Source organism: Hermetia illucens, chromosome 5, assembly GCF_905115235.1.
Source record: "Hermetia illucens chromosome 5, iHerIll2.2.curated.20191125, whole genome shotgun sequence".
Classification (NCBI taxonomy): Eukaryota; Metazoa; Arthropoda; class Insecta; order Diptera; family Stratiomyidae; genus Hermetia; species Hermetia illucens.
The window spans coordinates 75361909-75650266 of NC_051853.1; the positions used below are offsets into that span (position 1 = coordinate 75361909).

The window sequence follows — 288358 nt, forward strand, 5'->3', positions numbered from 1 at the left end:
TGTTGTATTTCATTGGCAATCCACCCTTATTGGGTCTAAGATTCTCCTGATAACTGATTTTGTTTACTTCGTTGTTGTTCTCTATGAAAGTTGTGTCTAAGTACACAAAGCTATCGATTTGTTCGAAATTATATTCATTTTGTTCCGCATTTGGTCTGATTGGCGTCATAGTTTTGGTTTGTGTTATGACTTTGGTCTCCACTTCGTTTATTTTTAGGTCAATTTCCATCGTTTTCTTCGCGGTCTCTTTTGATCGTGCCAGGATATTTATATCAACTGCATAGGTCACTTTCTGGTCGCTTAGTGGCATCTATCGTCTTATGAATTCCAGAGGGATTTTAAATTATATTAGGGTCAGCTCATCGCCTTAATTTAATGCGGAGTCAGTGTCGAAACATCTTGTTAGTTGGTTTATTTTCGAGCTATTGATATTGTCGTATTCCTCTTTAATATCAATATGATATATTCTTAACACTTCTCAGATACCAGGTATATGAAAAAGTTCGTGGACGGCTATCTATCCGTCGATACTAAACTAACGTTTAAATAATATTTCAACATTTCATGTGTCATTAAAGTATAATTCTCGTAGTAGAGTTTGTTACATTTTTTTATAAATACTTTTATTATATCTATTTAGTGTATTTTTTAGTGTCCGGATATCTGAGTGGTTACAGCACAAGGCTGTCGTACGGAAGGTCGCGGTTCAAATCTCGCTGGCGGCAGTGGGATTTGATGTCGGATACCAGTCGACTCAGCTGCGAATGAGTACCTGAGTCAACTCAGGGTAATAATCTCGGCCGAGCGTAATGCTGACCACATTGCCTCCTACAGTGTTCTGTAGTGTACCGTTACGGTCTTGAATGAAGTGCTCTAACACATTTCAAGGCCCTGATCCAATATGGATTGTTGCGCCAACGATTATTATTATATTTTTGAAAAATGTGACAAACTGGACAAAATGGCAGTTTTGCACCGATCTTCAGACATATTTTTGTTAGACCAGCCTATGAAGCATGGTTGCCATTTTCACACTTTTTGACTCTAGTAAACCCGCAAGCGGGGGAAGGTGGGGAGGGGGGGTGCATGTATGACCTCTGTTCCTTCGATGGGCGGTGACTGGGAATTGGCATCGAGTAGCTCCTCAAAATGTTGAGACTCCTGATTTTTTATTTGCTCCATGTCTCCGAAAAGATTTCTCGCTGCGTTCCGCAAAATATGATTCTGGGCTATAATCGTGCCGCATTCTTTTCCTCAATTTATAGGTGGATCTTAAATTACGCTTTTTAAAGTTATCGTTCAATCCGCAGATCTCGTCATTTATCGATATATCATATATAGCCTTTATATTCTTTAGTTTCTTCTCCTGCAGATTTTATCAGTGGTACGTCCGAATTCCGTCCGATGGTAGATGGAGTTCCCTTTTTAATGAGGTCGTGATTAGTCTGGTTCAAAAAGACTACATACACGAGGAGCAAATCAAGTGCCCGCATATTTGTGTAGCTAACTGGCCTGTGGCCTTTGCCGTTCATGTATTGGTGTGTCGGGGTGTGGATGGCGCCTAGATGGTTTTCTTGCGTTTGTTTCCCCATCCTATGCTGTAAGTCATAAACAACCGCGTGGTCGCATACCAACGCCATGCATCACATCATCTTCAACGGTATTCGATTCGGGCCTGGTTTAATAAGGAACTCCAGACATCCCGGTTTTGAGGAGGACCGGCAAGTACAGTAGAAGCTTTGAACCTATGATGAGACGTTTCGAGCGCAACAGTTTTAGTAAGCTGAAATTGGCGTTATTGGCTACTAACAACCGAGTGAACCTAGAGAGAAGAAATTTTCAACGGTCTCTTATATTTATTGTTCTTACTTAACCAGTGCTATTTGATGTTTTTATTTGGGGTTTTGGTGCTCACGTCGCCACCATATATTTCGCCTTGCCTTCATTGATGTGCAGCCTCACATCTCGCGCCGCTTGCTCCTCTGGATCAATGTAATTTATACACCTCGGCGCTTCTTGCATTTACCTCATCATCGGCTAACACTCAGAACCATAGAGAGTGACATTACTTGGTATGTATCATTCGTCCGTTCCGTTGGTAGCTTACATTCATCGTCGAACCAGCCATTGCATCACATAACGGCAATAACACCAGACTTTATGGGTGGATTTTTTCTCGCGCACGTACCGTAGACGGTCGATGACGTAGCAATGATATGTTTTCATCATACATCTCCTGTGTTTAGTTTTCTTGATCTGGTTGAACGTCGGCCAATCTAATGAGACCCATGTTTTTTTGTGGATATTGCGGTGAGGGGAACTTACCTGTCTTCAAAATATCATCCAACCATTAATTGAAAGACTTGTTTTTTTATGTATAATTATTCATTATTTCATCATCATTTTTGTAAACAGTTTAATATTTTTTTAGTTAAAAAATTAATCAATCTAATCCACTATCATAATAATAATTAATTAATAATAATAATTCAGATTACACAATAATAATTATAATTAAAATCTACAAATACACTAGAAAATAAATTCTCTTAAAACTAAAAAAAAGAAAGAAGATCGTCAGTTTTTGTTTCATTTTTCATGACATTCCTTTCTTTTCTTCTACTTTCAATGCATCATATCATTCTATTTCACTTACTTTACTCTTATCATTCCATACCACGCCTATTTATATATGTATATAATATAATACAATTAAAAAAGTGTAGTTTAAATTGAATTGCAGGGGGTCGAAAGGCTGAAGAAAGAAAATACCTGACTACCCTTTTGTAATAAAGATTTCTCTACATTACTGGTAGAAAAAATAGAATGACAGGATTAAATCTGCAAGGACGATTTAATTATTATCTTTTCTTTTTTGAAAATATAATGCAATATTTCTAATGGTCATTCCTTCATGTCTCTTGTTTCCACTGAGAATAATTGTTTTATACTAGAAAAGAATTGAATCGTCTAAACTGACTGATTTTCGCTTTTGCCTAAAATTTTTATCTATTTTTATCTTTTTCTCTTCTTCTTTCTTTCATTGAAAAGATATATGCTTCTCATATATTCAGCGGTATATGTATAAAGAACTAGTTTTTTTTGTTTGCTTTCATTTTTGAATTGTTTTTATCATTGATTCAATTACTTAAACTTTATAATATTAGAAGTAATAATAATTAGATTGTATTTATTCATATAATTAATATATATATAGAGCTTAAGTTAAAAACTACATAAATTCGGACTTTTTCTCATGTTGTTTTTCGTTTTTCTTTGCTTCGTACTTGAATCAAAAATATATATTATGTTTGTTGGCTTTCCTTTTAGGGGGAATTTGGGTGACGTGCCCTATATTTCTTGTTATTTGAAACATTGTTTACTTTTTATAAGAGAAAATCTCTTTTCCCTACCATAATACTGATGTTTGCTATTTTATTATACAAGTTTTTATGTAATGGCTGTAGTATTAATTGATATGATGGCAATTGTACTTACAAAATGATTTTTCATCATTTCTCTCTATGTAAATGAGGATATTTCCTTTTAGAAAGGGTTTCTTCTGGGTTCTCTGCAGACACATACTTGTACTTATGTAAAACATGAATTGATATTTCATTCGTTACGAACTGCTATGACAACTTTTACTTTGAAATTGACCATAGCTGGTGAAAATATTTGTTCCTTTCGGTTTAAGTCGATTTGTTTAAGGATATGTATTTTATATGTATAGAGCAGGTTATACGAAAATGAGAGGTGATTTTCAGGCTAATTTTTTTTAAAAATAATGATAGCATTTACCTCCATTTGATGATATATCGTATGTACGTTCGGTTTATGTTTTTTTTTAATTCTCACAATTTATGTTGAGCTCCTCATTAATTGGATTTTGTATTCATGTTTTGAAAATTACTGTGCAAAAATAAGGACGTGTAGTAAATTTTCGCCTGACATTTCATTGATAGAAAAAATCTTTTCTATTCTTCATTATATAAATTCTTTGGTAGCCAAAACCACTAGAGATAAAAATAGAAGTTTTATTTCTGAAGAAAAAGAATTTACATAATATTTTTTTTTCGCATATTTTTTTTGTAGGTATATTTATTCCAGAAAGAGTTGTATCAAATTTTACAATTTATATAATTTAATATTAAATACATTTATAAGACTTTTCCCAAGTAAAATTAATTAAAATTTGCAAGACTTTTTTTTTCTTTTTAAAGTTTTTGTAGTGAAGATAACCGATAATTTATTAAGTTTTGAAGTTTACCTTTTTACATGTTTTAACCATCTAATCAGTTCTTCACAATTAATAACATTCATCGTTCGTTTTTTCATATGTTAAAGATTAGATATATAATTCCTTTAGTTAATCAATTAAATTATTAGATAGTGTTTTTAGCAATTTTTAAGATATAATTTTGTTTATATTAATTTAATCACAGATTTCGTTTTTTAAAGGTAGATTTTGTTTTGAAAGTTTTACTTTAAAGAAAAAAACAAACTCTATTATTTATTGATTTTTTATCGTTTCGGGGCTTGCAATAGAAAAAATGGAAAACCGGTAGGATGAACGATTTGGCATTGCATTATTCCAAATATTGCCTGGAAAACTCACAGTCATAATGTTGAACTGGTTTGCAATTTAATATAGCTCAATCATATTTTGTGTGAGTGGAGTGTCAAGAATGACGATTAACTTCATTTTGGAGTTCGGTTTTAAGTTGTGTTAGGACATTTCAACAATACACAAATTACAGAGGAATTTAGTATGAATTGGAGAGCATGACTGTCCAGAATGCTTTAGCGTAATTTATTTCAGCCAAGTCTTTTTTGATAACACAGTTTTGGCGCACCAACATCGATCATACTAAAAACGAAGACGATTTAAAACTGCAACGGACAATTGGAGCCGGTTGAATAGAAGTAATAATAAAGCATATCTCTCTTGATTGAAAATTATGAGTAATGTGTATTATGGATATTCAGTTTGCAGAAAAAAGTCCACTTTGAATTTTGATTCATTTTTTGTACAGTACATGATTGTTTCATACAGTTTTTGCTTATAAATCATGTATTTTAAAATCACGTCCTATTGTTTTTTTGTTGTCCTCGTTGAACTTCATGTTAGTGAGCAACATATGTTTCAATTTCTTTTAAAATAATTATTTTAAATTTATTAGCATAGCCTAAACATTTACAACCTGAGATTGTGCAATGTCAATCGATAGTAATATACACGTAAGTTTAGTAATTACAATAATAATAATTTAGTGTCATTTCGCATTTAAAATTTAGATTAGATCTCGCTTTTCTTCCTTATATATATAAAAATAATACCAAAAGTTGTATTCTTAAATGCATTCAGTATATTTTTTTTTTAATTTTGCATTTTCTCTATTTATCAATAAATTAATTTGGCACATATTTTATTTAATTTGAATTTATAAAACTCATTTCATATGTATAATTTTGAAATTAAATTTAGAATAACTAAAGTGATTAAACTTCCCTTATAAGAATCGAAAATGGAAGACGATTTAAATGAAATTTTGTTTGTTTTCTTTTTGTGAAAAAATAGGAAAGATATGAAATTAAATTAAGTTACAAAAAATAAATTGACTTTTCTATTTTCTAAAATAACCGTATATAATATAATAATAATTTTGAATTTCCTTAAACAATTTTTTTATCACATACAAGTTTTCATACAGTTCCAATAATTATATCCACATTGAATACATTTCCTTCTTTTTAAAAAAAAGCTTAAATGAAATGTTTCTGAATTCTGGATATACCCTTCTTATCTTGCTTTTGATTACAAATCAAAATATGAAAACTACTTATATTTTTCAATAAGAGTAAGTCTTAGCCGAAAATAATTAATCACAGACCGAAAGAAGTTAAAAAACAAAATTTAAAAAATGAACGAGCCTTATACATTCTTATGTCGAATATAAGAATAAGAAAAAACAATATTAAATTTTGAGTTTACTATTGATTGACATTCTCCTTTTTTGTGTTTTTTTCTATATTATTATTTTTGCTTTGTAAATTTGCAGAGTTGCTTGTATTTTGCCAGTTAATTAAAGACATTTTTACATGAATCGGCTTTACATACTTCAAAATTTCTATTTTCAAGAAATAATATATATATATATACATATATTTTATTTCTATGATTCTATCGTGTATTTTTGTAGAGATTTGGCAGCAGGAAAAATTGTATTAAATTTCCATGGTATATTCATTTTTTCGCTAATGTATGTTTTAGGAATCGTGTATTACAACAAGTAAGCTTATTCCAAATTGAAATTTTTGAAGATACCACGTATGTTAATCTCAACCAAATCTAACTCCCGTTATAACCATTTGGACTCTTTCTGTTACTTATAATTTCTTCTGAAACTTGTATAAGATGCGCACGGGGCTACTGTAAGAATTTAATCTGGTCCACTAATAAGTGACTAATCAATTCGTTGATGAGCAAAGACAATTGATATGGCACAACCGAATCTATAGACTTTTTTAGAATTAAATTTGATGCTGTAAAATATGTTCATGATCCATGCTTTTCTGCTTCTATGTAAAAAGTGTCTGTTTATTGACAAATATTATGGTTTGAAGATTTATTTGTTGCCGGCAGATGCTTATTTTACATAATCATAAAGTAGTTCTTATTTATTATGGCATATTCTGTATTTGTTCTCCGTAATTTTTCCCTTCTATTTACTGATGAAGGTATTTTAGGTAAATAAAATATATATAATTACAAAGATGTACTTCTTATTGTTATTATCATTTAAATTGATGTGTAGGTACAATGTACACAATAAAGTTGCCTTTTTGTTTGATATATTTTTACTCTTTTCTGCTTTGCTTTAAAAAATAATGTATATATGTATGTAAGTAATTTTACTTTCCTGCCTTTTTATTTGTTTCATTTTATACCTGAGCGCCTGGATATGTGCATATGAAAAAAACTGATGTACATATTCCTATGTCATTTTCTTTCACCTAATTTTGTTTTTGTAATTTTCCACAAAAAATGCAAATTACATAATATTACGCTATTTTATATTTCTGTTCTTCATTATCCTAGTCAATTAATTTTTTAGTAGAAAAATCTTAAGTAATTGAAATTTTCGTAATATTTCGTGATAGATCTGTTTAATAAACTTTTTACAAAAAAATATGATTTTTTCTGATAAATGTGTGATTTTTTTGTAATTCATGGATTTCTTGGTATCGATAGCTGCATATATATACGCATGTATATCTGACCATGTTCCTTCATTAATTTATATTCAATTAGAATTTGAAATAACCATTTGTTGTCGTTCTTTTTAAAAAATATTACTTAACTTTTTTGTACTTCAATGGTGAATCACTGAGCTCATTGTATGTTTTTGTTTGTTAATTAATATGTTTTTTGAAGTTTAGTTCTAAATATATATAGATTTATGTTATATATATAATGATTACATTTACTGCTTTGTGTATACATAACTTCTTTTCTTTTGTATGTTTGTTTTATTTTGATTTGATGAACTTTTTTCAATATAACAGTTATTACATATACTAGAATATTTCTCTATTCTCCTCTCTTTACGTGGGTGTTGACGATGTTTTGAAGTTTCGGTTTTTAAGGCTTTGTGTAAAACAAAACCTTATTTAGCTTTACATTGAAACCTTGAAATATATTAGTTTTTGATGTAATAGAACATACATTACGATTTTCTTTTGTAACATGAATTGAAATGTTCATAATTTCCTTGTTTTATATGCTTTATTCCTTTAAAAGATGTTAAATTTCGTAAATATGATTTTATTTTTAATATCATTTATTTTAAAAATTTCATTTATAATTCTAATTAATCCTAAAATCTTTTTGCATTCTATGCTCTTTATATATGTATAAGTTTTGTGGAATATTATTTTTTAGAGAAATATTCAAGGCAAAAAATATACTGACACAGGTGATTTGTATCCGATAATTGTATGATGAGCTAAAAAAGTTTTTAACGAAACTCATTTTAAATGATTTCCAAGGTTGTGTTGGAAAGAAAATCCCAATATGAACTGCGAGAAAATATTCATTTGCTTTGCAATTAAGATGAAAGGCCTAACCCATAAAATCCATTAAAAAACCAAATAAACTATCGTAAAAAGGGCGATATTAGTTAAAGATATGCAGGTGTTTCTAATTTTTACTTGTAAAATTTGTTGTTAAAACGCCTGATATTAGAGTTTCAATAAAAACAAAAGAGAGTCAATGGCATTTATCAGTAAGCTCGAGAATGAATTTAGCAAACCGCCTACAGATTGCACAGATACGGGAAGCAGTAAAATCGCGTTTTTACCAAATATGTAATCATTGTAAAATATGCGAAACAAATTCCTACTAAATAGAGAATATAGTGATTTGGAGATATATTTTCTCAGTGAACTCAATATTTTAATTTCGCGATATGTAAAACAAAGTTAATGAAGCCCGATTCTGAGAAATTCTTGATGAAATCGCAACAAGACTTTTCCTCGAGCGCAGCCGCTACCACTGTTATCCGCATCATAACAGAATGATTTCTATCAATTAATCAACTAAAAGTATATTTAATTTATTGCAGACTATTTGAAATATTGGTCACCGTTGTTTGAAAAAATCGACACTTAGAGAATCCCCTATTATATACTAAATGCTAAATCTTAAACTGAATTAAAGTCCCTCTTCTCTTGTTTGTGAAGAATATTTTGAAAATATCCAACACTGATTAAAAATAAAAACATAAAAATAAGAAAAACACTTTTAAAAAAGTAATAGAAAAATGATATAAGTGAAAGAGCACGCATTTGTCTTCAATTCTGGAACAAAATGGTGCCATCCGCTTGTAATATTTGTCACTAAACTTAGGCTGTGTTTGACCTTACTTATTTGATTATAATAGACCACAAAAATTATTATTTACAAAAACATGGTAAAATTAAGTTAAATAAATGCTTAAAAACAGAGCCTAAATTTTCATCTAAGGTTAATTTGCGTTCTAATTAAAATTACTTAAAGAGAAAATTGAAAATTGGAAAAGATAATAATAATAGTAAAACTATGTAGCCATTTGTATTGCACGTTCGCCAGAAGAAATGGGGTGAAGTTAAGAGAAATCTAAAATAGGTTAGAAGGTTCTAATCACTTGTTTCAGTTCTCCTGCTTTTTGGTTTGGACTTTTGTCTCTGAGTAACGGAGCTGCCTTTGAGAAAAAAAAAGTCCAAGTTCAACTAGTTCAGCTTAGTTATAGGCTTTGCATACAACCGCACGCAGATTTCTTTCTTCAGTTTTAGTTGGAGACTATGTGGAAAAAATTATCATTTATACTTTTTTTTATTGTCACTTCATATTCCTTTCATAATAGAAGTTGAGGGGTAGTCATCAATTGGGTGATTAACATGACGAGTCAGTGGCTTATGCCCACACTGCAGACAATTCCAAAAATGTTTTCTTAATTTTTTGATATGATACTTGAACTTTTTCATTGTAATTATTGTGCTCCATTTCCATTTTTATGTTTTTGTGTAAAACAGAACACTTTTCATGAATTTAAAATCTTTTGCACAGATGAATAAAAAGAAATGGAAAAGTATAAAAAGGCACACCCTTTTTTCAGCATATATTCTGTGGGTCTGAAGAAAACTGGTAGTCTCCTACTTTCTGCTACACATATACGGAATATTTATGAACATACTTATGTTTCCACATATTTATGATTTGTTTGATTTTACCAATTATCTCAGGAGATCAAGTGATTAGTGGACTTCAAAGGTGAATTAAAATTTCTTCACGAAGGTAGATATGAAACGATGAAGTTAAAAACGACCGAAAAGCCTTTTTAGCATTTCTTGATCTGTTTTTCTAGATAATGTCATCTTTAGTTCCTGGGAAAATTGTTTTTTTATTAAGTTTTATTTTCAATGTTTATATGGCAATAATAACTTAAAGAAAGGAAAAACTAAAATTGAAATATATTTTATATTTTTTCTTTTCTTTTTTCTCATTTTAATAATATTTCTCTAAAAAATTGCATTCCATCTTAAATTCTATTGTATCCCCGGTGGCGGTTGTCCCAATTCAGAAGCAAAATCGAATAAATGCGGACGTTGATGTGTAATTGGATGATGTGGTCCCAAAACATTTTTTATAGCTGAAGTTTTTAAAAGACGTTTTAGCATACCACTCGACCCTCGGTGCTGTAAACTTTTATGTGTGGTCAACGAATTTTTCGTGCGATATCGTCGATGGCAAAATTCACACACATAGAGTGTATCCGATTGCTCGTGTTTATCTTGAAAATGTCGCTTTAATGAATAATAACATGAAAACGTACGACGACAATAAGGGCATTCTTGCGGCTCATTTATGCCACCGCTTGTTGGTGGTGGTATACGGAGGGGGTGATGATGATTTGTACCTGTAACGCCAAGTGAATTGATTGCCTGCTGTTGTTGCTGCGATTGATTGGAGGTGGGGGTAAGACGACCGCTTGATGGTGCGCCACCTAATAATTGACCGGATCCGGAAGAGTTCGGTGATATCGGGGATGTTGACGAGGTAGAATTTGTCGATGAGGATGACGTATTGGCCGAGGCAACAGCATTTTGGGGGCCTGCTTGGATAAATTTCATGTTCATATATATGTATCCCAATTGTGTAAAATATAACGGAAATTTTTTTTTTGGTTTTTGTATATGTTCTTTTTTTTAAACAAAAGAAGAAAAAAAGAGAAAAATATAAACGATGTACATCATTTCTAAATATTTTCTGCTTGTTACTATGTTATTCTCAACTTCTCTATAAAGTATTTTTTAATTTCTTTATATTTTTCTTATTTTCTTGTCTCAATTCCTTACAATCTAGGATTATTCATAATTACTTAATATCATCCATTGAGAAAAATAAGATAGAAGTTCGATTACTTTATTCAAAATGTGTTTTTCTCTTTCAATCTACCCATTTAATAAAAGTGTATAGTTTGTCTTTACTTTCGAAAAGAAATTACTTGATAGATAAGTCTTTTGTCGCGGAAGAAATATCTTTTTTATTTAGAAAAAAATCTACTTGAAAGTTTGGTATATATTTTTTGTTTTTGGAAACATGCAGTAGAATTTATGCATTACGATTTTGGATGGAAAATCTGTGTTATGATAATCTAGCCACGTCATTCCAGGAATTATCAAAAGCAACAAAACCAAAATTTCATCAGGATGCAAGTAGAAATTTATCCAAAATCGACTATACATAAATCAATGATATTCGCTAGGAATAGTTCTATATATTTTCCAAAAATTAAAGGTAAAATACGGATAAAAAAACACAAATGCACAAAGCCGAAATTATCTACATCGTTTGGACAAGAAACTAGTTTTGCTGTTTTATTTTTTTTTTAAATAATTCAGTTGGAAATGTGAATAGCTTTTAGGCAATAATTTTAGTAGATTTCTAAATGGCAAAATGGAAACTGTTGACCAAGGAATATTGTGTTCGCATTTCCAAATGAAATTATGGAATATATAGTATATATTAAATACACATATCCAAATCAAAAATATTAATACTTATAACAAGGCACAGTTACTAGCGATTACAGTTGAAAATAAATCGGATGAAAACTAAAAATTAAAATACACATACATATAAAGCTTGAGTTATGTTATAGAAATATTTTATTTCTGTCTAATTCGATAATTCAGTTGGAATAAGGATCATTTCTGAATAATAGGAAGACATTATTTAAGATCTTTACTCTTTATCATAAAGTCTGAAGTCGTTTCGATTTGTTAGAATCCATTTTATTGCTTATTCTAACTGATTTATTTCGAAATTTTTAAAAAAGAATGAATTTATGGAAAAATGGAAGACAAGTCCCTAGCGTGAATGTTTCACTATCAAAATGTAAAGAAAATAATTTTCTCGCCTAAACTATTAAACCAAGAATAAAAAATTACCTACCTAATGAAAAGGAAGAGGAAGGGAGGAAGCCCATAAAACTTTTCGAGAAATTTATAATTTATAACTTATAATATGCCAAAGATCATTCGTTTGCTTCGAGATTGAAGGAGTAGAATTGACTTTTGGGCGGAGGGAATGAAAGAAAATAGCATGCACAACATTCTTAACGACTTAGCTCTTTTAAATTGGTCTATTGAATTTATCCCTTGATTTAAAAGCATATTGGAGTAATAAACGAAATTACCTTTGTCTATGACATTTGATCTGCAAAATATTTAGCGCGTAATAACGGGGTATTGGAAATCTACTTTCATTTCTATGGATATGATGTTGCAAATAGGAAGGGAAAAGGGGTGAATAACTTAAAAAAATCCGAAAATCCAACTAAGCAACATTTTAAATTTTAAATAATTTAAACATTTCTTGAATTATTGATATAAAAAATTTGATGTAGATACAAAAAGGGTATAAAAGGTTGTAGAGAAGAGAAAAAAAGTTATATATATATACCACTCTAACAAGCACATTAACTCTGCAAAAAAGCTTAAACTCAGAGAAATATCAGAAAAAAATACAAAATTCCATCCAATTGGCAAAAGGCGACATTCGCATTACAATATAATAAAAAACAATTTTCTTCTCCCATTATTCCTACTTCAACATCATTCATATTTCTACCTACTGTTAAAGAATACAAAAATGTATTTTCAAAACTAATATTAAATTAACAAATAGATATATAAAAAGAAACTATGAAGTAAGTACTAAATGAAAATAGAGTAGAGCATATTATGTTTACATATAGGATTTATATGATGAATGAAATTTTCTTTATGACAGAGAATAAAATTAAAAAAAAAATTATGTCTTTGGTTACTATGTATATTACTTAAAAATTCGCATAAGTAAAAATAGGGAAAAATGAATATAGTACAGTTTATGTAAGGAAAGTTTTGTTTTAAATAGTTATTTTTTATGTTTGTCAATTTTTTTTATAAAACAATTAATATTTTATGAAATATCGATTGCATGTTGTTTAAGAAAGCTGACCTGCACTAGGTTCTGTTGCATTTTTTTTAATAGTTGTCGGAAGATGCATTTTAATATATAATGTGTTTCGTTTTAGACTTAGAAAGAAATAATAAAAGATAAGACTTTGATTTTCTGAATTTTCCGATAATTGATGACCATAGAAGGTTCTTTTATTAATAGTATATATAAAAGTAGCCTATTTATTCCTTTCCAATTAAGGCAAAGAGAACAAGGAAATTCTTGTCTAGAGAAAGTTTTATAGTTTTCTAAATAACCCACGTACGTATTGAAAGGTAGAATAATAGTCTCTAGAAGTAGAGGGAAATTATAATAAATCTAGAATTTGATAATATGATAAGATGGTTTTAAATTCCTTGAACTTAAATTTGTTTATTAGCTCTATTGAGATCATGTTTCAGATTTCTAGTTTATGTAAAACGGAAGAATTCTATTCACAATTATGATGACCCAAGAAAAAATGGGAGCAATCGGGGAAACTATTTTGAAATTCGTTGATGGCTGCGACGGTAGTCAAGAACTTTAGGAAAGAGTAGTTAAAGAGCTTTGCCCCAATAGTTTCAATAGAGAATTGATCAATAAATTGATTTTTCATATGATCACTGGTTTTAATTCTTGATGGAGTATGCTGGCCATGTGCGATACCTTATTTTCATTTCTGTGGCGATAGTTAACGATTGTCTATTCCGTAGCCTTTTATTTGAAGATTACAGAAAATTAAATGGTATTTGAAGAGTAGTAGTCAGCGTCAGCGTAGGATACAGTAAACAGTTCGACTAATTGTATGCAATAGAAGTTGTTAATTGCTGATATTTCTGTGGGTGAAACGAACGCTTTTGTATAATATAATTCGTAATCTCAAAAGATAGTTTCTGAATCTTAGAATTTTTTTACAAAGAACCTCCGTCACAGCAAAGCGAAAATTCCAGTAGGAATGATCACGATTCATGCATGCTCAAATTACCGCTCATCGGCTGGTCTACCCATTCAAAGTTTAAAACAGATAAATGCAAATGTAAACCAGATAGATGCTTTCATACATTCCGCTATCAATGTCGTAAGTATAATTCTCAAAACTCGCTAGCCAATCTTTAAAGAGCATTGGAATTTGCGCTGCGTATTTCGAATAATGAGCTGAGTTGGCGTACGGGTCAGTTACCGATAGATGTGTTGATTGGAGGGCGGAAATGGTAGTGAATAGGTCACACTATAAAAAACGGCGAGGAATGCATTGCTGGCCATGCAATGGAACTTATTTTTGTAGAATGGCTCACAAGTGGTTGGCTCTAAAATCACATGGCGCATAACAGTAGAGGAGTGTAGGAGAGACCGTGCGATAACTTTCCAGGCATTGAATAGTCAAGAAAAAGGAGTTCAAAATCGCACTTCGCACATATAACAACTCCTTTGTGGAATTGTCACGGGAGATAAGAACTGGTGCCTCTAAGTGAACATGAAATAATAAATAAAGGTTGTTTGACCTCCCCAAAAGTACTATGTGCTGGATTTTATATGGCAGGGGAAGCGTAATTTCCTGGGAAGTGCTAGAAAATAATAAGGTGGTCGACAAGTAGTCAACTTGCCCTTTTTGGGGTAATAGATACCAGTGTCCAGATAACTCAGTGGTTAGAGCGTTGGTAGAGGGATTAGTTATTATGACTGGATGTCGGACACCAGTCGACTCAGCTGTGAGTTCCTGAGCATCCTACAGAATACTGTAATGTACCATCAGGTCCTGGAATCAAGTGCTCTAACATGCTTCAAAGCCTTGGTCCAATTAAACAATCCGATCCGATTAAGCAACTAACGGCGTATATAGCCTAGATACTATCGCAGCTTGCAAGGCAATCGGTCGTCTGGCCAGCCTGCTCCTGGAAAACGCTCGGCATACATTAAGACGCTTTCACGCCTGTATGGATTCGCGTTGGTGAAGACATACTCCGTCGCAGTCAATGGGAGAGGCATTTTGTGGTTACATACCAAGCAGTCGTTAATAATCGGTCGCTAATGGGTGAATAAATTTTCAAAACAGAAATCTTTGCATACCCTGCCTATAGACATGCGATTAAATTCACGAGGGTGTGTGATCGGAGAATGCATGAAATTGTCTGAGGGGAAACACTAAGGAGTTGAGTAGAATGGGCCAATCCTTTTTTACAAGTATGGGTCTGCACATTTATTAAATATTAAAAATACCAACATTTGTTGAAATGCATGCGGTTAAATAAGTGAGGAATGGTTATATTCAATTCGTCTAAAAACAGGTCAAAAAAAAAAGAAGAAAATAATTTACAAATGCGCGGACGAGCTTTTACCGCTGACATGGGCTTTGAATGATTGAGTATCCGCACTTTTGATATTCCCCGTTTCCCCAAGTTGGCATAAAAATAGAAGGGAGAAAACCCTTGAAGGAAAAGCTTCCTTGTTCAAATGATAGGTGGTATGAGATTGTGCACACGAGGAGCTAATTCTACCACATGAAATATTTTTACTTTATTTGTTTCTCTTTTCAATTATTCGAAAGAAATCAGCTCATTTATTTTGTGTTGCCAGCCTAAATTCGAAATAGGTGATTATCTGGATTTCGGAGTGTGGTTGGAAGAAGGGTTAAAAAAAATCAAAATAAATTATTTATTTTCGTAATTGATTCGTGGTTTTGGTAGGATGTTTTATGAATGAATGGATTAAAACAATTTCCTTATGGTACTACATTACAGGAGATTCTAAAAATGACAAACAAATTTAAATTCAAGGATTGGAACTACTGCGTATCCAGTTGAACAAAGAAGATGAGAAAAAGACTTAGATACGTGAGAATATAAATTTTTGTACTTTTATATATGCATTATTTGTCTTACGAGGTGTATAGTTATCAATTACTTCATACCATAAATATCTGTATAAAATTTATTGTTAGTCGTAGATAATAGATTGTACTGTAGACAATAGTCGCGAGGTACATTGTTTAAATATACTTTCAAAAATATATGTCAGAGTAGGCACAGATGGAGAGCTAGTAATATCTATTTTTTCATAAAAATACTTTTATATTTCAAGTGTAAATAGCTAGAAAATAGACGAGTAGTAATAATTGTAGATTGTGTAAAAGGCGATAGGTACACTTTGTACGGTATAGATAGACAAGTAGGTAGATAACTTTTCTTGATAATTTCTAAGATCCTTAATTAACAACTTCTCTATTATTGATAGTAAACAATGTTGAAAAAATGCCACTACTATCACTAAATAACTAAAAAAGAATTACCATAAGATTTGAAATTCTTGTATAGAGCGTTTGAGGGTAGACAATGTAAAATTTTTACTTACAATATTACAATTTTTTACTTTGTATTGTGAAAGGCATTTAGAGTTCATTGGAAGAATGAGGCAACCAAAGTTGAGGGTTACAGTTGGTATATACATTTTTGTATATATGAAGAGAATATGAGAGATACAATAGCAAATAGAGGAGAGTACATGAGATCCGAAACGAGAGCCAGCGAGAATCAGAGTAGAACAGAGAGACAGATCAAGTGAGCGTATAGTTAGAGAAGAGATCAGTCATAGAGTTGAGAGAGCGAGAGAGAGACAGGGTTGAACTAGGTTTCTGGTTTTGCTGATTTGATAGAGAATTTCTCTAACCTTGGCGAACGTTTAAGAAATTCATCTCAAATATGTTACATGATGTGGTTGTGGTGGTTGTTGGTAGCGCAGGTGATGAGAACGACGTTGGTGACGACATTGATTGAATTGTTGATGTTGGTCTCATTGCTGGGAGTGGTGACATGGATGGTGACAAAAGTGATGTAGCGCTCATCGAATTCATATTATCATTAAATTGTGATGCTTTGATCGATGGTTGTGATGATGGTGATGATGATGATAGTAGAGGTAGTAAATTGTTTCGCTCATGGCATATCATTCGGTCATTGAGTCCATATAGTACTGATTCAATTGCATCTGATATGACCAACTTATTAGAATTTCCTATTTGATAGCGATAATACTTATTATCATAATAATTGTAATTGTATCTATTCGAATTGATATCATGTCGTGGTTGAAAGTCATGAGAGTATTTCGTTCGTTTATAATACGAATAGTAGCTTTTTTCTTCTTCTTCATCTTCAGTAAATTCACGTTCATGTTGATAATAATTATGATGACACCACATCAGCATAAACCCCTAAAAGAATTTAATATCTTTGATATCCAGTTCGCCGGGCCGAGATTTATGATATGTATAGATGTGGGTCATGAGTGAATTTCTTGAGCAGTAGACTCTCTCGCAAATGATGCAACGATATTCTTCTTGGCGTTCGGCATGTTTATCGGCAATATGGCGTTTTAATGAGGCTTTCGAGCATAGTACCTTACCGCATAGTTGGCATGAGAACAATTTCTTGGGTGAGCAGCCTGCAATAAGATAGTAACCAAAAAAGAATAGGAAGATCCAATACCGACATTTGTTTTTTGTTTTTGATTTGATGATTTTTTTTGTTTGTTTCAAAGGGGCAGAAAGAGGAGGAGATACCTTATGATTTGTCGTATTTCAGGTGAATGGTTGCTTATATATACTATTTTTGGTGAATACCTCATGATAGAGTTTTTAGACTCGTATAAATATGTGGGAAAATGCCTCATTCCGACTACTAAGTATGCAAGGATTCAATTTTCAATGGAAGTACTATCTAGTGAAGAAGCATTGCTGTTGTTGCGATTGAAAATATACCTTGGAAATAATTTTTTACCTTAAAACATTGGGAAGGCACCAAAACTTCCTATAACCTCATCACCTAACCTTAGAAAATTAATAAAAACATCTAACTTTATACTTAATACATTACTTGAGTGTGCACGCTTAATATTGTCTTCAGAGACTCAATTTTACATTCTTTTCTTCTTCATTTGAATTTACAATTACACACCATGTAATAAATATACAGTAATATTTTTCTCTATTATATTAAATATCATTCTTAAAAATTATTTAATTAAAAAAAACTTAATTTGAACTATTTCGATATTATTCTCGCAAACGAATTTGGCAGTGTATCCAGACAGGCCCCAATGCTTACTTGAATGATCTGAATCTTGTGTTCCTAAAAATTGTTTTCTTAATATTCTGTTCTTCAATAACAAAATACACTGAGTAAACGAAGTAATGTCATGAAAGACAAGATGGATATGATTATTTGTTTGTCAAAAGGGGGTCCACAGACAACATTCCCAAGAGAAACACCAGAGAATAAATTAAATAAAAAATAAATAAAAATCAAAATATGGTCCAGATGAAATAATAATAATAAAGCGATGAATATTGAAAATTCGTTCAGAGAAAATTAATGGGGAGAATAGAAAAATAATGAGTTAAATTGGTTGGAAAATAACTGAAATTAAATACAAAACACTCAGTTTGTCTTTTTTAAATATATGGAAAAATAATATATTTGACAGAACTTGATTTTTGTTTTATATATATATATATCATATATATTAAGATTTTTGTTAGATTTTTTTTCACATGTTTATTTTTTTCCTTATTCCTTCATTTTTTTAGTGTTATTATTACAGTAATCATATAATGAATTTCTATATATAGTTTCTGCATTCTGTAGCGAATCCTGTGGTTAAAGAAATTACTTAAGAAATGAATTTATAATTATTTATCATTTCGCTGAATTAGTAATATTATATTCTATTTTCTGGAGAGAAGGGATGGCGGCAAAAAATTATGAATTGGATATATTCCATATCATTTAGTCTATTATGTTTTTTTTCCTTTTCGGATACTTAATATATATTCACAGAGAACATTGAATGTACAGTTTTACGGATTGGTTTGTCACTATTTTGTTTGTCTATGTGATATTGTTTTTATTTCTTTATTTGATTTGTGGAGCAATGTTTGAAATATTCATGTAACGGTTATTGGAACTATTTGGAGAGTTATGGCCGAAATTTCGGATATCGGGTTTTGGGTGCAATTTATTTGGTCTATGTTATGCAAGTTTAAAATAATAAAAAAAAAAGGCAATAATAAAGCATTTAAATTGTTTTGTATTTGTTGTATTTATTCCTTTATTTTAGCGTTTCTAAAATATTTGAAATTACTACAAGGGATTTATTCATGATTCGGAATAATTTCGAGGCATTCAAGTTTCAGGTTGAAGATGTTAAATAAATAAATAAAGATTCATATATTCCAAACCATGAGAAAAATTACGATCTTGTTTCTGTCTGTGGGGAGACTTTGCTAACAAATTTAATTATTCCTTGGAATTTATTTAATTTACCATAATCGATGCGGGCGTTAATCGGAGATAACAAATCAGTTTTTCTCCGAGGCATGGTTGTTATTAGCTTTGCAATTGGTGTCATTACAAAACCGAATAGATGAGATTCTCGGGCGGACCTACAGCTTTGGCCTCAGGGTAAATAATTATCATAAATTTTTTCTCTCAATTTTACTATCGTTATTGAAGACAAATTCAAGAATTTAAAATCAGAGAAAAAGTACTTTATCCTAGGCTTTTTCTGAAAAAATCTTGCACCCTTTCGTTGAAATTATTCCTGATGTAAGGATTGAGTCATCGATGAAATGACTTTGAGGAGGGGGAGGAAGGGAGTGTATGATAAAAATTGGGAAACACAGATTCGAAAGAGGCTCGCTGATGAAGAAATGAAGTTATTTCCGTTTTAATCCTTGAATTGAATTCATATAAGTTCGAAATTTTAGAATGGACAAGAAATTACTACTGGAAATTAATGGGGCCCTACACTGATACCATTTGCACCAATACCTACTTTTCGGGCGAACTAATCGTTTGTTTTCAGTCAATTTAGAGAATATTAACATTCAGTAAGAGTGAACAAAGTTGGTGGCTGAGATTCGTGGTTTTGCCGCAGCTGTTCGCTGCTACTGGGGGCCTCAGATATGAGTATAGTGTTAAGTGTGATAAATTAATTTTCACTTAGATCCAAGAAGCTGAATCATAATTTCAAAAATAAGCTATGGGAAAAGTAGCAAAGAGATAAAAGGGACTGAATGAATATCCTATGTAATGCTTTGCTTCCGAAAAGTATTTTGAGGAGACATATAATCAACAGAATTATGAATTATGATTATGAATTGGAAGACAACAACGAGATAGCTTATTAAATGGATTTTTAATTTTGGGGATATCAGGAATGGAAAACGGTTATTTTTACGTTTTCCGCTCTAATGAAACTCGAGGCAAAAATGTGGAGGAACATTAGTGGGTTTAATCGACGTAAGATTTCTCTATTGTTACAGAAATCTTTTTGAATAAATTCGTTTCGCCAATTGGAGCAGAATTAGCCGCTTACGGAGGGTAGTCTACAGGCCCTATTCATCAGCATATATTCGTCCTTATATTATTTCCTTCCTTATACTATTTAGTTGTTTTTTCCAATTGAGTATATTTTGATGAGGTACTGCAGTAGAAGCAACCACATACCTAGATCAGCAGAAGCACACAAGATCAAATAACAGGAAAATAAAAAAGCACAAATAAATTCCAACCAAAATGATAGCACAAAACAAGCGCATGGCCATAACATAAATTGCAATAATTAATGATTGAACGGTAGTGATGGCAATCATATTATATATGTATGTATTTAGTTAACATAAACTGGTATATAAAACAATTGTTACTATTAGTTTTTGCTTGCTGTTGTTTTATTTACTATTTTCAACTGTACTTTGTTGTATTATATTCGGTATGTCTATTGATGGGTTGCTTTGCGTTATATATTGTTTTGATCAACGGAAAAAGATAGCATTTACACAAGAGTAATGCAAGAAAAAAGGTTTTCGCTTTGCTCCTTCTAATTTCGCTTGAGACGTATAGATCTAAAACGGAAGATCATCGGTTAGAAGCAAAGAATAAATTATGGACAGGTCCTTTTGCTTCGCCGGGGGTTTTATCAATACATATTTGTATACAACGAAAATAACTTGCAGTAATAGAACAAAAAATTAATATATTTTTTTATCAAATAAACAATATTATTTACATTTTCTAGAATTGTAAAGATCGTGTTTTTTGAAATGTTATGCATTTTGTTGGATGAGTTTGCTTTGAAAACTTAATACTCGTTAATAACAAGAAAGCTAAACCGATAAGGAGAAAAAATAACAAATAATTGGTAATAAAATATGGTTATTTGTTTACAACTATGTATGCGTTTATATATGCCGATGATATACAAATTTATTTTACAATTATTTTCTGTCCCTTTTTCTCTGTATAACATTTTACTCATGTTAAGATTCATTGCTCGTCTTTAAGACAATATGATTCGGCTTTATGCTTTTCATAAAAATTCTGGTAAAGGCAAATTAGATGCTGATAAGAAAAACAGGAAAATGAAAATGTGGAAGTAGTGTTTTATCCTTTTATTGTTTCTTTAACATGCAAGTTACACCCTTGTTCTAATAAATATATATGCATATACAATAATATATTACTTTAAACATATTGAAAACTTAAAGAAACTTAATATTTTTATTTATAAACAAATTGTTGAAGAAACTAGGTTTAGTTTTTAATGATGTTCTATATCATTAATAATATTAACTTTTTTCCTTAGTTATACTTTGAAGTATATAATTGAAGGAATAAACTGAAACTAGGCTATAACGAAAAAGATGTAAATATGTGTATAATAACTTACGATAACAATGTTTCTCTGTTTAAAAAAATCGAATTAATTTTTCTATTGACGATTAGTTGGTTATTCATAATGACAAAATTCAACTTTCCTCGATAATGATAAAAATGATCATAAACTATATAACTTGATACTCAGCTAATTTACATTTCATGTAGAAGTATTATTGTAAAAAAGGGGTCAACGAAACTAGGAAAAAGTTATTGTTTTCATACGTTTTCTAGCATCAATTAATTCATTATATGAATATCATTTTTGCTCGACATTAATATAGAGATATATATTAATTTTGTTTCTCTTAATTATTTTACAGCTATTAAAAAATTAAAACTTGAATTTAAAATCAAATTATATATATTAAATATATTTATATATCGTATATACATCATGGATCTAATTACAATTAGAATAATATACATACAGTTAGTTCTCATTCTTTCATTTTCTGCTAACTTAGTTTGTTCTTAAAATGTTTTTTTTTCTCACTAAGTATTTAATGTGTAAAAAAATTTGGTATCAAAGAATTTTATTAATTTCAGACTTGTCAATTTCAATTCGATCGATTTAGCAAATATATTCGTTTGTTTTTGAGGCCAATTAGTATTTCAATTCCCATAACGATTATAATAATTAATATATTTTATTTTTCTACATTAAATATTAAAAAAATTATATAATATGAGAAACACAAAATTTAATACAACATTTTCAATAAATTTTGATTCATGTTACAATGTTCACATTGTTTTATTTCTCTGTTCACGTTTTCTTTGAAATGTTCTTCAAATATTTTGTTTTGAAAGGGGAACGTAGGAAAAGTAGACACTTATGAGAAATACACCAATTCTATGAAAAATAAATATAATTTTTGATTTTGCGGGCGTTGATTTTCATTTTGTAAAAAAGAAATCATGCAATCAATCAATAATTACAGATCTATAATTCAGTCTTAAGACAATCACAAATTGTTCAATAGATTTTTCCTCATCGTCACTTCTTTCTCTAAAACGTTTGTACAAATTTAGAAAAAAATAAAGGAAATGTACGTGTGTGGCATTTTTCGTTCAATGTAAATGAGTCTCCCTTCCACTTTGAATATTTCGGGAATTTCTTTCATCAAATTTCATGAAGTTCTTACAATTGTTACGTTAAAAAATTGATAGTGATACTTGGGACCAAGGGAGGGTTAGCAAGATTAATATCAAAAAGCAACCCATTTAAATAGTTCGAAAAATGCTACATGATTTGACTGGGATTAGTCGTTCAGACGAATGTTTATTCGTGAAAGAGGAAAAAATATGGTTAATTTTTCTTTTTTTCTTTTCCAGATCAATATCTGTATCAAATTTTATGTCCAATTATCACACTTTGTGCTCCTCTTTTTAGTGTTTTTTTCATTATTTTTTGTCCTAAATATAATAAAATTTCGTTATGAACTATCAGTCAATTTTTTTCCGTATAACTTATGCCAATCAGTCCATTTTGACATTTTACACATCCGATTTTATAATAAAAAAATATTGCATTTAAGTCAAAGATTAAAATAAAATAACATTTTATTTGGATACGTGGAAAAGCTGCACTTGGCGAACGAGCTTAAAGTGCAGCTAGTGAAATTTCGTAGTAGGCGCTTGTGTTGATTGCAATTTTTTCTCGAAAAAAAAAACGGAAAGAAACCTTAACAACTTCCTAAGTTGGTAAATTGAGAATGAATTGAAAAGTTCTCCAAATTTAACTAGAGGCCATCGCAGTCATATGAGACCATTCCAGGTTTACGAGTTAAACATATTCTTCTATTAGCGAAGCCAATTAAAAAAAAAATACAATTGAGTGAAATACGATGAGATTAGAATACATAAAGAGAGATTTTTGACATTCTGTATGTGATGCAGGAGATTGGATTGCTTTTCATTAATCAAATTTAACAAAACGCAAGTTTTAAAATGTCCACTGTTTCAACTAAGCTCGTGGTTTTTACTATCATAGAAAAATACCTGTGATATAAGCCATCAATTCTCTTCAAAAATTTCCATAACTTCTTGCCATCGAAAGTGGAAAACTGCATGCCCATATCACTCTATCAAGCTCAAGATTAATAAAAAATAGTAGACGTACGTCTTTAGATAAAATAAAGATACGTTTCCCAGAATTTTCTTGTCAGATATACAACTAGAAAAAAAATGTCGTTATCAAAGTACCACAAAAATATTGAATTTTTTTGATAAATGCAACCGTTATCGGAGCATAAGAGGAAACAAAAAGCAAATTACTATCGCTAATTTATAGAGTTTCCATTCCAAGAATAAGCACATGATAGGTGTACGACCTGTAATTGACGCATTGCAATAGGCATGCTGAAATACACTCACGTTTTTGTATGTGTTTCGCGAAAGTTGGTAAGTTTTCATGGCCTAATGCCTTATTTTATTTTGGCCCCATATCAGTTAAGTTATTGCAAATGATAACAATATCAACGCACGAATAGTTTCAGCATTTCAATTATACGATAAGATTTTAATCGAGAAAGATATAGAGTTTATGAAAGGCATAATCTTTTATCGCGTGTGGTGTTCAAAATAAGACTAGCATTTTTTTTGTTGATAATGAAAACTCATGAATCGTGGAATTTTGTTTTGTAAATAAAAGACAGTAGTAAACTAGGTGGATTACATTAGACGGTAAAAAGAGGGATTATTTGGGAGTTGTTCTTATCCTCGTCAGATATGCCTGCCTGTTTTTGAATAATTTCGTGGCCCCTCTTTACATTTTTGTTATAGGTTTACAAAAGATGAATCTCTCGTGAGCCTTGGCTAGATTATGAGCTCCAAAAATGAAAACAGGCCACCTTTTCTACGGTTTCATCTATTCGTCAATACATCGACCATTTGTCAATTTATCATTTGACTAGATAAGGAACATCGAGGCACCGTGGATAAAAATCAGAAAAAAGAATTGGAATATTTAGCGTATATTGACAATTAATCGTAGATAGGTCAATTTATCGTTTGACAGTTATTTGTAGATAGGATAAAAAAGCTCTAGGTCCTCAACTGAATGCTTTTTAGCATTTAAATTGGAAAAACCTAAACAAAGCAACAACTTTGGTATTACGTTTTTAAAATTAGAATACTAAAACTACGAAGATAGTTCCTTCCTTCCTCATCCAGATTTCAGTTTTGAAGACCTACGATACTGTTTTTATTATCGGGGTAAATCGAAGACCAAGGAACTTGGATTTTTTATCTCTTAATAAACATAATAAACAAGAAAACGCAGAAATGACTGAGATATGTTTGAAGTTTTTAAAATTCATCAAGGTTCGGCAGGAAAATTGTCAAATTCCAATAAAAAGGGGGTCAACGCTGGTGATGAAGAGAAACAATGACATAGAAATAAGAGGTGAAGTTTATATCCCCTTGAAATAGGTACAAATTACTGTTTTCAAATGATAATGACATCATTTAAGGAACATTCAGCGTTTAGTTTCATGCCAAAAGACTTTCAGAGAAATTACACAGGACAGCAGTTCCTGTTCTTGAAAATTACCAAGCGTTACTTGATTTCGTGACTACAAAAACTGCGTACAATATACCACAAAATAGAAAGGAACCAAATATGGTGAACACTTTTGGGCACGTTGAGATCAGGTTAAAAAACTGATGAATAGAAGACCTGCATAATTTTTGCATTTTTTGCTATTTGGAAATATAGTAGGTTGAGAATATGACACTTATTTCTAAATACATTCAGGTAAAGTTCAAATTGAGCGGGCTCTGACGAAGTCCAAACCGAGGAGACTAAGAAATCACGACACTGTTTAGACGAATTATCTTCAAAAATGATTAAAGTGGAGGATGCGTTCTTTGGAGATGACGTATCTTTGAGATCAAGGCACAATTTAATCAAGCAGCTTTAAGGAGAAGAAATAAAAATAAATTGCAATCAACCTCATCCTTCCTTGCTTTGTACAATAAATTTCAAACTCAAAAAGGAAATTTGGTGAAATATTAATCCGTGCATAGGGAAAATGCGAAATATATAAAAATAATACTAATTTTCTAAATAAATGGGATTCAATTTTTGTCAGTTCCTTATTTTGATAATTTTGAGAAGAAAAGCATTTCTATTATCTTCACAAGTCAGATTTTGATGAATACCGACAGTCAAAATTCAAGTCCCATTTAAAATTCGGATCAGTTAATTTTTTTTTTAAATTCCTTGATGTATTATGTTTATAATACTATGCTTTTTTATTCAATACTAAAAGATAAAATTATCAACTTCGGGCTAGTACAAAATTTATACTTGAATGGGTATTGAGTGTTATTCTGATGTAGTCAATTGTCCTGTTTCAATGAGATCAATGTCAATTGTTCACGCAAATTTGCATTAAATGCATCTATGTATGTATGTATATCTAAATATTCTTATAATAGAATGATTTAAACCATTTTATTTCTTATATGAGAAGATCGATACTTAATATCTAACGATGCTGGATGTAAAAATGCCCAAATTATAATACCCAAACAGTTAATTTTATCATTTAGTAGGAATACAAATTTAAAATTAACAAATGCTATGCCAATTATATGTATATATAATATAACAATTTTTCATTGTCCTTAAAAAAATAAGGAAAAAAGTCTTGATCAGTCATTTTTTGTTGTTGTCGTCGTTTTTTCTCTCGTATTAAGAATATATTTTTTCTTTTTTAATTGTCACGAAATGAATTAATTACATCATACGTATATGTTTTTTTTCCTTTCATAATCTAAAATATTTATAATTGTGTATATTAATTATTATACTAGATACGATTTAAAAAACCATCGTAAATAATTTTATTAGAAAAAAAAATATTTAAATTCCATCGTCAAATTTTGTTTAATTTTTTTTGTTCGCGTTCGATTTATTTACACATTAAATGTTGTTTTTAAAGTGCACAATAATTCCTCAAAAGTTCCTATTCCTATTTTATTTTTATGCTTTAAATTGTAAGCATTTCCGTTCTTTCATTCTTAGGCTTGTCGAAATATTGTTTTTCTTAATACTTAATTTTTAAATAATTCATAATAAATATTTGATTTGTTAAGAGTTTTATTTGAGAAGTACATGGGAATTTTATAAAATAAAACAATGTAAGCAAAGAAAAAACAATTAGAATATAAATTGATTGTCAACAAAAATTGCACATGGGTTCAGGAGTAGAGTTTTTTCTTTTTCTCTTTTGGAAGGGTTGAGGGTATGATTTAGGGACGGGAAAATATAGTTGATTTTACGTTTCGATTTGAAACTTCTATAAGTTCGCTACGCAATGGTATACTGATAATATCGGTTTGTGACATCCATAACGACTGTTAGAACTGTTTTTGTGTTTTAAACGAATCATCACAAATATTCAAAAGCTTCATTGATCTAAAATTTGAATTTGTTTGGAACTAAATTTATAAATCAAATATCATCCGCTATTTTTCGAAATAATTGTTGGAAAATCGTCAATTTCATGAGTGCACATGACACTATCACTAACCTTTAAAGTTTCTCAAGTTACACTTGCACAGTAAAGAAGACCCTACTGTGTATTGTTTTAAAATTATGGACCCTTTTCAACTTAAATCATTGTAAATAATCGAAATGTAAAACTAAAATATTCATGGAGTTAATATTCTTTTCTTTCCATATAAAAAACAAATTCTGCCTAAATATTGTATCTTTTTTCATCATGAATTTCTCCTATATAAATCTCACAATTTATCATTAAATTTTTAATAAATCACAGCAAAGTTGCAATATTCGTCTCATTGTAAATTTTTAATTTAATTTTAGTTTTATTTAACTTTCGAAATTTCCTTTTTTGCCTTTGACTTGTTAAAATCATTTGGTTTCATTCGAATAAAAAAATTTAGTTATACTTTATATCCGACTTGATCATGTGGAGATATATTTAGTAAATACCAGTAGTAATAGTAGTAATTTAAAGTAACTTTTAAAAAGAATAACGAATGATGGACAATATTCGGTGAGAAGAATAGATTTCTTGGAAATCTTCTGTACTTTTAACATATTATACATTTATAATGCATAGCTTTGGGGGGTATATTAGTAAGAGTGAAATTGATAATTTACAGTGAATAGATGTATATCGCAATATGCATTTATATGCTATATTTTTAAAATTCATTCGAAAATTTATAGATTTTTCTACCAATTTGCGGTTTTTCCAGTAAATTATCTCCATTATTTACATGTGGCAAAATATTCTTATTTACAGAGGGCTTTTGATTGAATGACAAATTGAGAACTCTTCATAGTAGATTTTTAAGACGGCTGGATGACTAGTGTTAGCGCATTGTATTAAATGAAGCGCCAACGGTTGAAATTATGGAATTTGAATAGGCCAGCCATTGTAGACAGTACAAGAATCAGTCATTACTCACAGTAGAAGAGAAAGAATATCCAATATTTCCAAATTCAACTACTGTTTATTTTTTTTGTAAACTAGTTCGTAACTTGAGAAGTATCTGCTTGAGAGAACTCTTGGCTTTAAGAGTTGAAGGTATGGATTTTCAATTTTTTTGTTGAATTTTTGAGTCCGCAGCAAGATGTAGCCTAAACTTGAAGTTGAAATGATATGATTAGAGAGTATGGGCGTGGAAGGACGAGTTGTCGCTAGCTCTGGACTGAGACACAGATTCGTCAATGAAATTTTACACTGATGTCAAGTGGGGTCATGAAGTTTTGATAAAAACATGTACGTCAGATTTTGTGGTATCCACTTGCAAGTCAAATGGGAGAGGTTAAGAAAGAGAAGAATAGAAAACATTTATCGTAAGCGCAAGTAAAACCACAGAACTAACCATGCCGCACTCAAAATCACAGATTTTAATTGAAAGCAATTTGACTGATATATTCTCTAATCGAATTAAAACCGATCTTCAGGCGATTCGGGGCAGTCAAATTAAGCATCAGCATGGAAACCACCCGACTTCAGCCGGTCCAAGTTTATGACCAAGCAAACACAATCCAGACATACGAGCTCCGCTACCGAACGGAACGAAGGCAAAAGAAGAACAGGAAAATTTTCAACTTGGGTGAGTTTAAAAAAAGCGACAGATTAAGAATTTCTGTGATTAATTTGGCTATTGAGCTTACATACAGAAAATTTCCTGTGAATTAAAAAAGAACATTATATCAAACAAATTAAAATGGCGATTTACATCGATGGTGTCAACATAAGCTTCCTTAGAACAAAAGAAATCTTAGTTAATTTTGACGAAGGAGCTAGAATATGAAGATAGCTTGCGGTAGCTAGGAGATAAGCGACCAAAGGATATGTACAAGCTACACGAAATAAAGTGGAGCGGTGCGAATAAAAAGTTCCCAGAGTCTTCCGAAAATTCGAAGTGTTATTAGACCCGTGCTACAATTGTGGTTGTGAACCTACGACCTTAACTGAAAAACTGATAAATGTCTGTGAAAGGCAGGTCCTTAAAGGGGATGTGGGAGAAGGGTTTATTTATAGTACGGAATCGTTTACGATGAACCAGAGGTCTCCATAGAGAAAGTTAGAAATGGTTCAGCACGTGGGGCATATTCAATGAATAGGTGAGCTGAAAATATAAAAAAAGATATTCGAATTGAAATGCGACGGAACTAATCCAATTGGAAAACCAAAAAAAAAAAAAAATGTTCAAGGATTCAGTTGACGTCGATGGCACAGCAATGCAATGAGAAATTGATGGACGTGGTTATTGAAACGAAAAAAAAGAGGCAGCTCACCCGGAAAACCAACGTCTAGTAGGGAATGCATCGAATATGAATATAGGTTCAACGAAGATCACTAAGATAAAGTTGTTTCAAATTCCTCACTATGAAACCTGGTATGACTAAGTAAATAAAAGAAGGGTGCTGCTAGAATTACCACGATAAAACTGAGACGTACGCTTCCATACCATTGATATATATGATAAGATTTCAAGTAGTGATAGGGCAAATCAAATTAGTATTACTAATACAATCATGTACGAATGAGTTTACAGTGTTTAGCCTGTATATGTTCTGGAGGACAAGGACCACTTTAGCCTATCGAGTCATTGAAGAAGACAACATCTGAACGTTTTGCAAAGCTACATCTAAACGGTGTGTAAGAAATTAAGTCGAAATTAAAAGGTTTCTTTGGCGTAATGTGAAACGAAAACCTTCTCTGAATCAATAAAGATCGAAGAGAACGATATAGGGAGCAAGCGAAATATTTACGAAAAATCAAAGCAAATGATCGAAAGGACTGCGAGCAGATCGAGAGCTGAGTGTTGTCCCATGCTGGATACCAAAATGGCTTTGAAGGTTTCCATAACAACGGATTTTGAAAGTGTTTCCAATATTTCGTCGGCCTTTGGGCCACGAAGTCAGGATGAATTAATCTGAAGCAGTGATAGGGCGAACGAAGTTTTAAAATAAAAGTAGGAGGGTCAGTTTTATTTCTTTAGATGATTATAAGGTGTGAATTCCTAAGACAAAAGCATTCATTTATTTCGAAGTTCGTCTAAAATAATTAGGAAAGTAGGTGATATAAAACTTGTCAGATTCTTTAGAAAATTGTGAGAAGGGGCCATGCACCCTAATTACTACAAGGAGCGACTTAGGTAACTAAGGAAGCATTCTTAGGCTTATGTCTATTCGAAATCACTGGTTTTTTGGTTATAATTTTTTTTGTGAAAAAGAGGAGAGTCAAATGTTGGTGGATAAAGTGGTGGCAATAACATATGGAACAAAGCCGAATTAGGGAAACATTGGCAAGATCTGGGCTAGCGACTTCATCAGTCTAATAGATGCCAAAGATAAATTTTAATTGACGAATTTTGGCATCAAATGTGATCCCAGCTATCGCTTCCATATCTATATCGCTTACATTCATATCTTAAATCAACGTTAAAATATAGTTTTTGACGTATTTCTGGCAAATCCATATCCAGCGAAGGAGTTCATTTTTCCGCCCATTCAAAAGAAAAACGAATCTAACCCCTAACCTTACAAAGAAAAGAAACTTTTGATCCGTTTTAACTCATCATCATCACCACCATTCACCACTATTTTCTGTATCGACTGCCAATTATTCATTCAGAAATCGTAATTTCAAATTCATAAAAAATCAATGCATGGTTTTATAATGTTAGGTGATTGTTGTTGATGATGTGGGGAAAGAATGTCACTGTGACTGTCATTCATGCCACCCCCGCCACTACCGCGGTTACTATTACTACTGGTATTATTCAATGATGCGACCGAGGATGTGGTGAGTGAATGATGCAAAGCACTATGATGATGATGTGGCTGATGGTGCGATGATGAATGATGCAAATATGCATGATGGGGCTTCTGACGTCGGTGATAAATACTCTTATGATTATTCAGACTGTTCAGCGTACGAAAAACTTTATGACATAAATTGCACACAGCATTGTTTAGTGGTTGTAAATGTTGTTGCTCTTTATGTCTTTTCAGCGTTAATTTGGTGCTTAGTAGTTTGCCGCATACATCACATCGATGGCATGCAGTCAAAGGGAGGGGGAGTACAAGACGTCCGGCCGGGTGGGTGGGCGATATTGCATTTGGATTGTTGGAGGGATGATGGCTATGATGATGGCTACTGCTGTTGCTACTATCACCTGTGATTGAATTGTGATGCTGTTGCTGTTGTTGCGACGAATGATGGTGATGATGAAGAAGCGACTGTGACTGTTGCTGCTGAGATTGTTGTTGTTGCGCTTGTTGGTGGTGGTGATGTAAATGATGCGAATGATGATTGTTATTGTTACTATTGGATGACGAAATGTTTCCACCCGGTACAATCACGCCACCAATAAGACTGTTGCCACCTATTGGATACGGGAGAGAAAAAGAGACAATAGTGACTTCAGTTTTCTGTTTGCCGCAAATGTTACTCTTGTTTTGATTGATTTGTTTTGCTTTTATTATTTTCAGCTCTCTTAAAACTGCTCTCCTCTATTCAATTTTATTGATTCAGGCATATCGACAAAAAATATTAAGGATCTTCTTTTTTTGTACAAAATGTACTATACAAATGCATAAAAACTTTAAAATCAATAACCAAAATTAAAGATAAATTAGTTTCGCCCAGGTAAATATGAGAAACAAAGAAAATTTTGAAAATTTCACTTTCCGCTAGCTTTTTATTCAAGTAAATTATAAAAACATGTCAGTTTTAATTTGCTTGAGAAGTAATTTATCCTCGAAAATTTGAAACGTATTTAGATATTCAACGAATACAAAAGGGAGAAGCGTTCGATCTCGTCTTGCTTTCTTGTTTCCATTGTTTTCACACGAAAATATTATTAATTTTTTTTCTGTTCATTTCAATTAAATCCAACCGGTTCACCAATTGAAACCAATTGGTACCATAGAAATTTCAAATTTTGAGCTTTCAACGACTCAACCGTCCACCTGGGTGACTAATTTTGTTATAAAAAATAATCTAAATAAACTAAATATGATTTTTTTTTCAAATGAAAAGTTTTTTTTTAAGTAAATTAAATTCAACAAAAAATAATGTAAAATTGAATTCAAAAGCATTTTCAATGGCCTGATTATTGTCTTTTATCTTTCATTTCAGCAATGAAATAAAAATTAGTATTTTTTTCAAGAGTATAACATTTTTCCTTTTTTTATTTTTTTTCTCAGATATTATGTTGTTGTTGTAAATTATAGAAGTTTGTCACTAGTGTCTCTTTTTCTTAAAACAAACCCAATAATATTCCAATTTTTGTAAGAAAGACAGATAATGAAGATAAAATTGGTTTTGGACGTTGCGTATTTCTCCTTCTAAAGTCTTTTCTTCAGTTTAATTTTTCTATTCTTTTTAGATTTGTTTGTTGTTAAAAAAGAACACAATACAAGGTGGTCTTTTTCAAGTTTTCAACTTACTTCGTCGTAAATTACCAAAAACTGTAAAATTCCGCTCATTTAATATTCGATATATATTAGATGGTAAGGGAAAAAACTAGAATTCTACAGCTTTTAATTGTGAGATGTGAGTGTATATGATTTGTGTGATGCCAATTGGTTCCAACGAACTAGTCGGATTTATTGTGCACTTTATTTAGTTTCGGATTTCACGTCGATTTATATATATCACTACTAATAAGTGGGAATTAATAACTAAATTGTTATATATGTATATAACTACTAATTTATTATTTCATTTTGATATTTCTTTTAAAAATAAGGCAATTCATTAACTCAATATGAACATAAATATATTTCGAATCGGAGAAAGCCTTAATTTTTTGCTAGCTCTTTCCGCAATTCTTGTTAGTTTTTAAAGCTGTTAGTTAATAACCTTTAATTCATCTTTTTCCAAACTCTGCTTGAAAAAATATATTCATTGAATATAATGAATTTTTTTCTCAAGTGTGTTTCAATTGCTAACAATAACTTTTCAAAAGTACCACTTCTGTTTCGATGTGAGAGAAGGAGGGAGAAAGGAGGAGAAGGAAAGGTTAACTTTTCAAAGAGTGTTGTCGTTAATACTATGATACATTGTCGATTTTAATCGTACGATTTGATTTTTTTCATTCAGTTCGACGTTACTTATAATGATACGTGTGTTTTGGTAAACCTGCACCTTTTGATTATTTAAATACTAAACAAAATGGATAATATGAATTTCAATTATGAACAATTTTTAATCGTTTTTCTGAAATTCTTTTCTCTAATTTCGCTAACTATATATAAATCGGTATACGGTCTTCCTCTGATCATTCTATTTCTAAAAAATGCTTTTTTTTACTTACGTGCCGCATTATGAGTAATTTTTAAATATTTACATTTTGAAAGTGACGGTTTTTATATATTATATTTTTTATACTTGATATTAGTTCCTCTAAATTTAAATTGTCAAAATAATTTATTTAAATTTGTCCGTTTTCACTGCCAATTTTAGAGAGCCAATTGGATAACTTAATTAGAAGAGATACATGATTTGTTCTTTGAACTCTGGAAATGAGGTTAATTTCGCATCAATTTCATTCCATCATTCATGTTTTGCTAAGGCATCGAACGTCACGATTATTTGTCAAAAGGCGTTAATAAAAGATTCTAGCGGGTTCCTAATTAGTTTGGAATATATAATTTGGGTACAATTCAAACAATGATGATGATAATTTTCTGATGAAATCGATGCAAAACCACCACCAAAGAGATTCTTTTTTGCCAATTCATTACTTTGACATTTTAAATGTTGTACGCAGCTAAATAATATCGATAAAAGTAAGAAAATACTAAGTAAAAATTGTATGCAAAGATAAAACTTAAACCAAAAATGAATTGCTACATCTAGTTGTATTAAAACAAACTGAAATAAATAAAACTTCAGTTCAGGTAAAACAATTTCCAAAATAATGCCTATGACTGTCGATGATTAATTGGAAAATATGGATGGCCCGTATGCGCCATGGGTGCATTTTGATTCTCCTCTTTCGGTTGTTTAAGGTTTCGGTGATAGATGCTCTTATGGTTTCTTAAACTATTCAATGAACTATACACACGTTTGCATATATTACAAACGGGTTCCTTGGTTGGGCGCATATGTACATTTTGTATATGTCGTTTAAGGCGTGTCAATGACGACAGGTTCTTGTTGCAAGGATCACATCGAAAATCTTCACCGGATGTGCCACCGACCCCCATTGGGTTTGATCCTGATGCCGCGGTGCTGCCCGATGCACTTGCCACTGATGCCATACCAGCAGCTGCAGCGGCAGCGGCAGCTGCTGCAGCTACGGCACTACTTGCTGACATTAGCATAGCGTTTGAACCGGATGATGATGCCGGTGATGCAGCGGATGGTATCAAGGAGGAGGGCATCATTGTTACGGGTGATGATGATGTGGTGAATGGTGTTGCCATAGATAAGTTGCCGCGTATTGAAGATGATGTGATGGTAGTTGATGAGGTGGATGGTGGCGTATTCGTCGTCAGATAACCTGACGACAGAGGCAAGAAAACAAATACGACGTATTAGCCTATAGCAGATTTCTAGTTGCTCGGATTTGTTTTTTTAATAGGGGAAGTCTTTTTACTGCATAATTTTTGGGGGGATAAATCTATTTTAATTTGTTTTCTAAAGTATTTTGTTGTGTATAACACCATCACCATCGTGTGTTTTGTTTTCAAACGCCTTCATTAAGCCTAATTTGTCTTGGGGCTCTAGCAATATAATCAGTTTTTCAATACCGCATCAATCTTCCATTCCAATTAACTCCATAATAAAAATAATAGTAATAATTATAATAATTTACAAAAGAACGTCTTCTTTTCCAATAAAACATAATCAATATTGTGCCAAAATTATTCCAATTAAGCCCTCATTTCAAAGTTCTCCTCATATTTATTTATGGTTAATTTTAATATTTAAAAATAATAATAAGTCGTAAAAATGTATGCGTATATGGGCTACTAATTAAACAACACCAATTACATGTATATATAAACTGCATAACATAAACATTAAATACAAAAGAATGAAAAAACATATTCACACACATATGAAAATAAATTAATATCTCATCAAGAAAAATGAAGATGATGCATGAAAAATGTGGTGAGTTTTAAGAAATAATAAATCTTCGTAATACCAAACGAGTGCAGTTAATTTCGGCTGGAAAAATTGGAAATTTCCACCACGAAATAAAACAATAGAAAAACTAAATTTTGCATGATTACTGCCGTGATTTCGAGGAATGTCTTCCATTCTGATTTTCTTTATGAATTACTTTCGCCAACAGAAAATAGCGTAAAATCGGACGTCTGAGTTTACAATAAAAATTAAAATGTTTTAACATTCACCCGGTAATTAAGAAAATTAAACTGATAGCATTTATATATGCATTGATTTAATAGAAGCGTTTAATGTTAAATGAAAAAAGAAAAATGGAAAATTAGAAAAAAAAAATAAAATAATATGTAATAAAATGAAAATAATGAATCAATTTACAAAACAAAATATGAAAATGAAAAAAAATGCATCTGAATTTATGCTTGCCATTATTTAAAAACAAATAAAAATTATGAATATTTGCAGTTTAAGTGTTATTTTATTTTGGTTGCTGTTTTTAATTTCGTTTTTCAAAACAGTGTTGAGTTAAAGCTATGTGTGCTCCCTACAACCAATTACATTTTGTTTATTTGTTGATTAACTTTTTTAATATAGAAAAAGCGTGAAACATAATGTAGAGATTTTGGAAGTTTGCTTGGATTTTTTAATGAACTGTTTGCAATCGGAACTAGGGATATGAAAGTCCAATTTATTACCCATACAATTACTGGAACAAATATCTATTTCAGAACAAATTGGCAACGACAAAGTTTGCCTTACTTTCCAATATATTTTTCGTTTTTGATAAGAAAGAGCTTGTAACGTCGCTCTAGCTAGCATAACATCCGTTGAAGGAATGCCTCAAAACTTTGGTAGTAGGCTTGTTAGGGAAAAAATTAGATTTTCCGCAAAGTCTGGAATTCGATCAGGGCCTTGAAGTGTGTTAGACCACTTCATTCAGGACCGTAACGGTACACTACAGGATAACAATACCCTGTAAATGGCAATGTGGTCAGCATTGCGCTCGCCCGATATTATTACCCTGATTTGACTCAATCGAAAATAAATATAGTTCCGCAGATTATAAAAAATGATTTGCCAGAAGTTACATAAATGATCGTTTACATAGAACTTCGAATAATCTCTACATTACTGTCTCGTTTTTATACAAAAATATATACAATTAATTTATAATATTATATATAAACTGTCTACGATTTCATTTTTAGTAGTAAATTTTGAGAAACAATATTTCTGTGAAAAAACAGTGCCCAAAAAAGTTAAAATATAATACACATGGTGTTATTTTTCCAATTTCATCAATTTGCAATTTTCCTTCACAATACTATCAATATAAATTTCTAGATATATATTTGCAACTTAAATACTATAGAAATCAAAACATATATATATTATATCACTTTTTGAGAAAAAAGTTATGTTGTTTTCTCTTGATTTTTCTCGAATGTATCAAAAGCTAAGCGTGAATGAATTTTTTGTTTGCAGTTTTGCAGCAATAAAATCAATGCAAAAGCAGGGAACAGGGGTTTATTGAATTGGTTATATTTTGTAAATGTTGCCATTAATTTTTTATTAAGAAATAAAATTTACTATTGATAAAATTTCGTTGTTGCTATTATCATCACTTTGATAATATGCTTTTTTATTGTCTTTGTTTTTGTTTCAATACTCCTGACTTAGAGTTAGTTTATGAATATTTAATTTGAGATAATTTTACATAAGCATACGCCGAATAAATAAGTAAAACTGAAAGGGGGCAGGGTTGTAAGGGAAAAGGTAATGCCAATATGATGTTTATCAACAATTTTGGGAACTAGTTCAACCTTTTTAGTTAAGTAGTCAAAATTTGTTTCAAACGGTGCACACTCTTGTATTCGTAGGGTACCAAATTTTCATGATGTTTAAAATATTTAAAATTATTTTATACTTTCCCCCCAATTAGAACACATGTTACTCAGCCAATTTGTGTTCCTCTATTTCCCGCAAATTTATGATATAGGCGAAACTATTTACTCTCTGAATTTACCTAGAAACGCTACTTGCAAGGAAGGTATTTATACAAAGAGAAATGAGTTTGATTTATTTAACCAAGTAGACACAAAATGTGTTTTACTAGGTTGTCATAAATCGTTTCATTTTTTGCTTTCTTCTTTTCAGAAAGATTATAAAAAATGAAATTCGTTGATTATAGTTGTTGGATTTTACGTATGTTCCTATAAATTTGCCGATTGAAAACAAAACAAATGAAGTCCTTCACTGCAACCTAAACTTTAACCTAATTTTTAAGTCTACCCAATTGCATTATTGTTTATAAAATCAAATGAATATAATAGTGCACCAGACATATGTATTTACACATTATCCAAACTGAAGAAAGAAGCTATAAATTCTTCGAAATGAGAAAAAGCCAAATATATTAAATGTTTGCATTATTTCATATATAAACCCAAAAATCACTTTCACATTCGGTTCGTTTGTTTTAATTTTTTGGTATTTATGTCGTTGAATGAATTTTAATGCTAAAAATTCAGATAACTTGAAAATCATAACAATACCATATTATAATTAGAGGGGAAGAAGATGAGTAAGATTATATATATATATATTAAATCAAAAGTGGGGGTTCATAGGTACATAAAGGGTAAAAATGTGTTTATTAAATCAAATGTATTGAAGACTCAGATGATGAAACAGACAAAAAGTAAAACAAAAAGTAATAAAACGAAATAAAACCAGACAGACAAAACTGAAAAAATACACTTTGGATTGTTATTATGTAATATAAATAATGAGTGAGAGACAGTTATATAAAATTATAAATATTATATGTATTATATTAAACAGTAGATTATTTTAAATGAAAACACACAAACACGACGAAATATGGCACGATATATATATGTAAATATACGAATACAAAATTAGCACACAAATAAAACCAATTCACGGAAAATATATATTTCATTTTTCTTTTTGACTTTGTTGTTTCTGTTTCATTTTACTTTTCTTTTTTAGAAATGCATTTTACACTCGTTTTGACTTCAAAACAAAAACTAATTGAAAGATGAATTTGAAGTGATTTTCCTTTTTTTATTTTGGCAATTTTGATTTCGTTTTTATTCTACTTTTTTTTGCCTGAAATTTTTTTATCTTGCGACAAATATAGAGTTTTATTACGCTATTGCCTTATAGCATTCCCTATCAATTTATCTAACATTTCACTTCCATGTAAGACAATTATCTGATTTTCGGAATATCGAAAAACCTACACTAAAGAAACATTGTTTTGAATATAAATTGTGAACTATATTCATGATTACATAGTGAAGGAGAGTAAATAAAAAGTTTATGCAATGTGGACACAATTAAAGTCGAATGTCTAGCTATTTTGTCCTTGAATATAATGTTCAAATATTCTTGTGATAAGTACTGTTGGGGTTTTGTGCTTTCTGGTTGTTTTTTTTGTATTTACGAAATATAAAATGTGATTAGAAACTTTATTATCAGTAGTGTACTCTTATTTACTTTAATTATTACTTTCTGAAATATATGACTCTTGATAACTTACTAATAGCTCTGGATTTTGAGTAGATTTGCTAAACAAAATAACGAAGCGGTTGCAACTGACTATCAAAGTTTGTTTTTTTTTCAATAGATAACCAAAAATAAATTTTCATGTGGGGAAAGATGATTAATATTATAACTACTGATAGTGAGACCAGTTGAGTCTAATGGAAATGGGGGATCAAGTGTAATTTTAGAAGATCTCGGTTATTTTTAGCATGCTTTTTTAATACGGTGTGTACTTTGAGACTTGTTAAAATCAAATATACTTTTTATGGTACAGTACAGGGCAATGGTATTATGGATAGAGAATATTCTGCGAAATAAATGGAAAATATTTTTTATTTTGTTTGAAAATATATGGCCTTAATACGATCAATTGTTCAGACGAAATAATTAAGTGGCGTTTGGTTTCTGTATTCAAAAGCGCCCCAAAATATATAAGAAGTTCGTTAAAGTTTTCCGAAACGTACTGAGTGCATTTTAACCCCTGTCTTGATCATCACTTTCAAGATAAATAAAGCTAACAGTTGTACGAAAACAGTCCTAGGGAATATACTCATATCTACCCGTGATGGAAGGATGATATAAAAAACTGCATGGCAGAATTGACAGAATTGGACCAAGAAAATCTCTAAAAGAACAAGCAACAGGAAGGGGACTAATCGAATGGAATACTGATATTTTTTATCGTAAGCTTGGAATGGTAGATAGCTTATCCTTTAGAAAGACGATTAGATTGGAAAATGGTAAATATTGGCCACACAGGTCCCTACCACTATGCTAGCTAGTTCGGAGATCTCTTTCTCCACACACTTTGACCGCTCTGATGACATCTGTTTGTTCTCTCATCAGGTCACGAACTTTGGTCAAATGGCAAATGGATTTGAAAAGAGAGACAAGTATAGTGGGATTGAAGATAAACAACAAAATTAAGTTTTTCAGCCTGACGGGTCATCGCACTCCCCTAATCTAGATTAATGGGCAGAGCGAAGGCGTTGATAAATTGGTATATCTAGGAAGCGTTGTTTTTGCCAACGGTGGCATCGAGTTGAATGTTGTTTGACACATTAACAGCGCTAGATCCGCTCTCGTCGCCCTGTCTAAACTCTGGAAATGCAGTTCTCTCAGCACCGAGATCAAGTTGAGACTTTTTTGTGCTAGTGTTCTATCTATGTTGCTATATGGGAATAGTCGTGGAAAGTGAACTCCACTGTTGCCCAACAGTCTGAAGCCTTATTCAACACCTGTCTGCATGGTATCATCGGAGTGCGCTGGTCGGTGCACATGCCTGGCACTCGTACGCACCGTGATCGGTGGCAGATAGGTTACACATTAAAGGGGGGTAACATTTGCATTGCTGGCTACGATATGCAGTGGAATCTCCCCTCCCAAGATGGCCGACGAGTGGATCGCCTCAAGCGTACTTGGAGTAGAACAGGTTGCGAAGATGAAGGGTATTTCAGGTAACCACGAATGGTGTACAGGTGTCGTTGATCGGTCGATGGTGCACAGGTGTAGTTGATGCGCTATATCCCACCAAAAGTAAATGGCAACCATATTTATATATTTAGGCTACAGGGTATCTGCTGCTCATGGAATAAGTAAGTTCAACCACGATGTAAGGCACTTTCTAAATAAGGCACGTTGGGATTACCGAGAGAGGGTCAAAAGTAGTGGCAGTAGAAATGGATTTGGTTCGAATACTCCAGTAGCCAAATGTCGAGGGTTTCGTAAGCGTGCATAAACACGTGTGCAGATGACCAAGCAATTTTTGAATTGATGATGAATGAATAGGTGATATCGTAATATGAAGTTATGAAAAGGAAATTTAGCTGTATTCCTATACTTTCATTTGAACTAAAGTGTCACATCTGCTCCAAAACAATGAATGTAGATTCACTTCAAGGAAAAAATGCATGAAGGAAGGGAGGTCGCAGAAAAAGCCTATGAAAGACGTTAAAGTACTACAACGCTGAGGTATCCTAATATAAGTTATATCGCATATCTCTTCTGATTTTGCAAAATTTGTGGTTTTTAGTGATTATCTCTAAAATTCACAGTTTTAGGGTTGGTCAGAAAAATTGTCCATCGTGCACATCAGCTGAAACGCAAACTTCTCGGTAGCCTATATTATATAACTTTAATGTGTTGATGAGACAAAACTGTCCTCTACCTCATGAGGGTGATATGGGAAGCCTTAGCAACATGCGGATACCGGCTGCTCCTCCAACAAACAGAACTGAAATCTTCTTTGCTACTAATGCGCTCAAAAACAGTAATGCTTCTGGGCTTGACGGTTTTCTTGCGAAACTTTTCCGTGCGGTCCATCCTGAAAATTCTTTTTGTGTAAGTGAAATAAGAGAATAATCGTTAAGAAAACGACACGGAGACATGTTGATAAGTAGGCAGAAATGGTAGTGGATAGATCACACTTTAAGTAAGGGCGTTAATTCCATTGCGGGTTATATCGTGTAATGGAATTCCTTATCGGTACTGAAAAAGGAGACGGCCATTCTGTTCGCTGACAACGTTAGTTGGAGGTGATGTCGTTTGATATGTTAGACATAGCTTTGATGATTATTTTTGGGAATTGTTCATCTCTGATTGGTTTCACGCAAGTTTGGGAGTTTCATTGTGATTTCTCATCGTTACGGCTGTGTAAAATTCAATTGGATCTGATGGAGCTTCCCTTTCATTTCAGGATCGAGTTTTCAGTTTTAGATTCTCCGTGACCTGGTAATTCGAAAACTAAGCTTTTGTTTGTGCGACCAAGAAGGTAGTTTTAACTGTTCTCCCGAGAAGAAGGTCGATCAGATTTGTCAGTCATCAGCATATTAGTCAAATAATCTTGTATAAGCTGTACGGGCAACTAGTCTGAAACCAACCTGGTTGAAAACGTAGCAGGATGCCAGAATAATGTTTTTCGAGCAGATCAATTACTTATGGAATAATAATATGAGTCAGGGAGATTTCCTTTTAACCTACTTTTAGTTAGCACCGGGGGTTCTGAAAGTTGGCAGCGGGAGGAGTTCGCCATCACTATATTATAGAGTTATGTTTATCGGCGCCTCGGCTTGAATTTTTAACCGTGTTGTCGTTTACTTTTTGAAGTCGTCAAACCAGATGAATAAAGGGGAACTATCCCTTGCATTCTGGAAATTGACACCTGCAAGTGATCGGTGCTTGACGGTTCGATCAAGCTTATCTCTATCGATAAGAGTCATCTCTTAATAAATATATTATCAGATCACAGGGTACGATGCAGGATGTGGGTTAGATCGCGCTTCATGGCATTTGAAGCCATTTGAAGCAGTAAGTGTAACATTTAGAGGTAGCGAGTAGGATAGATACATACGTGAAATTTATACTTTATGACATTGAGGAGCAGAAATTGCGGTGTGCAAGCTCGCATTGTCGGAATCTTCAATGAAACTCAAAGTAGGTGGAGCTAGATTTACATGGTTAGCTCTATCATCTTGCTTTTTAAGTCGATACACAAACTCTAACAAATGGCCGCTGGGGGGATTACCGTAGATGACAAAAGGAGTTGAAACACCGAAAGGTGAATGTTCTCAAGATAGCAATCTCACGATAAGAACAAATGTTTCAAAGTAAATATTTGTAAATTGCATCCATATTTGTTAGAAAGTCAACAACTTATTTCAAGGCACACACTCTAACAGCCATAAATCAAAGGCCCAGATCCATTAAATTATATGCAATTAGCTGAGCTATGGTGGAACAACATATTCATTGCAAACACCACATCATCATAATATCTACTACATAGTTGCCATAAATTTCCCTACAAGACCCCTTACCAGATTTCTTCGATCCTTGACATACATCAAATGTTAACATGATATATTTCCTCCCAAATAGACTCTAATGAAAGTAATTAACCCGTTAAGGATTCATATTCAAAAGTCTAATTACCGATTAAATCACATTAACTATCGCATCACCCGCAAATCACTGGGACCAAGGTTTTCCTATCCCCAAAACCCAAAACTATTCACTCAAATCATCCCGTCGTAATTTTATTGTGTTATTTATCAACCTCTAAGCAAAACTGACTTATGAAGTGTTAAATGAAAATGTTTTTAGGGTATACCCAGGAATTATAAGTGGTGCGTGTGAAAGGTGAAAACATAATTAGTTCAACGGGGATTCTAACATAGTGACTACTATTAGCTCCTTCCCATCTGTTACGTCTTCATCGTATAGCTTTGAAATACCACATGGAATCCCGAAATCATAGTCAACAAGTTGTTCTGCTCGTATGGTACGGAGGCCAACAAAAAGGACAAAACCTTATCACACTTAAGTATTTAAGTAGACATTTCCCTTCCTCCAGGAATTTCCACTCAAATCCTCACGCCTTAAAGCTTGTAATTTCGGTTCAGCTAAAGGATATGCTCACATAAACTGTTTCGGATTGTATATGTTCTACACCTATGTATCTATTGGCTTCAATGGAGTGCTATAAAATGGAAAGATAGCTCTTATAAACTTTATACAAAAGCAGACACTTTCCAAAGGGTATGCGTATACGTAGCCCACTTGACTGGATGTGTGTACGGTGGATGTGAAATTGTTAACAACTAGAATCCTGTTAAATGTTCATATCAAGTCGACCGCATGAATTGAATTAATATGGGTTTGAATACGTGGGAAAGTTTAAGTTTTTGGGGGATGGGGTTATCTTAGCAAGTTTACGATATTGCGGGAATAAACTGAAATATCTGAAAATTTTAAGTATGACTTTAAGGCAGGAAATTATGTAAGTTTTAATGAGGAAAGTGTTGGGGCTACAATTTGGAGAATGGGTTGCGTAGAGCGTGCAAGGGTTGGGTTTGCGATGTATTCAATTATTTCGTCCTTAGAACTGATAGTCAGTAGCCGCTAACAGCGATTTAAATGTAAGGATAAACTGAATCAAAATAAAAAATATAAGGTCGAAATAAATTCAATTAATTAAAACAAATCTCAATGATTGTTTATTAGTTATCTACCCGATTAAGAAATTTTAAAAAATGCGGATAGTTTCCCTTTCTTTCTAATCTTTTCAGAGCTATAGTTCACGACCCCATTCAAAACGATGTTTCTTTGAATGCTGATATCTCAATTTGTCTTTTGTTTTAAATGTTTCCACCAAAATATAATTTATAATACACAACAACGTAAAGAAAGAAATTTTGCATTATCCATTTATTAATTTTTGAATGACATTTCAAACTCATGTAATAGTAAGTTCCCAATCAAAACATGACATATACACTTAAATTTCAATTATATTGAGAAAAATCACACACGTTTCATGCTGTTAAGGCAAAATTTCTTTTCTTCATTTTTTTGTTCTTTCGAAAATTAAAAATAGTAAAATTATGTAGGATTGGTTTTAGTAGAGAAATTTTTTATTTGAAAATTTCTTGAAAATATTTAAGTAAAATAAATTAGGTATATATATACGATAGTAGGAGAGTAAATAAACATTAATGCTTACCTTGAGGTGATCCAGCTAATTCAGCAGCGGATTGAAGTTGTGAACTAAAACCTGTGAAGTTAGAGAAATTTGTAAATGGTGAATATACATTAAACTCACATATAAATTAAATAAAGATTTAATTTTAAGGTAAAAGCACAAAACTATATAAACCAACACGTTCCCTTTGACTTTATACACATAATATTATATAATACATAATCCTAACTGTCGAAACTTTCCTTAGTACAAGATGATTTCAGGGCAACGATTTACTTAAAAAAATTGAAATTAGTGAAAGATACTTAAAATTCTATAATTAAGGACTAGGATTTCAAATATTTAATTCGATGGTAAGTGAGTGAGTGTTATAAAAATTCCAAGTGATCTGATCATAATGAAAAATTTGTGGAAAATCCAGGGAAACCCCTATCGATAAAATTGAGAAAAAGTATCTTTGGGGACTGAACTAGCAAATATACAAGCGGCATGAATTTTGATATTTGATATTTTTCGTACAAATTCGACTATACATCCATAAAGGAGCAGCCAGTTCTTTTCAAAAACGTTAGTGTCCTTTTGTTTCTGTATTTTTTCCGATTTATTTGAATCGAATTAGATGATTCCAGATTTCTGAAATTATATAGGAACCAGTTACAGGGTATAGATTCTAATTGCAAATGGCAAGTGAGCACTTGTGGCCTCAGACTATGAAATTGTCAACCTAGTTCTGAAAATGAGCAGGAGTTTTGGCTTCGTAGGATTCCAAAATCGAGTCCTTAGTATTTAGTAGGATATTTCTGGTGAAAAGTCAGATATTATGGTACACAGACGGATCTAATATGAAGACGAGACATGAAGTGAATCCGAAATATGTCATATCGGTCCGGTTAGATCCAAACACTAGCGTTTCAGGCAGAAGTGTTGGCAATAAACCTGTTAGCCGGAAAGAATTTTTCGTCTGAAAGTCAGGTAGCGCTATTCGAGCATCTCGTAGCAGATCTAAATTAGTGCGAGGATGCTAAAAAGATCCTAACAACTGAAAACGAAGTTACTTTGCACTTGATAGCGGGACTTAGGATCTCAATCACCATTTGTCGGAACAGAAACTTTACTTGGGTTTAGTAAATTCGAGGCTGTGATGATGGTTTTTCAACTGGGGGAACTGGGAAACCAAACAACTAATCCATCAAGCGTCGCTAAAATATACTTAATGTTACGATCGCTTAAAGTGAACGAAAGTGTTAAGCAACGTTACGAAGAGGCTGGCGATGTTGCTGATCGGTCTAGAGTCGTTCGGTCGTGTTGTGCTCGTTGAGTGTCTCAGCGAGTGATCGAACTAAGCAAGCATTTTTAGCCCCCTGCGCCAACTTTTCCAATAGTGACATTTTGTGGACTTATTGACATTACATTTTGTGGAATATTGAATTATTTAACATTTTTTTAACTGCCCTTCCTGAACTTTTTTAATATTGAATTTTCATTCAGACATTTCAACAGCCTTTTTTTGTATACACTGAGGTGTGTACCATTTCAACTTTGTAAACTTTCTGAACAACATGTTCCTCAATGGCATTTTATCTGTATGTGCAGGGAGCCCGAATTGTCACGGTCGAAATTTTAGGATTGCAATGGTTATTGCGGGAAATCTTTCCACATTAAATGTCTTGGAATTCTTTCTGGAATTCTGGATATCCGTGATATCTGTGCGGAATTCAGATTTTATCCGCCTTCTCCACCTATTGTTGGCTGGCCTCCACTTGTCAGCAGCTGGAACCACGGACAATACTCTGTGCAGACCTCGTTGGGTGCCAACAACAAGCGATCCTGGATCTACTTCTATAGCAGTTGGAGGCATCCACGACGAGCAGGCTCTGCCTCACATGCTTCTCGCTGCTCCACTCGCGGCTGCTCCTTAGTCGACAGCACCGTCTACTGCCAAGACTGTTGTTCCGTTTGTGGCCCAATCTACAACGCAGCCTGCTATGCAGTTCGCCACCGAAGCAATTCCGAAAAAGTCTACGATGCTGTTTCGCTACCTTCAAGTGGACATTTTTTAGATCCTCTTCTTCAGATTACGAATTGGAACACAACTGCTCGACCTTTTAACATCATTTTCGTCGCCGACGAAACGCCACTGCCCGTCACTGCTATCAATCCTGGCAAATGATTCAATCGTGCCAGCAGCCTCGGGTTATAGGTGACCTTCCCATCTAAACAACCAGACTTACGTTTTCCACTTCTACAGATAAGGTACTGGATTACATTAAAAACAAGGTTGGCGTACTTCCACCATTGTCTTGTGTCAAACTGACAAAAGACAGCAACCCCCACCGAGTGATAACTTTTTTTAAAGTCACTTATCCGTATGAAAATGACACAATCGGCAATTCTTCTTTCTATAGTAGTAACTCACAAGTAAATTTCAGGACACCCCGGCTGTGTTTATTGTCCGTCTGTTCTATCAAAATGTAAAGGGATTAAGAACCACGCGGGCTTAGCAACATCATGTAATTTGTATTTGTGAAACTTGGCTCAATGACAATATACTGCATTTTGAGTTCCCCGATGGGTATTTCATTTTCCGCTGCAACAGAGATTGCACAGCGTTATGTAAGTCCACTGGCGGTGGAGTCCTAATTGCAATTAAAGATCAACTCCCTCTGGGTATTATCTTCAACAAAAGTTTAGAAGAATACTACTTTTCTCATCATCCCTATCCTTAAGAGCGGAGATTCTTTACTAACTGTGAACTACCATCCCATCTCTCTTCTTTCGTTTTGCTACAAAATCCTCGAGAGATACAACTGGCTGACCGCGCGTTTGGGTCACCTCTTTTGAACGAACAGCATTTTTTCGTGAAACACTGATCTATTGTTTCAAACCTTCTGGTCTTTACCAACTTCGTTGCTAAATGCCATAATTCACGACAAGAGTTATACGCTTTTTATACTGTTGAACACAATATTCTCCAAACACTCTCTACTCAACTTCCCACCCTCCTGAATGATATGTTGGCTTTCTTCCTACCTCTCATACCGTTCCTGCAGAGTTTCTTCTCATGTGCACTCCTTTCTTTCTCTCTCTCCCTCCTTTGGTATTCCTCAAGTTTCCATTCTTGGTCTCTACGATTATAGATTTTATTCGTGGCCTCCCCTTCAGCCTCACCTGTCCGTCTTCGCTATACGCTGACGACCTTAAATTATTTGCTTCTGCTTTACCTCCGCTGGACTGTGCTTCATCTTGCAGTCCACCCTTGATACTTTAGCTCGTTGGTGTTCGGTTAACAAGCTGACACTGAATGGTAACAAATGCCACTGGATGCGCTTTTCACTCAAATCCCCCCAACATCATTTTCCTACTCTCTTGGAGGACAAACCATTTCACGATTGACCTCCGTTCAATACCTGAAACTTTGCTTCAGTTCGCACTTCATTGACATCATCAATCGAGCTTCCAAAATGTCTGGTTTTATCCAACGTTTCTCCTCCAACTACCTCAATTCAGCCCTCCTTAACACTTTTCAACTCCTTTGCCAGAAATATGTTGTCTGGTTTTCCTTCCGCAACCGTGGCTGTCGCGCTTTTGAAGGAATCTAATTTTCTGTATATTGTCTTTAAATATTTACCGGAATGGTCATCCTGGCCATCCCCAGCGTTCGTAGAGAGGTGGGGTAAACAAAGTTTCAGAATGAAAGCGGGGGCGGCGCCGTTGAAAGAAGCTGAAGAATTTAGAAGGGTCGAATGTATGATACAAGGACGTTTAATCTTAATTCCAAAATAAGACTTCTATCTAATTGTGTAATTGTGAAAGTTATTCGGAAAATCCGAGCCATGCTGCAAATTATGTGGGCCACCTATCATCCCCCTTCTCCTCTGGCCCCGAGTGACTCACACTCTTTCGCCGCTCCTCTCATCAAGTTCGATTGCCAGTTGCACCACTTGGAGCCTTTTTCGATTACACAAGAACACACGAGTCTTACGATATGATGAGTGAAATCCAACAGTTGCTGGGAATGCCTGAACCAACTTGGAGTATACACATGTGATACTCAAATTGAAAATACGAATTCAGTTATTAGATTTATATAAAAAGAAACGGTAAATTGTTCTCTAAAGAATATCTTCTATTCTACCTCAATATTGGAGTCTCCAAAAAGACGTAAGAATCATATGTATGTAAATTACAAAGTGACCGATCTTTCGTACGTCATACGAAATCTGGATGACGTCGTTCATATAACTATGAGTAGTATTGACAATTTTTAGGACCAAACATAATCCACTTGGGATAAAGTTCACAAAAAAGTTCAATGTTCAAATATTAGGAACATGAATGACACTTCAGTTCCAAATGAAAGGGGAAAAGTCCAAACAATAAACTTACGAATCATCTAGAGATACTCTATCTGCTTTAGTTCATGAGGGAGCATTCTTTTGGTTGAAAATATCTCAAAGTTATTTTTGCTATTGTATTATCTACTGAAGGCTATTTTCTCAAGCAATTTTCACACGTCACCTTGCAATTTGATCTGGACTTTTCTTGATATTTACGTCAATTATTTAGATTATAATCATGCATGCTAATTACGCCAACTATCAAAGCAAACATTTTAAGTTATAAACAAACAATTGCAGTTAGCGATATCATCAGCCTAGTTGCTTATACCCTGATAAGCTTCTTGCATTTTCAATAGAATTTTTTTTTTCATTTTATTATCGTCTAATCAAGGGCATTTGAAAGTGAATTCGGATGACGATATTTCGGGGAAAAAAAGAAAACACCGAAGCGATCGAAATACTAAAAATTCGTAAAAAACGTGCTAGCCCACTATAAAACGTACACGACGAGTATGTTATCAAAAATAAAAATAAAATGCATGTACTATCACCACTACACTGATGACTTTTGCCTAATTATAAATAACAAAATGCATGAGAGCGTGCTTGCTGAACGAAATTTTAGATCAATCTAATTTTTTTCTTGTTTCTTTGGTAGTAGGAATAGATAAATCTAGTATTTATCTAATCATGGATTGTGTGATGCATTGTTTAATTCAAAATATAAAGTAATGGCTAATTAACTAAAAGTATGCAGCTTTGTATTATCGGTGGAATTATCTTTGGATTATATGTAATGGAGGTGTGTTTAAAGTTGTATTACTTCCAAAATATGGACGATCCGCTTTGTTACGTGATGAAGTAGATTTAACTACCAAATTTTTCATCCATTATAGAGTTATGTGCAAAAGTGTACATTTTATATCATTTCTGATCCAAGGTTGATTCTTCTCGATCTGACTACAAAAGTTGATTGAGAAAATAGAACGCAAGGGACCACCGTATAGTAAATTCAATAGATGCACTCTTTCGAGGTGAATAAAGGGCGCACTTTGATATATATGAATTGCCGGAAGCGAAATATAGTACAACACACACTTGGAAACTGTAATTGATAACTTCTTCATACATATAGATAAATTGCGAGAAAATTGAGCCAAGCATTCTAAAATTTTCGTCACAACTGCAACTAAGGAGATACTCTAGAGTCAATAGAACGACATCTGCTATAGTTAAAATAATACACTAGCACGGTGCGATGACCGAGGCAGTTGAGCGTCGGAGGCACTCGTAGTTCGGGCTTGAATCTTAAATCCGGCCACCAGGGCGGGCCAACCAATTCTGTATCCCTAACAGCAATTTCGTTACCTGGCCTACGCCATTACTCCCTCTGAGGGTGTATCACATTTTCTTTTTTTACCATACATATTGTTCTTCTAGACTTTCCCGCCTGGATCATTCTCACCCCTACAGATCAGATAACCTGTCTACCGCAGCCTATTAAGCCAATTGGTCCATAATCAGACCGTCGTGGTATCGCTTATAAGTTCCTTCATTGTGTAGGCTACGGAACCATCCATTTTGCTGTGATGGACCAGACATCTTTTAAAGGATTTTTTTTTGGAACGTGGCTTAGAGTTTGCAAATTTTCTTGCTAAGATTCTACGCTTCCGAGGAATATATGAGAGCTAACAAGACCATTGTATTGTACATTGGGAGCTTTGACCCTATGGTGAGATGAAACATCTGTGTTTCGTGTTATAAGTTGAAGTGGATGATAGCAAGTGGTACTGAGCAGATCATACACTGAGAATGGGCCATATTTTTTTTTGTGTTTGTGCAATTTGGTTTTCCACTAAGGTTGATTAGTTTTGAACAGGTGGCACTTATCGAGAAATCGTATAACTTATTTTCTGCGTTTGGTTAGCTTGCAAAATAGGGGGGATTGGTACTAGTAGAGTGTCTGTACAAGTTTTTGCGATTTTCTCAATTCATCACGTTCACCACTTTAAATCGAGAGGTAGTTTTTAGTTCGTCGAGTCTAGGATAAGGAAAGCCTTGTTGAGGGAAACCGCTATGGTAAGTGAAGTTGATTCCTAGTCTCAGCCTTGAATGAACGCCGATGTCTTCAGCATGGAGGGAGGTAAAACTCATTTAAGATATTATCTACTGTATAAATTCGGGGCAAAATGCATGCGCTGCATCGAAGTAGAATTTGGGAGAAATTTGTATTCGAAAGCGGAGTTCAACAGGGTTTCATTTTGGCATTGATATTATTTCTTCAGGTTGTGGGTAATATTGTTCATGCTGCTGTGCTTGGAGGCATGTTTCTTTAAACACCCAGATATGCAGATGATGTCTGCTTCCTCCTTTACCAGGTCATGGAACTTGGCCAAATGAACTCTGAATTTTAAGAAGAAGGCAAAGGCACTGACTAATGAAGAAAAGTGAAGAGCATTGAAGGCATTGATCAATTTGCATATCTGTGCAACATTGTCAGTATCGAAGATGGTACTGAATTTGACGTCCCTAGATGCCTTAACAACCTCAGATATGGCTTTGATGTTTTGTCCAAAATCTTGAAAGTCAACAATTTCAACACCAAGAACAAGTTGAGGTTGTTCGGTACCAATATTCTTTCAGTGTTGCTTTGTGGGAGTAGCAGGTAGAAGTGACAACCAATGATCCCCGAAGTTTACAAGCTTTCGTCTCCACTTGTTTGCATGATATTGTGCCATTGAGTTACTTTTGCCCGAAGCAGTCATAAGCAAAGTACAACATCAGTGCAAGGCTATCAGTGGCCAAGGACGTGTTGATTGGAAAGCGGAAGTGGTGGCAGATAGGTCATATATGAACAACGAGCTCCCTGTGGGCTCTGTCGTACAATGTAAACCACTATTTCGACGAGCCTTGGAGCCATATGGTTTAGAACAGCGGAGGAAGAGTGCAGCTCTGGGGGAAATTGAGACTCATTTCGGCGGAACGTCAACGATGGCGCATAATTGCCGGTTGGTGCACCATGCACATTTCTTAATAGCACGTCCACGCGATTTTATATCTTTGATGATCGGTCCAGCCATTAAACAAATCGTGGTGCCTGATACCCACCCAGCCGTAACAAGAAACTTGCGGCGCTTTTCACTTCGTCCGACTGTTTTATCGCTTCTACCATTTTTATTAAATGCTCTAATATTGTTACTAGTTCCTTTTATTTATATTCCCAGTATCTGTTCACTAATGTACCACTTTAACATATATCGCTTCTTGCGCGCATGTCGTAGTAGTAGCCTTTCCTCAAGTGCTGATTCCTTTCTTTTTCCCTGGAATTTTCATACATTAACGCCAAACCCTGCCCTTGCGGGACCATTGTGGGGCGTTCGATGCACCTTCCAGGCTCGATTGAGTTCTTGGTTTTTTTTTTGTTGATCGCGGCTATAAGGCGGTCAACCTCCACTACGAGGTTGTGCGGCCCGATATCCACGTTAAAGGATCAGTGTAAGGGTACAACGGCTTTTTCGGAATAATCCCATGTCCTGTACAAGTCCTTCCTAGCGACTTTTTGGAAGTCTGCAGTCACCTCAGACGGTGAAGATAGTGTGCCTTATCCACTAGGAGATCCAAAGAGATCAGTGCATGCCCACAGCGTGATTGGTTGTTATACTGAACTGACCCTCCTTCGCTTGTCCAATGCTTTCGTCCAGTCAGGGGACGTGTATACCAGAATGGATTTCACCGTCTTTGCCAGAAACAGCCTGCTGTAGATGAACTACCTTTTGCTACCTTCTCTGGTGCATAGTCCAAGGGGCCTTGAAACTCAATATCCCCAGGTACTCAATGATTGATTGAATGATGATTGAATGTCGAATGTTGACAGTATTATTTTTGTTACCGTTGCTAATGAACATCGCCTCTATCCTGTAGTTCACCAGGTCCCGTGTCACCATCCGTAACCATGATTTTGAGGAATGAATAGTTTAACGTCCTCGTGGTGTTTTTATTGCTCCGTTAGAGCACCTTTAACCTCGATAAAGGGGGAAAGTCTCCTTTATATCATCCTTTTCAACATCATTCCCATTGCCTCCCTTCATCCTTTATATATGTTGAATTCATCCACATTCTCTATCAAGGTACCATTTGCTCCTAATGAGGTAAGGATCCGCGTATTGACTTTTTCGCACTTAGTTTTCTATGTGCTGATTCTTAGTTCGGGTCCTCCCGCATGATTTATGCTAGCGGGCTGCCTTGTTTAATTCTTTTATTCAACTAGAAGAGTCATTCTGTAGTATCAATTCGACCGGGTCTTTATAAATAATTTGAGTCGGGCGTAAAAGGGTTCCAAGGGTTCATTTCTTTGTTAGCATCTTTTATAGTTCTTCATAGCTGATTGTATTGGATCAAGTCAAGCCTATGAAGCGATCAGTCGTGAGGTGCATTCTCGAAGATGATTGCTTCTACTGTTTTTTTATGTTCACTGTGTGCTATCGGCTGAAATATTCAGTTATTGTGCGGACCCAATTTAAGATCTGAGTTTGTAAACATTTTCTCAACTCTCTTTGAGCAGCGTTTGACTTATTGACGATCACATCGTTCGGTATCCCCTGACGCGTTAGAAACAATAGAACCGCCTCCGTTGTGTTGTTCAAAATCTTGCAATGCAGGTATCTTAACAATAACTTCAAGTTGAGGTTATTCCGAGTCAAGATTTATGGGAATAGCGGAAGTAGTAGTGGATTAGTCATACATTAAGAAAAGACGACAACTTCATTGCCAAGTATGAACCCCCCAGAACGCTCTAGAAATACGTGGCACAGAACAGCAGCAATGTAGGCACACATTTCTTGAAGGCGACAATGATAGTGCGTAGGGGGGTCAAATATCAACAATCTTTTTTTCGATATCATTTCATTTAATCTTCCATTTTCTGATACTGTAATCTGGCATGCGTTTCATGATTTCGATTATCTCATATGTATATTTATTTTCTTTTTTCTCGTTCAAGAAGTAAATCTCCAGCGCTAAATATTTGCTGCCTCTCCCCCTCGCTAAAGTATGCCTCGATTTAGGTGATCTATTCCTTCAAGGCTCCTTTTGCAGAGCTCAGCTTATATTACAATACACATGAACCTAGTAAATGTCAAAATTGCACTTCATTGTAATTCGGTTCTTCAGCCTTGTTTTCCTCCAAAAGGGATCTGGCCCTACTCTTGAATGATTACGTAAGTAATTTATCCCTATTTTGTATTCTAGGGAGGGTAGCAGTGGCATCAGCCCAAGCCTAAGCCTAACTAACTAATGAGAAATCGCGAAAGACTTTCTAGCGTTAAAAAAGAATGAAGAACGAAGGATTCAAAGGATTAGCTTTTAGTTAAAATTTGCTCATTCCCGGTATAAATTGAAGTTGGCATAGTTTGTGTGTAGACAAGTTCATGGATATGTACACACATATATTCGAACTTTATGGATGTATCTAATCTAATATAATAACATCTAAATACCACGACTGAGAGATAAACTGATTGAATTGTTGCATGGCTCATTTATCCAGATAATTCTATCAAAAAATTAATTCTTACCTTGAAGTGTTGCATCTGTCAGGGCAGCCATGGAGAAATTATACGAACCGGGCGTTGGAAATAATTTACTATCGGCCGGTGACATTAAAAAAGGAGGCGGGGGATGTGAGTGTATGCTGTTCTCGATTTCATCGTCATTAGCCGAACTGCAAGTTAAAACAAATCTTTAATTCTGACTATCAATCTCATCGTAATCCTTAAGTATCTTAATAACTTACCTCAGAGAACCTTTTCCATCTCCAACACTACTTGATCGATTCGGGTCAATATCACCAGTCGAGTCATTACTATGTTCATCTGATTGCGGATTATTATTTGAACAGACCAACTCCATTGGTTCGGATTTAACATCATCTGCAGTTCGGCTTGTGGGTGAGGGTGTCAGACTATCTTTATCTACATTTGAGAGTCCATTGCCGTTACCTGTTTGTCCGTTTCCTTCAATTGAATAGAAATCTGAATGAGTTGAAAATGAAAATTTTCAGGAGCACTTGGCATAGCGTCGATCAGACCAGAATACAGGGACACAATGTGAATCTCAAAAGCGGAGTCTTTACTCTAATCTTGACAAAACAGGTCCTTTTCGCAATTCGCGTCTTGCGTAGTACAATCAGACAGTGAGCTGACTCTACTGAGAAACCATTGCGGAAACCATATTATACCCTGATCTGATTCCATCAACAGCATCACATCCACACATCTTACCATCATTTTTCTCACACTTATCGTCCTTAAGCGGTGGTGTATTGTTATTGTTGTGTTTAATCGTTGAAAAATCTGCTGCGGTCACTTGTGGCATGTGACTTGTAACGTCTGGACTGTTGTTATTGCCGGACAATCCATTATCGGGCCGATGTCGTTTCAATGATAGATCGTCCGATTGATTTGAATTTTGCCTATCTCGTCGAAATGCAGCAGCCGCAGCAGCTCGCCTCAGCAATTGATTCACCGACGAGTTGGGTAGCGATGGATGTAAACTATTCAGATGCGGGGGTGGTGATGCACCTTGTGGAAAAAGTGGTGGATCATCGTGTAATTTGTCGGAAAATGAATGATGATTGATTGATGTGCGTCCACCAGAATTTGCAAGATTTTGAATTTGTGCTAATTGCTGTAAGGGATGATTGGAGTTAGTTAGATAACCGTTTTTCAAAGACTTTGGAGACGGGTTTCGATCTGGATTAAGGCTTATATACGAGTACTTACACTATTTGTTTCTTCCGCCTGTTGTTGTGTTAGACCAGACACTCGAAGTACTTCAGCCGTCTTTAAAAATGAACTTAATGATCTTTGATGAACATTCACTTCACCGTGATAGATGAATTCAACCAGGGCGTGTAAATCGGGGAATGAGACATCTTGCAGGACAATCACTGGATGTTTACACGGCGTGCTCTGAAAAAGGATAAAAAGAGAATTATATTAAGTATGCAGTAAAGGGAGCGGGTATGGAGGAACAACATGAGGGAAGTCAAGCTGAGGAAGGTGTAACGCATTTTTAGAAGGAAGAAGCTTTTGACTGAAGTCAGCAGAATATTTTTCCAATTGAATCATAGAATGACTAAATTTTTCCAGATCCTCAGTCCCATCGACTCACATAAATTAAGTTCTACGGCTTATAAGTAAGAACCGTATCTGCGGGAGGAAGATCTAGAGAAGGAAAAGAGACTGTTATAAATCAGTTTGAGATCTTTTTTAAACTTAGTCCCGAATTCCAATTGATGAAAGGATATAAAGAATATATGCTTTTAGAGAATTTTAATTTCTTCAAAGTACTTATAAAAAGAAAGCTTACTGTCCAGAAGCCCATCGAGGGAGCTAACGTTCTTCGACCATTGTGCAATTCTGCACAAATGGATATACTTTTTGTCTTCACATAAAGAGATGATGCCTTTTGTGGACTAACTGAAATTCACAGGGGGACGAAAGATGATGCGACTTTTCATAGCCTTAAGCGCCTACTTCTCTGATTGTCTACATAGATACACCAATGGTATGTGGTGACCAGAAACTAGAAGAGAAGGGGCAGATAATGTGCTGATCAATGATACTATGACACTAAGTTGTCTGTAGCAAACGCAAGAAGCGCCCAAAATGCAAGGTATTTCTTGCGACAAGAGTGAATGATGAAATTTTAGGCTAAAGGAGGGGGTGTACTGGTTCGATCCAGATGAATTCTACGTAAAAGGAAAGAGGGAGCTAAAACGACGTGGTGGATGTAGGAGAAATGCAGTACTTATCCAATCAATGGAACAACACAATTAGCCGAAGGATAGATCATCTATGGTAGAAAAAGAAGACCAGGCAGACCCTGCCTAAGATGGAGCGATGGCGTAGGCGGACGCCAGAGAGCTTTTAGGGATATCGAATTGGTGGACCTCGCCGCAAAACCGGGATACCTGGAGTTCCTTATTAAGACAGGCCTAAACCGGATACCGGTTGTTCCCCCGTTGATGATGATGATGAAGCTTGTGGTAGGAGTCCATAACGCATCAAGCATTTCACTAATCTTATATACACAAAAGTACTAACAAAATCGAATATTTCCTCTCGGATTTAACCATTTTCTTAAGAATTCTTGCGACCTCGATGTTGCTTTTGTTGCTCTTCCTCGAACGTACGAATACCTCTTGCAGTTTTTTTTATTTTTTTGTTTTATTATAAATAGTCTTTAATATAATATTCCTTTAGTTTGATTTTTTGTTTGGAGTTATATTCTTGTGTTGTCTTTTCGGTTGTATTAAAAGTTAATTTTTTTTTAACTTTGTATAGTTCATTAGCAATTTATTTATTTGTAAGGCATTGATAATTTTGTTATTGATTTTGTTTGTTTTTCAATTTAATTAATTTTTGTTATTTTATTTTTTATTATGCTATGATTCGCTTAAAATGTTCTATTAAATTTTAGTTTAGTTTGATCCTTAATTTCGGGTAAATTTTCTCTGTTTCTAAGTGTTAATGACTATCGTACGATGTGTACTCCAAGGGCCCTGCCCTGCCCTGCCCCCCCGCGATAAGTTATTGATATTTAGCAGTTCTAAAGTATACCATTAAAAATCATTTGTTGTCCTGGTCTTTATGCTCTAAAATCTGCATTTTTTATGATCACTATCAGCTTCTCATTTTGAAAATCAAACCAAAATTGGATACTCTTTCTGAAGGAAATTCAATATTTTGAATTATGCTTCATTTCAAGGTATATTATTCTATCTATTTCTTCCTGTATCATGAATGATGAAGTACTTTGTGTCAAGTACTGGATAATTCTAACGTACTTCTGGATGGTAACTAAAGACTAATGCTATTTCTAAGTGCAACGGTGCTAATATTGTATACAACAATAAAAGCAAAAGATTTATAAACATACATATATTATTATTTTTGAACATCCAAATCTACATATTTCAGCCAGGGTTGTTATACCTACTGACTGAAAAATTGAATGTTCAAGAAAGCTAAGAATGATTTTAATTTGGGTTATTTTAAATTTATTACTTTTTCTGCATAATTCAATCGTTAAATATACAAGTTGAAGACAACCTCTAAAAATTCACCAAATATTATAAACCACTTTCATTGCAACTCAATTGGATTGATGCATATACGAGTAAATAGTAAAAAGTCTGTATATAACACTTCTCTAAAGGCCTGTATAAGTATATATGTGGCTTTATGTCTTTCTATACCCTTCAATTCCTGCTCGACACCATCGTTAATAACAAAATTAGGTCACACACAACACCAAGATGCAGCCTGCGCTGGTTACTTCAGATGCTATTTAAAAAAAAGACACAAAAATGCTGATTTACTGCATAAACATTATGCACTTACAGGCAGTAACAATTGTTTGCTTGTGTGTATTCGAGATGCAACAGGGCCACCGTAAAGGAAGGCTGCTTGCTGGAATGCACCACCAGAAGTCAAGTGAAGAGACGGTGACGGCGAAATCAGAGGGAAACAAATAACTAAACAAATAAAAACGGAAAGGAGAAAAATACTATGTAAAATAAAACACTGTATAGTGTGAAGAAGGCCTACTGCAAGAGGCAACATACGAAACCCACTGGAAAAAGTTTTTACTGACGAAACAGAAAATGCAGTGGAATGAAAAGAAATGAAAGTATAAAGCGCATCTCTCTTCATAACATAAGTGTGTATTACACGCAAACTTTTTGGTAAAAATAAAAGAAATGTATAAAATAAGATTATTTAAATAAATACGTAAGTGCATGTATGTATGTGTGCGATAATTTTTCTTAAAATTTACAGTGTTGTCACGAGATACATCTTTCAATGCTTTTTAGTATAATGCAACTGAGGATAGGAGAAAAACAACAAAAATTAAATTTGCACTTAGTAAGCTCCTCTGGTAAAAGAGTAAACTAATAATTAAATGTAATCATTATGATAAAATTTTGGTATTTATATGGAAGTAGGTATTTATATGAAAGTGGATATTTATCTGCAGCAAATATTTACATTTACAAAAAATGTTTTTATCATTAAACTAAAACCGTTTCAGGTGCCTGCAGGGGTCAAAGAAGTTGCGTTCAAAATTTATAAACGTATACACCTGACATATATTTATAATATAATAATTCTTTTATATTATATTAAAAGCAATTCAGAAATATCTTCTGAATAAATGGATCGCCCAATTGAGAGAATGAATGATTTAAAGAAAATTGATTAGAATTTGGACAAAATAACGAATCTTTTCGAACTTTCTAAAAATTTTCGTTGCATATTATACAAAAATTACAGAAATATCACGGCATCAGCGTTCCAACTATGCCTTCACAGCAAAAGCCTAAAAAAAACTCTTAAAATCGAATGCACACTAAAAAAATGCATCTTATTTCATAACGTCCCTGTATAAAAGTGGAATGCATTCAAAAAGGCAACGAGAAAGTAGGACACAGAGTCTAAGCGGACATTGATGATTATTTGGTGGATGGCTGCATAATCAAAAATAAAAACCAACCACGAAAAAGATAAAACAAGATCCTCCTTTATAACACATTATTTTGGGCATCATTGCATGACTTGTTGCAATTTCAAAGTGCAACCATTGCCGTCAGCGGAGGGAGAGAAGAGTTGCATTTTTTTCATTTTTAGGCTTGTCTTTTTAGTTCTCATTTCGTCTTGTTTTTTTTTGTTTTTTAATTCAACCGATTTATCTTCATTGCACTTGTCTGTAACACATTCTTTTGTGCATGGATGTTGATGTATTGTGAGTATTGCGGTGGTGTTTATATTATGTATTATTACAGAAGCCAAGTGAATGGGAACTTTCAAAGACCTACTGCACTATGTGATCAGTGCAATGCAAACTGTCCTTGGGTCAGTGAGTGTTCTTTATATGATATATATATATATAGATTAGTACCTATAAATTTGATGGGTTGCAATAACTATGAGAAATCCTTCTGCACTGTTCGAAGTCAATTAAAGGTGCTAAATTTGAAAACGTGATAATGAATAAATGAGCTCTCTATTTGCATGTGAGATACAGAGAAAATAGGTCAATGCGGGTTTTAGTCGTCTCGCATGACAACCACGCATGACCAAGGCAAAATAATTGCTAGCAGCAACTTATTTTCCTTTAGGAACATTCAAAATAGAAGGTAAAATTTAAATTCTTTACTTTATTGAATGTTGCTTTCTGATGACCACACACTAGCGTGCATTTTCGCACTTTTGATTCGACATTGAGTTAATTTATCATTATAGGGTTTTCAGAATTGGACAAATACTGAGTTTAGTTAGAGTACTAAATCATTCATGCATTCTATTTTGAAATAAAAGCATTGTGAAACTTCGACCCTTTCTAAGCGAATGCCTTCGATACCTTCCATGTTTGTTAGGATCTTTGATGGAAAAGATTGACCTGAGGAGGATGCACAAAGACTTTCTCCGAAAGGTTTTGTCGAATGGTGGACAATGCTAAAATAATTTTATTGAAATAGTTATAGTTATAGTTTTGTCAGGGAGAAAAGTTAGAAGAATATTTGGAACAATTTCAAATAAAATTAAAAAATAAGAAAAATTGCCTCAATTGTAATATTAAAATAGAATTATAATTTAATACTGTCTCTGTCAATATGATTTTCTCTGGAAGCCAAACCGCGCAGGATATGCTTCTTCGAATCCTCATAGTAGCTGGTTAGAGGCATCAGAAAGCCTTCAAATGATTTTCGGAAGTGAGAAAAGCTACAAAGACTCAAATCGGATGAATAAGACATGAAACAATAGGAACAACCAACCCTAATTAAAATCGATTCAATGTCTGTCAGTCTGTCTATTTGCCTCTCTGTTCGTCACACTCAATTTACTCGAGAACAGCTGACCCTAGATTCACGAAATTTGGTGGGAAGGTGTTTTTGTTTGAAGGAAGGTTCTCCATACATACGAAAGGCAGGTGTGAAGTTTTTCTTTCATAGAATATAGATCAAATGATCAATTAGTATTTTGTGAACATGATCTTATTTCTGATATTGGTTGAAATATAGAGGAGTGAGGCCCCAAAATGTATGCCACAAAAATATGAAATCTAGGTCTAAAAATACATCTTGCTCCGATATCTGCACAAATAAAGTTAATAATTGTATATTATCATATTTAAGAAATTTCCCCGAAACCCCCCTTACCCTACATAGAATATAATTCTGAAAAGTTTGAACGCAATCTATCATTAACAAAGTTATAGAAGGTCAAAATTTTGCATTTTGCGTAAATTTGTTGCACCCTAAGATATGTATGACGTTATCATCATATAAAATGCACTTATATGAACCGCGGGGTCCATGGAGACATTTACTTGTTACTTTAGAATCTGGCAATATGTGGAGGAATATTTTGCATTCTAATATCAGCTCCACATGTTTGCCTTTGCTCACAAACTCCAAACCTCCACAGACGACATCGAACATCGCCATCCACATGTTTGCAAGTGCATCGTTGTTTTCTGAGCAGGGAAGCAAATTCTCTTTGATCTGTCCATCTAGATCCTGAAATATCGGTATACGCGGAAAATACATTTTTGGAAACAATGATTTCCTTGGCCTGATTGGTATAGAGTGCATTGCATTTCACTTTATTTTCCCTAACTTCGACTTTTTTTCGTTTAGAACGCTTTACGTACGGTACACGTTTCACAGAAGCTCATAGAAATTAGATAATCGTGTGGCGTATAATCTTTATTTTTGCAATCTTATTCTTCAAAATGTTCGCCGTCGAAATTTATGGTTTTTAGGAAACTTGTGAATGACACTGCAAAGGAAGCTTTTCGGTTTCAAAACAAAATAGTCATCGACTCATTTTCTTACATGACTGACAAACCACAACCAAACCACATGCAGGAAAAGTTCCTATCTGAAATTGAAAATCATGTTTTTCGATATCAAAGCCATATTCAAATCGCTCCCTTTAACTTTGTCAATCGTTGTTGATACCATTCCGCTGTGTCTTGTAAAGTTTCTAATCTAACAAGACAATTATAAGTTAGAAGATATATAGGAGAATAGTGATCAAGCTCAGATTTTTTTACGGTTGGGGTTATCGTAGATAATTCCCTTCTCGTTGTCCAAATCTCTTCTTTTGAAACGAAAAGGCATAGAAATTACAAATAGTTAAAATAGTTCTTCAATTTGCATGGAGCTCATTTCTCTTTCTTCTGCATCTTTTCCAGTACATGCAAAATGAATGAAATGAAACTAAGTGTTGTGTAACATCAAACTTATTTGCAATCTTCGCTCGGGTTTTATATGAAATTTCATCTAACAGCGTTTGCACATCATCGTTTCCAACTTTAGGGTCGATACCAGACACAAATTTTCTTGGAGGCTCATATTTTCTTTACGAAACCTCCGATTTGGGCCATAGTAACCTGCATTTACATTACATTTGTGACAAAGAAGCGATAACTGGGCTTGTGAGATGCGTTAATTTTTTTTTGTAGCGAATTTTAGGTTTCGAAAATGGATTAAGACTGAGATTTTGTTTAAAGATATGAGGGTGTCCTGAGTCCGCCATCCACTTGATGACAGGCCGGACAAATTGGAAAGAAACTTTTTTAACTCGGTTTCTAGTCCACGGAGGCCTTTGTTCTGGGTTAGAACCCGGACTTACAAAAATTGACGACTTGCAGTTTCATCCTGGGTAGAGACAACTTATCAGATGCCCCACCTTTGTCTGGGAGCAGTATAACATCAATATAATTCATAGGGGACAAACACCACTCAGCAACCACTTCGATCACGCTCCTTCCAGAGCAGATTTGAGGCAGCGTTTGATGAGATTGGTGGGAACTGGTGCAATAAGTAACATTGTTCTACGTTGAGTTTAAAGGTGGGGGAGGTTCCCATACATGCAAAAGGAGAGTGTACATTTTTTCTCGCCGAATATAGCCATGTGAGATACCAGTTGAAAAGTGCAAGCAAGTAGTTTTCCTAGACCTATAAAATTGTGCAGTAAGACAGGCTTTGATTGAGATATATCATACTTGAAAATTTGATGGAGAATCACATTTCAATACTACATTATTACTACACAGATTTGAGATGCAGAGGAGAAGGCACTTTTTATATAGTGATCTGAATACAAAGGAGGAGGAATTTGAAGCCGCGACTAGAACCCTCTTTCTTTTGCGTCAAATGAATTCTGGTTGATTTACAACTGCCAATACTAAATACTAAATTCACTGCAAATGATTTTTTTCTAAAGAGCGCCGGACATATGTCCGGCTTTTCTTCGTACACCTACATTTTCAAAGTGAAGTACAATGACAGAGAATACTATGAATATGCTTCACAAGTAGAATTTTAAGTTCATCGCTACTGGAGAATACTTCGCCTTGGTGTCACTGAAGCGTTCCATTTGGCCCAATAATTAAATACCATAGACTTCTCGTCAAATAAGAATTCAATGACGCAGGTAAGGAGATACACAGAAAAACAATCGGTGGCCACTTACCCATGTTTCATTGATATTGAATGTAACAGAAATCTAATCAGAAAATCGATATACTTCTCACATAAACGTTCACATAAGAGGACCCCAATATCTCCAGATAGCATTATGTGCAATTCAATAGGTCCAACGCTTATCCAGAAAAGATGGTCCTATAGCATCTTTGATGTTAGATCATTTACAGGAACGAATTGTGACTCCGACTACCATCAGAATGAAACCACGTACAGGTGTCGGATGTCGAAGAGATATGGAATAAAAGTCAGCCTGTACAACGAGACAGTAGCTCAGGAGCACAGAGCCTAGTTGGAGGAATGACCAGTTCCGATACTACAAGACACCCCGAATCGACTTGTAGACTACACATAGGCAGGACTAAAACGTACTTAATAGTACAGTGGAAAAAGTTAATGGGGTTAAAGAAAGAAGAATAAATGAATCGCTTTACCTTTGTTTAATCTGGCACTAGGGCATGCTATAAGGAAACTGCCGGTAGATGCCAAAGATCCGCTATTCTACAAGTCCAAGCATATAGTGGCCTACGCGAGCGTCATTAATATCATGTCACGACTTTTTACGCCTCCGAAGGAAATTTTTATAAACTTTACCAAGGCAACAAACGAAGTTAGTCTTACCGACGATCTTCTAACCTTCTAGACAAAACAAGATGCCTATATATCACATAATGGTAGCATTTCGGTTGCCCGCAAGTATCTTTTCAAAGCATTTTCTTCGCAGCTAATCTCCCAGTTAACTTAAACCTCACACGGTTGTATTAAGCAAACAAAATTACACCTTCCTTTTGGAAGTATGGAGACCACCCCTAAACTCAACATAACATGATGTCGTTTACCGCCTACAAGGGAGTCACATTTCCAACGCCTCTACAAATTTCCTTTCAATCATCATCAACGGCGCAACAACCGGTACCCGGTCTAGGCCTGCCTTAATAAGGAACTCCAGACATCCCGGTTTTGCGCCGAGGTCCACCAATTCGATATCTCTAAAAGCTGTCTGGCGTCCTGACCTACGCCATCGCTCCATCTTAGGCAGGGTCTGCCTCGTCTTCTTTTTCTACCATAGATATCGCCCTTATAGACTTTCCGGGTGGGATCATCCTCATCGATACGGATTAAGTGACCCGCCCACCGTAACCTATTGAGCCGGATTTTATCCACAACCGGACGGTCATGGTATCGCTCATAGATTTCGTCATTGTGTAGGCTACGGAATCGTCCATCCTCATGTAGGTGGCCAAAAATTCTTCAGAGGATTCTTCTCTCGAACGCGGCCAAAAGTTCGCAATTTTTCTAGCTAAGAACCCAAGTTTCCGAGGGATACACGAGGACTGGCAAGATCATTCTCTTGTACAGTAAGAGCTTTGACCGTATGGTGAGACGTTTCGAGCGGAACAGTTTTTGTAAGCTGAAATGGGCTCTGTTGGCTGACAACAACCGTGCGCGGATTTCATCCTTTCATTCCTTTCAATAGATTGCGAATAAATAACGTGTGAAAATAAAGTGGCCTCTTTTTCCTAATAAAGTCCTAATTCTTCGCAGTTAAGATGATACCCAACTGGCTTAACAACGTGTTGGAGGTCTACATGGCAGAAGTTTTCTGCCTCGGTGGAAGAAACAGAAACTGCTATCGAACGCAATAAATAACCGGAAGATCCATCACCATATCGCCCGATTTGGTTTACAGACATGATAGGAAAGATACTAGACAGCGTTATTTATAACAATTTCTTCCATATTCCCGTGGCGAAGGTGGATGTTACAGAATGTTTTCAATTCAACCAGCTTAGTATGGATAAAGAGTTTACTTCTCTGGAAGGAGTCTTTCGTACAAAATGGATGCGGAACCCGAGCATAAGAAGTATACCATCACGGCATAAGTGTTACGAGGCTCAGCGGTAGGCCTCTTCTGTGGAATACGATGTACAATGAGGTTCTTGCTCTTCCCGTCACGGAGGAGAGTGCAAAAATTTGTTGTTGTAAAACAACCTGAAAATGTTCAAGTAGCCTGAAGTGCAGCCGTAGACAATTGGTGCCCGGTGTAATTCTCTCCGCCCTTTTACATGTGGCGCGGCCTAGGAGAAAACACTAGCGTGTGAAACCACTCGAAGAAGGGTAAACATGACCTGCTCCTTAGTACCAATAAGTTTTCAGGGGAACCTCCTGCACTGTGTGATATTGTAGAAATGATAGAATTTTCGGGTAAGTGAGGCACTCTATTTGTACGAAACAAGAAGAATGAATCCACCTGGAAAAGAAAAGAGTACGCAATATACTTGTGAGGCGAATCTTGGCAAGGTGAAGCGTCAAAGTAAAACCAGTAAACGAGAATGCTCGACGAGAAGTAGTACTTTGTGAAAGTTGCGCGGCAAATGAAGATGTGAGAGTGTTTTTGTGGGGGAACTCCCACTAACCCACAGCTGCAACCTGGCCCAGAAGTGCTTTTCTAAAATTTCCACCTGCAGCCATCTTCCCGATTTTAATATTTTAATATGTTTCACAGAAAACTTTAAAAGTGTTAATTTCTATATATACAGTTTTTTCCTACCGTAACTATCCAGTCAGACGAATATCAGACTATTTTTCTTAACTGCTATACGAGTGTATAACTTTCCTTCCCACTTTTCTCGCAATCCTGCTCCTAATTGTTTTTTCACTATTTGAATATAATTATAACCAAACTATAATTAGCCAACATAGATAGATATTCATCTTCTTTCCTTGACTCAGATAAATTTCCATTTCCCACATTGTTTTAAATTTCACTCGCTTGAACACCTTATCCATCAAACAACCAGCCTGCAGGGTGAAATATTTTTATTTATATTCAAGCTAATTTATCAATTCCTTGGAGAGAAGTTCCCAAAGAAAAATAAAACTTGAAACCCCCAAGTTTTACAAGAGACTCACGAAAAAATTACAAAACTGAAAACATTGCACCACTATGCAATGCAAAATAAGTGAAAAGAACAGGAAGATATTCTTGTAACAAAATGTAAAAATTAAAGAAAGAAAATCATTTGTTTGTAGACACAGGATTGTGTGTTTCTTTTTTTTAGGTTTTCATTTTCGGTGGGCGATGAAATCTGAGCGAAATCTATGGAAAATGGTGGCGCAAAAGTGAACAAGTTTTACTACGAAAAACCCCAGAGATGACATGAAAAGTAATTCACGAGAGGGTTGAAATAGTGAATGGATTTCGCGATGTTTCAACTAGAACATAAAGGATGAAAAACCGTCTACCTATAGCTGTTTGGCACAAAAATCCGAGTGCAGAATATAAGCTAAGATACTTCTACTATGATCCCTCTTGGTAAAAAAAGATGGTTTGAGTTGGACTAAAGCTAAACATGAATAATTAATTGGCTGCAGTACTATTTTAATTAGTTTTTAAACTGCAGTCGAAATGCAGTAATTCACCAAGTTTCTATTTTTCCTCCTGTTCCGTCCCGCTGTCGTCTCCTTTCGCTGTCTTCTGTAGTGCAATTCCTATCTATCTATTCCCATTGCACTATATCTACGTATTACAGTACTTCGTCTTTTTCACAACAAATAACAATAATTGCAGCAATTATGATAGCAAAAGAAGACTCGACCGTGGAAAACTGCTTCTTCTGCTTCGTTGTCCCACGACAACGACAACGGCGGCGACGGGAACGATGACGACTTGAAGAAGGATTTCAAGCACAATAGGGAAAAGGATATTCTGTATTTACTTAAGGATGATGTCCTTAAAGTTTTTCTCTTTCTTGCACCAGCTGAACGGGATAGATACTCGTATATGAGAGTTTGTGTAATGGAAAATAGTTGTACAGTTGCAGTTGCAGATTGTAAGAATAATATAGTCGTGGGTATTTTAATGCGCTTGGTTTTATTTGTTGCAGTTAAGATTTGTTGTGGATTTAATTCCACGATGACTGAGTTAAGGGGAAGGGCTTGAAATGTAATCGACCATACTAATTTTTTGAGGCAAGGCATCCGCATCAGGCAGAGGGAGGGGGATCTATTTACATTCTAGGAAAAAGGTGAAATTTTAAGCAAATTTTAATTTTATCTATAATGAATAATAGATTCATCTAAACAAATATAGGCAAAAAATATAAATTTCAACAAATTAGGATTCTTTTAATAAGGATAAGTAGTTGTACCGTTTATACGAGGAACTACGTGTACAGTAAGATTGAAAAGCTCCAGACAGACCATAAAGGGTGGAGAAATGGCAAAATGATGTAAATGGGTTGAGTCAAAGCCACACAACCACGTGGTAAACCTCAGAATAGCTGATAGGACTTTATTGGACAACGCGAGTCATACGTTGTTCGGCTTCATCAGTGGAGGACGGAGTTTCTTTGTCGAAAAAAAAAACGAAAGCAAAGAATTCGGGAGACCAAGAACGAAAGTCGGAGAGTGGCGCCATAAAAGAGGAAGGTAAGGTTCAAAATTAAAAGAATCAACGTTTCTACTTTATACAAAAATGAGGGAGGAGGGGAAAAGTTAAAAAAATCAGAAATTTGCAACAATTGTGAGATCTAACTTATATCTTCCAAAAACAGAAAGAAAAAATATTTTCGATAATATTGACTGGTTTGGTTAGAGGGAAATAATACGTATCGGCTACTCCATCTTATTGCGACAGAATCATTAAACAATGGTTGTGTTCCGATATATGTGTGAAGTTAAAACCCAGACAAAAAGTGGTAAATTTTTCATTTGAAGATTCTGCCAAGGATGATAAAGTAGTTGCTGGAGATAGTATAGATAATTTTCAAGGAAATAAGAAACGACACAGGACATAGAAGTCATTGTTTCCGGAATGTGTTTGGGAGCTTAGCAATTGACAAAAAACGTGCATTCATTTTACAAAAAGCAGTTCTCTGTTTTTAGTGGAAGCCTAAAAGCAAGTACAGCTTACGAGTTCAGTCACATTTTAAGAGGGTAAACAATCTTCATAATTACAGTTACTGTATTGCTTTGGTAATGAAGAAGTTCAGTGATACACTCAAAAATTGATAGGTTGGTTATCGGTCGAACCACTCTTATGTTGATAACGGCAGCACGTGTAAATTTGAAAAAAATCTGTTTCCACTAGATCTAAATAATTAGTCTAATGGGGTGCATTTTTTTAGATAGTAGTTGCACTAAAGTGTTTTTCTTATCATTTATTGGATTTCTCTTGTGAGTTGCCAAACTATGGTTGGTTAGGTTTTGGATTCGACGCGTTTTGAACCTTAATATTTGATTGGTATGAAAATTAATAAATAAATTAATCAATCTGGTTTAAATCTTTTCAAGAATTTATTGATTTTTTTGGTCCAACAGTAATTAGCCCTGGTCCCTAAGATTTTTTGGTTTCTTTAAAGTTTATTGGTAAATTTACGGGGTTTTTTCTATGTGACGGTTTCAAGAACCCTATATTTTCTTTTATATACGTTTTGAAAGCAGAATGTGTTGGACGTATACCGTAGAAATTTTATGCCGAAATTTAAAATATTAACCAAATTGTAGCTAATAGAAGAAGAACGAGCTATATTGACGTACATACAAGACGAAAACTTTAAGGGAGGGGGGAGTTAGCGTTTTGAACTTTCTAAAAATCTACTTTGTTATTTTCCCTTGTAATCTTGTAATCAAATATTTCAAGACTATATTTCGAAAATTTCAAGTCGATCGGAGCAGAATTCTAAAAGTTATCGAGCAGTTAGTCTCTGCTCCTTTGAATTGTAGTTGTAGTTCTAGAACTTTAACCTTTTTTTAAGTCTGTGGTCACTCCCATTTGAAAACTACTTGACCGATTCGTTTCAAATTTGGTACCTACATTCTGCATATATAATACCTCCCCCCGACGATTTTGGGTGTTTTCCACTTACTTACTTACTACTTAAGTGGCAGATTTTTTTTGTGAAAAAAGCACTTTTCAGATTAAATGACCGCTAAGAATTTTAAAATAAAAAACAAAAATATTTGATAACATTAGGGGAGAATTTATTTATACTTTGACTGAAGTCAAATAGTTTTTTTTGAAAATAATTTTCAGCTGAGATACAGTGAACACAGCAAATCGTGTTTTTTTTCCTAAGGCGCTCAGGATTTGATTGAATTGACCCGATTTTTGAAGATTATGCTTTCCGACTCGGCCATTTTATTATGTATTTAGTAAGGTGAAATCAAGATATGGTTCGGACGATAGAAGGAAGAATGCAAACTAAGAATTTGAATGTTTGGTTTCGGATTACTATAAGTAGATATGTGCTTCCCATCAGTAACCTTTTTTAAAGGAGTCCAGTTTGACCGTAAAAAATCAATATAAATGAATATCAAAATCGCCAATTGTAATTTTTTACCAAAGCTCAGAACCCCAGTAATGACATATAAAAAGATTGAAAAGATTACGTTTATTTTCATTGTAGAAAAAAAAAATGGAGAAATATCGAGCATCACATAGGAAAGCAGTATTAATCTATTGGATTCACGTGAGAAGTTGAACTAAAGTTTGAGAAGTTTGACTACATTTTTTTCAGAGCGATTTGCAGCAACTATCAAGAAGCCATTTGCATACTGAACTTTTTTAACGAACGAGCAATGATTATTTAATGGGAGACCGTATAGATAAGAAAACCAAAAAGAAAAGACTAAGTTTTTCTGTACATTTCAGGAAAATTTAGTCATTCGTTTTTTGGTTTTTCTACTAAAACCAAGCCGGATAAAATGACGTACATAATAGTAGGACGTATAGCTGTTATACAAAACTGGGCTTAGCACCTACCCTTCATTTTTAACTGTGGCTGACTCATCATTTAAAATTAGTTTCTTACAAGCCATAAATCGCAGAAATGGCAACTGGGATATTTAAACTGGACGTGGGTATTAAGCTCTACCAACAGCTATGACTTGTTGTGTTCGTCTTTTGCTATTGAGATGTATAAATGGCAGTCATTGATGCATCATGTGGTGGAGCGTCTTTTCCTGTAGGCATAACTGGTCATGGGCAGGTCTTGACCCTGCCTTTAGCCTTTTTGCAAATATGATTATTAAAGTTATAGCTTACACAAGACGGAGGGGTCCGAGAACAACCAACAGTGGACAAAAGTTTATTTCTAACTGGTTTGGACTCCTTCAATTCTTAGATAAAATTTAGTGCGTTTATTAAGGACTAAGGTAAAATCTTCTGTTAAAAATGATTGCTGTACAAAGGGCGCATTCTCTAGATTTAGAGCCATTTGGATACTGTGACAAGCACAAAAGTGCAATGTTAAAGCCGACGATAAGCCAACATACTGACGCAACATAAACAGTTGATGCCATTGATTTCTAAGTAACTAGGAGAATTTCAGAAGAATTCGTCCATGTCGTTATACCTGTTATGATCTTAGTCATTAAAAAATGAAACGAAAAATCTGTTAATGATGAAAATACAACAAGCAATTTGGAAACGCACTTTTGCTCATTTCGGACTAAATGAGGAATATACTGACTGCCCTACAAAGGTTAACGAACTAATTGCAGAGAAATTTAAAGCTCGCAAATTATATCAAAGAAATCGCAGACTGGAAAGGAAAAAAATATCTTAAGTTTCCTGTCAAAGAAGCTCTTATCAATAAACGAGTCCTTCGGCAGATGTATTTCAAATCTGACAACACATGAGGCACATGCTACTTACTATGGAAGGCTGCCAAAGATCTAAAATCTAAAGACTAACGACCTAAAGAGACCCAAAAGGATACGTAGAAGGTAGACCCTAGCCTTTAGATACGCAAGTTGACCACGGCGTGTAAAACTCAATAATGAGGATAGAAATTAAAACAAATATATTTCCTAAGAAAGCTTGTAGTTGCGAACTTATTACAGGGAGAATAGTTAAATATTGTCAGAAATTGAGCTAATCAAATAATAATAATAATAATCATTGGCGCAACAATCCATGTTGGATCAGGGCCTTGAAGTGTGTTAGAGCACTTCATTTAAGACCGTAACGGTACACTAGGAGGCAATGTGGTCAGCATTGCGCTCGCCCGAGATTATTACCCTGATTTGACACAGGTTCTCATTCACAGCTGAGTCGACTGGTGTCCGACGTCAAATCACGATACAGATCTCACTGCCACCAGCGAGATTTGAACCGCGACCTTCCGTACGACAGCCTTGCGCTCTAACCACTCAGCTATCCGGACAATCAAATAATGCAGCGTTTATATCAAAACACTTTCTTCGACAAGGGAACGTGGCCGAAGTTTTAATTGTCCCTAAACTAGAAAGGGAGCCAAGTAGAGTCGAATCGACCAAAATTGCTACTTCCAATCACCGCCAAATTATTTGAAAGGCTTGAGTAAATCATTGTGGATTGAAATCTTATACCATTTCACCACTTTAGTTTGAGGAACCCCCGGAAAAATTGTTTCGGACCTCAAATCTTAGCGTCTAATCAGAGTGAGATACGTAGCAATATACTCTGAAATGCAAAAAAATTGCGCTGGTGTATCACAAGGTATTGTTTTGGTCCAAACACTATTTATTTTGTATAGTAATGCTACACCTGGGCTTCACAGCAGCCAAATTAGCAAGAGTTCTAGATGACGCTTCTATTCTGTACATGGGTTGAACTACAAGGAAGCAACAATAAGCCCACAAAAAGCTATTGATCACATTGGAGAATATACCAAGCAACTAAATGAAACCAAATCGACTTACTAATAAAGAAGTGGATCCAGTTAAAGTCATCAACGGACAAGACGTGCCAGAAGCGAACAAAGATGTGGCGGCATATCGGAGGCAAGAATCACCGATTGCCTTAGCCGACGCACTGAACTGACACGAATACAGCTGGCAGTCTGGCAAGAGGCCACTTCCTTCATGTTTTAACCACCGGCAAGTCCGAACGTAGTCCATGACATTTGCAGAGACAAATCGTGTCACTCATTGCTGAAAAGTAGTCATATCACATTTGCGAATGGGTTCATCGAATTGGTCGTGTTGACTCCTATCTTATTCCGCTAAACCACGCAAACGGTTTGTTAAAAGTGTTATCATTCCCCGACAAGAAAGAGTAAGTGCAAAAGTACTAAAAAGTTAAATATTCAGGTACAACGTTGGATGCTAAGCCTGGTTGGAAAAGAAGAAAGGAACAGAAGGAAGCGTTAAATGGCAGATACAGACAGATGAACTAGCTGTAAGGGAAGATTACCTAGCTCACAGTCGATAACAAGTTACTAATTTACAAACAGATTCTGAAACCCGCAAGGACGTACAGCATACAACTCTGGGGCTGTACCAAGGAAACTAACTTTAAAGTGATACAGACTTTCTAAGACAAAGTACTAAGATAGATACTCCCGACAATGAGATGACTAAAACTGCCTAAGGGCGTAAGCTTTTGAGGAGCAGGCAGTTCCAGAGCAAAGCCGACCAGGGTGCGGGGGTTGATTATAGGGTTTTTCCCTGAAATATGCATAGGAAGCTGCTAGATAGGTAAAAACTACACACTCTTCGAGAATGTGAATCCTGGGTTAATCTTTTGCAGATTTTTACCCTTTGAAAAATAAAACAAAAATAAATTGGCCAAGCTCCATGATTCGGTGAGAAAGCACATAGTTTAGTATAGGTAATAAAGGGAAAATGACATCGCCGTTAAACTCCTCTACATACGTTGGTGTGGATATTTATTCTTGCAAATACCGATATTTCGGGAACCACTTGTTCTTAGGTCGTTGATTTTCTATGTAGTTCTGCTCCATATATAAATTTATCTATTTAACTTGAATAGGCTTGGATGTTCTGGTAATCATCATTTCTCTAAGGCGACTTCACCACTGATTCCTTCAGCGATCGACCATATCATGGTTTGTAAAAAAATAGATTCTATTCTACCTTTCATATGAAATTTGAACCTCGCATGAATTACCACATTGTAAAAGCAGTTCTTTTAGTGCATTTCCTGAAAATTCCTTCCGTAAAATAGACTCGACATGTGGAACATACATATTTTGTTAAATGTTTTGAAGCTAGAAGCTAGCAACCGTATAACACTACAACCTCTGTAGCGTTGTCTTAAGATGCTGTCGGTTAATTGTTTACATTTATTTCATTGTATTAACAATTGACGTTGATGATAGTCACTTCGTTTGGAACGTCGCAGAAAACTACAAACAATCCGGAGGTGAAGCAAGTTGATAGGTTACTCAACTAATTAGGGAAATGGCAGAAAATATGAGCAACAGTCGAAAAGATTAATGGACTGGTATATTCGTTGTTTCAGTTCTTGATAGTCAAATAGTTTTCAACACTTACCTTCAAGAGTTCTCGAAAATATGGACTGCATGCTGAGAGCACAACTCTGTGTGCTTTCAAACTTCGACCATCACAAGCTAGCGTAACATCAACAAAATCTTCGTCGTCCCTTAGGTTTTCAAAGGCCGACGTTATGCTGCTCTGATAGTTGTTCCACCGCAGACAAAAATGTTGTGTATCAACCATTTTTGGAGTTTTATCCTGGAAAAAAGTAAAGAAAATGAATGAATGAAATGAATATAAATGTAGGATCAAAAGGGGCAGAAATTATGTAATGCAATTATCATTGTGGACATCCATTTTTCGATACGTATCAAGCTTAGTAGAATAATATAAGAAGGAGGTACGGAAGGTCCAATGATTGCGATGCTAATGAAAAGTTTTGAATTTTCATTAAATTATTGACGGTGTTTTATTTTTCTAACCGAAATAATGCAGAGAGAAAAAAATTAATTCTCACCTCATCAAGCATCATTTTGCACTAACTACTGCGGTTTTCCTCGGCGTTTAAAAACTTTTTTTAAAAAAATACAAATTTCTGAATAAATAATTCCATATTAACCCACAGAGCAATCCACACTTCCTAGCACTCACAAACTATTGCCCCCTGGCAAATAATTTCATTAGTAGCTTTGCGCTGATACTATTTCATCGGAAAATTGCTTACGCGTATTCTTTGTATCACTCGTCACATTGCGAACCGCATCAAATTCACGCATATTGAATAAGTACATCATACAATGTATTTGTCAACTATTGCAAATTTATCCATACTGAATTTAGTGTGTCTATCCATTTTTCGTTTGGTATCTTTTTCTACTTTATTTTCTATTTGCACGATATTACTAGGCGCGTCGATTATCAGATATGTAAACTTTTGTACGATTTATATCGGATGACATAGATACAATTATAAAATGCACATTCAAATTGAAAAACACTGCAAAAATTTAAAAAACAAAACGCGTGCGAATTCTACGCAAAGAATGGTTTTAATTAGACTAGAGGGCATACGATTCATACGCAAAATTTAAATTGATTGCATTTATTGAATGCATTATGCTGCATATAACTACCGGGAGCCATTATTTTCGCGCACGTTTCTAAGGCTTTTCACCCTGAATCGAAATGTAACATTTGACTTCGTTTTTTCTGTTATATTCATTCTGTGTGTTAAATATCTGAATACGAATAAATGAGGACCAATGTAACAGCTTTAAAGGTAATATTCATCTTTGAAAAAGAGAGAGATTGGAGAGTACTGGCGACCGGCGCGAAGAAAGAAAAATACCACAGATTGGGAAAAACTACAAACTTTTCCAAATATTTTCGTACATAGTTAGTATATTTGTATGTAGCTGCAGCTTATCAAATTGGCATAGAGTGCAGAGGTACTGATACACTGGGAGTGTGTGTTACCATTATAGTGGAGTTGATAATATATTTGTCCCCGTACTGCAAAATTGAAGGCCGAGAAGTTACACGCGCTTAAATTCAGGAATAAAATTTGTTAGTTATAAAAAAAGTGGAAAATCAATCGCCTACTGTATAAAACATGATAACATAATTTTTTTATGACAAATTATTTTAATCTTTATTTAAAGATACATTTCCGCAATAGCTTGTTTGAAAAATTTTGATAATAATGCAATCATCACTGACTGAAGAAGCCAGTTTGCATATTTCTTGATATGAACTGTTTTTTGTTAATTGCATCAATAGTACTTCAATACTCAATAAATGGATATATATTGTTTATAAATTTACAATAGGTGGTTGCAGAATTTTCAATTACCACTCTAGTTGTGAATCCATAAATAAAAAGTTACAAAAAGATTATTATATGCTGTGATTAGGATTTATTATTAGTTGCATACGAAGGATCTTTGAATATTATTTTTAGTCAGCTCTGATGGCTATCTTCAGGTTTCAATGTTTGTCTGTCACACCTTAAACGTCAAAATGCATTTTCACGATATGGATGATAGTTTGTCGATGTCGGCACGTTGAATTTTACATAATTTAATATAAGGTTGTCGTTTCGCGTCCGCAGTAATTTAAAACGGACATAAGATGTGGTTTGAGTAGAAGCACATCAGCATCCTTCAAGGAACGCGACCTCCAGAATGTATTCCCATGGACAACATCTTTAATACACACAAGTCACCCACCTCTCCTCGTACGCCTTCTATGTCAGTATTCACTGTCTAACGAAAAGTCATAAACTGAATTGAATCTTCCTCAGGCAGGGAAATCAGACACTTTCGGTACATTTCAAAACAGCCTTTATTCAGGGTCAACACAAAGGATTTTGTCCTAAAAATAGTAACCTTCTCTTACCCCCTTTCATAGATTGGCAAAATATGAAACGCAATTTATATAAATGTGAAATTATCTGCACATGCAAATCTTTTTTTGTTGCTACGTCAGGCTACTTTATTATTTTGGAATGCATCAATGCCTTCTGCGTCAAATGTAGGACCAAAAGTGGGAGGTTTTGTTTCAGATCTTAACATTTGATTTGCAAATTTTGAATTCTTTATCTCATTTTGTGGTAAATTGTGCTATTTAATGTCTGCCGATTTATCTATGAAAAACATTATTTTTGCTTTTGGATCCCGTTATTATTCAGCAACAGATCCACTCACTCACAAAGATAATTCTTGGAATTTCCCATGTGATTGTGGTTGAGCTATTCCTGTTTGTGCTTTCAAAGGATACTAATATGAGATGTTGAATGTCACTGTAATTTCATAATTGCTTTTCTGATTTTTACTGATTGAGATTTGATACAATCGCATTTATTTCGGATTGATAAAGACAAGAAGATATGAAAATCATATTTTTAAATGTGCATGGCAATTAGTTCTCAGATTGCATCAGCTTTACTCTTGGTTGAAGGCAAATGCGAAATAAGGGAGGAATATTTAAGAAAGAATCCATTGGAAAAAACAGAATAGTTAAAGAAAAAAGCAATCAAGTCGCAGTTGGTAAATAACCAACCACCTTTATTTACTCAGTGCCTTATGATTACGCTTAAAGCTTTTGCTCGTAAAATGTCTAATATTACTTTCAGCTTCTTATTGTCTAGATGTTAAGGCGGTCTTCTAAAGTTAAATGTAAATTTCAGGTCTATTTTTGGGAATTAATTGCAAAGCAACAATTTTTTTAAATTGAATTTGTACATATTTCGACTTTTGAAAAATATATTTTTGAAAAATACCCATTGTTTCTTTATGTCCTCGAAACGTCCCTGCCATATTCTTTACAGAAATGTCATTTGCAACTTTTCAGGTACCTGAATGTCATTTTATCTATCCCAAATAACAAAAAAAACATATTTCTTATTAATAAGTGTTCCGTTACCTATGCTTTCTTGTTCGAGATATTTATTATTTGGAAATCTAGAAGCTGTAAAAATGAAAAAATCAAAATTTTGAGAAACTGGCTCGGGAAGTCAGTCAACGGAAAAAATTGATTCAATTTGATAAATATTTCAGGTAGATGTAATTCCCTAATGTTTAAAAAAGTAAACTTTCGAGGAAACGCGTTTAAAGATAAAGTATGCAATGCCATGGCCTTAGAGTTCTTATTCGTCATTAAGAAAATTTTTTTGGTTGGGCGCATTTTCCTCTCTCTGTTGAATTCGGGATATTTTTGCACCGTCACTGACCCTACGCTCATTGCGGCCGATGCGCTCTCAAAGTAATGCTCAACCCGTGACTTGTAAAATGGAGAAAAATCTTTCGTTGAGGATCATGACTGCTAAGTGGGTAGCAATTTCAACCACCCGTTTGCCCGAGTGCAAATGTTTTGGAGCCAACAACCAAACACAGCTTTTGGGAGATTCGCTGCTGTTTTAAGTGTGTGCACCCAAGCATCAACAAAAGATAGATTCTCGTATGTCGGTTTCATGTTGAAAACTTGTGAAAGTCCCTGCCACCATTTGATGAACGGAGAAATCGTACGCCACCAAGAGCTCGAAAAAACGGCAGGTGTTTATATTTCCCCTCTAAAACACCTATAAAGGAACGTACATTTGACGAAATCCTTTTTATGACGTATTCTATTCTCAAAATATGAACAAAAAATCGATTTGTTGAAACCACGATAGTAGAAGATCCCCTTAAGTAGCAGTTGCAAATAATTTAGGGTGAAATTTAGATCAGTTGAGTAGTTTAGATTTTGGTCGATTAGATTCCGTTCCTAGTATAGGGAAGAATGACCAACAGTAAGCAATAATTCTTATATCAGGGGGTTCCCATTTCCTATATTCAGGAGGAGGAGGAATTGTATACAATAAAAGTACAGAGGAGCAGATTAGAAACGCTCATTCCTGATTAGAAAATTTAGAATTTAGAAATAATTTTCAGTTCGTTAGAATCGGATATGTAGAGTAGAAATAACTGAGAGCGGAGGAATTAATTTCTAGTCATAAATTGAAGGATCCCTGCTAACACTTCAACTTCACCTGGAATAAAATATATATAATGTTTGCCGCAAAAAAAAATTGAGATCAAGAATAAACTTCTCATGAAGTCCCGCAGAAAACCAGCGTAAATTGCCTGTACATATATAAATTAAGCTTCATAGATCATAGTAAGAGTGTAATGAAAGGGCACGGTATATGCGGTAACATATAAAGATAGTGCTGAGTAAGTTTAAAAAACTGCGTTTTCTGAAAATATGTTCATCCCTTTCCAAGGAGTAAAACCGGATTCCTATAAAGCTAAAATAACGAACATTATTTGGTGAGCATTATCACCTTTTTTGAACTTATTATTTTATTTTTATACGTTATTGAAATTTACAATATATTGTATTCTTCTAGTATTTTTAGTGAAAGTAGTGAAAGCAGCATAAAACCTCCCCGAAAACCACCTTAGGAATTTTATCAGTGCCAACACCATGTGCGGAGTTTTGGAGATGATGAATCTTGCAGGTTAAACAGCTATTCATTAGATCATTGCATATTTTCTAAAGGACATATGTGACAGTCGGGACCTAAGGTGTTGGAGAGACGACATGCTAAGGAAAAAAACAATCGAGATACCAAGCATACGGAAGGACTTTTTTAAGGTTTTATTAAATTTTATTAAAACAAAACCTTATTAAAATCGGTTTACTGTGTACCTGTCTGTCCGTCACATGCATTTTTCTCGGAGACTGTAGCAGCGATTGACACCAAATTTGGTGGAAAGGTGGGAACTGTGAACGCTCACCCATCATTCTTTTATGTCGAATTTAAGGAGGTTACATGCAAAGGAGGTGTAAATTTTTTTCCACCAAATACAGTCATGTGGGGTATCAAATGAAAGGTCTCGATTAGTACTTTCCAAAGTTTGTTTTAGTATTCACATTTGTTAGAAAGACGGGGAGTTCGGAGGGTTGAAAGTGATCATTTATTTAACTGCCTAACCAAAAAATCTGAAAAAAATCAAAAGGCTGTCACTATATGATGCCTAGGCTCCGAAATACACTCCATGCCGATATCCCTTCAAATAGAGTTAATAGTATATTACTATAATTTTCAGTAATTGGCTACAGAGCCCCTCTTAAACTCATTTAAATTAAATTATAATATTCATTGTAGCAATATAGGCTATAATATGGAGCTTGATCGTACCAAGTTTGGTGCAAATCGTACTAGTACTAACAAAGTTATAATAGGTAAAAATTGTCACTTCTTTGGAAATTCAAAATTTTGAATGTCAATATCACCCGAAGGTGAATATTCTGAGCGTATATTACGTGTTACGTACTAGTGGGACAAATTCATACTCAAATGTCTTTATAAGAGAAATACACAAAACCTTTCAAACCTGTTTAGAAAAAGCGAATAAACTCTCTCGATACGATTCTACGACAATTACGATAATATGAAAACTATCCTCATGAATATTGCCGACAAAAAAAAATATACAGAATGATTAACAAATGAATATTCTTGGATTGGTATGAACAGCGAAGAACGAAGCTGGACTTTTTTTAAGCTCGGCTATGTTGACATAATGAAGGTTAAATCTCTCACTGCTAAACGTTACAGCTGGATCCTTTTATAAAGAAGCAGGGCAAGGCTCATGAAGCAAATAGAAAATGAGTATCGCGAAAGGAAATTTCAGGAAAAATTATGATAATGAAAAATATTTGCCACTTGAAGCACTAATTTCCTGGGTTCGTGACAGTGTCCCATGTTTGATGGTGAATTGCAGCCCATAATAAGCGAGACAACGGGAAAAATTCTAAATGTGGGCGTAGAAAAGACAGGGATATGTAACTAAGGAAGAACGAGAATTGGAATGAACTAAATGTGGAACCCTGTGGTACCCCAGATGAGGGAAAGAAATAGTTGAAACGCATCTGGTAAAGAGGACCTTACTTATTCTGCCACTTAAGTAAAACTTGAACCAGGGAAGAAGAGATGCTGAAAATTTGCACGAGCAGGGCTTCTTAAGGACTACAATATTTAGTTATCGGGTAATGTTGCCCTTAGTTTGTGATTTGGCGCTCTTTTACTGTGTAAATTTACTCATTGTTTTTTTTTTTGTAGTAAACAGACATTATTTGCGTAATAAGTTAAAATTTGAATATAATATCATCCTCCTCTCTCACCTTTTTTCTACCGTCTGCGAAGCTCTATCGAAGTCTTTTTGAACTCTGCTTTGAAAACTGATGATTATTCACATCGTTTACTCCTCTCATTGCCTCTAGTACTTTAACTAGTACCTTTTAAGAGCAAGGGTATTATTGATCGGGGTAATATATCCGGATCTACCCACTTTCGCTTGCCAAAATGCAAACAAACTGGCGGAGGCGATCAAATCTTTAGTTAACATTTTTTAGCTTTCATATGCATAACCCCCTAAACCCATTAGCAGGTTCACTCATTTTCGGTTTCGCTACCAACTTGTCAGAAATAAGGTGTTAGTGGTTTTTAAAGTAGAGGTTTGACAGAATTGGGAAAATAAAAATGATGACCAGCTACTCATTCACTGCTTTTCGCCTCTTTGGGATTTTGCTATTGAGGATTTCTTCAGCCCGAAATGGTTGAAACAAAGCAACCAAACGGCATGAGCAGATATGTGGAGTAAAAAATTTTTGCTGAATTATTTCGATTACTAAAATTATAATTTCGGAATGACTCCGAATATTGAAAAATCGCTTTACGTAGAGATTTTGTATTATATTTGGACCCAATTAATGCAAAACGATTTCTTGAATTCGTTGATGGGGTAACCCACTTAAGGGGAGTTTTTTTAGCAAATTTCCAAAATAGAGTATTGTGTTAATATTAACTTCAGCTTGTCACTCCATGTAGGCTGCTCTTCATAATTTCTTATGCATGCATTTTGTTACCCCTGCCCAGGCCTTAATTTCCCCTTTCTTAATGGCAACATAAATTGATGCTATTTACTACACATTTAAGGGTTCAAAGTTTTAATCTCCTTCCTAAATTGCATATAAAGAGGTGAAACTGATTCCGAATAAATCGCATGTGACAGAAAGGCCGATGAATAGACAAATAGTCAGCCGATTTCAAAAACCATTTGCTCCAACCAAAACTTCAAAATCTTTATAGTATTCAAGTTTGCATTTTCAGCTAAATCAACTGTATACAGATTCTAGGCCGTATGATGTTCCTGCGAAAGATCCTGCCTTCTTCTTTATAATTTCTAACCAGAGGATTCCCAGAGGTGCGTTTTTCAATTAAATGTATTTTGACACTGTTTCTGTGCATGTGGTCCACTTAAAAATTCTGCAGTAACAGATATCCAAGGGCCTTCCAGATGATTTTTTAAACCACAAATCATTCGTGACTTCCAATGCTAGATGAACTAAGAATAGGCCAGATTAGGGTATTCAAATCAAAAGGGAAAAATCAATGTCAACTTCACTTTTGATGATATTTGTTTACCCCAAGACTCACTTGTGCCTGTAGATATGTACATTGGAGAGCAAACAAGGAGGAAATAGGCGCTGCATTGGATGGATACTATATTATTTGGTGCTTATCAAAATTTAATACTGCACTAGCATATATGAAAAATGGTAGTATCATTGGCGCTATGATTTCCAACTTGCATTTTCCAAGCTCTCTTAAATCTATTGATACGGAATGCCAATTGAAGTCATTTAGAAACATATATGGTAAAAACCAAGATATTCATAATCTTTACCCTGTTTCCCATCCTTTATTTTGGTCGCCAGTTTGCTCTTAGAGAATTTTCAGTGCATCGTAGTCAACAGTTTTAAGCAAGTTTTCTCCTATTTATCCATAGAATTGTTAATCTTGGAGATTCCATTTCTTCTGAATTGGTTTCAAAAATGTTACGGATAACAATTTATTTTCAGTTGCGTTTATCCTTCAGGCATTTTTAAAAGCAATAAATAAAGGATTATAATTGAGTGCTATAACTCTAAAATCATTAACCGTGAAAACTGCCTTCTTATTTTTTGATGTAGAGCAAGAGAAGCTTTCGTACCAGAAAATTAGGTTTCTTTCGGGTCGCGTCAGCTATCAATGCAGTAAAAATAACAAATTTGAGGAGTGCACTTTTATTAGACGGAAAAATACATGGTCGACATTCGAACTAAGTAACTAGGAAAGCTACTGTGCACCTGGACTAAACCTTTTTATCTGATCTTTATTGGAGACGTGGATAGCCTTTCAAAATCAATTTCGTAGGTTCCTAATCTACAAATTTGTTTCCCTTTTAGCCACTATTTATGACAAGCAAGAAATACTTCGGGCGAATTCTTAATCCCTGGCTTACGGGGGAGTCACTATTAGAGAAAGATAATTTAAGTATTAAATCAATACTGATTACTATCACCAGTAAGTGACATTTCCACCACCTACTATAGGCATTCAACTGCTCCTCGGCTGGTCAGATTACAGTAACTTTCATAGAGGACAGAATCTCGATGTAATCAGTCCATAGTGTGATTTGTGTACAACTTCTATTTTTCTGTTCTAGACTATTTTTGATTCTTATACGTGGACACAAAATTATGCTTTGGGATCAGTTTATTTGCTTGCAATGAAGATATTTTCCCATGAAAATTTTAGTATGCATCGAAATCACTCATACGAAACTAACATATTGGCCGAGATATGTATGGTTTAGAATTTTCCTGCTCTCCTGATGTTGATTTTATGTGACCACTAAAAATACCTTAGATAATTCTTTGAATTGAAAATGTTTAGTAACCTTTATCTAAGAAAAACTTCCAAAAAGATAATATTCTGGGAAACAGCTCCGTTCAGATTATTTTAAGTATATTGCAGACTCAATAGAAAGAAACAGTTCAAAGATAATGATAGTTGAATTTAATGTACAGACTGTGCTACAAAACAAGGGTGATCTGTGCAAAATATCGAACAATCTAAGATCTCATCCGGAAGATTGTCAAGGAACCCAATAGTGGTTAGAAAGAAACTCAATATTAGTTACAAGGTACTTGAAATATGATGATAATGGACGTCGAATATGACAAAGCGTCCGCTAGACGGGATTTACAGCGAATCGGATCGAAAACGGTATCCTGGAGAGATTTCTAAGGGCCCTTCAACTAATTCCAGTATGAGTGCTGAAAGAGGATGAGAGGGTATCCTCGAAGCAAAGCTGCGCTTTTGAAAATCATTCACTCACGAACAAGACTATTGTGACTTTCTAAAAGTTACTCGTTATTCAGCAAAAAAAAGGGAGTATGAGGAATGTGATAAGCAACGCTAGACCCCATTGAGCAATCCCTATTAATGGGGCGGAGGCCGTTATCTCGGCTACGGGACTTGGGAATCCAATTTAGCCCCTTCAGAACCCACATGTCTATATTCTTCTTCTATTATCGTAGACCACGTGCTACGAAGTTGTACTACTCACCGACTATTTTGGGATATTGGATTCCAGTCCACTTGATTGTGTTGACCAGAGTACTCTGAAGTGATATCTGTGAGACAGATGTTGATCGAAGCTGGAAACTTTCGATCCATAAGAAAAATAAAAGGAAGACTTAACATATAATGATACTTCAAAAATTATTGAATATTGGACTGTTCCAGTGGATAAAAAATTATAAAAGTTTTCTCGGAACTTTTTCCAAGAAAATAGACTGTACGTATTTTGATCTTCGCTCGAATCAATTCCCACAAGTTCTGCTTTCATACAAAAGTGATAATTGCCTTTTCGACGGGGAAGGTAGAGTAGCCCTCTACACAAGTCGCCACCCCATACCTAATACGTTTCTCCACTAAAGCAAAAACGGCTTACGAAGTTGATAATTTAACTTCCCTTCCTCATCCTCATCGTTACCTTTCGGTCTTCCTCCAACTTTATTTTATTTTCTTACCGACAATAATGATTCGAGGTTTTTGTTAACTTTCCTCCAGGTACCAACAATGAAAAATTATTAGGTTAAGTTCAATAGATTAACCGTAGATTAAGTTTCCTGCTAAAGTTTCTGTTAAGTTAAGTATCTTTTGATGTCTATCTTGAGTTCTGAGTATCTGAGTTCGCTAAAACATTTTGGACATGCCATCAAACCTGTTCTATTTGAAATGTGTATCAATCTACAAGCAAAGGGAACGGCATTCGCCGCAGTCGTGCGAACCCCAAATGGAACGCAGCTGGTATCTCTTTTGATTGTTTCTACCCTAAAAAACAGAAGGTTGAGTGTTTGTATTTGTGATGCTCGTTACAGGCAACAATTTCTATTCTACACTTATTTTGCTTATTGGCTATGGGCACTATTGTCCTAAGAAGTTGTTCGGCGTCCGTAGAATTAGTATATGACTAATAATAGTTCTTACAATTTCCAATGGCTGCATCGTGTAGCTCCTTTTTGGAGGCTAAAGCATGAACCATTCTTTTTGCATTTCATGTGTTGTTGCCAGATTTTGCGAAAGACTCGGTATATCAGGTTGCTGGATATTATAATTGGATTCCGAGTTCCAGTGATTGTGTGTGATTGTCTTTTTCCCACTCCAGAGAAACAAAATCTTGCGATGGTCGAGTGTGTTGAACATCGGCGTCAGACCTCGCCGACCCGCATTCGAATTTCGGCTTGTCATGGATGTTTGTGTTCGTCTTTGTTTTATCTTGCTGATGAAAATTAAACTAAAGTGCAGTGACATTGAATACCAAATGATACCAAAACCAAAAACAGGCTTTGCAGATACCTTATAATCCGCAAAGAGATAAAAAGGAGATATATATCAAATACAATAATCCGTTTTAACGCCCCCATTTTGGTATTTTGAGAAGAAGGACGATTCCTTGTACTCTCTCTTGGCTTGAGCACTTCTTCCTGAATTGCTGTTTCACCAAATTGATTACAATTTTGTTTTTTGTAAAACACACCAGAAGGATGGTTGTATAAATTGCACAAAACATTTAACTTTCATTCACTCATCTTTAAAAGTTACTGCATAAAACTGACTCGTCCTAATCGGTAAATTAGCAGACCCAGACATCAGTGTAGCTTTCAATTTCTACTGCTACGTAACATTTTAGGATAGGAAAGACGCGTTCTAAAGTCTTGAAAGGAAAACAAAAGTTGAAGTTTCAGCTGTTTTTTTATAGATCCAATTGGAGATAGTATAAAAAAAGTAAAAAATTTACAAATGCTTTATGGGCGATCACAAAAAATATTTTAAATGCTTGACATATAGTAATGATCAGAAAAATTATTCATATCCTTTTCTCAAGTGTTAAATTCAAGCATATACAGAGTCGTTCGTTTTCCTCCCCAAATAAGCTTTTATCAGAACACTTTATACTAAACTATTCAAGGAGTTTAATTAATCACGTAGCTACAGGCGACAAATATTGTAAGTGGTTAATTTTTTGTTTATAAAAAATTCCGTCTTTCACCAAGGCCAACCGGGGTCGTGATAATATTTATATTTTTGCATTTTTATATTTTATCTGTTATATAGTATTTGAGAGAAAACTAAATCAAAACTGAGATAGCAAAAACAGTGTTTAATTTAACACAAAATGAGTTTCTTCCAAAGAAAAATTCTATACGAGTCAACTTTTGTATAGCATATTTGTGGTATTTTCATCTAATCGGTTCGGTTTTAGAGTATTTATTGTTAGTTACCACTGTTCTTTCTTCTATTCATGATAGCAAGTTATAAATTATAACTATACGTACAATGCCTACATATACTGAGTCAAAGTGTAAAGTCAAAAAGCACTGAATCAATAAAGGATCGGAAAAATTCTAAATGAAATAAATAAAATAAAATAACAGATCTTAAGGTTTGCAGATGAATAAACTAATCAATAAACATCTTAATTTCTGAAATATTATCCCAGATTGAAGTAGCACATTTTGGTGTCTCTTGCCTATTGACATAAACACGATAACCATCTGACAAATTAGAAATCAAATAAGCCGGTAACACATGCTTCCTTCAAATTACTACTCTGTATACCAACGAGAGTCAGAGCAGCCCAGAAAAACTCCAAAAGTCCGGTGAGTGCAGAAAATAGATTTCGTGCCACTATAGCAATATTTCCAATGCTTTTCAGAAAGTATGCTACTCCTACTCTCCCTGATCACAGGCAAAAAAAAACTTACAAAAGAAGAAAAAAAAACTTATTGGTATTTCAGATTGCTCCGATTCCCCAACTATATAACTAGTGTTCACACTCTCCCGCACGACCCCAACGCCAAAATTCACACCCCTCCCCTTCTTGGATCGCCCGAAATCCCCATTGAATTTGCGAATATTTCGCACGTTTTTTCCTGATATTTTGCACATATGATCGTGTGTTGTACGGAATTGTTTATATATTTCATTTTTTCTCTTTATGTGTGCAATTTTCACACATGAACGCTTTTCGTCGCAATTAAACAACTCAGGTAAATTTGTAAGTTTTTTGGGAAATGACACTCTTTTACTATTGCGGTAGATTAGATAAACACGAGAAAGAAGAAATAAAAATTATTTAGCGCGTTGACTCTAGGTACATAGCATGTTCAATTGGTTATCAGCTAATATTGCGGTGTCCATATTCGCGAGAAAAAGGCAGGTTGATTGTAACTAGTCATGTTTGAAGTATATCCTGTGATAAATAAGAACCGCAGGTGTTCTATGATTATGGTATCATGTACTATACATATGTGAATACGATTCAAAAGCTTCGGAATAGATTTAGTAAGTGATTTAAGCTTTACCCATTGTCTTGATCTTTATAATTTTATACCCTAATATCTGTAAACACGACTGATTCCCAGGAACTATGAAATCAACAAAATCGAAAAAGGATACAAAAGATACACCTTTCATTTCACATCTTCCTAAGAAACCGAAGTCTATTTCATTAACAAAGTTGGGAAATTTAGTGTAAATCTTGTTGTTATTAATAGAGATTCAGTAGGTCTAAACTGTTACCACTTTAAACATCTTTTTCAATTTGATTCATACAGAAAGATAATGTCACTTTAAAAGAATTGGTCTGAATATTGTCCACAGTTCAGGATACGGTAACCCCTAAACATGTCCACCGAACTGTTCTTAGATGTTAGTATGCCTGAATGGAATACTGAATGAAATGTTTGTGTTTGCCCTGCTGCTGCAGGTACAGTATTAAGTCTGATAATAATAAAGCTGAAGTACGGTACGAACAAAAATGTATACAGAAGAAAATCTAAATTAAGAAGAATCTGCACAACTTTTAGTTAATTTTTATCGATATCTAGTGTAATTATATCGTATTTGCGATAAACTAACTTTTGATCTGGTTCTGAGAATATATCACCTTACATGTTGGACTACGTGTCATTAATCACGAATGTGGATGTTTTCCTAGTTTTTAGGTTTCCATTTGAACTAATCTCGAGAAAATTCCAATTTTACCACTAGTTTTAAAGTGTTAATAATCTTCAGATTAGATTTATCTGATTTGCTCATATACCGCATGTACACGCGTAGCTGCATTTTTTTGGGGGAAAACTTATCACAGAATTTCGCTCTATTTCGGTTTACTTTTCTAATTCTTTTTTTTTTCCTAGCAAAAAAGCTTGCCGAGCCAAACACACTTTGCATGAACGCACAAAATATATATTAAATATTTGGCACTATCGTATATTTATATGATAGCACAGAAATAGTAAAATCCAATGTATGTACGGGTATTGTAGTGTTAGCCGTTAGAGAAAAGAATTAGCGAACTATAGCCAAAGCGATAGTGGTGTTATGGGGTATACGTGATAAAAGTGAAAAGTGGGCTGGCTAGAATCGGCTGTACTCTATGACATTGAGGGGATACACGCCTTAGAGGTGGAACTACTATTCGCAAATAGCGCATAGAATAAAAAAAAGCACTTAAATAAACATGCATCATGATATTATAAATAGATTTTTCTGAAACAATTTTTTTTCTGGATTTAGGATGAGGGAATAGTGCGCGTGCTGTGGCGGGTAAGACGTAGAACTGCAGTAAAAATATGGTTCCTGTAGATTTATACGGGGTAATATGCTGATAAACCAACTTGCGATTGTACTATAATTTCATACGGGAGAGATGGGCTTTGACAACGCATAGTAAGTTAGTGATTCACTAAATAATTCAGAGAATGGACTATCTTCTCGGAATTTCTATATTATCTACTCTACATGACCTAATAGGTTATATATTTGGGCGATCTATTTTTCTATTTTATTTTAAAACCTGGAAAGCTATTGAAGGAGTGTAGCAAGAAATTGAATAGTTGATTATATAATATGACTGAAGAGTTTTCGAACAATTTCATCTTTAACGAGATTTCAAAGTTTATTGACAACTAATAATGAACCAAGGGCTGTTGTGTAACCTGCCATTCTTTATGAAGCAGTGACTTGGTATATCTGGAAGATCACGTGATGACTTTATCGGTCCGTATCGCTTGCCAAAACAATCTCGACTTGATGGCACCAGCGAAGGACAATGTTGCCTTGTGCATTAGACGAATAGTGTCCAAAATGCGGGTGTAGATAACTCTCGCGAGTGAAGCAGTGCTACGCACTCTATCCAAGCACTATTAATGCAGTACACTATGGGTTGATGTGACACAAAGTATCTTCGCCTCTAAAAGCTTAAGGCTGGATACCACAAGTCCGCATTGTATTTAATATTCCACATTGCGTTTTCATTGCTTGCATATTTTCCTTTTAGGTTCGTGACTCTAAGTTTCCGCCATCGACAGGCTTCTGGTATAACCCAGTACTTCTACTTGCAATACACAAGCGAATGCTGGGAGGCCGTTCAACTTCACAGACCACCTTTCAGCCTTTACCTTTCTAGTTTCTTGCAAATGAGGGGAAACTGTTGAATAGGGTAGTGCCAATTTGACTCCAATGATATGGTTGCCTGCTTCCACGCTTTTTCCTTTATTCTCTCTATCAGCAGATTTTTCATCACTCCCGCTAGTATTTATATGTATATTTGGAAAAAAATGGATGTCATCAATTGGTCGTATGTATTGAATTGTAAATCAAGATATATTTCGAGTTGTGGTCATTCTAAATAACTTTTAAATAAAGATCCGGGTAGAGAAGGGTTGCTTGGAGACTATATACCCATCAAGTTAAACTGCATGCTGCCCATGAAACGTCCCAAAAAATAGGACCGTCGACGGATTCCATCAGTTCTTTTTACGGAAAATGTAATATCTCTCCCGTTTTCAAAGCCTCTCATCTCCGCCGGCGAAGGGAAACCAAATTGTTGGAATGATATCGTCCTTTGAAATCAGGTATTAGTACATATTTCAGACACATTTTACGGTACTATGAGAACTGTGAAATTGTTTTTCAAAACAAGTCAATAGTACATATGCATATTTAGTTGGTTGTTGATCAATGGCACTCTATTTTGCGATATAAGTTGCTACTGTGGAAGGAACAACTTGATAAAACTTAATGGTTCCAGTGCCGAATTTCCCTGGCTTATAAATAACTTGGTAACGTTGTCGTTGCTGCGTTTCTGTTGGTCACTTACGACCCAGCGCTATATCTGTTAAATTAGGAATCCTCTGTAGTCGCTAGTATGGACTAGTCAAAAATTAGAGCGTCCCTTGGTGGCCTTGCCATATTCTCTAAGCGCAGTTTCCTTCAATGTACCGATACCTGCGAATAATGCAAATATTGGAAAGGTAGCAGTAACTTTTTGTTTACTCCTGACAGTTTGACATTTGTCAAGGTTTTCGACAATTGGTAACATTCTGATGTTTTATAAATTGAGTGTATTTTACGTTTGTTCGTTTTCAGAAAATTGGGTAGTATATCAAAGTCAGAACAGACAATAAGGCATTGAATGTTAAATGTGACCGCTTTTGCCTTGGTTCTATCACCATTTAACTAGGAATAGTAGTTTATATGTCATCTGGGTCTGCCACAAGCAATTTATTCGAAAGTAGTTTTACTTATTGACAAGAAGTTCGAGATTATGCATCCAATAACGACTTATCTCCAGAAACTTATATTTCCCTTGTGTAATGAGGACAAAATGTCATGAGTAAAATCTCTCAGGTTTGGCTTACCAAGTACCATTCAATTAACAGAGGGTTTGCTCCCAGAAGTTGTCGTTATATCGATGGAAGGCTTCACAGAGGCAAGTCAATTTATCATTTTTGAATAGGGAATGCGGCTCTCTGTTTTGTATTTAGCCACTTTGTCATTTTCTTTCGTCATGTCTTTTTATTAACTTGAATCCATGGAAGTATTAGATTTCTGTCAGTCAAATAAAGCATGCTCTTTTAGAGCGCAACGTTTCTGGTCATTTTGAATTTACCATGCTAAGAATCTCGTGTAATTCGACATCAGTATTTCCACTAATTTTTGCGAGCCTTGCAGTTCAGTATGTGATGCCAGGCGATAAAAGCATCATACTATCTTTTAGATGATTTACAAAGTTATCTAAAGGACGAGTAGTGTATTGACACTTGATCCATGGTGGTGTCAAATTGTTGAAACCTCTTATTACAAACATTTTTAGAACCTGTGTTACTTTTGATTAGAGATTGAGGAAGCGTTGAATTTATATCCACTTGATGACAGACCGGACTAATTGTGACGAAACTTTCTCCCACTGTTTGTAGTCCACGGACCCCTTTTTTGGAATAGGCACTCAAGTTTTCATAAAAGTATGATTGGCGATTTTATTCCGGGCAGGGGTAACTCAGCCGACGCTGCCTCATCTCTGTCCTGCTAGCTTTCGCTATCTCTGTTGGATGACTATTGGCTAATGTTATTTTCTTTCTTAAGGTGGTTTGTAATTTATCTCGGCGAGAGTGTCTTGGATATTTTGAGGTAGTTGCTGATGAATTTTTGCAATCAGGTTAGCTTTTTACGGGTTTTGCGTCACTTTTATATTTCAAGAGTAGGTCAAGTCTTACTTTATATAAGACAACTAGCAGCAGACGAATTTGTATCATAACTGGATATCGGGTACCAGTGGACTCAACTGTGACTGAGTACTTGAGTCAAATCACCGTAGTAACCTCGGGCAGACGCAATACTGATCACATTCCTAGTGTACAGGACAGTCTTGAATGAAGTGCTTTTGCAAGCTTCAAGGTGTAGATCCAATTATGATTGTTGTGTCACTGATTATTATCATTAAAAAAACAAGACCTTACTTCTTGTTAGTTGTGAGGATCTTTTCTACTTTTGGGAGAATTTGATAATTCCTTTCTAAAAATACAATAGTTTGCTGTGTTGTAGAGGTAGGGTATAATCTTTGTCCGTCCCACCGGCATTTACTTTGAACAGTTCTTCGTAGATGCTGTTACCACCTCCCTTTTCTTCAATCTATAATTTTGTTATGCGTTGATAGATTGTTTTGTGTTACTGTTATTATTTCTGCTGCTATTCTCACTTACCTTTCTTTCCGACCCTTTTTTTACAGGTCATTACCTGGTGTTCTCTTAACTATTCAATATACTTGTTTGGACTTGGTGAACAGATGTCAATGTATGCTTGATGTCGATCGATTGCATCTCATATCCGAGCTTGACAATAATCATATTCTAAGGTGGAACGGATTTCTTCCTCGACACGTAATACTATTTTTGAAATTTGCAGTATCAAGGTAGGTGGTTACAAGGAAAACCAAATTGGATGAAAAACAGGGGAAAAAGCGGAAAGAGGACGACGTGCCTGAAGGAGACTTTATCGAAGTAGTCTCCAAGGCCAAAAAAAAAAAGGCGAAAAAGGATAAAAAGAAACAACGGACTCCGGCGCCAGAGATACGTCTGTCCAAAAACAAGGAGGCTGCCAACCCAAAGCCAGTAGCGGAAAAAACGAGGAAACGAAGAAGGACTAGACCGTCGGCTCTGCTCATTAAGCGGACGGAAGGCAAGACATTTGCGGAAGTCCTTAGTGAAATCCGCTACAGGATGAAACCCGAGGAGAACGGAGCAGAGGTGTCTTCGATACGAAAAACAAGGAGTGGTGGAGTTCTCGTCGAACTGGGCCCAAAGACGACCAACAAGAGCACGTTCTGCGAAGCGGTCAAGGGGCTATTGGGGGAGAAGGCCCTTGTTTCCAGCCTAGAACCCATGTGCTCTCTGGAAATACGGGATCTTGACTGCCTCACAGAAAAGGTCGAAGTAGAGGAGGCGCTAAAGCGTGAATGTCCAGAGGTAACCAATGCCCGGGTAGCTATTACCTCTGTAAATGCTCGAGGCCAAAAACTTGCCGTGGTGGATGTCCCCGAGCAATATGCGAGGAAACTCCTTAACAGCGGGAGAATCAAAATCGGATGGGTAGTATGCAGGGTACGAATGCGGATAGTCCCCACCAAGTGCTACAGGTGTCTGGACTATGGACACACGTCAGCAGCTTGCAAGGGTCCGGACAGGAGGACAGCATGCCGGAGATGCGGCCAAGCGGGTCATCAAGCGAAGACTTGCAAGGAAAGCGAGAGTTGTGTTCTCTGCAGGGATCGTGGTGCGTCTGGCGAAAGCGTCGCACACACTGAGGGCGATCTTCAGGGCGGAATTGGAGAGGGCTAGGGTGCGAACGCCATGATCCGCATTTTGCAAATTAACATGCACCGGAGTGCAACCGCTCACCAGTTGCTAGCGCAGTTCGCTGCGGAAGTAAATGCTGATCTAGTGCTGATTAGCGAGCAATACCGAAACAAGGACCCGTCCTCATGGTATCTGGACTTATCGGGCACCGCTGCCATATGGGTTCGGGACGACGTTCGACTTCGCGTTCTTGCCGAAGGCCGGGGGGACGGATTTGCCTGGATCCGGTGTTTAGGGATAACGTTTTTTAGCGTTTACCTGACGCCGAATGAGTCGATTCCGGACTTTCAACGCCGGCTTGATGCTCTGGAGGACGCCGTTTCGAGCACGGAGGGACGAATCCTGGTTGGCGGTGATTTTAATGCCAGGGCTCTTGAATGGGGCATGCCTCAATCAGACTCCAGAGGGAAACGGGTTCTGGAAATGGCGGCGAGAACCGGGCTCGTAATTTTAAACACCGGATCCACGCCAACGTTTCGGCGCTCAGGCTGTGAAGGAAGCATTCCCGACATAACTTTTGCGTCGGAATCTCTGGCATCATCGGTGGACGGGTGGCGAGTCCTAGAAGACTTCTCGGCAAGTGATCATCAGTACATTGCGTTCGAAGTGTTTGACGCTACTTGCCGGCGAGCACCAATACGACGTTCCCCCTGCGTGTGGAATGTCGCGAAGGTGAACATCGGAAGGTTCGTCGAAGCTCTTGGAGCAGGTAGGGCCGCACTGGGGGGCACTCCGGGGGGTGGTGGTGTCGCAGCTGACACCGTCGTAAATTCAGTGATGAATCTGATAACGACGGTGTGTGAGGCTTCCATGCCCCGGAGAGGCCCCAGGCGCGACAAGCCTTCTATGTACTGGTGGACGGCGGAAATTGCCGACCTACGGAAGGAGTGTCATAAGCTCCGCCGTTTGGCACAACGTTTCTACGCCAACGAGGAGGCATGTGCCATAAAGGCACAATATAGATCAGCAAAAAGGAGACTCCGCAGCGCTATAAATAAAAGCAAAGCTCGCGGCTGGCAAAACCTTGTTAATGAGGTGAATGATGACCCGTGGGGACTTGGCTATAAGCTTGTCACTCGGAAAATCGGGGCTCTGCGGAAGCCTTGCATACTGAGCACCGACCAGATGGACCGCATTGTGCGGGCATTGTTCCCTAGACACCCTGTACGGGTTGATGTAAACAGCGCGGAAAGCCTCGTGGATTGCCCCCTTTTCACAATGGGAGAACTCGAAGAAGCGGTTCTCACTATGAAAAACAGGAAGGCGCCAGGCCCTGATGGCATCCCGGCGGAAGTTTACAAACTGGTGTTCCGCCAACGGCCAGAATTGCTGCTCGAAGCGTTCAACGCGTGCTTGAAGGAGGGCATTTTTCCTTCTCGCTGGAAAGTGGCCAGACTCGCGTTGATCCGTAAGGGTAAAGGAGATCCGGAGCTCCCGTCTGCATACCGACCGCTGTGTATGCTTGACACGGCCGGAAAGGTGCTCGAGAAGCTCATCAGGGGTAGACTCGCTGAAGCGATCCGTGCTGCCGGGGACTTATCCGCAAGGCAGTTCGGGTTTAGAACAGGGAAATCTACAGTGGATGCTGTTATGGAGGTCGTAGATGCGTTTAATCGAGCCGGGGCGCACAGCCGCCGATCTCGACGGATAGTGCTCCTCATAACGCTTGACGTCAGAAATGCCTTCAATTCCGTAAGATGGACAGATATGCTGGGCACACTAGAGAACTCCTTTCACGTGCCAAGCTATCTCTTGCGGATATTGAGGGATTATCTGAAAGACCGCTCCCTGTTCTATGAGACGCTAGAGGGCCAGAGGAGGATGGAAATCACGTCGGGAGTAGCGCAGGGATCCATCCTAGGGCCGGACCTCTGGAACGCTTCCTACGATAGTCTGCTAAGACTCGATATGCCTGAAGAGTCGCGCCTGGTCGGTTATGCAGACGACGTTGCGGCACTTGTTGCCGGACGCACTGTTGAACAGGCGCAAAGGAGACTTGGCATATTGATGCGTCGGGTAAGCGGATGGATGACTGCTCACGGTTTCAACCTTGCGCTGGAGAAAACCGAAGTAGTCATCCTGACCAGAAGGAGAATCCCGACCTTGCGTCCCATATCGATCGGCGAGTTGACTATAGAGTCAAAACCAGCGGTTAAATACCTTGGTTTAATGCTCGACTCGAAGATGAGCTTCTTCGAGCAAATCAAAGCAGCCGCGGACAGGGCTGCAGCAGGAGTCGCGGCCTTGAGTCGGCTAATGGCGAATGTGGGCGGCCCTATATCAACTAGGAGACGTCTCCTCATGGGAGCAACGCAGTCCGTCCTTCTCTATGGTGCGGAGGTATGGGCTGATGCCCTTGACAAGGAGGTGCATCGTAAACGCCTAGCTCAAGTGCAGAGGCGGGGAGCTTTGCGAGTGGCGTCTGCTTATCGCACTGTCTCCGAACCGGCTGTGATGGTGATTGCGGGAGTGATCCCCGTTGCCCTCCTTGCCAAGGAGCGCAAAGCTATCTACCGCCGTAAGGGCGAAAACTTAAGAGAAGTGGTTGCCCGTGAAGAACGTCAACGCACCCTTAACAAGTGGCAAGTTTCTTGGCAAAATGAGCCAAGGGGCAAGTGGACTGCGCGGCTCATCGACAAATTAGATCCGTGGTTGAACAGAAAGCACGGTGAGATTGATTACTTCCTTACCCAACTTCTAAGTGGGCATGGAGGTTTTCAGTCTTACCTGCACAGGGTTGGGAAGGCGCGATCTCCTGATTGTGTGTTCTGCAATAGAGTGCCGGATGACGCTGAACACACCTTTTTCTCTTGCGAGAGGTGGGATGGCCTCCGCCAGCAGCTTTATGCAAACACAGGGGAGCTCTCTCCAGACAACATTGTCAGAGAGATGCTGAAGAGCGCTGGCAGCTGGAATCGTATTGCGCATTATGTTCGGGCTCTTCTTACTACGAAGAAGATTGAACTCGACCGGCAGAGGGATCGGACGGTAAGGGGTTCCCTGAACTAACAACTCCCTTCCTCCCCTCCCCTCCCGTTGGTGAAAGGAATTCCCTGACTTGAAGGCTCCCAAAGCCGGGAGAGCGGGAGGGCTAGCCCGAAGTAATGTGTCAAACGGTTCCAGGCTAGTTCTCTGATGACAGGGAGGTGTTTAGTTGGTAGTCCGCCAGCGTGCTGTTGCGGGAGTCCAACACTCTGTGCGTAAACGCATTCACCTACCCTACTCCAAAAAAAAAAAAAAAAAAAAAAAAAATTACCTGGTGTTCTCTTAACTATTCAATATACTTGTTTGGACTTGGTGAACAGATGTCAATGTATGCTTGATGTCGATCGATTGCATCTCATATCCGAGCTTGACAATAATCATATTCTAAGGTGGAACGGATTTCTTCCTCGACACGTAATACTATTTTTGAAATTTGCAGTATCAAGGTAGGTGGTTACAAGGAAAACCAAATTGGATGAAAAAGGTGCGGATTGGAAAAGAAATCTTCTACTTCCTTACGTTTTCATAAAGATATGCTTTATCTCTTTAAGCCATTTTTGCAGTTCTCCGCATTATGATATCTTTTGAATAATATGTAAGTACTGAGCCGTCAGTAATGGCCTGAATGAATGGTTTCGAGTACAATTAATTACGTCGTCCAATTGCACAACTGATTTGCTGCCTTCAACCACGTTTACCATTTCGGGATGATTTAAGAGTTGTTTGGCTTGGGGGTAACTGAACACTTAGTTTGGCCGATGTAGGTATTTAGGCAATCCTGACAAGACACCTGGAAATTTTTTTCCGTGTTATTTTTTAAGCTCTTTAGGTCCACAAAAGATTTTTAACACATGGTCTTTACTTGATTGTTATTTCTATCGAGTGAAGATTTGCTCGTTTGGTGTCCTTGCTACATCTTTCTTGTTCAAACAAGGTTGTCATGTGATTTAGTTCTACTGTTTTCTGTTTCTTTTTCGTAGCGGTGTTAACAATGTTAAAGCGTTAATATGCGTAATTTGATGTCATTACGATAGTGCTCTGAGTATATGCTGGGTTTCTGTATACGTTCAATTTGATGTAATTGTTTCTTTTGTGGAGACGCTTTCAGCTCTCTAGCCTTCTCTTCTGCAAATCAACTGCACTTCTATTGGGTTTTCCTTTAGATGCATCCCGTTTTTCCAACAGGATTTTTGGTAAGCTCCCAGAACTTTTAAAAATTATTCAAATCCTTTAGCAAATTTCGCGTTTTGCTAAGAGCGTTATTTTGGGAAAGGACATATCGCACCATTGCGACAAAAGCTGCGTAACTTCAAAAAACTAGTTTTTCAGAAACCGCAATAAGTGAATTTTCTCTTCGTTCAAAGGTAGATGTTTGCTTCTTATTCTTTGAAATGAAGACCATGCGTCTTTCGACATACATTTTTCAATTAGTTCAATTTTTACAGTTACGACTATTTTTATTAACTTAAAAACATGCATTTTTGGGTTTTGACTTTTTTGTCGCAATGGCAAGGGTGCGATATGTTAGTACAAGATATTATTGAATAAAGAGCTGAAGCCAAACGACCATTGAAAACGGGAGCCGACCTAGTTGTTAAGTGGGCTCGAAAGTAAACCAAATTTTCGCATTTCAGGTGAGCGCAATAGGTGTTTTAAAGGGATCATTCAGTGTGTAAGCCGTTTCTTAGCTTTTTTCTGGCTTTTTTTTTTAAAACTGAATAAAGATACAAATATGAACTTTTCAACATATATTCATTAATATCTTGATCATACGTTGCAATTTTTTTCAGACGATTATTATCACCTATTATGGATGTATATGACAACTTATCCACCCACCTCCAAGGAAGGTGTTCATCCGGGTGCAACGCTAGAGGGTGCCCAGCTCATCTTGAAGAAAAATAAACGGTATTCTAACGTGTAGAGAATATCATGGTCTACATAATTTTTTTCAATTTTGGTGTTCTTCTTCTTAAAAAAAACGGCCCGATGAATAGCCATTATCATAGTTTGTGAACCGTAGAAATATGTTTCAAATAAGTCGTGAGAATTTCAAAGAATTTCGTTGGATAAAATATAGTGGCACCAGAGTTTCCACAAGTAGTTTCGAAAAAATTGCATTTTAAAATTGGAATGTGATTATTAACCGTAAAGTCTTAACTGACCATTTATCTGCCATACCTGACCAAAAATCTTTGGTTTCTTAAAAAACACACTTAAAGTCTTGAGTTCAATACTCGCTTTTTTAGTTCAGTCATTACATCTGTCGACATAAGCCCTCCTTAATTTGAAGTGATGTATTGAATTGCCAATTACTTTTAAGGTAAATTAGAAATGGAGGCTTAGAAGGCATGGGATTTCAACATGATGGTGTCGTTTCCCAGACAGATACTAAATTTGGTAATACTCTTGAACAGTTTTTAAACTATTTTTAGGGCTATGCTAAAACGTTATTGTAGAAACCAGAAGCTTTAAACGATTTTCAGGCCAACATTTACTGGAGAATTAGGGGAATATCGGCGGCGTTCAGTGAAAAATGTATAGAAAGTTGCGTCTAACGTAGCCACTTATGAAAGCGGTTCATTGGAAAACAAGGTCGTACTCCATAACTAAGGTACCGATTTTAATTCAACCCAATTTCTTCTATATCTGAAACATCTCTTTTCATTTAGAAAAAAAACCTTGCAATGTCCTGCGAATCAGGAGTCTTAGCGGTTTGTCATGGACATTCTTGGCGAATCAGCTTTTAAATGTTTTTTGGTCGTAACTCGAGTAGTCGAAGCATTTCAAAAGGGTTTCAATACTTTTAAGCACCCACAATGTCTCATGGATTCAATTATATTTCTTAGAACGACAAATGTTCTGTTCCCTACCTATACAGTTATCTTGAACAATACAAGATTATTCATCATAGCATCTACTTCCATTCTTCCTGAACTATCGGTGTGCTTTACATCTATATTTCCGGTAAAGATCGTTCTTTTTTTCCAGATATTAAAGTTTATTCCCTGCCAAGGGGTTATTATCACAATATAAACCACTCATCTCTATGAACCCTTACTGATGGTCGCAGTTATGACTAAATTGCGGTCAAAGTAACCCATGGGCTCAATGTGCGGAGTTGCACATTTTCTCTCAGGTAGCATACCCTTAATTGCGGCATTCACTGGTGTGATTGCTAAACCTGTATTCAGTAGGCTCCGGTATTCTTGCAGCAGTTTCGGTATAGCCCAGATTGTGGTCACAAATTCAATCGGGATATGAAGGCGTTCGTTGATTTTTTATAGCAAGTACTTTTTTGAACCCATTTCTACCTTTACTATTAAAAGGAGGATTTCAAAATGTAGAATGGGGGCTTTCATCTAACAAAGGCAAGACCCCCAAAGTACTTGACATTAATTGAGGGAGGTCGTTAAACTATTATACTTATATAAGAAGAAATATATTTCTCAAGCGCCATACTAACTGAGCTTTAAATTTTAAAATTGCTCTTAAAATGTCCCTTACTTGGAATAGAATTGTTAAGCTCATGAGTCATCGTTTAGAGTTTAGAACAGTATATCGGAAAAAACGAAAGTTACTTTGGATATACGTTCACGTATAAACACTCAGAGGACTCAGGCAGTATTTAGGAAAGAATGGACTTTATTTTCTTTTTGGATCAGGGAGTTTCGTACTCAATATATTTTATAGTATTTTTAATACAATAAAAGACATTTGTTCGAGTTTTACTTAGTGTTGTTGTTTTGCAACAAGAAATCAAGGGATATTCTCACAAAAAGCAAAAACTGACATTCCAATATCTGTTTGAACGGAATAAGTCCATGAATTGTCTCTGTAAATAGCGCAAAGAGCAGAAATTTACTTGACCTAAATTTCTCACCCACAATAGAATTGCTAAGATGGAAATACTTTTATAAAAAAAGATGCGTATAGTTAAGGCTGTTTTGAACAAGGTTTTTCAGGGGTTCTCATTTACTTGATTTTATAGAAAAGCTACCCAATTTGAGCGCTTATGAAATTTTGATGTTACTACCAAACTTTACTGAGCAATTATGCATGTTTTCGCGAAGTAAATAATAATTAAAGGTTACTTATTTTGTTGGGTATCTTATTCACTTTACGGGATGTTAGTAGCTTCTAAATTCGCAGATTTTCTCCTTTCACGCAGATTTTTATCACCTGATATAGATACTAAACTGTAACTAGGCTTGCAGGAGGTTTACCGTAGGCAGCCTGTATTTTTAAGGACCCTTAGGTAAAAAGCGAATAGTGTTAAAAATCTCGAAAGATGCAATTTAGCTTAGTTTCCTAAATATATATCGGAATTGCAACTATTGGATAATACTCACTTTGCATAAATTTTCACCGTAACTATAACTTATTAATATACATTATATGAAGGAAATTTTTTCACATATACATTTTTCTCTAAAATTTACATTCACCCACTTTTAATGGATTAAATAGCATTATTATATTGCGAGCAACTGCAAAATTATCCGGCGGACTTAATCATTTCTATAAATTTATCCGCAACTATTAACATTGGATTATAGAGGAAGTATCACTAACGGCCAAAAAACAACTAATGCAACTTAATTTGAAAAAAATTGCTTTCCCGGCGCGACATTAGTTCAACCGAAATGCATTTCCGGCAATTTAGAACGATTTTAACACGAGAAAATATCACTAGTCGTACACGATATTTACTATTTATTTTAAACGGTTGCCAAACAATACTGAAGATAATGAGACCTAAAAGATACTTTGTTCAGCCGAAATCAGAAGAACACGTAACCGATAGAAAAGACCGAAATCAACTATTATAAAAATAATATATGAAATGCGATCGAGGCAGCAAGAGCGTTGGTTCATTATTATTATCAGAAAAACGCATAAGAACTGCTGCTACTAAGCCTCAAAATTTTTTTACCGTGAGGACTAAAATATTGCAAAAATTTCTTAATAACAGACAAGTAGTAGTGGTAGTAGTATGTAGTCGTAGGAAAAAAGCTCCAAAAGAACAACAAAAACAAGATTGACGAAAAAAAGTAATAATAAAGTAACCGAAAAAAGCGCAGCTACATACACCACCCCACTTAGACCTTGGGTTCAAACTACCAACAAAACTTCATCTAATGCTCAAAAATAAAGTACGGCGATGGCTACGGCCGCCACCAGCCAGATCGGCTAGATACAGATTTTTTATTAAACTAATAGAATCATTTTTATTGCTTAACTTTTCACTTGACTTTTCCCCAAGCAAGGATGATACCTCGAATACAATTTCCTCCCAGTTTCCATGCGTTTTACTTCTCCGAAATTCGGCCCCAGCTTCATTTTATTTAGATTTTCTTCAGGTATCGAATACAAAAGTCGTTAATAAAACATTTCCCGAAAAATTCGATTTCTTCTACATCTTTCATTTATTTTCTTTTTTCAAAACATTTTCTAGGGAACTGATACCAGCTTATTGCATGCATATGTGATAGTGCTCCGTTTGCGCGAAATAGCGGAAAAATAGCTTTCTTGGACTATAAAAAATTGTCGTGTCATATCAGTTTTGGCCTAGTGGAGATTTGCTGCCACGAATGAGTTCTATATGCACCACTAGCCGTAGATGCGACATTTCCATATGCGCATGCGAATCAGATTTCCTCATAGGCGGGGGAAAAGAAAGTGTTGGAAAAAAAATTCACGAAATACGAAAGCTAGTCAGGAGATTGAGCAGAGCTGTTTATTGCACACAGAGTATTATCGGGAGAGAGAGTGTTTTAGTAAATTTCTTTCGATTTTTTTCTGCTGCATGTACAACTTGATATAAAGCAGAACCAACTGAAGCTGCTAACTGGTGAAAAGAATCAGATACGGACAAACTGGCAGACAATCTGCAGCCAGAGGCATCGACTTTTATACTTTTGGGGCTGTTGTATGTGCATCGTAATAGAATCTACCCTTAATTTTGGGGGTGGATGGAGAGGCAATGGAACAAAAAGCCTACATAGGCTGACAAATAGAGCTTTCGTTAGCTGTTTATTGGGGACACAATGTGGGCATTAACCTTGCAAAGCAATAGAAGCATTAACCAGTTAGAATAGAAATCCGAAGTGATTTTAGCCGATGGAAACAAATGTATTTTTTTGTTGGATCTTAACTGCAACGCCAGAAGCTTTCCCATTGCAAATGAGTTGAGCTGAGCAGTGCTCAGCTGCGATGAAGAGGCAATGACAGAGTTAGTTGAGGGCCAGTCTCTCGATATCGTGAATCGAGTTCAAATCCCCGTTGTGACATGGATGTTTGGGGCCGCCTTTGTGCTTGTCCTGCTGCTATAGACTTCATCTGCACAGAATTAAGTGTGGTGGTGATGGAAGTAAGACAATGAACAGGAATTATAGTTCAGTTAAAAAAGTAAATATTTTTAAAACGTAAAGTAAATGTCTGAATGTTATTTATGAGATATAGGCAGTACACGCATCGCATTAAGTTAGTAGTTACTAGTTTCACCTGCAGCTATTATATATAATATAGCCTACCAACCCTTTAAGCTCGGGCTTTATACTATGCTACGTGGTCCTCCTAAATGTGGATGATTTTACAGTAAATTTTCGAAAAATACACAACGCAAATGGAAAATACCCAAATTACGGAGGCCTGTATACTTTATACAATATACTGACTTTCAATGATAGTTGCTCCTTGTTTCAAATAATCTATTAAAGTTATGATTTTCTAGTTCTCGAATATTGGACTACCACCACTATAACACTGTCGCTTTATTTCAAGTATGCATCATCAATCCAGTATTCATCAACCGACATCATTCTCCATAAAAAGTTCCATTTCTCGGCATGCTAACGTTGAAGTAGGCGCCGAGAAGTTGAAGTACTCTCTTTCTTTTTAAACAGGTTCAACATTTTCGGCACCCATCGTGCTGTAATTCAATTGCTTAGCATATGATAACCCTAAAGCAGCGGTCTTTGTATTACAAAGACGAACACAAATAACCACGATGACCGGTATTCGAACGCCGGACAATGAGGTTAAAAGCCTGATTCTCGACCAACTCCGCTACGACACCGTTCATCGTTAAAATTGTCCCTTTTCTTTTATGGTGAAGACAGGCAGTTATTATTATTATTCTGTTAAGGGAAAGTTGCACCGCGTCCTTGAAGAAATATTGTGCCCCTTTTACTGGTTGTAGTGTACCTGTTGATCATAGTATCTCAAGCAGGCCTGTAACCGTTGGGAACTTTAGTATGTTCCCCACTTCCAGAAGTTTCAGCTTTGCATCTGGTATTAAGTGTTCTCCCAGATGTATCGACCTACTTTGCACAAGTGCCGGACACTGTCCCAGGAGACAGGCAGTTGCAGCGACATCGATTTGTAAGGGTGAACAGGGATTTAACATCGCTGTTCGGCGCCGATATCCGCTCGCCATTCGACAACTGCGGTCGCCACTTGCACTATGAAGAGCGTTGATGTTAGGTGATGTTTTTTAATGTAATATCTCCTTACAAAACATTACTTATAGAAGTAATATTATCATTACTTCGATGAGGCAGTGATGCTTGGTAATGTGGTGATGTTAAGTAATGCGGTGATGCTAGGTAATGGGGTGATATTAGGTAATGCAGTGATAGTAGGTGATCTTGTAATATTTGGTAATATTTGGGTGGGGGCGGCAATATTACATGCATCACCTGCACATTTATTTACTTTATTTATAAGTGGTTCATTCATTCGAACTTGCTTGCCATTTGAAACGAGGCAAATGTATAAAACCAAATGAGCACGATCGAGTTGGCGACGAAATCATTGGGTCTGAATCCGAGCACAGAATAAACGACTAGTTCCACTTTGATCGAAATGGAAGGAAAAAAGAATCATGACAATTTCAGATGAATAGTAAATGAATAATAAGACAAAAAGAGAAATCGTTTTAACATTGAACTGAAGAAAACTGACGATTATTTACTAAAAACAAGCCTATAAATTGGTGAAGAAGGAGGTAAAGGTGCTTATCCAAAATGACACCCTGTAGAAGGAAAGATGGCAGAGGTGACGACAAAGCAACGCAGAAGCGAAGGGTGTCGTATTTTGAAGAGCTCTTCAATTGCTCCAGGAAATACTGCCCAAAGCCAAGTGATATACCTATGTTGAGCCCTAAATGCTGACCAGATTGTCACGCATTTTAGCCAAACTCATTAGTCAACGACAGCGAACTGGAAGTGCCACCTACTATCTGGTCCGTAACATTTGGGATCATAAACAAATGCCGTGAGATTGGCTTAAAAAGTCGTTTATCCCTAAAAAAGTGGGTGTAAAACGGGTTTGTCATCACTTCCTACGTCTTATAGCATCTTATTAAAAATATTAGATTATCAAATTGTATGTATACCGACAAGATGATCGGTGAATTTCGAAAGGGGCTGGAGGTTTCAGAAAATTGAATACTTTTGGTTCAAAGCCAGTTAAGCAGTTAAGTCCAGCCATACCGAAGTGCCCGTTGAGTCGTGGTTGATCGCCTTTTTTCCACCCAGTTTGACAGGATCAGGTAGAATCTTAGTTCTTCGGTCCTTCAAATGTCATTAAATAAAATTTGCATATCTTAACCCTGGTGCATTTGGAGGTTGCATTCAGACGGTCCTTATAACTCACATAGAACTTTAACGCAAGGCCATAGAACAAAGAATAGACCGACTGAGCGAATGAAGTGAAACAGTGGACTATCAATAATGCTGCAATCGAATAAGGGAAACGACGGTTTATATCTCCGAGTAGTACTTCCTGGAGGCACTAGAGCGTCTCCGATAAGCAAGAAGATTGGCTTATATTAGTAATAAAGGCATCCTATTATTAGTCTGAACATCAAAAGGTACCACAGCCGTCATTAGTGAGCGATGGAAAGCATCAGGCAACGAGGTGCTCACGGATATGGTAGGGATAATTCAATGTTACATCTTTTGAATGACTTTAGCTTGTCTTTACTAATTATTATTACGCAAAATATAATAGTAATCCCGTGAATTTACTCGAGTCCTCCATCCCTTTTCCGATATTCTTTTAGTTATCATAGCACTGTTGTGTTTCGCTTCGCCCTAATATCACTTTTACTTTCGTACATGTAGGTCTAATCTCCAATTTCAGGGATTTTTCACTTCTTTTCAGTTCTCTAGTTCGATCTTTCCCTTCCCGCACCCACATCTGTATGAACACCTATGATCCTAAAAATACTTACAGAGACATGGTTTCATCTTTTTCGAAGTGCTAATCTATTTGCAATGTGAAATGCTGCTTGTCAACCCAAATGAATAACTTGCAATTTAGGAGGGTGTCTATAGGTTTAACCAAGTAAGTATTAATAAACCTTTTCCAAGGTACGATACAGAACAAGCAACGAGCCTGACTGATCAATGATCTTCCGCATTAACGGTCAACAAAACCGAACTTAAATTCTTCTGATCATCCTAACTACACTTTATTTTATTATTATTATTAAATAATAAATCTCCCCTCCCCTTCTTAAGTCCGATTTTCAACAAAAGTTACGAAAAGTCCTCATCAACACTATCTCCAAAAGTGGTTGTCCCATGTTAGTCAGTCTATCTTACATATCTCTCTTTTTTTCCAGTATCTCCGAAAGATACGTCAACGATTGGTTCGGCCACCTCACAACAAAAGAGCAGCATAGATAAGTGTCTCTAACTTAACTGCTAAAGGTTTTAATTCGCAGAAGGAATCACACATTATTTATATCCATTTCTTTAAAATCTTTGATCTAGTCAACCAAAACACTCCCCACATCAAAATTCTCTTTGCTCAATTGCCCACTACCCTTATACTCATTTGCTGACCGATCAGTATAATTTTTAATGATTGCTTGTCGCATCTGTTCCTTCCTTTCCCTGAAGTTTCCGAAGGTTCTATATTAGGTCCATTCCATTTTGTATCAAAGGCCTGTCCTTTTCCGTACTTTTTACTCTACGCGGATGACTTTAAAATTGTTGCTTCATTCCCGCTGAACTTTTCTCTCTTTACTTATACTAGTGGACAATCTCTATCACTTCCGAGGGGCAAACTTCGGCAATAACCTTTCTTTTATAACCTCACATCGTGGACATCATCGTCTGTGCCCCAAAATATCTGCTTTTATCAAGTGTTTCTCTTCACTTCAATCCAGCACTCTTTGAAAGCTTTCAACTCGTCCGATGGAAGCATTCTTGAGTATTCCTTACTGATTTGACCTTCCATCCGCTATTACTTTCATTCTGCCGATTCCGGGCTGTCAATCACTCTTCCCTGCAACCACGCCGACCCTAATGGACAGTTCTGCCTTTTTAGGTGGTATCTTCTGGCTAGCTTCTTGTAATATACCAAGCACACACACTTTCGAAGCTCTCTGGGGAAGTTTGGTCGCTACGTTCACTCCCCGATCGCCAGACTATCCCGATCTTAGAATGCCTTACAAAGTCGTTCCTGCCTAACCTTCTAGTTTAGAGCGTAGAATAAATTATTTATTTTCTTCTTCATCTGAGAACAATTTGAACTTGAAAATTCTACCTTGTATCGTATTGGTCCATTAAATAAATAAATAAATCTGAACGAGGCAAATTGTTTCGTCTATCTTGCGATTGACTATAACTTTCAACGGCTCAGTAAATTTACCGTCTAGCGGGTGATTCATCCTAATTTTATCTAAAAGATGAGTCTTCATAATTCTCACAATTTTGAGAACGATGGTTTCATATTCTTTGCAGATTTGGTTAGGGTTTTGGAAATATTCGGAAGCTACTTGACTTAGAAGTTATGCGCAAGTTCCTAAGAGTTGGTATATGATCATTATGAAGTCACATTAGGTTTTAGTGGATGAGGTAATACACCAGGTCCTAGACAGGCTGTTTTTTCATCTGAAGTTTATATAAAAACAGGAGAAAGATTTTCATAAGGCATTATTCCACAGTATCTCTAATTTTTCGTTATCATATTCCAACTTAAATACAACAATTTCATCCAGAACAAGATCTTTACTTCCGATACTGCAGAACAGAATACGGAATTCTACAGATGGTATCCATCAGAGCAGCTTCTCCATAAATAAACACAAAAGTGGGCCCGAATTTAAATCTGCTAAAGCTAATCTGAAATATTTTGCCACTTCACTAAGCCCAAAGTAAACACAGACCTCATCTCACCTCCTCTAAGCATGTGCATTTTTTTCAAATAACAGCACTACTTACCACATAGAATAATTCTATTCAAATAGCAACAATTTTACGAAATGATAAAGTAATTTTTTTTCTAATGTCTGGTTTGTGCGTCTTGTCTGTCGATTATTGCCCGGAATTAACCTTTGGGGAGGGTGGCGGCGAAACTAACTAACTGCCAAGTCTAGCGCTAGATGCATGATAGCTTTTCGGCTTGAACATATGACCTTGCGTCTGGGGAAAGTAAAAATATAAACTTGTGCACATAATGTCGTGACCAGACCATTCCAACAACACGAATATCGTCAAAGATGGGAATCCAAGAAAAAGTTGTAGATACGCCGCACTAAATCACATATGGACCGGGGAAAAGGAAAAAATTAACTAAAGCAAAAAACAAATAGATAATAAAAAATTCTCAGACATTTTTAAGCGCAACACTAATCTTTTCGTCAAAATAAAATTCTTGCAGTGCCGGGTCGCTGCATGGCACAGGGTGAATTCAAATCTAATTTTGAAACTTTGGGGAATAGAAAGCTATCTTTTTTGAATGGTGGCTCGGTGTGGAGGTGGATCCCGGTTAATTTGATGTGAAAAGACAGTTACTCGCCGACGCAACTGCAGTTTACATGACTTCGTGTAAACAGATAAGACTAATGCAATGCAACAAATGCATTGCAGACTTCGTAAGCTCTGGGAGACACGCGCTAACGATCTTTGTTTGAAGGGATTAAAAGTAACAATCCTTCCTTTGATATTTGATCTTTATAGCTCGAGTGGGATCAAAATATATGGTATTTTCGGTTACAAAGAATTTCAGGAAACATGTTCAAGGTAAAGGGTAAATATTTCCACATTTTCAATGTCATGACTGCATTCATTTGCAGATTCGTCATAATTTTTTACTTCCTCTGTGCAACCTAACGAATCATCACTTTCATGATAGAATATCTTTCCGGAGTATTCATATGAAATTTCAAAGACACGGAGAAGGCGGAAAAACTATAATTGCCAAAGTCCTAGCAGTTTTTTATTTATAGAACTCTCTTTTTAGTTTCTCTGTGCAAAATAAGTTAAGAGTATAGCCTTCTATCGGGATGGGGGGGCAAGGGAGCATTTCTCCCGGTCTGGAGTTTTTTCCGGGGGCCGGAATAGACACTTCAATGAAAAAAAGGAGGGCCAGTATAATTTTCACTCCAGGACCATACAGTACTCATACCTGGGTTTGACCCCTGATAATTAAAGGGATCTACTGCTACAAATCAGAATGTGAGAACTGACTTCAGAGTAATATCTGCAGAATCATAGGAAAAGAAGATATAAGCTACATTGGCAGATACTGCATATACTTCAAATTAGAAAATCGATAGATGGTGCGATTGGTACAGTGAGTTCACCTCAGACCTATCTACCTATATTTTTGAGCAGAGCATGTGAATCACTTGAAGCGTTGGCTGTTGGTCATATCTATATTTGAGAGCTATAAAAGGTTTTGCCTTCGTCCAAAGGGTTTGATCAATTGACCTTAAGAACAGAGTAAATAAACAATATTTTTCTGTTGCCGTCTGACCGATCTACAGGAATGAAACGTGCGGTAATTGTAAGGAGCTTTCACTGATCTTTTTATCACAAATTAATGCTTCACTGTGAAGTGGTCGAGAAGTTCACGGGGCTAATTGTCGAAATCCACTGAATATACATTTTAAAGAAGTAGATGAAATGTTGGTCCAAGCATATTATACAAAGTTATGCTTCAGTTTAGCATTTAGGAAGGCTAGTCCCTTTTATAAAATCAATAGTGCCGGACTCAGCAACACAGGTTCGAATTGGATTGATTGATTGATCCATTCTCAATTCAGATCAATCTCAAGTATGAAGATAGGCTTCAGAGCTACTTCATCTACAGCGTGATGTAATTTCTGTGCTCTTTGTAACATGGATTTTCACCGCGGAAGACAGCCCATATTACAAAGGACGCAGAACTCAGAACGCCTGGCCGCGTTCAATGTGCGCTAGCTCTCAATGTGGCTCTTTCTGTGAACATTAGAAGCACGTTACTATTTAAATAAACTTACGTGTTTGTAGAGCTTGTTCCTTGGAGCAAAAGGAACCTTAGTAATACACTGCAGGTTAACGACAGTATAACTAAAATCACGAATTACCAAGGAAACAGATTATAACTACAATTACTAAGCCTTAGAGAATGCTCATATTTGGGAAGTTGGCTATCACTGGACCCAAGCTAAGTGTTCAATATAGAAGGAAGACAGCTTGCGAATAAAATATCTAAAATGAACAAGAAGTCTTCAAGAAGCTGAAGTTCTGAAAGATGCAGTGGGCTGGCCATATTCAATGAACTGACAAATCGAGGATATCCAACGGAAATTTGAGGGAAAAGTCGATGGTGATAGACGGGTCGACAAGGCGAAAAAATGTTGGGAGGGTGCCGCCAACGCCGAAAGTGCGTTACAAATATTAGTAAAGAACTGGCTGATGTAAATATTGAAAGAAGGAAATTGAAGAAAGTGTACTCTGGGAGCCGAAGTTTGAAACGGATTGGAACATTACGAAGAAGGAGCAGTAATAATTTTCAACTAGCTTTTCGTTCTCTCTTTCCCAAGTTTGGAGTTTGTTCGGACCGATTCTCTCTTAGAATCATTTTATCGCCCATTCGTGTTTTTTTCTATCCTTCCTAGATGTTTTTGTAGTTCTTAGAAGGGATGGGGAGGGCGGATTTCCCCCGAGTCCGGAGTTTTTTCAGTGATCCGGAATAGAGACTTTCAAAAAAATTGATTTTTTTTAAATAGAATAGAGGAGCTGTGTTCATCTCTATACTATCTTGCTTATGTATGAATATCTCGCGAAAATATTCAACAGAGTATTGATTGGTCCATACTGTATACGTATGGGTATAAATGGAATATTGTCAAGGATTGCGACAAGACCTCATATCCGTATCGTACGAAAGAAAGGAGAATGTACATAATAGCGAGCATCAAATGCTCAGATAGATGTTAGTTGAAACGGACAAATAAAGTTAACTTGATGCCAACTGGATGGAGTTACTCAGGATTTGTATTTGCCGATCTCTTTCCAAGTGCATCCTATGAGAATTTTTGCAATAATGTGCGCCACCCATATTAGACTGGTGACAACATGAGCGTACAGTGGCCAGATGACATGGGATTGCATATAAAAAAAAGTATCTGGATCAGCTGGAAGACTAACATTGGTTAGTACTGCGCTGGTACATAACATGTGACTCAAAGCTAAGATGATGTAGAAATTAATATGCATCTGCTGGGGGAATAGTGGCTTCCTGAATCTGTGCTCGGGTCATCATTGAGCCAAATGCTTGCCCAGAGGATAGTAGATAAAACTAACTAAGACGAAGGGAACAAATCTATAAAGATGCCGCTTGAATGGACCTCAAGAGGGTTGTGATGGGCCACTCAAAACTATAGTATATATTACTGTGATTCCATAGATTAATCTCGGCTACATTTGAAAGTTATTTGCTCGGTAAGGTAGTAATACAAGATTCCGGAGATAATAGAGGCACCAGCACTAGCCAAAGAAAAGCTTCTGGAAATTTGCAATAGTATATGGGAAAACAAAGCTTTGGTCCGGGAAGGCACATTTAATAAGGCCTTCAAGCTCGAGGTAAAGAATGAGCCGAACACTTTCGTTTGGTTGTACCGAGCCTACGTTGCAGAGGAAATCTTCCATGCAGTTTGGGAGTGGTAGAAGCTTATTTTGGTATTTAAAGTAAGTAAATCTCCCATACATTGTTTAGGTACTATGGGGAATATGCTGAAGTGGTTAGTGATTGCTTTAGTTAGTTGTTACCTTGAGCATGTTTCAGGTTGGCAGTCTCATTTCCGTAAAAGGATCCCACTATTGAGTGGAGCATGATTGATAATTGTGCACTTATCCTCCAGTAGCAGCATGGTCCAGCCGATGGTGATACCGAATGCAGGATGTGTGCGCTATATTTGTAGGTTCGTTAGACTTAAGGAAAAATAATGGAGGAGATTATTTGCTTCAACCGCAGTTTCCTGGATTACACTGATTATGAATTATGTACACAAATAAAAAGGTAAAGTTTAAAGGTTAATAGCAAGGACCACGTAATTTTCACGTCGGACTCGGATTTTCATTTACCTCATTTGCAATGAAGAGGTTATGAAGAAAAAACTGATTAAAATTGAACTGAAAAGTTATGTGGGAAACATTGCACTTTGTTTTCTCGAGACGTTTTTATATAATTTTTCAAATTGGCAGTATTTTTTGAGTTCACACCGAGTAAAGGGTAAGCTTTAAGGTTTGCAGCCACCAAGATTTATCAACACTAACACAGGAACAAATACCACGTTCAATGAAAGCAACGAGGAAGCGGAAAACCATCAGTTTGAAGTGCATTTCTCTTTTTGGGTGTTATCAACATTGGCCCGGCAGTTGCATATACATGAAAATTAGTATGATACGAGGGGCTAAATTGATCATATCATTCCTGTCCCAGTAATTTATGTCCTGGATAATTCAATTCGCTTTGAGTTCATTCATAGATATAAAAAGAGGTTCCACGTATGTTTGTAGCGATTTGTGGTACTTGGTGGCGATTGAATCTATTGAAACTATAATAGACCGACATGCATTGTTCGATCCATTAAAACAAAGATGCTTCAAGGACGATCTATTTAATCAATTTTCTTTACCGTCCTTGCTATCTCCTAGAAGAACATGGCTCTACAATTTTTGTTGCCTGTTTTGAGGGGAAAGGATTCTTGTAGAAGAATGCAGTAATCTAGGCTACTAGGCTATTAGAGCGATATTCATATTGTCCATTGGGGGTATAAGCATCTTGCGAAAAATGTTACCCCGAACAAATTGTTAGTGCAGGGCTTGGCTATTTGTGGATTTGAGAAAAGTAGCGGCGATTAATAGTGGATCATTTCAAAGGGTGGTTTGACCATTCCAAAGGGTGGTTTGATATTGGTTCTTCACGTTTTCGGTTACGTTGTCAAATATTAAAGGCGTCTATCAATTGGAATATCCAGGTAGAATTGATACTGTCGACGGTGGTCGTGAACTCGATGTTCGCTGTTTTGCCCAAAATAAGCCAATGTAGAATTGACATAGTGACAGCTTCTTTAACTTAAAGGCTCCAGGCTTCCCCCAACATTTGCTGTCCCGACGTGGCACCGAGCAGTAGAGTAGGTGACGGTGACGGTGACGGCGTAAGAAGACATCAAAACTGCGATAAAGTAATGAGAAATCAACAAAATAGACCCAGAACTTTGGCACAGAATGCCGAAAAAGCAAAAACCACAGAGAATAAATCTTACAAAGAGCATGTGAAACAACCAATATGAGTAAAAAAACACCGAAGTTTTCGAAAACAGGGGAAGGTTGCCAAAAGAAACTATGAATGAAATGAAGATATTCCACACCTGCAATTATTTAGGAAGTGATAGAGGACCTAGAGGTGACACTATCAACAAACTCCGGCTATAATAAATCGACCGCGATAGATAAAATTTCATTTGAACTCCCCAAAATTGGCGTCGCTACATTGGTAATTTTGGAGAAAAGTGCCTGAAGATGGATGTAGAAGCATCATATGTTTAATTTATAAAAAGAAGTCGGTATGAAGATTTCAGCGCACTATAACTGCTGTTTTAATCCTGTTCATACGAAAATAATTAAGCGTTGGCTAAAAATAGATTACAATAACATCATAGTGGAATATTGACGTTGGTTTAGATGATTCTGGTCTATCATAGAGAAGAGGGTTCAGAGAAGAGGTCTGTCATAAATAAAATAAAAATTTTCCAAGTGAAGGAGATATTTGAGAAATGCTGAAAATATAGGATGAAATAATAAACTTGTTGCAGATATTGTATGAGATATGGTAGTGTTGACTGAAATGTATTATTTAAATCAACATTTGAATTTAAAATTTCTAGGAAACTTATCAAGATGACTCATGTTATTTTGGCGAAAACCGAATTTTAATTTAAAATTCGAAAATAGTGACCAATAGCACTGACTCAGTCTTAAGGAACATATTTAGTTATGTATATTTATTAAAATTTAATTTAGCTCTAGGACACGTCAGAAAAATACCAGTGGATATCAGTCGCAATTTGTGGTCCAAATAAGAAGCAAATCGACAGTCAGAATTATTTTTGCGAGATTACCGCATCTAAAAGGGAGCGAAAAGAATGAAATACCGCGGCAAATAGGAACAGTAAATGTGTACTATTCGACCCTGCACAAAATTAAGACTAGAAATAGAACTACGTTAAAATATCATCAGCGTGATCATGATGGACATTATCATAAGACATCAAGTTGAGGCAATTACAAGGGACTATCTACGTAGAGCGGATGTAGACCAACAGACTATCCAATCGGGTATTGGAAGACTAGAGCGCAACGAAAGTGTCCACAACGTAAATCGAGGAAGCGCGAGGATTACGTAAACAGTTTGAGTATTGCAGGATTCGGCAACTGGACAATCTGTGTTTAGGATGGTGGTTGGGGAAGACCCTTTTTGCCCAGGCCCGTCATAGGTTGCTGCAATATTGCTGTTTTTGCTCAAACAGAATTTTTTTATTAACAAATACAATCAACACAGTTAACTTAAATTAAAGTTACAACTATGCCAGAAAATTAGGTAATAAAATTTGATTGTGTTGTAGATGGTAGATGAAAGTCAAGCGGTTGAAAGATTTCCAAAAAATGTCAGATCGCTGCTGTTATTCTATTATAAAGTAGGTGCGAGGAGAGGGCGGAGATAAGGATAGGATGTATATGATTTAAGAAACAAATTCAAAAAATTCAAAATACCAATTTATTTGTGTTTACCTTCCACAATTTCGTTCCACTGATAACATACATAATTCTTATCAAATATTGTATCACTCACTAATTATGTACTTGACCCCATCGTAACATGAACATTCAATAACTGCAACAACCACTAAAGACCTTCTAAATATTTTAAGCGAATAAGGGGCATTATCACTGCTAATTTCAACTAAATAAAGGCGTGTACAGTAAACAACATCTACTTCACATCAGGTTCACAGGTCTGTCTAATTTTCAGATTTAACCTTTGTCAACTCATGTGCATACGTCAATGGAGTCAAAAAAAAATTCCAATACTGTTTTATAAGTTTCTCTAGACAAAACTTTGTGAAAATATGATAGACACATCTTGGAGACCCAATTTTTTTGTAATGAACACTCAAATAGACACCCCTGCAATCGTCTTCGGGTATTATGCATATGAGGTTACAAAAATTGCAGTTATTAAACTTTTTTTGCTTGGTGTAAAATTTAATCTAAATATAAAATGCTAGACTTTGAAATGAAGCGTGTATTGAATGTTTTGTGTTTATTGGAATTTGTTTCTGCATTCTAGTTAGGGTTCTGTTTGGTTCTAACCTACTGATTTGCAGTACGTTCACCTGTGATCCAACAATGAAAATGTTGGAGCTGGAGAACTTTTTAAACCTTTTAATAGATAGATTGTAATACTTTAGGCGAAAGTAGACTCTTTTGTTTTCAAACTTATTTAAAGATTCAACAAAGCCATATAAAAATGGTCAGAAGGCGCTTACGAGCTTCACAGCAGAGATGAAACTAAATGTCTAACTACTAAGTATGTAGTTTCTTATATTCAGAGTGTACCCTACTAAAATTTACGGGCTATTATCAAAATTGAATTTTAAATGAAACTCTTTATTTAGTAAGAGGGAAACATCGGAACCTATTTAAACTAAAACCAATCATTTTTTCTAGGCCGAAATCAGGAAAGTAGGCATTGTTTTGAGATTTGTAAGTTATTGCGCTGGAAATATTTGAACATAAATTTCATCTTAATTCGATATCTAAGAGTTCATTGAATTTCTAAATTTAACATGCTTTTTGTTCGTGTTAAAGAAATAAACAAATTTATGGGAACAGTAAAAGAAGAAATATACCACATTAGAGTAGGGAATTTTTACACACTGATAATAAAATATAAATAAAACAAAGCATTCTGAAGCTATTAAACTTCTGGACATATTTAGTTGTGGCCCATAGATGCAAAATTTTATTTAATTCGCACTGGTCCTTTAGCAAATCGTTAACTAAGTTGAGATAGAACATAATGAAATGGTATGCATTTTAGATTCGTCGGAATTCTCCTCCCTATGAAATTTTATTTTCGGTGCCTTTGAAAATTTCTGAATCATTTTACTCAAATCTGGTGATTAAAAGGAAATAGTCAGAGTAACGCAACTATTTTTCCAGTCAAAATTATTATTTGAAGCAGCCTCCCAAAATCAATCCTGGCTTGGTCTCGTGAGATCGTTACATTCCATAGGCAAGGCTGAGTTATTTTTCAGACCATCGTTCTGTCTGATCTGTGGTTGTTTTTGTTGAATGTTAGCTCGCACATTATTGCCAGATCCTTCTTTACGGCTTTCGTGGAAGTTTTGCGTAGTTGCTGTTATGAGACCTCTAGTGATTATTTAGCAAATAATGAAAATATCAGGCCTACTTCCACTATCAGGTTTGATATTTGGAAGCTCCAGAATGGAGAAACGGCCTCCAATATGTCGAAACATTAGAAGATCATATCCTACCTATAGATCCACCGGAATGTTCTTTAGCTCTTTGCAGATCATCCCAAAAAGCCACCACTTTTCCTAGACTGTGTTGCGTAAGGTGTTTCTAGGGCGATCTACTCGTAAACCATTCTGGAATAGTGTATTCTATTGCGTTGTATAGCCAGCAATGACACTGCCGCCTTTCTAAAGTTTGACCTATCTACTGCCACTTACGTCTTCTAATCAACACGCTTACTGGTACCTAGCCCACACGACGAAGTTATTTTGGATCAGAGTTCATGTGTTGCTCTCATATAACAGCACAAACAGAAAATCGCTGGGGAGCAATTTCATTTCGATGTTGGTGTTGAGTTATCTCTATTAACAAATTTTGGACGACACAACGAAAGAGGATCTATGCGTCAGGTAACACTGAGTTCGATTGGAAGAAAGAACGTTGCAAGATAAACAAGTGAATCAAGGACTTTCCTGTTTTGCTCGTTTATGCATATAAGGAGAGTGCGATGATCCATGAAACTGATAATTTTACTTTGGTTAGTGTTTAGCTTCAATCTGGCTCTGTTTAGCTTCTTCTACAAATCCAGAGCCATTTGGCCAAAGTGATCTCAATTTGCTTGAATTTGAAATCCCAGGCAAAATAATTAGGATCAACAGAATACAAATAGGTCAATCGATCGCTTAAGTAAAGATGCAGAAGCAGCTAACAATGTGTCCCTTCAACCAGGATCATGATTGAAGCAAGTGGAAGGGATGGGGGCAACATGCTTTGGGGCACGTTATCAGAAAGACGCCAGCAGATTCAAGCAGAATATTACATTATTCCAAATAATGGATTATATGGATGATATAACGGCAATGTCAAAGAGGAGCGTTCAATAGTCCTAGTTAAACTTCATGAGACAACAAAAGAAATCGGATCAGAAATAAATAAGGATAAGACTAGGTCATGATACAAACCAAAACAAATGTCAGTTTGCCCAAATGTTACAATGAATAATTGAAACTAGAAGGTGCGGTAAACAAAAAAAGGGACAGTAAAATGGATAAAGTCAAAATACGAGTTCTATTTGCTAACAATACACTTCGTACTCTCAACGGTAAAAATAAAAATACCAAAGTCAACATAACCCCCAGCATCGAGAAATGATGCCCTAAAAGTAGGTGTCCAGCATTGATTATAGAGGGTTTTAATATGGTGTTTAACGTTCTCTCTCACTCGTGATCTTGGTGCAGACCAGGAAAAAGGACACTATTCGAGAGAGTTTTGGAATTTTTTAATTGAATTCAGCGGGAGGAAACGAAAGAGAGTAATTGAATGATCTAGTTGAAACTTTTCAGCTTTGTATCTTCCTCTTTCTTTGTAAAAACAAGAGAACAAAAAGGTTTCAACTGGAGTATAGCACGAAATACAAGAATTCACAGAATTGCGATGGTGGCATCACAACTCCTACCTGAAGCATCAACGTATTTTACTGATATAAAAGAACACCGACAAGCTGTGATGCGTAAATACCAACAGTTTCTAGCTATCAGAACTGGTGGATAATAATAAGGAAACATAAGCAGCTCATCAGGCGTTGAGTCCAATCTACCCTGGCAGCGCCAGCGGTCTGACCGGAGTGGATCTCAGGGGATAGACCACTTCCTTACATGCATTGGTAAAGCATAGCACACCAGAGGAAAATCGGTGTTGTTTCTGTCCTTGTTGAAACTGGTTGGTTTTTTTAAAGGCTCCTTGGACCAAAAAGGGGCAGCAAGTACCCCTCCTAGTCCCATGTAATGTGGATGCGACTTAGGACAAAAAAAAGGAAATATCTTTCAGGAATACTAATCATTGCGGGCATCCCACAGAAGAATGAACGGTATTGAATTGAGAGTTTAAGCCCAATTTGTGGTATTTGCTCGGATCCCGGAATTGCCTCTGGCTTCGATTTTGCTGGAAATTTACGTCAACCATTAGTTCGTTATAATATTGGCGGTAGCGTTTTTAAGGTCGTTTCATTAGAATGCAACTAAAAAGCAAAAGGGTTCCGTGACTTTGTTTACACTTTTTTTAATAATCCCGAGCGGGTGCAATGCCTATCACAATGCATGCTGGTGTAACGTTACGGTATTAAAAAGAAGAGTTCTAAGACCCTTCAAGAGCTAGATCGATGGATTGTTACGTTATCGATTATTTTTCAAGTTGACACAATCTGGATTTTACCTAACATTAACACTGTGCGTTGCCAAGCATTTAGATTCGGACGATACCGCCTGCTTAAAAGATAAAGGGGTTCTGATGATGGCCAGTGTAGGTTAGTGTGAAAATCCGCTGAGAATTCCCCGTAACATCGAAACGTATGCAGAATGGTTTACTTTTGCATGGTTTGAACCAGATTGTATGAGAGTCCGATGACATCTAAGGAAGCCGTGTGGGTGACAATATTATAGAGACCACAGCCACTGTCTCGAGATGCCAAATTTCTACGGTTACTAGCGGTATTGACTCATAGTTCACCATCTTCTGCATATATTTTCGTTCAATATTGCTATTCAGGGGGACAACAAGCAACATCGATAATATACGCGGAGCGCCCCGTCTTTTCAACTAATAGCACGTCCGGCTTGTTGTGCGGTGTATTTCGATCAGTTAGAACTTGCCGGTCTCAATACATGCTGTAAACAAAACCATTAAGTGCCGCTTTGGGCTCACGCCAGCAAACCACACATCTTCCTGTGATCAGCCCAAAACAGTATAGCCAGAAATAAGATGGTCTAACGTTTTTACCGCTGAACCATCGATTTTGTACTGGTCATGGTCCACCCGCTTATTCATCATGAACTTTTTAAAAACTCGATTGACAACCACACCGTCCTGAATGGCATACATAAATCTCTCCGCCTCAGCAAAGAGCATACGCGAGTTAAGGAATAGCAAATGCGGTCAGTGCGCTTATTTTATTAATTTGCGAGAGAAGCGATTTCAGCACCAGCTTCCCACGTCGTAGGAATTCGGACAGCAGAGCATCTTTCAAGTCACCAACCGAGCATGAGTTCCTTGCAGAATTCCTTGGTATTTGTAGAAGTCTGTTTCGGTCATAGGTTGGATGTCAAGGTCACTAATGCTACGTCCGGGATGCGGATCGTGATGACCTTTACGAGTCGCTTGGATTCGACATTTCCATCCGAATATCACGGCTAAATATGTCTACTATTCGTAATAGACGTTGCACAGTCATATGCTCAGCTACCATTATTATTATATCTGCTTCCCCTTCTCTAAGCTCTCGATCATGTGAGAGGCATTTCAATTTGGAAAGGCTAAAAGATACCACGACGGGGGAGTACCCTATAGGCCGCAGCTTAGTAACAGCTGAAGTAGAAAGTGATATGTATCAGATGAGGGTACAATCCGTCGTGGTTTTACCCTTTTTCGATTGCTGTGTCATAACTACCGTGAATTCCAGTTCCTTTGGCCGTTTTATTTTTGCTTACATTTTAGCAATTTTACCGTAAATTTGGTTATGCGTTGAGTTGTAAATGTTACATCAATTTTAGCCCCAACTGAACAGACTTTAGATAAGTGATTTTTATTGATGACGTCAGAGACAACTCACCCCCACGTTTCAACGAGTACTACAGCAGAGTTGCATTCAGTTATCAGAAATCTTAGATAGCTCTGCTTTCTTAGTTGGATGATCATTTGACCACCCTCAATCTCGCATTCAGTCTCAAGTGAGAATTTAACTTTGGAAAGTCTCTCGTAGGTTTTTGTGAGTGGAGAAAAATTCCTAATCTGCTGGATAAGATGGTTCTAATGTTCTCGAAACTTCGATCGCATTTTTTTCTTTTTCATCCCTAAACGTTAAGCATTGTTTGGTTAGTCCATTTAGTCCACATAATCACAAAGTATCTACTATCTACAGAGAGAATTCTTTTGAATATGCTTGGTTGCGTCTGAGTTACAATTGACACTTGTGCAATCCCCTGTGATTGCTCTTCTCGGTATTTTTATGTTGATCTATTAGGTTGTTGCAAATGAAATGTCGGATATTTGAGTAAAATTTCAAAAAACTACAACTTTTATGAAAATTAATTTTATTAGTCAAAATAAGAACCAGCAGCTTCAATGCACTTCTCCCAACGAGATACAAGGGCGTTTATTCCAGTTTCGTAAAAGTCTGGGTTTCTAGAGCTAAGAAATTCTTCAAAGGCACTTTTGACAGCTACTTCATTGCTGAATTGTTTCCCCGCCAAAAAGTGATCCAAATGCTTAAAAAAGTGGTAGTCGGTTGGCGAGAGGTCGGGTGAATATGGTGGATGAGGAAGAGTCTCATATCGTAATTCATTTAATTTTTGGACCGTCATTCTGGAAACATGAGGTCGGGCGTTATCATGGAGCAGTATCACTCCATCTCTGTTGACCAATCTAGGCCGCTGAACACGTAATTTCTCGTGCATTTCATCAAGTTGGGCACAATATTTCTCTGCATTAATTGTTTCACCACGCTCCAAAAACGAATAATTCCAGATGCAGACCACCAAACAGTTACCATTACCTTCTTCGGGTGAAGGCTCGGTTTTGGCATGTGTTGTGGAGGCTGATCGGCATCTAGCCATTGCGCTGATCTGCGACGGTTGTCGTACAATATCCACTTTTCATCGCATGTCACTATTCTGCGCAAAAAGGGATTGTTCCTGTTGCGGTTGAGTAGAGAACTGGATATTTCCATTCGCAGCGCCATGTTTTGCTCGTTGAGTTCATGCGGAACCCACTTATCAAGCTTCTTCACCTTTCCAAGTTGTTGTAAGTGCCGAGATACTGTCGAATAGTGTACGCCTATTTTCTCTGCAATGTCACGAATCGATGATCGGGGATCAGATTCCACTATCAAACGCAACTCGTCGTTGTCGATCGATGGTCCTGGGTGTCCACGAGGTTCACTTTGGAGGGTCATGTCGCCTGATCGGAATTTTTCGAACCACCGCTGTGTCGTTCGTTCGTTTGCTGCGTCAGCTCCAAATGCTCTGCAAATGTTTCTGGTTGCCTCCGCTGCGTTGTGACCAAGTTTAAATTCATATAGAAAAAGTAGACGTTTTTGACTCCCTTCCATGCTTTTTTCTTTGAGTTTTACTTGGAACTTCAATGACGATTGAAACTGAAATGATTCCTTGATCGAACGAACGACTATTTATACTCAATTATCCCATACCACCAGAGTCACCTTGCGGCAGTTTTAAACATTAAAATCATAACTAACTTCACTTCATTGAAAAATCCGACATTTCATTTGCAACAACCTAATATTTCCTCAAGCCCTTTGATGGAAGTTGTATCAGGTAGGAGTACTCGTTACCTCCACACAGAGGTTTATGACAACCTTGTCTTTCCAAGCTCCGTTCTTTGCAATTCTGATATAAATATCCACTTCCCCGTAGACATATTAACGTAAGCAATAGAAATGAAGAAAAGTGTTCCAATGCTATCGCCTCTTATGGAGGGAGAGGACTGTGAGATCGGATACTAATATCTTCTACTTAAGCCAGAATATGCATTAACTTGAAGTGCAATCCATCTCCTGCATTTACCCTGAGCTCTTTGATGGCGTTCTCTGCAAAATGTCAATTGATTTGGTATAAAAAGAGAGAGTTTTTTTATGCGCCTATCAATCCCCCGCTTCAATATTCAGATCAGGGATATAGCCGCTCAAGAAAACTGATCTCATTATCAGTTCTGAGTCGTTCAATTTTATTTTATAGAACTTATGGTATAACAGTAAAATTGTCGAAAATATCTTCTCACCTCGTATGACGAAACTAAAATTCTATCAAATTTTCCAGAACTTATATATTTCTATGCATCGAACTCCTCTTGGTAACAGCTTTCACTTTGTAGCGTATTTTCTCAAATGCCTTATCGAAAGACAAGTCCATTGAACGAATGAGCGCACTAACGAGTAGCAGCACGCATATGAGAAAATTTCCAACATCATCACTATTCTCCCCCGCAAATAGTGTTTCAGAGAAAAAAAGATATCGCATTTGTACGTACGTATGTTACGTATGTGGTGAGCTGGGGGAAGCTTGAATAGATGACGACCATCTCCGGTAAGCTCCAGAAGATAGTGAAAACTTAGTGTGGAATAAAAAAGAAACGAAAATAAGTGGGGGTGGGATGGGAACTCACTACTACTGATAGTGATGCTGGTGGTAGTGGTGATAGTGATGGTGACCATGGTCTAGGCTACCCGATTCCGGTGCATTGAGTGAGCTCCCAAGCTAGCTGATAGACGAGCACACAACAGAGGCGATTGACCGTTTGCCCGACAACGTAACCCTCCACTAGGTTAAGGTGAAGGTCATTACAAAATGCCCCGTTTTGTTCACATATGTGTGTATGGATGTCGCATATTAATGGAGAGCTTTTTGTCACCGGTACGGTCTAGTTAGAGAAGATGAATAATATGAGGAATTATTCCTATTGCCAGCTTGCCTCAGCGAACAGTTGTGCTCTGCTGATATTTGCAAATGCGCCCATTTGTTTTACTGAGTAGTTCATGCTCGTGCGGGAATCTCATCCAGACACAGCTGAAAAATTCATAGTTTCCAATAGGTTTGGATTGATTTTGAATTAAAATCTTTTCCAGCGCAATATAGATTTACCTTCCTGTAGTTTAGATAGGAATACAAAGCCGCAACCAATGTCAGCGTAAACAATTTTGCTCTTGCGCTGGTTATTCGATTCGTCTAGCACGTCCAGTAAAGTATGAATCAGAATCCATTCGGCAAAAACCTACAATGGCCTTGGGCACGTGACATGTGACATCACATACCCTACTCGTTTGTTACTTCCGTGATTGCGACTATGCGCTTTGAATAGTTTACCGAATAGTTCGCACAGTTGCATAGCTGCCTGTATCTATCGTCGTATAGATGGTCACCGCATGTAAGAATGTTCACATGCGGAATGCACGGATGCATGAGTGCATGCGAGTTACTCGCCGTCGTGTTTCCAGCAAAAGGACAATGTCCTGGTGAACTCATGAGTAGCAGGCATGGCATACCACCTCGCTGTCTAGTTTCACCTTTTTAATCCCACACGCTAGTGTACCTATAGTGCTCTGTAGTGCACTTCTCTATTTCCACTCGCCTTAATCGTAGAGAGTTCATACAAGGATATATGTACATAGGAACATATGTAGTCTCGCTATATCAAGGTCTAGTTGTAGGAATCACAACATTGAGGTATGTATGCTAGCATATGTAGCGCCCAACGTGCATTGCATAGGAGAGACTCGACTAGCGAGTCACGGTCATAGTCTCATATGATGGCGTAGAACCACACGTTTTGCTTCAAAACATAGCCCGATAGTACCGAGGCATACATTGTGTGTGCAATCATCAATGGAACGTGCGGAGGACCTGATGCCATCATTGGGGCTGATGCGGAGAAAGTGCAGCGCCACTTGTCCTACATACAAGCATACACCGTGTGGGACATATGTGCTTGGGCACGTAGACTATATTCACTTCCTCTAACCAAACATTGGCGTTGAGTACACTATACTATGCACTTACGTTCTATTTTCTATTTTAACATTGAAGTTCATTTCAGTTGCGAAAACTTTCACTTTTCATCGTCAGTTCGTTCATAGAAAATTTTACGCTACTCTTGGTTATGCTTATATGTTTGTGTGGAGAGGAAACACAGAAATAGTAGTTCTACGTCACGTTGGTTTATTTGGGGTAATAAAGTTATCTGAACTACGCAGCGCTTTGGAGATATCTGAATGAACAGCGTTTGAATGAACTGCGTTATTTAGGCTGCAGGGCGGAGGAGGCGTTGTTTTTGCTCGATATGTGAGCCCTTCATTATTAGGAAAAGCTAATAATGTATGCATTATCCGAATTACAGCTAAGCTGCTTACTTTGTATACGTAGAATTGAATTCAGGCATTAATATAAGTGTACGCTTTGTTTGTTTAGGGATTGCATAGTTCTGAGTCGGACTAATTTTGAGGAGCGGCTTACTTCTTGTGCTTGGACCACTCTATTCTGGTGGGCTTTCAACTGACTGTTTCGTTCATCAGAGCAAAAGCAAAGTCATCAAAATCTGCCTCACTTCTGCTCTGCGGAGCATCTTGACCAAAAGCGGCTACAGGTGTTGATGGCTCGGAATATATTAATTCAGAAACCAGACATGGGTATCAATTATAACAACCGAAACCCATTTTTTTTATGATTAAAGTGGGGTTGCGTCGGAATTTTGAATTAACATATTTGAAGCCAACAACACCCGTAACCGCTGTCGGCAGCGTCTGATGAATTTGCCCTCGTCCTGATGAACGAAACTGTTAGCACAATTTTTTGGTTGACCCATATGGACGACCTACTCGTAGAACATCAACAGCGGCAATTTTGAGTACGGGGAAAAAAATAATCTGGGAAGCAGTAAGGTAAAGCGTCGCAATACCAGGGTGAGTTAGCTGTGATGTGAGGACCATTTGACTAATGTTTAGCAGGTTTCTTTTGGTAAATGCGAACGTGCTGGAGCAAAGAGTGCTCCGGAACTGCAAAAGTTGGATCAAAAACAAAGTACCTTCGATATCGCTCAGAAAATGTCACCTGAAGTTAATAACGATCCAGAACTTCCAAAAAAAAATTAACACGATATCAAATATGACTTTAGAGTCTATGCCAAGACCCAATTGCCTCAATGGAAGATAACTAAAGAAATCAAATCGAAAACAAATCGTCTAGTTCAATCAAGTTTGAAGATTCTTCTTAATATATTCTTGAATTCCAATGGGGGGTTGTATCATAGCTTCCTGCCGTATAGTTCATAGCGAGCGCCATTTGTATGTTGAGCAATTTCATGAAAACGGCTAAAGTTATGACAGAATTAGTCATGAACCTACTCATAACTTATTGTACATTTCTGGCTTTTTGATAGGAAATCTAAATTTAGAACATTTTAGTTCTGTAACTACCAATAAAACAAACCAGTCCTTTCTTTTATTGAATATTTTATTTGTAATTAAACCCCCATTACTCGTCTCGTTGATGGGACGGATGTTATAATTGTGTCAATGAGTGCGCTTACTGAGGAACTTGAAGATTTAGGAGTAACCATTGCCTGGATTCCTGTTGGGAAGGTCATCTTCGAATGTTGTATAAATGTTCAGACTTTCGGCCCTGTCTAACTTTCTTGTACCTATTACGTACTTCACCAACCTTAGGTTCTCTCTAGAAATTATCTAGTTATTTAGAACGATATATTAAGCTACCTTCATTTTGAACACTCTCGCTGCCTTCTTTTCTGCCAACTCTGCTTCCTCTAGGTGTTCTCCAAAATGAGATTCCACGTTTTTTTGGTTTGTCGGATGGATACTTTTCTGCAATATGCACATTAAATTTTCTATATGCCGAACTTCGTCATTGCACATGGCGCCGAAATCGACTTCCAAGCCGTCTTTCCCAAGGCCCAAAAAAAAACGAATACAAAGAAGGATAAAAGGAGCTACGTACGAGAGCCGTATGTACAAAGACAAGGAGGCCACAAACCGAAAACCAGTCAGAGAAAAGGCGAGGAAACGAAAAAGGACTACACCGTCGCCTCTACTTATTAAGCCAACAGAAGGCAAGGCATTTGCGGAAGTCCTCAGTCAAATTCGCTACAGGATGAAACTCGAAGACTATGGAGCAGAAGCGTCTTCCATACGGAAACGAAGGGAGGCGAAGTCCTCGTCGAACTAGAGACGAAGATGACGAGCAAGAGTACGTTCTGCGAACCGGTCAAGGGTTTACTGGGGGAGAAGGCTCTCATTCCTAGTCTAGAGCTTATGTGCACTCTAGAAATCTGAGATCTTGACTGCCGCACAGAAAAGGTTGTAGTGGAGAAGGCCATAAAGCGTGAATGCCCAGAGATAATCAATGCGCGGATAGGAATCACTTCTGTGAATGCTCGAGGCCAAAAACTCGCTGTAATGGAAGTCCCCGAGTAATGTTCGCAGCGAGAAAATCAAAATTCGATGGTTAGTATGCAGGGTTTTTAGTGTTCACCAGACGCCGAATTAGATGATGGCGGACTTCGGGTGCTGGCCTGATGCTTTGGTGGACAACGTTTCGGACACGAAGAGGTGACTCGAGTACATCGCGTTCGAAGTAGTTGGTGCATCAAACCGGCGCACTCTCCATGCGTGTGGAACGTCACGAGGGTGAACAGAGGAAAGTTCGTCGAAACTCTCGGAATAGGCAGAGTCGCGGTAGAGGGCGCTTCGGGGGGTGGTCGGGGTGAGACTGACACTGTCGCAAACTCAGTGATGAATCTAATAACGACAGCGTGTGAGACTTCGATGATTCCTGTTGCCAAAACCAGAAGAAATTGTCGACCTACGCAAGGATTGTCATAGGCGCCGTCGTTTAGCACAACGTATACATGCAAGCGAGTAGGCATGTGCCATAAAGGTAGAGTAAAAGGCAGCAAAAAGGAGATTCAGTAGTGCGATCAATAAAAGCAAAGGTCTTGGCTGTCAGACCCTAGCCACCGAGGTAACTGAGGACCCGTGGGGACTCGACCATAAACTTGGCACCCGGAAAATCGGGGCTGTGCGAAAATCCTGCATACTAAGTGCCGATCACATGGACTGCATTGTACGGACATTATTCCCCAGACATTGCGTACAAGCTGATGTGAACAGCGAGGAAAAAGTGGAGGATTGTTCCTCTTTCATAATAAGAGAGCTCGGAAGCTATGATCCTGATAGTATCCGAGCGGAAGTTTACAAATTGGTGTTCCGCCAACAGCCAGCCTTGCTACTCGAGGCGTTCAACCCTTGTCTAAAGGTGCACATCTTCCCTTGTCACTAGAAGGTGGCGGGACTAGCGCTAATCAGCAAAGGAAAGGAGACCCTGAGGTGTTGTCTGCATATCGACCGCTTGGTATGCTTTACACGGCCGAGAAGGTGCTCAAAAAGCTCATCAGGACCGAACTCGCTAAAACGATCCACCTTGGCGGAGATTTATCCCCAAGGCATTTTAGGTTCAGATCAGTAACTAAACCCACCTTTGGTTACCTATTGCTAAGGGAACTGCAATAAGCTACAGAAAGCCGCTTTCATTGACAGCTTCTATCACCGGAAGAGGTATTCGATTTGTAGCAATAGCAAATTATCCAATTCGATTACCTCTATAAATCGGGTTCGTATGTACCATTACTAATAATATCTTTGTCATATTCTGGGGCAGTTAGTGATTGTGGACTGCTTACCACACGGACTTCCCCATGTCCATAAATATGAAGCAACCTCGTTTACAATTTCCACACTAAGCTGATCTTGATCTGGTACTCGAAATAAACAATTTCAATATCATTATCACCACTACTATCCTCTAAAACCTCAATCTATACAGTCGTAACACGCGCAAATTTGTTCATAAAAACCCTCATGAAACTTTCCAAAATGAAATGATAGCAAGAAAAAGGAAACAGTCATCCTTTCAAAACATTGACTGAAAACTACCCATAGAGAAGATACGTGTTAACACACATCACAACGCTTTACGGGAGCCCTCCGCAAATCGTTTTGAAAATCGTCCAGACCAATTTTCTCTGCTACTTTTTTCCCCGGTAATTTCCATATACATTTCCTTTTTTTTGTCTAAATTTCCATATTGTTCTTGAGAAGCAAGTTGGGTTCAAGATAACATAACAACTAGTTGATTCATCTCTTCCTTTCCTTGTCTGTCTTCAGCAGGAGCAACTACTTCGATACAAGTGCTGCCGAAAAGATATCAAACAAAAATAAGTTTCTTTTTATCTCTTTGGTACGAGGAGAGAACAAAAAAAAGCTTCGAAGATGAAAAAGAAGAAAAACTACAGGATGGCTACATTGTCCTTTTTCCTTCTGCGGAAAACTTGAGGCGATCCCTACCCGGGCGTCCGTCTATCCGTTGGACTAGTCCCGGCTACATGGCAGTGAGATGAAATTGAAAATGAAGTAAGTTTCTTCTTTTCGGCGTTTCCTCCCCCGTCATCGCCAATCGGCTCCTTTAGGAACCATCAAATCATCCTAATGCCGTTAAGTGGTAGTAAAGGGTGTGCGTAGGTCAAGGATATTTCTCTCCATGAGTGGTCAGGATCTAAATCTTTTAGTTGCGACGACTTTTACATGCATATGTGTAGTCTCAAATAATAGACCTAATGACATGACTATAGCTTTCATCCCTCGATCCGTCTCCTGAGCATTTTGTGTGTCCTTCGGTTCTGAGACTTGTTGTTTTCGCCGGAACGGAGGATGTGAAGACGTATGAAAAAGGGATTTTTATTAGATAGACAGACGTACGATGTCTTAGTTTCCTAGACCTTTTTTTCCTTGGGCTCGTGTTGCTCCTACCACCTTCACTTTTACGGAATTTGGACACGAACGAATGATAGGGATGAAGATGAATTTTATTAAAGTAGGAGACGAAAGGTCAAGGAATGTTTGTTTGGAAGATATACATAAATGTCCGGTTTATGGTAACATTCATTGGCCGTATGTTATCGTTGTGATGATTGCTCGGTAAGTGAATTTGAAGGAAGTGTAAACGTTTTTATAGGCTCAAAAATTTTATTTGAGTGTTATTAGTGAGGCATTGGTTCTGATTCTTCCTTGATTTGATTTATTGAAATTTCAGTGGCCACTATCCTGGCAGGTAAAAATCACTATCCTCCTTGGTTCTTCTTTCAAATTTGTCAAATCATTATCAAAAGTGCATTTCGTTACGGTTGAGAAAATAAATTTTGCCTAAATACGTTGATAAGTTGATGGACGATTTCCACCATTAACGCGTCTGATTGTTTCTTGCGATACTCTTTAAAGTGGCGGCGACCTTCTCCTTCATGGAAAAGGTTTTTTTCTCAACTGCTTGTAACTAGTTATCGTATCTATTTTTAGACGGAAAACTTATCTTTCTATGTCAAAGCTAATCTGCCTTGTACCCTGATAAGGTAGTAGAACTTGCTGTTAGTGTACTTTTTGCAAGGGGATCATATAAATTTACGCAATGTGTACTTTTCGCTGCTTATCATCGGCTTGTATCGTATCCATTTAGGGCACGTAAGGAGGGTGTGGTCTCGTATTAACAATTTTCACGCAAATATTTTAGGAAGCAAGAAATATTGTACTTCTCTAAGCTAGTTGCAATCTATTGCCACCGGGTGCATTCTGCAAAGCTGAAAGGCTGTTGCAAATATGGCTTCTGTCTCGTTCATAAACCTGTTATTGAGATACTACTGCAGAAAGACATTTTGGTACAGACAATAAACACATTTCATAGCCTTATAATGTCTCAAGTGTCTTTTCTAATCTAATTTGACCTTGCTACGAATCAAATACCTCCCGAGCGTCTCAATCTTCATTCGAATGCACAGAGGAAAGACATGACGCGGAGACGATGGATGTATCTAGCGCTCTTTAGCTAGAATCTGCATATAACACTACCGCCTCGGTCATCACAAAAATCGAAAGTGATTCTTCTGAAGAAGCAAAAGGGGAGGATGGCTACCGCCATCCACCCTCCTGCAGATCCAGACAGTCGGTTGTGTCTATGTCTTTTTCGGCCCCGTTGCAGATGATTTCTACAAACTATACCGCTTTATTGCTAAACTAATCTAAGCAACAAAATCAAGTCGAGAATTCTGCACGGTTTCTATTAATAATCTCAATGCCATCGACTGGCGGCGCAATAGAGCTGCGAGACAGCCTCCAAACGAGAGGGCCACTCTCGAAGTGCTGGATCTTTCAAACGCCCCAGCTTGTTTTTCTGGGAAGTAATATGACGCGATCCACTCCGATGACGTGTCTCCACATTAGACTTATCTAAGCTTTTTTCAACTGGGGAGCTAGCCTAAACTCGCGAGAGTCTAGCGGCAAGTGAATTATGCATGCGCAGTAGACCCCGGCCATATGGGAATTTCACTTTCAAAAGCCACTGGGAAGTCTGGTCGTAATTGTGTATTTATATTCAAGCTTAGATCTTAGCTGAATCAAATTATCCGTGGTCAGTGCTGAGAGTTCAGGTGCACTTGCTAGAATGCCAATGTCGCCGGCATCGATGCAAATTTTCCAGTTGATTTTCCTCAAAGGCAAGTTCAAGTGCGGACTTTTCTAGTAGCAAGCGATGTGGGGATTCAGTTGGAGGTGACTGCATGTGAGTATTGTGTGGTGCGGATGAGTTATGAGGAAAAGCTTTTGTGCCCGCCGGCCGCCCAGTAGACCCACCCACCACCCACTCTGCGATGCGAAGAAAATTCACGATGGCTAGATGGGACGAATATGTGTGTGGCTAAGGGAGCGATGCGTGCGAGAGGAGGCGACGTTGGCAGATTCGATGCATTTTGAAATTTGTGGACAGACCGGCGGCACAGTGTTTCGATTTTCTTCATATTTTCAATGGGTACTCATGCTGTTGTTGACGATTTGACGGAAAACGGTATTAAAGACTTTTCGATATTTGGATTCTTAATATGAATTTCAAAGCTATTCTAAGAAACAGTTTTCGTTCATTCAATTGGAGAAATGTTTCAACGATCTTTATGCATGACCTTTGAATAGAAGTAAAGCATGTCCAAGCATTATTTCAACAATGAAATGAATGATTTTGGACTCCTTTTTCATTCAATTTTGAAGAATCGATGAATTTGAAGCTGAACTGAGTCACTTCGCAAGGAGTGGCATTATTGAATTACACACCATAATTCAGATTTCGAAGTGTTATTTCGATTTGTTTTATTTCAATTTAGTCAGATTAATTTGAATTTAAACCATTTTGCGTGAAGTCGTGTATACTGAAACCTGAGGTGAGACATTTTATGGAAAAGCTGCCATTTACACTTCTGGCACTGATAGTTCAAGGAGTTTGGTAGTAGAGAGGGAGAGAAGCGGCAATTTCTGCTAGGCCCGGCATTTTTTTTGGTGGGCCGGGAGAAGACTCTAATAAAATTAGTAAAAATTGAAATTTCAAGCCCGTCCTTGGAGAGAGTGGGAAGTCTATGAAGGGGAAAGAGGACGTCCTCCTTCTACACTCCTGATGAAAACTACTGGCGGTCACCACTCCTGGCAGTCGTCTTAAAAACATTGTGCTTCAAAAGTGGGTTATTTTGATATCATTACGGTTAAATTTGATTCGTAAGTCCATCTCCAGAGGGGAGGGGGTAAAAAAAGTATGCAGGAGAGAAAGAAAGGGTTCCCTCACTCTGTGTTAGCCAGAAACTCTAACGATCGCCTGTCCTAAAACGTTAAGACGCCGCAGAAAGAGGCTGTTTTTATATCACTAATAAGCTTATTTTAAGGCAACTATTGCTCTCCTTTTACAAATCGCAGCGACAATTGCCTTACCAATAAGCTTATTAATGACATAAAATAGACCCTTTTAGGAGCGTCGTAATTTTTTAGGGGGGGAAAGGTCGACGCAATTCTTTAACGGAAGGAGAGGAGACGACATTCTTCTCTTTTACGATTTTCCCAATGATTTAACTCCCCTCCGCCATAACTTTGTAATTGGGTGGAGGGAGGGGAGCTTACTAGCCCAATTTTTCGACGAGATTCCTACCTAAGTGAGACCTTAACGGGGTCATCCCGCGTGAAGACCGTTTTTTGGATTTTTTTGGAAATTTTTTGTGAAGAACTGGATAAAGATACAAATACGAATTTTTTACCATAGATTTATTATTATGTTGAGCATGCACAGTAATTTTTCCACCCCGATAGCATAGTTGGCTATTGAAATACAATACAATAATATTCAAAAAACGGTGTTTTTCTGCTGCCACGCTAGACGGCGCTGTGATCATCTTAAAGAAAAAAATTAAACGACATTTTAACAGTTCGCAAACTAGGATTATTGAAAAATATTAAAAGCTACATTTTTGGTGCCGTGTTAAACTTTTTTCTGCGAATTTTGGTGTTTTTTCACGCCTTCTTCAATGAATAAAAAAAAAACTACTGAACGAATCGCAATTATCCTAGTTTGCGGACCGTAGAAATATGTTCTGAATAAGTCGCGAAAATTTGAAAGAATTCCGTTGGATAGATTTTCGGCTATGGTGGCAACCGATTTTCAACATGCAGTTTCGAGAAAAACGCATTTAAAAAGTAGAATACGATTTTCAACCATAAAACCCTAACTGACCGTTAATTTGCTATACTTAATCCATAAACCTAAGGTTTCTTCATGAAGCACATGTACAGCCTTGGCTTCGATTTTTGTCCTTTTAGCGAAGTCATTCGAACGTCATTCGGATTGATAAATACGAGCTTTATAACGGCGATCGACATAAATCTGGACTTATCACGTGTTTAATACTATAATTTCCGAACGACTCCGAATATCAAAAAATCACTTTACCCATATATTCTACACTATATCTAGATACAATTGATGACAAAAAAAATTGATTCTGCAGATCCGACACACGAGATGACCCCCTTAAATCCGGAAATCCAGCATCTAGCCTGTGGTTAACCACAGATCCGACAGAAGAGATCATATAGCTTCCTTTACGAATGTTTCAAGTTTGCCACAACTGATAGAGCTCGAGTAAAAAGGTCATCGATACCATGTAATATATAAATCCATCCAATGTAGAAAGGGAAAGGGATTCATCACCACCATCATTAGATATTAGATTCACAAGTGACTTAAGGGAACCGGCTATAATCAGACTCACAAGGGGCACAAAGCCACTGTCTAAAAGACGCACAGGTAGGTCACCAAAGTACTGGAAAGAAATTTTAATGCGGAACTCAAAAGATGATTAACGGGCCGCAGATCTAAATATCTTCAAGCCCACTTAGAAATTAAAACTTCGTATATATTATCATCTTCCAAGTATTTGTTGCTACTGGAATCAGTCCACATTTTGCTAGCAATGGTTGATCCAGTTGTTTCCGCGTTACACTAGTTTAGCACTAGGAAAAAAAGGAATTCGATTTTAGGAGCGAGTCATAGTGAAAACCCAACTTGATCAGCGCACTTCATGAATAATATAATTAATCAGTTAATCTTGAACATAACTAACAAATTTTTCAAACTCAGCCGAAAATAACAGATCTGAGCAATGTTTCACAAACGACATGAGTGTGCAGCCAAGTTCTGCAAGTCTTGATAACATGGGATCCAATTGCACTACTAATAGTTTGCAAAATATAGTTTCTATCGTTATCAGCCTGATTGACGACAAAAGCAATTTTATGGGTGACAAATTCTGGATTCCGAATTTGAAATCGGCAGCTCGAGAAAGGTGAGTCTGAGGTCTAATTGGCCTTGCCACAATGAGTAATTTCTGAAATGAAGGTCGCGTCATGAACTCATAGACGTCACTTCGAGTGCAAACGTATTAAAAATTTGAAAATGACATGCTAAGGTCATGCAAATCAACATCTACGAAAATCTTGACATTCAATTTGATCATGGTCTGCGATAATTTTCGAACGAAATCATCTTCCATCATTCTCCCCCACGATAGACACCATCCAAAAAGCGCGTCTAAATTTAAACGAAAAATAGAAAATTATGCATTGGAAAAGCAACAAATTGGTTTGTTGTGCAACCAAATTTATATTTACCTCTCCCAACGACCTATTCCTCTCAGAATGCATTCACTTTTGTTTTGTGCACCTTAGACTATCCTTGAAAATGTTATTAACCCAATCAAGCGTTGCGACGCTGCCATACAGAATTTTTCGGAGAACACACAAAAAAGCATCAAACAGAAATCTTGAGCTAACGAAAAAAAAGGAGATTGCAAGAGGAAAGCTCATCCAGGAAAAAAATATGTAGCAATAGTACAGCAAATGGAAGCGTCGACAAACAACTCAAATGCCTGAGAACAAAAAAAAAAATATCGCTAAACACCCACCACCATCGCATTCTAAAAATGCATATGCAAAGCTTCGCGCTGTATGCAAATCCGGTGAACATTTGAGACTAAGACTCCATCGTCACGGGGGGATGCTAATAGTCGGCGGCATTTCGAATTGCATCTTGTGCGCAACACAAAGTATGCATATGTGAGTAGATATGTGCACTATATTCTGGCAAATGCTCTATGGTATTATATAATATGTCTGTAGAGTACCCACTTTCCACCCATTTGGATGTATGCTGCGAAGGGGTGGCAAATTCTGCATCCAATGCATCCCCTGAAAAGGTGTTCTAACGATAGTCTGTCAACGGTCCGAGACATGAAATTGGCGGAGGCAAATGCCCAGCGGTGATAACATTCACTGCTGAGCTTGGCATTTTTTTTAAAAAAAAAGTTTTCACTTTCACAGGTGCGTCTGCAGGTTGTTGTACAATAACAGGATCGGGGGCTCAGTTTTATGACAAATAATTGCAGGTAGCTCCCCACTGTGTCGGCAAAACGTCGCAGCAAGTGCCAGAGTTGTGATGATGAAAGTGCTCGAGCCCAGCCAGGAAAGGCAGAAAAATGCAGGGAAAGTGGAAATAAGTTTTCACTTTCATTTGCGGCCGGTAAAGTGCGTTGGGGTGCATTTAGAGTTTAGTTTTAGAATGTTGACAAACACGGAAATTCGAGAGATAAGTGGCTACCCTTTCGTTAGATACAGAGGTCTTCTATGCATGTAGGTAATATTTGCTTATAGCAGTTTAAGCCACAAAACGAATCGTATAAAGGGTTGATGATATAAGCTTGCGCACAGTGTTTGCAAGTGGAAAGGAATTGGGAAGCAAGGAATAAACTACCATGATTTGATGAAAGAAAAGGATCGTCTAAAAAAGGAAAATTTACAATTTTCTGGAAAGAACGTACAACTCATTACTTTCCTATGACGTTAGTCTACATCTGGGGGATTTTTATGCCAGGCTCGAACTATAGGAGGTACATCGAAGAATAACTAGAACACGGAGCTTCTACGAAACTACCAATAAAAATGACCAACTCTTTTACGTTTGATTTCATTAGAAGTCGAAATATAGTATAGCTGTAAGTATTGCCGGGTTTCCCACATGGTGACATCCACAAAAGGAGGTGGCTATTGTCACCTTCGACCATCTTTCGATTGAAAAATTACCTGCAACCATCATCGCTGATGTAAGTTCACTCCGCGCTGCTGTGACTATTCGTAACGATCAGTTTGGTAAGAAATGTTGGGAAATAATTAATAAAAATAATGAATTTTACCGACAACACAACTATCCACTAAACAGGCAATAGGCAAACGAGGATGAGCTCCGGCGATCTGCTAACAGGGAGTTTGGGAAAAGGCAGCGGCAAAACTTAACAAGGTTATAAATAATAAAAACGTCCGAGATGCATACGATCCATAGAAAGATTTTCGGGGATGTGACAGGTCCCTGATCAAAGTCAATTTTTCTATAAAAGGCACGAGCTTCATTGGAAGGTTAAAAATAATGCAGTCTTCGACGATATCAAGAAAGGATGAATGGAATACCTTAAAAAGATGCTCAACACAACAGGCTTGTCGACATGCTCTGCGGTGTCAACTAACCCAGAGCGATGAAAGGACAACAAAACAGATAAGAACCCCCTGACCAAAAATTAAATCAGGCTCCGGCATTTTCAGCTAGATTATTGCAGAGTAACAGAGGTTGTTTTGCTTATTACCCCCCACAGCTCACTTTGAACATTTAAACAAAAGAGCAATTACTCAAAGATTGTCATAAGTGTAGACTCTGTTTTAGTAACATAAACGTGTCTATACCAGGATTATCTCCGAAAAAGGCGATCTATGGTATAATGGAGTGGACTTTTGTGTGCATAAAACATGCATATAAGCCATTGGTCGTATCCAAATGGTACGCGCATTTAATATTCCTGAAAAACTGGCACGATTAACAGAACAGATGATAGCGAAAAGTGAATCCCAAATAAAGGTACTAGACGAGTGTATGTGGTGTCTCCGAACGGACCACAACAAGGAAATAGATCCGCCCCTAAGCTCTTTAACTTCGTCCTTGCATATGATATCATCACAAACTGTCACTCTATACGAGGAGAACTTTCTTACATAAATTTTCACAATTTATTGAATTCAATGATTTAAACAACAAGACCATACCCTAAAATCGATCCCTTCACCCTGGAACATATGGACAAATTGGTCTACCTCGACGTAAGTGTAGTGAGGGATCGTAGTGAAAAGAAGAACAAGTCCTGAAAAAAACATGATCATCATCAACAATGGTTTAAGTCTTAGTAATTCCTTAGTAAAGAACTCCAACTATCCCAGTTTTCCACTGAGGTGCATCCATCCGATATATTTAACAGCTGCCCGACGTCCCAGACTTTATCATCGCTCCATTTGAAGCAGAGCCATGACATCGTTTTCTACCATAGATATTGTCCGTATAGACTTTACGGGCTAGATCGCTATCATCCACATTAATTAGATGACCCGCCAGAGACATTCTATTGAGCTCCACAATCAAATGGCCCTAATATCAAAAATATTTTTCTTCGCAGGGAAGCAAACATTTTTCGAAAATTTCTCCCCTTGGCCGTCGCGAAGAGCTGGTGGTCAATTTTGCTGAGAATCCAAGTCCCAGAAGAATAGATGAAGACTAGGAAGACTGTTGCCTAAGCAGAATTCTTCTACTTTAATTCTGCTTTATAATTAATATCAAAGCAGCTGTAAAGACGTAATATCCTTCAAGTGGTTGCGTAGATTTATTGAAAGAAGACCATAAGAGTGAATCCACTTAAACGTTGCCTCCAGAAGGAGGAGAAAGTAAAACACTTGGCTAACGCATGAAATTATAATAGGAAGAAGAGTCAAACTGACCAAGCTGGAATGTCCTGTAGCAGCGACGCACACTGGGGCCCTTACAGGCTTATTTAGAGCCGTAGAGGGCGAACCATGTAGTCAATGACAAGGATTCGAGAAGAACGAAGAGGAGTGAAATAAAACGTCAGTTCTTGATGACAGTATGATTGCCACTTTTGTATATAGAGATAATGAGGATACAGAAAGACGTTAGGAAGACGGTTAGAATCGGATAGAAAATTGGCGTTAAGGTTATCAATGAAGTGCTTGGGTAAGGGGGAATTAAACAAGGGCATTGCAGAGGGGAGCAGGCTTCACGCAGCTGGTGAAAGTTTGAAGGAGGAAATGAGCAATAGATATAATTTACGGGAGTCATGGGAGGAGTTTGCGAACTTGATGAAAGTGGCAGAGGTCTGGGTGGGTTTGCGGATGCTGCCATGTTCGACCAGGAGAAGTTGAAGTTTCTGTTTGTCAATACGAACTCGACATTAGACAGATATTCCTTTCTGAACTTGTTTTCCCCTAATTTTATTGAATTTTCCTGAACATTAAATAAATCAGAATGAGTGAAATTTTAGAGAATTGAAGGAGGAAAAATAAGAGCTTGCGCGCATGTTGAATGAATGAGGATGAGGTCCTAGTTGATTGTCGTCAGGGCTGAGTGCGGACCTTCAAAATTAACTTATAGCAAACTTGCGCGCAACATAAAAGTTGAGACGAGTGGCGTTAGGAGGAGCATCTAGCTCTAAATAAGATCTGAGCGCTTCATTTTCAGGGTAGCTGAGACCTGTTATTATTGCGGCATTTATTTCCTTTTAGTACATGTTACAGGGGACTGCGTCCTGAATTGCTTAGGTATTTACTCCCACTCGAGTGTCTAAATATATTCGAGGGGGCACCATTATTGGAATTCGGAGTACCATTCCAATGAGAAAATAATCCGAGTCTAGATTTGCAAGGTAAGGTAAGTAGGTAGCAAGGTAGTAAGGTTCACAGGAAAAATAAGTTCGGGATTTACAAAACCATAATGAGAAATATGCAACTTCTTTACTATGAAGCGTAGACTTTAACGCAGGGCTAGTATTTGTCTAATGGCAGAATTGGACGACCGGCGAACAACGAAAATGATTGGCAAATTCGACAACGAGTTGTATAACCTCTAAAATCTCTAAGTATTAGTAGTTGCTAAATTATGAAAACTATTAGTGGTCATATAATGGACAACGAGGGAATACTTTAAGGGTTTTCGACGCTAACGGTCAAAGTGGTCGAAGTAGTCTAGGAGGCTACGATCCGAAGTTGTGCCTAGCTAAATTGAGATATAATAATAATAATAATAATAATCGTTGGCGCAACAATCTATATTGGATCAGGGCCTTGAAGTGTGTTAGAGCACTTCATTCAAGACCGAAACGGTACACTACAGTATTCTGTAGGAGTCAATGTGGTCAGCATTGCGCGCGCCCGAGATTATTACCTTGATTTGACTCTACTCATTAACAGCTGAGTCGACTGGTATCCGACGTCAAATCACGATCCAAATCCCACTGCCACCAGTGAAATTTGAACCGCGACCTTCCGTACGATAGCCTTGTGCTCTAACCACTCAGCTATCCGGAAATTGAGATATCTCTACCATTATTGCTATTGGAAGGCGTATATAGTCTTTTAATTTGCATGGTCACTTCAGATATTCGGCTAGTTCACGACATTACTTTCAATTGGGTAGCCAGATGTTGTGAAGAGTCCCCGTAAGCAATTTCGAGATTGTTGAGAGTCAGGTAATTGAGATCTAGCAGGTCATGCTTTAGATGTTTTCCATTAAGGAGAAATACCTTCCAGAACGTCATTGATAAGAGTGGCTTCCAGAAGGTCATTAATAAGAGTGTAAACCATGTAGAAGCTTTTTAATATTTTTACTTACGGTTATAATTATTGAGAGGGCAGGTTAGTTTTCGATAAGTTTGGATAAGCTTGTTAAGTTGTCTGCATTGATTCTAATGGAATTTTCATTGGTAGAGCACTTCACAGATTGCCCAAATTGAAATACTAAGCCACAGGAGGACACATAGACATAATGTAAATCCAGTGGGTGGATTAAAAATGGGATGTAAAGTTGGAACGGTAGTTTTCGTGGATATCAAATGCAATGACAATCAAGTTTCTATCAAAACTTTAGGGTCATCATATACATTCTTCAAGCTAGTGAGTCTGTGTAATGACAAGCTGAACAGTGCGGACGATTCACTCAAAGTCTCTCCCATTTTGATTCTCGCACATAGGCAGGCTGACGAGTTGGTGAGAGGGGTCCTACCCTTGAGTGCCTATCGGCGGGTGCTGGCTGTAGTGAGAGGTGAAATTTACTAGCAGTTCTTGTCAGCTGTTGACTCCAAATGGCGAAAACTCACGGCACAGGAGCTTATACGCCTGACATAAGGCGCTAGCCAAGAGGATATTATATCGCCCGACTCGGCATACCTTATAATATGCACTGCAGACGTTCTGGTGAGGAAGGCAGGGGCTTATGCGGTTTGCTTACAATTGGCCAAGTCTAGATAGACTCAGAGAACGGACATAAGGTAAACTGTTTGTTGGTGACTCCAAAAAAATCAGACTCTGTACAACTATAAGATTCAGAGGCGGCCAAATTCTATTTCTTCCCTTATAAAGGCCATAGTTTTGGGAATTATGAATCAAAACAGCGCATCGCAATGCTGATTGTTCCTCTGTTTTGCGCTGCTTCTACCTAGATTAAGTAGACCTTTAGATGTTATGGGGAAATGCTTACATTTTTTTAATGGCGGCTATTCAAGAAAAACCTGTAGAACAGAATGAATCATGAATAAGAAACAAATGCAATTAAGGGGTCGGGTGTGCCAACACTTAACTGAAGGCGAGTTCGTTTAACAGGTGAATCGTCAACTCAAAAAAGGCCACATCTAATGATCGATGAAAACTAGGGTAGACCACGGAGAGAATTCCTTCTCAAGGGGAAGAGCTTAAAAGTTTATCACAACAATGATCACTTCAGTAACTTAGTTTTTGAACAAGTGGAGAAGGATTTGATATAGCTACATGGTTCATAATGAATTGGTTAAAGATATTTCAAGTAATTTGGTTCGGGAGAGTTGCCAGCTGGTAATATGAAGCCCACTAGATTGCTAAAGGGTAAAGAAAAAAGGAAGAAGAAATGGCAGAATGGTGGGAAATATCAAATGATGTTTGTTAAACTTGAGTGCATTATTAATTTCAATAAATTCAGGTGTGGGAAAGTAGTATCAGTGATACTAGCGGCCAGTAAACAGCAGGATCTAAAGATTTGTGTGGCGATGAGAATGGTCTAAAGCCAGGCAAACTCAATGAATTCATATGAAAATTGAAGCACCACAGTGAAATTGGCGCAGTAGTAATTCCAAAATAAAAGAAATATTTTTTTAAGCGCTAAGTATATACTAAACTGTATCTAAAACCATGGTATGCACAGTTAATATCTAGGTTACATATTTTGTAAAAAAACCGTAAGTAATTTCCAACCCTTAGTTCGCTCACCCAATAAACAATACTATATGTTCTTGCAACATAAATTTATCAGTAAATTTTGCAACATGATTAAGGACAGTCCGGACTGATTGTAAAAGAACGACTTGCCAATATCTCTACTTGGAAAAAGTATGGATCATAATGATTAAGTTTCATGTATACAACTTCGTCGCCTAATAGTCACAGTCAATACGCATACATCTTCAGAATGTGTGCGCTGAAACTATATATATTTCAATACCTTCTGTCTGTTTTATGGTATCAGAAATGCGATAAAAATCACTTCCAAACCATTCATTGCACGGACGCATGGTTGCAATTATATTGAAATGAAAAGAAATGGAAAGTCCAGAGGTCTTGGTTTGAAAGGAAGCAGGGTTTTGTGGTTCTGTCTAAAAAGTGGGTGGGGAGTTGACTAGTTATATATGTACCTGTGTGGTAATATATATCTGAATATATGATGGTAAGAAAAAAATACATGTGCTAATTAAGGACTTTAAAGGTTTTCCTTTTCTAGCTCATGGCAACTATGGTGGCTTATTTGCTTAATATATTTAAGTAGCACTCATTTAAGTGGGCGAATATGAAACGGACAACCTAGTGCTTTCATGTTTAATATGATAAAAATTCTTCCCTTTTCCATAAAATTTTTCCTTTTCTCGCTCCAGTTCTATCTGCTTGACAAAGCCCTGATTTTTATTGAATCTTTCAGCTTATACGAAACCCTAAATTGTCTCCAAAGAATGATATAATGAATATGTCACCAATGAAGATATGTGCGCAGTGTATAGTGCGACATGATTGCAAAATGTGGAATGCATATAGACATGTTTACATGTGAATCTATGTACGAGTATCTTTATTTCAACGAATCTGGAGATAATGTGTAAAATGAAATTATAAACGACCATGGCAACCAAGGTGGCATTGGTAGATTTTCTAGTTCCAGAATAGATTAGATTCTTGTTTACCACAAAACGAATTAAATGTCAGAAATAGCACGGTATGGAGCATGGAAAATGAAATTAGTAATCAATTCCTTCCGATCAGTACTGAATAAAGGAAGGTTTAGGGTCGTTTTTTGGAGCCAGAAATCACTGCTATTTCTATAGAGTTAAAATATTATTCCCTGAGTTGCTGAAAATGCGGTAGCAAAGTCAATCGACATCGGATTATATCTAATCAGAATAACTGCCTGAAAGAAAAGACTTGTCACCTTAATAAAACTAAGGAAGGCAACGAATTCGCGTTTTAAGATACCTTGAAAATCTCCGAACAAACGAGATACCGTCGACCTAATTTATAAAAAATATAGCTACGAACAACGTTTGCAAATGAACATGAACATTGAAAAGGGTCTTGAAGGTTACACCGATCATTATCAAGTATCAAAGCCGGTTTCACCGGCTTACACCAGCACTCTTCGGGATCCAGACCTAGCTAAAGCCTCGCCGGCCATTATCTCATTCTACGACTCCTCCATAAGATCGGTGACGTCGACATAGAGACCTATATTTTCTTGGAGACTACATAGTATGCATGGCTGACTGCGCTAGTTTACTCGCTCAATGAGGGGAGTCACTTGCATATGTCTATACACGTATAATCCAATGTCTAGACCCAAGAATCGGTCGTACCATTAAATCTATCTTCAAGATTGTCTGTGCAGCAATGGATGTAGTAGCAACGATCGCTTCAGTGATCACACTTAGCCCGAAGTCTTGTATGGAGGAACGAGTTAAAATGCAACTAAGACTTAAGAAAAGTTGTTCGCCTACTAATACATTCGAGGTGAGATCTCCGAAAGTCTAGTCTGGAAGTTGCACCAGTCTAACAGCGCCAAGTGCAGATACTCAGATACTTAACGTAATATGTAGTGTCTAGCGGCAGCATTACTATTTGTTTGTTTCGCTTGCATGCCTCCCGACGTCTGGCCTTGACTTTGAAAACCAACCTAGACAGTTGTTAGACACTGATGCAATCGCATTAGCGCTGCGCTAGACGCTTACTCAGGTTGAATGGCAAAGTATTAATCTCAAGACCGGTTTGAGATATTATTGCAATAGAGGAATTTGTCAACAGAAAGTCATTTCCTCATATGCAATTCGAGTTAGAGTATCTAACATTTGTATTTGCACAACAGGTGTGTCAGGGAGAACGACTTAATCTTAAAAGACGATGCAAGGATAATTGATTTGTTTTGTTTGTTTATTAATTTTGGGAATACAATTTAGACAATATTTTGTGGGTTGAGAAGTATATGGTTGCGAATTAGAGGCTGAAGCTACCTATGTAGGTAGTGATATTGTGTTGTCAATGAAGATGCAGTGCAGTACCTTTTCTCCTCTTATCGAGTATTGGCAATTTACGAGTAGTGTGTGGGGGAAAGTGTTTATTGACGATACCATCCAATTTTAACACCTTCTTTAAATTCGGATACAATCCCGTATTAAAAGATTTATTTAACAAACAATACACAGAAAAATTAATTTCTAATTACATATTGTCCTCAGAAGGAGGAGGAAGTAAGTGGCTTAACTTACGCTAACAACCAAGGAAAGAGACAGCGTAAAAGGACTCGAGCTGTAGGGCGTTGTATAACCGGCATAGTCAGGGAGTAAAAGTAGATTCCAACTTCCGCGAAGGGTACTTTATCATGAAAATGTCCGCACTGCGTGTACTACAGAAAGCGATGCCGAATATAATATCGGCGTTGGGAAGTCAGTCTATCAGGCAAATACATAGTTTGAAAAGGGTAGACATATCACGGCAGATACGGCATTGTTTCAGGTAAGGGAGATTGAAGGTGTGAAGTCGGGAAGGATATGTAGTCCACACGGGGATGAAGGTCTGAGTGAACTTGCGTTGTAAAGCTTTAAAAGCGCGATAGGCACGGTTGTGGAAGGAGGACCAGACTACGCAGCAATATTCAATACTGTTTCTAACAGGCAAGTTGAAGAGTGTTAAGGAAGGAGTGCCGTGAGATGACTGAGGAAGGGTAGTTAAGTAGATAAAGTTCGGAAAGGAGGCTTTAAAGAAATCGGTGTAAATAGCGTGTATATTCCGTCGTGAATTAACGCATTTAGCATCGAAGTTGGTTAACACTAGAAGGTTTGAAGTAGAAGATCGATGCTTCATGAAACCATGCTACTTATTCGATATGAGGTAACCGAAATGTGCAGTAAGCCAGTCGCTGATTCTGAAGAGGAGGGAAGAGAGATGGGGGATAGTTCACAACTAGAGGAGGGTCGATGATTTTGAGGATAGAAATCACAGGGGCCTCTTTTCAAAAGTCCGATATTGGTGTCAAGATTACCAACCGGGCACTCAACTAAGGAAGGGGTAAGAAGAGGAATAACGAGAGATTCGGAGCAGACTGCATCTAAAAGGGGTGCTGCAGTCGAAAAAGGAAACACGCAATAGAGAAGGTCGTAGGATTGTTGTGGGTCAGTTAGCAGTGGAGTTAGCAAATTGGGTGGGGAGAGTAAATCACCCCTTGCAGACAATCGCACGCTCTCATAAAATTCATAAAACTGGGAGCACAAGGTCGAGGCTACTTCCTTCGTCTATCATCAGTCTTATTTTGATTTTAATAATAATCATTGATGCGGCAATCCAATTCGATGTGGGCTTTGAAACGTGTTTGGTCACTTTATACAAAAGTGTAACAATATAGTTATTATCATAATTTGTCTCAGGTGTTTATTCTCAGTTGAGCCGACTCGTATCCAACATTCACTGATAGCCTGGCGCTCTCACCACTAAGCCATCCGGACTTTTACTTTGGTCAAACGAAAAATGTTTGCTTGTCGACCATACTAATTTTGCTACCACACTTAATGTAATATCGATAGAATATAAGGGAGCATGCAATTGCGTTTACTTTGTTGAGGTAATGACAAGCAATTAGTTACAGACAGGGAAAGGTGGAATTTTTCAGTCAAAGGTAGAGAGATACCAAGCAAGACGGCATACTGGGGACTACTCACCACGAATCATATGTCTAAAATTGGTGAAATCGCAGAAAGAAAGAAATTGCTACACATTTAGATTATACGTAGACGGTGCGATGGTGAAGATGGTTGCCCCTAGTTCGAATTCCGGTTCATCATAGGTGCTTGCGTTCGTCTCTGTGCTGGCCCTCTGCTGGAGGTTTAACACTTCCACAGCATCTGGTGTGATGATAATGAAAATGAAAAAGGACGGCGTGAAAGAAGTGCGCACGAAATATGCATATATCTTGTTCGATACTGTATCTTGTTTCCATACTTCATTATATGTTACTTTAGTTTGGGTAGAATTACGTTTGACGAGTAAATTAGAAAGGTCCTTATATCTTTTATATTCATTTAAAGTGTGAGTATTTCAAACTTCTGAGTTTCTAATTTTTAACAGGAAATGAAGGTTTTACCAACAGTATATTGTGTCTTTGCCAACTAAAGATCATCAACTAATTTGATTTGTCAAGTTATTGAAGAAGTCTGTATTAAAACCACAAGGGATGTATTTCGATTTTTCAAGGGATTTTCTATTTTTGGCTCATATGAAATATGCGTAGAACCGCTAGTTATGAATGAATTCTGATTTAGTGGAGTATACGAAAGCAAGAAGGAGTATTTTACTGCAAGCCATTACCGATAATTATAATTAACTACAGCCCAACTAACGGATGCTGGTGGTTGTTAAGAGAGGAGCTAAAGATCACGGAGCAGTACCTGAGGGTATTTCGAACGAGGGAGTTGAAGAATGTTAAGGTCAAATAGAACGAGTTAAAATCAGAGGAAGAGCGTAGTATACAGCCCGGACATTTTGAGAAGCAGTAAGTGTCAAAGTGGGGCTTAGTCCAAGCCGATGGATGCGTGACTGCTATTCTTCCCCAAACGCAGGACAACATATGAGATTTGTAGTGGAGCGCTAGCCTTTTTTGTTATTTTCGACGTTTTGTTTAGCGCTATCATCGCCAACTTGCCTGTGGTTCAATTCAGGTCGAAAACAAGAAATTCATCTTCTATAATGCATTCTAATAAAAGTGGGGTTTATAACAAACTTTCCAGTATCGTAGTCTGTCATGGTAATGGTACATATAGAAAGTATAATGTTTATCTTGATGCTCTATAAGGCTTTGTATTCTGTACTACTACTTGTGGACCTATAAAGAACCCGAACCACAAGTACCTCTACTTACATAATTCCCCTGCTGCATCTCTCGTTCGCCTTTGTGAATTTAGGACGTCTCAATAGGCATAACGTGTACGTATTCATCGTTGACGAGGATCCTTCCAAGGGGCAGTACTAGAGAGATTTTTAGTATTTATTAATGATTTTAATGAATACTATGTAATGGCTTCAGGAGAGTTGGTAGTCTTTGCACAAGCAGTTAGTTAAGGTCTAGTTAATGTTACTATCTTTGGGGATATTCGGTGAGTAAGGAAAATTGTAAATAACATATTTTGGTTACTTGTAAAAGATTTTCACTGATTTCCTTCTTTATTTTGTATGTTCATTACTGACTTCCTATTTTTATGTCATCAATTGATCACCTGCAGTTACAGTTTGTTTTGAAAAATGTTTCTTAGTTAAAAATTATATTTTATTTTGGGTAATTTCCCCGGAAAATATCAATTTAGACATGTAAATTTTTCAGAGTAACGATCTTATCGGTGAGTAAAAAGAGGTAAAGTTAGAAAGAGTTTTAGTAAAGTATTCAAAATAGGATTTTTTCAGTCCCAGTGTCCCAGTCTTGCCAAAATAAGCTTTGGGTGTTAGATATCCCCATAAAAAAATGATATTTCATGTATTTATGTGTTTTGTACTCCGGGACCTAGGCAAGCTAATGGCAGGGCACTGATATAGCTAACGATGACCATCGTGCATACGAAAATGAGGAATACAAAAGGATGGGTACCAATTTTGTCTAGTGAAAGCTAGTGATTCAGTCGGAAACTTCACGCCCAATGTGTTCTAGGATGCGTAAGGGAAGAAGAGAACAAAAGAATCATTTTTCACCAAAACAATATAAATGCACGTTGGCAATGAGGAGTGCGAGATCCAGGGTATAATTTACTCGGCCACCCTCTCTATTCTCCTGATTTGGAACCTTCAGACTTCGATCTCCCAAAATTGAAGCAAATTGTTTCTGGGAAGCGCTTCGTGTAAAGTTGAAAGAGCCGTAGGTGGATATTTCGGCAACGTTCTGTATTCTGACTTCCGGGAAAGAATACTATCGCGAAGGATTTCCCTTTGGATAATCAGACCCTTTTCTACACTTTGTTCCACTCCTCTTGGGCTATTAAGGGGTGTTATGGTCCAGGCGTCATATGATGATGAAGGAATACTCACTGGTTTATCACCGCTCAGCGTGGTTTTAACGGCCTTATTTGATTTGTCACTGCAAAACTTCTCACTATGCCTGGGATATGCACATATGCAATTTTGTCTCTCCCCATTTCGTCAGGTGTAAGGGTTTCAAAAAAGATCAACATCCGTAGCTAACGTTAGATATTCACCATTCTTCAGCAGGTGAGCCTCTTCCTCAGACTTGACCTCGGAGTCTGTGCTCCCATTGTGTGTGTGTGTGTGTTTGAGGTGGGGGAGAGGCAAAGCCTCTGAGCACTCAGACCTTAGTGGTCCATTGTACTCGATGCCCCCGTCTAACGGAATATCCCGGATTCATTTATGTATCGCAGGATTTCCGTCAGTGGATGTGATGCTATCCGCTGTAGTTGGCGCACATCAGCAGCAAAAATCTGATGTCTGATGCGTCCGCAAGCGGGGCACTCACATAGAAAATGTTCCGTAGATTCCGCTTCCTCATTACAGGATGGACACGTATCATCTTGGATAATTCCTATTCTGAACATATTGGGCATATTATTATGGCCAGTCAGAATGCCCACAATACTTCCGGAAGTCCTCCTGCTTTTCGACAGGATAAACTTTGCAGTATGTTTGTTTGGTTCTGACAGGAAGAGTTTGGTCTGTCTAGCAGCATTAAGGCTTCACCATCTGTCATTATGGGAAGCTTGTTCCCAGTTTTTGATAGTAGCATCAGCTAATGCTACCGACACCCCAATTGCTGGTTCCGGTCCGGGCATGGGGAAAGTGGAAGCCTCTTTTGCTAACGCATCCGAAATTTCATTTCCCTCCACAGTGACCAGGTACCCAGAGTAAATCCACTATATTGAATCTGGAAACAGAATTCAATCGGTTTTTACATTCCTGAACCATTTTTGAAGTGATCAAATTACTACTCAACATCCTGTGTTTCAATTAATTTCATGTATATTTGTGGGATCTTGTTAGCGATGACGATGTTAGGTGATGACGGTGAAGTTGAAGGTGCTATTGGCTTTATATATTATGATTTCCCTTGTTGCGAGTGATGCCTTTCTCTGAGAGGGGAGGCTTTGAGGAAGGTCTGGGTCTCATCATGTTGTATTTATGAAGGTTGCGGATTTGGTAAGATTTAGATACCTTCTGCGAAGGGCTACCATAAATGATTGAATTTTCAAAGTACTATTTATTCTAAGGGACGGTGTTGAATCAAATGGGGGTTATTTTCACTTCGGTATCTAAAGTTCTGTTCGGTGGGATCTACTGACAAATGGAAATGTGTCTTGTCACTTATCACTGCAGTGGTAGATTACATTCTCCAGGATGGTTAGCATAATGTTTCGGGAAGCTGTCTTCTAATTTTAAAATTTCTCTCTTCCGTACTGTTATCGTTTTGTACGCATTTGAGAAGTCCTATTACTTTTGCTTTAGATTAGAAAAAGATACAAAAATGACAAAATATCCAGGGCCTGGTGACCTACCAAATTACTAAATTTCCCTCATTTATTTTAATGACATGTAATACGAATAGTTACATAATACTATCCGCTCAGCAAATAAATCAGTGTTATCATAAATTATAGATGCATATGCACGCATACCTAATACCCTTTCACTGCATAGAAACATCGCGTACGATTGAAAAAAAGAAACTATTACTCCATGAACCGCTGCTCACTGCATGAAGACCTAGTGCGAGCATTCCGTATCCCTCACATCAGTGCTATGAACATAGACGTGAAGCAACTGTATTTATAGATAGTGCAACTGCAAGTGCAAGTGCATAATGCAAGTACGAGTATTGCAGAAAAAAATGGTATGAACTTGCAAGCAAGGAGAACCCGAACAAATTCTCGACTGCGAGGATGGAAAATTATGTCATAGGCGATGTCGGCGTTGTTGTCGGCACATAGTCCGTATCTATAGATGTAGGATCTAAACTGTGCAATGAATATCAGTACGTACTCTATCCACAGTAATAGCACGGCTACATCTCGTGTTGTGGCTGTTGTCTTTGACTTCTTTTTCATTCATCATGTAATGCCTTTTTCCAGCATTTTCCTTTTGCATTCCGTTATTGTAAAGTGGTTGTTGGTTGATTGTTGTTCGAGGCAATTTCATATGCCACATTACATCGAAGGTCACTTGCGTTACTTGTTACTTCTTGTTGTGTTCGAAACGGGTTCGCAGTGTCTCCTATTAGGTAATAATACTCGTATGACTTCTTCATGGGAATTTCATTCGCATGGTCTTTGTTGGATAATTGTGTAGTGGATGTGCGTTCATATGTAGTACATGGTATGGGCCTGGGTTTTACCTTTATTCTATTTCACCTCTTTAATTTCGTTTCGATATTCGATTCATCAAAGTGAATGTCAAGCCATTTTCATCAACGGCATTGAGTCTAGATTGAGCCGCTTGATATGAGGGACTGTGCAATTGAAGTTTCAACAAAAGACAAGAGATTTTCGCAAAAGAAAGACTTAAATGTTCATAGATGTGATATTATTAGATAAGTACGTTTGTCACCACTAACGGACTAATAAGTGTTTAGGTTACTCAAAGCGAGGTCAACTTATTGCGAATGAGCCGTGTTTAGATGACTTGAAAGCTACATTGTCACCAAAAGTATATCAAACCTCAAAAACCTGGGAACTAGTTCGTCGCATTGAGCGAGGGTATGTACATAATTTATGCAGTATGCGAATGCCCTTCGGTTCTCAGCTCCTCAAGAATACGGAGTGCTCGAATTGATTGATTCATCAAAAAGTGGAGGTCACCACTACGGCCCCTGTGCGAAAATGTGGAGTTCTATTCAATATTCATTGATTTCAAATTGGACGAAAACCAATTCAGCCGTTTTTCCAGAATAAACAAAGCCAAGCGTACATTCCTGTATATCTACTTTATATTGTCTAGACTAATAGCGATAAACGTTTTGATGAATTTCGTAATACATAGTATCGAATGCTATCCGGAGGAATAGATAAATAAACAAATTAAAAGTTTTTGTATATATCAGTGTTCGAATTATAAATGGGAGTTTTCTTCACTTTTGCAGGTTTGCAGAAGTTCTAGTCGCATCTAGGGTATTGGCAGTATCATTTTGGAATTACCAAATGATAGCCAGCGTCCAATTGCTCATTTGATGAATTGCATATTGTTTATTTTGTGGAATTATATCAATCGTTGTGTAATATGAATCTGGAATTCCTGATAAGGAGTTTTAAATCTATGTAGGTAATACCTTGGGACTGTTATTTGATCTTCATTTATTTGGCGGCGATATCATAAAATACTGAGTCTCTGGTTGCCCTAGTACTCATTACTATTTATAGAAATCTATTTATTTCATCTTCTTCTTTAATCACTTATGATTTCAATGGTAATATTTAGTGCTGATAATTTGCTCTGAAACTTTTCCTTCTTCATACTTTCAGTATTTGTACAGTGTTTTGGAGCTCATGAATATATGTTTCTACTTACTATGAAGACTTAGTTTTGATCTTGTTCGCTGTGCCAGTACAATTCAAGTTGTTGGGATATTCATACGAAGATAAATACAACACTTACCTGAAATAAGAAAAAAAGAAATAAGTCAGTATAGTCGCTAGTTTATTTTCTTGAAATATATAGATAGGTAAAATGCAGTTTTCTTATGATTAAAAGGTAGATAGAATGTAGCTTTTGTCAACGTTAATCCCTCTACGTCATTGGTAAAGTTTCACGAGCCTTTTTCTTCCGGTTCACCAGAACCTATAATACTAAATCGAAAATATCACGAGAAAAAATTGATAAAATGCACTAAACTAAAACTGGAAGACAGAAAATACCGGCACGACTGCGTACATAGAGTCGGAAGTCTCGTTAACCCTAAACGATCTACACAGGAGTGTGACTCCGGAAGTCGTCTGTTTTTTTAAAAGCCCAAAAAGAGGTGGAAGAAAGTTCCTTTCCAATTGGTTCCCCTCATTCCTAAAGGGTGTCAGCAACCCTGTTCATTAGAACTTATGTATATTGTACAATAAATAGGTAATACAGTTGGCGTCAGTCTTCTTTTTCTGCCATATACGTTGCCCTAGGCTGGATCATCTTTATAATGATAGCAGTATATACTTCATAATATATTAGTTCCTGTGGGGCTACATGTCCTGCAGGGAATAAATTCAACAGAGGCAAATACTTACTAAGAGGATTAGCAAGACGTGGGAGGAAGGCATCTGGAGTGTGCGTTCTGTTTTATAAGCGAGTTGATAAAATTATTGTTGAGGAAGGTAATTCGTCCGCACATGTAAAGAATGTACCTTATTCTAGGTAATTTTTTCAGACAATGAATCGTTTTGTTGCCGTTTGTTGTTGTTGTTGGGAGGTTTTAGGAACAAATTGATGTAGTGCACTCCAATGCAGGTGTTGACAACGTCCGCTTTCGTTGTTTTGTGTAAAATCTGGAAGTCCATCTTCACCAAGTTGAAGTTTTTTCGCGCCAATCTCCACTCTAGTTGCAATATGGGGAGCATCAGTCAGTCTGTTATCCTGTTATTCAAAAACTCCAAGCTTTTATCAACTTATGTTTGCGTCATGGCATCGGGACATTCGGCTTTGAGAAAATGTCAAACAAAGAACGCGGTCGATGTGTGGACCACATACCTGCGGGTTTATTGTGGTGTTTATCGGACGGCGGAAGCAGCAGTAGATAGGTCCTTTATTGGGAAAACAACTCTGTTGCGGAATATACCATGTAAGATTTTCCACCGTCCGAAGATAATCGACGATTGGATAGCATTCAAGCTTATCCGAAAGTCCTGAAGGGAAAGGAGCACTAAAGCGCATTGCTTGAAACGTTCAACATGGCCACATGAGTGTGGCTGAGTTACCATCCTCCGCAAAAGAAGCTTATACTAACTACATTTACAAGTTCATCTTCCCTTTTCGATGTAACTCAAGGAAAATGTACTGAAGAAATCAATGTGAACGCGGACGAAATGGCCCGCTGTTACAAAATTTTAAAAAGTGAGAATCATGCCCAAAATGGTGAATGTCACTAAATGGCAAAACGTTGATGAATCAACACTTTTATTTTCTTAAAGAGCTTCAGAAAAAGGATTAAGCATGTAAGTATCAGAATCTCATACCGAGTGATAATCTCCTTGATTACTTGGTTTAATGGAATTCACCTCCATATTTAGACGGGTAAACAATAAGAGATCACCCGGTGTAGATGGTATTCCCAACTTAGTTCTCAAACATTTACCGGACATTGGCTTTCAGAATTATTGTAGCCTGTTCAATAATTTACTGGACAATTCCTTCTTTCCAAGAAAATGGGAGAAAGCCCGACTGTTCCCGATCATGAAGAGAGGGAAGGAATCATCCAGTCCTAAGAGCTACTGCCCATTCAATTTGCTGCCTAACATCAGTAAGCTGTTTGAGGTTTCGGTATTGAAAGTTTTGAACGGCATATCAAGAAGAAGGAATTATTGTCGGATGCACAATTCAAGCTCCTAAAGAACGAGTTTCCCAGCCACCCCGTAGCGATAGTGTCTAGTATGCTGTATGGCAAGTGCTTTGCCATTACGGACGGAAGTCTCACTGCTAGTAGAGAATTTCATGTTCTGAATGGATTATAGCAAGGAAGAGTGACTGTGCTTACACTTTTCGCAATATCTGCCGGCGAATTACTCTACTTGTTCGCGTTTAATAAATCTTCTTTGGTTAGACTTGTGCTCATCTACCGGTGTCCTTATTGGTTTGATTTGAGTGCAGTGTCAAATATAAGTCCTTTTATTGGCAGATGATCAAATGGATGGATTGCGGAAGGCGAGCTCTTGTAGTGCAAAAACGCTTGTCATCTGCCTTTAAAATATTCAGAGATCAGCTTCCTTAGATGGCTCGGGAGAGTGTAACAAGTGTTCCAAGGTTCAAAGCGGGAACGACTAGATAGGATGGGATGATCGCAGAGTTCTGCTTTGTATTTTGTATCTTCTTTAAAAACAGCTTAGGAGATAAAAGATTTCTCCATTATTGTTTGATGAGAGGTCTGCTTGATAGAGCTTCCTATCAGGTAGATGCATGCTAACAACTCGAGAAAATATAAATATGAAAGGTTATGTCAGTAAATGGCAGTAGCTCCATTTTAAAAATGTTTGTACATTGTAAGGGTGCTTTCATTACCTTAGCTGGTTTGCTGCGATTACAAAACTTTTGAAATTAAATTGATGAGAAATGGCATTGTAAGGATAAGCGTTTTGTCATTCTAGAGAAAATCGATTGTGATGCGTTGCGCTTTCTAGTATAGTACCTCCTACTTATTTCTTATCAGGGCAATTACAGATACTGTGGCATAGAGAGTTAATGAATAGTATTTTTGAACCAAAGCTAGACTCATTCGTAGAAGCTACGCAACCGAAAAATTTGAAAAAAATTGATTGAAAACTGCATTTAGGTTTCAAAATAACTTCCACACCGATAATCCGAAAGTTAATAATAGTATTTTACTACTTTTTTGGAGATTGAGTGGAAATCCCACTTGAGTTTATTTTACACCATAAAATTGAAATATTATCGGTAATGCTGTCAGGTACAATCGTGAAAAGTTTGGTGAAAATCCTACTATTATCAATAAAGTTATAATACTTTAAAGTTGTCTCGTTCGAGGGAAATTACTACAAACTACTAAATAAAATGTCATTATCACATTGAAGTGAATAGTCAGAAATGCTCAATGCATATACGCTACGAGCCATGCACAAATGGAGCCATCGTGGGCCAGTGCATTGTTATATGAAAACTCTACATCCACCTGAAGGGCCGACTTTTCTTTTGAATGTTGTGTTTTATGGTGAATTATTTGTTTTCCTTGATATTTTTAATTCATTTGATTTATGCGATGCTTCGTTTTTCTTTTAAGTATCTTTTATATTTAGGATTTTTTATACTCTTCACTATCTTCTTTTGCTTACTCGCGTTGTTTTTTAGTCTCCATAATGCAGTATGACGCATCTCGGAGGTATGGCTCCAGCAAGATTCCTATATTCACCTTTCAACTTTTAAGTGAAGAAAAGTAGTTCAATCCGGAGACGTAGCATATATAACAACAATTTCATAGCTTAAAATGTAACACCTTACTAATATCACTGGAGTACCATTGGCGTATTGACCTTTGACAACTGCGACGGCAGAATATTTCACTGTCGACTGTGGAAAATTATAAATCGCGCTTTTATGCCACTGCTTTGTAGAAGTAATGTAATTGCATAGTGCAACGTTATCTAGCTAACAAATGGGAAACATAAAATTGTTTGGTCAAGCCCGTAAAGCCGAAGTTTACTTTGAAGCCTGGGAAAACGCGATTGAACTAGGGAATTCGTAGCGGATGCTGACGCCCTCAAACTTCAGAAGTGATAAAGCACGGCCGTGAGCTATTACTTTAGCTAGGATCTTATGTCCTTATTGCATTTGAGTCACTCTTTGCCCTGCTTGATAAAAGAAGACGGAAGGGCCAATTTTTGGTTGACTTGATCAAAGTTAGCAAGAAATATTACAAATGTAAATGTTTTCCGTTAATGACTCGCAGGAACATGATTGACTTAGCAAGAAATATTACAAATGTAAATGTTTTCCGTTTATGACTCGCAGGAACATGATTGACTCTATCCGATCCAAAAATAGTTGCACTTTTCGCAATCCACATAAATAAATCCGACTCTAGTGTTACAATTGGTCGATAATCTCATCATATGCACTAGGTACATAGAGCGTGATGAAGCCAGTTTATCCCACATTTAAGCGAGCTCCAACTGTAGGCTAACTTTGAAGGTCAGAAAACAGTTCTCCAAAAGAAAGAGAATCTACTGCAAAAGTGGAGTTAAACATCAGAAAAGTTTATCACCTCATTAAAGGCAGTGTTAAACTTACATATTGGCTGTTTAGCATGAAGAAAACTGAAAACGTACTCTCCGATCACCACCTTGCTGTGATGTTTGTTTTCAAGAAGGAGAGATCGCTCTCCTGGGCTGGTTATTGGGGAGGATATCTAAGAAAATATTAGGGTAAATAACCTAATCAAAAATGCTTAGTAGCGGCAAATCAATCGGGCCACAATGAAAGTGCAAGAGATAGTTTTGAAAAGGACGCTCACCATGGACAAAATGAAGAATATACTGATTGCCTTGCAGAGATAAATGAACTATTTTTCTTTGGAATTGAGGCAGCACTGAGTCCATTATCCACTTGATGGTGGACCGGACCAATTGGAGGAGAAATTTTTTCCCATTTTTCTGGTTCATGCGGCCTTTCTTTTTTGATGAACACACGCTATTGAACATTTTATAAAATTGATTACGGCATGGACAATCAAAGTCACTAACAACAAGGTGAACTTTGTCAAAGTCAAAATCAGCAGACAGAACATGCCACAAGTGAGTAAAGTCAGATATTTAGGTAAGCTCTATGCTAAGCTCAACTGGAAAAGATACATTTAAAAGCAAGTCTGGAAACCAGAAGCTAGATACGGCGTCTTTGCGATTATTTTCAGATTTTTTGTGTTGGATAGGTTACACTTTATGGTACCTTCGGTTCGTGTTCCCCCACCTTCCAGCTTATATTTAGATTAGTTCTGAGAAGTGGAGTCACTCTTATTATTCTGATAAAAAATGTACCCCTTTCACTCCCCCTTCTCGTAAACTTTTTGTAAAATCACTCATCGCATGTAAAGGGACTCACAGGCTAGATTTTCACACCAACATTTTGTTTAATCGTTTCAGAGTAAATAGGATGTGTCAGACAGGCAGACAGATAGACGGATTCATAGACATTGAATCGATTTAATAAGGTTTTGTTTTACACAAAACCCTAAAAAGAAGGAATAGTTAAGCGCCAGATACAAATAGAACTACTGGTTGTTTGGATGGAATTTATACCAGAAGACAACAAATTATTGATTTGCAAAGGTACGTCCAGTCTGCGAGAAGATTGAAAAGAGTTAAGCCGAACAATTTGATCCCTAAGGACTAAAGTTAATGATGAAGAGTCAATTTCAGAGCAAAACCAAGATGCTGGGGTTAACCGCAGGATCGTTCCCCTATAAATCCTGAGACTGAGCGCAAAAGGAGCTTAAGTGAGATGGTTTAAGTGGGTAAAAATCCGAAATTGAAAGAGTACGTTAATCTTGGGGTTGGTCCTTTGAGAGATAAAAAAGTAAGTGGCGACTTTTGCAATTCTCTATTGCACGTTGAAAATGGTGCCTTGTCGCCCTTAACTGCAACCAGCAGAATTACTTATCTACGGATTTTGAGAACCAAAGAATTAATGCTCTCTGGGACCTAGTGCAATGAATCTTAGTTAATCGTTTAAGTTAAAAGGACACCAGCAAATAAAGATTGCTAACTATGACCGAGCAATATTCCACGTTGAAAAGTATTGGAAAGCAGCCATGCAGGTTACCTGTTTCTTAGGTGCAGCTGCACAAGTAACTCTCCACAAGCGCCGGAATACCGCTATGTTTACCACACCTGGAAGGTGAACAAAGTTCCTGGCAATTTTAATTTTTAGTATTGTTGCTAAGAAGACAAAGACTTGGGAAGCAAGTTTCAGTGGATTACTAAAAGCCTCGATTAGTTCAGTCTATGGAGCTTAAGGTTCATTTATAACTCTGTTACGTACGCAATAACTGTGACCCCACGTTGGGCGCCAACTCTGTTATGTACGCAGCAAATCCATCTATGTAACTGGATGTTGAGGATAAAAGACCACCAGAAGTTGACAGACCAGGTGCCTGAATTTATATTTGCGAATAAGACATTTCCATTCTTTTGGAGAAGATATAATGCAAAGAGTTCTTGTTTTGATAGTGATTTCCAGACCGGATGTTTATTAAAGATAATTTTTACCCAGTGGACCATAGATTTCAAGGACCAATATATTTGAAAGTACTTTATTTCGAAAGTGCATGTGGAGAACGCTTATTTATTTCCTGTACTTCCTAAGCGCTATAGTCCATAAAAATGGTTTTAAGGATGTAAAGTATCTACGCAATAAACACGTACCCTGCCGACCTTCCATAGTTCGATCTCTTTACTTGACTATGATGATGATAATGTTTTAGATAATAAACAGTTGTTGGACAGCATTCTATTCAAGTTGTTAAACTCACGAAAATTAGCAAAAATATTTATCTAGTGATGTAAAAGAAATATATGGAAGTTTAGCTAAAAATGGAACTAGACCATATTTGGAAATTTACAAATCTTTTTGCATAAGTTGCTTTTGTCGTAAATAAAATGATACTACGTGTTTGTCTGATAAAGGAAGGCCGTCTACTATATTTCTAATAAACTCCCGAAAAGTACAGTATCTTTGCTTATTTTTTAGCGGTAGATAAAAATACTACGAATTCTCGCCGTATCTGCATGAAGTCAAAAGGGGAATGAATTAAAAGACAAATGCATTTTTCAATGCGAGCGCCTCATTTATCGCATGATTTAACACCTCCTTCGTCTCTTATTGATTTAAGCCGACCCGCCAGCATTGTTTATTCATAGTGAATATCTTAGATAGTCTTCAAGTAAAAAAGCTTTGAAAGTTACATACTTGCTTTCTTCAAAACAAAAAGCAAAAGACAAATTTGATATTTATTTTCTACAATTTTTCTCTATCTATTGCCTCTTGTTAACTGAATGAGTGCCACACATTGACGAGAGATGAAATGAAATAGAATAAAAAATAACTAAAAATATCTTAAAACAACTCCGTAGACGAGATAACAAAACCAATCAAAAGGCATCATCAGCCTAGTTTATGCACTTTGCGGTGGTGATGATGATGATGAATGTGGTGCATTAATATTTGTATGAATTTGAGTTGTAATGAGGCGTTAGTAAGACTGTGGTTGATTGAATTGAAAATAATAACGAGGTCACAGTCTTTGTTGTTTACGTCCAGTGAGGGATAGAAATTTGGGACATTAGATTAGATTGAGACCAAAGAAATTACGATGCAGGCAGGCAGTCATTTATAGAGCCACAAAAAGAATGATTCAAGTGGAGGAACATGAATGAAGAATGAGGGTCGCATTTAAACGGAGTGAATCACAGTCCAATCTAACGAAATATTATATATTTCCATAGCTTCCATTTTTTTTCAAATCGTCAAAACGAAATAGGTATTAATATGTTTGTTTTTTGATTCGTAGTCAGGATGTATGGAGCTTATCGTAGGGTATTGGAATGCATATCTCATTTGAACCTCAAATCCGTTGTCTGGCGATATAGCGATAACAGTAGCAATGAACTCTTTCGGTGATTAATAAAAATGCCCTACGTCGTTTTATCTGTCAATAAACAGTGAGAAAATCCATATCTTATGAATATTAAAAAAGTTACTGTAGGTCGAAATTTTTGCGATTGTCCGCTAATATGTCTGTTCTAAATATTACAGAATGTTAGTATTGGATTGGAGTACACGAAAGGGAATTTGCTTCAGCAAAGATAATGCCTAAAAAGGCGATCAAGATACATTTGCAGGATGTTCATTTAGTGGGTACTGGGAGTTCACGGCATTATGCAGAGCTTCTGTTTGGAAGGCAGTAACGGTCAAAAGAGTGACTTATTGAATAGGGAAGAAGAGAGTCTTGGACTAGTATACAGACACTGTACTTTACGGAATGAATGAACTAGAAAATTAAAAATCAGCGACCCAGCGGCATATAGTTAGCTATTGTGGGCGGGATTTATCTATTTAGAGAAAGTGCCATATCCGAGGTCTCAGGCTATGTAATGATCTATTCCTCAAACCAATGCTTAACCTGGTCCTTCAGGTTTGGTGTTAACCGACATACCAAAAACTAAACGCCATAAAAGAACAGCTTTTCAGATACATGATGCTAACCTCGGCGGCTGAATCCGGATTAGAATAGAATTTGTGTTAGGTAGGTGGAAAAATAAATTAAATATTGTCACTCAGAAAACGTAGCTCCTTGCTAGTGAAATTATAGATATTAAATCGTATACAGACTCAAATAGTAGAAAAATGTCAGAAAACCGAGAGTTTGGAGTTGTAGTTGGTAAAAAGGAGACCTTAAGTTACAGCCTCCAGACCCATCAACGATCCATTATGGGCACATTATATTTTCCAAGGTCTAGCTAATCAATGCCCATGCTCCAACGGTTGACAAAAGCGCAAAAATTAAGTTGGTAATGAGGTGACACATCGGGGGATAACGGATGGTTACACAGAAGGACTTCGGAATCACGGTATGGGCAGAAGAGAAAATAGTTTGATAAGACTCTAGGGAACGTTGACAAAAACTTTGTGACAGATCACATCAGACGAGCATTCAAAGTAGAAAAAACATTTAAAGATAGTTTTTAAGTCCCTGTTGAGGCATGATCGGCGTCTTTCTCGAATATGCGAATATTCCATTTCTGCAGTTGATCCTCCGTCCATAGAAGAGGTGGTTATTGCTGGTTCGGTTCGGCTCATCAAATCATTTATCACACAAAGTGATGGGTTGGCCCTCATGCTTTTCAATTTAGCTCTGAAGAATGTTCCCTATTAACACTAGAGGGACACTATTAGATGGCATACGCTTATGATGAGCAGTTTAAGATGAATAGCCCAACATGTACAACAACGAGATATATGAAATCAATGGTGAGCCAGAAGTCTGGAGAAGGATCTACAGTCAGAAATTGAGGGATGCGATCACTAGACAAATTTAGTTGAAGCAAATGTTTAAGGAAGCCAAGCTCTGAAGCGGACTGTACCGTTGTGAAAGCATTGATGGTGGCGCAAAAACGATTTTCGGATATATATCAATAATGTCGATAGAAAAGAAGCTAGAATAGTGCGAGGGAGCCAGAAGGTATAATATATTCAATACAAAAATACACTCATCTAAACTGGAGGCCTCTATGTGAAGTAGACTTTAATTTAGTTCTGCGGGAATAGGAGCAAGGCAAGGGTGAGACTTGTCTTACTCAGCCTTAGACTTCCTAGATTATTATAGTGTATACTATATGTTGATGAGTGCAGTTATATTTTCCCCGCTAATTGCTGTAAAGCCATGTCATGAATGTAAGTCATACGCTCTTTAATTTAGAGTTATGATAGCCATAGAACGAATAAATTTACATTTATAACAAGTCTAGAACCTTAGCTTTGCCTTTCCACTTTTTCGTAACCGAAATTCGGTATATCAGAGGTAAAGCATACCAAATATTACGCACATAATTAGCATATACCCTTCTGGGACGCAGGGGGATAATGGGTGTAACTTACTCTATTTCGAGTTTTTCAGGAAAGCGACATTTCCAAGAGCTATCGATCTGCTTCTTCACCATTTCGTTGCCAGCCTTTGTATTTGGACAAGTGCTTGGTTTTTGCAAGTCAGCCTGTTAACTAAATTTGGCCGCTTTTCTAGTCTAGGTAATTCTTTTTTCGTTTGAGTTACTGCAAATCTTATTGATAGTCGGTACTAGTTATATGCCACTGACAACTATCATATCTTTGCAATTGACTATTTACCGTTATATTAAATACTTCTTACGTTTGGATGGCGTGCCTGATAGATAAACACATAACGGAGATGACGAAAAGTACGATAAAGTGACAGTTTATAAATAAGCGAAGTTTGAGAATACCAAGGTGATGTTGGAGACAGATGATTTAAAATAGATATTCTCAGTAAAACAGATGCCAGAATTCAGCGCTTAGGTTTTTGCAGATTTCAAACTATAGAATAGTTCGTTACAAACTATTCATTGATTTTGAAATATCATCAAAGCTGATCAAGAGGATGAAATCAACGGTGTCGAGTAAGAGTCACAAATCAGACTTCACTATGTCGCGGCATTGATGGGGGTGGGCCTGCTGGGGCCTGGGGCAACTCACGTTGATTGTAATATGGATGTCGAATCAGCCAGGCGCTTGGTATCCACATCCTGCAAGCCTTCTTTTTCCATGAATTCAGGTTTTCGGTAGACTTTGTTGGCTGTGTCTTTCTTAACTAGGAATAAAAGGAAAGTTTACTTAAGAAGCGATAGTGCATTTCTTAGTCCCCTCTTGTCTCATGAAGGCAGATTGAATTTTATGAACCACTTGAAGCTCGAAGTATGTTATATCTAATGCGAATATTAAATCGCGAATGAATATTTAGTTGGGTTTACTGTATCCAATTACGATGGCATCTACGCAATGAGTTAAAAGCTAGGTAAGGCGGCTGCGAAAAAGGTCCATTTGCAATAGTAGCAGAACAGATGAGGAAGAAAAGATGTTCAGTGTGAGCGGTTTCAACAAGATTCATGTATATAAAATTATAGGTAAGGTTTGCAAAATATTTAGTTAAAAAAAATAGAGCCGTCTTAACTGCTCTATTTATTAGGCATTCAAAATTTCAAATATTAATTTAACAAGGTCTAAAACCTGAAGGCTCATAGATGGTTCAATGTTGGTTACCTTGGTAGCATACATTCTGCACAACAATAAAAAAAACCCAGGACCAGGTCGATTCCATTAGCACACTTACTGTGTGAACAGGAGGAATACTAAAACGAACCATTGAATATAAAAAATCTAATCCGTGTTCCGATGGCGCCCAAAGCTAGAAATATGTGGGGCGCTTGAAAACAGTCAAATCTGGCTCTAAACTTTGTCTTTTAACCATCAAATGGAAAAAAATTACCCCTTTAAATTTCGTTCAGGATCCTTGTAGATTTGTATTCATCTTTAGAGCGCTAGGTTTAAAAATGTTTGGGCTTGTCGCCGTTTATAAATCAAGTATCGTTTTTCGCAAGTTCAAAATCGCCTTGTCCAATAGGGTTCCTGGTGGAATATTATAAAAAATTGACTGAAAACCAGCCTTATTGGCTCTATCGTCTTATCATAGGATTTGCACTTATTCGAAATCTTTATCCGATTGAGTGGTGTAAACAAACTCCTGATACTTAAAATTCGCCGGACTAACGGCGAATTCCATAGACCGGTTCTATAGCGTTGCTTATATGTCTTCCTAAGAAGGTATCATGGACTAGTATTGGAAAAATGATCTGTCAATCATAATGAAGGAGCATTAAATATGAGCGAACAGAATTGCAAGCGACAGTTTGCTAAATTTGGACTAGTGAGAATGCATTCGAGGACTATTATCATTATATTCGGAAAATGGAAACTCGTCTAGAATAAACACCAGGTAAATTGGAGTTGGAGGAAATCATTCGAAATTGAGGAGGACACGAAACGCAAACTGAGTATATATTGAAAAACGCGGAGGCCATGGAAGAGATAGGTTTATTAATTATCCCTTTTTAATTAAAACATTAAAATATTTTACCCAATTTATATTAAGGAGTGGGAGGAGGTGATACTCGTATAATTATAATCATCCAAAAAAGTTCATACATGTTGAAACAACCAGATGAAAGTGGCAGTAGATAGGTCATACAATAATACTTGGCGATAATTCCTTTCCTGTTGTGTAATCTACTATATCCTTAGAAGGTAGACGGCTGAGTTGTTTTTGAAACAAGTTATGCAGAACAGTAAAGCAACGGTGCGTTCTAGAGGTAGCTCAAGTTAAGTCTCAGTCTTGAACGAAATGCGACGTCTTCGGCATAGAAGTAGACCAAATCGATTTAAGCCATTATTTACTGTAAGGCCAAAAAACGAATGGTTAACGTCATTGTTGTTGAACTATCAGAGAGGTTTAATGTACACGCACCACCATAGAAATGTGTTGGTTCTTTAACAAAGTGATAAACGCCGTAGAACCATTTGTAAGAAGAACAAAACAATTCCAGCACTCTCTTAAGGTCTTATTGAGTGTTTGGTGTGATATTCGAGGGATTATTTATTGGGTTTGTTACCAGGGAACCAAATCCAAACAGTGCAAATATACTATGCCCAACGGGAACGTCCCAAGGCGGCGCTGGGGAAATACGTCTATCGCCGGTGAATAGAGGTAACGTCATATTCCACTATTTCAACGCTACGCCTTACACTGCTAAACTCACTCAGGGAAAAATTTTGGAGATAGTCATCAGCCGATTCAACCCTCGTATTGTCCTGATCTTCCTCCATCGGATTTTTGATTGCTTCATTTTTTTGGATAATCACTTGGAAGGAAATGAATCAATAATGAAATGAAATGAATAATCAGCGAAGATGCTCTAAAAGTCACCTGAATTTTACAAAAACGATAGATAGAGCAAGAAATTTGCATTACTCAGGCTTTCATTAATACCTGTCTCGGGAGTCCAAACGGCGTGCTCCTGCTCAACACAATCTCGTACGAAGAACTACATTGGCGTTCGGGCCTGGGGTACTGGGAATTAGTTAAACAGAAGTTGGAAATGGCAGTGGATTGGTTACATTTTGAGAAAAGACCCAACTCTATTGCTGGATATGCCATTAAATGGAATCCGCTATCTTCAATAAACACGTGGCATAGAACATCACTAGAGAAGGACTGTATACATCTTGAGAAGACTTAAAAAAAGTTAAAGCACATTTGAGCGAACCGGCAACGATGACACGTAGGCGTGGCGCTATATCCCATTTAGTGGATCATGGTAGCCGTATAGGGTTATAAGAAAAGAAACACACAATTGAAAAAGAGTTAACCATTGGCAGCATTGACTAGCTAGCATCTCCGATAGCTTCTTTGCGTTTTATAACAATTTAATGCTAATCGATCGACGGGTTTAAATCCTAAAATTGCATCACGCCTCAACTGGCTAAACAGAACCAGGCAGACATGCTAATGATACAGAAATTAGTCTATGTGCAGCAAAGTAAATTTGGCTCTTCGATGGTAAAACCGGTTCTTCATAATAAGATGTAAATTGCATGACTACGGTAGAATAATCAAGGACAGAATATTTTGATAATCTGTATCTAGTCATATTTGCTAGCCACCTCAAACTCGAAGGAATAGTGTGATTTTTGGCATCGACTCTGATTATAAGTTAAGTGAATTCGAGTAGGGCAATCATTATATAATATATTTTTCTGTTGTTACGGTAGTTTCCAGATTTTTTAAAAAGGACCTATGAACTGAGCGGGCTTTTCACACGTTAGAGGAAACAAATGGCTTCCAGGAAAGGAAGATCGGAATCATCTACCAAACAAGGACAAACATCCACAAATATCCGCTTATTGAAGCCATCGTCTGCTAACTTCCTTGCCGAGGGATGTTGAAGAAACTGAGGCAACAAAATGAGCAGAAGCATAGGGAAACTGACTTGGATGATAGCTTAGTTAATATACCATGCATAAAAAATAAGAATTTCGCTAAACTCTAAGGTGAAGGAATCTCTTTAATGCTGCATTCTTTTGCTGGGTCGTAACATACTGCATTGCCCTTGGGCACTGTCAGTTGCAAAAACGACCGGTGAGCATGTAAATCGTATCTGAAATTATCTATATTAATTATTGGATTTTTCTTATACTTCGCAATCTAGTTTCTTCCCACTGATATAGAAGTTACTTTTATCAATTGAAATCTGGTCAGGCGACTAAAATAAGTTTCATGATTTCCATGAAAGGATACGTTTCATTACTTGTTGGTCTCTTTAATTGGCTGAGCATGAACTTAGCGGCAAGATCTGATATAGGGATTAACTGTTGAGCCTGGATGTAAAAAAATTACTATTTGGTTGACAAAAAGGTTTTTCAGGAGAGAAGAAGCGACATTACCTACTGAAGAAGGAATGCGACTTACATAATCCTTACAAGTGAGGATGGTGGAACCCAAACAGCCTCTGGGGCAATATCTATAGTAGAAAAAGAAGATGTGGCAGACCCTGCCTCAGATGGAGCGATGGCTTAGGCTAGGACGTCAGACTGTTAGGGATATCGAATTGGAGGACCTCGTGCAAAACCGGGATGATCTGAGTTCCTAATTAAGGCAGGCCTATACCAGACACCGGATTTTGCGCCATTGATGATAATGAACATTATTACTACAGAGTTTGGAAATAGTAAGACGTTATCTATCTATATCTGCCCTAAAAATTAAATTAATTGGATCTGACTAGAGTCTTCTTGCTTTCTACCGCTCCAAGAATAGTTAAACTTTGCAAAAAACATCTTTTTGATTGTCGTGCTATTCCTTGTACTTCTGACCACGATTTGACTGTCGGCATCAGACATATATATGTAATAAGAAGCAGATTTTTACAGAATATATCTACGATATTAAATTTAATTGAAGATTCATTTTTAATTGAAGATTCATTTTCCAGCGCCCAATGCGGGATTTTCGGAAATTTTCTACAGATTTGAAAATGTGGAGTACTTTCACGAACGATATTTGGTGTAAAACTTTCCTGTAACACTTTCACGGTAAATCTCACAGAGTTTAAGTACGGCCGACGGTACTTGGAGTACAGATTGTTGAACGGAGCTAATATCATAAAGATTTCCTAAGCAGTTTTATGAAAAACTTCCACTACATATTTATCCGGTGATTATTTTGTATTGTGATATTGAAATTTTGGAAAATATGGAAGCAATAAAAATATTTACTAACTGCATAATCCTCGTCCATATCACTTTCTGTGAACATTTAGATGATCCTTTGTTTGAAATTATACACTTAATCAATATCTCATCCAATTCATCACGGGTAGAATCAATGCACGTGTTTTTTTATAATCACGAATAGTATCTTTTATTTTTCTCAGATTAAAATTCAGATAACACTTTTAGTACAGTATCACTTTTTTCTGTAACAACTAAACTAGTTTGTTTATTGCATATTTGTTACTAGCCCGGCTGAATAAGTTTCCCTAGTGTTGATTTCTTATTCTAAATTGCATTCGATTGCACATCCGTTTACACATCAAATCTACGTTTTGAACAACTAACTTCTCTTCAAGGAATATCAAATTCGTTGAAACTACTAAACTTTTAGATTGTCAGTCGATTTGATTAGATCCGAGGATGTTTTCTGTGAGGTTTTTTTTTCTTCTAGGTTTTCCGCTGTACCATCCGAGTGACTAGACTCCAGCTAAAACGTTCGAGTTGCATCTAAGAATGCAATTTCGGCGAATTTGAAATTTGATTTTTTTATGTCTATACTCTATCCCGATCGAATTGGAAATCTCGACTGAATTGAAAATTGCATGTAACAAGAACTGTATTTTTTACACTATTAAAAAGCACATATCAAACTTCTTATATATATATATGAAGGCGGATATATACAAATTGCAGTGGCGGCGGCGGCGATCAACAATATTCAACGGTTGCAACTGCACGATTGCAACGATTTTGGCTTCTTAATACATTCAAATAACCGCCGGAATGATAGATCTCTAAAACTGTATAAAAGTAAAGTAAAAAAATTATGAAGTTCCAAGTCAACAGAATATAATCAAATTTTCGTATTCACATTTCCAACAAAGTACGTTTGGCGCTCATATAGATGGACTGCAGCCGCTGCTGCAATGGTATGGGAGGGGGCGCGATCTCCTATATAATTTTTTTTTCGTACGAGTAACACAAATATAAAAATGGGTCTTTTTCATACACATTTATTGCAAAAACGTCGTATTGTCAAGCGATATGCAACGTATTGTAATTTTGTGTTGTTCCTTTCGCACCCGATACAAGCGATGGAGAGTGTATATAGTACATGCCCCAAAAGCGCATATTGGACAGTGAGGCACATTCGTGTGAAACCATTTGAAAATGGGCCCTTTTCAGCCCACAGGGCTCGTGGTTTTCTGGCACCCTTCAGCATTTCATAAATTCAAAGACCCAGTCCACTATAAGGCCGAAAATCTAATTTCAGATGTCATTCTAAAACGATTATCACTATCACCCAGAAAAACCTTTGAAAATAATTATAAGAAATGCATGGAGAAATTCCACCCTGCATTCAATCCTCTAATTCTAGATAAAAGTGCTTTCATAGGAAAATACATATGCTATTACTTTTCTATGATTCGCCTATCCGAACAACTGGGGATTAAAAATTAAAATTTTCATTTCTCAATTATTTGAAACACTCATGCATTCTATGCAATCAAAATGCTGTGACTCCACTTCCAAAGACTGTAACCATATAGTATGTGTGCGAGGCATAGTATCTGCTATCTTTTGTTGTTGTGTAGATAAAAAAAATTCGCTACTTCCCCAAGAGCATGGGTTCAGCTTACATTTTAGGTTTTCGGCAGAGGCATTGAGACGTTCAGCCCAGCCCCATCAAGACCGATTACGGCCGCCAACAAAACAAGCCAGACTCTATGGTGGCTCCGTCAAAAAAAGCTCACCGTTTTTGGCAGTGTGTACTATCCGCCTGTATCTATTGGATCCGTTAACATGCAGCATTATTTGTCACTAACCATAATCATCAGACTCACTTTTCTTTCCATTCATGACCACGAACGATAGCAGAAAAAAAATTTGCTAACGTACAAATGTTGTAAAAGTACGATCCCCGAAGATCTAGAGCAAAATTCCGCATCTATACAGTGTAAATAATGCGATATAAGTATATTTGGGTGAGATATTATATAAACACTCACATGGAGGACCAGGCAGATTTGGGAGTTTTAGCGTAGAGTGGAACCCTCATATCTTTCTTTATACGCTTGCGCTACTTGTGTGGTTCTGTTTTGGGCCATGCTTACGATGGAGATTAACAGTGAAATCCGCAAAGATCGCAGTTCTAGCCGGAAGACTAGGATAGATGTTGTTGCTAATCAGCTTCAAGAGGGAAGTGAATAATTTTGCAATGGAAGAATGTTTTGCACAGCAAACCAACCAATTCTTTTCGACAGCTCCTTTCTTCTATAATGGAATGGAATTTTTGCATATTGGATCTTGTCTATTCACTATGTGTTGGCAAAAACGAATAGAATTTGATGATTTTTGTTATTGGCTTAATTGGACAATTAACTGTATTGGGGGTCAGAACATTCGATTCCTAGAACTTTCTCAAAGATTAATCCTGTTAGCATCTATAATAGACTACGATTGCGACGGAGTAAGTAAAATCATGGTCAAAACATATGTATATAAGCCCATTTACGCTTTCAACTTAAACTCTAAGGGAAGAGATTGCGAAGGTAATCATTCCGATATTAAGACATTAAGGGCGGGGGGGGGGGGGGGGGGGTAGAGTGAGTGATTGCGTTTATGTACATAACGTTAAACTCCAGCAATGGTACGCCGTCGCACTGCCAACTAAACACCGCCCCATCGTCAGAGAGCTAGCCTGGAACCGTTTGTCACATTACTTCGGGCTAACCACCCAGCTGTTCGGCCTTGAGGGGGTGGCACTTCAAATCAGAGAATTCCTTTTACTAGCGGGAGGGGGAGAAAGGGAACTGCTAGTTCAAGGAAGCTCCTGCAATCCGGCCCCTTCGCTGGTCAAGCTCTTTCTTCTTTGCAGTGGGAAGAACCCGAACGTAATGGCTCCACCTGTCGGCGCTCTTGAGCATCTTCTAACAATGTTGTTAGGAGGGATCTCCCCTGCCTTCAAATAAAGCTATCCAGATATTCTTTCCTAGGTTGGATCCCTGCGCTACACCCGAAGTGACCCCCACCCTCCTCTGATCCCTCTTGTCTCTGATAGAGTAAGGAAGATAATCCCTCAATATCCGTAAGAGATAGCTCAACACGCGGAAAGTATTATCTAGTGTGACTAAAATGTTTTTCCATCGTCCGGAATTAAAGGAATTTTGACATCAAGCGTTACGAGAGGCACCATCCACAGAGCCTCGATTTTTCGGGTTACTATTTGGTTACCGAGTTCCCACGGGTCCGCATTCACCATATCGATCTTGCCAGCAACGGCTTTGCTTTTGTGTACCGCACTGCGGACTCTCTTTTTGGCTGATCTGTACTCTTATTATGGTGTATGCCTCCTCCCGGTCGCTTAAACGATGTGTCGAGCGGCGAAGTTTGTGACAGTTTTTCCGGAGCTCTGCAATTTCCGTCGCCCAGCAATAAGTAGACACATTTGCCACATTCCACGTCCTCATCAGATGCGCCGCGATCCCTGCATAGAATGCAATTCTGGTTTTAGGTCCCCGGCAGGTCGCAGACGTGTGCCCATTATCTAAACATCTGTAACATTTAGTTAGGGCGGCCAGGATTCGTATCCAACATAATACCCAACTGGCAACTTCCCCTTCAGCGAGTTTTTGGCATCGAAAGTTCACGTCGGTTCTAGGTCAGAAACCAAAGATGTTTGCCCCCGTGGTCCCTTGAACGCTTCACAGAACGTACCTGTTTGTTGTCTTCAGAATTAATTCAACGAGGACTCTACCGCCCTTTTTGTCGAATGGAAAACGTCGGCTCAATAAGCAAAGCTTGCGGTCTAGTTATTCTTCGTCTCCCCTTTTCTTGTGGTGCTCCACCATTCGTGTCCGCCTTAATTTTAGGCAGAAGTCTTTCTAACGACTCGGTGCGGTGGTATCTCTTGCAGTTTTTGTCCTTCTTCCCTCCTTTTGAGACTACCTAGGTGAAGTCTTCTTCAGATGCTTCTTCCCTTTTTTTTCCCAATTTGCTCTGTAACGCTATATCTGCAATTCATTTGGGGCTCACCGTGCTCCTGGCTGGAGTTTCGGTTGCTCTGCTTTTCGGGCATCTTTCGTTGCATTCTAAGTCTGCTTGTAGTACGAGATATGATTCAGAAGTTTGAACCTTTGCTGAGGTAGTTTTTGGAGGAACCTTGGAGACCGCATGCGCCTGACCCCGCACAGTTCTTGATATACCGATTTGTATCCTGGCATCTGCTCAGTTTCAGCTGCTGGCCTTTTGTTCGTTTTCATCACCATACAGGGAGAGAAAAGAATTCATCTGTTAGATCTTGAAAAGCACTGTTTTTTTTTTTCCAAACATCAGAAACTATCCCAAATAGACCATTTTTGTTTCTACCACAGGAATGCCAGCCTGATTACATTTCAGCTTCTACATCTGGTGTTGCGGTTCAGTGCCATTTTCTCAGATTCCACCAAAGTTGCAGTAGGGAAAGTTCCTGGTAGTTGGCCTTTGACATTTCGAATAAGTGCTAACTTATGTGCACTAGAAGAAAGTCTACTGCAGTGTCCTTATGTCTATTGCAGCATTTTACCGGTATCGATATTCATTTGAGTCCGCTTGCTTTGTCACCGTAGTCTTGATGTGAAAGATATTACTACACGAAAGCCGCCAATTTTGGCGTCCGGATTCCAGTGCGATAAAGTGATCTAATTCTACGGAATGAGATAGTTCTTAAGAGAAATCGAACTAGTTTGTGAACAAAAATAAGATACAAAGATCTTTCATTTCCTCAGCTGCAGCTGCAACTCTTTCATTTTCACTGATACCTGACAGCTTTCGCATATTCTTAACTTTCTAAATTTAGCAGAGACAAGTGAAGAGGCTTAGCTAGGTTCATTATCCCGGGAGTTTAATGGGACTAACTGTCGTGTAGGGATAATCCCATGGTGCTCAAGGCCCACAAGAAACTTTGCCTGCGATATGGGAAATACCATAACCACCACCACGGAACTCCCATAAGGGGGTCAATTTGTAATTAACCTGAAGAAGATTACATCCCCTAGGAATTCTCCTGGAGAATTTTCACTCAGACAGCCATCCTGGTTCCCATGATAGCAGATAACCTGCGGTGAAGCTTCGAGAAAAGAACTACTTCGATAGATGGAATTGTGGAACTTCCAGGATGGAAGGGAAGTTGGCAGCACACCAATTTCAAAAATACTCTAGATGAGCCGCATGAGTAATCAAGATTAAAACAGGAGACAGGAAAATTTCTCTTTTTACTTTAGGACTCAATTCAAGGAGCCAATGTCTCAATAACTTTGGATGTGTATAATAGTCAATTTTTGACAAGGAAGCTAATATTTCTTAGGCTTTAGTTTTTGCCAGAATTATGAAATGGATCAGTAACCAAAGTGTTCTCCTAGGTAAATGGAGTAGACTACTCATTTATTCTGGGGGGGTACGAAGGATTGTCAATGTTGAAGTTAGAAAAGGAATGCGTTGAAGTTGATGGGAGAGCTAAAGGGATAGTCATTTCTGGAGCTTGCAAAAAATGCATTTTTGGACATACTCCACCTTGAGACGATAGATTAGTGGGTGCGCAATCCCACTGATATCAAGAAATGCTTTTAAATTTGGGCTGCATTGGCCATACATCAAAATTTATTTTTATTTTCTTAAATGCTGTCAGTATGATCTTACTTGATATTGAAGGCATATTTTTGTTTGAAACCAGATACTACAGAGAAAATCCATACCTAGGTTCACTGTTTCCCATAACTACTGACCAGTAAGGTCTCGGGGGTCAGCTCTCAGGCGTATTACATTTCATAAAAATGTTTTCCAGATCTTCAGTGGTAGGGGGCAAGAACGTCTAGAACCTTATATACGTTATAAGAGCAAACGATTAATTGATGCTCATAACACTGCCTAAAGGACTAAAATAGTGATGTAAATTCATCCAATATCTGCCCTGAGAAAGAATTAGACAACCGGGTTCCTCGAAGTTTTTGGTTATAATGATTTTGACATGGCCAAATTTTATTAAATTCCAAATATGCAAATTTGCCTCACCTAAAGTCACTTAATATAATTCTGAATTGTATTGTAATATAATGGCGGCTAGTCCGGAAAATTTTTTCTACTTTAGCGTTTCTTCTTGCCCTTTCAATTTATCGAATACCAATTATCGAATTTATACCATTTCGTCCTGAGAGCTGCGCGATTTTCGCTCTTTGTCCAGCGCTTTTTTCCCTATCAAAACGGCGTCCAATGTGTGGGTCAGATATTTGTTGGATTCATCAATAGTTATTCTGTGGATGGTGTCCAATTTCCATACCAATACCAAGTTTTATATTGGGTTGTCCCTAAAAGTGGTTCCCGGCTAGACTCCATGTTTAGATCGTTTTCATTTCAAGGTCCCCTCCTCGAGGTTTCCTGTCCTTAAGTCTATCTAAGGAAATTTGGCATGAGTATGTCCGTTCTTAGACATTAGGTCTCTTAGGTGAGCATTGCTCCAGTAGTCTCTGGAAATATTGGCCATTCCGGCTGCATGGCCAATGATATTGTCCAAGCAGTGCCATTGTCAACCTGTATATTGAATGGTAGCTTCTAGCTGAAATTCATATTCTTTCGCCTTCGTCAAATGAACTAATGATGAAAGACTTATGCGATTGGCTGGTGTGCATTTACTGATATCAGATGGCGAAGACGAAGTTCTTGGATTCCATTTTCTTGTTGATTGTATTATATTATTCTTTACTTCACTTCGGCGGGCAATATCTTCATCGCCACAAATAGCATTTGCGATGTTGAAACTCAACATTCCCGTGTGCAGGTGAGTCGAAATTCTGTTTGAACATTAGATACTGAGGTCGTCGCCTTATAAGGAGTGAACTGTGCGAATTGTGGCGATACAACTTGGATATGTTCGGGCTATCAGACCTCAAAGTTGAAAGCATCTTACGGGTGATTCGCATGCTGAATATAGTGTTACATCAGAACGACGACATGCAGACATTTCCATTCGACCTGACATCTCCGTCAGAACAAAAGGGGGCATTCCAGAATAATTTGGGGTTCCAAATGCTAAGGTATGATGGGACATCAAGAGGTTGTTGCTTTCGGTGTGGATATGATCTGTCGTGAATCCTCAACTCTGTGAATGTCGCTAGACCCAAATTTTCCAGCATCACGCAGTTTTTCTGTGCTTACGAATTTTCATACCATCATGTCATAAAGTTTCGCGGTTTCTTTTTCAAGGAGGACGTTTTCGTCTCGGTGCAATTTCCTGTTCCGCTTGTGATCCAACGAGCGAGGCTTCTTGTAGTTGGCATATATTCAACGAACTACCCCGCATTTTTTAGCCTGGTTAGAGGCATTTAGTTAAGCTGCATTTGCCAACTTCAATATTTCGGCAATCTTTCCAACGAAAAAAATGTTAAGCCTCAACCCTTGACTGAGAAAGTGTTATTTTTTCTATCGTAGCGTAGGTGGTATTCCAATATTTTTTGCAGAGAGTAGAAGACGCACCTAATGGTTTCCGGGAAGGATATATTTTATAGGACAAGGTACATTTACTACGGAGTAAAAAATAGTATACGTCAACGTCAATACTACTATTGGCAAATGTACCCCCACGGCAGTTTTCATTTTAGTCACTTTTCTTTTATGGTTGTGAGATTGACCAATGGAAAAGTAAGTCACAAAAACAACATCATTTAAGACTGTACCTTAGCAGTTACCATTGAAACTGATTAGTTCTATCTGGTATTCCTGTCGAAATTGAAAACAACAACATTTGTGTTTGCTTGGGCTCTTGAAAAAAACACAATTCCCCTACTATGCACGTCAATCAACTTCTCTGACTTGTGCCTATCTAAATTGCATTTCTTTTAAGGCAGGTTATGGGTATGCGTCACTCAGTTCAAAAAATCTCGTCAAAACAAAATATTTTGTGCACTAGCACCGCACATCGCGGCCACCCCATCCCGAAAATATTTTTTTCCAATATGTTTTTCAAATAATGCACATTTAGCGAAATTCTAAAAAAAAAAAAACTGAAATAATAAAAATGTTTCCAAACTTTATTTTTAGCAATTGACATTCTGACATTATTCAGGCTCTTCGTCGTCTGCTCCTCGCCCTGGTTGGGATGTATTTTCCCAAAAATATTATTTGAAATAAATTCTGAGGTTTAGAGTGAGTAGAAGAAATAGAAAAGGAATTAAGAAAGTAGAACTAGGAATCTTGCTGATATTTTTTCTTGGGAAAATCTGTTGATTCCAACATCTTAATTTAGAATTTATTATTTTCAATTGTACTTGATGGAAATGTGTAATTTTTGACGACTTCCTCTGCGAGATTCAAAATTTTAAAACAAACATTTTTCGTTTTCCTTTTTTGAATATATTTGACGTAAAAGTAATTAATACATTTAATCTTAATGCACATAATGCACGTACAAGGGAGATAAAATCACAAAACAAAATGGGTCATTGGTCGAATGTGCAACGATGACTCTCACTCATTCGTACAACATAGAGTGCAATAACTTCGCAATTCTGGGCAAATGCAATATTGTTAGCCAGACAGCAAATTACATTTTTTCCTACCATCATATTGTTGTTGAAAGAAAAATTTTGTTTATTTTTTTTCGGTGCCTTTTTAGTTCATTTTGGAGGCGATAAAAAAATAGCAGTTGCCAAGTGTCTAGATGCGTTTCTGTGCAACGATACCCGCAAATACAGACGGCTCAACACTATCACAACACTCTTGGAGTTGAAGAGCCCCCTCAGCGTCAAAAACACTTCAGCTGGCTTGAGCGAAAAGCTTACCGAATTTTTCAATGTGCTTACAGTTTGGAGTCAAATATGCACTCGTATTTGCAGTATGCCCACGATTAAATTTGTACACATTAAGACGGCTCTCAATCACATATCAGACAGGGGCCAATGGCTGAGCAGTCAGAAATATTAGTGAGGCTGATGGATATGAAGCACGCAGGTGACGATGGTGGATAAAATGAGGAAGTATCCTTAAAAGTACCGAATCTCATTAGTTCCTTCAAACTTTGCAGTTTAGATTGAAGTCCAAATAAAATGCCTTTATTGAAGATGCGATAACCTGAGGAATATCTAGGTTCTGCGGTACATTCATTATGGCAACTAACTGTTGTCAGGATTAGCTAGTGGACAGTTCAATCTCAGACTAAACTGCACTTTAAATTAACCGGGGGCACCTTGGAGTTGTTTTTTGTTAACTATGAGTTATATCTAAAAGGAACAAGTTATCATCTCTCTGCTCTTTAGTTTTGTGGATATGTCGATATGTGGAGTAAGACTCTGTTATTTATCCCACTCAAGCCATCAAACTTCAACACTCCATATCTTACCATGAAAACATCTATCATGGAAGTGAAGGGATAACAGGAATAAATAGCCCGATCCAGCATGCAGAGATCAACTTTTTTATTGTAATTTAGAAAAATGCAATCGCAGGAGATACAACTCACGGCAAAGAGCGAATTCCTGTGTCAGACAACGAGAGATGCGTACGAGGTATCTTCACTAACCTAAAATTGAGAAGATTTTCCCAAAATTTCTTCTCTGTCTTAGCTTTATTTTACTTTGACGGCTTTCCGATTTTTTTTCGGGCTAAGTATTTGAGCGTATGAAAACTTCCGTTAAAAAATAGTATAATTTCCTTTTAACTGGTCTACCTTTCAAATCTCTATCTCTACATGCCGAAGAACATAATAAAATGATAAATCGGCAAGAATCGCACTAAAGATTGTCGCCTTCTTATTTCAACTAGCATTGCTCGGATTACACTAAAGAAATAAAGGTTATTGCCAGTGATTGAAACCATTACACGGCGAGAATAGTCGGCCGCTCCCAAGAGAGAATACGGGTCTCCAAGGTGCACATAAAAAAGCGAAGTAATATGCAAATTTAATCGGCAAACTTTGGCGTTTTTGGCAAATCAAATTGAGAATTGATTGCCATTTAACAATAGAATCATACCCGTCAGAAAAACCAGCAACGAAAGGATGCGTCACAGGAAACAGGTAGGGGTAGTTTTCAAGATCTATGAAACAATAACGGTCAGTGACTTGGAAATTTCATTTCTAGCAGAAATTTTATATGCTTCAATGTTTGGACATCAAAAACAAAACATAATAATCATTTAACCGCGTCACACATAGCGAAAAAGACTATCTACGATTTGATTTCGAGGTGCTGATTGGGAATCAAATCAACATCTGCCATAATTTTGTGGAATATATCGCTTAAGTCGAGCGATCAATGTAGATTTAATTTTAATTGATGCCAGAATAGCCCGGTTTATCAGGAATATGCTTACTCATTTATCAAAAGTTTGCCTTCCATTGGCTTTGTCATTGTGCACTTTCAATATTTGGCATCACGTTAGACTCGGTTTGGTGACTCGGAATAAAGTGATGATACTTGGTTGGAAAGTTTTTACAAAAAACCTTAAAAATCGATTCACTGTCTGTCTGTCCGTCACACGGATTTTTTTTCAGAAACGACTGTACCAATCAACACGAAATTCGGGAAGGTGAGGACTGTGGATGCATGCGATGAATTACATTGCTGCACGTGGAGGGTCCCCATATACTGAAAAGAGGGGCGCAACATTTTTATCACCGAGTAAAGTTATGTGGGGTATCAAATGAAAGGTTTCGATTAGTCCTTTTCGAATCAGATATTAGTTTTAACATTAGTTGCAAAGGAGAGGAGTGCAGGGGTCCGAAGAGGGGCAAATATTTCAAGGGCCCATTCTCAGAAACTATCCAACCAAAAAATGTGAAAAAAATTATGGTAGCCTAAGCATGTGGTATCTAGGGCTCAAAATACTCGCCTTAACGATATGCGCTTAAAAAAAGTTAATAATAGTATATTTTTATATTTTAAAAATTTGATGTGAACCCCCATTAAGTTCATCCTAGATCCGTAAAATTTTTCAGTAGGATAGCTTTTTATAGGAAGCATCACACTGAAAGTTCGGTGGAAATCATGCTATTGTTAACAAATTTACAGTAGGTTAAACTTACATTCGTGTCAAATAACTATTTGCTTATCTCTTAGTGTCAGTACCACGCCGAATGGAATAACGGGTATATAAGAGAGATCAGTCTGAGAAAGGACCGTTGTGGATATTGATTTCCTTACGTTTGTGTTTAACAAATGCTATCAAAATTTGGTGGAAGTTAGGAAGAGAGGAGATGGGAGCAAGGTTCTTGACAAATTTATTTCGATTTTGTTGAAGTCATTATTACGTTTGTAACGGTAAGCTCGATTATCCATTGATCTCATTATCTTGCAGAATGGGCTGCATGCTATTTGAGGATTCGAAAATCTAACTGATATTTTACTTCTGTTGGGGAGGTTTCGTTTTGATAGATTCTTGGGGTAGGAGCAAAAGTGGTTTCCGCAATAGTGTGTCTATCACATGAAAAAGGATAAAAACTGGGTTTTACAGTGGTTTTCGAGAAGGCAACAAAACAATGGAAGAGAGATAATTGCGTAGAAGGCAAGATGTTGAAGATTTAATTTCTTTACCAGTTTTGGTAGTAAAGTGCTAAGGAAACAAAACTGTTACACGAACGTTAAAAAAGGGTCAAAGAGCTCAATGATACATAGAGGAAGTAACACATATAGGAAACTGTGACGTATGTTTTCTTTAGGAGCAGTTTTTTTGCTTTGTTAGAGAATTGTCCCGCATCGTGGATTGCAATCGATAAATGTGAAGAGTATTGCTGCACTTTTCTGGGTTTCCCAACAGTATTAGGAATTAATGAGTGCCGTTGTCGCCTTATGTTTAAGGTAGTACGGGAACCTCACCCCTGAAGAACTACCCAGTGCATAATTAGCTCTATTTTGCTAGTCAAAATCAGTGTCTGTGTCTGTGTCTGTACTTACTTTGAAAACGGAAACTCATGGCTGCCCAAAGGTATTTTTATTTACGATCACAACAGGAATTAAGCGAAAGCGACACAAAATTTGAAGCAGATGAGTAGACAAATGCGGAGAACGAGAGAAGCATGAAGTGATGTCAGTATTTCACCCTTGGCCAACAGGATTCTGACAATGGAGCAGCCATAATTGAAATGCCAAGGTAAGTAGAGTGGGTGAACATATGCACCTTTGAGGTTTGAGATACTGACGTCCTTAACATCCAAGGTGGCCAAGTGAACAAATTTCACTTACATGGCATTAAGTAATAATGATAATGAAACTAAATTATAGTTCTATTAAAATTAAAGGAAAAAAAAACCATAAAGAGACTGTGGATGCCCCATACCCAACTACAGAAGGAATAGAACTTCCACCCTAGATATCTTGGCTAGTTTGCTGAATAAACAATCATTCACGATTCGTCTATGTACTGCTGGGTTTATTTTCAATTGCTTGTTTGCCAGCAATTTAGCTGGAGTGTTGAGATATATGCTTTCCTACTTTTCCTCCTAAACCCTTGTAAAAGAAAAGAAGTGTTTCCCAGGACAAGGTGTGCTGTGTGTGCTGCACTTCAAGAATAGTTGAGGTTGAGGGGAGTATGCCAGTTAGAGAGGCTTTCCTTGTTCAGTCTTCTTGTCCAGATTAACGGGATGCTCGGGTTTATTCGCGTGGTCATTTCTCTACCTCTAATGTTCATTGTGATCCGTATTTATTTATCGTAATATCGGTTGATAATTGGACATATTTAATTGGCCCATTTCAATGGAAGCTCAGATGCACTTTATTTGAAACTTGACTTTTGTTTTACATCGTATAAGTCAATGAAGAAGACGTGGCCCATCTTCCGGAATTGGCTACAAAAGAGGCGAGCAAGCCCCTTTCAGTGGGCAATTCCCTTAAGTTTCATAATAGGCCTGAACTGTCAAAATTTGCCAATATTGGATAACTCTGCCCTTTTTGTTGACAGCAGCTAACCCGGATGATCATTTGGGCATTCTCTAACTGCCGTGTTGATTGCATCAGTTCAGCAAATGCACTGTAAGTCATAAAGTACTGAACTTTGGAGGAAACCTTTCTTTTGCTCAAAATTGGGGTACAATAGGTGGTGCATGTTGGATGAGAAAAAAGTCAAAATGAGCCATTTGGGTCCACCAAATTTCACATGAAGGATGGACTGAAACAACTAATATTATAACTGCCCTACCTCCAAGGTAAATGTATTTGGTTTCAGGAAATTTTAAATAGTTGTCAAGACTCGAAAATATGAAAGGACTCCTGCAGACTGCAACGTGACGGTCATATGGAGCACTACGTGGTGCGCAGTATTCGTTAGTAACTTAAAATGGATCTGTTTTTACGAATTCCATTGATACATCCAGAAAGAATTTGTTTAATGCGTCAATCAAGTACTTATGGTCTATAGAATGCTGAAGAAAGGCACGTGTTGTAATCTCACTGGTAGTAGAGATTTTTGGATTGTAGCCTGAATATCGGATATCGGCCGTGCCTGCTTATAATCTCACCCGATGCATCCCAATGGTGTTAGGGTTTAACTTCTCCTTCATTTCTTCCTTGGACATGTTCATATGGCTCAAGTGGTTAAAGCGTTGGGCTGTCGCAGCGCGGTTCTTACTCGCGGAAGAGTGATTTGTTATCGGGTGAGCACAATGCTGACCACATTGCCTCCTACAGTGTACTGAAGTGTAACCTTACGGTCTTGAAAGTGCTTGGATGTGCACTAAGACACTTCAAGGCCCTGATCCAATTCGGTTGTTGTGTCAACGATTATTATTATATTATTACTTGCACATGGGTCTGCCTAAGTCAAATTATTCTAACAATCCAGCGTGGACGCAATGCTTACCATATTTTGTCTAAGCTTACTGATATTTCGGGAATAAATTGTTCCCGAAATGTTCGTTTATGTGTACCAAAATAAATAAGCACTAGAGGAAAGGAAGTCGTATCACTATTTGCATTTAATTTAGTCGCTAGAAACAGTGCAGGAATACATTCAGTTGATTCAAGACTGTTATTACTGATTCGATTATTTTCAAGTTTGCTAGTTACAAATCAACGGAAATGTTTCAAAAAGACGAAAAAAGGATTATGGTGAGAAAATGGGGCAAAATTAAATAAAATATGACATTTTTTTAATGGTTGTTAATGACCCAGGATATGTTGTATTTGAGTTCACAGGGAATCAAAGCAGATGTCTCGACAGTGTCAATATACATACTATTGCTTCATGACCCAAAGAAATAAGAACTTTGGAAATTTTAATCCTGTAGGTGGCCAGGAATTAAATTAGTAAAATGAATAACAGCGAACAGTGCATTTGGCAGTATATTGCAGAAATTCTCCCCTACTTATATGTGAGAGACGCACTGAAACACTCCAATTAAATGCAATGTGAACTGATTGGTTTCACTTTCTCCCTCGTAGGACAAAAACCTGCGTGCATTATGGGTTGGACAGATTAATGTAATTCGATTCGATAGTTGATGAATTTCCACTCTATTAGACTTGACAGGAAGGTTAATCTTAATGGCAACGGATTTAACTGTATTAAACTTTTATTCAATTTTTGCAATTTGAATTTTAAATGAAATTTCGTTATAGAATATTGGATAATTATGGCATCAAATAAAAGTGATGGAACATTATTTTCTTCCGAAAAAAAAAGGATGCATGTGTTTTAGTAAGAGAAAATCTATGTAGAACATTTTTGAAATAGTTTTAACTAATTTACTTGAAGTTATAAGTTTTACATTCATTTCATTCTTTTCCCTTGTATCCACTTTGAAGAAGGGAACAACTGGTCCCGAGAGTAAAGTTTTCCAGAGCAAAAAAATAGTCATTCAGCCAATTCAGAGTTGCTTAGGACCGGGAAAATCCAACTGACACTTTCTTATTTAAGTTACTACTCCAACAGCATCAATCGAGAATAAGGTGAACATTATAAGCGGAAGGCGCTTTCCATGTTAAAGGTCACTAAAGGACAGAGGAATTTTATGACCGAAGTGAGAAAAACAGATACCAATTACAGAAAATCTGATCTTGGGAAACTACAATCTCGAGAAAGTCAGTCACTTTTTTAATCTGAGAATAAGAGATAATTGTAGATATCATGGGGGTAAGAATCCAGCGAACAAAGGATATTATAAAGCTCACACCACAAAAAAAAACATAAAAAGTTGATGTTGACAGCGGTTCAATATTAGGAATAAGCAACTAGAAAACATTGTCGCAGTAACGAGATAATTCGATGAAGATGTTTTTGAAGGGAAAGGCACAATTTAGAGTGGTTATGTCATTGATAAATGAAAGCCGCAAGAAAAATGCTCCGATAGATATTATCTTTTTGTCTCCTGGAGCGACAGCGTAGGAGCGTCATACGGAGCGATGGCGTAGGCCTAGACGCTAGCCAGCTTTTATTGGTGGACCTTGGTGCAAAATTGGGATACCTGGAGTTCTTCACTAAGGCAAGCCTAGATCGGATAGCAGGTAGTTATGTAGTTGATGATACGTGTGCTGTCCTGCATCGGCATGGATGGAAGAATTAGCTCACATTAGTATCTGCACTTTTCAACAAAATGACGAGTACGCTAGGTCGATACATTTGGACTTGAATGTACGAAAGAACTATATTATGTATGCCATAGATCACAATGAATAAAAATAGTGAGACAACTCTAGCAGATTGATTATCATGGTTTTGGGTGTGTCAATTTTTCGACGATATTTACCCCTTTTTTGGCGAAACGTTGTGACTGTCCTCCACGACTTGTGAAAGAGTGAGATCTCATTTGCCAAATATATTAAATATATTTGAAGAAAACACACAGCTGGTGAAAGCAAAGAAATTGTAGATGAAATAAACATAGCTCTGGAGGTCTTTAAAACTTCATATTCGAAGCAACGACGGCTACGTGCCATAGTGGGGGGTTGGCAGGAATGCCTTTCAGCTCACTTCAGCACTTCAGCCAGAAATGGAGTTGGCCTCATTAAAGCAGATAGGAAGGGTGCGATGACCAGTCAGAATGAGAACTTTGGTTTCGTTTGCGCTTATTTTCAATTCGAGTTGACTTGCCTCCATCTCGAAATGGAAACGAATTTGACCGAGGTCTATGAGTCGTTGAGAGAAAAAGTGACCTTTGCACCATATTTATCTCTGCTATGCTTCTTTAGACTTTGTTCTAATTGGATTGAGTCGAGAAATTCATAAATCACCGCATTAAGCCATTGCTATTTAGCTCGTCTTTGGGGTTCGCTTCCCATTAGGTTCCTCGTTTCCCATTGGCTTGGATGTTTGGATTTGTTTGGACCAATCTTAGTAAGCGCATACTCAGCAGCGCCTATTTCGCAACTTCCGCATGATCGACGCAATACTGTATCGATCGCGAATATCCTCATTTCGGACATAATTTTAGAGTGCTATGTTAATCCAGCACTTCATCACCATTTCCGCAGCGCAGCGTTCATTGCCTCCACTAGTTAGCTAGTTAGTACTCATAACCAGCAAAGAGGGTGAAGGCCGCTACGCTCGATTTTGGATTTATATTTTTTTTAGTATTATTCTGTACCCTCGTAATTGGTTTTCATTAAGGCTCACCTAAAGAAATTTCCTATTACTTTTAAATCCCGAAAAGGGGTGAAGTATGGGTTCGGTAGCCATTTTCTTACGATGCAAAAAGCGTGCTCAGGAGGAAGGAAAAGGAAAGGAAAAACTAAATTACTCTATGGAGAACGCAAATATTAAAGTGTCGCGAAACATGCAGTGTACGTCGTGAGATCATAGAAAATTTGCCTCATGTGACCCGCAAATTCACCACTGTCGTATTGGCATAAAAGAGAAAGCAGATATTTTCAACTTTCTTTATATATCGACTCGACATCCGGGTTCATATTTTGGGTATGAAGTGCATCGATGTCAGACTCGTGTGTCATCAAACGCATTATTACTGGTGGCGACACAAGGGTTTATGTCGTCGAAAATGCCTAACAATAAATTGCGCGACAAAAACGAGCTAAAATCGACAAAAAAATTTGTGGAAGGAACTAAAGGCCATTCCGGCCCAAGGTTGTAAGAAGTGTATAGAAAATTTGATTAACTATTGGCACACTTGTATTGGCTCAAAAGGAGCCTATTTCGAAGCCAATAATAAAGATTTGTATTGAAATACATAAAAGTATTCTTCTTTCTTAGTCGGTCCCGGTAAAATTTGATTGGATATTATATATTGAATATCTTCAGTCTCATGTCTGCATAACATTAAGTAGGAATAGCTTCAGTGAATACGCTAAGCATGACAAGTTGTATGGAAGAATTTTGCGGAGAAATTCGGGGAGTTTTACTAGGCCGCGGAGCTAACCACTGAAAATATAATGGTGATCTTTAGATACTGTGCAAATTGAGCAAAGTGAGTGATAATAAATTGATTAACAGTTCAATTAGGTCCTCTTTAATCAGATATATCGTGTGAACCAAACGAAATCATACATATTGATAAATTATTATATTTAGCGCCATGTTTTAAGTATTTTGTCGTATTATTGAAGACAGAATGCACCACAGAAGAATCTTACAACTTCTTCGGTACCTATACTCCCTGCAGTCCTTTGTGGAGTACAGGACAACCATTCAGTCCCTTCCTACTTACAGCCCATTTCTCCCCATTTTATTTTAAATGGAACTCTGTGCTTCAGCAGCTGGACGAGCACAAAGACGAATATGATCAGCTATGACGGCCAGGGTTTGAACCCGGGGCAAATAGGTCGAAAGGCTGACGCCCAACCAACTTAACCATTGCAACTATCACTTTTGGTTAGTGGATCACTGCTATTTTCAATTAAAAAGGACATCTCATTTTATATAGCAGACGACGAATCAAATGAGGTTTCAAGTACATAGTCCCTTGTAGATTTTTTACGCCCGATTGTGTCATCCAGTTCAGCGGGTTGTTCGGACTCGGTCGAATATTCTGCGATATCGATGCATTCTTGGATTTTAGAATCTATTCTGGCAGACGTCCCATATCCATCAAACCTAAGATACGTATGTTTTGGCAATGGTGTATGAGGAACAGAAATAACAAGCTTTCAACCCGCCTTCCCCACCTGGCTACCAAGGAAGCGAGCAAGCGCGTGTCAACAGATCCTTCGTTAGAGCTGCACTTAGGGGCAGGTGAGTTCAAACTGTCACATTTTGCCACTTTTGGGTTCAATTCAGTAGCTCCGCCCCCTTGGCTGATAATAGCCAATTCTGATGCACATTTTGAGCATCTTCGGCCTATTAGTGATTGAAAGCATTGTTAGGGTTACGAAGATGAAACCTTTTCATCACATAAATATTTTATATCTTGTCATAGTCTACGCTGTCATTTCCTGACTACAAAATTTGGTTTGCCTCTCCTGGATGACATCGAAATATTCACAGTAGGTCTGAAATTTCTCTGCAATATAACTTATCAACGATGCCTAAATTGCTGCTGTTGCTGAGACCAAAATCCATTTTAATATTGACTTTGAGAGCGTAAGGGTTCGGTTGGTATCGACATCAACCCAGCATAATAGGTTGTATCCAGGAGAAGCATGCCGCTTAGCATTCTCAAACCTATAACATCCAGCCTGTATTATATGCGCTTTTTACATACACCAACCTTTCTGGTCAAAATGTAAATGTTGTCATTGAAGGGGCTGTCTTTCGTGAAGCTTAGGTGTTTTTTAGCAACCGTGCTTTGAAATTCGTGCTTTGCTATCTTATAAATTTCTCGGAATCCCTTTACAGGCAAGTAGACAATATTGTAAGCGAATTGTTAATCCCCAGCTAAGCGGATTTTTCCATCCATTGAAGTCAAATTAACAGTGTATGTTTAACATGGGGTTTCGTTCCAAAATTAAGCTCCTATTATGGTTCAGATGAATTTGGAATGAATTTGGGCAAAATATCTTTTCTACTCCCTATTTCCAACTTGGTCTAAAACCGTGACAGAGTCTGAACATATTGTAGACTATATCATGATCTTAGCCGAATTACAGATAGACCACTTTTTAATGGTTTTAATTTTAACGTGGGTATATACAGGAACATCACAATTTGGCTTGCGCAAAATTGGCAGGTACTCTAACTGTTGTGTGGTGTAGAATAATAGCGTCAAAACTGTATAAATGATTCTTTGGATCGGAGTGGGCGGATTTGCGGAGGCTGGCACTTCAAGTCGAAGGGGTTAGCAAATTTTAAGCTTCTTGAGAATGGTGGTCACCAATGTACCCAATAATTAGGATGCGAATAATTCGATATTGTTGAGGAAATATTTAGATACTTTCCGGGAAGAATGTCGAGATTGCATATTTCGGTACAGGACTAAATTCATGCCGGTTCCTCTCGTACATAAAAAAATATAAATAGGCCATTATCATAAAGATGACGAATTGGATCACTGCAACTGATCTGAGATTGGAAAAGAAGGCGTAAGATTTAAATGCTGCTTCAAGCTAACAAAAAAAAATATATGTAATAATTTGACACAACATTGAACAAATGAATGATTTCCTGCAGCGAAAGATGGAAAAGGGACAAGTTTTTCCACCATTGATGATTTATGGAGAGAGGTTCGTCAGCCAATTTTAAAATGAAGCAAAAAAGATGTTGCCGTGTTCTTGGCTGATCTCTGTGAATAATTTTTTTTGGGGAATCAGTTTTTAAACTGAGAGAAGTGAGAGTTAAAATTAGCCCGAGTTTTTATTTATTAATTTAATTTTATTCCTAAATAAATAGAGCCGCTGCCAAAGCATTCAAAATGAAGGGAATTTCAAAATTTAGTAATTCGGAGAAAAAGTCGGAAATATTGCAATTCAAAAGTGGATGATAAACACTCAACTAATTCGATGTTTCAATGGAATTTGCTGGAAAGTAATCGACGAATTGTGATGTCTACTACTGATAAGGTTCTACTGGCGCTGAAGGGGGTAACTAGCTGATGACAGTCTCAATAGTTGTTATAAATTTATAAGTTTGGTTTTTCGTAGTCCATTCAGAACGTCCAATTACGCTTTCTCAGCCGTAAGGAACATTATTTGCAAACCAGTTTTTTAAAAAGAAATTATTTAAGATACTAAGAAAATTTGGCAGTGGTGATAAGCAATGAATTGCGAAGAATTTTTGGTTTGAAACAACCTGAAAAGATTACATTTTGGTAGTTTAACTTCTTAAGGAATCTACATGTTTTGTGAACATTCTTTTATTCTAAGGATTGGAATGGATTTAAAGTAGTCCTATCTCTCAAGATATAAATAACGAAGCAAACTTCTGGTTGGCTTTTTGTCTAAATTGAATGACTTCGTTTCTTCTCTTTTTATTTGCCGTGGAAGACCGTGAATTTGTGGTCAAAAATTGGTCTTGTTTGTATGAAATTTAATCAGCTTTCATATTTGTCAACAAAAAGAAGAAAAACTATTAACATTACATCGGCAAAGTATTGCTTTACGAAGATGATAAACAAAAATGTTCACTTTGGACCTCTCTCAATAAGTTGTAACTTTAATTATTAAAGATGGTTATAATTTGAATTAACCAAATTATACGGTATACCATTATTAGGGATGGTCATAACGAGATTTTAGTTTTTTATGAACTTTTTCGGATTTTGGCAAGAGGACTCAGACAGTCAGTTGATTTTGTACTTTAAGGGACGTTTTAGTGATAAGAAGTTCCGCTTTTATTTGCAATATCATAAAAGTTGTTAAAACCTCCAAGATTTCTCACCATTATTAGAGGTAGATCTTATTACTGGAGTATCTCAAGGGAAAAGTTAACAGCTCCATATTTTCAAGAAGTAGGATTTTTCGAAAATAATATTTTTAGTCTAAAATATCTTGAAGTCCTGGCTCAGCCTATCTAGAGTTTAAAAAGTTGTACACTATCCACTCTTAATGAAATGATATAACGAACTTCCATCTAATCAACGAAATTCACTTTAGTTCGACAGGAAGATAAGTTTTCCTTTTTTGTGGAAGAATCTGTACCGAAATCCATCAATTCAATGAAGTGGAACATTTGCATCATTTGTGTGAAATTTATTTCAATAGATTGATCTTTCTAAGGTAGAAGAGAAACAATCCTGCTTTTGGCCGAGTTATCTCGGTGACAAGATATGGGAATTCTCGGGTTATACACAAGTTTCATGAAAGCAAATGTTTTGAATACTATCTTTCAATCAACTCCTGGCCTGTTCGTGAGGTACAACTAAAGAATAAAATAGGATGTCCAGGATCAAACACTCTTCACAATTCACCGAAAAAAAAGATTTTTTCTTACAAGAATAAAACAATCTATCATTAATACTAACTACAATACCTTCTCTCTCTCGTTTCCTTTTCACTTAGGGAAAATCCTTGCCTTATCAACTCGTCCTTTTTGGTGCTATTTTGAAAAAGACCACATTAGATGAGAATGATCAACCGGTTGTTCTTCACAAAATTCTCAGGAAGAAAACACATGGAGAATCCTGAATTCTGACTTTGATGCCGGTATACAAGCACGAGGTTTTAGTATTCTACGTACATATCCTTTTACTCGTACATATCCTACTATATAGATATGCATATATCTACTACAATATTCTCTCTTTTAGTGTACTACACTTCTTACTTTTTGTTGTTGTATAGATTGCGTGAGAGAGCACAAAACTGCACCAACTATCATTCAGTGTGAAACCACGTTAGAGGATGCACTTCTGACCATTCATTCACTTGCTGCACTATTTCTTTAAGATTATATACGTATATGCATGTATGTATGTTAAAAATTCTCTGGTTTATGTACGTGAATGCACCGGGAGAAAAGAAAATGATTCGAAAACGGTTGTACACTTTGTCGCTTTTCCTTCACAGACAGTATCTTAGCATCTTTGGCGAGACCGAAACTTAAGTCATTTTGGATGCGAACTTGTTTGATTTCAGGTGAGCAAATTATCTGTTAGTTAATTTATGTAACACTAAGGTACGTCATGTTGCACTTTGGTAGGTTCCGGAGAAATTCAGAACATCCTCGCAAGTCGGAACTTCATTGCACTTAGTAGTATCGCTGGTCGCTTCTTAACATTTCTATCTTGGCTCCTTGCAGTGTCCTTAATCCGACGATTGGTTCAAGCTCTAACTTCTCGATTGCAGCTAACTTTATGGATATCGTTTTATGATAAAAACTCGTAGTTGGCAAAACTTGATAACTTAACTTAATGATTTTAACAAGTCGTTTTAAACAGTGTGATATTTATTATTATTTTTAAAATTTTTAAAAAATTGATTATGATATTATTTAATTCTTTTTTCTTAGGGAGCACAAAAGTAGTTTATAAGCACACACAATAAAATGAAATGTGTGATACGACTGGTCTGGCGGTTAGAAATCTTTTGCTCTAAATGTTATGATGTTATGTGTATTTTGTATATGTTGTGTATATTATACACATTTTCCCTCTCAGAGGATGTATATACTTAAAAAATCATCATCCCCCTCGATCCGGTGGCGGCGGCGACGGCGGCAGCAGCAGTACCACCAGCACCAGCCAGCAGCAGGAGCAACGAATACGACATAATAATCAGCAAAAAAAGAGAGGAAAAATAAAAATTCGTACTAAAAGGGAAAAAATACACCACACTATACGAGATCCGTACGAGAACGAAACGAAAAAAGGACGATATAGAATGAAACACACCGTGTCGAGCGGCACGGATAGTGTGGAGCGCGGTAGCGGCAGTCAACGGCAGCAGTCAGCGGTTCCTGCAAAGAAGCACCGACCGCGGAATATCGTCCAGGAGTAAATGGGGGGAGTGATCGGGTCGGGGGATGGCCCAGAGAAAAAGCGAGAGAGAAAAGCGAAACGAGGAAAAAATCACTTTTCGAGAGGAGGAAAAATTATGTTCATCCCCCAAAAACAAAAATAAATACATATAAACCTGTGAAAAAGTATTTGTTGGGGGTGGATTCGATAGTGGAGCGGTTAAGTCGTGCAGGAGGGGTGGAAGTGGCAACATAAACAGTTGCCGGCAGGAACATCAACATTACGACCAGCAACAACAGCAACAACAACACCATCGCCTACCCGCTCTTCAGCCCCTATCAACTATAACCCTCTCTCTTGGAAAACTACCCCATTATTCGACAGAAAAGTGGCACGATACTATACAATCAAAAAATTCGCCAGTAACAAGTCGTCATCGCCGTCTAACTGGGTGCTGAGCACATTTTTTGGGGGTAAATGCCACTGTGTAAGTGCCTTTGCTTAAATACCATCCATACACACAATACACAGAGGGATGTCCTTTTGGTCCTGGCGAAAAAAGGGATGAAAATAAAAATTCCCGCTTTGTACAACGTGCCAAGCAAGCCAACAAGCAGAGTACTGATTTCGGATAAGAGAAGGAGAAGCGAACACTTCCAAGTCGAAGAGCGAAGGGTCTTGCGAAAAAGAGAAGTCTCGGAAGAGTACCTTCTCTGAAAACGCGGGAAAGAATCCCCGTGTCTCTTGGACGAACACGACAAGCTAGGGTCTACCCTCTTATACAAAGTATAACAGGAATCGCAATATACCTGTCTGCAGACCGCTAAACGGCTCTCCTCCCACCCACCCCAAAATCCACCTTCATTCCGGCCCACAGCCTTTGGTACACTACACAGAATCGCCTCTCATCATTATTATCATCTTCTCTCATTTTTTGAATGTGCACAAAATTTTGTGCTATTCCTACTACTTCCTAAGAACGGTCCTAGGGGTTGAGGTCGGTTTAGTTAAGCGAAAAGTGAGTATAGTGAATGGGTGAGTGTGGCACGAAACTTAGTAGAGGGTGTGTGTATTTTTTTTAGCTTTTTTTCTATTATTTTCGAAAAAAAATGTATCATACAGCGTTCTGTTCATTGCTAGCTCACTCGACTCGTTGTTTAGCGTTGTTGAGGGAAGGTAGTTTCAACGTACTTGCTCTGTACATATAAAATATAATTCGTTTTAGCGCGTTTAAAATTCTTGCACGAGGAGCGACGAAGAAGATATGTTTCTAAGGGTGTTTCACTGCTTTTTATAATCATCTCATACCAATTAAAAATTGGCGGAAAAATAATGAAAAAAGATGAAAAGCGATATGGGGGCGAGAGCGGAGAAAAAGTTTCTAACACCGCCCTTAAATGTAATATGTGGTGGAGTTGTTGTTGCCATCAGGTGGGGTTACAAGTGTGGCTGCAAACAGTAGTGAGGCACATTGTTGTGTACATAATAGAGTTTTTATTTCAGTGGGTACTTAGATGCTCAAACTAATCTACAGGAAGGGCGAATATAGAGAGGAACTAAGATTTTTGAGCTGGTGTACTGTTTGCGCCCGCCAAACTTGCGGATGAGATCCGGTGGGTGGTTGTAAAGCAACTAGGGAGAGTTCTAAGCGAATAGATGTGCGCCAATGAATCCCCTCTTTAAATTTTATTTGGCGAACGGTTCTTATAGGAAATTTTATTTCTTCTCATCTCCTTTTTCTAAGTAGTCATGGATGCTGTTAGTTTTGTTACCGCACTACTGGAAATGGGGGTGATTTGGGAATTGAATGAAGGGTTTATACAACATTCTGTTTAATTACAGACATACAAAATTAAGGACTTTCAAATATGTCAATATCAAGAGGATAGTTTAAAGACACTTCAACTATAATATTGTTGAGCCAATATTGCTTTTAAGTTGCACTTTTGGAGACAAACCAAACAAATTATAATAATATGTCACCCAAACGATTTTTAAACTCGGCCGTGCCAGTACTCCACACTGGCTTCCGAGAATATTGGCGAATTTCGTCAGTTCCGGGGCAGAATTATTTTTAAACACTCTTCCCACTCTCTCACATTTTAGCATGCAATAATTCCTACTTTCATTGGTGCTTTCAGAACGAGCGACAATTCTCGAAAACCAAAAGAAAACTCTGCAGAAACCATCCACGTGCTTCAGCTTTGATGGTCAATGTCAGACGAAATTGCCTTCATACCTACATGTATGCCTCAGAAGATTGTTGGAAACTTTAGGAATCGTCTTCTTAATATAATCGAAGAGGGTAGACACCGGCATAAGGATGTTATTTCAAGAAGCCGATTGAACGTTTGGTTTGATGTTTTGGATTTTCCCCTTGATTTCAACAATGGTTCTGTAGTCTCCGTTGAAATTTTTTTAATAATCGAATTAGAAAACTGAGTCCCAAAAAAAAACATGCATTGCAGCAGTATGGAGTTGAGCCAAATTAAGTTATTAATTTTACCATAAAAAAGATATCATAGGATCATCCAGTCTTTATTAGTATAATATGGTATTAACCAGGAGCAATATTCGATTACTCTTCACTTTTTGAAGCTTCTGGATCTAGTATTTCTGGAGTGATTTGTTAAATGTGCGCAAATTTGCAGCAAATTGAAAGTTTTTCCTCAGTTATGTATGTCTTCAGTTTTTTATTTTCAGCAGCGTTGGTTTGTCAAGTTCGAGTTCGACACATTTTTCGCTTAGTTGGCAAGTCCTCGTATATATTAACAAGCTTTACTATTCCTGTTAGCCTTTGCGTTGTTTTCCAGCGTATATCCAACTCACTAGGAGTTCTCATAAGTAGGGATTACTTTTCGAATCCCCTTTTCCCCACCCTTGTTGAAAATGATCGAGTAAGCGATAGGCCGGAGGTGTAATGGCAAGCCTGCATGGTAGAAAAGTGAAAACTACTCATCCAGGTTCCTCTGGCTTCTGCTTCTTCGCATTAATATCAGTCACATTTGTTCAATTCTTTCGCGCAATCTAGCTTGGAACCTACCTATTAGGTTGTTGCACATGAAATGACCGATTTGGTACCTAAATTTGAAATAACTGTAAAGCTTACAAAAATTTATTTAATTAATAAAAATAGGTGCCAGTCGATTCAAAACACTTCTCCCAGAGAGATAGAAGAACATATATGCCAGTTTCGTAGAAGTCAATTTTTCGGGTGTTGATACGCTCGTCGAAGGCAATTTTGATGGACTCTTCATTACTAAATGGTGTAGTAGATTGGCGAAAGGTCCAGTGAATATAGTGGATGAGGTAGGGTCTCATACTGCAATTCGTTCAACTTTTGAACCGTTGTTCAGGATACATGAGATCGTGCATTGTCGTGAAGGAGTATCACACCATCTCGGTGGACAAATCTCAGCAGTAGGGCACAGTATTTCTGTGCATTTATCGTTTTTCCAGGTGCCAAAAAAGAAACACCAAACCACCACCAAACAGTCGCCATTACCTTTTTCGTATGGAGGCTCGGTTTCGTCATGTGCTTCGGCGGCTCATCAGCGACTAGCCATTGTGCTGATCGGCGACGATTATCATATAACATCCACTTTCCATCACATGTCACTGTTCTGTGCAAAAAGGGATTGCTTCTGTTGCGGGAGAGTAAAGACCTGCAAATGTCCATTCGAAGCGCTATGGTTTGCTTCATAATGGCATGCGGAACCCATTTGTCGAGTTTTTCACCTTTCCAAGTTGTTGCAAGTGCCGGGAGACTGTCGAATAGTGTACGCCCAGTTTCTCTGCAATGTCTCTTACCGACTGACGTGTGTTGCATTCGACTAGCAAACGCAGCTCGTCGTTGTCAATCGATGGTCCTAGATGTCCACGTGGCTCATTTTAAAGGTTTACGTCGCCTGACCGGAATTTTTCGAACCACCGCCGTGTGGTTCGTTCGTTTACCATATCAGCTCCAAATGCGCTGTTAATGTTCCTGGCCGCCTCCGCTGCTTTATGACCAAGTTTGAACTCATACAAAAAAGCTCTTGGCTCTTTTCCATCCTTTTTTCTTTTTATTCACTGTTGTCACAACGATGGTCAACGACATCTTGATTAAATGTAGGAGTATTTCCACTTCATTATCCAACACCAACAGCGCCAACTGGTGTTGATTTGATGTAAAAAAATCGCCAATCGGCCATTTCTTGTGCAACAACCTAATAGAAGGGTGGATGATTCCCTTTCAAACCCAGCAAATAGGCTCCCCGTTCTTGTTCGTCAATGTGGAATCTGCAACCGTTTTCGGAACACCGAATCGCTTTGGTCGTGACTATTCTCGCTCAGCAGTCTAGCATCGGAGGCACTTTTCAAGTCTAGTGATAAATCGCTCTAGCAACTGCTTGTTTTCGAGAGGATTCACAAAATGTAGGTGAACATTTTTACACTCAAATTCTATGACATACACCTATCAAACTTATTTATGAATACACCTGCAACCAAACTATTCAAAGGAGTTTTGTAATAGATAAATTTGTATCAATCCTTTTGAATGTGGATTTCCGTCGGCATTTTTGTATTTTTTCGTTTCACCAAGCAGGGCGAGACTTGCTTTTCAAATTAAAATTTTTAAAATAAAATCGCTAGAGGCACTATGTATTTATTTGTTTATTTCAAGGACCAATTAGATAATGTCCTCAGAAAGAGGAGGAGGAGGAAATAAAAACCTATGCTATGTCTTATGTCCATAGGAAAATAACGTAAGATCGGGGGCATACAGCAAGCTCGAACAGGTAAGGAGAGAGGAAGGTCGATGATAAAATATGAAAAAGGGCTCCAAAATAGAGCCCTATGGAACACCAGAAGAGGAGAAAAGGAACAGGTTGTGTAGCCATCAGTATCGGTTGGAAAGGTAAGAGTCAAACCATGTTACAAGTGATATGGGAACGCCAAGAAAGGTGAGTTTGGACAAAAGTGTCTTATGGTTTACAGTGTCGAAGGCTGGAGGAAAACGAGTGTAGATAATATGCACAGTGGACATATGGACAGTGGACCTACATTTAACAAAATCTTGTTGCCCTATGTGGTGACCAAAGTGTGCGGATAAGCGGTTGTTGTTCGATAATTCTTAGCAAGCGTACGCCCATTACTTTTGTGAATGCGGATAATGAGAGGCAAATTTGAAACACAGTCGTGACCAGGGTTAACATTGACGTCAAGGTTGCCAATGAGGTACTCGACTAGGAAGTAGGTAAGGAAGGAGATGGCAGAAAATACAGGGCAGACTTTATCTAGTCGTGGGAGAGAAGAAGAGGGAACACAGATCCAGGAAAAGTATGTGAGACAAGAATGGTTTCCGCATTCCAATGAAGCTTGAACACTAGGCAGATATTTATTGTTAGGCCTAACTATTAAAGAATTAACCAAGGAAGGCAGAGTTTTGAAAAAAAAATGAAGTTAGTCCGGGTTCCAGACGAAAGAAACTCTAGTAGAAAGGTTATCGTAAGTTTTTTGTAGACTTTAGTGGTAAACCAAATCGTAAGGAGATTAAAGTCCCCACGGAAGAGAAACTCTACGGTTAGGACTTTTGATAATCTGTCTAAGGGATATTCTTACTAAGGCAGGGTTGAGTATCCTATCCGTGAACTTCATAATTTGTTCTATGGACCTGTGTCATAATGCTCATTTTCAGTAAGTGGAATTTCTAAAAATAAACAAATTTTACTTGAACTACCCATTTTACGATTACAATGACTTTCAACAACAGTTTGGAAGAATGTCGACCTTCTCCATATAGAACGTTTCCTAAAATGACATCTCCTATTGAGCCGGGGGGATTGACTATCAGGGAGTGGCTGGTTTCCACTCAGCGTTTTCTAATCCGGACCACATTAACACTCTTCGGATCATTGTAGAATAGTGGGAGGAGTTTAGGGCTTTGACTACCGGCTATTAATCGATTTCGAGACACCTTTCGATAGTGTATATTTGGACTGGGAGTTGTTATGAAAGCAACATATAACTGCGCAAAATGCCATGTACTGTGTCCGAGTAAAAGTACTGGAATTTGAAGTCTAAAGTGGAGACCGCCGGGGTTGTATTCTGTCGTCGGTGCTTTTCCTCTCGTTACTGGTGACATGCTTCATGTTGTCTGAGTTGGAGGTTTCTCAATCTAACACGTCGTTCCCCTAATCCTATCTGCAGAGTATCGAGGGTTTTGAATAATTAGCATACACAGGATTCGTTGTCTGACACCAAACTTGATGCCGCTCGCCTTCGCAGTTTCGTGCAAAATCTGGAAATAAAGCTATGTAAAGACCAACATCAAGTTGAGTTTGTACGACGCCAATGTGCCCTTATGTTGCTATTTTTACGGAGCATGTGGAAGGTCACCACCACTGTTATTCGAAAGGTTCCGTCAGACTGTATCTGCTTCGTGTCGTTGACAGCCCTAACGCTACATGGTGCAGAATAATGTAGGAGGAATGTAAGCTTCTCGAAAAGTATTGTAGTGGACGAGGAGAGCAAGCGTCCTGGGAAGTCCTGGGCAAGTTATAAAACATTTCAACAAACCGTTCTATTATCATCTCGATGACTACACTCTCACTGTTTTTGAATAAAGTGTGTACTCCCCATCTGAGTGGAGACACTATAATTTTATTGGTAGTTGACAAAGTCCTTTCGACAGGTCAACGTATTGGAGCCTTTTCAATAAAGGAGGATCTCCTGAATTAATTATGAAGATGCTTAGTATCGTATAAAAAAATATTCTTTGTAAAAATGATTAATCGTGCACTCAGAGGCGCGATATATATACATATGCGCTTAACAGAAGAATGGTGATTCATTAAATTTTGAGTATTATTCTACCGAGGCATTGTACAGATATAAATGTTCTTAAGTTTCTATTAGTTAGTGGAGTTTCTTAAGTTTTTTGCAACTTTTACAAAAGACAAATAATTAATATACTGATGATTGCACGCCCCGTTTTGCAGTATCAACACAAATTTGCAAAATGACGTGACGAAACACCGTACTTGCTTTTTCTGCATCAATTCTTCCCCTGTGCATATAATACACCTCCCTTCAATGACAGCATGCTTTCACATATTTGCCTTACCGCCTTCGAAATAATCCTTTCACCCTCCTAAGCCAGAAAATTGTTAGCGATGTGCAAAAATCCTAACGAACATTAGAACCGTATCAAATTGCATGCAGAAATTATTATCTCGTACATATGTTTGTGTGTAGACACCGCATCGAGAATATCCCTTCCAGGATGACGGAGGACACAGGGGATCAGATGGTTTCTTTCTCGTTTTGTGCATATATAAATAGTATCGTACGCGGGTGTCCAAAACCACATTCGCTCTGATGAAGACGATGATACACAGTCAGGCGGTTGGATAAAAATGAGACGGTCCATTTTCCAAGTAATCGGGGACTGTGTGGGGTTCAAAGAGTTCTGAGACAAGAAAGTAAAGGCACCTCCAGTATCATCCTTTAACTGCTTCACTAGAAGTTAGGACATGAAACAATACCACCATTGAAAGAAAGACGCTTGACTGGCCGTGAAAACAAAAGCGGGAGGGTTTGAGTGTAATTTGGCTTCCTCCAGGGGATTTTCCGGGAAGGAAATCGTCGCTGTATCGTTCTCATCACCATAATCATAATTTTGTCCTCCTGCTTTTTTCGTCACGCCGACGGACGAGACATGAGTTGCGAAAGGGACTTCTCTTGTTTCGTTTTACGGCGACTCTTTATAAGACGGGAACCCATTTTGTTGTGGTGCTGGACATTTTCTCTTCTGCTTTGAGCAAGGAATGTGAAAGTGATTTGTAATGTTGTGTAATGAGGGGTCCCTTTCTTGTAAGGGATCGAGCATTTTGGATATTATTTGCCTAACATATCCTTAGTTGACAGTTCTGGTTAACCAGACCATATTCATGTTTGTATACATGTACGTATGGAAGGTTATCATTGCGTGTTTACTCTTAGGTAATGGCCTTCGTGAAAAAAACTTCGCATAGTTCTATTGAAACAATGGCCTGCGAATATTTGATTGGTTTATATGTGTTGACGCGGAGTCCAAATTGCTTGGCTTTTCTTTATTCCATAATGCAAGCGCATTAATCCTTGATGAAGCAAGTGGCAGTTAGAAATTCGTCAAATGTAACCTGATATCTATTCAACCGCGGAAACCGTCTGTAAAGCACAACTAGACTATATTAGGCTTCACTGTGCAGTTCTATATCGGCTTAGCAAAAACGTCATTTTTATATAGCTTGTGTGGAATTGAACATTGAGTGGAAATAGCCTTTAAGCATTAGCTTTAGAAATCCAAAACTCATATTTTTCAAAATCCCAATGTCGTGTCCGTCGACTAATATTTAATGCATTATCGGAAAATCTGATACGTTTCTCAGAAAATCCGGGAGGGCCCTGAAGTACAACTCAGCGACCCGGAAACAATGGTGCGTAAGTCAACCGTGCTTACCCACCATTATCCCAATGGTAAACGCCAACCATATAGGAAATAATGTAGGCTCTGTAATTTATGCCAAGTGACGGAGTCAACTCAGCAGTCTTCAACAAAACAGGACTGTAACAACGGTTTAATCAGTTCAACGGTATAATCGACTTATTTATGGCTGTGACGGTAGAAGGGCGATTGAGGATTCGACCTCTTCGCCTACTAAAGTTTTGCTTTGAGCAACATTAATTGACCCTGAATTTACGGGGCCGTACCAAAACACATCACTGTTCACCACACAGAGCCTATGTATGTTGGTAGCTAAGTTCATGGTATCTGGGCTTCTTACGCCCCCTATGAGCGAGAAAAGAAAACGTGAGACTGGTCATAAGTTGCGATTATTTAGAAATCCACGCGCGGAAATTCGATTCCCTTGGTTTTCATCGCGATTCAATGTGGACACCAAAACTAGGGCTAGCAATATCTAGACATCCGAATAATATATTACTTTAAGGAAAATTTTTGTGAACAATGGACGGTTGCGCACATTTGTTTAAAAACATCGATACCCCTTCGCATAGCAGTTAGAAGTTCCTGTTTCTCTTTTTTAAGGTCTTGTGTAAAACAAAACCTTATTAAAATCACTTAACTGGTTGTCTGCCTGTCTGTCACAAGCATTTTTCTCTGAAATGGCTATAGCGATTGATAGCACATTTGGTGGGAAGTAGGAAATTGGATACTTGGAGTTCCTTATTGAGGCAGGGTTAGGCCTGCTGTTGCACCGTTGATGATTATAATGAAGACAAAGCTCAAGCGTGGATAGTGATGGGTTTAGGTTCGCTATAATTCGCATCTATGTTGCATTTGCCAGGGAGCATTTTACATCTGCGAAATGCTTCAGTAGCGCTGCTCTCAGGCCAAAGGTGAGGCAACGTCTGGCTATTTGGCACTGACCAGGATAGAGCCATAAGTAGTCTTCGTTTATCTATATTTTTTCAAATCTTACTCGTTGTTATATGATGTTCAAGAATTTTTTTCTATTTTAATTCTATTACTTGTCCCTCATAGAGCATACGAGCGGCATACGAGTGTACTTCCAAGTAGTATTGGAAGTTAAAAATTAGCCAATAATGAAATCAAGTATAACAACAATGAGCGAGTAAATGAATTAATGAATAGTGAGGATATAGAAAACTTAGTGTAAGAGTGGCTATACAGAAATATGTACATAAATCTTGAATTGTTACATTCAAGAGTTATGTTTTTAAACTTGAGGGTCTAAACCAATCGGAGAATACTCCCAATTTATAGGCGTAAAGCCCCATTTTTCCGTGACGACCCGCTTGTTCCTTATGCCTACACTATACTTTTCAGTATTTCCTGCTTATTTAGGATACTAACTTTCCCCATAGAAGTTAAAGCAGATGCCGCTAGCATGCCATTTGGGAGTTATTCCTGGTGTTTGGCTTAACTCTTGTGAGTTGGGAGATTAAGACTCCACTCAAAGTATTCTTCCACGGGGCAATTGGGTTCTGGGAAGTTTGTCGGACTCGAGAGTAGCATAGGGATTCATTCTAGGACCGGCACTTTGAAACGATTCCCAGGAAAATCTACTAAGATTCAACATCCCAGAAGAGTCGTATTGCCTTCGAGCTGGCTGTAATGGTGATCGTGGGGATGATACCTATCACCTTCCTTGCAAACAAACGCAAATCTATTTATAAAAGCAAAGGAAAGAGTTATGGAAAGTTATTGGTCTTGGAGAACCGTAACATATAATGAATAAGCGGCAAATCTCTTCGGGAAAACGAATTAGGAGGCAAATGGTCTGTGTTAATCGAAAGTATGATGAGATCGATTATTGCCTCACCCAGCTTCTAATCGGGCATGTAGGTTTTCAGTTTTATTGTTCACTTCTTACGGAATATAAGGTATCCACACAGCCAGACTGTGCTTCTGTTTCACTATTATCACATTTAACGCTGTGCAAGTAATAACCTCATAGCAGCAAGGCGAACACAAGACAAATGCAGACACTGGGATTCAAACCACCGAACAGCGAAATTGAGAGGCTGACGCTTCTCCCCCTAAACCATCGCGCCATCCATTCAGTTTTGGCAGCATAAAATTGCAAAGGCACGATTCCCTGATTGTCTGCTTCAATGGAGTGGTAGACGACGTCGATCACATCTTTTTTTCTTGTGAAAGGTGGGATAGGATTTGTTAGCAACTTTATGCAACCACAGAGGAGTTTCTTCCAGAGGAGCACCGACAGATGGAGCCATGTTCTTTGAACTAACAAATCCATTCCTTCTCGCCCCTCCGGTTAGTGATAAGTGTTCCTAAAAATTGCAGCTTTCCTAAAGCGGGAGAGCGTGAAGGAAGCGGCTCAAAGTAATATGTTAAACTGTTTCCGACTAGTTTTCTTGTGACCTTCCCGCGTTTAGTTGGTACTTCGACTACTTACCGTTACCTGAGTTCAATACTCAAGTAAGTGCAAACCGTAAATCTGGTGTGGGATTTACGCTTACTACATTCGTTAAGCACGTCCCAATTTCGTTTGAACCGGTATCAGTCAGAATATTCCGGTCCAGAATGGGGAACATAGTGTAGTGTTACGGGCGAACGCAGAGTTCAGTTGTAGAGGAGGAGGAGGCTTTCTATAATGAACAGTGTAGTTCCAGTTTGTACTAGACTTCCTAAATGTGTTATTGTGATCATTCAGAGTGATTCGAATGCTAAGCTGAAAACACCGTGTTTGGACATATGATGGGAAAAGACAACTGTATTGACAATTGTGAGAGATTTGCTGCTTTCTGCCACTCCCACCCTTTCGTCACTGGCGGTGCATTACTTTAGCATATCACCAATCATCACCAAAGGTTCAGCAACCGTTATTCGGTTTAGGCCCGCCTTAGTAAGGAACTCCAGACATCCCGGTTTTGCGTCAAGGTCCACCAAATCTTTAAAAGCTTTCTGGCGTTCTGACCTACGCCATCGCCCCATCTCAGGCAAAGCCTTGTCTTCTTTTTCTACTATACTTATAGGGTTTCCGAGTTAGATCACCCTCATCCATACGGATAAAGTGACCACCCCAACCTGTTGAGCTGGATTTTATCCACAAGCAGACGGTCATGATATCGCCCATAGATTCTTTCGTTATGTAGGCTACAGAATTGGCCATCCTCATCTAGGTAGCCAAAAATTCGTCGGAGGATCCTTCTTTCAAACGCGGCCAAGAATTCGTAATCTTTCTTGCTAAAAACCCAGCTCTCCAAGAAATTCATAAGGACTCACAAGATCACAGTTTTATACAGTAAGAGCTTTGAGAGTATGGTGAGACGTTTCGAGTGAAAGAATTTTTGTAAGCTCAAAAGGGTTATGTTGCCAGCCGGATTTCGTCGTCATAGCTGTTATCGGTTGTGATTTTCGACCTTAGATAGGAGCAATTTTCAATGGTCTCAAGGTTGCAGTCTTCTATCTTTATTGTGTTCGTTTGACCAGTGCGATTCGATGTTGTTGGTTGTTTTTTAATGTTGGCGTTGCCACCATGTACTTCATCTTGCCTTCATTAACGTGTGGCCAAAGATATCGCGCCGCCTGCTCGATCTAGATGAAGGTAGACTGTACATCTCGAGATGTTCTTCTCATAATGTCAATATCGTCAGCGTAGACCAGTAGTTGGATGGCCTTGAAGAGGATGTTGTTTCTTGCATTGACATCTGTATCGCGAACCGTTTCTGTAGGGCCAGCTTGAATTGTCTAGACAGTTATGCTGCTCAGCATACTCGCGTCTTATCATTTTCGTCGAGATACCGAATTCGCTCATGACCGTGTACAGTTGTACCCTGGTTATGCTGTCAGAGACGGCCTTGAAGTCGATGAAAAGATGGTGCAACTGATGTCCATATTCTAACAATTTTTCCATCGCTTGGGCTAAGGAGAAAATCTGATTCGTTGCTAATTTGCCTAGCGTGAAGCCTCTTTGGTATATGTCAATGATGTTCTGGGGATATGTGGCTATCTGGCCTAGCGAGACAGCGGAGAATGTCTTATAGCTGGTACTCAGCAACGTGGTAACTCCATAATTGCCGCACTGCGTGATATCTCCCTTTTTATGTGTGGGTCAGATAATGCCTCGTTGCCAATCATCAGGCATTGATTCGCTTTCCCCCACCTTGAGCATCAGTTGATGAACCGCTGGGTGTAGTTGGTCGCCTCCATATTTAACCAATTCGGCTGTAATTCCTTCGGCTCCTGGCGACTTATGATTTTTTAGCCTATGAATTGCACGGACTGTTTCTTTCATGCTTGGTGGTGGCACCATTTATCTGTCGTCCTCATGTGGTGGGACCTCAAACTCGCCGATATTTTGGTTTTAGCAGATAGTCTACCTTTACTTTTGTTGGGTTTCAACTGATCAGCGAAGTACATCTAATCAGATCAACCAGATCGCGGTTAGCCCTATCATCGGCCTTCAAAGAGGTCCTTGATGGTTGCCTTCTTTTACTTGTGTATTGTGTCTTCATATTCTCGTAGCGGAGCGCGACCCGGTTGTCTTAAACAGCTCACTGGAGAATATTGATGAGCATTGTGCTGCCATCAACATTGAAGTTGTTGCCACGTCCTGCAGTAATGCTGTTGGACACGTCATTAGTTACCACAATAAGATCTGGTTGAAGTCCGGAATTTGGTAGCAGATCGACGAGAATAGGGAACTGAAAACATTTATTGCTGTCAATCGTACATTCAAGATTTGATACCACCGTAAATCTCGGAAAATGGAGTGTAGTTTGCGCCGGGACAAAAGGGAATTTGTTATTGCGCTGGCCATGGGGGCAGAACCGGCTGCAGATGCTGATGTTAAGGGTGGACTCCTCAGGCATGATGATGGAGGGGGAGAGGGAAGTTTTCCCCAAGGTTGGTTACTGTATAACATCTGGTGGGGTCCCACTTTTGTTGATGAAATGGCTAGTCATCATAAGCTGTGGGCACGGAAAATTCCCAGAAAAAGAGAAATCATCTCGGGGGCATTAATGTAGTCAAGTGGGACAAGGCACATTGCAGCTACTGCTGCTATGTTGAGTTGCTTCTTCCACTCATCCCTAACTGCTGGGAACTTGAGATTCATTCCAGTGAGTAGAAGAAGGACAGCGGTCTGATAACAATCGACGGGATGTTTGCATATGTTTCTTGCCATCGTAGAGGTTATAGTTACAATTCTGGAACTCATCAAGGAACACCATAAGGGCTTAATGCGGAGATAACAGGCTGGTCCCCCTTTTGGATCCTTCTGTACTCATTAATATCGTTCGCATCATTATCCCACCTGATCTTCATTGATTTTTATAGCGTCTGGTGGAAGTATATCTAGAATGATCTACACAGGAGAAGCAGCAAGGTATAAGAAAGTGGAGCCCAACGGGATTCCAATATTTTTTTTCTCGCTATCGTTGACGTATTTTCTGCTACATTAGAGGAGTTTAATAGACAATATAATTTTTTCTCAAACAACTTGCATTTTTTATCTGTATTACTTGCCAAAGCAGAATTTGACATTGGACGACGCAATAGCAAGGCTGAAAATGCAGCTGCTCCGACCCTAAAATCAACCTCGACGTAGCACTGAACAGTAGAGGTGGTTTGTGAATTTCTCGGGACATCGCGGAGGGAACTGAAACACATCTTGGTAAATACTTTGCTAGCTTGATGGGAATAGAAAGCTGCGCTACGTTCAAAGGCACAATACGCAATATTGGCTTTTACAACACCTAATACAGGCAACGTTAGGTTAGGTTACCCTAATCGCGTCTTTCTGTATCTGAAACGAGCAAATTCAGCCTTCCCATTCACTGTTCATTCCACATTACCAAGCTACCAAAGGAACCGAACCAAATTCTAATGAAATAGGTGTACGATTTTAGGCTTGTCACAATTAACCTCTGGAAGCCCAGTTTTTACATTTATACCAGGGAATATGAGGCCTTGATTTTCGTTTTAAGCATCATATATTCGTTAAGGAAAGCTCACCTCTACACGGCGATTAGAAGTATCAACCATAGCCAACACGAAACTATCACAAGGAGGCCAACCGTAAATAGTAGTTCTGGAAGGAAACCTTATAAAAGATTAAGCTCAATTTTGAAATCACACATAAAGCTGACGGAGGGGAATTGTGAGAGCAGATCTGATTTTCCTGGATAGGTGGCTCTATAACTGTTCCACAGAAAACAGAGAGTGCCGAGTAAGTCATAAATATATGTAGATAAAACTTGGGGAAAATGTCAATCTAGGGAACAACGAGACGATTCCAAGGAATGCACTTTCGAGGCTATAAGAATCAAATATATCCCTATCAATTACAAGGTATAGTTTGCCCAAAATTATCCTTATCATCATCATCATCAACGGGGCAATAACCGGTATCCGATCTAGGCCTGCCTTAATAACGAACTCTAGACATCCCGGTTTTGCGCCGAGGTCCACCAATTCGATATCCCTAAAAGCTGTCTGGCGTCCTGACCTACGCCATCGCTCTATCTCAGGCAAGGTATGCCTCGTCTTCTTTTTCTACCATAGATATTGCCCTTGTAGACTTTCCGGGCTGGATCATCCTCATCCATATGGATTAAGTGACCCGCCCACCGCAACATATTGAGCCGGATTTTATCCACAACCTGACGGTCATGGTATCGCTCATAGATTTCGTCGTTATGTAGGCTGCGAAATCGTCCATCCCCATTTAGGGGGCCAACAATTCTTCGGAGGATTCTTCTGTCGAACGCGACCAAGAGTTCGCAATTTTTCTGGCTAAAAACCCAAGCCTCCGAGGAATACATGAGGACTGGCAAGATCATAGTCTTGTACAGTAAGAGCTTTGACCCTATGATGAGACGTTTCGAGCGAAACAAAATTATCCTTAGCGGCAGCAAATGGGCAATAACACTTCTCCATATTAGACACTGAAAGACTAGCTGCCGATGGAAGATTCCGTGATACATGATGTTCTTTCGGTTCCCATTTATTGGCTATAACCTTATAGTATTTTGTGATAAAATTAGGATGAAGGTCTACATAAGAACGCAGTACTTTCTAATGAACAAATCAAATAAAGTGAATTTTACTTGGGAAGGCTTATCAGAAATTAGCCCACTAACTAGAATATCACTGAATTGGATGTGTACTTGAAGCTTATTTGAGAGTTTGATTGAGAAGTTATTCAATACTAGGTTATCTAGAACGGTCAATATGTATTGTTTTACCATGATATGGACTTTCAAATAGAGGGGACAGGTGGTCAAACCCCAAATAGTGCCTAGACCCATATCGTAAACAAAATAGCGATCCTTGGTCAAAAATTAAATGACCTATTTCCATTTGGAACTACTTCGCGAAATTCGGGTTGCTACTCGCTACTGCTCTTTCTCTAAGTCGAAATACATTGTTAGCAAAGGAATTTTCGATCTGACCTCCCATGAAATTGGACACTCGGTGAAAATACAAAAGTCAACCATAGTCACTAGCCAAAGGGATAATCTTCAATTCCACATCGCTAACGTTAGATTTCCTTTTTCTAAAATTTTTAATTTCATAACCTCCCCATCCACTGGTGCACGAGGTAAAATCAATAGCTGAGAGGATGGTTCCACGAACAGAAACCAAATAAAATATTTTATTACAGAACATACTCTCTCTTAACGAAATCCGTACAACTACAAAGTATATATTGCCGAGCATCTAACATAAAAAAATCTAATACAGAAACAACTATAGGAAATGAAAAGAACAGAAAGGGAGCAAGCGGCAGTATAGGGACTACACCAAAGCAAAACAGCAATATTGAGGATCCGAAAGGGCGACGGGGAGCCGTAGAACAAGAAGTATTACGATTACAATAAAAATATAAAGCTCGTAAACGAAAAAAATGAAATTAAAAATTTTCAAACATAAATCCACAGAGGAACGGTAGATGAGGAGGTAAAAGGCGAACGAGCGAATAGGACTCAGTGAGTCCTTCTCCTTTCAGCTTCCAACCATGGAACTACACAATGCCTACTACAAAGTAAGTAACACAATGCCAATTCCGAGAGGACGAAGACGAAGGACACGCGAACGCGCTCCTCTATCCTCTATCTAATAATTCGTCCTACTATAAAAAAATAATACACGAAGAAGGAAAAGTAGTAGTCCTCGTGCAGCCAGCTGAAGAAAAAGGAACACATTCAACTACAACTAAATAAACACATTGAAAGTTTTTCATCATCATCTTTTGGTCGTCATCATCGTCAATTCGGTATAGGGTGTATCTGGGGACCGATGACTGTCTTTCAAGGACCAGAAAACTACCCGCGCCCCTTTCGTTCCAGCAGCCCGCCGCTCGTTATTCTCGCCCCAATATCCGGATGTTCATTTTCTAAGCTTTATAGTATGCCAGATACTTGACTACACTATCGGAAAATCGTGAACATTACCCTGCACCACATTCCACTTTCCATCGCACCCCATGCACAACCCTCACCCGTCCAATCCTGCAACCCCTTCTCGTCCATGTCGCTACAGATTCGCGATATTCCACTCTATTCTCACTATACCATTCTTCCTCTATCCTTCGTGCCTTTAATAAATTTCACTTCTTCGTGGCCCATCTCCAAACCCCGCATCTTACTTTATAATGGCATAATACTATCACGAGGAAAAAAATTGAGAATAGAAAATATTTCGACGACGAAGGGATGAATAACGACGAACCCTCCTGTTGTTGGAATAGTTTCAGTTCGCGGACCAGTTGAAGCATCATCCGCAGCAGCACCACCACCACGAACAACAACAACAATGGCATTAGTAATAACAGCAACAAGGACGCAAATCGTATCAGGAATGAGGTAGGTGACGTTAGAGACAAGAATGTCGTGGAATAGAGGAAATCTACGAAATTTTTGGTAGAGGAGAGCATAAAAAAATGAAGAATTGAGAGATTAGAAACTGGTCCACAGGATATAGAAAGTAAGGACCATTAAAGACATTTTCAACGAACCGTGAAAGATAGTGAGGAACGGAGGAGTAGTGAAGGATGTTTATGCGGGAGAGAGTTCTTGGGGGTAAGAACGTGCACAATGCTTCCTATTAATAGAAATAAGCGTTAAGGATCGCTGAGTACGCTTGAAATCAAGGAAACACTACTTTAAAAAATGTAAATAATATTTAAGAATGATGAAATAATTTGGACATTATCAATCCTTTATGTATGATTACGTAACATATGTAGTTTGGTATATAATTTCGATGGTTCATAACAAAACTGGGGCTATTCAGTATGATGTTTGCCGGATTAGATTGTTTAATATAGAAAAGTTGGATTTTCGTCCTAAGGGTGACTGCCTTCGTCCTCTCGACATGACATATTGAATTTGGGCGTCTTTGATGAAAACCAAACCCATTCAATTCACATTTTGGGAATAAAATCATGAAGGCCATCATAGTTGGTGCTTTGTAGCAAAATGTTTAGGTACCAACTTTACTGACCACGAAATAGGGAAGTCTCAAAGAGCCAATTGCCGGGTTTAAAGCCCCAAACCTAGAGTCCAGCCCCATGGTTGATTCAGCGAGTTTGAATATTGAAGAATCCTTAAAATTATGTGTGTACAGAGATGTTATGTTGTTTTTTTCTTCCACTTCAGACTGTCTCGTTTATCATTGTTTTCATTGTGGCCAGTCTTTCAAGCAATCTTGGCAAGTGAATCATCTTTAGCATGAATTACATAACGATGTTGTCGACGATGCGTCTCTCGAAATATTTCCGCGATCGGTATGACCCCATATCGATCGCTGATATCTACATTTCGGATGTGATCATATTCTACAATAAACGTTAAGAGTGCTAAAGATTTTAGATTCAAATTCAATTCAAAGACGGCTGGACTTTGTCAGTCGCCTTTGTAGTGAAACCAGGAAAAAATGCGTTCATGCCTCTATGCTTGCAATCTGAATCGCGCAAAGTGCCTTTGTGAAGGTAAATAAAAGTAAACTGCACATTTACATTAGGCGATGATTAAGGTTGGGATCTATATTCTCCACAAATGGTTTTACAGGTCAAGGACACCTATACAAACTTTACAAGGCGCAAAACTTGAAGGGCTGTCAACTACTTCAGCGCCTGCATATGGTGGTTAGAGTGGGGTATGCCGTTTTGATGCAATAAACTATAAAGTCAGTGGCTTTTGCAGTGACTTGAAGGGCAAAGGGAACGAATATAGTTGGTTCAGATTTTCATAGTCCTGCATGCGTAATGCTGTGCGTGTCTATCCCAGCAGCTATTGTGATTGCTTTTATTCCCAGTGTCTGTAGGGCATTGTAGGACCGGCGTAATCTCAGGATCGAAGAGAGAGCTGTCGAGTTAAGGGTATCTAAAACACATAAAGAGGAAAGCAATGGATTGTAACTCTCCGAGTGGTAAACAGTCAAAAGCTAGGAATCTACCTGCAACTTTCAGAAATTAGTTCAGGGCAGGGCATGTTCCCATAAGAAGAAATCTGTGCAAGACTTGCTTTCCACTGAAATGGAAAGCCTGCACCTGGTCTCTACGGCGCGATAAGCGAGAAAAGAAGGGGTACAGCAATTACCTTAATAAAGAGAACTGGAAACTTAACTACGACGGGCTGGTCGGCGACACTATTGCCTACTTTTTTCAGAAAACGGGAGTGGAAAGCTCCGTAGAAGGAAACTTTCACCGCAAAAGAGAGAGGACTACAGGCTAAATCTTCCCTGCCATAGCCTTCTCTTACGCCTCTAGGAAAGTCGGAAGAAAGGGAAGCTGGTAATATAGACGCAACTGGCCAAATACTGGTATGTGGAAACAGATACATACAGCCTGGACACCATGAACCTGGGAAGGATCCCATCCGACAACAATGGAAGTCACTGCGGCGAAAGCGAAGTTGCTTGAGAATGAAGACATGGCGTTACTACACTGTCGGACGCAAGAAAGTGAAATTTTCGGCGTAGGGTGAGTCAAAGCCTATCTACTGGTAGCAAGACTGGCAAAGTTGAAGACTGCCCCTGTATATTTCTCGTATAGGAGCCATGGGTTCCTTTTAATAAAATCTTTGGTATTGGATCAGTAAAGGGGACTAGGATCGTCTTTGAATAGGCATCCTCGAAAAGAGGCTTCGCGAATTTCTCGAAACCAAAGCGGTAGGACGGTTCCATGGTGGGACCGAGAATTGCAAAGACTCAGGAAATCGACCAGACTTTTTCTGAATCGTGTTTGCAAAAGCAATGGATGAAGGCTGGATAAATTACCGGAACTCACAGCTTGAATATAAGAGGTTCGTAAAACGTTCGAGGCCAGCCTCGTTCAGAGATCCTGACGAGGAAGATTTGGAAGGAGAAAAGGAGACTTGCAGAATGTGCAGACTCCTTTAAAATGTTGAGTCGACCTAGTTAGACTCGCTTAGAATGGATGGAACTGTTACGAACTTCAGAGTTGAGTCTGGGAGTGTTCGTGGACATTGAAGATAGAAGATGATACATGTCCATCCTGTAATGAGAAACCGAAATCTACGGAACATTTTCTAGGTGAGTGCCTCGCCTATGAATACATTAGATATCTTATTTTTGGTCTTGATGTAATCCAACTACAGCGAGTTGCACTACATCCACTAACGGAAATTCTGCGATACGTAAACGAATCCGGGATATTTCATTAGACGAAGGAATCGAGTATAATAGGCCATAAGCGTTTGATTACTCAGAGGCTTTTCCTCACTCCACTTCATACATACACAGACGAATTAGCGTTGTACAACTTCAAAAGCGTGGCTATCACAGATGCGAATAGAAGAATTACAGAGCAAAATTTAGGAATATTTCTAGCAAGGGAACTGGCATGTATTAAGTTAGATTGAGATAAAGTCGGAGAAGCAGCGTAGGATAAAGCCAGATATTTTGGAAGCGATTTTAGTAAAGCTAGTGAAGTGGCAATTGAACCAAAAGTTACATCCGGGTCTTGGAAGAAGTTCAGAAGTGTTAGGGATTGCCCACTAAGAGTAAGAAGAGGATCTTGGAGAAGCTTTAAGCGAGTAACATAGCGGCATGTGGTGATATTTCATCCTAGCTTGTTCATTGAGCACAAATGCATCAGAATATCTGAGTTGGATTGTAAGAGAGTACAGTACCGTGGAAATGAAACAGAAGCAAATAATTTTGGATTCTTTGCGTAAAGTAAACATTACCAATTGAGGATAGAGAAAAGATCATTAATAAAAAATAGGAATATTAGGGGATTGAATCAAAATGTTTTCAAGCCATCGCAAGCAGAGTGCCTCTACGCTTATAAGTACTCCTTATTGACCTCACAGAGGAACACATAGCCACGAAATGGTCAAAGTCGGTGCCTTTTTGGACCGTAGAAACTCCTTCCATAGTGCATGCCTCAGGCGAATGCTTTCATGGATATTCGTGGTGGTCCGAGTTACGCTTGAACCTGGGATCATGCCCTTTTGATTCGTCAGCAAAAAAATACTGCGCCATAACTTCGCAAGCCATAGTACAGCTACCATTCTGGGATGGTTAGAAAGTTCACAATGAAATTCCTCTTGAAGTTTGCCTTGTGTGATTATTTGAAGAATGAGTTTCCGAAGTACTTAATCTAGAATGTTACTATTGCCGTAGGACTTCGTAGGACAGATAAACTTACGAAGTCTGACAGCACCTGGTCCAGGTAGAGAAGGTGTAGTACATTAAGGGTATCCGCCCGGCAGGCTCCCAGGAACACAGCCTGTATACAAATTTCATTGGTCGACACTCGTGTTCAAGTGCTAGTAACAGTGGAACGATAGTATTTGCCGAAACCCTATTAAAGTTTTCATGAAGCTAGATACACAATTTACTGCGGACGTGCTAATAGAAAATGATTTTTCGTGTAAACCGAATCCCTGAGTTAACCACAATTGACCACAAATATAATTTGAGGCATTGAACTCTCAGCCGGGAAAGCAGATTCAGCATTCACTATGAAACGCATCATAGCGTTCTTTGTAAAGTATACATCGGGAAACGTCTCAAATATAAAACGTACCACAGTGTCGACCACTCTGTCACTCTCTATGGTTCTGAGTGCCTATCAAAGAGGTCGTGAGTGCAGGATAATGATTATATCCTAAATGAGAACATCCGCAATCGATAAGGGGTTGCACCGATCGTTGAAAAAACACGACGAGTACACATTTGTTAAGATAGTTCTGAGTATTGAAATCGATGGCAAACGACCAAAACAGGGATGGTTTGATACGCTATTGTTGGTTTGAGAGCCTCTGAAATCCAACCAAAAGAGGTCCATAACCAAGAAAGTTTGTTGCAATCGATCGAGACGACCCTACTAACTAAGCAGAAGAAGAAATGGAGGATCCTTTTATTTTGACTTTCTGCTGGTCATAGCTGGTCTGGGTTACTATGTTCTGTAGTTATTGGTAACACACAAGTAATTCAAAGTGTAATTGGAGTTAAACTATGTTCTCATAATATTTGTAAAATTTCCTATAAATGGTAGGTTTGAATTTATTGAGCAAGTTCGTTTAATAATTTAAATGTTGTTAAAATCGAATTGATAGTAACACTATATCAGCTAAAATGATTGATTAAATCTATCACTAAGTAGGCAAAGTATTATGAACAATCGCAAAAATCACTTTTTCTTTTAGGTGGTTACGTGTGTATGCCGCCGCGGTTTGGAACAGAAGAGACCGACTTATTTCCATGCGGTCCTTACTGTCCCAAACAACGGCATTTTTCCACCGCTAATTCTCCACTCCCCCGGTGCGTTCAGAAAATGAGTGAGTGGAGAGTTCCGCGCCATCTACCCGTCCGCATCCGCAACATTCGAAATAAATTTCGAATACTGCAGATCCTGCCGCGCCACAACTACATCATTTTCCCAGGGTCTCTCTTCCTTCCTTTGAATTTGAATCATTTTTAATTGATACAAAACTGGTGTAGTCACTGAGTGATTGTTAAGATTCTCTTAGCGTATGTCATAGCACATCTCTTTTCTATATTCACAACCTTCAGACATTTTGAATTACCTGCGGAATTTTGACACTATTAGTTCGAATTTCACAGGTTTTTATATTTGAGTATCCCTATTTGTATTACCGCATAGCCTTCCCCCTCCAAGTTGTAAATTTTTCACGCTGACAATAGTTATTACATTTAAAACATAAAGTGTTATCATGGTGACTAGTATCGTTAGTGGTCTCAAGGGTATACTTTCCGCCATCCAGGGAGTGTTTACAATGCGACCATCACCATTGGCCAGCCTTACCAGTTAGGTTACCCATTAAGTCTGCAAGACGGTTCTTTTCTATAGCTCCATAACTTGGGTGTAACTCATTTTTGAGAAGTCCGTAGTAACACATGTGAGAGTCATTGAACCATCCCACGGTAATGCAAATTCGCTCAACTGTGCTGGAGTACCGTCGTTTCTAGAGCTCGTCATAGCCCAGTGTGGCGCTGGCATCAATTTCACTCACTCGATTCGCGACGTAAACATTTCATCCAGCTGGCTGGTCCGTCCCGTAATCAAGAAGCTACAATCGTAGAATACGGTGGCAGTATCAGTTAAATGGATACCTTAGGCTTTAACTTCATTCATCATTTTAACAACAGTATGGCATTATTGAGTTTAAGTTGTGGTATGTTTGTACAGAAAGTGGCGTTACCTTACTTTAAGATGGATTGTCGTACGTTGGTTTGCTTTGACGGTTCAAAAATTCAGATATCTATGGAGACAGCGATCGTTGTTCTTGACGCGCCACATAATTCGATCCTCGCAGTTGGCTCCAATCCATCTTGACACCTCAGGTGCGAGGTGCGAGCGTAAAACAATTTTCGTAACCTTAATTTTCCTTACCTTCGATGAAAATGGTCCTCAACCATCCGAGAGGGTTAAATAGGGATGCGACCGTTGAGGCCCTTGTTTTTTAGTTAGTCTGCTCATGGTTAATGGTTTTACATCAATATTGCATATGTCTCACTAAGGATGCCACTGTATTCTGAGTGCCCAATGTCTTTATTTGGTCGTGTCGAAACTAAGTGGGTGTACTGGTCCTCGGTGATGGTCTGACCACCCTAACCCTTTACTTAGATTCGAATTCCATCTGCGTAGATCAAACTCACCTATTCCCAGCATATAGAGAAAGAGCATGTAAAGACTTTCTTCGCTTCCTCAATGGTGTCTGTCTCCGTCGTCAAGTCGTAGAGGTGGAGGCTTCTTTGCAGGTATGTTACTGCAGCCGGGAATTAATTTTGCTTTTTCATGACCAAGTGTTTCAGCGTTCTGGTGGCTTAAACCGGTAACGTTGATGTGCGTCTGATAGCTTTGATCACCAAATGATTCGCTGGAAGTTTGCATCCTTGCTGTGTACTTGCATTTATCGTCTATTCTCCAATCATTTGACAGCCGGTTGATAGTAGGCTTCTTATTTTTCCGTCAGAAACTATGTTTTTCTGTCTCAAAAATTGTCCCAATCTTTTGCTCGTTTATGTTTATAAACTTGAGTGCAATATACTCTTCTAATGGAGCACTCAGAACGATAGAGAGCGACAGGACGGACAACATTGCGGTAAATTTTCGATTTGAGACGTTCGTTGATACGTCGATCACAAAGAACACCAGTTGTGGAACGCCATTTCATCCAGGTTGCGTTAATGCGTGAAACAATTTCATAACGCAGTTCTCCATTGGCTGATAGCGTTAACCCGAGGTATTTAAATCGCTCAATTCTGGGCAGATCACTGCCGCTGACAGTGATTGTGCCTGTTTCATGGGGATCAGTCGTTAAAAATTCAGTTGCAACAACATCAAATAGCTCTGGTAAACTGAAAACAATAAGACAGGAGAATACATGAAATTGCTGATAACTTCTCCTATCTAGGGTTGAACATCACAACCGATAACTGGCAGGATGACCAAATCTGCCAATAGAGTATATTTCAGTTTACAAAACCTGTTCCGTATAGTGAAGGCCAGGACGCCACAGCGATATCGAATTAGTGGATCTCGGGGCAAAAGCGGGATGTTTGAAGTTTTTTTGGCAGACCGGACGCCTGATGCCATGCCGTTGATAATGATGATTACGTCATTCACCAAACCCTCCTAATCTTCGTCACTTTGAAGCATTTTGGAAGTTGAAATAAGACGAAATTTCCAGCGGTTGTTGCTTTTTATGCTATTCTTGCAGGAAGACAAGGTTATTGGTTAAAAGCTGACTATTGAGGTTGTCGAAATTGTTTTCTTCGGTTTGTCGGTAAATCGACGGATTGGTCGGATGGCTCAAGTAGTTGGATGTTGTAGCGGAAAGTTGCGGTTTAAATCTCACTGGTGGCGGAGAGATTTGTTATCGTGACTAGCTGTCGGATAGCAGCCGACTCGGCTGCGAATGAATACCTGAGCCAAATCAGAAACTTCGAAGGTACTCGCTAAATTTTTATATTGAGAAGAACTTCTGACAACATGGATTTTTATGGTTTACGTATAGAACAAATTACCTGAAAACTATTATTTTGTGCACTGAGTCATATTACTTCCTCTCTAGTCCGCTCTCCGTCTAGTGGATATTGTGGCACATAATTACGGCTTCATAATGATAATAATGGTATTGAGGGAAGTTGCTCTGTATCCTAAGAGGACTATTTTCCCCCTTAAATGTATAAAGTATACCTATTAACTATTTGTATAGCGGTTAAGCCTAACTGATATACCTACAGTGATCATCAGGCCATCTTTTTCGACATCAGGAACGGGGAAGGCGACAGTCAAGCTAGCAACATAAGTGGAAAAACCAGCATTGTTGTGTGTTCCATTCGAGCTTTCAAGGAAAAGACATTCCTAGAAGTTTTAGAAGGAAATTACAACCCGAAGAGAACGGCGCTGGGAAAAGTGCGAGGAGGATTTGTCAAAGGACCAGAGGGAATCCAGAACATCGACAGCCGGAGAAGGAATACTCCGATCTTCGAAGTAGCCTTAAGAAGGCTATATGGGGAAGTAAGTGGAATTGTTAGAAGAAGTTGGGCCTGGGGGCAAATTCGAACCCGTGGAGTACTGGTTACAAGGTTGCAATGAACAAGATTCGTGAAGAAAAATCAGCTCAAGTGACGTGCCGGCGACTCTTGTTCAAAATAATCGCAATCCTTTTCCACAACTGGAAGAAAGTGCACCACATCCAATGGTTCAACAGGACATCAATCCTCGCGGTGAGCGAGGAGGAAGTACGGAAGATCTGTGGACGAAAGCTCTAAAGTTGGCTGCTAAAATCAGGTCCGCATGGTTCAGAAGTACATTTGAATCGTGCATGATCGAAGGACTGTTTCCGGCGCAGTGGAAAAGGCAGAGGTTGTTCTGCTGCTGAAGCCACTTGGCGCACACTCTCCATATCGCCATATCTGTCTTTTAGACACTATGGGGAAGATGTTGGGGTGGGTGATATATAACTAACTATATAACTGCTTCCGTTTGTCGAGCTAGCGGGTGGTCTATCGGAGCGGCAGTATGGGTTTCGCAGAAAACGGTCCACGATCCATTCAATTTCAACAGTCGTAGACCTAGCATCGGCCGCTGGTATGTATTGCGCGGTGATGACGCTGGATGTCACGAACGCCTTTAACTCAGCGAACTGGGGTTGGCTTAAGGGGACTTTGGCTAAACTGTGTGTACCTGCTTACTTAGCTCGGATAATCGGAGAGACTTCCTTGGTACGAGACGGACGTCGGGCCGAAGGAATATGTTGTAACAGCAAGTGTTCCCCAAGGCTCTATATCTGGGCCTCTGTTGTGGAACATAATGTATGACGATGCGTTCGGTCTTCGCGTGCGAAAGGACGCAACGTTGATTCGTTTTGCAGACGACTTGGCAGTAGTAGTAGTTACGAAACACCACCAGGCCGTATGCAAGTGAAGCCATTCATGGCCTCAAAGCATAGCTCCAAATCGTGAAACTGGACCTGGCGGAAGATAACACGGAGGAACTAATTAAAACCAATCACAGGAAAAAAACACTATCAAAGTACGGTTGGTATTAACGAGATCATTTTAAAATCGATCATTAGATACCTGGGGGTAACAATCGAAGTCAAGTTGAGCTTCAAGGGGCACCTGGATTGCGTCCCAAAAGGCGGCAATGGCTAGTCCATCTCTAGAAACAATGGTACCAAATATTAAGGGGCCGAAATCCAATTGACGGCTGCTTATAGCAGGGGAGGTGAAATCCATCTTGCTATATGTGGCTCCTGCCTTGGCGTGCCAATTGGATAACACAGTGAATGACGGCAGGGTAAGTTCGACATATCGGCCGATGGCGGTGAGAGTGTGCAGTGCATATAGGAGGGATGATTCTCCTGGATCTTCTAGCGAATGAGGCTCACTGTCTCCACCGGAGTAGGAGGGTGAATTCGGTCGAAGTAACTGCGGGTTTCCGAAAAGTCACTAGGAAGGAGCTGCACAGGAGATGGCAGCATTGGTGGGATAAAAAGGCCGCTAAACGCATGCACTGATCTCGTGTATTTAGAGATGGGTCTAAACTGGAAGATACAGGAAATACTTGCATCACTTCGGATTGGATGAGTCCCCAAACTGTACGAAATTTGCCGCTACACCCGAGGACCCACAGCATGTTATGTTTGATTGTCCGGGATTCGCGATTGAAAGATGGAGTTTAAACAAAGCGGTCAGTGCAGTTATCGGACCGCATGATTTCGTGCAGGAGATAATGAGGTCCGCAGCAAATTGTAGGGCGATAAACGCAACAGTAGTTATGATACAGGAAAAGGTGCAGGAACTGCAACAAGCCCAGAAAGCGCGACGAACGCGCCGGTTGTGCTGGCGTAAACCAGAGCTCTCCTCGCGAAGTAATACTACTCGCGCATTAGCGGCTTTTTAAGATTTCCACCTGCACCCATAAAAAAGCCTATAACTGATAAGAATTTTGAGACGTTTTCTACTTCTAGGTGTTTCAGCTTTGCATCTTGTATTAAGTATTCTCCCAGGTGCATTGGCCTACTTTGTACAATTTTCCAGAACATGTAAGAAGGTTCGTTACTCACTCCAAAGAATCTGCAGATATCCCTAACTACCCCAAGTGATAATTTAGTCTGCAGTGATCCGCCTTCTGATAAGGCTCTTCTTGGTGAGGTTTAAACAATCCGACGAGCGCTTCAGTTCGCTCCCTTAAGAGCACCCTGGTTGAAAAATCATAAGGAGGCAATAAAGTATGCATTAAGAGAAAATAATGCATGTTTTTTGTCCATTCCTCGGTGTAGCACAGGGCATTGACACAATCACCCTCATTATACTTTTTCCTATTTAATTTTTAAAGAAGCTAATCCTCAATTTCATTTTGACCACACTTAGCTGCCTAGAGCGTCGGAACAAAAATAAATACAAACATCCACAATAGGAGTCGAACTCATGACAGGAGTTGTTGGTTATTAACTTTGGCCATCGCACCATCGCATTATTATGTTTTCCGCCCATCTAAAACCTAACAATTCCAAACCGTTAGCATCTATTTAAATTCATCATGCCAACGCTCTTCGCTAAGTCCTATATCAATTGAAAACTCGTAATCCTATCGCGGCAATTCAACGATCTATATTTAGCTCAATTTCGGCATGATCAGTCTGCGCTTAAGTCCTCCGACCTCAACTCCCTCCTTCAATTGAATCAAAAAATCCGTTTGTCCGATTACAATTGATCAGCGAAAAACCTCGGCGCTAAGTACCATCGTCGCTAAATCCCCCACGCATTACACAACACCGTGGCGTTTGCTCCTCTCCACATATTCTTAAAATTCCCTCAAACTTCTGTGGAAAATGAAGGATAATTCCTAGAATCTATCCTTGATTTAGAAATCCTTGCTGCAAAAGCAAAAATACAGAACTGTCCCAGAGCCAGACACTGTGTAGGATGTTTCGCCAACGACGCCGACAACGGCCAAGTATAGGCCACTTGCCGCGTTTCAAGTTGAAACGTCCTTGTCGCCGTCGCTGCCGGCCGACGCTCTCCTTTTCGTTGTTATCCTCGTCGTGAGACTTTTTCCATTGCGAAAGTCGTTTAGTCGTCGCTATGGCTAAAAATCGAGACGAAGCTGGAGACGTTTTTCCATGAAGCTACATGCGTTTCCCACTTTCTATCACCCGTTCCGCTTGCATCCAGGATAACAACAACAGTAGCAACAGCAAGCCATATCCTCACGATTAAATGTTGTCTCATCACTGGCGCTGAGAAATCCCGTGAGAACTTTTCAGACAATTTCTCTTCCTTGGAGGGGTCCTTGTGCAAACGTGTGTTACGCTATAGATTTCTTTCCGGTTTTCGCTTTCTTTTCGAACTGAAAACGATTACTGATTTCCCCAGCTTAGATTGGAGCAGTGGAGCGTTGAAGAGAGGTAAAAGGACCTTCGTGCGAAGGGAAAAAAGCATTTGGAGAAAAAATCCCCTTTTCCCAAGGAACGGGAAGATTTCTTAAGGAAGTGGGTTTTTTCCATATTCTGCCATGTGGAAGAGATTTGGTGATGATGGAACGGAAGTTTGGTGGAATGGTGGGTTGGTGGGTTGGTGGCTGATGGGTTTAACTACTACTATCATATGAGTTGCGAATTGTTTTTACAGTAGGAGAGATTTTTATGTTTTCATTAGAAGTTCCTTTTCAATGTATCGAGATTTCAGAGAATTCGATTTTTAACAAACTTTTTCATAGAATGGAATTTAAGATAGGGTTAAGTGTTGAGTGTATTTTTTAGTCAAACTTTAAATGTAAATCGGCAGAAGACTTATCCGGCTTTGCCCACCGCATTGAATTACCGCATGCACAGTATTTAAAGTGCGAAATAGATGGTTGCATTTCGGAGTTACAACATCGCGTTTTTTACTGACGAATCAGGGATAGTCTTAGAAGTGGTGGTACGAACAGTCATACGGTCCCCTTGACATTGCAGCTCTCGTCGGAGAGTGGAGAGTATCAAACGATATCACACTCTTGGATCACAGGTGCATTTCGGAATCCACGTAAAACAGAATAGGCGATATACGAAGCAGAACCGAGCGCCCGAACTACGATTCCTGGGAGACGCATCAAATTCATTGCTGGAATTGAAAAAAACAACCCAGATTATCAAAACTAGTACGGGAGAAGAGACTTAAGACGCCAAAGAATGGTAAAACTTCACGGTGGAACTCGCATTTGGCGAAGCAGAGGAATACCTCAAGGATGTTCCTCAACCGAGTTCTAAGGTCTGATTCAGCTTCCGGCTGGAGTCGGATCAAAGAGGAACAAAAAGCTAAAAGAAGAGCAAATTTCGGATAAATGATCATCATGAAGATTGTTGTACGAAGAGACCAACTCTCTTGAAGCAACCACAAAGCTGAAGCGGATCCTTTTCAAAGAACGTAACCAGCAGTTGGGTTATCTACGCTTACAGAGTAGGACACAAACCATTTATTTGAAGTGCACTTTCCAGGCAGCATCCAAAGACTCATCTCGGAGCCGACAGAAGTACACAATCCCCAACCGAAAGCTTGGACTCTGAAATGCAAGGTAGTATCACTGAAGCGAGTAAAATGGGCATTTAACTGAAGGTAATATTTATTTCCACCTACACGGACGCGAAAAGCTTGCAACGGATCAGCTTGGCTTCCTGTGCGCTAAAAGGACTGAAAAGACTAATAGATCTGTTCATAAGGGATACATACATCCCTAGGTGGCCACTTCACTGTAGGCAACATAACTAACAGAGAGCAAATCCATGCCTTAGGTACGTTCATGGACATCGAAGGTGCCATCAATTATGCCTCATTCGCGGTTTGTAACGCGCCAAGACAGCGTGGAATCGATTCGCTGTTGATTAGTTGGATTCTTCACACGCTACAGTGGAGAAAGATCCCGATATTGGTCTCTCCTCTGATACGGCTCCTGAGTACGGACACCTTGCTATAGCTCTTAGAGGACGCAAATGTCTTTGCACAAACATTTGCGCGCGGTCTAACCGTAATAATTATCAGCAAGTGTGCGGGCACAGGGTGTGATCGCTTGAATGCAACGGTAATGGCCTCACGGTGAACGCTTGGAAGACTGGACTAGTTATGTTCACTAAGACCTTTAGCAACACGCTACCCACCTTAACAGGGGCGGAAATTAAACAGGAACAAACAGTGAAATAATTAGGAGTACATTTCGACTCGAAGTTAATGCGGAAGCACCATATTAAGGAACAATGCAAGAAATCCTGCAAATTATTCTAGTGCTGCAAGACTGCGGTAGGTAAAACCTAGGGACTTCCACCAAAACGGATTCATTGAACGTACATATCCATCATAAAACCTATGTTGATGTATGCATGCATTGTCTGGTGGCTAAGACCCACCTTTGCTAACAGCAGGAAGCTGCCGACGCAGACAAAGAGGCTGGGTTGTCAAAGTGTTACTGGTGCAATGAGTATTATGCCCACCGACGGGTTAGCCACGGAAGACAGATCGGGGGCAGGCGAGTTCTCGGGAAGTCCGATTATGAAACTGGCTCGACCTCTCGGAAAAATAACGACTATATCCCAGGCGGAGATATATGCCATTTCTGTGGCAGCAGAAAAAATGGAGGGGCTGCACCATTCGAATCTGTTCCGATCTTAAACTAACACAAGGAGAAAATTGGAGTGATGGTCGCGGCTATGTGTAATCAATGTGAGGAGGAGGAAGAGACGACACTGAACTTCCAATGTAGCTGCCCGGCCTCCTCAGACCTCAGATGAAGATACCTTGGTAAGGTTTTCTTCAACGAAGAGACCACACATTCGCTCTGTATGATGTTCTTAGATTCGCCAAAGCCTGTGAACGTCGTAGGCGAGAAGCCATTGAACAAGCGATCTGCAGGGATAGTACAATGGGCCTAACAAAGGCCTGCGTGCTTGGAGCTGCGGCTCCGCACCAAACAAAACTAACTAAATGGTCCTGGATTCGCCACTGTATCTCAAATGGAGGTATTGGTGATACTGAAGACCTTTTGGTGGTTGAGGTATTCACAAATGTAGCATACTTCCTCTGATCGACAGCTTTCAGGCTAGTGAGGCAGCGCATAGGTGTGCTGAACTGCCTAGGAGATATGCCTAAAGTCTCCGGTCCTAGGAGCATAACGAAGAATGAGCTGCCCAACGGTTTATCGGTGGCCGCAGTCCACGTCCAGATGGCGGATGTGAAGGGTGGAATCTACTGTACCACTTGACAGCCGCTGACTTGAAATGACGAAGGTTCACAACCTACGCTAAGTCAAGAAGAATCTCGCCCTCTTACCAAAAATTTCAATCACTAGAGCTTTTGGTCCAGGCAACGCAAATGTTGCTAGCCTATAGAGGACTATGCCACCAGACTCGGCGTACTATAAAATTTGAATTGTCAAAGTTGTGTAGAAAAGCGAGGGACTCTCGGGTGCTTTCTTTCCAATCCTGTTGCAGGATGGAGGAATTGCAATCATCCGTGAACGCTACAGGTTGGCTCAGAGATTTGTGAGCCACCCACAGCGCTAATGAGGCACCTCGGAGCCCATACCAGAAAAAATTGATAAATTTACGTCCTATAGTTTGGCTGAAAACTTTTAAAATAGCTGCTTGATTATAAATCAGGCTAGACGTCGATTCGATCGATTCATTGTGATCATAATAGGCATATTTGTATGGATCAAGAATTTCACCTAACTTATTGGTTTTCGTTTTTATCAAAATTACATAGTGGAGATAGTTTTCTTATGTGTCCTCCCCTCTTGGTGGATCGCTCATCGAAATCCATACAAAACGGAGGTTGTCTGAACAAAACGTAAGCCTTCAGAAGTTTTGTAAATTTATTGAGCTCCAAATTCAATAATTTTATTGTACGGAACTTCGGAGGTTTCGATTTCATATCAGAGACCAATATACTTTCTTTGGCCGCTGATCGGCATTCGGAACCAAAGACAAGCCAACGATACGACGGTAGATTTTGAACTTAAATAGTTTGATAATGTGTTGACCGCATAACATGGCAGCGTACAGTGCAGCTTTATCCAATTACGCAGTTCATCATTAGTCGAGAACACCGGCCCGATGTACTTAAGAAGCTCACTCTTGGTGGATCGCTATAACAGACAATGATCGTGGCTGTAACATTGGGGTCAGCTGTCATGTGTACTTTGTCTTCTTCAGAGTTAGTCGACAACGAAGGCAAGAGACCAAAAAAGTCGCAAGAGATTATAGCTTCAGGGGTTATCAGTATTGGGAAGTACAAATACCTGCGGCATCTGTCTTTTATTCCAATGTCTTAGGCTGCAACCCCTCTCGTTGTTAGCTTTTTCAGGCAAAAAAAAATTGTGAACTATCAGATTAGCAGGACAGATTGTTCATTCACAGATTTTTCAAGCTACAATCCCACAAATGCACTTGGTCTCGGTCGCAAAGAAAGTCGGAACGACTGGTTCGATGATGAATGTAAGCTAGCAACGAAACAGAAGAATGCCGTATACTTTGCAGTGCTGCCCTTTCAAAGAACGCGAAGAGACCTTCTCCGAACTTCGTCGAGCGGAGAAGCAATTTCACAGACGACAAAATGAAGGATCGGAGAACGGTCAAGGAGTGGGATAGCGAATCAATGTATGGCGGGTGGCAGCGAGGCATTATCTACCCTATCCATTAAAAGGGGGATGTGACGCAGTGCAGCAATTAAAGAAGTAACACGTTGCTGAGTACCTTGTTTAAGCTCTTCTCCGCTATTTTCCCTGTGCAGCAAGCGATGGAAAACTGTTGGAATATGGCTATCATAAACTTCAAGGCCGCTTATGATAGCATAGCAAGGGTAAAACTATATACGGCCATGAGAGAATTCGGTATCAAGAGGAAATTGATAAGATTGACTAGGCTGACCCTGACCAATGTGTGATGCCAGACAAAAGCAGCAGGATTGCTCTCGAGACCGTTTAGCATCAACAACGATCAAAGGCAAGGATATGACTTCTCATACTTCTTTTTTAGCCTGGCCCTGAAAAAGGTGATCCCTCACCCTAAAGTAAATGTGAGAGGCACCTTTTCAAGTCCACCCAACTACTGCCCAATGCTGACGATAATGCCATTATGAAAAGCACAACCCGAGATGTACAATCTAGCTTTTCCAGATCGAGCAGGCGGCAGGGGACCTTGGTCTGCAGATTAATGAAGGAAAGACGAAGTGCATGGTGGAAACGTAAGCACCAAAGAACAACAAAGACAGTATCAAATCGCACTAGTCAAATGAGAACAATAAAGATAGGAGAGTACAACTTTAGGACTGTGGATAATTTCTCTAGGGTCGAAAATCGCAATTAATAACAGCTACGACGATTAAATACGCGCACGGTTGTTGGCAGCCAATAGAGCCTATTTCATCTTACAAAAACGGCTCCGCTTGAAACGTCTTACAATAGGGTCGAATCTCTTACTGTGCAAGCCAATAATCTTGGTGACAGGTCTCGCGACAGGCCCACCCAGCAAATTCAGCCAATGTTGTTAAAAACAAAATTATCGTATTGAGTCATAAGCCTCGGAAAAATGCAGTCGACGTAGCAGAACAGGTAGCGAGTCTGCCAAGGGTTCTTGACGTACGGACGGTGTCAAGACGTAAGTAATTTAGTCCGAGCAAATCAAATACGTGTTTGCACGATAAATATTGGCAGAACTAGTGCTAGAAGAACTCGTCCGGTTCAATTGTTCTACCACGATCCGAAAAGTAAAATTCGTTTCTTGTCTCTGTCCGTGTTCATCAATGCAGCACCCTCTCGGCACTCCTCTTTCTTCTTATTATGGGCGCTGTCACACGGGACGGCCAATGTCCACCGCCCTACATACTGCTTTATGCAGATAATGTTTTCCTAGCGTCTAATAGTAAAAATGATCCAGAGCAACTTGTCCAAAAATGAAATGATCGGCTCAGGCAACACATTGAATCTGAATAAAACTGAATTTTTGATCACCGACCCTCGACAGGCACTACCACTGTCAGTGGCAGTGACGTCCAGTACTGAGTCTGAAATCTAAAATTTACCGCAATGTCGTCCGCTATTTCGTCCTTTATAGTTCTGGTTGTTGGCCGACTATAAAAGACAATGAACGGCGTCTTGTGGTAGTGGAGACAAAGATGTTGCATTGGACTGTTGGTGCGACCCGCCTGGATCACATCCGAAATGACGATATCCGCAATCAATACGGAGATTTATCGATCGTGGAAAATTGCGAGGGAGCCGTCTTCGTTGGTATGGTTATGCAATTCTCGCTTAAGAGAATTCACTTGCCAAGATTGGTCTAAACATTGAAGTCAATAATAAGGGACCAAAAGGCCGACCGAAACAATGCTGGTTTAATACACTGGATGTGTATTTGAAAGCGGCGGAACTGCATCCAGATCAGGCTTTTAATAGAACAAAATGGCGCAACCGATCACGACGAGTCAACCCCGCTTGTGAAAGGGATGAGGGATAAAGAAAAAGAACAATTCAACAATAGAACGACGAAAAAAGAAATAGCAAAGTTAGGGGTTTAGTTCGGTCGGGAGGTTTGTGCTGATAGAGGAGGTTTGAACCCTAAGGTCCAGAATTCTTTGTTTTTTGCTATTCTTCAGTGGAAATGATTGATTGATTGATTGATTCTAAAATATCATTTTGGTTCAACATATTATCACACATGGCATGCGCTTCAAAAGCTGTCCACTTCCTGTCGTAATCAGTTCAAAAGTGTCTCTAGCGGATTTACAATCTGACATCAGAATCTATTGTAGACAAACTTTTCTGAAGACGCTCTTTCAGGATTTTATGAGGACTCTGATGGCTAATACTTCCCTTTAAAGGGACTTTTTCAAAAGTGAGGTATCGGCCACGTTTCATAAAGTCTTAGATTGTAGGGTGGTTGTCATCTGAGAGATTTAACTTTACACGTTGATTAGGAGCTGGGTTTGTACATTTACTTCTCTGAAACATGGGGATGATACCACATGGCCCTTCCAGCGGATCCAAAACTTCCAACGATTTAATACATATAATATGTTCCTCATTGCTGCAATGTGAGGGATCCTAAGTCCATTTCTACTTGATGTCAGACCGGATCAAATAGAGAGAGTTTTCTCTCATTTTGTTTGGTCCATGTGATACATTTTAGAGGAACACTGTCCAATGTTAATTATGTTAATTCAATGATGATCTTCTAATTTTTTATTGGCACATATTGAAGATGAAATGTATTGAGATACGCACTTCTTAGTCCCGCTAATTTAAAATGATTTTCTTCTTATAACTATAAAGCTTCTTTGAAAATAGTCAGTGGTTATCACGACGATAAGTTTTTAAATACGAAGTCAGCCGGAAAGCTTGTTTATCTATTTTGCCATATTTTGGAGCAGTCTCTGGAGCTGGGCTGAAAAGAGAAGCCGTTCACAGAAAAGATCTGACAAAGCCGAAGTGATTGAAGAAATGATGATGCGACCAAACATATTGGCTAGGGCGGTCGTGGTTTGCGAAGACCTGCTCCCAGATTCTTGGGGTAAGATACTTGTCCTTTAAAGGCCAATTTTCATTTTGAACCCTATAGACTACTAAGTGTCGTTCATTCTGGATTTCAACGCACTAGTGTGTTGAAAGCAGAACTGGCCCGCGCCAGGTCAAGATTTAAGAGCAGTGCATACCCATCGTTGGCAGCTTTCAAACGTGTTTTCAAAAATATATTGAGGCCTTACGCTCCAATTTTTGAGCATGCTATATGTGTGTTTTTGGCGACTGACGTTAATGCCGGGATTGTCAGACCCGGCCTGATTGGAAATAGCCACCGTTGGGCTTTTGGTGGCAATAGGTTTTTTAAAAATTAGGTCCTTTGGCTAAAATGAGAGATAATGAACGAAAAAGTTTTACTGCAATGGATCCGATTCATCATTAAGTTCACGCGCAATCAGACTCCTTCATCTCCTTGATCATTTTATTCTGTATGCCTGGTAATTTTTTTATTTTTCTGCCAGTTTGGTCTAAAATCCTTTTCATCTTCGTCTTTAGTTACTTTTAGATTTTATCTGCATGGTAGAAATGGAAGCAGCGAGGTGTAGATATGATAGAACGAATGTTTAAAGAAACCCATGCTCTCACCGAAAGCATTTTTCGACCACATTCCTGTCGGTTCTGGAAAGCTTGTTTTTATGATCTACAAGAGTTTCATATTGTTAGGATTTAATCCCACGAGTAGAATGTGCTGTGGCATAATTTTGATCAACATACCTTTCAAGTAGTGCTAAGGGGGTTAGGAAAACCTCGTACTCATGGTTGGTTTGCCAGATGTTTTTGACACTGACACGGAATAATTTAGTGTTCGAAGGGGTTTCAATCTTGTTGAACACAGAAAGCCATTTGCAGTTTTAATCGATTCAAAGTACGTACTTGTAGTAGTTGGCAATAAAAAAGATTTCTTTATGATGTTCGATAAAATGGGCTCAAAGAACCTTCACATCTAATGACATTAGACAATTGTTGCTGTAGTAAAATATCTCTTCCAATATCAAAAGGTTATTATTTGGCATATGCCAATAATATGCGGAAGGTGCAGTAACTTCCAGCCTTGTTGAAGGTGTAACAGTCAAGGTGGTTGAGTCCAGCAGGCCCGAAAGGAAGGAGAAGGGAGATATTCTTACATTGCAAAGCTCTCTCTGAGACCGAGCTAAAGGATGTCCAACAAGAATAGATCAATTATGTAATTTTGCCGAAGTCCACCCGATTTTAACCGCAGGCCCAGTTTTTATCCCAGACCAAGAGCAGCCACAGAATAATTTCTCCACCGGCGTTAAACAAGGGTGTAATGTGGGCCCTTTCGTAAACTTTGCCTGCAGGAAACTTCATAGTTTCCAGGAATACGAAAGAAGTGATTTTACTTCACTTTCCATACATCGCTAACTAAAAAAATATTTAAAGAAACTTTGGTAACTAAAGTGCTAACTTATAAACATTCAATATTTTCTGGCCGGTCCTGCTCAAACTCTGATAATGAAGCAGGGATGAGTTTGACCATAATTGTGTCCTTACCTTTTTCCATTTCAAAATTCTCCCATCCAAATAGCATAAAACTATCCCATCTTACAGTTCGACCTTCAGAGAGAACTAAAACGTCCCAGCATTGCACCAGGAACGATAATAATTAGTACCGCCTTTCACCACGCGCATCCATCCCAACACCTAATCACCTCTGAACTCATATAAATCTCGTTCACTGTACACATTACGATGACGTTGACACGACGAGAGCAAAGGAACAACATCCTTTTTCGTTGCCACCGCTGACTTGGGGAGAAATTAGGATGCTGGCGCGCGGTGCACATGGCGAGGTAATGCTCATATGGTACAGCTCGACTGTGGCGAAGTGTCCTTACGGCAGCCTTTGTACTCTTTTGTTTCGGCTCAAGTTCGAGCCAGGAGCTGTGTGTATAGCTCGAACCCGCTTTTTTCGCATCCTTTTTTTCTCTCTGTGTGTCGTATCCAGTGAAATAGGGTGCGAACCTATGATTTTGTCCTTGCCACCCGTCCGCTCGCCTGCCTGCCACACATCCGTTCGCGGGGTTCGAGAAAGTTAGGGCAAAATTTCTAATAAATTTCCTTTATGTGTAGTGTGCGCACGGATGTGTGCATGCCGGCATACTTATATTTTTAGAAAAAAAAGCAGGTCCTCGGCAGAGACTGCAAGGTGTAGCGGGCGGAGGGCGGCTGGAGCTGAAGGTCGGTGTATAATGGCGGGAGAGTGGGTCATGGGTGCTCCACGGAGGCCGGATACTGGGAACGTGGCGATAGGATGGTTGTAAAAATTTTTCGCGAGATGAAAGTGCGCAGAAATAACGAATGTTCCGAATACACTACAATTAAAAATGTAAAATCTAAAACGGGGGGAGGGCGGGCTATAGATTTTGAAGGAAGCGGGAATGGGGTCGTGGTGGGATCTAACTTGGGGCTTTTTTGTGCAGGGATTTTTGTTCTTCTGCCAGGCTCCGCCGTTCGGCTGTGTTTTGTATTTAGCCGCTTCCTTTTATTTGCTTTATGTATTTGAAAAACTAGAGGGGAGTCAGTCACAGCTTAGCCGGATAGGGTTGCAGGGTTAGACTGCTGCCGCTGTTAGGATTGCTGCTTGGTTGGTTGGGTTGCGCGCTTTCGTAGCATGCCTATATCGGCGAAATAACGAAATAGAGGTAGAGCGCGCACTTTATATTTTTAGTGGCAAACGTATAGAAAAAGGAAAGAAGGAGCGAGTGAACAGCGAAATTTTTATGATGCTTAGAAAAGGATGATCTCGAGTTTGCTCCGTAAATTGTATGAGGAGCCTAGGCTGCCTTGTCCGGGAGTGTTCTTTTTTGTTGTTCTGTGTGTAGTTTTGAATGTTGCAGAAATTTTATACGTGATGAGATTATTATTTTCATTTTGATTTCTTTTTTGTCTTCGTTGCTTTTTTGCAAATGGAAACGGGAAGATGTGGCGGTGTTTTGTTGTTATTGGGCGAATAGTACTGGTGCTGGTGGTGAGATGGTTGAGATGGTTCCGTGCCCTTGCGTCTCTTCCTCTAGCTAGTGCTTTTGCAGGATTATACATACATATGTACGTACCCGCTTTGGTTGTGCCAAACGAGAGCGGGTGGGTGGCGGATGGGTATGACAATAATAATTCGAGTATAAGCCCTTATCCTTATTCTAATGCTGTAGCAGAACAAAGAAGCAGGCAACTTGTCATAACCAGAGACTCCTGGCTCTTGTTCAAATCGGGGATTTTTTTTTTTGAGACGACGACTGAATAAAATGGAAAACAAATATACTACATAGAGAACAAAAACCCTTTTCGACAGACGCTTTTATTTTAATTGGTAGATCCTGTAGCGTGGGGGTTGTTTGAAATTTGAATTTATCGTTTGAATAGACGTTTTTCAAATGTACAGCACTTACCATGTGCGAGTATGCTAACTAGTTTACAGTATTATGCAAATTCGAAAAAATGGAGTGCTCTCTGTTAGGGAGGAAGTTTGCAATATTATAATCAAACTGAAGCCAAAAATAGCTTGGCGATTTACGTAAAAGCGATCCTGACTATAAGCAGTACAGCAATAGAACGCTGATGATTTAGATAACCTCTTCATCTCACCCAGGTCACTTTCTTACAATTTTCTTTACATCAAAGATCTGAGTCGTGTGCCAGGCACATTCCTCGAGAATGTGTGTATGGACACCGCAGTAAGTTAAGGAGGACTAGGACAAGAGTTTTGGCGTTACGGCGAGAAATTCGCAATGTCTGAAGATTTTCGTTTCGCTCCGGGGAATTCTTTTATTGATTGCAATTGCACTCTATTATTGATACTGGAGCGTGGAAGAGACTGGTCTGTCGAATTAGAGCGGTAGGTAGTTTCCTTGGTTTTGTTATATTGCGGAGTGGAATTGGACAATTTTTTTGCACGTAATTTCATTAACGAACTGTGGCTTATTGAATTGTTACATTCAGTAAAAAGGAATGAGACACCACATTGCAGCATTTAATTCTACCAAAGGGATTCGGAACCTAGTCAATTTTGGAAAGCATAGTGGATCTTGGGATACAATGAACCCAAGGAATTTTCTTGCTTGGTATGAAATTATCCTCCTTGGTAAACCTAGAGTTGACATTTTAAAAATCCAGCCTTCCTTTTCATTTTGCTAAGTTTATCATTCTGGCAGGATTGAATAACTTTAAAGGCTCAGGAAAGTATCTGAGTCTCTATTGAGCAATATTTATTGCTTGGAGCATAATCGGAGAAGAGGTCCAAAAGGAGTGGAATGAGGATTACGCAAGAGTCTGTTTATCCAAAGCTAAATCTTTTTCGAGAGGATATCAAGACACTTCTCGCAAGCCCTGATTCCTTACTCTCCTAAGAATGAAACCCTAAAGAGACTAATCCCAAATTTACCATATTGCAAGTACGGGATAATCTTACTATTAACAAAAGGCGGCGGGTAGTTAATAGTCGATGGTAACTGACTGCATTCCATTCAATGAAGAAGCCCAACTTTACTCTGTTATTAGCACTATGGCACGTAACCCATACCCGTGGGAATCATACGAAAATAAGAAACGAAAATATCAACGCACTTCATACCGCATCTAAACTGATGCAAGCTCAACGTTAACCTGCTGGGAAAACCACTTACAGTAAAGATTCCTGGTTAGAAGGTAGGGGCAGGAAAGATTCATCTGAGGTTAGGTATCAGCCATCAAAATATATGCTATCTATGCTACCTGAAGCAAGGGCTGGATGTAATAGTTAAGAGAGCCTAAAAAAGGCCCATGACAGACCTAAGTCTTGAACGGCGCACCTGAAGAAAAGAGGAACAGCAGAGATAAGTCCACAAAGTTGGAAAGCTATCAAAAAACCCAAACCTGAACATAACAGAGAAACTTTGGCTGACGGGGAGCCACGACATCAAGGGTTAACTATACTTACACAGTGAGGGATATCCGACCAGGCATTCTACTTAGGTCATTTTCGGAATAAATACTCATTTGTAAGGAGTAGGGAACCTTACCTTCGGGGAGATGTCAAGGGGATGGAATGCCAAAATTGTTTTCTGTGGAATAGGTTACCGGGTGTGCGCGATAGAAGACATGACGGAATAGCTTAGGACCATAGGCCCTAATTTGTGGCGTGGAAGAGGGCAGAACTCTCGAGATGTGCTGGGGCACACATGTGGCGGCAGATCTACCTGCTCTAATGCTCATTATCGTGTAAAATTAGGATCAGTACATACGACTTTGCAGAGTATTTTGAAGCAAAGCTGGGAGCTCATTATTGAATTGAAAGAGATAATTACCTCATCAATCATCGGTTTAGTAAAATGTTGTTAATGTGCATGTACCAAGAGATTGCCAAAGAAGGATGATTTAGAGGACACATCGAATGGAACATCCATGAAGTAATCGTGGACTGACCTGCTGTATATTGGGGAAGAGATGCTGGACGACGTAGACCAGGATCAACCAAAAGGTGGACAGTGAACTACAGGCATGTTCTGTGTAGGGGGAGTAGGACGATACTCTGGCACGAAGCATTAGTGCTGCCAATCGTCAATACAAAAATACCCTAGATAAACTTCCACAACGCAAAAACTGCGACTGCAGGAATTGTTACGCTAATTTCTTAGGTTGAGGTTGGAACAGTGCTGGCTTAAGGAGACGTTATGTCTTAATTGTTCATGCGAGAAACCGAAACCCGAAAAACAACGTTGGCGATTTTAATGTTTGGAGGGGAAATAATACCTGGGACTACGTTTTGATCGAGATTATCACGGTATCATATATGGCGCCTGCAAACATCATTTTTTGAGGAAAAATATGTAGTTGATTATGAGGAGTTAAAATATCAGAGGAATTTGAAACGGAGAGCGGAGTTCAACTAGGATACACTTTGTCGTCCATATTTTCTCTTCTCGTTATAGATGACGTTCTCATTCTGAGTTGGCCGGAGGACACAGACGGGTTCAATGGACGATATCATCTTTCCTCGAGCATGTCGACTGCGCTGATGACATCTACTCTCACCGAGTTATGCACGTTGGCCAAATGGACAGGTTTGGTCGGAGTCGAAAAGGAAACGAGCTGAGTGGAATTGAATGTTAACACCAGGAAACCCAGCTATTTTGGTTTGATGAGTTACACCACTCTTCCTATTTGGATTAAATGTAGTTATCTCAATACCAACATCTGGTTGAGGCTATGTTGCGTCCGTGTTCTTCCTGTGCTACTAAATGGAAAGTGATCCCCACTGATACTTGTAAGCTCCAAGCCTTTGCTAACAACTGCCTCCACCGTATCACGGGGGTACTTCCGACCTGAGATAATAACTCATGAAAAACATCGTCAGTATACGGGCAGGATGTCCGTGGAAGTGTTGATTACAAAGCGGAAGTAGATGTGTTACACTTTGAGAAACGATGACAACTCCATTATGGGCTATGTAATAAACTACACTGAAATCAATATGCTTAATGGTTTTCCTTTAGGTCGAAAGTGGATCAAACGAATAGAGTACATTCGCAGAATAATAATAATAATCGCTGGCACGACAATTAAATTGGGTTTGGGCCTTGAAGCCTAACAGCTACGGTAAGGAAAATTTATTTATATATATATGTTCACTCCTTTGTGGAGCATTTATTTTTAATTTTCAATGAGACTGAGAACTTACAGCAGCGGAACCGTACAAAGACGAACATCATCACCCATAACGGACGGAGATTGGAACCTAGGTTAACGAGTTCGAGAGTCTATTATTAAACAGACTCAGTCATTGCACCGGGAAAATGTTAAAATTACCGGTTTGCGTTCGGCGCAATTTGGGTGATAATAAAACAGTGTAAGAGACAATCATCATCATCATCATCATCAACGGCGCAACAACCGGTATCCGGTCTAGGCCTGCCTTAATAAGGAACTCCAGACATCCCGGTTTTGCGCCGAGGTCCACCAATTCGATATCCCTAAAAGCTGTCTGGCGTCCTGGCCCACGCCATCGCTCCATCTTAGGCAGGGTCTGCCTCGTCTTCTTTTCCTACCATAGATATTGCCCTTATAGACTTTCCGGGTGGGATCATCTTCATCCATACGGATTAAGTGACCCGCCCACCGTAACCTATTGAGCCGGATTTTATCCACAACCGGACGGTCATGGTATCGCTCATAGATTTCGTCATTGTGTAGGCTACGGAATCGTCCATCCTCATGTAGGGGGCCAAAAATTCTTCGGAGGATTCTTCTCTCGAACGCGGCCAAGAGTTCGCAATTTTTCTTGCTAAGAACCCAAGTTTCCGAGGAATACATGAGGACTGGCAAGATCATAGTCTTGTACAGTAAGAGCTTTGACCCTATGGTGAGACGTTTCGAGCGGAACAGTCTTTGTAAGCTGAAGTAGGCTCTGTTGGCTGACAACAACCGTGCGCGGATTTCATCATCGTAGTTGTTATCGGTTGTGATTTTCGACCCTAGATAGGAGAAATTGTCAACGGTCTCAAAGTTGTATTCCCCTATCCTTATTCTTGTTCGTGTTTGTGTTTGACCAGTGCGGTTTGATGTTGTTGGTTGATTCGTCTTCGGTGCTGACGTTGCCACCATGTATTTTGTCTTGCCTTCATTGATGTGCAGCCCAAGATCTCGCGCCGCCTGCTCGATCTGGATGAAGGCAGTTTGAACGTCTCGGGTGGTTCTTCCCATGATGTCGATATCGTCAGCATAGGCCAGTAGTTGGGTGGACTTGAAGAGGATCGTACCTCTTGCATTCACCTCAGCATCACGGATCACCTTCTCGAGGGCCAGGTTAAAGAGGACACATGATAGCGCATCCCCTTGTCGTAGACCGTTGTTGATGTCGAATGGTCTTGAGAGTGATCCTGCTGCTTTTATCTGGCCTCGCACATTGGTCAGGGTCAGCCTAGTCAGTCTTATTAATTTCGTCGGGATACCGAATTCCCTCATGGCCGTGTACAGTTTTACCCTGGCTATGCTATCATAGGCGGCTTTAAAGTCGATGAACAGATGGTGCAACTGTTGTCCATATTCCAACAGTTTTTCCATCGCCTGCCGCAGAGAGAAAATCTGATCTGTTGCTGAGACAATAGACAATAGAGACAATAGTCTATAGCAAATGTTGAGATGCTTGAATGAACAATATACCACCATGACTTCTTCTTCCAAGGAACTTTCAATGGGGTTCTCGTTCTGCGCCAACTAGACTGTTAGTGTCTTAGAAAAAATGCTGAAATTGGTCGAACCTAATACAGTCAACCAAAAAAAAAGAGTGTCTTGATCTACAGCCGTAGAAAACGGTAAGTAATCTTGCTATACACAGCCATAGGAAACGTTTAATATCCCTGATACTAAGATAAAGTCCTGAAGAAACGCGTAGCAGTATACTACTAATCAGAAGAGGATGAACTTGGCCTACCGCTTAGTGGCGTTAAGAGTGTTCACTTTCAGATAAACCCTAGAAGAGCGAACATATTTAAATTGTCCTACAAAAAAGCGTTTTTGATGGTATTGAAATTGAATTTGCGCTGACGAAAACTCACTTGCTGAGACTGGTCTGAACATTGAAGTCGATGGGAAACAATCAAAAGGCCGGCCAAAATAACCTTGGCTTGGTGTGCTAGATGGTGATTTGGGAGCCTCCGGAGAGACTTCATCCAAATCATGTTGTGACCAAACGGAATCGTATCACCGACAGAGACATACCTGTTTTTTGGAGCAGAAGTCGAGTTTTCGTGGTTAGGAATTATCTTCGCCTGTTTCCAAAAAAGGGAGAAGTGAACGATTTTTTGTATAGTTGTAATAAGAAAGATCAAATTGAAAGGCAATCATGACCCGATCCAAGGTAGACATGGGGACTGAAACAAGTAATTAAGGAAGGAGTGAAAAGTGGAAGGAAGCCAAGAAAGTAGCACCAGGCGCTGAGAATTCCGAAAGCTATAAAGAAGGGAATTATACGAATAGAAAATATTTGTTCAGGAAGTAACAAGACGATTAAGCTACTCTGAGGCAACTCAGCGGTGGTATAAGTTTAATGAAAGTAGTGGTTGGTTCAACCGAAGTTTGGGAGACGCAGAAGTTTAACTAGAGAACTCTGAACTCTTGTTATCCAGGGATTCCTGTATGATATCGGTTGTAGATTTTTTTTAATGACGGCCTTAACGCAGGACCAGGAATGGTTAGAATCGTCAATGTCTGAGTAAAATCTGGATTCCTGCTTTGGATGTGATGTTTTTCAGGTGCAATCTTACATTGCGACTTTGAGGCAAATATTTAGATGGACAGATCCCAGTATAGAAAGTACTTACAGCCTAGTCGCAGGTGAAGCTTTTTAAGAAATGATTTCACGTAAGGCTAAGTTGAGTCACTTAACATTGACATTTTGAAAATTAAGTTCATCTGTCTTCCGAGAAAAGTGTCAAGAACATGATGATTGATTTGCACATCAAGTTCAATAGAAAACAGATGAGAAGCATCTATCTTTAAATAAAGGGACAACCAGGGAAAAAAGAAATGAAAAAGTTGAAGAAGGTGTGTTGGTTTACTACGATTTTAAACGGCATTGTAAATCAATTTATTCAAGGAAATGAGGAAATAAGTTTTAGAGCAGTTGCGATAAAGGATAGGGGGGAAGAGAGGATTAGGTCTCTCCAACAGTAAAATTAGAACCGAAATCAAAGTGCAGTCTAGTCAGTTCGTTCTTATACCCATTTCCCTCTACATAAGGCTTCGGTAGTGGTTTGATTATTGGGAAGAATGGCTTTGCTATGATTGGGGTTTGGATCACATCCGCTATACCGCCTGGAATACACTGGTGTATCCTATAAGATCGTTCGACCAAATATCCGTACCATGAAAGGACGTACTCAGCTACATTGTGCATATACACGAATACTTTCACTCCGACCACACATACCAATCTTGATCCGCTGTTACTTATGCTTCGCCGTTCAGTATCTTACGGAATATGACAGGTCCAAAGGACCAGGCGTAGGGGTACATGAAGAATCTTCGCTGGGAAGGACTGCAGAGCCCCCCACACTTGTGATTCTTTGGATTCTAATAGGCTTGCTCTATTGTATTCTTTGAATTGATCTTTAACTAGGAAGTGATGACCATGAAGAAGAAACTTTTGTTGAGAATATTAGAATGAAAATTGATATTGTAAAGGGGGAAGAATTAATAGTGGATATCGCCGAAAAAAGTAGAACTAACTTCGCCGATTAGGTGTAAATATGATGAGCTTTCGACATCCGGTGGAAGTTGAATTGGAACCTAGAACTAATGGCTTGAACTGTGATGCGCATGCTTAACAGATTTTTCAGTACCCGTCTAATTAATTTAACACCTCTAACTTGTCTTTGATGGCGCGATTTCGATCTTTATACGCAGGATCGTACCCCGGTCGTTATATTCCTGCTGAATGTCTGTCTGTCTGTGTGTCACACCCGATTTATTCGAAAACGGCTGAACCGATTGTATTGAAATTTAGTAAGAAGGTGTGGCTTGTGAATTCCTTTACATACATATGTGAGGTATCAAATGAAAGGGCTCGATTAGTCATTTTCTGAACCTTGTTGAAACATAGAGGCGTGAGGGCTCAAAATTTGTGCTCAAAAAAGTGAAGTAGGTCCCGTTCTCAGAATCTATCCAACCGAAAAATCTGGAAAAAATCGCAATGGTGCATCTCTACGAAAGTCCTCAAAATACATCCGGTTCCGATATTAGCGAAAATAAAGTTAATAATAGTATACCTCCATAAGTTAGAAATTTATCCGGCAACCCCTCTTAAGTTCATCCTAGAAGTACATGGCACTGGTGCATAAGGTAAAATTTGGTCAAGTTTAAAGAAAATCCAACTATTATTAACAAGGTTATAGACAGTTAAACTTTTAGATTTTTCGTGAATTTCGTGCATTCTACAACGTGTATGACGCCATCATCCCACAGCAATTCGTCGACACCACAACAAAGTGAACTCAAATGAATAGACGGTCTCAAAACAACATTTTATTTTAGTTTTTTAGTCATTTGTATATTAATATTAATTACTCCAGAATATATACGTTCTAATGACGTTTGCGGGTAGCGTCTAATTCTGATATATATATTTGTACATGAAATCAGCGGTATTCAAAATACTATACTTTTGTGCACGAAGTAAATCGCGTAGAAGTTTCTCACATAAAATGAATACAAAACCTTTATACCCGAAGCACGAGCTTTCGGGGTTCCGACTTGATTTGTTCTTCATTCTTTCTAGTATATAAAAAAGTTAGGGTTAAGCAGTGGACTGCAGGATAGACTGATGCGAAGGCGGGGCCAAATCTCCGCAACAAGGAAAGCCAAGTGGTTATACCTAAGAAAGTAGAAGTTGGGAGATCGAGCAGTGGAGCCAAGACCGACATTAGTCTGCTGTGATGACCGCAACGAAGAAAGGACCCTGCTAAACAGCAAAAAGCCTTCAGCGCCAGATCCAAAAAGCGGGGAGCAACGGAAATGAGCCCGAACATAACTGAAGGGGAGGAAACAATTGAGGACTTCATCGTCATGGAGATGTGGAAGAGAAGGAATAAGGAGCCGCGATACGTTTTTAACAAGGTCTTATGCTGGCAGACTGCGCGACGGAGGACATAGCGAACTGGCTTACGATGGAAGAGAACGAAACTGTCCAGGGGCACACATGGTTTACTTTCTCATAATCGCAATGAGTGAGACGAGCAAGTTTCTACCCCTCCTCATCACTCACACACCTTCACACACGGTTAAGGGTAGCTTTTAAAAGTAAGGAGGAGAGCAAAGGCAAACTACTGACGATCGGGATAGACCACCGATCCTTGAAGGAAATTAAACGTCGAAAATGTCTCATTAATTACAGAGAACCAAGGAAGGACACTTCGGAGAACATATCGGGTGGAAAGCCTACCGATGTCCCCGAAGGAATCGCGGAGATCACAGAGACTGAAAGGACGAGACTTAGAAGGAAAATGGACCTGCTACACAGAGAAGAGGGGAAGCTGACCGACCTTCACCTAGACCTTCTAGGGCTTAGGTCGGACAGCGAGACATAAAGATGAGGACGATACTGCCACATTGGAGAAGAGCTCCAAGCACTAACGGAGCCGATATGCAGCACTAAAATAGCCCGAGTAAACCTCCACCATGTGAAAGCTGCATATGTAAGGCAAATTCCACGAATCGTATTGGAATAGTGCAGGCTCAGGAACCCTCACGGTCTGCAATGAGGAAGTATGCAGATAATTAAGAGCTTACATCATTCTCGAAAGAAATTTAAAATACATATGTCTTTCAGAGCTTCTAAGTGAAGACCTGGTAACTGTCCAACTCTCTCTGGAAAGCGGAGAAGAACTTGAAAGGCAGTTGTGGCATAAGGATACTTTCCAAGTCACAACACCCGGATCCCTCCGGAATAAGTCGTTAGACGGGGAAAGTGCTACGAAAAGAAGGCGCTATTTCTTCTTCTCGGCTGCGATGTCAACGCCCAACATGAGGTCTGGGGAAGCGTCATTTATCGAAGTGATGAGCACCTTCTGGAATTCATTCTTAGTAATAAGTTAGAAATACATAATGAAAGGAACAATCCAAAATTCACGGGGAAAAAGGTTGATGACCTTCGAAAATGCTGCATTGGATATACACTGCAATGGTAAAGCCGATGATTAGACGGACAGAACAGACATTAGCACAATAGCCAGGGTATTACATAAACTGCAAAGACTGGCTTGCGTGTGTATCAGTGGGCAATGAGAACTTGCGCAGCACCATCCCTAGAAGTCCTTTTGCGATTGATTCCTCTCCATCTGCATATACAGATGAAGGCAAGGGAAGAAATTTTTAGAATGTTTGGCAGTACCAGTGAAGTGGGTATCTGCCTAAATCGAGGGAAAATTAATATTGTTTTTGAGCGGCATCCTGAGCTACTGATGCCAAGGTATAACATGGTAACGAGGGTTCATTTCAATAAGAAGTTTGAAATACGTTGCAGCAACAGGGCAAACTGGGAGATCATGAAATTGATATACTGAGTGAGTGAGATCACTGTTCCAAGAAAAAGTACTTTGGATCAATGGGTAACCATACCAGCATTTTCAGGCAGAAATATACGCCCTAAATAGATGTGCCTCCTTCAACTTTCAAAAGAACTATAGGGGACAGAACATTACTATTCTAATCGGTCCTACCTGGTAAATTACAAACCGTTGTCAATATTCCTTAGTAGACTGAACACGCTAGACTCGCTCGAATCGAAAATGGGTTCATACCTTTGACGCTAAAAAATAAAGAGAAACGGCTGAGGTGACTTTAGTAGGCGAACTTATCAGAAATGGAACAGTCCAGAGTGATCATGTAGGGATACGAACCCAATCGTTCGAAAGGTTGTTTAAACAGTGGGAAAACTGACTGGTCACTGCAGGCTAAACTATTTCCCCGGGGAAACTAGGAATTTCTATGGACACTGTCTGTAGATTCTGAAAGGAAAGGGTGATAAAAGGAAGGCCGGAACTTGTGCAAAGTTAGTTCGAGCATCTGGGAGAATACTTAAAACCAGATGCCAGGTTCAAACAATTAGAAGTAGGGAACATGATAAAGTTGCTGTCGGTTATATGTTGAAAACGATATACTATTGTTTATAGGCATACTTTACCACTAAAGATGCACAATAGTTCTTTTAGGACGCAGGGTTACATCCCTTGACTGACCCTTATTATTGCAGAAGAGAAGTTTTTCTAATGGCAGCAGGCCCTCAGTATAGGCTCTAGAAATATCAAGCCACCGTTGCAAGAAAACACAGAATTATGTCTTTATGGGAGTAAGCTAATGATCCAGAATGAGCCTGGCATGGAATTTATACGACCTCCTCTCTTAAAGCTTGCAATGACGTCGGGATCTTGTTTATAATTCCAGCATTTTCCTGCTGGGTATCTATCTAAGTAACATAATGTTATTATATATATATATCTTGAGTGTGTTTAATAGTCGTATTCATCAAGATAAATTTCTACAAAGGTCAAACCATTATATCAAGAAAATGAATTCTAATAAGGCTCTTGGCATGATCACTGAGTTCCCGGGCTGTAAAAATCCAGTAGAGATAAGATTTGTTCCAATAAATCATTCATCCATTCACTAAAATATTTAAAAGATGAACCTGCCCGTCCCGGTATCCTTGATAAGAAATTTTTAAAAATTATTCTACCATGACAATGGTAGGATTCCAGCTAGAACGTCTATAATTAATAAGACAGAGAAAGAGGAACACAACTCATCATCATTATTAAAGCTTATAAAAATCGAAATGCAAAAGTAGCAATTTACATTAGTGCCGTATCCTCCATATGAGGACCGATATGCGCAGATTCGGCAATGGTGTTCTTTGTGCCTCCAGCATCATCTTGAAACAGTGCAGAGTTCCTATTGCTGCCACCACGCACTTACACAACAATCTAACAATCTCTCATAGTCATATTATGTACAAGCACATTTGCAAATGTGCCATTACTCTGTACACCCCACATGTATCCTTTCGTACTCGAAGTTTGCTTTTTTTCGTGTATTCTTTTATTCTATTCAGGATCATTATATTCCTTCGATGCTCTATGTTCTAGTGTTCATCGTCATCCATATCGTTTGTAGACGTTCATGTCGTTCTTTCTAGCACGGATTTGTAGTCTTTTACTTCATCTCCGCCTGGAAGTTCTCCTAACCACCGCACCATGTCCTACTGCATGCTTCTAGGCCCCGTGCCACCCTCCCTAACAAAGTTTTCAAATGCCTTCAATTTTATGTTAGCAATTTTTTTATGGTTGCGCTTAAAATGTAGACATATACATGGCTCCTTCGAACGTAGGCGCACACTAGGAGGAAGAATTAGGATGAGAATGTGGCCCGACTTTTAGTGGCATTAGTGCCGGCGAGGATAGCTTCTTCCAGCAGCCAAAGGATATGACTTGGGCCATGTTGGAATTGAGTCGAAACCATTATATCCGGCTGTTGGCATTCGTTCGCGACAACAACTCGTCTATTTCTATTCAAAGATTCAGGAATCGGTTATGACTGCGACGACGATGGACTAGAACCGACTAGGACAGCGGTGCCAACAATATTAGTAGCAAATGGGTATTAAAAAAATTGCCATACTACCCGGCAATAAGGGCAAAATCTTGCCTCATTTTAAGGACATAGTGAGCCGAGAGACGAGAATGCAAATGGAAGGCTCAGGGTTATCGATTGCGTTCAGCTTCCAGAGTGTTAAACCATTACAGACGATGTTATCCAGTTGGCAGATTGGACACGTCTTCGAAACAATCTTAAGGATCGGTGTGAATGACGTTCTCGAACGGGACCTTCTGTTTGATATTTGATGAACTGTGTTGTAATTTGTCGGCACTACACTTCTTTTAACCCTATCTGAAGATTGCAAGTCTTTCCACTCTCCTTCGGCAACACTCCCAGGGAACTGCCAAAAAGTGAATACTGTGGACCAGATTTCTAGTCACTATTAAGATCCTTCTTTTCTAGCATCAATGCCGTCATCAAAGCTTAGTATAGTAGCAGCGCTCAATGTCTAGTCGGACACTTTTTTCAAGATTCCTGTACATTCCCACCTCTATAGATGAATACACATCAAGGATGGATGAATAAGGACGACGACTACGACGATTTGGATGTGCCGGAGCTGGATAATAAAAATGAAAGAAATGTCTGAGACATCTATTTGATACCATTGTATTATAGTTCAGAAATATCCTTCGAAATCGTCCTCCTCGATTATGTGGCGACGCCGGGGGGAGCAAGTAATGCTGGCAGAAGCAAGTTTCACTGGCTCACTGATTTTTTCTGCTTCCTCCTTGCGTGTTTTTTTTTGTAGTCAAGTTTAAATTTTTTCTTCATTATCTCCCCGTGCCTCACGCCAAAGGATTCTAGTCCAAAAAATTTGGGGGAAAGGGATTCAAGTCTAGGCGAAGTAAAACTAGAATATGAAGCGAGAGTTTTAAAAAACGGAGAAAAAGATGAAATGAAGTAGAAGAATTCGGGAAGCTTTTAGAGACAAGGAAGGCACCGATGACGAGGAGAATGACGTGGTACTAGCGACGGTGGTAACACGCTGGTTATAGGGCAGATAAGTAGATTTGACGGTTAGAATGGGTGGTAGTTAGTTGGGCTTCGGTGCTCAATTTGGATTTTTTTCTTCTTGGTAATTTTTTTCTACTTCTTTGACTTTTTTCTATTTCGAACACAGAGCTCTAATGAAGGCTTCCATTTTGGAATTAAATTTGCATTTTTGAACTTTTGCACAACTTTAACCACATCATGACAATTTTCATTGCTCGCCCTGGTTCTTTTGTATTTGAGCACTAATGAAATTTATTCGAGAAAGGAAAGATTCTAGATTATAAATGTGCGGGTGTACTTTGTATTTTCATGTAATGGAAATGACGTTGATTGCAATAGAGATACTACTGATAGAGATCGTAATGAGATAGGGGAAGTTATCGGTTGAATTGACCCAACTTTGAAGCGTGTATCTGAAATTTGCTAAGAAAGGGAGGGCAAAGGATTGCAGCTTTAATCAATTGGAAGATAATGCGACCTTGTCTTCGATAACAAGCAACAATGTGGATAACTAGATATTGGTAAATGACTTACAGTTGCCGCCTACCTGAAAAGAGAAGACGACATGATAGATTCAGTTTGTTTACAATTAATTATCTGAAAAAAAAGATGAAATATTTAAGAAAGTATTATACTTCGAATGTTTAGGTGTGTATTTCGACTGTAAATTGTGGTAAAAACGCCACCTCCAGAAATCGCATCGGAAAGTTTGCAGATTCACCTGGTGCTGCAGTTTTATGAGCGAGAGTGAGGGTAAACTGTCCATACTACGGGGACAGATGTTAGCGCACGTTTGGTTCCTTTTTGTTACAGGGCTGGCCGCTTACCAAGTAGTGGTCTCAAATAACAACACTGAGCTCATATTTTCAAAATTGATCTCAATGCATTACGTGATATTTCATAATCTCATATACCACATATGGATGAAGTTGTAATTTTTGAAAAGGTGCTCCGGTGGCAGATTGCTGCAATGTGTTTGATTCTCACCCACTAAACCCACCTCGCCTTCGCTGTCCATATTTTCGCGGGACCATCATAAAGTATCACGAGGGTTCCGACCAATACTCATCATCACCATCAACGGGCAAAAACCGTTACCCAGTCTAAGCCTGCCTTTGTAAGGAACTCCATACATCTCGGATTTACGCTGAGGTCCACGGAATTGTCCATCTTCTTGCAGGGGGGCAAAAATTCTTCGGAGGATTCTTCTCTCGAACGTGGGTAAAAGTTTACAATTTTTCTTGCTAAGAACCCAAGTCTCCGAGGAATACATGAGGACTGGCAAGATCATTGTCTTGTATAGTAAGACATTTGAAACTATGGTGAGACGTTTCGAGGGGAACAGTTTTTGTAAGCCAAAATAGGATCTGTTGGCTGCCAACAACCGTGCGCCGATTTTATCGTTCTAGCTGTTATCGGTTGTGATTTTCGACCTTAGATAGGAGAAATTATCAACGGTCTCAAAGTTCTAGTTTCCTATCTTTATTGCTATCGTTTGACCAGTGCCATTTGATGTTGTTGGTTTTTTGGTTTTTGGTGTTGACGATGTCGCCTTATATTTTGTCTTGCCTTCACTGATGTGCAGTCCAAGATTTCGCGCTGTCTCCTCGATCTAGATGAAAGCAATTTGTGCATCTCGGGTAGTTCTTCCCAAGATGTCGATATCGTCAGCATAGGCCAGTACTTATGTCGACCTAAAGAGGATGGTGCCTCTGACATTAACCTCTGCATCGCAGATAGCTTTTCCTAGGGCCAGGTAGATAAGCGTGCACGATAGGGCACCTTTTCTTAGACCGTTGTTGATGTTGAATGGGTTTGAGAGTAATTTTGCTGCTTTTATCTGCACTCGCGCATTGGCCTTAATGTCGATGAAAAGATGGAGTAACTAATGGCCATAATTCAACAGTTTTCATCGCTTGGCGAACAGAAAAAATCTAATATGCTGCTGATATGTCTGGAGTGAAGTCTCTTTGGTATGGGCCAATGATTTATAGCGCTATTCGGCCTAGCAAAATAGTGGACAATATCCTATAGATGGTACTCAGCAACGTGGTACCTCTATAATTGCGTAATATTTTCCCTTTTATGTCTGACATCGGTTTTCCCTCTTTGTCTCGCAGAATGAATGTATAAGGTTTCATACTGCTGATTTATTGGTAAAATTTTCGCACCTGCTGCGGTCGCTCCCTGTACTTTTCAAATTTACAGACATGTTGCTTCTCCCAGGTTTCCTTTTTCCGAATTCGCTTCACCACTCGACGGAGTTCGTTATAAGTCTTCGCGTATGTCCGCGTTCTTTAAGAATGCAACATTATTGAAAGTGGTCCTTTCAGGAGGGCCCACGTTTGTTTGTGGACAGCTTTACGCGCAAATCAGGTATTTCCAACCAACGGGAGCCAACGTATTGCCTAAATATGGGGTCAATCCCTACTCGGCTGTTAAAATCTCCAAGTATAATTTTGATATCATACCTAGCACAGGCTTCGAGGGTTCGTTCCACTCCCTCGTAGAAGGCATCCTCCCCCTGTTCTAAAGTCTCCTCTGTAAAAGTATGAACGTTAATGAGGCTCATATTAAGGGAGGTGCAAATTGCATCGCCGCTTATGTTTTCAAAGCCGATAATAGCAAGTTTCATTTTTTGGGAAACTAGAAAACCTACTGTGAGCACATGATTTACGGATGAACAACTTTTGGTTAAGAAGCAATTCCCAGCAGCCGTTGGTGTTGGTTCAGCAAGCGCGGTTTTCTGCTCCATCGTCATTCTATACTAGCACGATTAAATCATTTCTTTTACCGTAGTTATTATTGTGTTTACCGGGCTTCGATTTGCTTCCGACCTTAACATCCCCCTCGGGATTATGGGCCTAATAGGTACGTTGATGGGCTCATTCAACCTCCATCTTCTTTGTCGAGACACTCGGGGGACCCGTCTAATCGGAAGACGTCTGTCAATGGATAGGATCAGTGTATGGGTCTGATGGAATTTTTCAACCATCCTGAACATCGTAGTTGATGTAAACGACGAAAAGGCCGGCCGTAACAACAATGGCGATTCGAAAGTCTCGCGACTGCATTCAAATCAGGCCTTTGGCAGAGCAAAATTGTGCAACCGGTCACGAGGAGCCGACCGCGCTTTTGAACGGGGCAAAACCCAAAGAAGAAGGAAAATGTGATCTCAGCTTAACATATTTGCATGAAGAACACATAATATAAGGGAAATTTAATGAACAAATTAGCAAAAGATATAGACTGTTGGTGTCGGCAAGAATGAATACATGCAGTGATCAAAACTGTGAGACTGTGGCACGATGGACCTCCCAACCCCCATATGCTCGTGGGAGTCATAATAACATTGAAATATTAAAGAAAACTACAATAAATCAAGCGGAATCCCGTACACACAAACTGGTTAACCAGGCGGAGGCACATCTCAAAAATACTGAGAGCCAGGTGATTACACCCAGGAAGGGATAAGTTGGTATGCGCGAGGACAACAGCCAAAAAAAAAAAACTGCTTAAAAAGCTGGGACAAGCAAAAGCACATCTGAGAGCAATATATCGGACGTCAGGCAGGAGACAGGTCTCAGTAGTGCAGGTGCTAAATGGTACCTGTGTTAACTTAAGGAAGGACTGAAACCAGAAGAGGCCCTTAAGAAGGTTCAGGACAGACCTAAGCCATCTTTATCGGAGCCAAGAAAGCGGCGAGCAGCGGAGATTAGGTCACATGAAAGGAATGTTTCCAAAAAAATTCAAACCTGAACCCCAGCGGGGAGAAAACTCGGGCAAGTTAGGGGAAGGCAGGAATCAGGAGGCCCGCCATTAGCTATAATAGTGGGGGCAAGGGCATTCGAGTGGCCATACTGCCAAAAATGTTTCCTAAGTAAATACTCACTCGTGAGGAGCAAGAAATGAACGAAGACCTTGTCGTCAGGCAGATATGCAAGGAATGGACTGTGAAACTTGTGTCATGCTTTCGACCAGGTCGCATACTGATGAACTGCGCGACGGAAGTCACTGAAGAGTGGCTTAGTTTCATAGTTCCTAACGTGGCAGGCTGGGAAGGAGCAGAACTGTCAACATGTGCTGGGGATATACTAGGAGCGGATAAGGTGATAGTGTTTCTTTCGAAAGCCGCGACAATGTAGACGGAAGATGTCATGGACCTCATAATCGATGAAAATGAGAATCTCCATACGCGTCTTCAGAAGCAAGGTGGAAGGCAAGGGTAGACTCCTCACGATCGGGCTAGATGAGGTAATCAAACGTACATTTTGGCAACATACCTGTGCACGTGCACAGAAGAAAGACACCTTGGAGGAGACACCGAGGTCTCGGAGACCCAGGTCTCCGAAGAAATCTCGGAAGCCATAGAGGCAGAAAGGACTGGGTCAGCCAGGGAAGTAGACCTGCTGCCTAGTAAAGAGTAAAAGCTGGACGACCTGGACCTAGATCTTCTAGTCCTTAGAGTTGAAAGCGACGATCAGGCACCGTGTTGGAGAAGGAGGGTGATACTCCGACAATGGAGAAGAGCTCCAAACAATAACGGAGGTAATCACAAGCACTAACATAGCCCAGATAAACCTCCACCATGAGAAAGCTGCATTTGCGGTAATTGCAAGGTCAAGATCTAAGGAGAACATTGGAACAGTGCTGGCTCAGAAGCTATGGGTGTACCAGGGCAGATTCGGTGTCTGCAAGAAGGAAGCATGCAGGTAATTTGGGGCTCCTCTTGTGACAAGCCTTGAGCATAATTCTTAAACGTAATTGAGAATATACTTGTCTTTCCGAGTTCCGGACCGGGGACCTTGTGGCTATACAAGTCTCACTGGAAGCCAGGGGAACACTCTAGAGGCAGTCGTGGCATCGGGCTACTTCCTAGGAGAGGACATCTGGGTTCCACGTGAGCTAGCCGTTAAACTGGTGAAGCACTGCGGGAAGAGGGCGTTAGCACTTCTCCGTGGTGGCGATGCTAATGCCCATCATGAAGTCTGGGGAAGCAGCGCCAAACACTTATATGGGCCTATGTTTGTAAACGCACGTATATAAATTGATGGTACACATATTTTCTATTTATTTCGTGCACAAAACCATGCATATGATATATACAGTACGTATATTGAATACCGCTGGTTTATTGTACAAATATATGAATTAGGCACTACCCCAAAGCTTAATTAGCATATATGTGTAAATATATAAATACATACATATGTCAGGTTCGAGTAATTCATATTGATATTATATATAAAATATTACAAAACTAAAACGAGCAGCCCCTCATTCATATTAGTTCACTTTGTTGTGGTATTGACGTATTGATATGTTATGATGACGTCATACATGTTTTAGAATGCACGAAATTAAGATAAAATGTAAAATTTTCACCTTCTATAAGTTTGTTAATAATAGTAGGATTTCCTTCAAACTTTGCCAAGTTGCCTTATGTTATTTCTTATATTTCTGCCAAATTTTGTACTTCTAGCATGAACTTAAGGAGGGGAGGGTTCCGGCCAAACTTTTAAAATATATTTATACACTATTATTAACTTTATTTGTGCAGATATCGGAACGGGATGTATTTTGAGGCCTATATTTCAAATTTTTCGTTGGGGAGTGCCGGTGTCATTGGTCTAAGGAAAATGCACTTGGAACCAATGGGTAAGCAAACTAGCATATTCCAGGGGAAATATACGCCATAGAGAGATGTGCCTGCATTAATTTCCAAAAGAATAACATTGCTTTTCAGACTGAGAGCCAAGCGGTGAACAAGGCACTTAGGTCCAGCCCGGTGAACCTAAACTGGTATGAGAATGCCTTGTGAGACTGAATACACTCGGTTCGTTCAATAAGGTTTGGATACTCGGGGTTTCAGGCCATCTTGGGTTGGAAGGCAATACGGCAGCGGATGAACTAGCCAAGGAGCAGGAATGCCTTTACATGGACCTTCTGTGGAATCGGAAACGGGTTCATGGCAAGACAATAAAAAATCAAGAGGAACGGTTGAGGGAATTATACTGGGTCTGCCAGGAATGAAGCAGTCCAGGGTGCTTATTGGGGGATACGAACCCAAGCACGCAAAGGATTGCTTAAACCTCACCAAGAAGAACCTCCGAATCATAGTAGGAAATCTCGCTGGTCTCTGCCGGCTAACGACAAGGGAAGCTAGAAATTTCTACGGACACTGCCTGTAGGTTCTGTGTAGAGTATGATGAAACTTCTAATGCACGTTCTGGGACAGTGTCTGCCACTTATGCAAAGTAGGTCGAGGCATCTGGGTGAACACCAGATGCAAAGGTGAAAGATTTAGAAGTAGGGAATATACTAAAATTCAAACGGTTATAGACTTACTTGAGAAAATACAATTAACAGGTACACTATAACTAGTAAAAGGGGCACAATAGTTCTTTAAGGACGCGGTGCGACTTAACAGAATAATAATAAATAGGGTGGTACGTGGAAATATCCAAATTTTCACATATGCCACGGAGAATATATTTGGGAGATGCTTAAGTCAGAGGAAAAGTGGATGCACTTATCGTTCAGAAGTATTCGGTTTCGCCATTGTGCTCGGTTGAAGGCCTGGTTCGGATGAGGTCGCGAAAAATTTAAATCATCAGCGTATCAAGTCATCGTTGTTTTGACCGACCTTTTTATCGGTTCTCATCGACTTCGATGCACAGACCAATCTTGGTAGGTAAGTTCTCATCCTCACGAAGTACATGTCCATACAGTCGAAGACGTCTACTCCGCAAGTTTCTCACGATCGGTGCAACCTCATATCGATCGTCAATGTCCTCATTTCGGAAGTGATCAGGACATTTTACGCTACTGATTCAAAGCAAGATTTACGTTTCCATTACCGCAAGACGTTCCCCATTGTCTTTTCTAGTCAACCAGCACTTAGAACTAGAAGGGCGATAGGGCGACCCACACCGCAATAAATTTTAGATTTGAAACGTTCGCTGATCCGTCGATTCAAAGAACAGAACGTCACTCCATCCAAGTTGCACTGATGTGTAAAGCAATGTCACATCGCAGTTCCCCATTGACTGACAGCATTGATTCGAGATATTTAAATCGCTTAGTTCTGGGTAGGTCACTAACACTGCCAGTAAGTGCCTGTTTCATTGGAAAGTACAAGAGGAGCTGCTGAAGGAAGTAACAATAAGACAAATTTAAAGAGCTCGAATTATAAGGGCACAGGCAAAAAATACGGTCTACCACGTATGATCTAAGCCGTGGTCCGTGTAAGAAAGGTTCAGGAGATGGGGGTGCTTTCTGTGGACTCTGTGGATGAGGCAGCTGGCCTAATTTCTTTATCATCGAAACACCTTATTAATGACATTGCTAGAGTTGAACACGTGCAGTAAGTGTAGTGAAATTCAATCGATATTCGCGCTTGTCTGCTGTTTCTGAATGTCAAGATTTTGAAAGAAGGGAACATTTGAATCTAGAAAATTAGGTATTCTTCTGGGCAATGGACTAACGAATCAAATGGATAAATACTAAGCAGGGTAATTAATTGGGTCCTCGTCATGATTTTACAGAACAGTTACTGCAATATTTGAATACCAAAGGTTGTTTATATCTATATGAACTAAAACTATTCTAATATCCGTATAAATTCAAACAAAAATGTGATAAATACCTGACAACCAACCAGACAGCATTTCCAGTCACATAGACGACATTTCACACATAAATTACCACTTCACATATGTAACTCCTTCGCAACGCTGTCCTAGTCTCAAAATATGTGTCAAATTCCCTGCACGTTTCAGTTAGCCCCATTTCGGGCCAACCTGTTGGTCGGATCTAACCGACAACACAAAAAACGCAAAACCAGAGAAAAAAGTATCACCACCAAAAAATAGTCAATCTATGCAAATAGTATGATTTGTTTCCTTGGTCCCTTTTATTTGGGTATATCTTTACACCATATCAGATTTTCGGTATATCCTCTTAAATGTTTGCAGGTCACCCCAAAATTGAATAAGAAACATGCCAAGACAGGGAATTGGATGAAGAAGGTCTGCTACATGCCACTGAGAAGAGTTTGAGGAACTGTTAGGCGTTGAAGAGTCGACGATGACGACAACGACGACGACGGTGGCAGGAAGTCAAAGTCAATCTAACCTTCTCTCTGGCCCTTGTCTGCTCAGCTGCTAGCTGGTATGCATAAGCGTAATGCATAGAGTGTGTGTTACAACGAAGGGTGGCCGATTTTCGTTACAACTAAGTGGCCTTGTAATGCAAAATTAGACCTGTAAGGATATTTTAACTCGTTTTGGTACTTTAATCCAGAACGAGGTCACTGCAGCTATTCTAACAGAGATGTGCTTGCCAAATCATTTAGCCTTTTGGGAGGAATTCGTTTCATTCATTTTGCTGGGAGCCATCTTCCCTCCAGCAACTATTTCGTAGGATAATGACTCTGTTGCGCAGCAGGGAGTAACCTATGTCCCACAGTCAAATGGCAGGACCCATTCGCATCACTTTCTTACAAAGCACACTTTCCTCTCGAGAATATGGCATGTGTGCTTGCTGCTCCAAATCAGCCGCTACATCCATGGCACATAGTCTCGGCTGGACATTACACATGTCTGTCTGCCTGTCGACACATGTTCTGGTCGCCACCGCTACTGGCTGCCACTCCTCCCACATGCTTTTGCCCTCCATTAGCTTTTTTGTAGAGCTCAGTACGTGATTGTCTGGGAATATATTCTCACTTGTGAAACTGCCAGGATTTTTTCTTGTCATCGTCATCGTCGTCTTACATTTTTGTATATAGATGATGATAAGCTTTCGGTAATGTCCTTTCAACTGTGGATTTCTTACATCGAAGGCACTCGTTCACCAAAACACAAGAGACGATGCGGGTCGGGGGTTGGGGCAGCACCAGTCGACTGAATGAAAGGAGTTTAAGATGAAGTAAAAGACGGAAAAAAGAACGAACAGAAAGAACCACTGAAGCACTGGTCTTAACTCGAGTTGACTTCGGGGTTTGTTAGTGTGTAAGCGGTGAAAGTCGCTGCGAGTCATTCAAGAAAAGTCACCTGTTGCACTGCATATCCTTGAACGGGGCACCTAACGGTCGGTTTGCGCTTTCACTTGCTTTCACCACGCTGATATGGAAAGCGGAGGATTTAGCTGGTGTACGATATCGCAACGAAAACAACGTCTTAACATACATACAGCTACACATATAGCTCGAAGGATATATACAATGCTTGCATCTGAGACTACAGAGCCGAGAAACAGATGTTGAAATGTCCTTTCCCGCAGAAGGCAAGGCACAAAGAACGGACGGAGTAAAGGAAGGAAAGAAGAAAAAGAAGGTGTTTATTGGATGGGTGACGACGGTTTCTGCAAGATTTTTCCTACGGTAGATGATTTTCCAGCAGCTTTTTTCTCCCATGCTTTCATATCGTTTTCATAGGCTGATAATGCCAGTCAAAGTGGTCATTATACGTAAAAAAAGAAGTCAAGCGGTTGGAAACGATTCTAGAAATTTGTTTTCCGTTTTCAGAAGAATGTGCTTAAGGAAAATGTTTGCAGTTTTGCTTATGGCTTTATTTTTTCCTGGTTGCGGCCATTCAATGACCTTGTTCCGATGCTTCTCGGGATACGACGAGGATATTTCTTGCCATCTTTAGATTGCCGCCTGATGAATGATGACTTTGCCACTTGTTGAGTATATCATTTCCAGTGAACTCGGTGGGAAAATTTGTTTATACATTGGGAATTACAGCTTAACGAGTTTTAGGAAATTATCCGTTAGAGTTCGTTAGCTAAAGATACAACTACTTCGTGGGCCGTATGGAAATAAATAACATCATTGAAGAATCGTTAAAAGGAAGCCGTTGAACGAATTCCTTCCTAAAAATTTCAAAATTGAACCAAAAATTATAGTCGCCATAATGTGACTCCTCCCTACATGTTTGCCCTTTTTAAAAATAACAATAAATTCACTGAGTCATAACAAATGATCTATATTTTAAATCTAGCATAAATTACCAATCGACCGGCATCAAATATGTACCTCCTACATCTCATAAAGGCGTACGTGAACCTTTGAATCAATGATTTTTACGACATTTCCTTCCGAAGAATATCTTTCCCCAGATACTATGTATTCGTCTACGTAATATCAGCTAACATAAAAACTCCCTTTACGATCATTGCAATAACTTTGCCAACTATTTTATAGATGCTTTATATCATTCCTAAGTATCAAAGCAGCCAATGATAGACATCTTGAAAAAAATAACCATTGGCGGACAGGGAGCGTACGTACAATATAATAAACGTTACGTTTCTTCAGGACGCACAGACAAATGGAGGATGTGTTTTATTGAACATTGAGAGAGTAGAATGGGCATAAGTTGCGATACCATTTCAAAGCCTTCAATCGAAATGGATTTTGCGGAAAGTATTACGCTAACATTACCCAGTTGCTAACATTTTGTACAATTCATTGCTAAGTTATGCGTAAAAGGTTGCGCCCGCTCCGAGGTTTTTAGGTAAGAATTTCAAGAATTCTAAGTCAAGATTAGGACGGGGAGGATATTCAGCTTTTAAAAGATGTACCTACACAGTTTCCCTTAAACACTTTATGTTGATCATCTTTTGTGGACTCATCACCTTCTAACACTAGTTAGTTAGTTAGTTAAATTAGTGAGGGAAGCCACTGCTCCAATCACTCAGGTCATTCGTAGTTACACTATTCCGTTATTCATTTTTTTAATGTCCCACTTCTCAAGGCACAACAAAAATGCCGCTCTAGTGCCTCGGAATCTTTGATAAAGATAAATTTCTCCAAACGGCTGTGTGAATCCTTGTAATTTCCCCTTTCAGAGTAGACTTGATAGTGATGGGCGGATACCAAATGCTTGCTCTGGACTCACGATTATGGATCCGAACCCTTAGCGAACCAGTCCACCATCTTCCCGCATTATCAGCTCTGGTACCCACATCAGGAATATTTCGTTCAGTCGGCCAAGTTTTAACGGCAACTGGTGCCAACAACTCTACACCCCCTGGTTTCATATGTTGTTCGCAATAAAATAGCATATATCTTCACCCGGAATATTCTCGCGATTTTCCCGAGAAGTTGTGCAAGTTAATAATGGGATTTTGGGATTGTGATTTTCCCAAAACACTCCTGCGCCCGATCTGTCTTCTGTGACCGACTTATCGGCGAAGATTATTGGGCCTGCAATCCCAAAAGACTCGTGGCCATTTATTGACCATTCTTCTCGTTTGGTGTTTACGAAGGAGTATATCTTTTTAACAATAAATATGGAAACCATATAATTGGCAAACATCAGAGCCACCAAATATTTGCCAAGGAATTTCCGAATGGTCGCATGATAGGCCAATGGTATCAAACTTATATATGTCGTAAACTGCTTTTTGTTTTGCCTCCAAATGAATGGAGGTAGATTTGGGATAGCTTCGATTGCCGCAGGTGATGCAGTACTCATTTCTCCAATAATACTTCGGCAATAAAGCCTTTGAATTTGCGCTAGCTAGTCTCCTGCAATTAGCAAAGTTCAGTCTTGGTTATCAAACGTTCCTTATACAGGGTGCGGCAGCATAACTTCCTTTTTTCAAAACTCAATAAAAACTATTGTATGCATCGGAAAATATTTATTTATTTTTTATATTGCAGGTACATGTCTAAAGTTTTATTTACATTGTTTTGAAGATCAAATCTGTTAGGTGACGTCCCCCATTCTCCATACATTGCGTAAACCGATTTCTGGCATTTGTCATGACTCTTGTTAGCATAGCAGGTGTTATGTTGGCAATTTCTTCTTGGATGTTGGTCTTCAAATCTTGTAGGGTTCTTGGACGGTTCACATAAACACGGGATTTCAAAAAACCCTATAGAAAAAAATCACAAGGGGACAAATCAGGACAGCATGCCGGCCATTCCAAATTGCCTCAAATTGAGATAAGGCGCTCTGGAAAGTGTTCCCTCAAAACAGCCATCGATGCTCTTGAAGTGTGTGCTGTTGCACCGTCTTGTTGGAACCAAGTGTCCCCCAAATCCAAATTTTCTAGCCGTGGGAAAAAAAAAATTCTGTAGCATGTTTACATACCGATCCGAATTCACTGTCACTGTAACCTCATTTTCCTCAAAAAACCAGGGACCAATAATTCCAGCTGAGGAAACTGCACACCACATTGTGACTTTGGGTGAATGCAAAGGCTTTTGATGCAATTCTCGAGGGTTGGTGTCAGCCCAGTAGCGCATGTTTTGTTTGTTAACCGACCCACACAAATGAAAATGGGCTTCATCGCTAAAAAAAAACAATAGCACCCTCGGGAACGACATCAAGAAGAAGCTCACACGCGTTCATCCGAGAATTGAAGTCACGTTCTGAAAGTTCCTGCACTATCGCCATCTTATAGGGATGGAAATGAAGATCATCATGAAGAATTCTTCTCACAGAACGATCGGATAGTCCAAGGGCAGATGCGTGTTTGCGCGCAGAACGCCGTGGCGATCGCAACATTGACACTCTCACTGCTTCAATGTTCTCAGGTGATCTAACGGGCCGAGGGACTCTAGTTCTTCCTTTTGTCGTACTTGCAGTTTGTCTGAATGTAGTGACCCATGTAGCAATTGATTTGCGGTCTGGGACGGGAGCCAACGGGGCTAAATTAAAGCGATTCCGAAATGCACGCTGTGTTGCAATAACCGAACATCCGCTTGAAAAGTAAACCTCAACGGCAAAGGCACGCTCCTCACTATTCCAACGCATGATGGCGACTGAACCGTGTCGGGACAAAACTTTACAGTAACCCGTCTGGAACGAGACCACTAGCGCTCCGCTATGACATCAACTAACTGAGTGGCGCGCATTTTAAAAAAGGAAGTTATGCTGCCGTACCCTGTCCAGTTTTTCTAGTGTCCACTATGAGTCCATGATGGAGGCACTAACTGTGGATTACCTGCCAAGTTGCATTCAAGTATCACATAGCCTGTTCAAAACCTTTTTGTCCTCCAGAAGCCATAGCAAAGTTTAGGGGCAGGGAGAACCCTTCTCTGTGTGCAGCCCCAAAACATCCTTCCTCAATAGACTAGCTAGGGATACACGGTCTATATTCTGAATTGTAGACCCAGGGCATCCACTTGTATCTAAGTAACTAGTTATCATCCACACTTGTATCTAAGTAGTAAGTTAGAATGATTTTACTCGCTCCGATCATACCACTTTGCATGCCGCAGTTCAATTTCTCCGTTGAAGTGTATATGCACCTGTAGGCGGGGAGTCAGTGTCTTCGCAGAGAGAGTATTCTGAGCCTTTTTATACCGATTCCAGCGAACGGCTGAATCAAACTTAACAGCTCGATTGATAATTACTGCTGCCGTTCCTTTCTCTTTTATCAAATCTTATTTCCGCTAAGGTGTTTTGTCCTTTTTTACGGTATTCATTGTATGGCTGTTGGAAAGCTTGTCTCATGCTAATTCTAATCATCTAAGTTTTTTTCCTAATTTCAACAATGGATTTGATGCCGCTGGGGTGGTTGAAGGTGGATCCAGGCCCATTACGAAATCAATACTCCTGTGATCCAAAAGCGTGATTGAGAGCAGTTCAACCAATCAGCACAACTGAAGTCGAGGAGGCAATAAAACGAATGAATTCGGTGAAAGCCGCAGAACCTGACTACATCGCATCTGAGCTCTGGAAAGCGAAAAGTTGAAACCCAACGCTGTGGCTAAGTGAATTTTTTAATCGGGTTATTCAGGAAGGAAGAACACCATCTGACTAGCAAGAAAGTACCACATTCCAATATGGCAAAAGCAAGAGCAGAATGTTAAAATTACCGTCCGATCCGGTTACTTTCCCATACCATGAAGATTTTTGAACGCAGCCGGATTTGTCAAGAACTGCGGAACTACTGACGCAATATACGCTGCGCGGTTAGTCATGGAGAAACACCGTGATAAGCATCGCCCTCTTTATATTACATTTCTGGACCTGGAGAAAGCGTTTGACCGTGTACCACACGAACTCATCTGGTATGCTTTACGACAACACTTAGTGCCAGAAGAACACGTGCGCTGGGTTCAATTGCTCTACCACGATCCGAAAAGCAAAGTTCGAAGTATGGCGGGTGTATCAAAACTCTGTTGGTGTTCATCAAGGAAGCACCCTCTCACCACTCCTCTTTATTCTTGCTATGGACAGGACATCCAAAAATGGAATGATCGCCTCATGCAACACGGTCTCAGATTGAATCTGACTGAAACTGAATTTTTGATGGCCGCTCCCCATGAAACGGACACAATCACTGCAGCGGCATTGATTTGCCCAGAACTGAGCGACTTAAATACCTCGGATCAACGCTATCAGCCAATGGAAAACTGCGCTATGAAATTTATTCACGCATTAACGCAACCTGGATGAAGTGGCGTTCCACAACTGGTGTTCTTTGTAATCGACGTATCTACGAACATCTCAAATCTAAAATTTACCGCAATGTCGTCCATCCTGCCGCTCTCTATGGTTCTGAGTGCTGACCGTCTATAAAAGGCAATGAACGGCGTCTTGCGGTAATGGAGACGAAGATGTTGCGCCGGACTAGTCGCATAGCACGTCCTCATCACATCCGAAATGGGAATATCTGCGCTCGATATGGGGTTGCACCGATCGTGGAAAAGTTGTGCGAAAGTCGTCTTCGATGGTATGGTTACGTAATTCGCACCAACGAGAATTCAATGCAATAATTCGGCATTATTATAACCTCGTACAGTACAAACATGCATCTTTCTCGTCTCAGCAGAAATATTAACGATTATTATCCCCGCAACCAACCAACAAACAATCAGGATTCCTGATTCAATGCGCTATCAAAAATAAGTTCGTTTAGACAATTTGCTGTCGATAGTCTGCTCGCGACATCTTGACCTTCTTTCGGATTATGAAAAATTTACACACTACAACTACTCGATGGTTTGATTCCGCCAATTTTGGGTATCAGCCAGTTAAAACTGTTACAGTTGGCCTTGTCGACGTAAGGGAAATGTTCCTTTAAGTCTCGTATTACATCGAGGTATTTGATATGTGGCACATGTTGGTCCACAAAAAACTTAAACAGTTTCTTCCTCTTATCACAATTGTGGTGCGCAGATTCAGGCTTGTATTCAGCCAAGTGTAGCCCATGTAGTACCAGCCATTCCTTGATCAGTTTGTCTGGTATCTCACATGCCCAGACAAACTCCTAAAGATGTTTATCTACTATCACAAGTGCGTTGGGATTGGCATCACTAATCACTAAGTACGTAATAGATAAATATTGGATTTTTTTAGCATTTTCGATAGTATTATATTAAGGCCATACGATGCCCTTTTAAAACAACACTTTCTAGTTCTAATTTGGACTGTCTGTTGGACAGTTTTAATATGGTTGTTCTTGACTTTAAAGAAAATAATTTGGATGCCTGTTGAAAGATGAAATGAAGAAAGGTAGGAGAGCTTGATAGCCTATAAACTAATAAGCTGGCAGTGAAATCAGAGTAGTTCTGACGAATGTTCGAAAAAAACAATTCTTTCCTGATCGATTAGACTGGTAAGTTACGCTGGATTCGGGTACTTTGTTTTTATTTCTTTTGACAGCTCTCCAAAGTTTTGCCCGAGCTAATAATAGTTCATGAGTCAGCATCTCAGAGAGCAGCTGATTTAGCAATATCATTAAAGGAGTTCACCGCCATGGTCCATTTTGAAGGCTTATTTGCTGCCAAGAGGGTGCTAATCTTGATATGTGAGTCAGTTAGCTTTCTTTAATGTCAGCTTAATAGACTCGACTATGTTAGTAAGGAGCATTAAATCGGTGTCCGGATGGCTCAAGTGGTTAGAGAGCTAGGCTGTCGTAGCGGAAGATCGCGGTTCAAATCTCTGGTGGCAAAGGGATTTGTTATCGTGATTGAATGTCGGATACCAGTCGACTCAGCTGTGAATGAGTACCTGAGTTAAATCAGGGTAATAATCTCGGGCGAGCGTAATGCTGATCACATTGCCTCCTACAGTGTACTGTAGTGTACCGTTACGGTCTTGAATGAAGTGCTCTAACACACTTCAAGGCCCTGATCGAATATGGATTGTTGCGCAAACGATTATCATTATCATTGGATCGGTATCTGACAAGATCTTGACTCATAATTCCTACTACAGTTGTACAATGCTACGCATCACCGATGATTTTCGATATAGTGGAGAAGCAAGCCTTCTATGAGAAACTATCTGCAGTTTAGGAGAGGTTTCCTAAAGCTGACACTGTGACCACGGAAGGTAACCTGATTAACAAAGTGGATTCTGACAATGGTGTTGGTGACCTCGATCAGCAACAGAGTTAGGGGTTGGTTTCTAAATGTGTATGGACATCGGCCTCAAAAGGAACCATAAGTTAATGACCATCTACTTTCGCTTATGCGTTAATACTGCATCTCGCATGGAAGTAGAGCACATGCTTTCCAATTTAAATTTAAATACAAACTACCTTCGCCATTGGGCAGTTTCATAACATTTTCGCACCAAAAACGGCATAAACTCTCAATAATCCACCTGAAAATATTGATGAACACAGGCTGCCGTTAAAAGTGCTTTTATCTGTGTTCTCACTACCTGCTGTTCACCCATTTTGGGAAAGCTTTCGGCATTGCCAATAACGAGTGTATCTGCAATACTCTACTTAGGAGGGTATTCCAGAAATACTAACAGCTATTATCAGAACGACATATCATGACATATAATATCAAAATGTCACGTACTACAACGATACTAAGTTTCAGAGGAGTTTGAAGTTTAAATAGAAGTCATTTTCCATGCTGCCTTAGCCAGAGGAGGCAAAGGAGTTCAGTGAGCAACGTTATCTTTCCTCAAATACCTTGGCTACGCGTTTTGATAAAGTTGAAGTAGAATGACTAAAGGCTTTGTTACTACAAACACTGATAACATTCAAGCACTATTGGGTTGCAATTGCGGCTCCTTGGAGAAGTTAGTGAATCATGAGAATAATGGTTTAGACAAATGAATTGGTGGAACCGATCAAGGTGAGCCGACCTCGTTTGTGAACGAGACAAAGGCTGAAAAAGTAAAAGTAGGCCGACAATCCAATTGGAACAGGACTTGGTGTGTGTTAGAGCACCTTATTCAAGACCGTAACGGTACACTACAGGTTACATGTAGGAGGCAATGTGGTCAGCATTGCCCTCGCCCGTGATTATTACCTGATTTGACTCATTAACAGCTGAGCCAATTGGTATCATACATCCAGCCATGATGCAAATCCCTCTGCAACCAGTGAAATTTGAACTGTCACCTTCCGTTACGAGAGCTTAGCACTCTATCAACTGAGCCATCCAGGTACAACCATGAGAATTCAATTCATAAAGTAATAAAGTAGGCGGTGAATCCGGCGGATATTAGTAAACTGGCAAAAATCGAACATAGCCATTGCAAAGTTAATTGAAAAATTGACCTGGTCCAGATCTGGTGTTCTATTTAGAAATGGAACCAGGTCTGGACAGGTCGACTCTGTCATCCTGGGAGTAAGTTTTCAAACTCTTTAAATAAACCAACAGCAAGCTAGTGCCATCATCCTTCTGAACGCTTCATCCACTGGGTTTGAACGTTTGGAGCATTTAGAGTGCTTTTTTAACGACCACTTGATTCCGGTTAAATTCCCAATGTTGAAAAATGCACATTCCTTCATTCGTAGGTGAAATTTCAATCTGGCCCGACCTGCAGACAACATTCAGACAATTTCAAGCCGGTTGAAGAAAATAGGAGAGATGCGACGCTACAATCTGAATGATCGTGCAAAGCCCCTGCATCTAAGACTGTAGGTGGGACCTTATTTATAACAGTTACTATTAACCTAACGCATCTTTGCCCTACTAAGATAATGACTCTTCCTTGGGAATTATGAATTTACTCAAGGTACTCCTTGCTTATCGTGAAAGGGGACTAAAAGGAAGAGATTTGTAGCAAGATGAAAATGAGTTCGCTATCAAAACTTTATTTATGCTTGATGTAAAGACGGAATTAGGATCTTTGGCTATCGTAGATGGACCCGAACTGCGGTATTGGCGGCCAGTGGCATGATCGCTTTCTCCCATTTGAACGTAAATTCGAGCGCTGCAAGCTAAACATTTTGGAGTAAAGTGGGATTAGATGCTGGGACTCAGGGTAGCACTCCCCTTCTTTTATGGCACAGTGCTTCTGCATTTTGTAAGGGTGAATCTCGTGTCCGATTAAGGTATACCCTTATTATCTGCGACGTATTTTCAGACGAGATTCCGGTCCATAAATCCAACGTAGACTTCCAGTACAAAGCAATTGAATGCAGTGTCTCGTGCACGCTTCCTAAAGGTGCAATTGCAATCGTGGTGAATGCGAAGTGGATTTCGCCACATCCACTTAAAAATGTAGTCGGGAAACTTGATGTTGGCTACCATAACGATAATAATAAGCGAACTGTCTTCTATATATGTATCATCACTTGATGGTCGGTTGCTATCATTTTGCGTATTGAATCTGCCAATTCTCGAAGGGTTGGGTAGCTTCGAAACCCCAATATCAATCGCTTACATGATTCAACGTCATTCGGCAGTAGGAAAACCATCTTGCTGATCAGACCACAAATATTCTAAGTAGTGTGTCTGAGAATATTTACATAAACTGGGCCGCCAGTTAAAACACACCTTTTTCGGGCGCTACTCAGATTGCCGTCCACGTCCTGTAGGTACGCCATATGACTTATTTGGTTTTGAAACGGTTCGGCTGACGTAAGGGATTGATCGCAGCAGTCATGAAAGTCAATGGTCAGCTCCTTGGTCACAATGACGAGCAGCTGAAGAGATGGAAGAAGTACTTCCCCATGATTTTCAACTGTATCCGGTGAAATTCCAGCTCTTGGGAATGAATGACAAATCCTCAAATATGGTAGAATTGCTACTTGCTCCTCCAAATAGAACTGAAATCATCTCAACATCCCTGGATCCTTTTATACCGACCTCATAAATATTTTACTTTTCATAGATTTCAGGAAGATCTTCGACAGCGTGAACAACGAATACATCTGGAATGCTATACACGAGGGGTACATTCCGGAGAAACTAATAGCAATTATTGGAGCGACAAATATCGTGTACTGCATCGAGATAACATATCTAAAAAATTTGAAATCTAAAGCGAAGTTCGCAGTGGTTGTACCTTCGCCATTTCAATGGATGATATGACCTCTCCTCAAATACCTCGGCTATGCTACTGACACATCTCTCACTGAGACATGACCTTAGCCTTAGACTTGAAGAAGAGGACAGCGCAGAGCCGTGCTGGAGATGAACACTGGAGAAACACTTCCTATTTGCATCAATGAGGAGAATACCGAAACAATCGCAATGCCCCTCAATCTATTAACAGCGCTATATTCGTCTGCGTTATTTTGTCTAAATTCTGAAAACGAAACTATCTCAATATCAGAATCGGTTTTTATTACTTCCGTGTCAATATTCTTTGTGTGCTAATATATTAGAGTAATATATGGAAAGTGATCGCCACTGTTAATCGAAATCTCCAATTTTCATAAACTCAAGTCTGCGTAGCACCACTGGGATACTCTGACCTTAGCCAATAACAAATAAAGAATTTAGCCATGCAAAACGCTGTCAGCTTGTTGAGGGATCCTGAAATAACCTTAACAACATTTCAGCGATGACTGATAGGAGCGGTTGATACGCTACGCCCCAGTTAAGGCATAAGAATGGCATTCTTCTTTTTCTTTTTCTGCAGCTTTTGTCCCGTTCACAAGCGGGGTCGGCTCATCGTGATCGGTTTCGTCATCTAATTCTATCAAATGCCTGATGTGTATGCAATCGCAAGGTTTTTAAATCTCCATCCAACGTATCAAGCCAACGTTGTTTCGGCCAGCCTTTTGGTCATTCGATGTTCAGACCAATCTTGGTAAGCTAATTCCCACTAGCGCGAATTATATGACCATATCATCGAAGACGCCTCTCGCGTAGTTTTTCCACAATCGGTGCAACCCCATATCAATCGCGGTTACCCTTATTTCGGATGCAATCAAAACGTGTTACGCCACTAGTCCAACGTAATATCTTCGTCTCCATTACCGCAAGACGCCGTTCATTGTCTTTTATAGCCGGCCAACACTCAAAACCGTAGAGAGCGACAGGGCAAACTACATTGCGGTAAATTTTATATTTAAGACGATACGTCGATCACAAAGAACACAAGTTTTGGAACGCCACTTCATCCAGGTTTCGTTAATGCGTGAAGCAATTTCATAGCGCAGTTCTCCATTGGCTGATAACATTGACCCGACATATTTAAATCGTTGAGTTGAGTTGAGCTGAGTTATTAGACGCTAGAAGAACATCATCTACATGAAGTAGTGTATAGGGCGCTGGACGTTGGATGTTCCGTGTGACGGTGTCCATAACAAGTACCAAGAAGAGTGGTGGCATACATATAAATTTTGGTTAAAATATGCAAAATTGAAAACATTGACGTGAAGTTCTGACTAGTTCGCACCAATTTCTTTCTTTTGCTGCCATCTCAGGAAAAAATGTGCCAACTAGGAGTTGTCTTTAACTTTTGCCTAAAAACTGTCAGAACTTCCTCTTCTAAAAAGAAAAGCCATCAGCGCACGATTGACAATGAGCGAATTGATTACAAAGCTTTGACGGTAATGAAAATATCAGACATTACGGAATTGAAACAATCCTGGTGTTGACTACGATATGCAACAGAATTCTGCTTTCAAACAATGCTTGAGTGTAGAATGGTCGCAAAACAAAATGAAAAATTGTATGGATTTTGTATGGATCCACTTGCCACCCGACTGCAAGTTTCTTTTTTTGTTCCCCAGCGCCGCAACCCTGATTCAACTCTGATCTTGCATTCTTCTGTACTGTGCACCCGTTCATATATCCCACATTTATTTCTTTGGCCAGAATGTCGCCTCAAATCATGCCCGGTCAGTATCAATACTGCCGCATCTGATGTGGTTCCAAAAGCGCAGCGAACCCTCAATGCTAAAAAATGGTGAAGCGAATTCACCTGTTTCTTCGTTGACACAGGCGAAACGCAAAGTCCAATGAATTGCACCACTCTGGCTAGACACAATCTCCGACTCGCAGTCGGTAACATTTTTGCCGCCTTTTGACATGCAAGGTGTTTCATAAAGCTCAGTCAATCATCACCCCCAGCTATTTGACAGCTTCGAGGAACATTATTTCACAGTATTCATCTTTCTATGGTCAAAACGGCCTAGCAACCACCAGAAGTCAGTGCATCTTTTGCCAGGTTCACCGGCATTCTTATTATATCCACAGTAGAGTGGGCGCACCGAAACTAGTATGAGCACTATGTTAAGCCAATGTTGCATTCGACGGTGGGTAGCAGTTCGGTAGTTTGCCTGAGTGTCTACTCTCGATTGCCTCTACCGGGCTTTCCCCTAAATCCCTGGCAAAGCGCCTTGCTCGGGAACATATGGCTTGCAAAATTGCGATTAGGTTGTTCCATCAGTTATTGGGTTGCTTACTGGGAAGCAGTCGCGTTCTGGGCTTAGTAGCATCACACGCTTCGATCACCCATCAGGTAATTTGGGTGATTTTTGCTTTGGCCACACCATCCATGTACATATCGGATTTGAGCGCTGCAGAGAAGGTGTCCATCTTAAAAACCTTGACTGACCACCCGAATGATCTACCGGCATTCTTCCACAACTCTTTTCTGAGTTCGATTTGGCCTTGATTTCCATGCAGGTTGTTGATGGTCCCAGCGATTATAGTTCACACTCACTTTTCAATAAATAAAGTTGCGCTCTCATATGTCAGGCCTACTATGGACCCCAGGCTCCTTCCAGTTTATGAGGTCCCGACATTTGCGAGCACCACATCTAACTCTGCGAATATTTCGAACAGACGACCTCCACTTAGACCCGTTGGGCGGTTGCATTAAAATCCTTTGCCATTCTTTCCGCCAACTTCCTCTCGCGTCTAGGACCAGAGCGCTCAGCGCCTGCTGATACTCGTGTAATGCTGGAAGGAACATCGCATGTATATATGTGGAGTCTTTTCACGTTTTGCTCTGATGAATCAATCTTCTGGATGCTTCATTATTTCCTGGAAGACTTCGCAAGCCCATAATGCTACTTGGCTCGATTGGTCTTTAATCCAAATACCACCATTGTAATTTCGATATCGCTCATTAACAAAAATGAGATCCAATAACATGAAAACGAAAGTAGAAATCTGGGTCTGGATTTTTTGGAAACTATCTTTTCGGTTTGGCCACTTGCAAATGGCTCCCTTCTGGAGGTTTCATGCTGATGCTACTTATCATCTAAATGGGGAAGAAAGTGTTCTGAGGTCGGGGAGAAGTTGCATCTGCTTCTAAATAGTTGCTGACCTACACTAGTATGAATGTTAAGTAAATACTTAACAGTTGGGCTAACTGCTTTCGCTGTAAAATGCCTGAGAATTGATGGACATCTCCTAGATCTTGGGCCCTACATCGTGGAGTTGGGCCCCTTGTGTAGATATTCAATAAAATTTCTTCCCTGTCAATCTTCTCTTACGCTTCCAGGAAGGCATCCTACTTCATCGCAAATATAGCATCGCTTAGCCTTGAAATTGTCCATCATTTTCATGTGCATATTCTGAAAAGGACATGGGACGTTCTAGAATTAAATGGAAATTTTACTATTTGAGAACGCTGGGAGACTATTTCAAACAAATTACTCTATAAAAGTCCAAAAAAGATTCATAGTAAAATAAAAATCATACGATTTGAGGCATTTTATTCCTTCAGAATATTCCCATTTGTCCCTCCCATCATTTAGCCGAGCATACACTTATACAAATTCGTTTTGATCTGATACATGCGTCTAGTATAATACATTTTATATGAAGAAGCTTTGAACGAATTAGAGAGACGTTGATATTATACATAAATTCCTCTCGTAATGTATCCTGGCACATACATATATGCCGGTATATCTAAGTAGTCCTTCTGTACGAAATGAAAACGAAACACTATAAAAGATTTGTTCCTTACACACTCCTCCAGCAGCGCTTTCTCGCTATACATTCATGCGTACACAATACAGAAAAACTCATCGTAAATCCTCGAATCTCATCTTAAAATAAGAGCTCTAATGTTTTTTTAATATAACCCCATAGACATACTCATTTCATTCTTCGATGGCTCCATCGTCAACCTCCTTTGCACGCGATGTTAGTGAGATGGCGATGGCGGCGGTGGTGGCTTTTGGTCCCCCTGAAAATTCCCCGCCCTTCTCTTTGCTCGTCGTAAATATCCTTCGAGTCTTTTACTTCTACTTCGTCTTGTTCACTTCTTACACGAGAGCTGATTTTCTATATTTCTGGATATATATTTTTTCTTCTATTGAATACACATCATCCTGTTCTAAAAAGGATATAAAATGGAAACATAACAGAAAATCTCTAATGGTACATGTACATCTGCAGGAGCGAAGACAAAATATAACGACGACGAGATGAAGGGTAAAGACGGAGGAGCGAGCAGCAAGGTAGTTGTGCATAGAAGGCAGCTAGAGTTTAGAGGGAAGCCCTCATGTTGATGATAGCACGGACGACGTCTTCAACACAATGGGTGGTAAGTGGTAAGTGCAGAAATATAATAAAAAAGCGAAATTCCTTCAAGCATTCTCGTCGTCTACTGCTCTCTGCTGCCGCCCCGATAGCTAGAAGTAAGCGGGCTATTATACCCTCTATTGATTGAATAATCAATACACCACCATTTTTCCTAACACACTATACACGACGCTCTCTATTCTTCATCAGCCAGCGCCTGTCTCCACTTCCACGTGGAGGATCCTACCTTGAGCCCAGAGGAAACAAGAAGTTTTTAGAATTTGTAATGCAATATAATTTTAATGGGCAAAAACGGAAATGGGATGCGGTGGCGGTAGCAGGAATGAGCTGCTCCTTGCAAAGGATTGTCTTTAGAGGTAGGTATGAATTACGTACGCTCACGCTCGCAGGATGACATGGCATTGCTGCCTTGTTTGTGCTTTGCAGATATGTTAGAATCGGGTGTTGTAAAGTGCAACATATAAGTCACTATACTGGCAACCATTGGGGTCGACTCCCTAAACAACGTGAAAGAAACTCGTGACAAAGAAAAAGATCGAAATCTCCAAGGAATTTCTATAGTGCCGCAGTTTTCTAGTCTTCGAACTTAGTAACTGTATCCAATTTACAGATGTCTTTTACAGCCGAATTTATGTCTGATTTTCTCTCCCCCAAATCACCATTTGATCCAGCGGCAAGTAGGCAAGCATCCACCCCGCAGCATTTGCCTCCACTACTTAATGTGTAGTTGTGATGTGAAAAGAATAGAGAAAAGCACAATACTTCATCTTTTTCCAAACATCCCTTTCTCAGCTTCCACCACCCCCTTCTAAACTTCTAACTTTTACCATTAGTTCTCCCTTCCGTGGCGTTTTAAAAAATTTGTTCTACGAAAGCCAACCTAGATATTACACCATCCGCTTCAACTACCTTCAGCCAGCTCCCCCATCTCATTGCGATGCCTTCCTATAAGGGTAGGAATCTCGCGCGATTCAGATACTATAAAAATTTTCCTCAACATTTTTTTCTTCTTTCATTTCAAATATTCGTTTTCTGCTAGTGACTAGCTGCAGCAACAACAAAGTAACCATCCACCCCATAACTAAGCTCCGCCAAACACACTCCCGTGCTCACCACCTGGGGGGACGGTGGTGTTATACATTTTACAACTAGTACTAGAATTTTCAGCAAATCGTAAAAACTCCTTCATCGTGCCACGCCAACTATATTTATGGCATCAGGTCCTCGTAGTTATATGCAATATGATGGCAGTGCGGCAATATAGCGTCGCTATTACGACGTCCCGATTCCGACCCGATGGTACTATGCTCTCGCGCTTCATTCATCGCGGGTACGCAACAAAAAATAAGGGATAGAATGAACAAGGAAAAAACAACAACAATGAAGTTTCAGGGATGCTGATGATGATGAGGAAAAAGGTGGAAGAAAAGAAGGAATTTCCCATTACTATAGCCGCCGTCTCTAGTTCCCTGCCTTGAATTCTTCGTTTTTTCGCTATACTCAAAGGATTCACTAATCTCCTGTGTTACAGTAGGGTAGTTAGATTGGATCCTTGTGCACTTCCATCGTGCCACCACTGCTCGTCGCCGCTCCGATTCTGAGTCCTTCTTCGTGTTGTGTCTCATGGTATGCAAACTTCTAAAACTCCATCTATTTCATATCAGCGCGTCCCGTTCAGCTTCCCTCGTCCTTGATTTTTTTTTGAATATAAGTATGTTGGTATATATGTGTACATTCTCGCCGTTATCCATAAAGCAAGTACTTTTCATTCGATGCTTGCCGAAAAATTCTCGGCTGAGACAGGAGAGATGTACCACTACAGAAAAACTATGACGGGATCCTGGGGACTAGAAGTTATCCTCTCCCTAACCCCTTGTACCTATACCAGGGCGCGTGTAACAACGAGGTCATTCGCGAATCCTTCGTCTTGCGTCCGTTCTTAAGGCAAACTTAGAAATTCAGCAAGTGCGTAGACTTTTTAGTTTTCTATAACTTTGTTAGAGAAGGGAACATTTTTTCGGGGCTGGCAACCAAACGGGACGGAATCTCTGGATGGTGGCCCAATTTTCTTCATGACGAGAGGAAACGGGAAGCGTGCAATGGCGAAAACCAAACGAATGGGGTTGGAAATTCTCACCGACTTCCTTTTTGTCGTCGTCGTTTTCTTTTAATGTTGCGCTACTACTGATGGTATACTATTTCCAATGTTTTCCGTCGTTTTCCTCGCTGGTGTCTTCTGATTTTAAGGGTTGCCGCAGGATGTTGCCGCTGCTACTCTCCACGCCAAGCAGAGTGTAGCGATCGGGGGTGAGAGCTTTAGTTTAGATGTCTTAAGCCCTACTTTTTAGTGTACATTTTATCTATTTCCTTTTTTTGCTTGCTTTTCTTTCAAATGTAATTGTGAGCGTGGAATTTAGGAGGCGCGAGGAGTAGCGGGCCAAAGCGAAAGGGGCTCGGAACGCGGTGAAGTTTCTAAAGTTTGAGGTATGAGAAGTAAACAAAGTTTTCGGTACATTCAAAGAAAAACGATAAAAGTGGCACGGAGGGTGGCAAGATTGTGCATAGTTGAACTTATTTCTTGCTATTCTATGGTGCTGCTGCCGCTATTTTTTGGGGGTTGTTCGCGCAGTTATACATATTTTTATGTCTTCAGAAGTTATTCTTTGGATTAGGTTGTTCGGATTGGAGATGGTGAGGGTGGCTGCGGTGAGGGTGGCAGTGGTAAAGAATGGAATTTCAAGTCCCTTTTTCTTTTTGGTGGTGGTCTCATTGTAGTTTTCAGGGAGAATTAGATTTTATAGCAGCAGTAATATTGGAAACATTTCATTGTATTATTTGGACGCGTTTTGCAATGGATTAGGTGGAGTACTCACACATATACGTTCCTGCAGGAATAGGATGGTAAGAAAAAACTTTGCTTACGAATGCAAATTGAATTTGTTTGAAAAGTGAGGTTTTTAATAAGCTTCAAAGACAATTCCTCCCAGAAAAATATTTTTAAGTCGGAAAATAGATTATTAAATTAAACAATGATGGAGTATCGCTCCCCAAAGTAAATTCCGAAATTAACCAAATTTTTTTTCTCGGGTATTGAAGTAAGCTTCAATAACCAGCTATTCGAGATCGGATGTTTATTATTCTGGGTAAGTTTGGTTTACTAATATTCGATAATATTATCAAAGGAAGTCGCACTCCGTCCTAGAAGAACCCTTTTACTGATTATAGCATATTTGTTAACTATAGTCCGTTCTTGAAGCCTATAATCGTCGGGAACCTTATAGTGTTCCCTATTCTGTCGAGTGACTCAAACTTCTTTGCACATGTGATGGAACCTGTTCGAAAATGTGAGTGGAAATTTCGCCACTCTCCTCACAGAATGTGCATTCAGTATCCGTATCCCCACGTTCCTCAGGTGATAATTTAGCCTGCAGTGATCAGTGAATATTCCTACTCTGATCCGGAGGATCCTTCTAGTGAGGTTTGAACAATCTTTCGAGCACTTGAGTTCGTAATACTCTGGATTTTTCTATTCATAGTTATGGACCCGTTTCCGATTCCACACAAAAGTTCTGGTCCATGTTGTGGCAACACTGGTCCTTTCCTGACTAGTTCGTCCTCTGCCTCGTTACTTTCTTATGCATATGGCTTGGAACCCATAGTATACAGACCTCACTGAACGAGCCGTGCATATTCAATCTGCCACCGCATTGCCACAATAATCATCAACGGCGTAACAACCGGTATCCGGTCTAGACTTGCCTCAGTGAGGACCTCTAGACATCCCGGTTTTGTACGCAGGTCCACCAATTCGATATCTCCTAGCTGCCTGGTGTCCTGACCTACGCCATTGTTCTATCTTGGGCAGGGTCATCTTCTTTTTCTACCATAGATATTTCCCCTGTAGCCTTTGCGGGCTGGATCATCCTCGTCCATATAAATTACGTGATCCGCCCACCGCAACCTGTTGAGCCAGATTTTATCCACAACCAGACGGGTGTGGGAGCGATACCACATTTTGTCAATATGTACGTCCTCCTTCATGTAGGGGGGTTCTCTCACATGCGGCGAAGAGTTCGTAATTTTTCTTGTTAAGAACCCAGGTCTCCGAGGAATACATAAGGATCGGCAAGGTCATAGTCTTGTACAGTAAAAGCTTTAACCATATTGGGAGACGTTTCTTGCCAAAAAGTTTTTGTAAACAGAAATAGACCGTCCGTGAATTTTATCGGTTGTGATTCTCGGCCTTAAAGAAGAGAAATTTTCAACGGTCTCAAAGTTTTAATTTCCTATCTTTATTGTTCTGGTTTGACTAGTGTGATTCGATGGTTCTTTATTCTTTTGCGCCGACGTTGACACCATGTATTTCGTCATGCCTTTATTAATGAGCAGCCCAACATCTCTTGGGTTGTTCTTCCCATAATGTCAATATCGCGAGCGTAGGCCAGTAGTTGGGTGAACTTGAAGAGGATGGTGCCTCTGGCATGCAAATCTGCATAGTGGATCACTTTTTCCCAGGGTCAGACTGAAGGGGACTCATGGTAGGACATCCTCCCCCTTCCCTTGTTGTTGATGTTGAATGAGCTCGAGAGTGATCCTGCTGCTTTTATCTGGTCTCGCACATTGATCAGGGTCAGTCTTATCAATTTCGGCGGGATACTAAATTCTCTCATGGCCATGTACAGTTTTACCCTGACTATGCTGTCATAGGCGGCTTTAAAGTCGATGAAAAGATGGTGCAACTGATGTCCATATTTCAACAGTTTTCCCATCGCTTGCCGCAGAGAGAAAATCTGATCTTGTGAAGGTTTGCCTGGAGTAAAGCCTCTTTGGTATAGGCTAATTATCTATGTCGCTATCCGGCCTAACAAAACAGACGAGAATGTCTTATAGATGGTACTCAACAACGTCGTACCTCTATAATTGTTGGACTGCGTGATCTTTTGTTCTAGGCATATGGGACTATCTGCTCTAGCAAGGTAGTGGAGAATATCTTATATATAGCACTCAGTAACGGGATACCTCTATAATTGCTGCACTGCGAAATATCCCCCTTTTATATATGGGAGAGATAATGCCTCGTTTCCAATCGTCAGACATGCTCATTCTTTAGGAAATCAAATGTCCTTTCGTCTTGGCAGGATAAGCATCGTGGTGTGTAAGGGTTCGTCCTGTTGACTTGTTGGTAAATCTTCGGCGCCTGATGCGGTTGCTCCCTGTTCTTTCCTGTTGCAGCTCTCAGGCTTCCTTTTTCCGTCTGTGAAGTCGCTTCTACACTCGACGGAGTTCGTCATAAGTCTCTGCGCGTGCCCGCCTTCTTTGGGAATGCAAGACTACTCGGTATGCAGCATTCTTACGTTCCGTTGCTAGCTTACATTCATCGTCTAACCAGCCGTTTCAGTATTCACTCTCACCTGATTGTCAGAGGGGATTCTAGGTAGTGTTAAATTTGAGCCCGGGGCAAATAAGGTAAGGATCCGAATCTACATTGGCCCCCTATATGTTCTTCTGACTGTTCTGCATCCTCTTTAACCTGGCCCTAGAAAAAGTGACCCGTAATGCTGGGGTAAATGCCTGGGGTACGATCCTCTTTAAGTCCACTCAATTACTGGCCTATGCTGACGGTATCGACATCATGGGAATAACGATCCGAGACCTACAAACTACCTTCATCCAGATTGAGCAGGCGGCGCGAGATCTTGGTCTGCACATCAATGAAGGCAAGATAAAATATATGGTGGCAACGGCAGCACCAAAAGCGAACCAACCAACAACATCAAACCGCCCTGGTTAAACGTAAAGAATAAAGATAAAAGGTGGAGATAGCGTTTGGTAGTAGAGCTGGAGGTATTGGTTCAGCAGGCATTTCGCAGGTTTAATGTTCCATCGTGGCTTGCAATCCACGTTTCGCCCTGGGATCTATACAACCCTTTGATCGCATTGACTTTCCCTAAGTCTTCTACCTAAGTGCCCTAACAGTCACTTGACTGTCGGTCAAAATGGCGCTATTTTGCACCTTGTAGTACCTTTCGAATCTAAAGGAGCCACATCTATCGATGCCGCATATTTACCCAATGGTTCAAAGGATAATACGTTTTCCTTGGACCAATGACTCCGGCGCCCGTTCCCTCTGAAGTGAGGGATCTGTCAGTGTAACAGGAAATCAGTTGCTAGTATGAGCTGCAAATGGCTGCCACGCTCTCTCAGTTTGCCCTCTTGCTGCAACATGTTTCAAACTTTCTGTCGAAATGATATCTCGTTGTGTCTGCATCCCTTGACATCGCTAGTTCAAGATCAATTTTCCTTTGATTAAGACTCCTCCTCACTGATGCTCCCAGATATTGTGAAGGTCGCTTTCCTTGTTGTTGTATTAGATAAAAGAGGCCAAATTCAGGACCCAGGAACATTTAGTTCAAGGTAAACATTCAAGTAGTAATGATGAGTAATGAGTAATTAGGGTACACGACTGCAGATGCGAGCATAAGTGCACCCGTAGTGAGGTGGACACAGAGATTCTAAGACTTCAATCCTTATGAAGCTCAACTTTTATTTCATATAAAGGAGGCAACTTAACAGCATAAGAGATACATAACAGTAATGCATGGAATTCACTACACCGTCACCACCTGAGTATATAGCTGAAGTCTGTGGAACCCTTACAACTTATGTAAGCGACTAACGAAGTAGTTATGTACCAGTCAGTAGGAGAAAACATGGCAACTCATAGAGGAGATGTCTATTGATCAAAAGAAGCCGTCCCAGTTCCTCCATCATCTGCAGAGTTTCGGTGACACTGCAGATTTTGGTGAAAAGTCTATGGCTGGGTGTACCATTTACTCTGCATCTGATTATAGCGTCATTAGATGGTCAACCACTACAAGCTATAGCAAGGCCTACGCTCCATTTCTTCTGACATAAACCTTCGCGGAAGCAACCACTATACCATACCAACATCCTTACGTTTACAAACAGAAAAACGATTGACAGAAATGGTTTAACAATTGTCACAACAAAAATTGCATCGTCGAAGTCGTTAAAGGTAGTGAAAGCCCCCTTGCTACATTCGACAAAAATATTATATAAAAATACGGTTGCTCATAAATACAAGCGTCGATATCGGCATTTACCCCGGTAAAAAAATACCATGGAAAAAGACACAGTTTGAGTCACAGCAGTGAACGGAGCACCAATTGCCATATACGGAATCGCCAACTTGACGTTCAAACTAGGCCTTCGACGGAATTTCACCTAAGGATTCACAATACTGCACGTTTGTTGATCCAGTCGGGATTATGCGTCCATCAAATAGTTGGACGTTGCATATGGTGCCTAGAAGTCTTTGTTCATTGCAAGATTCTCGTATACTCAACAGTCAAGCCTGAGTTAAATAGTATCCAGTCCGGACATCCAACATCCGCTCTCCACTAGGTTCAACATCAACCGCTTTTGTGTTCCAATTCTCGCTCGGCAGTGAGAGAGCTACCTTGCTGATCGGACGGCAGATACATTGAATAACCCAATGAGCACAAGGCAGCTATCAAATTCCCTTTATAGGGTGCTACGCAGATCTTTGGCCGCGTCCCAGAGGAGCGTCATAAAATCTGGCTGAATGCAGAATCTTGGAACCAGATTAGAGGGAGAGGGTGAAGGTTCTAGTAATTGCTGAGAGTGATGGCGGGCGTAACGCTCTCGAACTGAACACTGAGAAGTTCAGCGTTGTGCGCCGTGACAAAAGGTAATTTGCTATTGCGCTGGTCGGGGAAGCAGAAGATGATTTCGGATATGTATGTACGGACGAGCAAGAAAAGAGGTGAAAAGAATAATCCACCACGGTTCTTCATCGTATTACATTTGGTGAAGTTCCTAATCGGCTAGTCACCGTAACATGTGGATACGGACTCTTTCTTCAAGCGAAATTATTTCGGCCGTCAGTGCAATGCATCAATCAAGCGGGGTAAAGCCGCTGGCGTGAGGATCTCTCCGCAGTTACTGGTAATCTACTGTTTCCACTCGTACCAACATGGGAATCCGAGACCTGTCACAGAAAATGAAAGAAGCGGATGATTGTTAAGATTCTGAATGAGGATATCCATTTTGAGTATGACAATTGGAGGGGTATCTACGTGTTCTCTGCCGTTGCAAACATAATAGTTAAATTAATCCTGGAACGCATTCAAGAATATCTTGGAAGTTTGATCGACAAAAAGCATCCTACTTGACCACATCAACACGGATCATTTTAGAACAGTGCATGGTGTTTAGATCTGCACTTCACCTGGTCTTCGTCGATTTAGAGAAGCTTTTAATAGTGTGAACCGAGAGCATTCCGGAGGAACTAATAGCTGTTATCAGAGTGGCATAAGATCGGGCAACATGTCGCGTGCTGCACACAGGTAAAATCTCAGAGGATTTTGAGGTCTAAAGTGGAGGCTACTAGGGTTGCATTTTGTCGCCGATAGTATTTCTTCTTGTTATCGGTGACGTTCTACATGCTACCTTGTTCGGAGGATGTGGAAGAATTTAATGAATGCTAACTTCTTTCCTCAAACACCGCGACGGCGCTCATCTGTTTGCTCCCTCACCTGGTCATGGACCTTGGCCAAATAGACTGGACTGAAGATAAACACCAATAAACCCAAGGTTTTCAGTCTGACGAGCTATCGCATTCTACCTATCTGCATTAATTGCCAGAGTATCGAAGACCTCAATCACTTTATATATCTAAGAAGCGTGGTTCCTACCTGCGGTGGCACCGAACTGGACGTTACTCGACGCATTAAAAGCGCTAGACCCGCCTTTACTGTCTAGTTATTTTAACACGAAGATCAAGATGAGACTGTTGTGAGCTAGTGTTCTTTCTGTGTTGCTATATAAGAATGCCACTAGAAGGCTCGAAGCCTTCGTCAACACCTGGCTGCGGTGTTTTTCGGAGTACGCTGGCCTGATCGGTACACAGGCCTGATACTCGTGCGCATGTGGTCAAAAGGCGGAAGTGGCAGCCAAGGACACTTCTCACAGAGCAATGGAGAATGCAAGCATCTTAGGAAATCGTAAGGGCGTATTCCAGGTAACCCCGAGCGATGACGCGGAGGCCCTACAGGTAAGTACAGTAGAGGAGTGGTAACAACTTCATGCAGGGAGTAAGTACCCGCGAAGCTATTGTAGCGCGTTACCGAAAAATTGTCTCTAGAAAACTTGAAATTTTTACAATTTTGATTTGGAAAGTAAGCAACACAGTTGAGATTAGGAATTGGTCTTTCTTTAATAAGAACTTCATTTAAATTGTAAATTCCAGGAAAAATTACAGAACACCTACTGACGGTTACAAAGATACATTCTATCTGGAGCTTCATGTATTTTCAACCCCCTCACTACATCTAGAATTCATTAAGCTTTCAATATTATTTCCTAATCAACTTTCCCAAAGTTGAGCCTCGTTGAAATCCTCTTGGGCAACAGGAAGAGCAACTATAATTTCAAATACCACTTTCACTTTGGAGTAGTTAGAACACATTTAGGAACATTCAAGCTATCAAACATTCGACTATTTCGAGCGCGAGAAAATACCTTTCTAATTGCTCTCGATATTAAAAATTAATAAAATGCAAATGAAATTTTGTTAATGCGAAATTAAATGAAATTTTACAGTAACAAATGTAGTTAGAGCAATTCCAGAGCCCTTATGTATGCTACGATGGTATAATTCCTGGAAAAGTATACACAGTCACGCCTGCAAACACCGTGAAAGGGTAGAAGGGTGGAAGTTTTAGGGCGGCTGCCAATACTCCAGCTCATTCCGCTCGGTAGATACATCGTTTACATAAAATATAGGCACGTAGACATGTGGTTTACTCATCATTTCCGTACAAATTGTCGTCCGCTTTCCCGACCGTAGTTCTCATCGAGCCACCTGAAAATATTTCCTATATTTAAAACTCACCATGTTTAGATAACGATAGGCTACTCCTGAATTTTGTCCGGAAAAATGAACCGAAAATAAATTCAGAAAAATATTCATCCAACTTTGAAACTTTTTTATGGACATTCGAATCTGAATATACGGAATACACGATCCCTCTCATTCCGGGTAGCCGCGGAGCTGTGCTGCTTCATTTGCTGCTGATTCAACCCTCTCGCCATTAGGCCGCCCTCCCACGTATTCGTGCAAACATAAATTTTTTAATTTGCACATATAATCAGAGTAATTACGTTGGCACTGCTCTGGGATGGAGGTTGATGTATGTATCTAACCCGAACTTGGAGGGCTCCAATGAAAAATTCACGTGAGCATAAGCCACATTTCAAATCCGAAATGACGAAACATGATTACCTTTTGCCTCAATAGCAGCAAACATGCTACATGCCCTCATGTGTGTTTGTGGATTTGTTTGGAGCGCCTCGAATGGGGCTTAAGTATCCCACGTAAATATATATATATTTTTTTCGGAGACGGATTAGTAAAATTTTATTTTATTTTCCGTTTTTCAATTAAATTATAATTTGCAGCTACAGCCTCAAACAGGATAAGCTAATGCGGTTCGGGTTCGGGGAAAATGTGATAGGCTTAAGTGTGGTGTAAATCCCGGAGGGACACCTATGACAATTTCCAAGAAGTATTGTGGAAAGGAGCCAAGGAGTGAGAAGTAGAGCTCGGCACGTTTAAGATCAAAGCGTCAATGTCGCGTAAGGATATAATATGGTTTTAATTGGACACCAATTAGTGAGGGTTTCGTAAAATATATCCTTTTTATATACTTTATGATGCAAAAGATTTTCAGAAAGAATATCTATGGGGAGTAGGAGATTTTAGCAAGAAATCGTTTGATTAGACTAGGTTTCAAAAAAGTAACCAGGGTGAGATATCTGAATAAAAAAAGGAAGAAACAAGTTTCACTTTATAGAAAAAGTCAATTTAATTGCTAATACTTACGTATTTCAATTAAGATAAAAGTGACTGTGGTGTGACTTATAGACATATTTACTAAAGATAACACCCAGAATGTGTTCTTGTAATCCTTGGAAGAGAATTCTCTTTAACAATAAGGTACTCGAGACTAAAATTCATCAAAAGAAAGCTGAACCTATTAGTTTGAAATTTCAGATGAAATTTTATATCCACACTGTTTAACGTTGAAAGTGACAAAAGTTAGTACCTTCAGCAGGCAGTCCTTTCTACAAGAACATGTAACCGAAGTCTTCCTCGTCTCAGGATTGTAACTGTTTTTTCATAGACGGGAAATTTAAGCGAAAAAGCTATTGAACCTCCTGAACTTCCGCAGAAAATGATCTACGAGGCCGTCCAAAACGTAAGTGTACTAGGGCTGTCATAGGGAATGGCTTTTCGGCATGTCGGCAACTTTGCCGTGTACTCTGCTTTTTCTCCTTCAAAATTAGACCAATTCAAGATTAGTATGCTAAAAACTTTTGACCCAGGATCATCCCTTCCGAAAAGTATCGATCCAATTTCCCAAAACGTGCGAAGTCGGGGCCAATATTCGATACCTCGTTGTGAAGGGAAAAACTCCAGTTGAGTTTGGCTACTCACTACACACCTGAAATCAAAAGATAGTCTAAACAAGGGCGTTACTTCTTTTTACCCTATGTAAAAAATTCAACATCAACTGAGCCATCCATGTTTAAGTAGCAGCAAGCAGGCTTCGGGGGGACCAATACGGCAAGATAGAGTGATATCCAACAAAAATTGAAAAGGGCAATTCAAAATAAAAGGACAGGCATGCTGCCGTTGTTGCGCCCTTGATAATGATGATGCTGACAAAGGAAGTCTGCCTGCTACACGGCAATTCCAGATTTGACACTTCCAAAGCCACGAATCAAGCTCTGGACTCTTTTGGATAAGACATCTCAAACTATCTCCCCCACTCCTCTGACAGATAACCAAATGTTAATTTCCACGTAAGTGGAAAAATGAAGGAAGGAGAGAAGTGAAGTGAAGGGGAGAAAGAGCAAGTGAAGAATTAAGTAGAGGAGGGAAATGACAGGAAATTTTTTGGAGGAGATATAAAAAAAATAAATCCCCGTATAAATTGAATAGGGTTGGGAGTTTTATTGGCAAATATGGGAGCGGGACCATCCACTGCCCCTATCAAACCCAATCAGCTGCTTAAGGAAATGAAGCAGTTGACTGCTGATATGGCGGGACCGGCTCTGATCCAATCTTTGTATAATAGTTGTAGCGGCTTCCGGAGAGCACTCGTGCTAGTGTAATTAAAATTACTTATTTATTGTTAATTATTTTTAATTTTATTTATTTAGCTCAATTGAAATTATTCTAATTGCCTTGAGGGGTGTGGCATCTGTCCTGTTGCTTTCCTTAAATTAGAACTCCGACTGACATCGAAAAGCAGCTTTCGCTGTCAAAAGTTATTTTCCGATATCGTGACCAACTCCACTCGCACTTGCGTGCCTGCGATACGCAAGTTATTCGTCCTGCCACACTAGTTTAGCGTGCGCGCACTCCGGTTCGTTGGGCATGCTGGCGGCAAGCACCGACAAAATCCATGAGGTGCCCTGGTCGCGGAAAAAGGCCACAAAATGTATCAGCCCTTGCGCCTTTTCAACGAGAAAAAAAACCAAACCTGTCGATAGCCCTAACAAAAACTACCTGAAGCACAAAACCACATTCCCTTTCCGTTTACGACCCCTTGAGTAACTATTTAATTGATACAGACGCTGAAGTTTCAGTTCTCCTTGTATGCAAATATCATCGACTAACGCCTCAGACTTTAAAATTGGCGATAGCAAATTCCTCGTCGATCCACACTTATTGATATAAACAAGCAGGTCTAAGTTTGGGACATCGACGAACGTATCCGTGGCGTTTCATTTTCTGTGCCACTTTGATCTGTCAGTGGATCTGCAATGCAGGTCACTCACCTATCTCACAGCCAACCTTACGTCATCAGGGATGATCTCCACCTACCCATAAGACATTTTATCCATCATTTTTGAAGACGTTGCCGGTCAAGTGTTCGAGCACTTCTTCTAAAATATCGCAACATAGCTACCGAGCGTAGCCTCCCCGAACCAGTAAAGCATTATGTTCAGCACCCTATGAACATCACCGCCTCTCCTATTTTCTCTAAGGTGCCACCACAGAATCTCGCTTATGCAGGGTATATGCAGACCTTCAAATAGCCGTTCACTCGATATGGTCCCTAAACCAAACGGCGAACTCATGACTGTGCCTACCACCAAATTCTTGTGCTTCTGAATGCATTCCGACAACGGCAATGTGCACACCCTCTGGACTTTGCAGATGTTACCGAAGGGAAGGTTCGACGAGCCATAAACAACTTGAAGAACTGGAGGGGCCCAGGTGTGGATCGGGGCCAGAACTTCTCGCATAAAAGTTCAACAGTTTACATGGTCGATTGGCACACAGCATAAAGTAGGTCATTAGTCGGCCGGAGGAATTTCCACCGTTCCTCACTACGGAGATTACCTACCCCACTTAGGACACGGTTCAGGACTCCGCAGACACAAGACCGATTAGTTGCTTATCAACCTTTTATATATTCATAACCTCCATTATTAGTGAAAGAGACAATGCGTAGCTCAACATCGAATCGCACTGGTCCAACGAAACCAATAAGGATAGGAAACTTCAACTTTGAGACCATTGAACATTTCTCCTATCTGGGGTCGAAAATCATAACCGATAAGAGCTGTGACGATGAAATCCGCGCACGATTTTTGGCTACCAACAGAGCCTATTTCACCTTACAAAAACTGTTTCGCTCGAAACGTCTCACCATAAGGTCAAAGCTTTTACTGTACAGGAATATGATCTTGCCCGTCCTTATATACCTGGGTTCTTAGCAAAAAAGTTGCGAACTCTTAGTCACGTTCGAGAGAAAAACTCTCAGAAGAATTTTTGGCTCCTTACATGAGGATGGACGATTCGGTAGCCTACATAACTACGAAATCTATGAGAGAAACCATGACCGTCAGGTTGTGGATAAAATCCGGCCGAATAGGTTGTGGTGGGCGAGTCATTTAATCCGTATGGATGAGGATGATGCAGCCCGAAAAGTTTATAAGGGCAAAATCTATAGTAGAAAAAGAAGACGAGGCAGATCCCGCCTGAAATGGAGCGTGTATAGTGTATGTCAGAACGCCAGGCAGCTTTGAAGGATATCGAATTGTTATGAACCTGGGCGCAAAGCCAGGATATCTGAAGCTTCTTATTAAAATAGATCTATATCGGATACCGTTTGTTGATGATGATGATTCATTTTAAAATTTAACACTTTTTTGCAGGCATTTATATAAAAATATATATATACATATATTATCATGAATTCTAGTTACATACTTCTGATTTGAGGACTTCCTTTTCCTCTATTCCGCTCTAGCCACGCAAAACTCTCATTTTAAGGGGCGTCCTAAAATATAATTGCCATGAGGATGTGAAGGCAGGGAGGGAAACTTGAAAGCTCCACCTCACAATATATCTGAAGCAGGTAAAACATCGGCCGAGGGTGCGAACCGTCGTGGATCTCACTTTTCGATCGCGGCAGTGGGTTCCGGAGTTTTACGGCTCTATACCTGCAGCCGAATCGTGTTTCTTTTCGTTTCATTTTCAGGTTTAGATCGCGGCATTATATTCCGGTAGGTCGGATGGATCTCCCCGTTTATTTATTTTTCAGGATCAGATGCGGACCCATGCACGGAAAAGGACACGTGATGGATCGAAGTGCTCGAAGGACCCCAAACATTCCCCAGTTTGACTAGCACAGACCTGTGCAAGCACGTGTCGACGGAGCACTTCGATATTAGTATTTGCGGGCGGATTTTCACGGTCCATTTCGCTATGATTTTGTTTTAGATATTTGGGATAGCTCTTCACTCTGGGATGTCTCTCTTGAGGCCACTCAGGATGGTCTTCAGGCCATTGCTATTTTCGATTAGTCATTATAAAAGGCTAAAAACCCCCACTTGCCTCTAAGAACTACAAGCATAGTTGCAAGCAAGTATAACACTTTGTATCGACTTACACATTACGAACAACCTATGCGGCCACAATTTGCCCCTTTCTTGGCCATCTACACATATTTTGGTTTATTTCACTTTCTTTTGGGGGAGGCAAAATCCTTGCGAACACATGCTTTCAATTTGCTTGTTTGGATATTAATTTTGGCTTTTGCTATCACTAAATTTATTTAAATAATAAATAATTTATTTGTCTAGAATAAATGTATAGTTACCTTTTGTAAAAAAGAAACATTCATTACCTGGAACAATAAAAAAGATAATTATGAAGAGAATAAGACAATTTGAAAAAGTTCTATCTTTCAGGGTGTGATATGCTACCATAGATATTCTACATACGAGTAAGTCTCTCTTCATTCCACACAAAAAAAATCTATATTTCAGATGTACACACGTATATTCACGGTTGAAGATGTTTGGATGATAAATATTTAGAAATCTGATTAACATCTTCATTGAATATTTATTATATTTTTGTGATAAGAAAAATGACACCGCAGTAAACCTAGATACTGAATATTGATTATTATCGTTGCCGCAATGATGAAATCAACATCTGTATTAACCATCCATTTGATTATTTATAACAATTTCGAAATGCTGGGACCACAGCCATTGATCGTCCTCATAGGTGGATGTGAATTTACATTCATGAAATGTGCATATGCAATAGTATCAAAACATTGAAAACTGTAAACATAATATTCATAGAGACAATTGAGTTATGGCCCAGATACTTGATTATTACGTTCAATTATAAAAATTGTAAAATATTCAAAGCATTTTATCATTTTATTTGAACTGCTCTAAAGGAAAGGTTGCCAGGAGATGTTTGCGCAAAACCTTTCAAGCACTCGCGGGGTTGAGTGATGCTGGTGAAATATTAATTAATGTTACTAAATTATGTATTCCAAAATTGACTTTGCACATAGTAATTATATTTAAATCGAACTCTGCTCCCTAAATAATGATGTCCGCTAAAGCTGCGGAAGTCGGGAGCAGTAACAGCACAGAAAAGTTTATTTAACCATGAACCATCCACCATTTCTACGGGGCATGCGAATTAAAAAAAAATATGCTTAAGGCGAAAACAGACGTTGAACGCCAATATGAGAAAAGATAAAATTTCAGAAATTGTCGCTTTAAAATTTAGTTAAAATTTTTAAAATATTTTCTATATTCTAAGTGGGAGCACAATTGAATATCAAGTACAGATTTTCATGCAAACATAATCATCGATTGACAATTCCTTTAAATTTCACGGCATTTCTATGTAGAAACCGATTTCAAGTTTAATCTGGCGAAGTGCAAGCAGTATTGCGTTGTGCATTCAAAGAATGCAATTTGATGTTCTACAAGTGCGCGGACAATTTGATTATTTGAAATGTTATTTTATCCGTAACTACGATTGTTATTTGACTTCTCCTGTCTGCAACGTTCATGCATAATTATTGATATCGGTCCGCATTATGGTAGTTATTAGATTCCGGTGGAAGATTGTTGTTTATTCGAGGCTTATTCTGGCGAGGGAAATTCGATTCGTCGGTTGGACGATGAAGCGATCAAATTAAAAAATCAGAAGAAAAGGCAAAAATTATGTAAAATATTTTGCTACTAGATGCAGCCTGTAGTGTTCGCAATGCAGAACAGATACAATTTCAAACACGCATGTGTAGAATTCTTTAGAAATTTGATAAATATTATTCATAGGTTCAAGTTGCTTCGCATGATTGGAAGTGTTTATGGTCTAAAATCGTTGGAATCCATTGTTTTGACTTAGTTCAGTCACAACAAAAAAGGTGACCTTTTAGATAGCAATCAAGAGATATTAAGTGTAATTGTTGTAGAGTCGAATTGATAATTTAAATTTCAAACTGTACAATCATCATATCGAATGCCCTACCCCTTGTACACCAAAAGGGGTGAACAAAAACCATATGTACCCAGGAGCAGATTTTAACAATGACTGAACATCTTTATCTGAATATAGCAAACCTGCAAAATAAACAAGTCGGAATACCGAAAACTGCAAACTTCGTGTTATGTGAGAAGTTGCATATGTATATTTTTCCATTCGTCCATAGCTAAAAATTCAAAAGATTGCTTGACATATGTATTTCCAAACTCCGCTCCGTTCACTTCATATGATAATGGCGTTATATATGACTTAGAGTGTGATTAATTCACAGAACTTTTTTTCTTTCTATAACTTTAAATTGCATTTTATGTTATTATTTCTAACGAATCATAAGCCATGTGTTCTCATCAAATTTTATGCCATTTCCGAGTAAATCGGGTATGACAGGCAGACAGACAAACGGACAGGACCAGTGCGCGACTTCAAGTGGCGGGTAAGGGCATCCCTATTGATATGTAACTGTCTGTTCATGTACTTTTCCTTTGGTGCTCAGAGGTGGCGGTGAGGAAGACGGGGCGGCAATCCTGTCGGATGAATCAAAACGAAATAGCCGCGGAGAACCTCCATAGTGGTGGCACCGGGAGACGCTGTGTCGCATTGGCTTGCCGGCTGTGATACAGTAGGCGAATGCTCCAAAGGCCTAATCAGGGCGATCAGACCCGAGTCTGCACGGGAACTCATCTGAAGTGGCAATTGGTAACGAAACCTTACCGGAGGTATTCTGGTACCATGGGAACCAGGATAGCCCCTGGACTCACATACTTCGGGAGAATTCCTGTTGTATATGAGTACAGTTCGGTTGTTTGCGGTTGGCCCCCTGGGAGCTTCATGGGGGTTGTGGTGACGTTCAAGCGAACAGAGACCTTCGGGCCTCTGCGAGGGGGGTGCCATATTCCTTGTTCAGTAGAGATTTAGGTAGGTCTTGCATCCACCAGTATGAATGCTAAGCCATGCGCTTGGTATAAACTGGTACCGTCGTAGCTTGCTTCGGCGGCGCTCTGATTCTACAGGACAGGTACTCACGTTAAACCCCCAGGACTGACTGTACTTTTCCTTTGTGTTTGTTCATCATGCTATGGGAAGGCCACCCAGAACATAAAAGTGTAACCTTTTGGGTGTAGGGGTCCAGAACCTCAGTACCGGCGGCTTTTGGGAGTGAGCATGTGGGCTCTTGGCCGTTGATATCCCTCGACCGCAGTGCCTCGGTGGTAGAAAGCTTGGCCAAAGCGGAATCTAATGCCACAAGTATTTCAGATTTAGAAAAGGAGGTGTTCAAACGAAGCATAACTCTGCCAAGAACACCAACAACAAAAGGAAGGAATGATGGGCTAAAAAGAGATGGTTGACTAAAGAAGACGATTCCAAAACCCACCGCATTTGCTCAAATGGTATTCCAGGATCAGCGAATAGATTCAAGATCTCCTCCAATGCCAAAGATGGCAAAAGAGGAAGCTCAGTAAACGACAAAGGTGAAGGAGTCTGTAAAATAGGTAATCCGCCCAAGGTTCATCGAAAACAGAGCCTTGACCCGGAGGAGGTGTGAGACGATGGGCGGGAACCTTTAGGCAATAAACAGGCACCAAAAAGAAATAAAGCCCAATAAACGGAGCTGAAAGTTCGGAAGGCGGAAAACATGTACCCACAACCGGACGCTACATTTGTACATGTTTATTTCTTTTATAAAAACATTTCAACACGTAATGAATGCATATCTTATGTGAGAATATCCTCTTTCGAGTGACACCGACGTTCAAAGTTTTGAAAGAAGTGATAACTTTGGCCTATTATAACTTTGTTAGTAATAATGTGATTTTCACCAAACTTAGGTAGGATCATGCTTTCTGTTATAGCCTACATTGCTGTAATTTCGTGATTCTAGGATGAACTCAAGGAGGTTTTTGTAGCCAATTACCAAAAATTGTAGTTATATACTAGTTAACTTTATTTGAACAGACGTCAGTAAGGAGGGTATGAAAGAAATGATCATTTACGACCCTCCGCAACTCCCACTTTTTTAAAAAATTTAAAAACTAAGACCCTCACTGGAAAGTACTAACCGAGACCTTTCATTAGGTATCCCACATTTGGAGAAAAATTTACACTCTCCTTTTGCATGTATGGGGACCCCTTTAAGAGATCAGATTTTCGTCTGCTACTTATAGTCCAGTTTAAAATTAATAGACAAGGGTTAATAAAATTTGTAAACTTTCCCAAGAGTCCAAGGTTGTCGTTCGGTTTGCATTATGCAAGATTTTCTCGTTGAATGGTATGACCTTCTTCGACTATGTGCGTTGCAACTGATTATCTTATGCACGACTTTTGTTTCCGGATACTACTTATCGCTTCCTTCATGTGTTAATTAAATATAGTTGTTATCAGGCGTTAGTCCGCCCTATGTATATCTTATTGCAATCGCTGCATGTTATTCGTAGATCCCGCTTTTTTCTTCCACTGCTAAAGGATCTTTGATGCTTTCCAGTAAATTCTGCAAGGTGGACGATCGACTTGAATCTGATATTGTTAAATAGGTAGAATTACGGAATACTTATCCGTCTCGTGGTGGCTTCTTTATGCTGCGAGAATAGTATTGTATAGGCACGCCTATTGTGTTGCTTGATTTTCCTTACGATCAGCTTCTCAATAGTCTGAGGTTTATATCCATTCTTAATAGTGGTGTCAATAATATGCTGTCGTTCCTTACTGAAACCGCCATATTCCGAAATAGGGTATGTGACCAGTCGATGAATCATACAATTATAATCTGCCATTTTCTGGGAAAATGTATTGTGTGGAATTGCTGGAACCGTTTTTTACGTTACTGTTGGCTTACGGTGTATCCCGAGCTATAGTTGACGATATTCAGTTCTAGGAAGGGTAGAGTCCCATTCTTTGCTACCTCTAGTGTAAACTCGATTTTAAGATGAATCTTGTTTATCGCGGAGAAGACCTTGTCGATGTCCCTTCTAACAATCGCGAATACGTCATCTACATACTTTAGGCATTATTTCCCTTGAATCAATTTTTTCTTAGATTGATGATATAAAACGGCGAGAGAGAGTTCCCCATCACTACTCCCGAAATAGTTTTCTAGAATCTATCCCGAAACGTAAAATAGTTTTCGTTCATGCAGAGTCAGCCAAGGTTTGTATAGATTCGTACTTTACTTCTCCATTCCGGGCCAGATCCAAACTTGTCCTCACCCATCCTCTCAATGCGTAGCAGCTTCTGAATTTGTTCTTGGCAGTTAGCAACTGAATACTTACTATTCGTCGTCCCAAGGGCCTGGCACTCATTGATCAACCACTTGATGATGTTGTACGTCGGCGAGTTCGAGCCGGAAATTATTTCTCGCATCTCGACCCCGTCCTTGGAAGCGCAGGATTAGGCATCCAGGGTCGCCCAATGTTCAGGAATACCGTACTAGCTTCCTTCAATGCTTAATCGACCCCTATCATTGATTCGTGAAACGAGTTGTTTCATAATTCGAAGTAGTTTCCACTCTTCAGTTTCCGAAAAACAGCCTGATCATTCTTATCTTTGTCCATAAGGATGACGTTGTTCCCCTTGTCCGCATTGAGAAAAAATAACGATTTATCACAAAGTTCCCGTGATGTTTTTAAACTGCATTTACAAATATTTAACGACCCTCCCCCCCTTAAATTCGGCGTAGAATAATGTAATTCAACCGGTGTGTGAGCGTTCACAGTTCCCACCAAATTTGGTATTAATCGCTATAACCGTTTCCGAGAAAAATGCGTGTGACAGACAGACGGGCAGACAGACAGTAAACCGACTTTAATAATTTAATTAAACAGATCAAAGATGATCTTGACCTAAAATATCTACATGGAAATGTCGCCAAAATCCGAAGGACCCAGATGGCTTTCGTAACCAAGTTATAAAATCACTTGGGCTAAATGTCGCCTTACGTTCCTAAATCCATAAAATCCATATACAGTACAAGGATCTCGATGAAGGGACATCCAGAGTAGAAACCTGCACAGCCTTGAAATAACAATTCTAGTTGGAGAAATTCGGAGAAGAATCCATTGTGAATCTAAAAAAAACTTATGGCGACACTCATATGGCCAGAAAGCGACTGTCAGTGGAGGGAGCGCAGAAGTTGTTGACCATACGGAAAGTTCAAAATGAATGTTTTCCGTCAAAGGGAACAGATCTCTTTAAAGAAGTGCTTCAAATGCCTGATGTTTGGACACTTCGCGAAGGCTTGTAATAGCGGCATCTTTCGACCCTTTCGATGTCGAAGGTGTGGGGAGAAAGGGCATATTGCTAAGAAGAGACCCCAAATGCATTTTGTTCGAAGGAAAGGGGAAAAGAGGGACGGGATAACCGGCATATTGCCGAAAGTGGTAAATGTCTAGGGTTTTGGTATGGAAGGCAATGAAGCAATGAAAAATGAGATTACTACAAATAAAGCTCAAATCATTGCAGGGTCACTCAGGATTTGCTTGGGCAGACCACTTAAGAATCCGCATTAGAGGTTGCCATCATATGTGAACTCTACATAAACCTTGACGGTGGTGTATGCGTCACAGATTCGATTAGTGGAGCGGCGATATAGGCGTACGGTCGCCAAGCCGTATAATAAACGATGGTCACGTCCCACCGAGCCTCACATTGTCTAAATTTGAAGATCCGTTGGATAATCTTATTCTCGATACAAAAAGACGAAGTCCAAAGATGATAGCCGGTGACTTTTCGGCCATCGAATGGCTAAAAAACTAACGAAACCTGGTGGTGCTTATTAATGTGCCCAGTTAATTATAGTTCTGGCCAACGAAGGTGATATAAACACCTGGACCTGACTTTTGATAGCTCATGCTGACACGTAATATGTCCGGGAAAGTTGGCGAGGACTTCACGTACAACGACCACCAGGCAGTCAACTTTGAATTAGGGAACGGAGCAAGAACCCCCACACACCGAAAGTCAAAATCGAAAACAACGGCATTATGGTCTGAAAAAGCAATGGACGAACTTTCATAGCAACCAAGGCAGGCACCTCCACGAATAGAGCTTTCCATACCACACAATGCATCGATAAGGCATTAGCCTTCGATTGGCTTGCCACCGAGCCCTTCCTCTGGATGGTAGGTAGGTTGAATCGATCAGAGGCCAAAGAGCATGTCTATAACGAAACCCGCAAGAGCCTCAAACTCACCATTCAACGGAGCAAGAGGCACTCTGTTCGCAGGCAGACATAAACCCATGGAGTAAAGCCTAAAAAATTGTGACGGGATACTTCAGAGGCCGTTCAATTTCGTAGACCACGTGCCCCACTCTCTTGTTGAAAGTCATCCAAGGGTTACTCCACCAGCAAGGGAGGGGTACTTACATGATCTAGCGACGCCTGAATGTGACGTCGACTTCGGCGGCCACCAGAGACGAGCTGCTGGAGAACTGCTCACGAATAGGTGATACCATCAAAATGGTTACGGGCTTGGCCGAAAATGCAATCCGCAGAAGGGTTCGCAGCAGAAAATAATGTGTGAGGATGACCCTGGACGTAAGGAATGCATTCAGCTTGGCAAAGTGGAACCATATACGAAAGTCTCCGGCGACGATTCATGTTCCACCTATCTTGCTGCTATTGTCGATTACTTATGAGAACAGACGCTCTGGTATGACACCGATGAAGAGCTAAAGAGCACGTTGTCTCTGCCCGTGTTCCGCCTAGGCCCACCATTGGGGAACATCAAGGGTAATGACGAAGCTAACCTTCCGGTCCCGAAGAAGGCAACGGTGGCTTACGGTAACGATATAGTGCTGGTTATGGTCGTAAAGCATCAGCAATCGATGCTGTTAAGGCTTGGTTAGAGAGTGTTGGCCTGGCAGTCGTGGAAGAAACAACGGAAGCAGTCCCAAACACTAAGCGCGCAATCATATCATCATTCTTAAACCGGTCAATTTTAAGCAGCACATAGAGCATACAGAAGAGCAGCCTTACGGGTATACACTGCCTTCAAGACCGTCTCAGATCATGCGGCGTTCGTCATATCGGGAATGATGTCGATTGACATCCTGCCAGACGGGATGATGAACATATACAGCATCAGGTAAACCTCTCCTCTACCACAAGTGAAAAAAGCCGAAAGAGAGAGATCCATAAGCAGATGGGAACAGTGACGAGACCAGTTAGAAAAAGGTGTTTAGACTTACAGGTTGATGCCTTCCATCTGGGAGTGGCTGTAGAGAAAGCATGGGGAGATCAATTACAATTACACCCAGTTTGTCACCCATCATGAAGGATATTGCCAATACGATCCCCTAGAAATCTTTCTTTTTTAATACAATATTCTAGAAATGCACACAAACATCAATTTCGTCAAAGACGACTAAAAGCTGCACAGACCCAAACAATTCTTTAATCTTCTATCCAATAAAAGCGAAAATATCCTTTTCTAGCTTCGCTCCTTTAGTAGTTGAGCAGCAGTCTTAAAACGAATCATTTTGGTCATTGATTCTATTCATTCTGTTCAATAATTGATTGATTAAAAAGTCCATTTGTTTGATGACAGAATTACATTTGAAATTGCATTACATTAGGATGCACTCAAATAAATGATAGATATGGAATCATCACATATCTAGATATTCAGAATTCAACCCCGTTTCATGCAATGGCACAAAATGTGAAATGTTGATCCTTGCAATATGGATTTTCAAATTAATAATGCTCAGCTGTAATTGATGATATAATCATTGCATAATACATAATTGGTTTTTATTTGTATTCAAATTAAACGCTGCTTTGAATAATTAATAAAATACACAGCTGATTTGGTTCAAATTTCAAATCGACTACACACACTAAATTCTACGGTGTTTCAGGGCAGATAGTATCTAGTTCGATAATTGAATTTTTCGCAAATTCGACAGGAAAACTGTTACTTCTAACGAAATATTAGTTGATGTGAATGTGATAGCAAATTGTTTCACAGGACGAAAAGGAACTTTGAAATATCAGGAGGTCTACAAGCTTGATTTGTGTGTTGACAAGGTAAAACCTATAAACTTTTCAACTGGCTTGACAAGTTCCGCACAAACGAAGCTTGTCATAGAATTCAATGAAGGCAATTTCAATCCACGTGTAAAACAAACATTTGCTTATGGAAAATCCTGCTGATAATATGCTAGAAGCCAATTTTCACATCACCAGGGATGTTTCAGACAAATAGTAACAGTGAGCGTTTGAATTCAATCAAGGATATGAAAGGTTGAACCATGCCATGTTGTTTTGGCGTTATTTCGCAAGATTTGTGGAATATTAAGCAATGACAGATGATTTGTCGCATCTAACAATATTTCATTTAATTTCATTAGAACGCAGCGAAATGTTCGTCAGAATCTTGTCACTGAATGCTGCAGGACATTTAGTTCGCCTTTCTGTACTCAACCGAAAGGTATGACTGTGTTTGATACAGTTCAATTTTTGTTTTACGTTTTAGGGTGCAGTGATTCCACTAAGGCCTATTATAACATTGAACTTCTTGGCATATTGCTGAAGCTAGGTCAAATTTAAGGGGAAGTTTGCAGTAAATTTGTAAAACGTTGTAATATACAGATGGCCAGCCTCTCGATCTCGTCGTCCCAAGTTCCAATCTCGGTCCCTTATGGAGGTCTGTGCTCCTCTTTGTACTGTCCTGTTACTAAAGGTTTATTAACTGTAAACCATTTAGTGCGATTTTAGTGAAAAAGAAACACAGCCCATTGACAACTGGGACAGTCTCGATGTCCTGTAATCCACGTAGGAGCGAATGAAGGCGATACAAGTAATATATAGATATTAAAACGGAAACTATTTTGAAGCCTAGATGCCATATACAGTTACCACTAGGATTTTTCTGCTAGCTTTTTTCGCTGGGTAGTTTCAGAGGACGCGTCCTTGGAGTAGGTGATCACTTCTTCTCCTTCGTAATTTTTGTGAAAACTCAGACCTGCTTTGAAAAGCAAGCTAAGTTTGATGAAATAAAAATTACAACGCTCTTTTGCATGTATGAGGATTCCGTTCAAAGTTAGCATAGGACGATGTCATGCGCTGCATGCATCGGAATTCACAGTTTTAACCTTATAACCATTTTTTGGCGAATGCTTTATACTTCACAAGGGATCGGGAATAAACAGCCGGTGTATATTTTTTTTGAGAATGATGGGGTCCTAAGTCCGCATCAATTAAACTTGCGCTCAATATAATTCAT

The 288358-nt window shown here is 38.7% G+C and overlaps 1 protein-coding gene across 8 annotated transcripts; it reads right to left on the reverse strand.

Annotated features, from left to right (window-relative positions):
- Positions 1-5648: 5648 nt before the first annotated feature.
- On the reverse strand, positions 5649-165496 carry LOC119658257 (broad-complex core protein isoforms 1/2/3/4/5). 8 transcript variants are annotated; one of them, XM_038065544.1, is made up of 9 exons: positions 74285-74373; positions 74078-74131; positions 73618-73818; positions 55556-55744; positions 55055-55460; positions 54568-54805; positions 54350-54495; positions 44458-44508; positions 30093-31626 (listed from the first exon to the last, which is right to left on the reverse strand). In XM_038065544.1, the coding sequence occupies exons 2-9, from the start codon at positions 74090-74092 to the stop codon at positions 30890-30892; spliced, it is 1983 nt and encodes a 660-aa protein (XP_037921472.1). In that variant the 5' UTR covers positions 74093-74131; positions 74285-74373; the 3' UTR covers positions 30093-30889. The 8 variants fall into 8 exon arrangements, with proteins under 8 accessions (XP_037921474.1, XP_037921475.1, XP_037921477.1 ...); XM_038065546.1 differs by lacking the exons at positions 30093-31626; positions 74078-74131; positions 74285-74373 and adding exons at positions 5649-10658; positions 164627-165493; XM_038065547.1 differs by lacking the exons at positions 30093-31626; positions 74078-74131; positions 74285-74373 and adding exons at positions 5650-10655; positions 164627-165493.
- Between the last annotated feature and the right edge of the window lie 122862 nt (positions 165497-288358).

Bases quoted from the DNA above. Each gene is read 5' to 3' on its own strand.
- LOC119658257 (XM_038065542.1), bottom strand. From the start codon at position 164,662: ATGTTCACAGAAAGTGATATGGACGAGGATTATGCA. The intron at 73,819-164,626 runs GTTAGTAAATAT...ACTTTTTTCCAG, and splicing joins ATATGGACGAGGATTATGCA to GATAAAACTCCAAAAATGGT. The intron at 55,461-55,555 runs GTAAGTACTCGT...CATCCCTTACAG, and splicing joins AGGCGGAAGAAACAAATAGT to CAATTAGCACAAATTCAAAA.